We start from the raw sequence: 288,358 nt of genomic DNA, 5'->3' as shown, positions 1-288,358 counted from the left end.
GAGGATTTTGGCACGCTCCTGGAGTCAACTTCGACCACGTCTGCGCCAACATCGCCGTCGCCACTTCGTCGATCTCAAAGGACCATCAAGGCACCGGACCGGCTGAACCTCTAACCGGCCCGCCAGATGCCAAGCGACATGATTTTTTGCTGCTCTGTAAATATTAAAATTTCTGATTGTATATAGTTATCCACCACCCCCGCCGGACTCAATTTTTAACAGGGGGTGAATGTGGTAAACCACTGTGTTCAGATATTAGAGGTTTTATGGTAGAACCTGCACTACAGGTTCGCCTTTGGCCTCTGCATGCTAGCTCCGCCCAGGAGGCGGGGTATAAATATGCATGTCCTCCAGCTTGCAGCCATTTCACCAGCTGCTGTGGGAGGCCACACATCTGATACTAATAAAGCCTCAGTTTCTTCGTTTCCAGTCAAATAGATCGTGCCTCAGTGTCATTGCCAACTTAAAGTCAGCAAAGATTAGTGGCTATGTCTAAAAGGGACATAAATAAAAAGTGGAGAAGTTTTGGTAACCTGTATAGACCTTTGTTAGACCACACCTGGAGCATGGTGCAAAAAATGCTCTTCAAGGTAATTCGAGAACTGCGAGTTACAACTATCAGGAAAGACTGAGCAGACTGAGGCTCTTTTCTCTAGAAGAGAGGAGGCTGTGGGTGCCTTGATAGAGGCTTTTGAAATTAAGATAAGGTTTCATTACAGTCGATGTAGAGTTGTTTCCACTTGTGGGGTCTGGGAAACCAGGGACCATCAATGTAAGATATTCAATAATCAATCCATAGGGGAATTCAGGAGAAATTTCTTTATCCAGAGAGTGGGGAGAATGTGGGACTCACTCCCACGGGGAGTGGGGAGAATGCAGAACTTGCTTCCACAAAGAGTGGGGAGAATGTGGAAATCACTCCCACAGGGAGTGGGGAGAATGTGGTACTCGCTCTCATGGTGAGTGGGGAGAATGTGGGTCTCGCTCCCATGGGGAGTGGGGAGAATGTATAAGTCACTCCCACAGAGAGTGGGGAGAATGTGGGACTCCCTCTGATTGTGTGGGGAGAATGTGGAAGTCGCACCCACAGGGATTGGGGAGAATGTGGAACTTGCTCCCATAGAGAGTGGGGAAAAGATGGAAGTCCGTCCCACCCAGGAAGTGGGGCGAATGTGGGACTCAGTCCCAGAGGGAGCGGGGAGAATGTGGCTCTCCCTCCCACGGGGCGTGGGGAGAATGTGGGAGAAACTGGATAACTACATGAGGGAGAAAAGAATAGAACGAGATGATGATGGGGATGAGATGGACAGAGGTTGGAGGAGAAGGTCCTTGTGGAGTTTGAGAATTTAAGGAATTATGCACTTGGTCAATTATAATTCTCCTCCCCTCAGTTGGATCAAGGTGGGGGCTGATGTGGAAAATTGGACTGGTGTCTGTGGGAGGCGCTGTTCTCATCGTCTCGACAACCGTGATTTGCCTCATTATCAAGGCATTGAGGAAAAACAAAAAGTGAGTGCAGGTACAATTGGTAAGAACCCTCTCTACCTCTGTAACCTCATCCAGCGCTTACAACACTCCAGGCGGAATTCTCTGATAATGGCGCTATGCCACACACCTGCAGGAAAATGGGCGTGAATCACTCTGGTCTTTCCTGGAGAAAGTCCAGAGTAATTCTCCGTTTTTCAGGGGGCTAGCAGGGCCCTGCACCTCTGGCAGCCACCTGTAGCGGCGGCACCGCGCAACATGGCGAACCCACACCGCGGGCCAGCTCCAACAATATAAGCCCCCCAGGATCGCGCACGCCTGCGGATCGGTGGCCCCCGACTGTGAGCCTGGCAGTCCTGGAGGACCCACCCCCCCCCCCCCCGCCGCTGACGGTTCCCCCCGCCCCCTACCATGGCGGCCGCGAACTGAGTCCGCAGCCGCCATTCTGAGCTCCTGCCGGGTGAAACCATGAGTGAACCATGCTGGCGGGAACTCCGCCAGTTGCCGGCGGAGAATTGCCATTGGTACCTGTTTCAATGGCCCCCCACCGGCACCGTGTCGACTGCGCGCGCGCGATTGGCGGCGGTTCTCCGGTCGCCAAGCGCGATTGCGGCGCGAATCCCGGCCTTCGTATTCCTGCAATCTCCTCCAGCCCCGCAACCAACCCCATCTTTTTAACCTCCTCCAGCTCCTAAATTAACATCCCTTTCTCTGTAACCTCCTCCAGCCCCTACAACCCTCCCTATCTCTGTAACCTCCTCCAGCCCCTACAATCCTCCCTATCTCGGTAACCTCCTCCAGCCCCTAGACCCTACCTATCTCTGTAACATCTTCCAGCGCCTACAACCCTCCCTATCTCTGTAACCTCCTCCAGCCCCTAGGCCCCTCCCTATCACTGTAACCACCTCCAGCCCCACAACCCTACCCTTCTCTGTAACATCTTCCAGCACCTACAACCCTCCCTATCTCTGTAACCTCCTCCAGCCCCTAGACCCCTCCCTATCACTGTAACCACCTCCAGCCCCACAACCCTACCTATCTCTGTAACATCTTCCAGCCCCTACAAGCCTCCCTATCTATGTAACCTCCTTCAGACCCTTTAACCCTCCCTATATCTGTAACCTCCTCCATCCTCTACACCCCTCCCTATCTCTGTGACCTCCATCAAGCCCTACAACCCTCTCTATCTCTGCAACCCTACTGCCCTAAAACCCTCCCTATTTCTGTAACCTCCTTCTGCCCCTACACCCTTCCCTATCTCTGTATTCTCATCCAGCTCCAAAAGCGCCCCAATCCCTCAAATCTTCTCCAGCCTCAACAAACTTCCCCATTTCTCAAAGCCCCTCCAGCCCCTACAACCCTCCCTATTTCTGCAACATCCTCCAACCCCTATAGCTGTCCTCATCTCTGTGACCTCCTACAACCCTCTGGCATGGTGGCACAAGGGGGTGGCACCAATAGCACTGCTGTCTCACAGCTCTAGGGCCCCAGGTTCAATTCCTGCCTTGGGGTGACTTTGTGGAGTTTGCACTTTCTCCCCCTGTCTGCGTGGGTTTCCTCCGGGTGCTCCAGTTTTCTTCCACAGTCCAAAGATTTGCAGGTTAGGTGGATTAACCATGCTAAATTACCCCTTAGTGCCTCTTCGTCGAAAAAGGTTAGATGGGGTGACTGGGTTAGGGAGATAGGGTGGAGGCGAGTGTTTAAGAAGGGTGCTCTTTCCAAGGGCTGGTGCAGACTCGATGGTCCGAGTGGCCTCCTTCTGGACTGTAAATTCTATGACTCTATACTATGACTATGACTCCTGTCTGAAAGCACCTCCAGACCCTACAACCTTCCCTATCTCTGTAACCTCCTTCAGACCCGACAACCCTCATCTCTGTAAACTCCTCCAGCTCCTACAACGCTCACATTCTCTGTAACCTCCTCCAGCCTCTATAACCCTCCCTACTCCTGTAATGTCTGCCAGCCTTTACAAGCCTCCCATCTCTCCAACCCCCTCCAGCCCCGGCAACCCTCTTTATCTCTAATCCCCTCCAGCCCCTACAATGCTGTCTATCTTTAATCCCCTCCAGCCCCTACAACCCTCTGTAACCTTCTCCAGCCCATACAACCGTTCCTATCCCTCCAACCTCCTCCAACACCTGCAAGCCTCCCATCTCTCTAACACCCTCCAGCCCCTACAACCCTCCCTATCTCTAATCTCCTCCAGCCCCTACAACCTTCTATATCTATGTAACTGCCTCCAGCCCTTACGACCCTCCAGATTTCTGCATTCCCCCAATATACATCACTCCACCATTTGCTGGGCTACAGGGAGAGAGCGAAGGGGTCTAGGGAGAGTGAGGATGAAGTGGACCGAGCTTTCAAAGAGGCAGCATTGACACGATGGGTGAATGGTCTGGATTGTCTCCTTTTTTCTCCTGCTGTAAAGTATCATCTCTGATATCTCTGCGTTAAATGTCATCTCTCTCTCCAATCTTCCAATTTGTCCTTGTTTTCCTGAAGCCCTGACTCATCCTTTTCCCAGTTATTCATGTTTCTGAACTTAACACCATTGGAAAATTGGGAAAATTCGCTGCATTGCAGACAGTGAACCAGCTACAAAAATTAAAATGTAATCATGTTATAATTTATTTGCAATCTCAGTTGTTGCAATCTGAACCTGTCTGATTATTTCACTGTCTTGTAATTTTGCCTTAAATTCCGTTTTCAGGCCAGTGCCAAATGGAACAAACCAGGACGGAAAGGCGAACCCAGAGGAGCAGTCTGAAATTATGTCAATGAAACCAAAGCCAAAGAAATCGAAATATGTTGAAATGATTCCTACACTTCCCAAAATGAGCCAGGTATAACTTTCTCCATTACTGATTCAAGCGTTGTAATTACTCCCTCGTCACATCGGTCGTGTACAAGACGCTAAGGTTAAAGCATGGCTTGTTCCCACTTCTCACTCGATAAGGCTTGAGTTATTACACGTTAGAAGGCTTGATCGAGCAAAGTGCTGCTGAGGAGTGAGAAAAGTTAAAAGGCCTGCCATTAACATAACTCGCTCCCTGTCACCACATCAGGCTGACAAGTCCCCAGAACTGTAGCATTATGTCCTCAAAGTGGCTGTGGGGGATTGTTGGAACTATCCCAAATTCCCTGCATCCTGGAAAATTCCCAGCAGATTGGAAAATCATATATATAACACTGCTATTCAAAAAAAGGAGAACCAGAATGCAGGAATCTATAGGCTAGTTCGACCAACATCTTCGATAGGAAAAATATTACAATTCCTTCGAAAGGCGGGATACTTAGAAAATCATAATACAATCAGGCAAAGTCACCATGGTTTTGTGCAAGGGAAATCTTACTTGACTAATTTAAGAGTGTTCTTCAAGGAAGTAACAAACAAATGGATAAAGGGGGATCTGTGGATGTGGGGTGCTTGGATTTCCCAAAGGCATTTGACATGGTGCCACATCAAAGGTTGCAGCATAAAATAAGAGCCCTTGTTGTGGGAATATCAAATCAGCATGGATAATGGATTAGATAGCTAACAGGAAGCATAGAGCAGTTGCCTTATTTTCAGATTGGCTAGATGTAGGAAGTTGAATACAAGAGGGATTAGTGTGGGGCATTTTTTGCTCTACTCTTTCATGGTATGTCAGCATTGCTGGCTAGGGCAGCATTTATTGCCCATTCCTAATTGCATTTAAGAGTCAGGAACATTTCTGTGGATCTGGAGTAACATGTAGTCCGGGCAACGATGACAAGTTTTCTTCCCTAAAGGCCATTAATGAACCAGGTGAATTTTTACGACAATCGCTTCATTTAACTTGAGGACCGGGCTCACCAGGATGCCCAGGCAGCGGGGTTCGCTGCCATCATCAGGGTGCCTCAGGTACAGGGAGTGATCGCCTACAAGAACAGGCCGTCACCGAAAGGGGTTCCACTCGACAAACGCCCAGCTGGTGTGTAACCATGAGCTGCACATCATGCAGGTACGCACCCGATACCCAGGCAGTGTGCACTATGCCTTCATCTTGGCACTATTGACCATTCCTGACACCTATGAAGTGCACCTCCAGGTGAGGCGTTAGCTCTTGGGCAACAGGGGTTATCCGCTGCGCTTGTGACTGATGCCACGACCAGTGGCATGATCAAGTGGTGTTTCGCCATCCTGAAGTTACGGTTCAGGTGCCTGGACTGCTCTGAAGAGAGCCCTCTAGTATAGTGCCAGGAAAGTCTCGTACATCGTGGTGGCCTGCTCTGTCCTCCACAACATCGCACAGCAGAGCGGAGCCATGCTAGAGGAGGGTGATGAACATCAGGTCTCGCCTGGGCCCAGTACACTCTAATCACCTCCAGGTTCACCAATTAGGGGGCCTGGCTGACGGCACGAACATCCCAGCCCAAATCAAGACCCCCACCTCACCCCGCCACGGCCAACCACCACCTCCCATGACCACCCGTCCTGCACTATCCCTCCACCCCTGCAACCTGCTCCCTGATTCCTACCTGCAGGTGCAGGCCCTGGGTTGGTAGTCCATGGGTTGGAGGATGACCCGATCTGCAATGAGCTCTGATACTCTGCATCTATTGCCAATGTCTGACTCCTGCCCACAGTAGCACTTCCAACGTCCATCTGAGTGAGCTCTGCATGCGAACTGGCCATTCCATCACATTGTCCCACTGAACCCTTGAGGTGGCAGAGGTGGGGACAGGGTAAGGGGGTGGGGTGGGCGAGAGGGAGTGGGAGAGGCAGGGTACCAGGGCATGTGCCGCTCCGACCTGGGGGCCCCAGCCCTTGACCACCTCCACTATCCGCCCTTCTCTAATGCCCTCCCCAGGACACACCCCAGCCAGGCCAGCGTAGCCATGCCCAGCCCAGCCCAGCCTATCCCTCACACTGTGCTGCCAGAGCACCGAGGCAGTTTGGGATTTTTGTGCACAGGTATTTATTTTACAAAGAACATGTGAACATCACTATTAAGGTTTGTGCCCTCGCCCCTAATGCTTTCCCAGGGGTTTCCCCCGCCATCTTCACAGGTGTCTACTCTTCTGGCCTTACGGGTCCAAACACTACAGTTAGGTGGATTCCCAGGCAGTCCATCAGTCGTGGAGGCGGCCAGCTGTGAATCTCGCCCTGTGATCTGGGTCCCCTTTGGCGACCATCCTTTGGAACGACCAGACCTCGATGGGCCCAGATGTCGCCCGGGTATCCCAATTGGGGTTGTGCCACCCTGTTCTGCCACTGCCCACCAGATGCGCCAGCGACAATAGGGGGGCAGAGTCAGAGCCGCTGTTGTGTACCAGCACCGCCTCTGTGGGAATCACCAGAAAAGGCCCCATCACCTCCTCCGCCCTCGGGTGCCCGATGGCCCCCCGGTTACCCCATGGGACAGGGGTGCAATTAGAGCAAACTCCTGGGGGTCCCCTGCCACCTGGCACTGCCAGTCCTGGAGGCAAGCTCTTGTCTCAATATGAGTCTCCATGCTCATGCCCTGGAGCACAGGGATTGGGCCACCTCCCTCTGGGACTGTGCCACATCACTCATTGACGGTGCCACCTCCTTCTGGGGCTGGCTCAGGTCAGCCAGCGCCCAGACAATGCCCACCACACCCTCAGTCATAACATGCATGGTGGTGGCTGGCAGCATCCTTCCCACCGCGGGAAACAGGGTAGCCCACCTCTCGTCCACGGCATCCAGCAGGATCTCCAGCTCGGCGCCCACGGACCAGGGCGCCACTCTCTGTGCTGCTATCTTGTTTGCTGAGATGAGTGTGTGTGGGGAGTGGAGTGCCAATATGCGACTGCAGCATGTCAGCCTCTCGAGTGGCAATCTCGACCCTGGCGATTTTTCATTGGAATTGACTGTGTTCCATGTGACGCCGCTGCTAGCCCATTAATGGGTCCTGAATTTCTCCACGACCGGTGCCAATTTAGTTGTTGTAGAAGTCCCGGCGTCAACACTTAATTTCGTAAACAGAATCCCACCCATGGAGTCTCCCATTTAAAATGGAGGTGGGGAGGAATTTTGTTTCTCCTCAGGGAATCGCTTGTATTTGGAATGCTTTTCCCAGGAAAGCAGTTTGGTCATTTAATATCTTTAAGGCTCAATTGGGGTTCTGCCAGGGTTATTCAACTCTTGACCTCATTACAGCCTTGGTTCAAACATGAACAAAAGAGCTGAACTCCAGAGGTGAGATGAGACTGACAGACATCGACATCAAGGCAGCATTTGACCAAGAGTGAGATCAAAGAGACCGAGCAAAACTGGAGTCAAAGAGAATCGGGGGATGTTCCTCCACTGGTTGGAGTCACACCTAGCACAGAGGAAGGTAGTCGTGGAGGTCAATCATCTTACCTCCAGGACAGAACTTGTGTCTTAGACCCAACCACCTTCAGTTGCTTCATCAATGACCTTCCTTCCAACAGAAGGTCAGAAGTGGGGATGTTCACCGATGATTGCACAATGTTCAGCACCATTCACGACTCCTCAGATACTAAAGCAGTCCATCTCCAAATGCAGCAAGACCTTGACAGTATCCAAGGTTGGGCAGGCAAGTGGCAATTAACATTCACGCGCACACATGCCAGGTAATTATCTTCTCCAGATAGTCTAACAATCGCTCCTTGACATTCAGTGGCATTACTATCACTGAATTCCCCACTATCAACATTCCGGAACTACCATTGTCCAAAAACTGAATTGGAGAAGCCATATAAGTACTGTGGCAACAAGAACAGGAGAGAGGCTAGAAATCCTGCAGCGAGCAATCCACCTCCTGACTCTTCAAAGCCTGTCCACCACCTACATGGCACACGTTAGGAGTGTATTGGAATACTCTCCGCTTGCCTGGATGAGTGCAGCCTCAACAACAGTCAAGAAGCTTGACACCTTCCAGGTCAAAGCAGCCCACTTGAATGGCATCCAATCCACAAACATTCACTCCCTCCACCACCGATGTACAGTAGCAGCAGGGTGCACCATCTACAAGATGCATACCAGCAACTCACCAATTCTCCTGAGACAGTACCATCCAAATTCACGGCTAATACTATTTATAAGGACAATGTCAACAGATGCATGGGGACACCACCACCTGCATGTTTCTCCCCAAAACAATCATCATCTGAGTTTGGAAATATATCACCATTCTTTCACTGTCACTGGATAGAAGTCCCAGAACTCCCTTTATAATAGCACTGTCGGTGTACCTACACCACAGGGACTCCAGTGGATCATGAAGGCAGCTCACCACCACCATGTGAAGAGCAATTAGGGATGGGCAATAAATTTGGGGCTCACCAGTGAAGCGCACATCACTTCAATGAATTTAAAAAAATCAAAATCCATTCAGTAAAAAATCAAACCTTGTTCAATGTCAATAATCAAACCCTGTTGTTAGACATAAAAAAATAGACAAGGATCAAGCATTGAATTTGGTTCATATGATTGAGTAAATATTGTAAAATGGCCGAGAGAGCAGGTCTGCCTTAACTCCACGTAAGACGCCAGACAGAACTCATCTCGGCTTACAGCGCGAGGGTACAAGTTGTATACATTTTTACACAGTCTTATCACTCCTCTTTGCTCCTCCCACTATTCTGTAGTCTAGCCTTTCCATAACAAGTAATGTTTATTCAAGACCTTTAAAATCTCCATGGTGACGCTATTATCCTTAATATCCGAAGAGTCTCCCATGATCGTTAGAATTGGTAATAGGTCCCACTTTTCTAGATATTTGCTGGCTAGAGAGTACTTCATCCTACAGGGGAGGAATTTATGGCTTCCACTTCCTTCCGTCCGATAATGGCTAAGGGCAGCAGCTTGGATTCTTATGAAAACAAAGAGTCAGGACGTGATTCTCCGACCCAGCGTCGGGTTGGAGAATCCCCAGGGGGGCGCGAGAATTGCGCCCGATGCCTGCTTCCCCATTCTCCGGTGCCGTTTTTCGGGCGCCAGCGGGATCACCGATCACCATTGACAGCGGCCCCCCCCCCCGGCGATTCTTCGAGCCCCAATGGGTCGAGTGGCCGACGAGTTTGGCCCAGTCCCGCCGGTGTGGATTACTCACTTCCCACACGGCGGGACCTGGATGGGGGCCATCCTGGAGGGGGGGGGGCAGGGTTCTGACCCCAGGGGGGGCCCCCACAGTGGACTAGCCCGCGATCGGGTCCTATCGATCGCCGGCCGGGCTGGTTCCGTGGGGGCCTACTTTACTCCGCGCCGGGCCCCTGTAGGGCTCTGCCATATTGCCCAGGGGCCGGTGTGGAGAAGGGAACCTCCGCGCATGCGCAGAAATATGCCGGCCGTTCCTCGCATGCGCAGGAATTCCTCACTTTTGGGGGCCGTTGGCGCCGGAGCTTTTGGCGGCGGTTTTCACACCGGCGTGGGGACATCGTACTATTTTTAGAGAATCCCGCCCAAGTTCTCTCTCTTATCACTATCTGGCCATGAGGCCCCAACTAACTTCTTACTGTGAGCCTAAAAGCTGCCCTGAACCATTGTACTTTTAATACAAAGGATAATATGGTCACCATTCCAAATTCACAGAATATTTTATAATGCTTGGTGCATTAGACTGTAATACGAATTATACTTAAGGTTATACAAGTGTGACCTTGATATAAGTGTGAATTCGTGATTACCATTTATAAAGGTTATACAGAGTGAATTCAGAACATAAATGTATGGCATTAATCACAGTTCAGAATGTGAAATTCTACACCATTCTCTATATATGTTTTAGTTAATACATAGTGTTGGATAATAACAATAGCTAATAGCAAAAGTTGAACAGTCAGGTGCCTTGACGGATTAGCACTCCCGTGATAATTGTCTGCACTTCATTCGTCTGGTCTAAGGCTTTGAATCAATGGGGAGCATAAACAGTCTTTTGGTTTAATAAAAGCCTCATTCAGCTAGGCCATTCGGATAGCATGTATCCTGCAAATGCTACAGGTTCTGTTATCTGAAGCCTGTTATCTCATCCCTGTCTGTTGCCTCTAAGTTAGTTCCACTGGCCAAATGGGCAGACATTCCGGAGGGAAAGGTATTTAATCTTTTTGTCAGAAACCCATCAGTTATGTATCAATTATCAAAACATGTTAGTATCAACCATCAAACACCGTTCAGTATCAATAATCAAACCCTGTTCAGTATCAATAATCAAACTCGTTCACTATCAATAATCAAACACCGTTCAGTATCAATAATCAAACACCGTTCAGTATCAATAATTAAACACTGTTCAGTATCAATAATCAAACACTGTTCAGTATCAATAATCAAACTCGTTCACTATCAATAATCAAAGACTGTTCACTATCAATAATCAAAGACTGTTCAATATCAACAATCAAACTCGTTCACTATCAATAATCAAACACCGTTCAGTATCAATAATTAAATACTGTTCAATATCAATAATCAAACACCGTTCAGTATCAATAATCAAACACTGTTCAGTATCAATAATCAAACTCGTTCACTATCAATAATCAAAGACTGTTCACTATCAATAATCAAAGACTGTTCAATATCAATAATCAAACTCGTTCACTATCAATAATCAAACACCGTTCAGTATCAATAATTAAATACTGTTCAATATCAACAATCAAACTCGTTCACTATCAATAATCAAACACCGTTCAGTATCAATAATTAAATACTGTTCAATATCAATAATCAAACACCGTTCAGTATCAATAATTAAACACTGTTCAGTATCAATAATCAAACACCATTCAGTATCAATAATCAAACACTGTTCAGTATCAATAATCAAACTCGTTCACTATCAATAATCAAAGACTGTTCACTATCAATAATCAAAGACTGTTCAATATCAATAATCAAACTCGTTCACTATCAATAATCAAACACCGTTCAGTATCAATAATTAAATACTGTTCAATATCAATAATCAAACCCCATTCACTATCAATAATCAAACACCGTTCAGTATCAATAATCAAACCCTATTCAGTATCAATATTCAAACCTCGTCAGTATCAATAATCAAACCCCGTTCAGTAGCAATAATCAAACCCAGTTCAGTACCAATAATCAAACACCGTTCAGTATCAATAATCAAACCTCGTTCAGAATCAATAATCAAACCCTGTTCAGTATCAATAATCAAACCCCATTCAGTATTAATATTCAAACCTCGTTCAGTATCAATAATCAAACCCAGTTCAGTATCAATAATCAAACACCGTTCAGTATCAATAATCAAACACCGTTCAGTATCAATAATTGAACCCAGTTCAGTATCAATAATCAAACCCCGTTCAGTGTCAACAATCAAACACCATTCAATTTCAATTTTCTTTTAGGAAACATTTTATTGAGGCATTTATAATTTTAACATTTTAACATATTAACATTCTAAATAACAGAGTGGTCCGACACACGCAAAAACCCACAGTAACATATCCGACTTCCCCCGCCCTAACTCCTAGCTGTCCATATATTAGATTCCCTGTCCTTCTTCTCTATTTCCATGCCTCCCCTTCACCCTCCGCTGCCCCCCCCCCCCCCCATTCCCTCCCCCTCCTCTTCTGCTGACGGTCAGTTTTCCTCAAAGAAGTCGATGAACGGTTGCCAGCACCGAGTGAGCCCCGGTATTGAACTCCTTGAGGCGAACTTAATCTTCTCTAGCCTGAGAAACCCTGCCATGTAACTGACCCACACCCCTGACTTTGGGGGCTCCGAGTCCCTCCATCCCAGCAAAATCCGTCTCCGGGCCACCATGGAGGCAAAGGCCAAAACGTTAGCCTTTCTCCCCCCCCGGGCTCCTGGATCTTCCAACACTCCAAATATTGCCTGGACTCGGAGTCACCCTCCCTTCCAGGACCTGACATGACATCTGCGAATCCCTGCCAAAATCCCCTCAGCTTCGAACATGCCCAAAACATATGTACATGATTCACCTGGCTTCTCCCGCACCTCCCATACCTGTTCGCCACCTCCTCAAAAAACCTACTCATCCTGGCCACAATCATATTAGCCCTGTGGACCACTTTGAACTGGATCAGGCTGAGCCTGGCACATGACGAGGGTGCATTGACAGTTTTCAAGGCCTTCTCCTATAGCCCAACTTCCAACTCCCCCCCCCTCCCACTCCCAACTCATCCTCCCACTTCCACTTCACCTCCCCAATTGGGACCCCTTCCCACTCCATCAATTCCTCATATATTTCCGAGACCCTCCCCTCCCCAATCCCTGTCTTTGACATCACCTTATCCTGTAGTCCCCTTAGAGGGAGGCGAGGGAAACTTGGGACCTGCCTCCGGACAAAGTCCCGTACGTGCAGGTATCAAAATCCGTTCCCACCCGGCAACTCAAATTCCTCCTCTAGCTCCTCCAGGCTCAGGAAACCCTCCTCAATGAAGAGATCACCAAATCACTCAATCCCTGCCCGCTGCCACCTCCTGAAGCCCCCGCCCAGTCCCCCTGGAGTGAACTGGTGATTGTCACAGATCGGCGACCATACCGACGCCCCCTCCAGTCCCATGTGCTGCCTCCATTGCCCCCACACTCTCAGGGCTGCCACTACCACTGGGCTTGTGGAGTAACAAGCCGGTGAGAACGGCAGAGGAGCCTCCAGACTCGTGCCCTTACAAGATGCCGCCTGTACTCGCTCCCACACCGACCCCTCCCCCACTACCCACTTCTTAATCATTGAAATATGAGCCACCCTGTGGTAATTTATAAAGTTCAGAAGGGCCTAGCCTCCCTCCCCACACCGACCAAATTCCTCCAGTACTCCTATAATTCCTGCAATCCGCCCTTGCAGGTCTGTTATATAAAGAAGCAAATCATCCGCATAGAACGAGACCTATGCTCCACCCCTCCTCTCACTATCCCCCGCCACATGTTTGATGCCCTCAGCGCCATTGCCAAAGGCTCTACGGCCAGGGCAAACAGTAGTGGGGAGAGTGGACACCCCTGCCTTGTCCCCCTGCACAGACTAAAATACTCTTACCGGACTCGGTTGGTCCTTACATTCGCCACCGGTGCCTGAAAAAGCAACCGGACCTAATCCACGAATCCCTGCCCGAACCCAAACCTTCCCAGGACATCCTCCAGGTACCTCCACTCCACCTGATCAAAGATTTTCTCTGCATCCATGGCCACCACCACCTCGGCCTCGCGCACCTCCGCAGGCATCATTATCACATTTAGGAGCCGTCTAATATTGAGCGTCAGGTGTCGTCCCTTCACAAATCCCGTCTGGTCCTCCCCTATTACCTCCGGGACACAATCCTCTATGCGCATGGCCAAGTCTTTGGCAGCAATTTCGCAACCGCATTCAACAGGGAGATCGGCCTATACGACCCACAACTCTCCAGATCCTTATCCCGCTTCATAAGGGAGATCGATGCCTGCGATAAAGTTGGTGGGAGCACTCCCAGCTCCTTGGACTCATTAAAAGCCTTTAACAGGAACGGCCCTAGCAACCCAGAAAACCTTTTATAAAACTCAACCGGGTATCCGTCAGGTCCCGGGACCTTCCCCGATTGCATCGCCCCCAACCCGTCTTTCACCTCCCCCTGCCCAATTGGGGCTCCCAAACCCTCCAACAACTCCTCATCTATCCTCAGGAACGCCAGCGCCCCCAGGAATCGCTTCATACCCTCCTCCCCGGCTGGGGGTTCCGATTTATACAATCTACTGTAAAACTCCCGAAACACATCATTCACCCCCCCTGTATCTTTTCCTTTCCCAATCTCTCTCGTCGCTTCCTGTTTTCTAAGTTGGTGTACCAACATCCAGCTGGCTTTTTCCCCATATTCATACACCGCCCCCTTTACCCTCTTCAGCTGTCCCTCCACCTTACCTGTGGACAGGAGCCCAAATTCCAGCTGCGGTCTCTGACCCTCCTTCAGAAGCCCGTCATCCGGAGACTCTGCATACCTCCTGTCCACTTGTAAAATTTTGCATACCAGCCTCTCCAACAATGCCCATTCAGTCTTCTCCTTATGTACCCGAATTGAGCGAGTTCCCCCCCAATAACCGCCTTCAGTGACTCCCACACCACACCTGCCAAAACCTTATCTGTGTCATTGATCTTTATATATCCCTGAATGGCCACCCTCACCCGCTCGCACACCACCTCGTCCGCTTACAGCCCCACATCCAACCTCCATTGCGGGCGCTGGGCCTTTCCCTTGCTGGCTTGCAGGTCCACCCACTGCGGGGCGGGATCTGACACTACAATTGCTGAATATTCAGCATCCACCACCGCAACCAGCAGCGTTTTGTCCAACAAAAGAAGTCTGTGGTAAACACCACTGGTAACACATTGCATGTATTACGGTACTGCCACTGTATTACAGGTACCACAGTAAATCCCAGCCTGCTGGCTCCTCCCAGCAGGCGGCGTATCAAAGTGTGTGCTCTCCTGCGCTACTACCATTCTGGTTCCAGCTGCAGGAGGCACAACATCTTGGGCAATAAAGCCTCGATTGTTTCACCATTCTCGTCTCGTGGTAATTGATGGTTCATCAATTTATTGCACAAGATTTTAAAAGATGAACAGCTTAATCAAGCCTGATCACCTGGAGCTGAGCCCTCACGCAGCCAATGCCACATCAACCTTCGAGCTAGCCTGCTTTGAAGGCTACCTCAGAGCAGCCACTGAAGAACTCTCAGACCCACAGAAGCTTCAAGTCCTCTACTCACTGGCGAGACCTCAAGTTTTTTCCCTCATCCGGGATGCACCCACCGACACAGAAGCGATAACGCGACTAAAGGGACACTACATTAAGTTGGTGAATCAAGTGTACGCCAGGCACCTCCTGGCCACGAGACGGCAACTCCCAGGAGGGACTCTGGATGATTTCTTGCGAGCTCTACAAATTCTCGGCAGGAACTGTGACTGCCAGGCAGTTTCAGCAGTCCAACACACCTAACTACTAATCAGAGACGCTTACGTCACGGGCGTTAAGTCTACGTACGTTCGCCAGCGACTATTCGAACGGGGTACGCTCGATCTTGCAGGCGCTGTGAAGTTTGCAAATTCCCGAGAAGTGACCTCCCGTAACCTGGAGGCCTACACCCCTTCTGCGGGAGGGGATCATTGAGGCCAGCAAGAGCTGTGGTAGTGAAGACTGGGGAGAAGCACAGGATGGTCATTGACTACAGTCAGACCATCAACCGGTACACGCAGCTCGACGCGTATTCCCTCCCACGCATATCTGACATGGTCAATCAGATTGCACAGTATCGAGTCTTCTCCACTGCAGGCTTGAAGTCCGCCTACCGCCAGCTCCCCATCTGCCCGGAGGACCGCCAATACACTGCGTTCGAAGCAGATGGCTGCCTCTATCATTTCCTTAGAGTTCCCTTCAGCGTCACCAATGGGGTCTCGGTCTTCCAGTGAGAGATGGACCGAATGGTTGACCAGGGCCACCTTCCCGTACCTAGAAAATGTCACCATCTGCGGCCACGATCAGCAGGACCATGACACAAACCTCCAAAAATTGCTCCCTACTGTCAAACTCCTTAACCTCACCTACAATAACGAAAAATGCGTGTCCCGCACCAACCGCTTAGACATTCTTGGCTACGTAGTGGAAAATGGAGTCCTAGGGCCCGACCCCGACCACATGCGCCCCCTCCTGGAACTCCCTCTCCCCCACTGCCCCAAGGCCCTGAAGAGATGCCTGGGGTTTTCTCATATTATGCCCAGTGGGTCCCTAATTATGCGGACAAGGCCCGCCCACTCATCAAGTCCATAGTTTTTGCCCTGACACTGAGGCCCGCCAAGCCTTCAACCACGTCAAGGCGGATATCGCCAAGGCCACGATGGATGCAGTCGACGAGTCCCTCCCCTTTCAGGTGGGGAGCGATGCACCAGACGTCGCTCTGGCCGCCACTCTCACCCAGGCGGGCAGACCCGTGGCTTTCTTCTCCCGCACCCTCCATGCCTCCGAAATTCGGCACTCCTCTGTCAAAAAGGAGGCCAAGCCATTGTGGAAGCTGCAACATAGGCGGCATTATCTGGCCGGCAGGAGATTCACTCTCCTCACTGACCAACGGTCGGTTGCCTTCATTTTTAACAATACGCAGCGGGGCAAGATCAAAAATGACAAGAGCTTGAGGTGGAGGATCGAGCTCTCCACCTATAACTATGAGATCTTGTATCGCCCGGGGAAGCTCAATGAGCCCCCAGATGCCCTGTCCCACGGTACACGTGCCAGCGCACAAGTGGACCGACTTCGGGCTCTCCACAATGACCTCTGCCACCCGGAGGTCACCCGGTTTTTCCATATTGTCAAGGCCCGCAACCTGCCCTACTCCATTGAGGAGGTCAGGGCTGTAACCAGAGACTGCCAAGTCTGCGCAGAGTGCAAGCCGCACTTCTACAGGCCAGATAGAGCGCACCTGGTGAAGGCCTCCCGCCACTTTGAGCGCCTCAGCATGGTCTTCCCCTCCCCTCTCCGAACCCAACGTGTACTTCCTCAACGTAATTGATGAGTATTCCCATCAAAGCCCTGCACAGCATCTTCACTCTGTTCGATTTCCCCACCTACTTCCACAGCGATCGGGGATCCTCCTTCATGAGTGATGAGCTGCGTCAGTTCTGTCATGATATTCAAACACACTCATCATGATAGACAGGCCAACAGACCAATTAGCACACATAACACGACAGCCAATCACAGACAAGGGCAGAGACAGTATAAGACAAGGAACACAACACCTGGTGGACAGTCCATCTGGAGACAAGGACATGGACAGGACCTGAATAACAAGACACTCAGAGAGTCACCACGTGCTGAGTACCAAGACAGATCTGTAAATAACAAGTTGGAATAAAACTGGGTTGTACCAATCGCAACCGTGTTGGTTCACCTGTACCTCAGAGCACCCAACACCACAAGTTCCTGCTCAGCAAGGGCATCGCCTCGAGCAGGCCGACCAGCTACAACCCCCGGGGAAACGGGCAGGTGGAGAGGGCGAACAGGACCGCCTGGAAGGCCGCCCTGCTGGCCCTTCGGTCTAGGAGTCTCCCGGTCTCCCGCTGGCAGGAGGTCCTCCCCGACGCGCTCCACTCCATCCGGTCGCTCCTGTGCACCGCTACTAATGAGACCCCTCACGGACGTGTGTTTGCCTTCCATAGGAAGTCCACCTCCGGGGTCTCGCTCCCAACATGTCTGACAGTTCCTGGACCCGTCCTCCTCCGGAAGCATGTGCGGAGCCATAAATTGGACCCCTTGGTTGAAAACGTCCACCTCCTCCATGCAAACCCACAGTACGCCTACGTGGCACACCCCGGCGGGCGACAGGACATAGTCTCCCTCCGGGACCTGGCACCCACTGGGTCCCCACCCACAACCCCCGACCTGATATCGCTCCCCCCCCCTCGGTTGGCTCGTTCACCCCTGCAACCAGCGAACCTCATCGCAGCCCCCACCCCAGCAGGATCCGTCCTCCCACTGGATCCACTAAAGGGTGATGAAGGAGAGGACAACATGCTCCCGGAGTCGCTGGTTACCACGTCGGCGCCCACACAACCACTAGGTCTGCGGCGATCGCAGCGGAGGGTCAGAGCCATCTGTAATGTTTTCTACACCCCTGCTGGACTTTTTTTAAACAGGGGGCAAATGTGGTAAATACCACTGGTAACACATTACATGTATTAAGTTACTGCTACTCTATTACAGGTGCAACAGTAAATCCCTGCCTGCTGGTTCCTCCCAGCAGGCGGCGTATAAAAGTGTCAGCTCTCCTGCGCTACTCCCATTCTGGTTCCAGCTACAGGAGGCACAACATCTTGTGCAATAAAGCCTCGATTGTTCCACCATTCTCGGCTCGTGGTAATTGACGGTACATCAAAGTCTATCCGCGAATACACCTTGTGCACATGGGAGTAGAATGAAAACTCCTTGGCCACCTAAATCATATCCACACCCCCCCCCCCCCCCCTCCCCCACCCCACCCCATGCGCTCCATAAACCCGTGCAGCTCCTTTGCCATAGCTGATACCTTCCAGACCTGGAACTCGTCCGATTCAGCCTCGGATCCAGGGCCGTGTTGAAATCTCCCCCCATAATCAATCGATTTGAATCCAGGTCCGGGATCTTCTCCAGCACCCGCCTGACAAACTCAACATCATCCCAGTTTGGGGCATATGTATTTACCAATACCACAGCCATTCCCTTCAACTTCCCACTAACCATGACATATCTACCCCCCCGGGTCCGCCTCTATCTTCCCCACCTTGAACGCTACCCGTTTATTGACCAGGATTGCCAACCCCCTCGTTTTAAAGTCTAATCCTCAATAATCAAACACCGTTCTGTATGAATAATCAAAACCGTTCTGTATAAATAACCAAACCAGTTTCAATAATGAACCCTGTTCAGTATCAATAATCAAACACCGTTCTGTATGAATAATCAAACACCGCTCAGTATCAATAACCAAACCCCGTTCAGTTTCAATAATGAATCCTGTTCAGTATCAATAATCGAACACTGTTTAGTATCAATAAACAATTACCTTTCTGTATCAATAAACCCAGTTCAGTGTCAATAATCAAACACCGTTCAGTATCAATAATCAAGCCCCGTTCAGTATCAATAATCAAGCACGATTCAGTATCAATAAACAAACACCGTTCTGTATCAATAAACCCAGTTCAGTGTCAATAATCAAACACCGTTCAGTATCAATAATCAAACCCCGTTCAGTATCAATAATCAAGCACGATTCAGTATCAATAAACAAACACCGTTCTGTATCAATAAACCCAGTTCAGTGTCAATAATCAAACACCGTTCAGTATCAATAATCAAACCCCGTTCAGTATCAATAATCAAGCACGATTCAGTATCAATAAACAAACACCGTTCTGTATCAATAAACCCAGTTCAGTGTCAATAATCAAACACCGTTCAGTATCAATAATCAAACCCCGTTCAGTATCAATAATCAAGCACTATTCAGCATCAATAAACAAACACCGTTCAGTATCAATAAACCCTTTTCAGCGTCAATAATCAAACACTGTTCAGGATTAAATATCAAACCACGTTCAGGAGCAGTAATCAAACATCATTCAGTGTCAATAATCAAACACCAATCAGTATCAATAATCAAACCCTGTTCAGAATCAATAATCAAAATCTGTTCACTATCGATAATCAAACACTGTTCAGTGTCAATAATCAAACACTCTTCAGGATCAATAATCAAACACTATTCAATATCAATAATCAAACACCGTTCAGTATCAATAATCAAACACTATTCAATATCAATAATCAAACACCGTTCAATATTGATAATCAAATCCAATGCAGTTCAATCAACAATCAATCCCAACATCATTCAGTATGAACAATCAAACTCCATTCCGTATCAATAATCAAACATCGTCATTAACAATAATCAAACTCCATTCCATATCAATAATCAGATCCCGTTTAGTAGCAATAATCAAACCCAACACCATTCAGTATTGAGTCTTCTGCTTGTCTTCTGTTCATCTTTTGCGTCTTCTGCTAGTCTTCGCCTTCTCCTGCTCTGAGATGTCTACTTTTATCCCCCTCCACTCACTTTTTCCAGAAACCTCTCTGGTTTCAGGCCAACGAGGTCTTCGGAGAGGGCCCCAGCAGCCAATAGTCCGGTTTGTGACTGTTTGACAGGTCATTACCCTGCCCCAGGTATCTCACCTTTGGTGGTGTGGGCTGTACATGACCTGTTCCCAAAGAGGGTAACTGAAGATACCCTCGGTGACAGAAGGTCTGGCTCGATCTGGGCTAGAACAACAGACTTCCTGAGGTTTGACTGCAGTATGATTTTAAATTGACCACAGTATCAATAATCAAACATCGTTCTGTATCAATAATCAAACACTGTTCAGTACCAATATTTAAACCCTGTTCAGTCACAATAATCAAGCCTGTTTAGTATCAATAATCAAACACTGTTCAGTTTCAATGATCAAACAATGTTCAGTATCAATAATCAAACCACATTGAATATCAATAATCACACACCATTTCGTACAAATAATCAAACCCCATTCAATATCACTAATCAAACACTGTTCAGTATCAATAATTAAACCCTGTTCAGTATCAATAATCAAATCCTGTTCAGTATCAATAATCATACACCATTCAGTATCAATAATCAAACACCGTTCAGTATCAATAATCACACACCGTTCAGTATCAATAATCATACCCCTTCAATATGAATAATCAAACACTATTCAGTATCAATAATCAAACACATTCAGTATCAATAATCAAACAGCGTTCAGTAACACTAATCAAATCCTGTTCAATATCAACAATCAAACCCCGTTCAGTATAATAATCATACACTGTTCAGTATCAATAATTAAACCCTGTTCAGTATCAATAATCAAATCCTGTTCAGTATCAATAATCATACACCATTCAGTATCAATAATCAAACACCGTTCAGTATCAATAATCACACACCGTTCAGTATCAATAATCATACCCCTTCAATATGAATAATCAAACACTATTCAGTATCAATAATCAAACACATTCAGTATCAATAATCAAACAGCGTTCAGTAACACTAATCAAATCCTGTTCAATATCAACAATCAAACCCCGTTCAGTATAATAATCATACACTGTTCAGTATCAATAATCAAACACCATTCAGTATCAATAGTCAAACACCATTCAGTATCAATAAGCAAACCCCGTTCAGGAGCAGTAATCAAACATCGTTCAGTGTCAATAATCCAGCACCGTTCAATATCAATAATCAAGCACTGTTCAATATCAATAATCAAACACGGTTCAATATTGATAATCAAACCCAACATCGTTCAATCAACAATCAAATCCAACATCATTCTGTATGAACAATCAAACTCCATTCCTTATTAATAATCAAACATCGTTCATGAACAATACTCAAACTCCATTCCATATCAATAATCAAACCCCGTTTAGTATCAAAATCAAACCCAACACCATTGAGTATCAATAATCAAACCCAATTCAGTATTGTAGCCACCTGGGTTGGCCAACACCCGACGTAAAATGGAGGACAGCAAAGGCTGAAGGGAAATTCAGCCAACACAGGCAGAAACTAGCAGGTGCAAGTTACTGTGTATTAAACTTGGCAAAAGTCCAGAAAGCATCGATACAAGCAGCCATCTGCATAATAATGTAGCAGCCATCTACATACTAATAAGCGATCCCCGGGAACAATCGAAACATTTGGGATAAACAAAGCCAAGTCAGACTCCCCGGCGCCAGCAGGAGCCAACACAAAAGAGGTTAAAGGCCACCTCAAGACTGCCCATCGATCAGGGAACCGCTCCAGTGTTGGAGAAAGCGAACCAAGCGATTGGAACGAAGTCCAATCACCTAGAACCAGGTACAGGGTCCGCCCCGATAGGCGGGAAGCCCCTGGGGACCATAAAGTTAAGCCCCCAAGTTCAAATTGTTCTTCTTGACCGAGTCACTCAGCAACGCGAACCAACCCTTGACAGTGACCGGTGCAGCTGCCGCCGATATCCAGTAAGTCTTAAGTCAACGCTCGCTACGAGATAGGCGCTCCTAGCTACCAATCCGTACCAACTTCGAATCCCGCAGACTCAGAACCCGAACGAAAGGCCATTTGTTCCCCTGACCTGGTGGGCCAGTCCGAAGCTAAGTATAGGCCTGTTAGTTGTAGAAGTAGCTTAGAAGTAGAATTTATGCATGAATAGCGATTACTGTGTATAATAAATGTGCTTTGATTTGAACCTTACTAATTGGTGTATTGAGTTATTGATCATTAATTGAACTTGAACCTCGTGGCGGTATCATAGAGATACTTGGCGACTCGAGAGCAAAGGTTATAAAACAGAGCCAATTGAACAAACCAAAAGTTAGCAACATATTACTGGCGACATCTGACGGGACCCGAACTAGAAGTGGCTTAACCACTCCGGGAGAACCCAAAAATTTGAATTAGAGATCCAATTGGGAACAGAAAACCACAAGTGTTCAAGCAGTTCTGGTCAATCCTCAGAATTCGGAAGTGTGTTAAATGTATGCGTAACTAACAGGGCTATAAGGTAAACTGATAGATTTTTTGTTGCGACAAAACTGTCGGGAGTTTGTATTTCGGAAATTAGCGAAAGCCGTACCCATAATTACAGCACCGCCTTAGTCCCCCTTGTTCCAAATTTAAAAGAAGCATTCAGATAAGAGAGATGGCAATGCAGGCAATGCAACGCCTCATGAACCCAGAAGAATTTGCGGTCGCAGCAACCAGCAGCAGTGGAGTAGGACAATGTCCCGTATGGGAAAAAGAAATCAGGAAGTACCTCAAAGGGAAAGGATGGCCCCTTTGGAGCTAATTCTGTAGCAATGAGGAAACAGGTCCCGGGAGTATAGGACATACTTGGTGGGAGAACCTGAGCGAGATTCACAAGAAGAGCTTAGGGAAAGCTCGCAAGCTAATGGCAATTGTGTCCTGTTTGGCACAATTGCGAGGCACAGAGGAGGCCGTTAGGAAGCTCCGGAAAGAGATAGAAGGCATACATCGAATGAGCAAGGTCGATGTCAGTGAGGTAGAAAGAGAGAACGTAGAGTTAAGGAGGAAGTTGGCAGCAAAAGACGGAGAGGTGGATGATGCCAAGTGGGCACACCAGTCTTGTCTAGCGCACTTAAGCAGCTTCCAGTCCCAGTATTGAAAGGCATATCAGGACACACAACATGCAGTCCTGGTACGAGAAGAAACCGAGAAGCAGGTAGAGGCATTGTAGAGGCAGTGTAGTGACCTGAAGGCAGCGTTAAGAGCACTCTATGCTGCCACCATGGAGCAAAGACAAAGTTCATTAGACCACGCAAAGTGCCAGAAGCAGAGCTGCAATCTCTGCTTTCAGTTCAAAAAGGATTCCAGGAACTTCCGTTCCTCCCCACCTCAGACCCCCACCACTTCTTTGCCAGAGTAAAGCAGCAGGCGACCATGTACGGCCTGGATGAGCGAGAGCACGTAAAGCTCACAGTTTTGAGTTTAGACCCTTCGGTCATAACAGCTCTTCCCGACCCACAGAATGTAGGAGGAGGCACCCTTGCAGAAATGCATACCGCGGTCCTAGACGTGATCGGGTATAACCGGGGTGACCCCGTAGATGGTCTCAATAAATGCAGGCGAAAGAAAACCGAGCACCCCACAGCGTTTGCTGGACGCCTGTGGATCCACTTTGCAGCAGTTTTTAGAGACTTAGACCGCGCCCATTTGTCCCCAGACAACATGGCCAAATGGACCCGCACCCTTATCTCCCATGCCACAGAAACAGGACAAAAAGCTTGCACGAATTATGATCCCTCAGAGGGGGCTCATAATGAGAAATGGGTCGTAAAAAGATTGTCCCGCACCTGGGAGCAATCTGTACAAAACAAACCCGCAGTTAAAAATCCCAAAGAAAAGTAGGCAGAAGCAGACATACACGCAGTTAAAACACACCAAAACCCCACATGGGTAAATGAAAGCAAGAACAGCCTCCCACCAAAGTCACAGGAGTGTTACAACTGTGGACAGTTGGGACACTTTGCAAGGGAATGCAATGCCCCACGAAAGCCACAGAGAGCCCAGCAGACGGGCACTCTAAGTAAGAATAAGACAGAGCCCATACATAGTGTGAGCACCCGTTCAGATCAGACGGACCTGAACGGAACGGACTGACGGTGTTCCGGCTCCCCCAGTTGGGTCTGCGACACCCTTTGGGATAGGTCCGGAAGACCGGTAGTCGCAGTAAAATACGGGGACAGCCCATCGAGTTTCTCTGGGACACAGGAGGGTCCCTCACCACAATAAATTCCTCCACCATGTTCCAAAAGGACACGTGGCCCACTACAGCCACTATCACCCTCAGCGGCTTTATAGGCCACTCACAGCAGGGACACATCACAGCCCCTGTACCCATTCAAATCGGCAACATCACCACCAAGCACCCCATAGTTTTAGTCGATCTGCCCCACACAGCAGAACACATTTTGGGCATAGACTTTATGAATTCCCACAATCTATCCTTTGATCCAGTCAACCAGTGTGTCTGGAAAATGGCAAAATCTGCAAGAGCCCCCGTAACACTCACAATAGGTGAATACGCCAACAAAATTAGCGCAGTGGGCGAATTTTGGTTTAACCCAACTACAATTAGCACGGACAAGCAAGTTAGGGCAGTGTTACAAAAGAACAGGACAGCATACGCGACCCACAAACACGACTGTGGCCGGATGACTGGTTCAGTACTAATCACAGGACCTGACCCTCGACCCCAAAAACAGTATGGATTTCCCAAGAGGCAGTGGGAGAAATCTCAAAGGTAATCGACAGCTTATTAGAGCAGAGCGTACTTAGATCAGCAGCCTCTACTAAGAATGCCCCGATTTGGCCAGTGAGAAAGCCCGATGGATTATGGCGACTGACCATCGATTACCGGGAACTCAACAAAATCACCCCCGCAGAAGCCCCCACGGTAGCCACAAGTCCCGAGACCATGCTCAAACAGGGACTCAATTCCCGATACTTTACGGTTTGGGATATCAGTAATGGATTCTGGTCCATTCCATTGGCAAAGGCGTGCCAGTACAAATTTGCCTTCACCTTTAAAGGACAGCAGTACACGTGGACATGCCTTCCACAAGGATTCCACAACTCCCCCTCCATTTTCCACCGACAGCTGGCAAATGGTTTAGCCAAATCTTCTCGCCCCGAATGTCTGGTCCAGTACGTAGACGACCTACTACTGCAGACAGACACCAAGGAAGAGCACATTGAGCTTCTGTCCGAACTCCTTGAACTGCTACAAGCAATTGGATGTAAAGTTAACCCCAAAAAGGCCCAGATTCTGGAAAATAATGTGATATATTTGGGTACAATTATCACACATGGTAAACGTGAGATCGAGCGCAAAAGGAGTGACTCGATTGCTAAATTGCCCCTTCCCCAGAACGTTTCAGCCCTCCGGTCGTTTTTAGGACTGGTTGGCTACTGCCGAAACCACATTGACGGTTTCGCCAGCAAGGCAGCACCCCTCTCAGACCTCCTAAAGAAAGGAGCCGCCTGGGAATGGCTTCCGCAGCATATGGATGCTGTGGATTCTTTGAAACAAGCACTCATAGCAGCCCCCGCACTACAAGTTCCAGACCCGCTTTCCCCCTATGCAATAGCGGTAGCAAGCATAGACCGCACCCTTTCGGCCGTGCTCCTCCAGGAACGGCACGAACAGTTAAGGCCCGTGGCTTACGCCTCCAGAATTTTAGATACTGTGGAGCAGGGATTTTCAGCATGTGAAAGGCACCTACTCGCAGTTTTTTGGGCAGTACAGTATTTTTCTTACATTACCGGAATGAACCCCATCACAATTCTCACGGAACACACCCCCACCCAACTTTTACTGGACGGACGACTCAAGGACGGTACAGTTAGTCAGATAAGAGCAGCCAGATGGACCCTTCTTTTGCAGGGACGGGACATCACTGTTAAAAGGACAAAGACACACACTTTTTTAGCCGATAACCTACAGTACCCCGGAACCCCCCATGAATGTGAAATTATATCTCCACACCACAACACAGGCCCCTTTATTGCTAAAACCACCCCCCAGAAAGATAGGTAGTTCATCCCAGAGCCCCAAGCACACAGACACGTGCAAACCCATAAAGATATATGTGGATGGATCTTCCACAATATTAGAAGGGAAGCGCATAACAGGATGCGGTATTTATGTCGAGGACGCGCAGGGACGCGCCCTAGAAGAAATAGCAATAAAACTTCCAGGACACTTAGGCGCGCAGGCAACAGAACTTGCGGCCATCGCATACATAGTGGAACACCCAGATTCCTTCCCCAGCCCAGCAGACATATATTCGCGCAGCCTCTATGTCTAAAAGAGCCTTACAGAATGCCTGCCCCTGTGGAAAGCAAGAGGATTTGTTTCCGCAGACGGAAAACCCCTCCCTTCAGCCCCATTGCTCCGTCAAATCTTAGAGAGAGCACAGAACAGGACTTTTGGGATAGTCAAAGTTCGAAGTCACCATCGTTCCTCCCCCCCTGGAAATGTAAAAGCCGACGCACTGGCTAAAGCAGGTTCCAGGCACGGATATTTTTGGGCACCCCCCAAAAGTGCACCAGTGAATGCAGTTCAGGTCTCGCAGACTAATATCGAGGATTTAGTGTAGGCCCAGAAGCAGGACAGCAATCTCAGGGAGATTTTGAAAGGAAACTATCCAGCCCCCTATGATAGGTTTAAAAATGCTCTGGCCACACATGACGGTCTGGTGTTCAAAGACACCCTTTGTGTGGTTCCTGAACAGGACAGGAATCAACTGATTTGTTTATTCCATGACGGTCATGGACATCAGGGAATCAATCCCACTACAGCACACCTCAGGCAGCTCTGCTGGTGGCCGAGTTTAAAGGACGATGTAAATCACTACATTGAGAATTGCCTTATCTGTGCCCAGAACAACCCGGACAGATACGCCAAAAAGGCTCAGCTCAGTCACAGCAGACCCGTTAATGGCCCCTGGACTAACCTCCAGATTGATTATATAGGACCATTGCCCCCTTGCAGGAATGGTGATAAATATGTACTCGTGGTGATAGACACGTTTACAAAATGGGTGGAAGCATTCCCATCCAGAACAAAAACGGCCTAACCCACCACATCTTTACGAATTGGGGACTCCCCCGCAGCATTGAATCCGACCAAGGTTCCCATTTTACGGGACGTGTCATGAAGAACGTCCTCACGATATTTGGCATTACCCAAAAATTCCACATTGCATACCACCCCCAGTCGAGTTGTATCATGGAGTGCATGAATCGGACCCTAAAATCAACCCTCATAAAAATGGTCCAGCAAAACAACACCACTTGGGATTCGGGTCCTCCCTTTTGCGCTGAAGTTTCTGCGAAATACGGTTTCCACATCCACAGGTTACACCCCACACACTCTCATGACCAGACGCCCCATGAGAGGCACAGAATTGTTACTGGGATTAGATTTGACCAGCCCCGAAGTGACGGCCCTCACACACGAGAAAACAGTAGAACAATTAGTGGCGAATGTTAAAACGGTTCAGCTAGCAGCCGCAGTGAAATTGGGCACAAGAAAGAAACAGAGCAAGGCCTGTTTCGATAAGACAGTGCATGCGACTGAGTTCAGTGTAGGACAGCAAGTCATGCTCTCCGTATACAACCCCAGCGCATTCCTGTCACCTAAGTATTCGGGTCCGTACTCCATTGCGGACAAAGTAAGCCCTTCCGTCTACAAAATAAAATATCCCAATGGAAAGACTGCGTGGTTCCATATCAACCAGCTGAAGGCATATGGAACACAGTCAAACCACGCACACCACATCATGCTCGACGCAGCAGGCCACGCCCCGCCCACAGCCAACGTAACCCTACCCTCCCCCAACACGTCCAGCCCAGCCACGGACTCAACCTCGACTCCATCCCCGAAATATAGACTCCGCCATGGAACGCCCACAGACTGCAGCAGCAGCGACAGCGACTGTGACTCGGACAATAGCCACAACACACCTCCCTACTATCCCCATGCAACAGGACCCACCCAGCGAATCCGACCACGATTCAAGTGATCCCTTCGCGATCACATTCCTAAACAGATCCCACCACCGATCACCAACCTATAATGACGACCCCGATTCCGTCCCCTCAGAACTAGACACCACCTTTTGGCACCGAGATAATTCGTACAGACTCGTCCGGAACGACGAATGCGATCCAAAATCACATCAAGCAGCCCTATCAGCCCTGATACACTCGAAGGTTTGGCATCCGGGAGAAGATGACGACTTTGAGTCTGACTCCAAAACGAGAACCCCTTTGCGACCCTGTTCGCAACCGATAATTGAGGTGTCCAGATGATGTTTTAAAAGGAACCGCTTGGGAGAAAACGGTGTCCTTTCTGATGGAACCTGCAGCATGTTTGATGTTGTTTGTACTTGTAAATGTTGTATGTTTGACCGGAAATTTTTTTTCCACGGCCCCACGCCACCACCCTTCTGACGCCCACTGGCAGTCAGAGAAACTAGTTTGGCCAGATGCTAGTTCAGCGGAACTAGTTTGTCTGCAGAGACTTGTTAATGACCCAGACGCCAGTTCAGAGGAACTCGGCTGGCGACTGAAACACAGACCCCCGTTCGTAACTGCCCTTCTGGTTCGAAGGTAGAACCAATACGGCAACCCCCCACGATGACTACATTTCTTGCCCGTTCTGGTCGGTTGCTCAGGCAGTGGAGAAACGGCATTGGGACCCCCCCTGCCTGGGAACCCCCGCTCTGGTCAGCTACGCTCGGGTAGGGCACACACGGCATTGGTCGCCATCCTACCCGGGGACTCCATCCAACTCTTACCCGTCGCGGCCCATACGCACCTCATTTTGGAAAGTTTTGTTCAAAAAGTTTTGTTTTGATTTCAGGTGACCCTTACGTTGCCAACCCTCTGCTATTTACATCCTCATACAATTGGATGGTAAAACGCACAGTCTGCGAGACGGCTCGCACTGGTTCATTATTTGTAAGTGTGTCTTGTCCTGAAATTCAGTTTTTGGAAAAAAAATGAGGGAGTCACACATAGTGACCAATTATAAAGGGAGTAATTGGCACTAAAGGACAGACAGCCTATCATACGAGATGTTAAACCAAGATAGTAACAGACACTATGCTTGATCCCACAGAACTCCAGAAGCTCCAGGACCAGAGAAGAGAATACAAGAAGGACCATGAGGACATCCTCCGCGTGGCCCATGACCCTAATGGACATTTGGTTGCGCGCAAACACGAACCCCCTGACCTCAACTCCCCCAGCCGTTAATGACTCACTTCTCCACAGTACCCAGAGCCCAGTCACAAGCGACACCTCACCATCTCGGTGTGACACATTTATAACCTGGTACTCCCTGTCCTACTTGATAGAATCCCTATTGGTATTGGCGATACTCTGCTGCATCGTGCAGACTATTCGTCTGAGAAAATGGAGAAGGAGAGCCTACCGCGCTCGCACCCCGGTATATAGGATAAGATCCCCTATTTTCGGATATGACCAGACCCCCGACCCCCACGATCTATAATAAAGAGCATTCGTTTGTAGTTTGTTGTAAATAAAGAAATGTTCATGAGCAATTATACAATCCTGAGCTTGACTGCCAAGCCAGAAAATGTGTATAATACTGCTATGATTTTGTTTGTATGGTTTAGGAAGTTAATGTGATGAAATGTTTGAGTGAGTGTAGTTTATTAAGGACAGTTAGAGGTTCCGATTTTCTTGTTTTGTAATGCATGTCCCTGTTTGACATAGCGCCCCTCAGAATTGTCAGTTAAAACATTTTTGCATAGTTATGGTCAGTGTAGAGGCCATAGGAGAGTGCTCGCCGGGTCAGGGAATGAAAAACAACACAGTTATGTGATCCTTCACGCTTCGCGTTAGGATCACAAGGAGGGTGTGTAGCCACCTGGGTTGGCCACCTCCCGACGTAAAATGGAGGACAGCAAAGGCTGAAGGGAAATTCAGCCAACACAGGCAGAAACTAGCAGGTGCAAGTTACTGTGTATTAAACTCTGCAAAAGCCCAGACAGCATCGATACAAGCAGCCATCTGTATAATAATGTAGCAGCCATCTACATGCTAATGAGCGTTCCCCGGGAACAATCGAAACATTTGGGATAAACAAAGCCAAGTCAGACTCCCCGGCGCCATCAGGGGCCAACACAAGACCGCCCATCGATCAGGGAACCGCTCCAGTATTGGAGAAATCGAACCAAGCGATTGGAACGAAGTCCAATCACTTGGAACCAGATACAGGGTCCGCCCCAAAAGGCGGGAAGCCCCTGGGGACTATAAAGTTAAGCCCCCAAGTTCAAATTGTTCTTCTTGACCGGGTCACTCAGCAACGCAAACCAACCCTTGACAGTGACCGGTGCAGCTGCCGCCGATATCCAGTAAGTCTTAAGTCAACGCTCGCTGCGAGACAGGCACTCCTAGCTACCAATCCGTACCAACTTCGAATCCCGCAGACTCAGAACCCGAACGAAAGGCCATTTGTTCCCCTGACCTGGCGGGCCAGTCCGAAGCTAAGTATAGGCCTGTTAGTTGTAGAAATAGCTTAGAAGTAGAATTTATGCATGAGTAGCGATTACTGGGTATAATAAATGTGCTTTGATTTGAATCTTACTAATCGGTGTATTGAGTTATTGATCATTACTTGAGCTTGAACCTCGTGGCGGTATCATAAAGATACCTGGCGACTCGAGAGCAACGGTTATAAAACAGAGCCAATTGAACCAACCAAAAGTTAGCAACAGTATCAATAATCAAACATTGTTCCATATTAATAATCAAACACCGCTCAGTATCAGTAATCAAACCCCATTCAGTATCAATAATCAAACCCCTTCAATATCAATAATCAAACACAGTTCAGTATCAATAATCAAACACCATTCATTATCAATAATCAAAGCCCATTCCGTATCAATAATCAAACCCAACACCATTCAGTATCAATAATCAAACCCCGTTGAATGTTGATAATCAAACCGAACACCGTTCTATCAATAATCAAACCCAACATCATTCGTTATCAACAATCAAACTCCATTCCATGTTAATAATCAAACATCGTTCAGTAACAATAATCAAACCCAACACCATTCAGTATCAATAATCAAACCCCTTCTGTATCAGTAATTAAACCCCATTCAGTATCAGTAATTAAATCCCGTTCAGTATCAATAATCAAACCCAACATCATTCGTCATCAACAATCAAACCCAACACCATTCAATATCAATAATCAAACCCCGTTCAGTTTCATTTATCAAACCCAACATCATTCAATATCAATAATCAAACCCCATTCAGTATCAATAATCAAACACCGTTCAGTAGCAATAACCAAACACCGTTCAGTAGCAATACTGAAACCCCGTACAATATTGATAATCAAACCCAAATACCGTTCTATCAACAATAAAACCCTCCATCATTTGGTATCAACAATCGATCTCCATTCCACATCAATAATCAAACCCCGTTCAGTATCAATAATCAAACCCAACACCATTCAGTATCAGTAATCAAACCTCATTCTGTATCAATAATCAAACCCTGTTCAGTATCAATAGTCAAACCCAACATCATTCAGTATCAATAATCAAACCCCATTCTGTCTCAATAATCAAACCCCATTCAGTATCAATAGTCTAAACCAACACCATTCAGTATCAATAATTAAACCCTGTTCAGCATCAATAATCAAACCCAACACCATTCAGTATCAATAATCAAACACCTTTCGGCATCAATAATCAAACCCAACACCATTCAGTATCAGTAATCAAATCTCATTCTGTATCAATAATCAAACCCTGTTCAGCATCAATAATCAATTCCCAACATCATTCAGTGTCAATAATCAAACCCCATTCAGTATCAATAATCAAATCTCATTCTGTATCAATAATCAAACCCTGTTCAGCATCAATAATCAAACCCAACACCATTCAGTATCAGTAATCAAATCTCATTCTGTATCAATAATCAAACCCTGTTCAGCATCAACAATCAAATCCCAACATCATTCAGTATCAATAATCAAACCCCATTCAGTATCAGTAATCAAATCTCATTCTGTATCAATAATCAAACCCTGTTCAGCATCAACAATCAAATCCCAACATCATTCAGTATCAATAATCAAACCCCATTCAGTATCAATAATCAAATCTCATTCTGTATCAATAATCAAACCCTGTTCAGCATCAATAATCAAACCCAACACCATTCAGTATCAGTAATCAAATCTCATTCTGTATCAATAATCAAACCCTGTTCAGCATCAATAATCAAATCCCAACATCATTCAGTATCAATAATCAAACCCCATTCTGTATCAATAATCAAACTGCATTCAGTATCAATAATCTAAACCAACACCATTTAGTATCAATAATCAAACCCTGCTCAGCATCAATAATCAAACCCAACACCATTCAGTATCAATAATCAAACACCGTTCGGCATCAATAATCAAATCCTAACATCATTCAGCATCATTAATTACGGTATCAATTGTGGGTAGAATTTTGATTTGTGTCAATAGTTCGAAATCATCACTATGATTATTGTCCCTCTGATCAGTTCTGTTTCTATTGCAGAACAAAGATGTGAGGAACTTGGAAATTAAATCTAACCACGGAGTCAGTCCTAAACCAGGAGATGATCTGTATGAAAATTGTGATTTTGTCGAAGGTGCTCTTTATGCGAATATATAAACTGAGCAAGAATGAGACACAGTCAATGTATGGAGAACACAGAACATGTAAATGATTCAAAATCTAATTTATCTTCCTAAAATACACAGGAACTCACTCCGAAGAAATATCTTTAAACATCTTGATATAATCTGATTGAATGCCTTTGCAGTGATCTTTCCGAAATGATTCTCTATGATTTTCAATTTGTACATCCTCCTTCTGGATTTTCCCTCACTTTTGAAAACATCCTTCCCTCCTTTCTGATTGTAAATGTCTTTAGATATTGTTTGATAGTCCAGCAGGACTGAACGGACTAGTTCTATCCCGTGACAATGAATATGGGTGAATTTGCATTCCGATTAGTGTTTGATGAAAATATCTCAACCAGACATTTGGATCAAAGAATAGAAAGATAAAAAATTATTGTAAGGTTGTGTGGGCTGTTATTTTACCTTCTATTTATAGTCGATAATCCAGTTGATTGGAGGTATCAAAATATGTTTTTATTGCTAATCACTTGAACACTTGGTTAACAACTGAATCAAAACTTAGAAATGAAATATAAAATGATACATAAAGGGATCAAACTCATGGTAAAAGCATAAAGAAATCACTTTAAACACAAACAAACAAATAGATGATTCAAGAATTCAGGAATGCAGGAATTCAGGAACAAGACCTCGATCAAGCTTTTAAGGGACTTCTTATCTCTTGTTTAATCCCTCATTTACTCTCATTGGTTTCTACTTCTCAGCTGAGACCTCCTGGTTTGTTCAAATAGATGTCTGTTACTTCAAGGATGATTCATTAATCAAACATTGGACATTACTTAAGATTGACTGGTGCCTATGAAGACTGGCTCAGATTCTGCGTGCACAGTCTGAGGAAAATTACTGGACATACTTCTCATGCTACAGCTCGGCCCAGAGACCTTGCTGTAACTGATTAGTTAATACATTCTTATTGCTGAATACACCAGAATACAATGGGTGATTCATCATGTGAAACATTGACTACAATAATGTCTGGATTCCCACAATCAAGACACTTTTAATAATTTTTACCTCTGCTACATGCATTCAATTAGCACCTAAAATTATGAATAAATCAATAAATCAATACTCAATCAAAGATAGAAATACAATGAAGAATCAGGTTGAATATAGACGAGCCATAGTGGAGGTGAAAAAAATAATAAGAAAAGCAAGGAGAGAGCATGAAAAGAAACTGGTAGTTCACATGAAAGGAAATCCCAAGGTCTTCCATAAGCATGTAAATAATAAAAGGGATCAAAAAACAGGAGTCTTGAACATGGAAGCAGGAAAAACAGCAGATGTGTTAAACAAATATTTCCATCCGTCTTTACATCGGAAGAGGATGCCACCAGGCCTAGGGGGGGGAGGAGGTAACTGGTATACTTGAGCAATTTACAACTGAGAGAGAGGAGGCATTAGAAAGGCTATCTTTATTTAAAATAGATAGGCAGCAGAACTCTTTGTGCCAGAAACTAAGTGCTGACACCCGGACTGAATCGGTGGTGCTCTACGACAGCAAATTTGGCGCCGATCCCAGATCAATCCACAGACTGTTAAGGGGCTGTCACCAGCACCACATGGAACATGACTGATTTCAATGAAAACTGGTGTCTGATTCGCTGGATTCAGAATTGGCACATGAGAAGCTGACAAGCTGTAACTGCATTTAAGCACTCCTCTCCCCACATACACACATCCCAGCCAACAAGATGGCAGCAAGGAGAATGGCCTTGTGGTTCACCGACGCCGAGCTGGAAACCCTCCTTGACGCAGTGGAGGAGAGACTGGCCACCCTGTACCCTGGGGAGGAGAGGCAGTTGCCACTGACTGCCCTGCGCCTGGGCTCAGTTGGGAGAGGTTGTCAGCGCCGTGGGCGACACCGCTAGAACCAGCCAACGGTGTTGCAAGAAACTATACGACCTCCTCAGGGCAGCCAGGGTGAACTGTCAGCGCTGCGCCCCTGGCACGAAGCTCCAACTCACCCAAGTGCCTTGGCCATAAAGGCCGCCAGCCACCCTTGTGCTGTATGGTCCGACTGCCTAACATTGTGCATTTTATGTCTCTTCCATCCCCCCCCAGGAGAAGATGGTGCACAACTGCCGGGAGCGGAAGAAAACCGGAGGGAGACCGCAGGGCCTGCAGCCCCTCACTACCGCAGAGCAGCAGGTCCTGAACCTGATCGACAGGCCAGGGTTACTTGGTGTCCTTGTGCATCAGTCACTGAAAGTAAGCGCGTAGGTACAGCAGGCAGTAAAGAAGGCAAATGGAATGTTGGCCTCATAGAGGATTTGAGTATAGGAATAGAGATGTTTTACTGCAATTGCATAGGGCATTGGTGAAGCCACACCTGGAGTATTGTGTGCAGTATTGGTATTCTTATTTGAGGAAAGATGTTCTTGCTATGGAGGAAGTGCAGAGAAAGTTTACCAGGCTGATTCCTGGAATGGCGGGACTGTCATATGAGGAGAGACTAACTCAGTTAGGATTATATTCATTGGAGTTTAGAAGAATGAGAGGGGATCTCATGGAAACTTACAAAATTCTAACAGGATTAGATAGGGTAGATTCAGAAAGAATCTATCAACACCCCACCAGCAGAGCCTGAAGCAAGGGAATTGGGAAGAGACTATTCTCCAGGGGACTAGAGAGGGAGGTGCTCCTGACACACCTTTCAAGACCTCAAGGCAATCTCCTGTTGTGATGAAGACACTACCTCACTGGTTGAGGAACCAGTCAGGGAACTGAGGTGTTCCACCAGGCCTAAGAGGTCTCCTGATGGACTGACCTTATGAAGGACTGTACTTTGCCAACCCCTTTTGTGGTTCTGTCCTTATTGTATAGAGTTAACTGTTAATAATCTGTGATGTATGTGTTGTTGAGAATGTGGTAGCGTCATCCTTTTAAAGGACAATCTTTCATGGGCCATTTGACCCACCTGGGGCCTATTGCACGGGAGCGTGCAAACCCCGACCAATAGGGCAGCATGGTAGCATTGTGGATAGCACAATTGCTTCACAGCTCCAGGGTCCCAGGTTCGATTCCGGCTTGGGTCACTGTCTGTGCGGAGTCTGCACATCCTCCCCGTGTGTGCATGGGTTTCCTCCGGGTGCTCCGGTTTCCTCCCACAGTCCAAAGATGTGCAGGTTAGGTGGATTGGCCATGATAAATTGCCCTTAGTGTACAAAATTGCCCTTAGTGTCCAAAATTTCCCTTAGTGTTGGGTGGGGTTATGGGGATAGGGTGGAGGTGTTGACCTTGGGTAGGGTGCTCGTTCCGAGAGCTGGTGCAGACTCGATGGGCCGAATGGCCTCCTTCTGCACTGTAAATTCTATGACATTTCTATGAAATAGCAAAAGTGCACGGGGCCCTGAGTGCAGGGTCCCGTGCAGTGTGACCCAGGAGTCAAGGAGTAAAGACCTGACTGATATACCTCTGTCCCTGTATATAGTTAAACTTCAGTGTTGTTTCCAATAAGCCTCTTTGTTATACAAGAAGCTTCCTCAGTTCACCTCTCACCTTTACATAGGTATTATGAATATGGGGCAAAGGGGCCATGGCACAGATCAGACATGATATCATTGAATCATGGAACAGGCTTGAGGGGCTGAATGGCTTCCTCTTGTTCCTTCAGTCTAAATAATTCTGAAAGTGATTGAAGGGATGGTTGGCAAATTTGATGATGGCAACAAAGATAGATAGGAAAGTAGGATGTGAAGAGTGGCGTTCTTTGTGTTGCTAATGTTAGGATGGTAGTGTTCACAAAGACGTCAAATAGCTTTTAAATTAAACAAAGCTATAGATTTATTGACACTACTTAATTGGATTTGACACTTACTCCTATATAATACACAGTTGATAATAAACATATATTCTACACTCATCTACTACTAATCTCTATACTATTACATTAACTATGATCTGCTCTCACTTACACTATCTTTCCTTCAGTCCTCTAGCTTTCTCCTAAACCTATCACCCACAAGGCTTAGCATTGATGCCTTATTTAGGTGTACATCTAGCTCCCTCTAGTGGTTTATTTAGACGTTACATCAATCCTTGTAGTTCTTTACATTTATGATAAAATGTCACATTCCCCCTTTCTTTGAAAAACAGTTATAAACTTTGTAACATTTTTCTTTGAACATTACAATAGTGAGCATGAATCATTAACTTGTTTTTGTTAACATTCAGTTGCAAAAATAAATGTTGAGTCACATTGGTGATGACAGATGAATAGTTATTAGTCATTACAAATTTAATCTGTTTGGTGGTTTCTTCGTTCTCGTTGATCTTCACAGTGATTTCGTCAAAGTATGCAAGTTATCTTCCAAATTGTCTTGATGCATTGGTGACACTGAAGGATTAGGAAAGTCAATGTCTTTGAAGATGGCATCCTGAGCTATGATGTTCTGAGTTTGAGATGGAACATGTTTTTTTATTTGCAAGAATGCTCTTCTATTTCTTCTAAACATTGAACCTTGTTCAATCTAACCCAAATATGATCTGGGTGCAACTTGTCTTCAAACTTTAGCTATATGTTGCCATCCACCATCAGGATTTTGTATACAAACGTAGTCTCATTATTTTAACTTTGATAAAGGTTTTGTGTGCTTTTTGTGGTACTCTTTTTGTTTTTGTAACCTTAGGCGGTTATGTATTTCTTGATCATCCATGTTTTGAACCGTGATCTCTGGTAACATGGTGCGAAGTTTTCTTCCCATCAACACCTGGTCAGGTGACAAACCTGATGGCAATGGGGTAGAGCTTTATATGTAAACAGTGTCACAGATAAGTCTTTGTTGTCATCACGTGCTTTACTGAATTGTTTGTTGACTATTCCTATGCCTTTCTCTGCGTTGCCATTAGATTGGGGATACAGTGGGATTGATGTGATGTGATTAAAATTATAACATTCTGCAAATTGTGTCCACTCCCAGTTGGTGAAGCAAGGACCATTGTCAGAGGCAGTGTGTAACGGAATTCCATGGCGACCAAAAACAGATTTTGCTGCTTGTATTACAGATCTCGTCATTGAATCATTCAGCGTGATCACCTCGGGATAGTTAGAATAGTAGTCAATTATGACCAGATAGTCATGACATATAAAGTAGAATAGATCCATACCAACTTTGATCCAAGGATTGGTGATGAGTTCATTTTCTTCCGAGCTTTGTTTGCATTGTGCAGATTGATGCATCTGACAAATGCTGCATTCCTGCACATGATTGTTCACATCCTTGTTGATTCCAGGCCAGTACACAGAGTGTCTTGCTTGTCTACGACATTTTTCAATACGTTGGTGACCCTCGTCTATCTGTTCCATGATTCCTTGTCGGAGGCATGAAGGAATAACTATCCTGTCTCCTTTGAGTAGGAATCTGTTAATTACTGTGAGATCATCTTTGATATTGCGAAAAGCAGAGCAACATCTATTGGGCATCCTTCTTTGAGGTATTTAATTACTCTTTGGAGTGTCAAGTGCTTTCTGTTTTTTCTCTTATGAATCGTAGCTTTTTGTCAGACACTGGTAGCATTTCAGCAACAAATGAAGCTTGTGCTTCCACTATGTATACGATATCTGAAACCATAGTATCAGTATCATTTGTAGCTTTTGATAGGGTATCAGCAACAACTAAGTAGTTTCCTGGATCTTGAAAGTGGCCATTCGAAGTCTTGGTTGTGTGTATCCTTTCAACTAGGTAAAGGTTTTCACAAATATCCATCCCAAGTATCGATGATTTATCATCTTCCACTATTTTAAAGTCGATTGGCATTTCAATGTCACCATTCCGAACAATGCGACAGCAGGAACCTCTCGTGGCTATGGTACTTCCATTATAGTCGGGCAATCGACAGGTCGGGTTCTGTATTTGCGGTGTACTGTATGTTTGTCTTAAATTCTTTTCGGTTATTAAATTTACGTGTGCTCCTGTATCTATCTTAAATGGAATTTCTGAGCCATTTATATCAAGCAGTACAGTCCGCTCTTTAATAATCTTTGAGAGCTGTTGTACTGGTTTGTTATTACAATCCAGTGCATTAATCCTAGTAATGACATCAACCATGAAAGTATTCTTTTGTGTGTATAGTGTCATGGGAGCGTCCCTTCAAGGTTTGTGTCTTATCACATGGCTTCAATAATTTCATTTTGTGGGTGGAGCTGAGCTGTGGCTGTGAGGTTTGTTTTACTTTCGCTTTCAGTTTTGACTGCTGTGGACTACAGACGGAGAAAATATGTGTTTTGGCCTGCTGTTTTTTTTTACATTTACATTTTAAAGTGTTGTTCCAGAAAAAAAAACATTGATTATAGTTACCTGTTTTGGTTAATTAAAAGATATAGTTTGCTTTCTGGAAGAGTTTAAACCTACTGGTGAGGCGGGGTCAGAATCTCAGGAACAGCCAGTCTTATTCAAGTGAGAGTGCAGAATGCTAGGCCACGCCCTTGAAAAGGGGCTTTGGTTTATGGGATTTTGTTTTTGAATTGGAACAGTTAAGGGGGAATTCATTAAGGGTTATACATAGATTACTGGTGCTGTGTGGGGTCTTTATGTTTGTAATTGATAAACAATTCTTGCTGTGTGTTTTATATGTATATGTTAACTAAGTTCTTAGAATAAAGCTTGTTTTGATTAAAGTGTCTCGGAAGACTGATGAATCGCACCTGAAGGGAAGGCTCTAGTGTTCATCCTAGCCAAATTCAACATATAAGTTGTAGGTCAGGTAGACTTCATAACATTCTTTGGAGTTTCTAAGTCCTGGCCCATAACAAAATTAGGGGCTTGTGGGATAAAAGTCTATCTTTCGTGATTGGGGTTGGTTTAGTGAACTTATGGGCAGTGAGGGGTGAGCATATTTGTGTTTGCTTTTCAAGTATTGAAACATCATTGTTTGTTGGAGTAATAACTGATAAGAATAATTTTTTGGAGACATCAAAAAATACTCCAACACTTAACAAAATGCAAACTGATGCTCCATTTAAAATAAATGCAGTTGATGAGGACAAATGGCTGCTATCACTTGATGTGAATGGTACAGTGGTCCAATTGAAGTTAGTCACTGGTGCCAAAGCCAATTTAATCAGCATGACTGATTTAAAAAACTAAAAATTCAGCCAATTAGAAGAAATCACAAAATATCTCTGAGAGATTATAATGGTTATGATGCTTGTGACCTGAGTGTGGTGGTGAAGAACACAGTTTATTCTGTCCCATTCTGTATTGCATCCGAGGGCTTGGATTCATTATTAGGTGATCAGTCCGATGAAGAATTAGGTCTGTTGCAGTTGGTATGTATAATCTACAAAGGATTGGATCAACACTCCAATATTTCTGAGAACACTATCAGCAAATTCTGACCTTCCCCTATCCAAACAGGATTGAATGCTAGGTTTTCATCACTCCCTATGATTTAATTCAGCCCTGAACTCTTGAATTCCCATCGCTCAACCATTGGCGGCTGTGCCTACAGCTGCCTGGTGTGCGAACTCTGTATTTCTCTCTCTAAACCTCTGCATGTCTCTGTCTCTGAACCTCTCTCTCTTCCTTTAAGACACCAATTGACCAAGTCAGATTTCTGTCTGATTAACAATTCTATGGTGACCCGTGGGACATTTTACCAGATTAAAGGTGTAGAGGGAGAAATAGCACTGTGGACAGAGGAGGACTCGGCCAGTTAAAATGGCGGGGAAAGAGAGAGCAGCTTCTGAGAGAGAAACAATGCAGAGAGTGGCAGACCTGAAGTATTAAAACAGCGGGGGAAGGGAGAGCATCTTCAGAGAGAGCGACAGCAAAGGGAGAGACAGACCCAGAGTGTTATAACAGCAGAGAAAGAGAGAGAGCAGCTTCAGAGAGAGAAACAATGTGGAGAGAGGTGAATCTGGAGTGTTAAAACAGCAGAGGAAGGGAGAGCAGCTTCAGAGAGAGAAAAGTGCAGAGAGAGGCGGACTTGGAGTGTTAAAACAGCAGGGAAAGGGAGAGCAACTTCAGAGAGAGAAACAATCTGGAGAGAGGTGAACCTGGAGTGTTAAAACAGCGGGGGAAGGGAGAGCAGCTTCAGAGAGAGAAAGGTGCGGAGAGAGGCAGACCTGGAGTGTTAAAACAGCAGGGAAAGGGAGAGCAACTTCAGAGAGAGAAAGGTGCGGAGAGAGGCGGACCTGGAGTGTTAAAACAGCGGGGAAAGGGAGAGAGCAGCTTCAGAGAGAGAAACAGTGTGGGGAGAGGTGGACCTGGAGTGTTAAAACAGCAGGGAAAGGGAGAGCAACTTCAGAGAGAGAAACAGTGTGGAGAGAGGTGAACCTGGAGTGTTAAAATAGCGGGGGAAGGGAGAGAGCAGCTTCAGAGAGAGAAACAGTGTGGGGAGAGGCGGACCTGGAGTGTTAAAACAGCAGGGAAAGGGAGAGCAGCTTCTGAGAGAAACAGTGTGGGGAGGGTGAATCTGGAGTGTTAAAAGAGCAGGGGAAGAGAGAGCAACTTCAGAGTGAGAAACAGCGCGGAGAGAGGCCGTTAGTCCATGCAGATTAATCAAATTGGCAAGGTTAGCCTCGAGGGAGAGTTCATTGAATGTATTTGAGATTGTTTCTTGGAACAATATGTTGTGGAATCAACCAGGGAGCAGGAAATTCTGGATTTGGTATTGCGTGATGAGGTGGGATTAATTAATGACCTCATGGTTTTGAAACCGTAGGGAAGTGTGATCATAGCTCTCAAATTTCAAATTCAGTTTGAGAGCACGAAATTGGAGCCTCACCCGAAAGTTCTGGAGTTAAACAAAGGTAATTACATAGGCATGAGGACAGATCTGGGCTGGGTAGAAAGGTTAATGGGCAGGAGAGTTGATGAACAGTGTCAGTTATTTAGGGAGATATTCAATTCCTCCCAACTAAATTTTATTCCAGAGAGGAAGAAAGATTATAAGAGGGGGGGAAACGTCCATAGCCAGGCAAGGAACACAAAAACGAATATTACAAAAGTCAGTTAGAGGTTGGAATATTGGGAAACATTTAAAGATCAACAAGGGGTTACTAAAAAAAAGTAATAAAAAGAGCAAAGGAAAATTATAAGAGAAAACAAGCGCAAAGTATAAAAAAGGACAGCAAAAGCTTCTATAAGTACATAAAAAGGAAGAGAGTAGCTAAAGTGAATGTTGGTCCTTGAAGAATGGGGACACGTAGTTAATTGTGGGGAACACAGAAATGGCAGAGATGCTAAATCAATATTTTGCCTCAGCTTTCACGGTGAGGACACTAGTACCATCCTAGTAACAAGTAATGCAGAGGTAATAGAAAGTGAGGAACTTATAACAATCATTATCAATAAGGAAAAGACAAAACAACCTATTGGGATTGAAGGCAGACAGGTCCCCAGGGCCTGATGGCCTACATCCTAAGGTCTTGAAGGAAGTGGCAGCAGAGATAGTGAATCTACTGGTTCTCATATTCCAAAATTCCCTGGATGTGGGAAGGTTCCAGTGAATTGGAAAAATGCTAATGTAATGCCCATATTTAAAAAGGGATGGAGGCAGAAAGTAGGAAACTATAGACCAGTTACTTTAACATCAGTCATTGGGAAATTGTTAGAATCCATTGTTGAGGAAGTAATAACAGGATATTTGGAAAGTCAAAATGTAATCCAAGAGAGTCAGCATGGTTTAGAAAGGGTAAGTCATGTTTGACCAATTTTCTAGAGTTCTTCGAAGATGTAACAAGCCAAGTGGATAACGGGGATCCTGTAGATGTAGTATATCTGGACTTCCAGAAGGCATTTGATAAGGGGACATACAAAAGATTAATACACAAGGTTAGATTACATGGGGTCAGGGGTATTTTATTAGCTTGGATAGAGGGCTGACCAACTGATAGAAGGCAGAGTGTTGGGATAAATGGTTTATTCTTCTGGTTGGCAAGATGTAACTAGTGAGGTGCCATAGGGTTCAGGCCTCGGGCCCCAATTATTTACAAGCGATATGAATGATTTGGATGCAGGGATAGAAGATACTACAGCCAAATTTGCAGATGACACAAAAGTAGGTGGATAGTAAGTTGCAATGAGGAAATAAGAAATTTACAAATGGATATGGATAGGTTAGGCAAGTGGGCCAAAATTTGGCAGATGTAGTTTAACATGGATAAGTGTGAGGTTATCCATTTTGGTCGAAAAAATAGAAAGGCAATTTATTAATGGACAGACACATCAGAGTGCTTCGATGCAGAGGGAGCTGGTTGGTATGCATGAATCGCTGAAAACCAAAATGCAGGTACAGCAGGTAATAAGGAAAGCAAATGGAATTTTGGCATTTATGGCTGGAGTCCTGTGTAGTTTTGGTTTCCTTACTTGAGGAGGGATGTAGTTGCATTGGAGGCAGTTCAGAGGAGGTTCACTAGATTGATCCCAGAGATGAGGGGTTTGTCTTATGAAGAGAGATTGAGCAGTTTTGGCCTGTACACTAGAGTTAGAAGAATGAGAGGAGATCTGATGTAAGATGATAAAAGTAGACATAGAGTGGATGGTTCCTCTTATGGACAATCTGGAATGAGAGGTCATAGTCTCAGGATAAGTCATAGCAGATCTAAAACAGAGATGAGGACCGACGCGGAGACCCGTGTTAAAATGGCAAGCAACGGGAAGGTCAGGGTCCTGAATGAGCACAGACCGAAGGTGCTCAGCAAAGCGATCACCCAGTCTGCGTTTGGTCTCTCCGATATAGAGGACACCACATTGGGAGCAGCGAATGCAATAGACCAAATTGAAAGAGGTGCAAGTGAAATGCTGCTTAACCTGGAATGAGTGTTTTGGGCCTGGGATGTTAAGCATGAAAGAGGTAAAGGGGCACCTTTAGATACACCTTGCATTTCCCATATTCAACTTATACTCCAAAAAGCGGCCGAACTCCCCCAACATCCCCATGATCAGATCGAATCACCCGACCGGGTCCAAAATATACAAAAGGTGGTCACCTGCATGCAACGAAACCAGGTGCTCAACCCGCCCACTCGATGTCTCTCCAGTCCCTCGAATTCCTGAACACCATTGCCAATGGCTTAATCGCTAAGACAAAGAGCAGCAGCGAGAGCGGGAACACTTGCTTTGTCCCCCGGTGCAACCCAAAATATCCTGAGCTAACCTTGTTTGTTCAAACACTCGCCTCAGGCGCCTTAAACAGGCGAACCCAATACACAAACCACTGTTCACTCCCAAACACCCCCAACACCTCAAACAAATACTCCCATTCAACTCAGTCGAACGCCTTCTCCGCGTCCATTTCCACAACCACTTCAACCTCCCGCCCCTCCAAGGCCATCATAATAACATCGAGAAACCTCCAAACAGTCTCTGCAGAATACTGGCAGAGTGATTGAAGGGAAGATGTGTTTGGTGGTGGCATCACGCTGGAGGTGGCGAAAATGGCGGAGGATTATGATTTGCATACGGAGCTGGTGGGGTGAAATGTGAGAACGAGGGGGACATTATACTTGTTCTGAAAGGGAGGGGAGGGTCAAGAGTAATGGCGCAGGAGATGGATCGCATGCTGTTGAGGGCCCTGTCAACAACTGTTGGGAAATCACAGTTGAGGAAGAAGGAACACATTTTCGAAGCACCACTTTGGAAAGTGGCATCATCGGAAAAAATCTGACGGAGCTGAGAGAAAGGCAAGGAATCCTTACAGGCTGTAGGATGCGAAAAGCTGTAGTCCAGACAGCTGGGGGAGTCAGTGGGCTTGCAATAGATATTAGTAGATCTTCTATTGCCGGAAATGGAGACAGTAAGGAAAGGGAAGTGTCTGAGATGGGCCAGTGAAAGGATACACCAGATTTTGGCTCCTGCATTAAAGGGGTTCAGACCGAAAAAGCCAGAGTTTGGTTCCTGTATTAAAGGGGTTCAGAAGATAAACTCAGAGTCTGGTTCCTGTATTAAAGGGGTTCAGACAGATAAACCCAGAGTCTGGCTCCTGTATTAAAGGGGTTCAGACAGAAAAAGCCAGAACCTGGTTCCTGTATTAAAGGGGTTCAGACAGATAAACCCGGAGTCTGGTTCCTGTATTAAAGGGGTTCAGACAGATAAACCCAGAGTCTGGTTCCTGTATTAAAGGGGTTCAGACAGATAAACCCAGAGTCTGGTTCCTGTATGAAAGGGGTTCAGACAGATAAACCCAGAGTCTGGTTCCTGTCTTTAAGGAGTTCAGACAGATAAACCCGGAGTCTGGTTCCTGTATTAAAGGGGTTCAGACAGATAAACCCAGAGTCTGGTTCCTGTATTAAAGGGGTTCAGACAGATAAACGCGGAGTCTGGTTCCTGTATTAAAGGGGTTCAGACAGATAAACCCAGAGTCTGGTTCCTGTATTAAAGGGGTTCAGACAGATAAACCCAGAGACTGGTTCCTGTATTAAAGGGGTTCAGACAGATAAACCCAGAGTCTGGTTCCTGTATTAAAGGGGTTCAGACAGATAAACACGGAGTCTGGTTCCTGTATTAAAGGGGTTCAGACAGATAAACCCAGAGTCTGGTTCCTGTATTAAAGGGGTTCAGACAGATAAACCCAGAGTCTGGTTCCTGTATTAAAGGGGTTCAGACAGATAAACACGGAGTCTGGTTCCTGTATTAAAGGGGTTCAGACAGATAAACCCAGAGTCTGGTTCCTGTATTAAAGGGGTTCAGACAGATAAACCCGGAGTCTGGTTCCTGTAATAAAGGGGTTCAGACAGATAAACCCAGAGTCTGGTTCCTGTATTAAAGGGGTACAGACAGATAAACCCAGAGTCTGGTTCCTGTATTAAAGGGGTTCAGACAGATAAACCCAGAGTCTGGTTCCTGTATTAAAGGGGATCAGACAGATAAACCCAGAGTCTGGTTCCTGTATTAAAGGGGTTCAGACAGATAAACCCAGAGTCTGGTCCCTGTATTAAAGGGGTTCAGACAGATAAACCCAGAGCCTGGTTCCTGTATTAAAGGGGATCAGACAGATAAACCCGGAGTCTGGTTCCTGTATTAAAGGGGTTCAGACAGATAAACCCTGAGTCTGGTTCCTGTATAAAAGGGGTTCAGACAGATAAACCGAGAGTCTGGTTCCTGTATTAAAGGGGTCCAGACATAGAAACTCCGAGTCTGGTTCCTGTATTAAAGGGGTTCAGACAGATAAACTCCGAGTCTGGTTCTTGTATTAAAGGGGTTCAGACAGATAAACCCAGAGTCTGGTTCCTGTATTAAAGGGGTTCAGACAGATAAACCCAGAGTCTGGTTCCTGTATGAAAGGGGTTCAGGCAGATAAACCCAGAGTCTGGTTCCTGTATTAAAGGGGTTCAGACAGATAAACCCGGAGTCTGGTACCTGTATTAAAGGGGTTCAGACAGATAAACCCAGAGTCTGGTTCCTGTATTAAAGGGGTTCAGACAGATAAACCCAGAGTCTGGTTCCTGTATTAAAGGGGTTCAGACAGATAAACCCAGAGTCTGGTTCCTGTATTAAAGGGGTTCAGACAGATAAACCCGGAGTCTGGTTCCTGTATTAAAGGGGTTCAGACAGATAAACCCGGAGTCTGGTTCCTGTATTAAAGGGGTTCAGACAGATAAACCCGGAGTCTGGTACCTGTATTAAAGGGGTTCAGACAGATAAACCCGGAGTCTGGTACCTGTATTAAAGGGGTTCAGACAGATAAACCCAGAGTCTGGTTCCTGTATTAAAGGGGTTCAGACAGATAAACCCAGAGTCTGGTTCCTGTATTAAAGGGGTTCAGACAGATAAACCCGGAGTCTGGTTCCTGTATTAAAGGGGTTCAGACAGATAAACCCAGTGTCTGGTTCCTGTATTAAAGGGGTTCAGACAGATAAACCCAGAGTCTGGTACCTGTATTAAAGGGGTTCAGACAGATAAACCCAGAGTCTGGTTCCTGTATTAAAGGGGTTCAGACAGATAAACCCAGAGTCTGGTTCCTGTATTAAAGGGGATCAGACAGATAAACCCGGAGTCTGGTTCCTGTATTAAAGGGGTTCAGACAGATAAACCCAGAGTCTGGTTCCTGTATTAACGGGGTTCAGACAGATAAACCCGGAGTCTGGTTCCTGTATTAAAGGGGTTCAGACAGATAAACCCAGAGTCTGGTTCCTGTATTAAAGGGGATCAGACAGATAAACCCGGAGTCTGGTTCCTGTATTAAAGGGGTTCAGACAGATAAACCCGGAGTCTGGTTCCTGTATTAAAGGGGTTCAGACAGATAAACCCAGCGTCTGGTTCCTGTATTAAAGGGGTTTAGACAGATAAACCCAGAGTCTGGTTCCTGTATTGAAGGGGTTCAGACAGATAAACTCCGAGTCTGGTTCCTGTATTAAAGGGGTTCAGACAGATAAACTCCGAGTCTGGTTCCTGTATTAAAGGGGTTCAGGCAGATAAACCCAGAGTCTGGTTCCTGTATTAAAGGGGTTCAGACAGATAAACCCGGAGTCTGGTTCCTGTATTAAAGGGGCTCAGACAGATAAACCCAGAGTCTGGTTCCTGTATTAAAGGGCTTCAGACAGATAAACCCGGAGTCTGGTTCCTGTATTAAAGGGGCTCAGACAGATAAACCCAGAGTCTGGTTCCTGTATTAAAGGGGTTCAGACAGATAAACCCAGATTCTGGTTCCTGTATTAAAGGGGTTCAGACAGATAAACCCAGAGTCTGGTTCCTGTATTAAAGGGGTTCAGACAGATAAACTCAGAGTCTGGTTCCTGTATTAAAGGGGTTCAAAGAGATAAACCCAGAGTCTGGTTCCTGTATTAAAGGGGTTCAGACAGATAAACCCGGAGTCTGGTTCCTGTATGAAAGGGGTTCAGACAGATAAACCCAGAGTCTGGTTCCTGTATTAAAGGGGTTCAGACAGATAAACTCAGAGTCTGGTTCCTGTATTAAAGGGGTTCAAAGAGATAAACCCAGAGTCTGGTTCCTGTATTAAAGGGGTTCAGACAGATAAACCCGGAGTCTGGTTCCTGTATTAAAGGGGTTCAGACAGATAAACTCAGAGCCTGGTTCCTGTATTAAAGGGGCTCAGACAGATAAACCCAGATTCTGGTTCCTGTATTAAAGGGGTTCAGACAGATAAACCCAGAGTCTGGTTCCTGTATTAAAGGGGTTCAGACAGATAAACTCAGAGTCTGGTTCCTGTATTAAAGGGGTTCAAAGAGATAAACCCAGAGTCTGGTTCCTGTATTAAAGGGGTTCAGACAGATAAACCCGGAGTCTGGTTCCTGTATGAAAGGGGTTCAGACAGATAAACCCGGAGTCTGGTTCCTGTATTAAAGGGGTTCAGACAGATAAACCCGGAGTCTGGTTCCTGTATTAAAGGGGCTCAGACAGATAAACTCAGAGCCTGGTTCCTGTATTAAAGGGGTTCAGACAGATAAACCCAGAGTCTGGTTCCTGTATTAAAGGGGTTCAGACAGATAAACCCAGAGTCTGGTTCCTGTATTAAAGGGGTTCAGACAGATAAACCCGGAGTCTGGTTCCTGTATTAAAGGGGTTCAGACAGATAAACCCAGAGTCTGGTTCCTGTATTAAAGGGGTTCAGACAGATAAACCCGGAGTCTGGTTCCTGTATTAAAGGGGTTCAGACAGATAAACTCAGAGTCTGGTTCCTGTATTAAAGGGGTTCAGACAGATAAACCCAGAGTCTGGTTCCTGTATTAAAGGGGTTCAGACAGATAAACCCAGAGTCTGGTTCCTGTATTAAAGGGGCTCAGACAGATAAACCCAGAGTCTGGTTCCTGTATTAAAGGGGTTCAAAGAGATAAACCCAGAGTCTGGTTCCTGTATTAAAGGGGTTCAGACAGATAAACCCGGAGTCTGGTTCCTGTATTAAAGGGGTTCAGACAGATAAACTCAGAGCCTGGTTCCTGTATTAAAGGGGTTCAGACAGATAAACCCAGAGTCTGATTCCTGTATTAAAGGGGCTCAGACAGATAAACTCAGAGCCTGGTTCCTGTATTAAAGGGGTTCAGACAGATAAACTCAGAGTCTGGTTCCTGTATTAAAGTGGTTCAGACAGATAAACTCAGAGTCTGGTTCCTGTATTAAAGGGGTTCAGACAGATAAACCCAGAGTCTGGTTCCTGTATTAAAGGGGTTCAGACAGATAAACCCGGAGTCCGGTTCCTGTATTAAAGGGGCTCAGACAGATAAACCCAGAGTCTGGTTCCTGTATTAAAGGGGTTCAGACAGATAAACCCAGAGTCTGGTTCCTGTATTAAAGGGGTTCAGACAGATAAACCCGGAGTCTGGTTCCTGTATTAAAGGGGCTCAGACAGATAAACCCAGAGTCTGGTTCCTGTATTAAAGGGGTTCAGACAGATAAACCCAGAGCCTGGTTCCTGTATTAAAGGGGCTCAGACAGATAAACCCAGAGTCTGGTTCCTGTATTAAAGGGGTTCAGACAGATAAACCTAGAGTCTGGTTCCTGTATTAAAGGGGTTCAGACAGATAAACCCAGAGTGTGGTTCCTGTATTAAAGGGGTTCAGACAGATAAACCCGGAGTCTGGTTCCTGTATTAAAGGGGTTCAGACAGATAAACCCGGAGTCTGGTTCCTGTATTAAAGGGGTTCAGACAGATAAACTCAGAGCCTGGTTCCTGTATTAAAGGGGTTCAGACAGATAAACCCAGAGTCTGGTTCCTGTATTAAAGGGGTTCAGACAGATAAACCCAGAGTCTGGTTCCTGTATTAAAGGGGTTCAGACAGATAAACCCAGAGTCTGGTTCCTGTATTAAAGGGGTTCAGACAGATAAACCCAGAGTCTGGTTCCTGTATTAAAGGGGTTCAGACAGATAAACCCAGAGTCTGGTTCCTGTATTAAAGGGGTTCAGGCAGATAAACCCAGAGCCTGGTTCCTGTATTAAAGGGGTTCAGACAGATAAACCCAGAGTCTGGTTCCTGTATTAAAGGGGTTCAGACAGATAAACCCAGAGTCTGGTTCCTGTATTAAAGGCGTTCAGACAGATAAACTCAGAGCCTGGTTCCTGTATTAAAGGGGTTCAGACAGATAAAGCCAGAGTCTGGTTCCTGTATGAAAGGGGTTCAAACAGATAAACCCAGAGTCTGGTTCCTGTATTAAAGGGGTTCAGACAGATAAACCCAGAGTCTGGTTCCTGTATTAAAGGGGTTCAGACAGATAAACCCAGAGTCTGGCTCCTGTATTAAAGGGGTTCAGACAGATAAACCCAGAGTTTGGTTCCTGTATTAAAGGGGTTCAGACAGATAAACCCAGAGTCTGGTTCCTGTATTAAAGGGGTTCAGACAAATAAACCCAGAGTCTGGTTCCTGTATTAAAGGGGTTCAGACAGATAAACCCAGAGTCTGGTTCCTGTATTAAAGGGGTTCAGACAGATAAACCCAGAGTCTGGCTCCTGTATTAAAGGGGTTCAGACAGATAAACCCAGAGTCTGGTTCCTGTATTAAAGGGGTTCAGACAGATAAACCCGGAGTCTGGTTCCTGTATTAAAGGGGTTCAGACAGATAAACCCAGAGTCTGGTTCCTGTATTAAAGGGGTTCAGACAGATAAACCCAGAGTCTGGTTCCTGTATTAAAGGGGTTCAGACAGATAAACCCAGAGTCTGGCACCTGTATAAAAGGGGTTCAGACAGATAAACCCAGAGTCTGGTTCCTGTATTAAAGGGGTTCAGACAAATAAACCCAGAGTCTGGTTCCTGTATTAAAGGGGTTCAGACAGATAAACCCAGAGTCTGGTTCCTGTATTAAAGGGGTTCAGACAGATAAACCCAGAGTCTGGCTCCTGTATTAAAGGGGTTCAGACAGATAAACCCAGAGTCTGGTTCCTGTATTAAAGGGGTTCAGACAGATAAACCCAGATTCTGGTTCCTGTATTAAAGGGGTTCAGACAAATAAACCCGGAGTCTGGTTCCTGTATTAAAGGGGTTCAGACAGATAAACCCATAGTCTGGTTCCTGTATTAAAGGGGTTCAGACAGATAAACCCAGAGTCTGGCTCCTGTATTAAAGGGGTTCAGACAGATAAACCCAGATTCTGGTTCCTGTATTAAAGGGGTTCAGACAAATAAACCCAGAGTCTGGTTCCTGTATTAAAGGGGTTCAGACAGATAAACCCAGAGTCTGGTTCCTGTATTAAAGGGGTTCAGACAGATGAACCCTGAGTCTGGTTCCTGTATTAAAGGGGCTCAGACAGATAAACCCAGAGTCTGGTTCCTGTATGAAAGGGGTTCAGACAGTAAAACCCAGAGTCTGGTTCCTGTATTAAAGGGGTTCAGACAGATAAACCCAGAGTCTGGTTCCTGTATTAAAGGGGCTCAGACAGATAAACCCAGAGTCTGGTTCCTGTATTAAAGGGGTTCAGACAGATAAACCCGGAGTCTGGTTCCTGTATTAAAGGGGCTCAGACAGATAAACCCGGAGTCTGGTTCCTGTATTAAAGGGGTTCAGACAGATGAACCCTGAGTCTGGTTGCTGTATTAAAGGGGCTCAGACAGATAAACCCGGAGTCTGGTTCCTGTATTAAAGGGGTTCAGACAGATAAACTCAGAGTCTGGTTCCTGTATTAAAGGGGCTCAGACAGATAAACCCGGAGTCTGGTTCCTGTATTAAAGGGGTTCAGACAGATAAACCCAGAGTCTGGTTCCTGTATTAAAGGGGTTCAGACAGATAAACCCAGAGTCTGGTTCCTGTATTAAAGGGGTTCAGACAGATAAACCCAGAGTCTGGTTCCTGTATTAAAGGGGTTCAGACAGATAAACCCAGATTCTGGTTCCTGTATTAACGGGGTTCAGACAGATAAACCCGGAGTCTGGTTCATGTATTAAAGGGGTTCAGACAGATAAACCCAGAGTCTGGTTCCTGTATTAAAGGGGTTCAGACAGATAAACCCGGAGTCTGGTTCCTGTATTAAAGGGGCTCAGACAAATAAACCCGGAGTCTGGTTCCTGTATTAAAGGGGCTCAGACAGATAAACCCAGAGTCTGGTTCATGTATTAAAGGGGTTCAGACAGATAAACCCAGAGTCTGGTTCCTGTATTAAAGGGGTTCAGACAGATAAACCCAGAGTCTGGTTCCTGTATTAAAGGGGTTCAGACAGATAAACCCAGAGTCTGGTTCCTGTATTAATGGGGTTCAGACAGATAAACCCAGATTCTGGTTCCTGTATTAACGGGGTTCAGACAGATAAACCCGGAGTCTGGTTCATGTATTAAAGGGGTTCAGACAGATAAACCCAGAGTCTGGTTCCTGTATTAAAGGGGTTCAGACAGATAAACCCGGAGTCTGGTTCCTGTATTAAAGGGGCTCAGACAGATTAACCCGGAGTCTGGTTCATGTATTAAAGGGGCTCAGACAGATAAACCCGGAGTCTGGTTCCTGTATTAACGGGGTTCAGACAGATAAACCCGGAGTCTGGTTCATGTATTAAAGGGGTTCAGACAGATAAACCCAGAGTCCGGTTCCTGTATTAAAGGGGTTCAGACAGATAAACCCAGAGTCTGGTTCCTGTATTAAAGGGGCTCAGACAGATAAACCCGGAGTCTGGTTCATGTATTAAAGGGGTTCAGACAGATAAACCCAGAGTCTGGTTCCTGTATTAAAGGGGTTCAGACAGATAAACCCAGAGTCTGGTTCCTGTATTAAAGGGGTTCAGACAGATAAACCCAGATTCTGGTTCCTGTATTAACGGGGTTCAGACAGATAAACCCGGAGTCTGGTTCATGTATTAAAGGGGTTCAGACAGATAAACCCAGAGTCTGGTTCCTGTATTAAAGGGGTTCAAAGAGATAAACCCAGAGTCTGGTTCCTGTATTAAAGGGGTTCAGACAGATAAACCCGGAGTCTGGTTCCTGTATGAAAGGGGTTCAGACAGATAAACCCGGAGTCTGGTTCCTGTATTAAAGGGGTTCAAAGAGATAAACCCGGAGTCTGGTTCCTGTATTAAAGGGGTTCAGACAGATAAACCCGGAGTCTGGTTCCTGTATTAAAGGGGTTCAGACAGATAAACCCGGAGTCTGGTTCCTGTATTAAAGGGGTTCAGACAGATAAACCCAGAGTCTGGTTCCTGTATTAAAGGGGTTCAGACAGATAAACTCAGAGTCTGGTTCCTGTATTAAAGGGGTTCAAAGAGATAAACCCAGAGTCTGGTTCCTGTATTAAAGGGGTTCAGACAGATAAACCCGGAGTCTGGTTCCTGTATTAAAGGGGTTCAGACAGATAAACCCGGAGTCTGGTTCCTGTATTAAAGGGGTTCAGACAGATAAACTCAGAGCCTGGTTCCTGTATTAAAGGGGTTCAGACAGATAAACCCAGAGTCTGGTTCCTGTATTAAAGGGGCTCAGACAGATAAACTCAGAGCCTGGTTCCTGTATTAAAGGGGTTCAGACAGATAAACTCAGAGTCTGGTTCCTGTATTAAAGTGGTTCAGACAGATAAACTCAGAGTCTGGTTCCTGTATTAAAGGGGTTCAGACAGATAAACCCAGAGTCTGGTTCCTGTATTAAAGGGGTTCAGACAGATAAACCCGGAGTCCGGTTCCTGTATTAAAGGGGCTCAGACAGATAAACCCAGAGTCTGGTTCCTGTATTAAAGGGGTTCAGACAGATAAACCCAGAGTCTGGTTCCTGTATTAAAGGGGTTCAGACAGATAAACCCGGAGTCTGGTTCCTGTATTAAAGGGGCTCAGACAGATAAACCCAGAGTCTGGTTCCTGTATTAAAGGGGTTCAGACAGATAAACCCAGAGCCTGGTTCCTGTATTAAAGGGGCTCAGACAGATAAACCCAGAGTCTGGTTCCTGTATTAAAGGGGTTCAGACAGATAAACCTAGAGTCTGGTTCCTGTATTAAAGGGGTTCAGACAGATAAACCCAGAGTGTGGTTCCTGTATTAAAGGGGTTCAGACAGATAAACCCGGAGTCTGGTTCCTGTATTGAAGGGGTTCAGACAGATAAACCCGGAGTCTGGTTCCTGTATTAAAGGGGTTCAGACAGATAAACTCAGAGCCTGGTTCCTGTATTAAAGGGGTTCAGACAGATAAACCCAGAGTCTGGTTCCTGTATTAAAGGGGTTCAGACAGATAAACCCAGAGTCTGGTTCCTGTATTAAAGGGGTTCAGACAGATAAACCCAGAGTCTGGTTCCTGTATTAAAGGGGTTCAGACAGATAAACCCAGAGTCTGGTTCCTGTATTAAAGGGGTTCAGACAGATAAACCCAGAGTCTGGTTCCTGTATTAAAGGGGTTCAGACAGATAAACCCAGAGCCTGGTTCCTGTATTAAAGGGGTTCAGACAAATAAACCCAGAGTCTGGTTCCTGTATTAAAGGGGTTCAGACAGATAAACCCAGAGTCTGGTTCCTGTATTAAAGGGGTTCAGACAGATAAACCCAGAGTCTGGCTCCTGTATTAAAGGGGTTCAGACAGATAAACCCAGAGTCTGGTTCCTGTATTAAAGGGGTTCAGACAGATAAACCCGGAGTCTGGTTCCTGTATTAAAGGGGTTCAGACAGATAAACCCAGAGTCTGGTTCCTGTATTAAAGGGGTTCAGACAGATAAACCCAGAGTCTGGTTCCTGTATTAAAGGGGTTCAGACAGATAAACCCAGAGTCTGGCTCCTGTATAAAAGGGGTTCAGACAGATAAACCCAGAGTCTGGTTCCTGTATTAAAGGGGTTCAGACAAATAAACCCAGAGTCTGGTTCCTGTATTAAAGGGGTTCAGACAGATAAACCCAGAGTCTGGTTCCTGTATTAAAGGGGTTCAGACAGATAAACCCAGAGTCTGGCTCCTGTATTAAAGGGGTTCAGACAGATAAACCCAGAGTCTGGTTCCTGTATTAAAGGGGTTCAGACAGATAAACCCAGATTCTGGTTCCTGTATTAAAGGGGTTCAGACAAATAAACCCGGAGTCTGGTTCCTGTATTAAAGGGGTTCAGACAGATAAACCCAGAGTCTGGTTCCTGTATTAAAGGGGTTCAGACAGATAAACCCAGAGTCTGGCTCCTGTATTAAAGGGGTTCAGACAGATAAACCCAGATTCTGGTTCCTGTATTAAAGGGGTTCAGACAAATAAACCCAGAGTCTGGTTCCTGTATTAAAGGGGTTCAGACAGATAAACCCAGAGTCTGGTTCCTGTATTAAAGGGGTTCAGACAGATGAACCCTGAGTCTGGTTCCTGTATTAAAGGGGCTCAGACAGATAAACCCAGAGTCTGGTTCCTGTATGAAAGGGGTTCAGACAGTAAAACCCAGAGTCTGGTTCCTGTATTAAAGGGGTTCAGACAGATAAACCCAGAGTCTGGTTCCTGTATTAAAGGGGCTCAGACAGATAAACCCAGAGTCTGGTTCCTGTATTAAAGGGGTTCAGACAGATAAACCCGGAGTCTGGTTCCTGTATTAAAGGGGCTCAGACAGATAAACCCGGAGTCTGGTTCCTGTATTAAAGGGGTTCAGACAGATGAACCCTGAGTCTGGTTCCTGTATTAAAGGGGCTCAGACAGATAAACCCGGAGTCTGGTTCCTGTATTAAAGGGGTTCAGACAGATAAACTCAGACTCTGGTTCCTGTATTAAAGGGGCTCAGACAGATAAACCCGGAGTCTGGTTCCTGTATTAAAGGGGTTCAGACAGATAAACCCAGAGTCTGGTTCCTGTATTAAAGGGGTTCAGACAGATAAACCCAGAGTCTGGTTCCTGTATTAAAGGGGTTCAGACAGATAAACCCAGAGTCTGGTTCCTGTATTAAAGGGGTTCAGACAGATAAACCCAGATTCTGGTTCCTGTATTAACGGGGTTCAGACAGATAAACCCGGAGTCTGGTTCATGTATTAAAGGGGTTCAGACAGATAAACCCAGAGTCTGGTTCCTGTATTAAAGGGGTTCAGACAGATAAACCCGGAGTCTGGTTCCTGTATTAAAGGGGCTCAGACAAATAAACCCGGAGTCTGGTTCCTGTATTAAAGGGGCTCAGACAGATAAACCCAGAGTCTGGTTCATGTATTAAAGGGGTTCAGACAGATAAACCCAGAGTCTGGTTCCTGTATTAAAGGGGTTCAGACAGATAAACCCAGAGTCTGGTTCCTGTATTAAAGGGGTTCAGACAGATAAACCCAGAGTCTGGTTCCTGTATTAATGGGGTTCAGACAGATAAACCCAGATTCTGGTTCCTGTATTAACGGGGTTCAGACAGATAAACCCGGAGTCTGGTTCATGTATTAAAGGGGTTCAGACAGATAAACCCAGAGTCTGGTTCCTGTATTAAAGGGGTTCAGACAGATAAACCCGGAGTCTGGTTCCTGTATTAAAGGGGCTCAGACAGATTAACCCGGAGTCTGGTTCATGTATTAAAGGGGCTCAGACAGATAAACCCGGAGTCTGGTTCCTGTATTAACGGGGTTCAGACAGATAAACCCGGAGTCTGGTTCATGTATTAAAGGGGTTCAGACAGATAAACCCAGAGTCCGGTTCCTGTATTAAAGGGGTTCAGACAGATAAACCCAGAGTCTGGTTCCTGTATTAAAGGGGCTCAGACAGATAAACCCGGAGTCTGGTTCATGTATTAAAGGGGTTCAGACAGATAAACCCAGAGTCTGGTTCCTGTATTAAAGGGGTTCAGACAGATAAACCCAGAGTCTGGTTCCTGTATTAAAGGGGTTCAGACAGATAAACCCAGATTCTGGTTCCTGTATTAACGGGGTTCAGACAGATAAACCCGGAGTCTGGTTCATGTATTAAAGGGGTTCAGACAGATAAACCCAGAGTCTGGTTCCTGTATTAAAGGGGTTCAGACAGATAAACCCGGAGTCTGGTTCCTGTATTAAAGGGGCTCAGACAGATAAACCCAGAGTCTGGTTCCTGTATTAAAGGGGTTCAGACAGATAAACCCGGAGTCTGGTTCCTGTATTAAAGGGGCTCAGACAGATAAACCCAGAGTCTGGTTCCTGTATTAAAGGGGCTCAGACAGATGAACCCTGAGTCTGGTTCCTGTATTAAAGGGGTTCAGACAGATAAACCCAGAGTCTGGTTCCTGTATTAAAGGGGTTCAGACAGATAAACCCAGAGTCTGGTTCCTGTATTAAAGGGGTTCAGACAGATAAACCCAGAGTCTGGTTCCTGTATTAATGGGGTTCAGACAGATAAACCCAGATTCTGGTTCCTGTATTAACGGGGTTCAGACAGATAAACCCGGAGTCTGGTTCATGTATTAAAGGGGTTCAGACAGATAAACCCAGAGTCTGGTTCCTGTATTAAAGGGGTTCAGACAGATAAACCCGGAGTCTGGTTCCTGTATTAAAGGGGCTCAGACAGATTAACCCGGAGTCTGGTTCATGTATTAAAGGGGCTCAGACAGATAAACCCGGAGTCTGGTTCCTGTATTAACGGGGTTCAGACAGATAAACCCGGAGTCTGGTTCATGTATTAAAGGGGTTCAGACAGATAAACCCAGAGTCCGGTTCCTGTATTAAAGGGGTTCAGACAGATAAACCCAGAGTCTGGTTCCTGTATTAAAGGGGCTCAGACAGATAAACCCGGAGTCTGGTTCATGTATTAAAGGGGTTCAGACAGATAAACCCAGAGTCTGGTTCCTGTATTAAAGGGGTTCAGACAGATAAACCCAGAGTCTGGTTCCTGTATTAAAGGGGTTCAGACAGATAAACCCGGAGTCTGGTTCCTGTATTAACGGGGTTCAGACAGATAAACCCGGAGTCTGGTTCATGTATTAAAGGGGTTCAGACAGATAAACCCAGAGTCTGGTTCCTGTATTAAAGGGGTTCAGACAGATAAACCCGGAGTCTGGTTCCTGTATTAAAGGGGCTCAGACAGATAAACCCAGAGTCTGGTTCCTGTATTAAAGGGGCTCAGACAGATGAACCCTGAGTCTGGTTCCTGTATTAAAGGGGTTCAGACAGATAAACCCAGAGTCTGGTTCCTGTATTAAAGGGGATCAGACAGATAAACCCGGAGTCTGGTTCCTGTATTAAAGGGGTTCAGACAGATAAACCCAGAGTCTGGTTCCTGTATTAAAGGGGTTCAGACAGATAAACCCAGAGTCTGGTTCCTGTATTAAAGGGGTTCAGACAGATAAACCCTGAGTCTGGTTCCTGTATTAAAGGGGTTCAGACAGATAAACCCAGAGTCTGGTTCCTGTATTAAAGGGGTTCAGACATATAAACCCAGAGTCTGGTTCCTTTATTAAAGGGGTTCAGACAGAGAAACCCAGAGTCTGGTTCCTGTATTAAAGGGGATCAGACAGATAAACCCGGAGTCTGGTTCCTGTATTAAAGGGGTTCAGACAGATAAACCCGGAGTCTGGTTCCTGTATTAAAGGGGTTCAGACAGATAAACCCGGAGTCTGGTTCCTGTATTAAAGGGGTTCAGACAGATAAACCCAGCGTCTGGTTCCTGTATTAAAGGGGTTTAGACAGATAAACCCAGAGTCTGGTTCCTGTATTGAAGGGGTTCAGACAGATAAACTCCGAGTCTGGTTCCTGTATTAAAGGGGTTCAGACAGATAAACTCCAAGTCTGGTTCCTGTATTAAAGGGGTTCAGGCAGATAAACCCAGAGTCTGGTTCCTGTATTAAAGGGCTTCAGACAGATAAACCCAGAGTCTAGTTCCTGTATTAAAGGGGTTCAGACAGATAAACCCGGAGTCTGGTTCCTGTATTAAAGGGGCTCAGACAGATAAACCCAGAGTCTGGTTCCTGTATTAAAGGGGTTCAGACAGATAAACCCATAGTCTGGCTCCTGTATTAAAGGGGTTCAGACAGATAAACCCAGATTCTGGTTCCTGTATTAAAGGGGTTCAGACAGATAAACCCATAGTCTGGCTCCTGTATTAAAGGGGTTCAGACAGATAAACCCAGATTCTGGTTCCTGTATTAAAGGGGTTCAGACAGATAAACCCAGAGTCTGGTTCCTGTATTAAATGGGTTCAGACAGATAACCCCAGAGTCTGGTTCCTGTATTAAAGGGGTTCAGACAGATAAACCCAGAGTCTGGTTCCTGTATTAAAGGGGTTCAGACAAATAAACCCAGAGTCTGGTTCCTGTATTAAAGGGGTTCAGACAGATAAACCCGGAGTCTGGCTCCTGTATTAAAGGGGTTCAGACAGATAAACCCGGAGTCTGGTTCCTGTATTAAAGGGGTTCAGACAGATAAACCCAGAGTCTGGTTCCTGTATTAAAGGGGTTCAGACAGATAAACCCGGAGTCTGGTTCCTGTATTAAAGGGGTTCAGACAGATAAACCCAGTGTCTGGTTCCTGTATTAAAGGGGTTCAGACAGATAAACCCAGAGTCTGGTACCTGTATTAAAGGGGTTCAGACAGATAAACCCAGAGTCTGGTTCCTGTATTAAAGGGGTTCAGACAGATAAACCCAGAGTCTGGTTCCTGTATTAAAGGGGATCAGACAGATAAACCCGGAGTCTGGTTCCTGTATTAAAGGGGTTCAGACAGATAAACCCAGAGTCTGGTTCCTGTATTAACGGGGTTCAGACAGATAAACCCGGAGTCTGGTTCCTGTATTAAAGGGGTTCAGACAGATAAACCCAGAGTCTGGTTCCTGTATTAAAGGGGATCAGACAGATAAACCCGGAGTCTGGTTCCTGTATTAAAGGGGTTCAGACAGATAAACCCGGAGTCTGGTTCCTGTATTAAAGGGGTTCAGACAGATAAACCCAGCGTCTGGTTCCTGTATTAAAGGGGTTTAGACAGATAAACCCAGAGTCTGGTTCCTGTATTGAAGGGGTTCAGACAGATAAACTCCGAGTCTGGTTCCTGTATTAAAGGGGATCAGACAGATAAACTCCGAGTCTGGTTCCTGTATTAAAGGGGTTCAGGCAGATAAACCCAGAGTCTGGTTCCTGTATTAAAAGGGTTCAGACAGATAAACCCGGAGTCTGGTTCCTGTATTAAAGGGGCTCAGACAGATAAACCCAGAGTCTGGTTCCTGTATTAAAGGGCTTCAGACAGATAAACCCGGAGTCTGGTTCCTGTATTAAAGGGGCTCAGACAGATAAACCCAGAGTCTGGTTCCTGTATTAAAGGGGTTCAGACAGATAAACCCAGATTCTGGTTCCTGTATTAAAGGGGTTCAGGCAGATAAACCCAGAGTCTGGTTCCTGTATTAAAGGGGTTCAGACAGATAAACTCAGAGTCTGGTTCCTGTATTAAAGGGGTTCAAAGAGATAAACCCAGAGTCTGGTTCCTGTATTAAAGGGGTTCAGACAGATAAACCCGGAGTCTGGTTCCTGTATGAAAGGGGTTCAGACAGATAAACCCAGAGTCTGGTTCCTGTATTAAAGGGGTTCAAAGAGATAAACCCAGAGTCTGGTTCCTGTATTAAAGGGGTTCAGACAGATAAACCCGGAGTCTGGTTCCTGTATTAAAGGGGTTCAGACAGATAAACTCAGAGCCTGGTTCCTGTATTAAAGGGGCTCAGACAGATAAACCCAGATTCTGGTTCCTGTATTAAAGGGGTTCAGACAGATAAACCCAGAGTCTGGTTCCTGTATTAAAGGGGTTCAGACAGATAAACTCAGAGTCTGGTTCCTGTATTAAAGGGGTTCAAAGAGATAAACCCAGAGTCTGGTTCCTGTATTAAAGGGGTTCAGACAGATAAACCCGGAGTCTGGTTCCTGTATGAAAGGGGTTCAGACAGATAAACCCGGAGTCTGGTTCCTGTATTAAAGGGGTTCAAAGAGATAAACCCGGAGTCTGGTTCCTGTATTAAAGGGGTTCAGACAGATAAACCCGGAGTCTGGTTCCTGTATTAAAGGGGTTCAGACAGATAAACCCGGAGTCTGGTTCCTGTATTAAAGGGGTTCAGACAGATAAACCCAGAGTCTGGTTCCTGTATTAAAGGGGTTCAGACAGATAAACTCAGAGTCTGGTTCCTGTATTAAAGGGGTTCAACGAGATAAACCCAGAGTCTGGTTCCTGTATTAAAGGGGTTCAGACAGATAAACCCGGAGTCTGGTTCCTGTATTAAAGGGGTTCAGACAGATAAACCCGGAGTCTGGTTCCTGTATTAAAGGGGCTCAGACAGATAAACTCAGAGCCTGGTTCCTGTATTAAAGGGGTTCAGACAGATAAACCCAGAGTCTGGTTCCTGTATTAAAGGGGTTCAGACAGATAAACCCAGAGTCTGGTTCCTGTATTAAAGGGGTTCAGACAGATAAACCCGGAGTCTGGTTCCTGTATTAAAGGGGTTCAGACAGATAAACCCAGAGTCTGGTTCCTGTATTAAAGGGGTTCAGACAGATAAACCCGGAGTCTGGTTCCTGTATTAAAGGGGTTCAGACAGATAAACTCAGAGTCTGGTTCCTGTATTAAAGGGGTTCAGACAGATAAACCCAGAGTCTGGTTCCTGTATTAAAGGGGTTCAGACAGATAAACCCAGAGTCTGGTTCCTGTATTAAAGGGGCTCAGACAGATAAACCCAGAGTCTGGTTCCTGTATTAAAGGGGTTCAAAGAGATAAACCCAGAGTCTGGTTCCTGTATTAAAGGGGTTCAGACAGATAAACCCGGAGTCTGGTTCCTGTATTAAAGGGGTTCAGACAGATAAACTCAGAGCCTGGTTCCTGTATTAAAGGGGTTCAGACAGATAAACCCAGAGTCTGGTTCCTGTATTAAAGGGGCTCAGACAGATAAACTCAGAGCCTGGTTCCTGTATTAAAGGGGTTCAGACAGATAAACTCAGAGTCTGGTTCCTGTATTAAAGTGGTTCAGACAGATAAACTCAGAGTCTGGTTCCTGTATTAAAGGGGTTCAGACAGATAAACCCAGAGTCTGGTTCCTGTATTAAAGGGGTTCAGACAGATAAACCCGGAGTCCGGTTCCTGTATTAAAGGGGCTCAGACAGATAAACCCAGAGTCTGGTTCCTGTATTAAAGGGGTTCAGACAGATAAACCCAGAGTCTGGTTCCTGTATTAAAGGGGTTCAGACAGATAAACCCGGAGTCTGGTTCCTGTATTAAAGGGGCTCAGACAGATAAACCCAGAGTCTGGTTCCTGTATTAAAGGGGTTCAGACAGATAAACCCAGAGCCTGGTTCCTGTATTAAAGGGGCTCAGACAGATAAACCCAGAGTCTGGTTCCTGTATTAAAGGGGTTCAGACAGATAAACCTAGAGTCTGGTTCCTGTATTAAAGGGGTTCAGACAGATAAACCCGGAGTCTGGTTCCTGTATTAAAGGGGTTCAGACAGATAAACCCGGAGTCTGGTTCCTGTATTAAAGGGGTTCAGACAGATAAACTCAGAGCCTGGTTCCTGTATTAAAGGGGTTCAGACAGATAAACCCAGAGTCTGGTTCCTGTATTAAAGGGGTTCAGACAGATAAACCCAGAGTCTGGTTCCTGTATTAAAGGGGTTCAGACAGATAAACCCAGAGTCTGGTTCCTGTATTAAAGGGGTTCAGACAGATAAACCCAGAGTCTGGTTCCTGTATTAAAGGGGTTCAGACAGATAAACCCAGAGTCTGGTTCCTGTATTAAAGGGGTTCAGACAGATAAACCCAGAGCCTGGTTCCTGTATTAAAGGGGTTCAGACAGATAAACCCAGAGTCTGGTTCCTGTATTAAAGGGGTTCAGACAGATAAACCCAGAGTCTGGTTCCTGTATTACAGGCGTTCAGACAGATAAACTCAGAGCCTGGTTCCTGTATTAAAGGGGTTCAGACAGATAAAGCCAGAGTCTGGTTCCTGTATTAAAGGGGTTCAGACAGATAAACCCAGAGTCTGGTTCCTGTATTAAAGGGGTTCAGACAGATAAACCCAGAGTCTGGTTCCTGTATTAAAGGGGTTCAGACAGATAAACCCAGAGTCTGGCTCCTGTATTAAAGGGGTTCAGACAGATAAACCCAGAGTCTGGTTCCTGTATTAAAGGGGTTCAGACAGATAAACCCAGAGTCTGGTTCCTGTATTAAAGGGGTTCAGACAGATAAACCCGGAGTCTGGTTCCTGTATTAAAGGGGCTCAGACAGATTAACCCGGAGTCTGGTTCATGTATTAAAGGGGCTCAGACAGATAAACCCGGAGTCTGGTTCCTGTATTAACGGGGTTCAGACAGATAAACCCGGAGTCTGGTTCATGTATTAAAGGGGTTCAGACAGATAAACCCAGAGTCCGGTTCCTGTATTAAAGGGGTTCAGACAGATAAACCCAGAGTCTGGTTCCTGTATTAAAGGGGCTCAGACAGATAAACCCGGAGTCTGGTTCATGTATTAAAGGGGTTCAGACAGATAAACCCAGAGTCTGGTTCCTGTATTAAAGGGGTTCAGACAGATAAACCCAGAGTCTGGTTCCTGTATTAAAGGGGTTCGGACAGATAAACCCAGATTCTGGTTCCTGTATTAACGGGGTTCAGACAGATAAACCCGGAGTCTGGTTCATGTATTAAAGGGGTTCAGACAGATACACCCAGAGTCTGGTTCCTGTATTAAAGGGGTTCAGACAGATAAACCCGGAGTCTGGTTCCTGTATTAAAGGGGCTCAGACAGATAAACCCAGAGTCTGGTTCCTGTATTAAAGGGGCTCAGACAGATGAACCCTGAGTCTGGTTCCTGTATTAAAGGGGTTCAGACAGATAAACCCAGAGTCTGGTTCCTGTATTAAAGGGGATCAGACAGATAAACCCGGAGTCTGGTTCCTGTATTAAAGGGGTTCAGACAGATAAACCCAGAGTCTGGTTCCTGTATTAAAGGGGTTCAGACAGATAAACCCAGAGTCTGGTTCCTGTATTAAAGGGGTTCAGACAGATAAACCCTGAGTCTGGTTCCTGTATTAAAGGGGTTCAGACAGATAAACCCAGAGTCTGGTTCCTGTATTAAAGGGGTTCAGACAGATAAACCCAGAGTCTGGTTCCTTTATTAAAGGGGTTCAGACAGAGAAACCCAGAGTCTGGTTCCTGTATTAAAGGGGATCAGACAGATAAACCCGGAGTCTGGTTCCTGTATTAAAGGGGTTCAGACAGATAAACCCGGAGTCTGGTTCCTGTATTAAAGGGGTTCAGACAGATAAACCCGGAGTCTGGTTCCTGTATTAAAGGGGTTCAGACAGATAAACCCAGCGTCTGGTTCCTGTATTAAAGGGGTTTAGACAGATAAACCCAGAGTCTGGTTCCTGTATTGAAGGGGTTCAGACAGATAAACTCCGAGTCTGGTTCCTGTATTAAAGGGGTTCAGACAGATAAAATCCAAGTCTGGTTCCTGTATTAAAGGAGTTCAGGCAGATAAACCCAGAGTCTGGTTCCTGTATTAAAGGGCTTCAGACAGATAAACCCAGAGTCTAGTTCCTGTATTAAAGGGGTTCAGACAGATAAACCCGGAGTCTGGTTCCTGTATTAAAGGGGCTCAGACAGATAAACCCAGAGTCTGGTTCCTGTATTAAAGGGGTTCAGACAGATAAACCCATAGTCTGGCTCCTGTATTAAAGGGGTTCAGACAGATAAACCCAGATTCTGGTTCCTGTATTAAAGGGGTTCAGACAGATAAACCCATAGTCTGGCTCCTGTATTAAAGGGGTTCAGACAGATAAACCCAGATTCTGGTTCCTGTATTAAAGGGGTTCAGACAGATAAACCCAGAGTCTGGTTCCTGTATTAAATGGGTTCAGACAGATAACCCCAGAGTCTGGTTCCTGTATTAAAGGGGTTCAGACAGATAATCCCAGAGTCTGGTTCCTGTATTAAAGGGGTTCAGACAGATAAACTCAGAGTCTGGTTCCTGTATTAAAGGGGTTCAGACAGATAAACCCAGAGTCTGGTTCCTGTATTAAAGGGGTTCAGACAGATAAACCCGGAGTCTGGTTCCTGTATTAAAGGGGCTCAGACAGATAAACCCAGAGTCTGGTTCCTGTATTAAAGGGGTTCAGACAGATAAACCCATAGTCTGGCTCCTGTATTAAAGGGGTTCAGACAGATAAACCCAGATTCTGGTTCCTGTATTAAAGGGGTTCAGACAGATAAACCCATAGTCTGGCTCCTGTATTAAAGGGGTTCAGACAGATAAACCCAGATTCTGGTTCCTGTATTAAAGGGGTTCAGACAGATAAACCCAGAGTCTGGTTCCTGTGTGAAAGGAGTTCAGACAGATAAACCCAGAGTCTGGTTCCTGTATTAAAGGGGTTCAGACAGATAAACCCAGAGTCTGGTTCCTGTATTAAAGGGGTTCAGACAGATAAACCCGGAGTCTGGTTCCTGTATTAAAGGGGTTCAGACAGATAAACCCAGAGTCTGGTTCCTGTATTAAATGGGTTCAGACAGATAAACCCAGAGTCTGGTTCCTGTATTAAAGGGGTTCAGACAGATAAACCCAGAGTCTGGTTCCTGTATTAAAGGGGTTCAGACAGATAACCCCGGAGTCTGGTTCCTGTATTAAAGGGGTTCAGACAGATAAACCCAGAGTCTGTTTCCTGTATTAAAGGGGCTCAGACAGATAAACTCAGAGCCTGGTTCCTGTATTAAAGGGGTTCAGACAGATAAACCCAGAGTCTGGTTCCTGTATTAAAGGGGTTACGGCAGATAAACTCAGAGTCTGGTTCCTGTATTAAAGGGGTTCAGACAGATAAACTCAGAGTCTGGTTCCTGTATTAAAGGGGTTCAGACAGATAAACCCAGAGTCTGGTTCCTGTATTAAAGGGATTCAGACAGATAAACCCAGAGTCTGGTTCCTGTATTAAAGGGGTTCAGACAGATAAACCCAGAGTCTGGTTCCTGTATTAAAGGGGTTCAGACAGATAAACCCAGAGTCTGGTTCCTGTATTAAAGGGGTTCAGACAGATAAACCCGGAGTCTGGTTCCTGTATTAAAGGGATTCAGACAGATAAACCCAGAGTCTGGTTCCTGTATTAAAGGGGTTCAGACAGATAAACCCAGAGTCTGGTTCCTGTATTAAAGGGGTTCAGACAGATAAATCCAGAGTCTGGTTCCTGTATTAAAGGGGTTCAGACAGATAAACCCAGATTCTGGTTCCTGTATTAACGGGGTTCAGACAGATAAACCCGGAGTCTGGTTCATGTATTAAAGTGGTTCAGACAGATAAACCCAGAGTCTGGTTCCTGTATTAAAGGGGTTCAGACAGATAAACCCAGATTCTGGTTCCTGTATTAACGGGGTTCTGACAGATAAACCCAGAGTCTGGTCCCTGTATTAAAGGGGTTCAGACAGATAAACCCAGAGTCTGGTCCCTGTATTAAAGGGGTTCAGACAGATAAACCCGGAGTCTGGTTCCTGTATGAAAGGGGTTCAGACAGATAAACCTGGAGTCTGGTTCCTGTATTAAAGGGGTTCAGACAGATAAACCCGGAGTCTGGTTCCTGTATTAAAAAGGCTCAGTTAGTCTGAGCACCATCGCCACCAGGTGAGCAGATGCTGATATTGCAAATTTGGAATCTAGATCTGCATTTGTATGGCACCTATCACAACATGATTTGCCAAAATGATTTACGGAGAATTCAATTCTGTAATATTAAACTTTCACTGTCAAAATTCATCCATTTTTGTGGGGTAACAAAGGACTGCAGGTATCCACAGATCACCCAGTATTCAGTGGAAAATACTCTCACCTCAGAGTCAGAAATTTGTGGGTGCAAATTCCACACTGGGGGCGAAATTCTCCGGTATCAGCGCGATGTCCGCCGACCGGCGCTCAAAATGGCGCAAATCAGTCGGGCATCGCGCCGCCCCAAGTGTGCGGAATTCTCCGCATCTTGGGGGGCCGAGCCCCAACCTTAAGGGGCTAGGCCCGCGCCGGACTAATTCCCGCCCACGCCGATTATCTGGTGCCGGAGAATTCGGCAACCGGCGGGGGCGGGATTCACGCCAGCCCCTGGCAAATCCCCGACCCGGCGGGGGGGTCGGAGAATCTCGCCCCGAATACCGGGGACGTCATTCTCCGACCCCCCGCTGGGTCGGAGAATGGCCGTTGGCCGCCGTGAATCCCGCCCCCGCCCCCCCGAAGTCTCCGGTACCAGAGATTGGGCGGGGGCGGGAATTGGGCCACGCCGGTTGGCGGGACCCCCCGCTGAATTCTCCGGCCCGAATGGGCCGAAGTCCCGCCCAGAAATTGCCTGTCCCGTAAAGCTGGTATTTATCGGCGGGACCAGGCGGCGTTGGCGGGCTCCGGGGTCCTGGGGGGGGAGCGTGGGGCGATCTGACCCTGGGGGTGCCCCCACGGTGGCCTGGCCCGCGATCGGGGCCCACCGATCCGCGGGCGGGCCTGGGCCGTGGGGGCATTCTTTCCCTTCCGCCTCCGCCACGGCCTCCACCATGGCGGAGGCGGAAGAGACTCTCCCCACTGCGCATGCGCGGGAAACTGTTGACGCTGGCTGACGCTCCCGCGCATGCGCCGGGAAACTGTCAGCGGCCGCTGACGCTCCCGCGCATGCGCCGCATTTCCGCACCAGCTGGCGGGGCAACAAACGCCATTTCCGCCAGCTGGCGGGGCGGAAATCCCTCCAGCGTCAGCCTAGCCCCTCAATGTTGGGGCTAGGCCGCCAAAGATGCGGAGCATTCCGCACCTTTGGGCCGGCGCGATGCCCGTCTAATTGGCGCCGTTTTTGGCGCCAGTCAGCGGACATCGCGCCGTTGGGGGATAATTTCGCCCCTGAGCTCATAATAAATTTTGACACCTCCTGAACTGAAAGTTTCAACTGATGGCCTGGATTGTCCTCGCAGATTTAATACAATAGAAATCTGGAATTAACAGTCTAACGATGACCACGTAACCATTACCAATTCTCCTAAAAATCCATTTGGTGTCCTAATGTCCTTTGTAGGAAGGAAATCTGCTGTCCTCACCTGTTCTGGCCTACACATGACTCCAGGCCCACAACAATGTTGATGATTCTTAACTGCCCTCTGAAATGGCTGAGAGAGGTACTCCATTCAAGAGAGGGGCAACAAATGCCGGTCCACATCCCATGAATGAATAAAAAAGTGATTGATGTTAAAGATCTCCCACATGTTTGTGAGTTCTTCCAGCTGTATTTTTCCATATTTAGCCTATAAATAACATCCAAGACAGATCTCCAGGCATTTATTTAATTGAAACCTGTGGGATATTGCTTTGCGTAAATTGTGTGTTGCTAAATAAATGCTGATCGTTCTTTAATGTGCAACCATCTTGAAGTGATGGGTAGAAAATTGAAAATTCGGAGATATATTGAACTGTTGGTTGGAAATCTCTCCTTGTGTTGGCATCAACACTTCATGGTAAACTAGATCATTGCTGTGATCGAGTTTACTTCAGTGCCCAGGACACATTGATCACTCCATTTAGTTGCTGTTCATCGTGTTCCAGTGCCCAAGGTGGTGATGAGTCTTCTTCTTGCACTGTTTAAGACTCGTGTGGTGAAGGTACTCCCACGGTGCCGTTAGGGAGGAAGCTCCCAGGATTTTGATCTTGTGATGTTGACGCAACGACCGATATATCTCCAAGCCGGGACAGTGTGTGTGAGACTCAGACGGAACTTGGAGGTGATGGTGTTCCCCATGTTCCTGCTGCCCTTGCTCTTCTAGGGGAGGCTGGAGGTTGTGCGTTTGGGAGGTTTTATTGAAGAATGTGGGACTGGGAACAAAAGAGAAATAAGCTTTGTTCTCCTCCTTGTCCTGTCACCCTCCTCCAGGAAGCTTCAAAACCAGACAATAAATCAATTCTTAAAATTTAAAAACTCCTTTCGAATAAATCCAGCTGCTTACCCAAGGTCATTAAACATTTTCACCTCAACAATGGGCAGCACAGTGGCACAGTGGTTAGCACTGCTGCCTCACAGTTCCAGGGTTCAATTCCGGCCTCGGGTCGCTGTCGATGTGGAGCATGGGGCGTCATTCTCCGACCCCCCGGCCTCGTCGGAGAATGGCCGTTGGCCGCCGTGAATCCCGCCCCCGCCGAAGTCTCCGGTACCGGAGATTGGGCGGGGACGAGAATCGGGCCGCGCCGGTTGGCGGGCCCCCCCGCTTAATTCTCCGGCCCGGATGGGCCGAAGTCCGGCCAAGAAATTGCCTGTCCCGCCGGCGTAAATTAAAGTAGGTATTTACCGGCGGGACAAGGCGGCGTGGGCGGGCTCCGGGGTCCTGGGGGGGGCGCGGGGCGATCTGACCCCGGGGGGGGTGCCCCCACGGTGGCCTGGCCCGCGATTGGGGCCCACCGATCCGCGAGCGGGCCTGTGCCGTGGGGGCACTCTTTCCCTTCCGCCTCCGCCACGGCCTCCACCATGGCGGAGGCGGAAGAGACTCCCTCCACTGCGCATGCGCGGGAAACTGTCAGCGGCCGCTGACGCTCCCGCGCATGCGCCGCCCCGAATGTCATTTCCGTGCCAGCTGGCGGGGCAACAAACGCCATTTCCGCCAGCTGGCGGGGCGGAAATCCCTCCGGCGTCAGCCTAGCCCCTCAATGTTGGGGCTCGGCCCCCAAAGATGCGGAGCATTCCGCACCTTTGGGGCGGCGCGATGCCCGTCTGATTGGCGCCGTTTTGGGCGCCAGTCGGCGGACATCGCGCCGTTGGGGGAGAATTCCGCCCAAGGTGTCCCTGTATCTGTGTGGGTTTCCTCCGGGTGCTCCGGTTTCCTCCCACAGTCCAATGATGTGTAGGTTAGGTCGATTTCAGCGGGAGAACAGCTGGTGAGTCAGTTTCAGCGGGAGCAGTGCGGAAGTGGCTGCTGGGAGGTAAGTCTGTCCTTTAAAAGCACTTGTCTTTGCAGGAGCAGGCCAGTCGATTTCGGCGGGAGAACAGCTGGTGAGTCAGTTTCAGCGGGAGCAGTGCGGAAGTGGCTGCTGGGAGGTAAGTCTGTCCTTTAAAAGCACTTGTCTTTGTAGGGGCAGGCCAGTCGATTTCGGCGGGAGAACAGCTGGTGAGTCAGTTTCAGCGGGAGCAGTGCGGAAGTGGTTGCTGGGAGGTAAGTCTGTCCTTTAAAAGCACTTGTCTTTGCAGGGGCAGGCCAGTCGATTTCGGCGGGAGAACAGCTGGTGAGTCAGTTTCAGCGGGAGCAGTGCGGAAGTGGCTGCTGGGAGGTAAGTCTGTCCTTTAAAAGCACTTGTCTTTGCAGGGGCAGGCCAGTCGATTTCGGCGGGAGAACAGCTGGTGAGTCAGTTTCAGTGTAGTGTCTCCCACCCGCCCTCCTCCTCTAACCTAATAATAAAACCCATTGGTCTGAGGTATGTACCATATTTTATTATATTATTATTATTTTTTATAAAAAATTTAATTTAGTTGTTAGCCAGATCTTGGTAGAAAGTTAGAGGAATGGCAGGGAAGGGAGTGCAATGTTCCTCCTGCAGGATGTTTGAGGTGAGGGATGCAGTTAGTGTCCCTGCTGATTTTACCTGCAGGAAGTGCTGCCATCTCCAGCTCCTCCAAGACCGGGTTAGGGAACTGGAGCTGGAGTTGGAAGAACTTTGGATCATTCGGGAGGCAGAAGGGGTCATAGATAGCAGCTTCAGGGAATTAGTTACACCAAAGATTGGAGATAGGTGGGTAACTGTAAGAGGGGCTGGGAAAAAGCAGTCAGTGCAGGGATCCCCTGCGGTCGTTCCCCTGAGAAACAAGTATACCGCTTTGGATACTTGTGGGGGGGACGACTTACCAGGGGTAAGCCATGGGTATGGGCCTCTGGCACGGAGTCTGTCCCTGTTGCTCAGAAGGGAAGGGGGGAGAGGAGCAGGGCATTAGTAATTGGGGACTCTATAGTCAGGGGCACAGATAGGAGATTTTGTGGGAGCGTGAGAGACTCACGTTTGGTATGTTGCCTCCCAGGTGCAAGGATACGTGATGTCTCGGAGCGTGTTTTCCGGGTCCTTAGGGGGGAGGGGGAGCAGCCCCAAGTCGTGGTCCACATTGGCACTAACGACATAGGTAGGAAAGGGGACAAGGATGTCAGGCAGGCTTTCAGGGAGCTAGGATGGAAGCTCAGAACTAGAACAAACAGAGTTGTTATCTCTGGGTTGTTGCCCGTGCCACGTGATAGTGAGATGAGGAATAGGGAGAGAGAGCATTTAAACACGTGGCTACAGGGATGGTGCAGGCAGGAGGGATTCAGATTTCTGGATAACTGGGGCTTTTTCTGGGGAAGGTGGGACCTCTACAGACAGGATGGTCTACATCTGAACCTGAGGGGCACAAATATCCTGGTGGGGAGATTTGTTAGTGCTCTTTGGGGGGATTTAAACTAATGCAGCAGGGGCATGGGAACCTGGATTGTTGTTTTAGGGTAAGGGAGAATGAGAGTATAGAGGTCAGGAGCACAGATTTGACGTCGCAGGAGGGGGCCAGTGTTCAGGTAGGTGGTTTGAAGTGTGTCTACTTCAATGCCAGGAGTATACGAAACAAGGTAGGGGAACTGGCAGCATGGGTTGGTACCTGGGACTTCGATGTTGTGGCCATTTCGGAGACATGGATAGAGCAGGGACAGGAATGGATGTTGCAGGTTCAGGGGTTTAGGTGTTTCAGTAAGCTCAGAGAAGGAGGCAAAAGAGGGGGAGGTGTGGCGCTGCTAGTCAAGAGCAGTATTACGGTGGCGGAGAGGATGCTAGATGGGGACTCTTCTTCCGAGGTAGTATGGGCTGAAGTTAGAAACAGGAGAGGAGAGGTCACCCTGTTGGGAGTTTTTTATAGGCCTCCTAATAGTTCTAGGGATATAGAGGAAAGGATGGCGAAGATGATTCTGGATAAGAGCGAAAGTAACAGGGTAGTTATTATGGGAGACTTTAACTTTCCAAATATTGACTGGAAAAGATATAGTTCGAGTACAATAGATGGGTCGTTTTTTGTACAGTGTGTGCAGGAGGGTTTCCTGAAACAATATGTTGACAGGCCAACAAGAGGCCACGTTGGATTTGGTTTTGGGTAATGAACCAGGCCAGGTGTTGGATTTGGAGGTAGGAGAGCACTTTGGGGACAGTGACCACAATTCGGTGACGTTTACGTTAATGATGGAAAGGTATAAGTATACACCGCAGGGCAAGAGTTATAGCTGGGGGAAGGGCAATTATGATGCCATTAGACGTGACTTGGGGGGGATAAGGTGGAGAAGTAGGCTGCAAGTGTTGGGCACACTGGATAAGTGGGGCTTGTTCAAGGATCAGCTACTGCGTGTTCTTGATAAGTATGTACCGGTCAGGCAGGGAGGAAGGCGTCGAGCGAGGGAACCGTGGTTTACCAAGGAAGTGGACTCTCTTGTTAGGAGGAAGAAGGAGGCCTATGTGAAGATGAGGTGTGAAGTTTCAGTTGGGGCGATGGATAGTTACAAGGTAGCGAGGAAGGATCTAAAGAGAGAGCTAAGACGAGTAAGGAGGGGACATGAGAAGTATTTGGCAGGAAGGATCAAGGAAAACCCAAAAGCTTTCTATAGGTATGTCAGGAATAAGCGAATGACTAGGGAAAGAGTAGGACCAGTCAAGGACAGGGATGGGAAATTGTGTGTGGAGTCTGAAGAGATAGGCGAGATACTAAATGAATATTTTTCGTCAGTATTCACTCAGGAAAAAGATAATGTTGTGGAGGAGAATGCTGAGCACCAGGCTAATTGAATAGATGGCATTGAGGTACGTAGGGAAGAGGTGTTGGCAATTCTGGACAGGCTGAAAATAGATAAGTCCCCGGGACCTGATGGGATTTATCCTAGGATTCTCTGGGAGGCCAGGGAAGAGATTGCTGGACCTTTGGCTTTGATTTTTATGTCATCATTGGCTACAGGAATAGTGCCAGAGGATTGGAGGACAGCAAAGTGGTCCCTTTGTTCAAAAAGGGGAGCAGAGACAACCCCGGCAACTATAGACCGGTGAGCCTCACATCTGTAGTGGGTAAAGTCTTGGAGGGGATTATAAGAGACAAGATTTATAATCATCTAGATAGGAATAATATGATCAGGGATAGTCAGCATGGCTTTGTGAAGGGTAGGTCATGCCTCACAAACCTTATTGAGTTCTTTGAGAAGGTGACTGAACAGGTAGATGAGGGTAGAGCAGTTGATGTGGTGTATATGGATTTCAGCAAAGCGTTTGATAAGGTTCCCCACGGTAGGCTCTTGCAGAAAATACGGAGGCTGGGGTTTGAGGGTGATTTAGAGATGTGGATCAGAAATTGGCTATCTGAAAGAAGACAGAGGGTGGTGGTTGATGGGAAATGTTCAGGATGGAGTACAGTCACAAGTGGAGTACCACAAGGATCTGTTCTGGGGCCGTTGCTGTTTGTCATTTTTATCAATGACCTAGAGGAAGGCGCAGAAGGGTGGGTGAGTAAATTTGCAGACGATACTAAAGTCGGTGGTGTTGTCGATAGTGTGGAAGGATGTAGCAGGTTACAGAGGGATATAGATAAACTGCAGAGCTGGGCTGAGAGGTGGCAAATGGAGTTTAATGTAGAGAAGTGTGAGGTGATTCACTTTGGAAGGAATAACAGGAATGCGGAATATTTGGCTAATGGTAAAGTTCTTGAAAGTGTGGCTGAGCAGAGGGATCTAGGTGTCCATGTACATAGATCCCTGAAAGTTGCCACCCAGGTTGATAGGGTTGTGAAGAAGGCCTATGGAGTGTTGGCCTTTATTGGTAGAGGGATTGAGTTCCGGAGTCGGGAGGTCATGTTGCAGCTGTACAGAACTCTGGTATGGCCGCATTTGGAGTATTGCGTACAGTTCTAGTCACCGCATTATAGGAAGGACGTGGAGGCTTTGGAGCGGGTGCAGAGGAGATTTACCAGGATGTTGCCTGGTATGGAGGGAAAATCTTATGAGGAAAGGCTGATGGACTTGAGGTTGTTTTCGTTGGAGAGAAGAAGGTTAAGAGGAGACTTAATAGAGGCATACAAAATGATCAGGGGGTTGGATAGGGTAGACAGTGAGAGCCTTCTCCCGCGGATGGAAATGGCTGGCACGAGGGGACATAACTTTAAACTGAGGGGTAATAGATATAGGACAGAGGTCAGAGGTAGGTTCTTTACGCAAAGAGTAGTGAGGCCGTGGAATGCCCTACCTGCTACAGTAGTGAACTCGCCAACATTGAGGGCATTTAAAAGTTTATTGGATAAACATATGGATGATAATGGCATAGTGTAGGTTAGATGGCTTTTGTTTCGGTGCAACATCGTGGGCCGAAGGGCCTGTACTGCGCTGTATTGTTCTATGTTCTATGTTCTACGTTCTATTGGCCATGCTAAATTGTTCCTCAGTGTCCTAAAAGGGAGGTTGTTTACCAAGTTATGGGGACAGGGTGGAGGCACGGACTAAAGTAGGGTGCTCTTTCCAAGGGCCAGTGCAGATTCGATGGGCCAAATGGCTGCCTTCTGCACTGTAGGGATTCTATTTTATGATTCCTTCTCTGTGCTTCCTTCATGTGATTTGTACCCTAATAAACTGAATTTTCTGAAGTTGACCTTTCACCTGCCGAACCACTTTCAAATTAGTTTAACCGTTTTTCCTCCAGCCGTTTCTGCTCACGCCAGTGGCAGGTCTAGAATCCGGCGACTAATCATGAGCCCTCAGCGCACGCCAACTTTTTCCCTCCAAACGGTCAAGCTCAAGTTCATCCCTAGCTCAGGATCAAGCATCCAATGAGGGAAAGAGGGCGAGAGCTGAGGCTCCGCCAATCAATGCTTTGTGGGACTGCGTTTCGATTTTAATTGGTGGATGAGCATGGCTGTTCAAGCCACGTGGGTGGCTGCTTATTGGCTGGCCAATCATCCAGTGACAAGGCAGGAAGATGTGGAACTGCCGGTGTTGGACCGGGGTGAGCACAGTAAGAAGTCTTACAACACCAGGTTAAAGTCCAACAGGTTTGTTTCAAATCACGAGCTTTCGGAGCACTGCTTCTCAGATTCACCTGAGGAAGGAGCAGTGCTCTGAAAGTTAATGATTTGAAACAAACCTGTTGGACTTTAACCTGGTGTTGTAAGACTTCTTACAAGGCAGGAAGAGAGCGTGCGTTCTGGGAACGGGAGATGGCCGAAAAGGAGCCGCCATTTTAGGCACAAAAACGCAAAATGCCGGACAATCACAGCAGGTCTGACAGTATCAGCCTTCCCGTACCAGCGTCCCCGAACAGGCGCCGGAATGTGGTGACTAGGGGCTTTTCACAGTAACTTCATTTGAAGCCTACTTGTGACAATAAAGCGATTTTCATTTTTTCAGTATCTGTGGTGAGAGAACGGAGCTTACAACGAGTCATCCAGATTCAAAACATTAGCTCCCTTCTCTCTCCACAGATGCTGTCAGACCTGCTGTGATTGTCCAGCGTTTTCTGTTTTTGCTTCAGATTCCAGCATCAGCAGTAATTTGTTTCTATCTTACGAATGCCCCCATTTTAGGACAGGCAATGGTGAAGATACTCAGCAAATCAGGCAGGTTCTGTGGAGAAACAGTTAATGTTTCACATCAATTACCTTTGATCAAAACAGAAAAGTTACAAATGTAATTGGTTTGCACTAAATAAAAGGGGCTGTGTGTGGAAAAGAACAATAAGGAAGATCTGTATTGAAATGAAATGAAATGAAAATCGCTTATTGTCACAAGTAGGCTTCAAATGAAGTTATTGTGAAAAGCCCCTAGTCGCCAGATTCCGGCGCCTGTTCGGGGACACTGGTACGGGAATTGAACCGTGCTGCTGGCCTGCCTTGGTCTGCTTTAAAAGCCAGCGATTTAGCCCAGTGTGCTAAACCAGCCCCGTATTCGGCTGGAGGATAGGAGAGATTAAAGGACAAAAGGGATCATCGTGCAGGACCATAGGGAGTGGAAATGGGACAAGTAAAGAAACAAAAGATGTGTCGAGAGGAGGTGTGAATGGCAGCAACTGCTCATCATTATGACACAAAGCAACATAAGAAATGATACACAATGAATCCAAAACATACAAAGTAAAATGTGGACAGAGATCACGGTCTTAAATTCTTGAACACAATGTAAAATTTAGAAAGAGGGCGGGTTCTCCCCTACCCGGCGGGGCATGGGGTCCCGGCCACGAGAAGTGGCGTGAACCACTCCGGCATCGGGCCTCCGCACCTTCAGGGGCTAGGCCCGCCCCGGAGTGGTTGCGCCGCGCGGCCATCAGGGAAGGGGCTTGGCGCAACGCCAACTGGCGGCGAAGAGCCTCTGACGGCCGACGCGAGTTGATGCATGCACGAGAGCGCCAGTGTGTGCTGGCGTCATGCCAGCGCATGCGCAGGGGGAGGGTTCATCTCTGCGTCGGCCATCGAGGAGGAATAGCAGCCGACGCAGAGGAATAGAGTGCCCCATGGCGCAGTCCCACCCGCGGATCGGTGGGCCCCGATCGTGGGCCACGCCACCGTGGGGGCATCTCCCGGGGCCAGATCCCCCTGCGCCCCCCCCCTCCCGAAGTCCCCGGAGGCCGCCCGCGCCACCAGGTCCTGCCGGTAAGGACCTACTCTAATTTACGCCGGCGGGACCGGCAAGAAACGGGCGGCCACTCGACCCATCGCGGGCTGGAGAATCGCTGGGGGGCCGCTGCCAATGGCCGCCGACCGGGGATTCTCCGACCCGGTGGGGGGGTCGGAGAATCCCACCCAAAGTGCCTAATCAAAAGATGAGGGGCGAAATTCTCCCCCAACGGCGGGATGTCCGCCGACTGGCGCCAAAGTGGGCGCCAATCAGACGGGCATCGCGCCGGCCCAAAGGTGCGGAAGGCTCCGCATCTTTGGCGGCCTAGCCCCAACATTGAGGGGCTAGGCCGGCGCCGGAGGGATTTCCGCCCCGCCAGCTGGCGGAAATGGCGTTTGTTTCCCCGCCAGCTGGCGCGGAAATGCGGCGCATGCGCGGGAGCGTCAGCGGACGCTGTCAGTTTCCCAGCGCATGCGCGGGAGCGTCAGCGGCCGCTGTCAGTTTCCCGCGCATGCGCAGTGGGGAGAGTCTCTTCCGCCTCCGCCATGGTGGAGGCCGTAGCGGAGGCGGAAGGGAAAGAGTGCCCCCACGGCACAGGCCCGCCCGCGGATCGGTGGGCCCCGATCGCGGGCCAGGCCACCGTGGGGGCACCCCCCGGGGTCAGATCGCCCCGTGCCCCCCCCCAGGACCCCGGAGCCCGCCCACGCCGCCAGGTCCCGCCGGTAAATACCAGGTTTGATTTACGTCGGCGGGACAGGCAATTCCTGGGCGGGACTTCGGCCCATCCGGGCTGGAGAATCCAGCGGGGGGTCCCGCCAACCGGCGCGGCCGGATTCCCGCCCCCGCCCAATCTCCGGGAGCGGAGACTTCGGCGGGGGCGGGGGCGGGATTCACGGCGGCCAACGGCCATTCTCCGACCCGGCGGGGGGTCGGAGAATGACGCCCCAGAGGTTCTGGGCGGAATTCTCCAACCCCCCGCCGTGTCGGAGAATCGCCGGTGGGCGGCGTGATCCCGCCCCCGCCTGCTGCCGAATTCTCCGGCACCGGAGATCTGGCGGAGGCAGGCATCGCGCGGCACCGATCGGCGGCCGCTGGCAGCGGCACCTCCAGCGACTCTCCTGCCTGTGGGCGGGCCTGTGCCGTGGGGGAACTCTATTCCTCCGCGTCGGCTGGTGTGGTCCTCCACCATGGCCGACGAGGAGATGAAATGAAATGAATGAATGAAATGAAACTGGCCTTTTGTCACAAGTGGGCATTAAATGAAGTTACTGTGAAAAGCCCCAATACGCCACATTCCGGCACCTGTTCGGGGAGGCTGGTATGGGATCCCCCCTGCACATGCACTGGGATGACGCCAGCACACGCTGGCGCTCCCGCACCTGCGCCAACTTCGGCGTCACTTGGCATGGCGCCAAGCCCCTTCCCCGCCGGCCAGAGCGGCGCAAACCACTGTGCCGCCGGCCTTGCCCCTGAAGGGGCAACCCAATCCATAAACCACGCCACTCCTCGGCGCCGGGACCCCTCCCCACCCCACTGGGTAGGGGAGAATCCCACCCTCTGTTCCTCAAGCCGACATTCAGCTTCATTGAAACAGGAGGCTAAAGCCAAAGATGTCAGAGTGAGAAGAAGGTGGAGAATTAAAATGACAGGTGATAGGAATCTGGAGGTCAGGCTTGTGGATTGAATGGAGGTGTTCCACAAAGTGGTCGCCCATTAAGAATTCCCCAATGTAGAACAGGCTGCACTGTAATCAGATAACAACATTTTTTATAATATTCATTTATGGGGTGTGGGCAGCACAGATTGCCCATCCCTAGTTGCCCTTCAGAAGGTGGTGGTGACCTGCCTTCTTGAACCGCTGCAGTCCCTGTGGTGTAGGTACACCCACAGTGCTGTTCGGGATGGACTTCCAAGATTTTGAACCAAGGACGGTGAGGGAACGGCCGATATATTTCCAAGTCAGGGAGGTGGACTGCTTCATAATAATAATAATCTTTATTAGTGTCACAAGTAGGCTTACATTAACACTGCAATAAAGTTACTGTGAAAATTGCCTGGTCGCCACACTCCGGTGCCTGTTCGGGTACACTGAGGGAGAATTCAGAATGTCCAACTCACCTAACAAGGACGTCTTTCAGGACTTTGTGGAAGGAAACCAGAGCACCCGGACGAAACCCACCCAGACACTGGAAGAACGTGTAGACTGAACACAGTGACCCAAGCCGGGAATCAAACCTGGGTCCCTGGTGCTGTGAAGCAAAAGTGCTAACCACTGTGCCGCCCATTATTTGTGCAGTCACCTGCAAACATCCCCACTTCTGACCTTATGATGGAAGGGAGGTCATTGCTGAAGCAACCGAAGGTGGTTGGGCCTAGGACACTACGCTGAGGAACTTCTGCAGTGATATCCTGGAGCTGAGATGATTGATCTCCAACAACCACAATCATCTTCCTTTGTGTGAGCTCTGATTCCAACCAGCGGAGAGTTTCCCCCCTGATTCCGAGTTGACTCCAGTTTTTCTAGGGCTCCCTGATGCTACACTCAAGTCAAATGCAGCATTGATGTCAAGGACAGGCACCCTCACCTCACCTCTGTTACACATTGTTTGCTGTTGTCGTCCCTTGATGTGTGAATAGTTATTCTCATGTTCTTGCTGAGGAAGGTGTTGTGTTAGGTACACTGGTCTAGCACTGGCTGCAACTGGATGCAGATTAGATCAGAAAGATACTCCAGACCTTGAAGTTAGTTCAATCAGGTTTATTGAACTAATAGCACAGTTAGCACAGTTCTGAGTTCGGCCCTCTGCTAACGTAAGTGTGGTTACTCTGTCTGACTGAACCAGACTAGCTCTTAGCCACGTGCTGGAGGTGTGAGATGGTAACAACACCCTTGACTGACTCTCTAGATATTCATCAGTGGAAAGAGGCGGAGTGTGAGTGCCTCGTGTCTTTTATAGTCAGACCCCACCCCTGAGTGTCCTGCCTGCCTATTGGTCATGTCCTGTTCTCTGTGTCCATTAGCTGCTTATCTGTATATCATTATGTGTGTGTGTGTGTGTGTGTGCCTGCATATCATGACAGAAGGGTCTCCACCTCTGAGGGGTCTCCTGAATCAGCTTGCTGTGTTCATTCATATCAAAGGCTGTGGTGTGTTAACACAGTGATCCCATGGTCTGCTCTGCTGCTGTCATCATCCCTTCCCACCCTCAAACAGTGACTGTTTCCACCTCAGTACCCCATGGACACAAGCTCCCCAGTAGGGGGACTGGAAGCCCCTTACCCAGACCCTCACCCAGTTCATGTCTCACCAGCTCTTTATAGATGTTTGAGAAAAATCACAAGAAACCAACACAGAGTTACTGCTCCCCAATTTGAAAATTGATGAGACTTTTTATAAAACTCCATTTATTAGCAGTCTCAACATTTCTAAGTGTCAGAATAGTTGTGCTTATTCTGGATGTCTCACTTGCTATTTTTGTTCCACGCAAACAAAAAGATACCACCACATGGAAACAAAGTTCATAGGGTGTGTTTCTGTAATTGTTGAAATAATGAGTTACTCCTATCAGATACCTCGCTGATTCCATTGACTGACGAACGGACAGCTCGAGTGAAATACCGGTCGCCCCCTGTGGTGGAAGGAGGCACCAGTCACTCTGCGATCCCACAGCCTGATAGCAGCTGGTGACTCAGGCTATACATCCAGTGAGAGCCCCAACCCTCACAATCCCCCCAAACCCACCGGATGCAGCTGCAATGGGGAACTGTGAAGTATTGTAGGGTAGACTAATGATAGGAGAGATCATGACAGGCTGGCAACTTGCAGATGAATTAAATACAACACAAAATGCCTTCATGTCAACACATTATTGAATTTGCTCAGTACAAAATAGTGTCTATTTTTGGCTCAGTCACATTTCTTGTAACAGTTAATGTCTGTTGGTACAGCATACAGTACATCGGCCTGGTACAAATTTAAACAATGTTATCTCTCTCAATACAACATGTTCAAGTTACTTGTCCAGAAAGTTTCAGGACCTATTCTTCCCTTGTATTGATATGGGGAACCATGAGTACTTTGGGATTTTCAGAAAGTCTTCAATGAGGCACAGAGATTGGGGTTATGGTATTAACATGGATTGTGATTGGTTAACAGACAAAAACAGAGTAGGAACAAACTGGACATTTTCAGGATGGTAAGATGTAACTAGTGCAGTGTTGCAAGGATCAATGCTATTTAAATCTGCAAACCATCCAGAATCTGGGGCAGGATTCTCCGACCCCCCGCCGGGTCGGAGAATCGCCGGGGGCTGGCATGAATCCCGCCCCCGCCGGTTGCCGAATTCTCCGGCACCGGATACTTGGCGGGTGTGGGAATCGCGCCGAGCCGGTTGGCGGGTCCCCCCCCGGTGATTCTCCGGCCCGCAATGGGCCGAAGTCCTGCTGCTGGAATGCCTGTCCCGCCGGCGAGAATCAAACCACCTCTCTTACCGGCGGGACAAGGCGGCGCGGGCGGGCTCCGGGGTCCTGGGTTGGGCGCGGGGCGATCTGGCCCCAGGGGGTGCCCCCACGGTGGCCTGGCCCACAATCGGGGCCCACCGATCCGCGGGCGGGCCTGTGCCGTGGGGGCACTGTTTTCCTTCCGCCTTCGCCATGGTCTCCACTATGGCGGAGGCGGGAGAGACCCCCCTCCTCTGCGCATGCGCGGGGATGCCGTGAGCGCATGCGCCGCACGGCAAAGTCATTTCCGCGCCAGCTGCGGGGCACCAAAGGCCTTTCCTGCCAGCTGGCGGGGCGGAAATCAGTCCGGCGCGGGCCTAGCCCCTCAAGGTTAGGGCTCAGCCCCTCAAGATGCGGAGAATGCAAGATGCAATGCCGGACTGATTCGCACCGTTTTTGGCGCCGGTCGGCGGACATTGCGCCGATTGTGAAGAATCCCGCCCCTGAATCTGGATGTAAAGGATTTGCTAACAATATTGTAAAGTGGGATTATCTGGTTGTCCTCACCAGCGGGACCTAGGGGTACTGCCGATGATAAATCCCTGCCACGCATCCAATGGTTTTTGACAAGTGAATGTTGCTACAGAGGGAGTTTCTGAAGCCCCAGCCCACATTCAGCACTGTGGGAGCATCATCACTACAAGGACTGCAGTGGGTCAAATAGAGATGGACAATAAATGGAGCCCTTGCAGCATCACTCACACTGCGAACAAGTTAATAAATTCATCAGAAACTACCCGATGTTCCCACTCACTCATCAAATAGGTTATTTTGAAAGTTGCCATCTCACACACGCAGTGATCAGTGCGTTATATGGCTAAAGGTGTACGTTCCTGTGATTGGGTTTGGACACAGTATATCACAGGAATGCCGACAGATAAGGCAGAGATTGAAATAGTTGGAAATGTTTTTCTAGTAATGAGTGACACCTCCACTGGAAGTGTCCCTCCTCGGATTGTGCTGGTCAGAAAGGTTTGTACAAAGTGGGAAGTGATTGTTGATCCCAATCCTAGACTCAGACTACCCACCAGAAATCACTCACTATCCACAAAACTGGGCTGATTTTCCCCTCCCTGATCCAGGCTCAGTTAGTGCTGGACAGTCCCATTCCTCAGACGGTTTTGTTCTCCAGCCGCTCCATCCTGATGCTCAGGTGCTGTTGTCACAAGGCCCCGTGCTTCACCTGGACAGGCCACCTCTGTCAAAGGGACACCGTTAGATGCTTCATTTTGATTGATCTTGCATCTATTTTGTTTCCTAGGAGTGAAAAACCAACAGATTACATTAAAAGAATGCAAGGCTTTGGACAAGTGAGTAAAGGAGCCGTTCAGGAGCACAGGCCAATTAAATTCCACTCAACATCCTGGATACCAAAAGCAGCTGGAAAATGGGTCACAGGAGCTGCACAGTGATAGAGCACAGAGTGTAGAGGAGAGGAGGCTCATCGGGGAGGCATTGGGCAAGAGCAGGACACTCCACAAGAGCTGTGTTGACCGACAGAGGAAGGGTCAGAGAATAGAGTTAGAGAAGCCTGCAATAGTTCCTCCTCCCACTGTGAGGGGAGAATCTGAGGATGAAAGCAGGAGAATGGGGATGAGAAAAATATCAGCCATGATTGAACGGTGGAGCAGGCTCGATGGGCCAAGTGGCCTAATTCTGCTCTTATGTCTCATGATCTTATGATGGGCAGTGAGCACAGAGATGTAGATACTGAGTATTGGAAATCCGAGAACCTTCCCAGTGATTGAATCTTCTGTCTGGATTACGGGGCCAGGATGTGGAGATGCCGGCGTTGGACTGGGGTGAGCACAGTAAGAAGTCTTAAAACACCAGGTTAAAGTCCAACAGATTTGTTTCAAATCATTAGCTTTCGGAGCACTGCTCCTTCCTCAGGTGAGGGAGCAGTGCTCCGAAAGCTAGTGATTTGAAACAAATCTGTTGGACTTTAACTTGTTGTTGCAAGACTTCTGACTGGATTAAGGGGGGATTTGAAATGTGCAAGAGGAGATTGAGCAACAATAACTTGTATTTATAGCACCTTTATAGAACACCCAGAAGTACTTCACAGGAGAGATCAAACAATATTTGATATTCGAGACAGGGAGCGAGGCAGAGAGGTTTCGGGAAGGAATTCCTGAGCTTAGAGGCCGAGACAGCTGAAAGCATGGCCGCCAATGGTGGAGTGATGGAAACTGAGGTATGGACAAAGTAGGCAGAATCTGAGACGTGCAGAGACCTGAGGATTGTGGGGTTGAGGAAGTTAACAGAGATGAGGAAGGGGTGAGGTCACATAGGAATGTGAAAAAAAGAATGGGGGGAATATCAGAATCGAGCTATTACTGAAACGGTCAATGAGGACAGGGGGCTGGATTCTCTGCCCCCAGATGCCGAAATCGCGTTCGCTGCCGGGCCGGAGAATCCAGTTTCCCGCATGAAATCGGGACCGGCACCGGTTCGGCGATTCTCCGCCCCCCCTAAAAGCGGCGTACGCGGGGAGTATGCCACATAAAGTATTCACCAGCTGAGGCCATTTCCAGAGGCCCACCCCGCTATTCTCCGCCCCGACCGGCCGAATTCCTGACGGTGTGGATCTAATCTGGCCTTGCCATTCGGGATACTCGTGAGGTGGCTGCGGACTCAGGCCGCGGCCGTCACCATCGGCGCGGGCCGATCGGAGGGCAGGGGGTGGCCTCATTCGGGACTTGGCTTTTATTGTGCGGGTGGTCCGAGTCGGGCGCGCGGCCGATCAGGGGCACTATTTCCGCGGTCCAGGTCCGCGGTCTGAGTCCGCCGTGCGTATGCATGGCCCCTGACCCGTAAGTGCGGGGGTCCGCATCAGCAACTGCGAGCTCCAACGACAGCTGCCTGCTAGCCCCCTACAAGGCTGTGAATCTGTGGCCTTTTGACACCAGTTTTTCTGGTGTAAAAGACCACGGGCGGGACTCTCCAACCCCCCGCCGGGTCGAAGAATCGGCGGGGGGGGGGGGGGGGGGTGAATCCGAAATCTCCGGCACCGAAAATTCGTCGGGGGTTCTCCGGCCCGTGATGGGCCGAAGTCCCGCTGCTGTCATGCCAGTTCTGCCGGCGTGAATCAAACCACCTACCTTAACGGCGGGACTGGCAGCGCAGGCAGGCTCCTGGATTCTTGGGGGTGCGCAGGGCGATCTGGCCCCAGGGGGTGCCCCCACGGTGGCCTGGCCTGCGATCGGGGCCTGCCAATCTGCAGGCGGGCCTGTGCAGTGGGGGCACTCTTTTCCCTCTGCCTCGGCCATAGCCTCCGCGATGGCCGATGCGGAAGTGACCCCCCCCCTGCTCATGCGCAGGGATGACATCACGCTCCCGCGCATGCGTGGACTTCCGCCGGCCGGCGAGGTCCCTGCGGCCCCATCTGGCGTGGCACCAAAGGCGTTTCCCGCCGGCAGCCGGATGCGCCAACCACTCCGGCGCGGGCCTAGCCGCCCCGCCCCGCCTGGTAGGGGAGAATCCCGGAGCACATTTTTCACGACGGCGTGGGGACATAGTCCTTGAAACGGAGAATCCAGCCCCTGGTTTTTTATCAGAATAGTCAAGTTCAGAGATAACAAATTTATTGATGAGGGTTTCAGCAGTTGATGAGCTGAGACAAGGTCAGAAACAGGTGTTGTGACAGAGGTGGAAATACACAATCTGGGTGATGGTTATTGGTCCAGAAGCTCAGTTCAGGGTCCAATAGGAGGCTCCAGCTCAGCCTCGCACATTGACCAGGGAGAGTTGGAGTCAGTAACTGTGGAACAGAGCAAGGAGCAGAGGCTGGAGAAAGTCAGAAGAGAGGGGCAAGGGGATTTGTGTGATGGAGGAAGTCGCACATTTCTGCTCTTCACCTTCAGGTCAGAAGAACATAATTAAGAGCAGGAGACATTATAAACCAGAAAACCAGTTCGTGAAAACGGAGACGGGAGTCCATGTTTACTCAGACTTGTGTTTCATAACAGAGTGAAACATCGCAAACATATTATCTCATACTCAGTTTTAGGATATGTTAAGAAAACACACAATTAATCACCTCCACTCCATATAATTAAACATAGTTGATACGTAATGGTCATGTGGCCTCTCACGCTTTCTCCTCCAGTTAATTCAGCTCATAACTCAACATCTATCTCAACTCCACCATCATGCCCTATCCCCCAGATCCCGTACAGCTATCGTGACCATCTTATTGAATATACTCAGTGACTGAGCACCCACATCTCTCTGGGGTAGAGAACTGCAAAGATTCATAGCCCTGTTCCTCCTCATCTCAGTTTAAAATGACCTACACCTTATCCTGAGGCTGTGAACCGTGAATTGCAGACACTCCAGCCAGGGGGAATATCCATAGACTCCCTGCAGTGCAGAAGGAGACCATTCAACCGATCGAGTCTTCATCAACCCTCTGAAAGAGCACCCTACCCAGGCCCACTCCCTCACCCTGACCCGTACTCCTGTAACCAGACCTGACCTGCACATCTTTGGGCACTAAGGGGCAATTTATCATGTCCGATCCACCTAACCTCCACATCTTTGGACTGTGAGAGGAAGTGGAAATGTAGCACCTGGAGGAAACCCACACAGACACGGAGAAAGTGCAAACTCCTTACAAATAGTCACCCAAGGCTTCAATTGAATCTGGGTCCCTGGCACTGTGGGGCAGCAGTGCTAACCATTGTTTAACTACTGTGCCACCCTCTCACCATACACCCTTTTCAGGCTCCTTAGCTATTGTGTGATTCAATGAGCTCATCTCACATTCTTTTAAACTCCTGGGAATATTAACCTATTCTACACAATCTTTAACAGGACAACTGACCAACTACCCAGGACTCCTCCAGTGAATCTTGGTTGCATCTCCTCCAAAGTAAGTACATCCTCTCCCTTCGGTAAGGTAAAGTCACCATAGTCCCAGATGACCACAGTGTCACGACACCCTGAAGTAGTGTGTGGTCAATTCCAGCCCCCCTCGATCCAGGGTCTCACATAAGTGAATAAACATATAATTCTTATTAACTTATGGAGATTTTGGCCATAGACTGCTGCTGCATTGAGATGCACACACTAGGGGCAGGATTCTCCGTCTTGGGACTAAATCCCCACACCGTCGTGAAAACTGTGGCCTTTTACGCAAGGAAAACTGGCATCAAAAGGCCACAGATTCCTCGTTTTGCTGGGAGCTAGCAGGCAGCCGTTGTAGTGCCCCCAGCACTTCCGGGTCAGAGGGCGTGATTGTGCACGGCGACGGCCTGCAGCGGCCCGGCCGTGCTCCATGGCTGACTCAGCCCGCGGACCTGGACTGCCGAAATAGTGCCCCGCATCAGCCGCTCGTGCACCATGGACCGCCCGCACACATTGCCCTCAGCCCCGAATGAAGCCCCCCCCTGTCCACCAATCAGCCTTCTCCCGACTGTGGCGGCCCCGGACTGAGCCACCACGTGGACAGTGATACCACACGAGTCCAATGCCGACGGGAATTCGGCCGGTCGGCAACGCCACGAGTACGCCGATTTTCGAGGAGCGGAGAATTTAAAAGCCGGCGTCGCTCCCGATTTCGGCACCAAAAGGATTCTCCGCCCCATCACCAAACGCAATTTTGGCGTCAGGGAATGGAGAATCCAGCCCCAGATTTATAAGTAAAAACATTAACAAACCATTTATCAATAACAATAGGAAAAGATGAATGTATGAAGTAATAACAGAACAATGATCTAACAATCTACCTAATCCCAAAGCCCACCCTCCACCAAGACCCACACAGATAGACACAAACACAAGAGGAATGGAGGGGAAGGGTTTATACGGGAAAAGGGATTAATAGTTATGAGATTGATCTTTGCTGCTGACGTAGCTCTTTGTAGCCAGTGACCTCCCAATTATGTATCCAATCTGAAACTGCAGGGTGTAGAAAGTTCTCCAAATCAGCAGGCAGAGAGAGGTCGGCATTGGGCGAGGAAGTGAGACCCCACTGAGTTGCGGTCATCCATTGAACGTATGTCACATTCCCAACACAATCCCCACCATCACCCCTCCACCCACCCCCATACGCACAATACCCCCACACATCACCAACCACACACCTCTCCCAACACGCCCTCTCCACCACCATCCCTCCTCCCCCCACACACATCCTCCCACACACACACACTTTCCCTCGGCCCGAGGTGCAATCGTGCACCTTGTCTTATGTCTTGCAGGAGCTCCTGACAATGAATCGGATCCTTCTGGTGTCCCCTGCCCCCTACCCCAACTAGGCACAATTGCAGAGCAGCGAGGACGAGGATATGATCAGCAACACGAGCCCTCAACCTGCATTCCATGACACCCCGGAGCTCGAGTCCAGTGAAGGCACTGACTGCCCCTCACAGCTGTCTCCAACACCCTCCACCATCCCAGAGATGCTCACCTCGGTTGGGAACTTTAATGAGGAGACTCCTGGGGCACTATCTGGTGCATGCAGCACACATGCTGCGGTACCACTGGTGGAGGTAGGAACTCCCAGGGACTAGCTAACGTCCAGCCGGGTTTCAGGCTTCTGGAACGGACGGTCCCATCAATTATGGAGATGCAGCTGCAGAGCCAAGAACTATATGAGGGGTTGTGGGCGAGTATCCCAGTACAGCCAGCGCCTACCGCTCCAATGCCCCACCCTCATCACCCCCACCTTACGCCTACCTCTGCCACCCCAGGGGTTCGGTGGGACCGTGCGATGGAGTAGCCAACTCGCATGCAGGGATCACCCAGGTTGACAGTGGAAAGTGCGACCGTGGGCACGAGTCAGACGTTGTCAAACAGTGCAGAGGATCAGAGCACATCGCAGAACAAGTCGTCATCACCCTCCACCTCATGGACCAGACTTGCTGTTACTGTCAACCCAGGGCCCGCACCCCATAGTAAGGTAGGTAGGAGTCATGGACGGGGTTGCAAGCGGCGGAGAGTCGGTAGCGCAATGTGGGTATTCATGGGAGAAGATGAGCGGCCTGGGGATAGTGGGGTGGGATAGGTTGGCTGTGCCGCTGGCCAGGCCCCCCCCAGTCACTGAACTTGGAGGCGATAAGAGCATTCTGTGCACGTCGGTCCAGGCGCACATGTTGGGCGGCCTCTTGTGCCTGCCCGGACCCCAAGTCCTGCCCATCCTGGCCCTCCTCTGCATCCTCCTCATCAGACGAGGCCTGATGTCATCCTCCTCCTCCATCACGTTGCCCCTCTGCTGTGCGATGTTGTGGAGGATGCAGCAGACCACCACGATGTGGGAGACCCTCCTCGCACTGCACTGGAGGCCCCCTCGAGAGCGGTCCAGTCACCTGGACCGCATCTTCATGATGCCGAAACACCGCTCGATCACACCCTTGGTCACGGAATGGGTGTCTTTTTACCCGGTCTCCGCGTCGATCTGTGGCCTCCAGATATGCGCCATCAGCCAAGTCCGAAGCAGATAACCTCAGTCGCCCAGGAGCCACCGCCGCTCCCCCGGAGGAAGGGAGGAGCGCCTCGAAGAAGCTAGGGAGCTTTGAGTGTGTCAGGCTGAAGGCATCGTGCACACTGTCCGGGTATCGGGCACAGACATGTATGATGTGCATCTCATAGTCACACACCAGTCGTGCGTTCATCGAGTGGAACCCCTTTTGGTTTGTGACTACAGGCCTGTCATCTGGGTGATATGCATCCCGTTGGCTACCCATGGACCCGGGATATCACGGCGGTGGCAGCGAACACTGCTGCCCAGGCATCCTGGTGGGTTCGGTGCACATTGAAATTGATGTATTGTGGTGACCGGGCATATAGGGCCTCTGTGACGCTGCAGATGGACCTGTGCACCAAGCTCTGTGAGATCCCAGACAGATCCCCACTCAGTGCCTGGAAGGACCCTGTGGGGTAAAGGATCGGGGCAACTGTCACCTTGATGGCCACTGGGAGTGTGTGCCTCCCCCATTCCCCGACGGTGCCAGGTGTGCCATGCTCTGGCAGATATGTCGCCCTGTCTCTGCTCAGCCGCAGTCTTCAACTGCATGCCCGGTCCACCAGGTCCTCGAATGACAGGCACTGCCGGTACACACGAGGCCTAATGCAGTGCCTCCTTCCCACCTCCTCCTCGGCCTGTTGGGTGGCCGGCTCTCCATCCTCACCAGCTGGCTTCTGTTCCTCTAAGGTAGGCTCCACTGCTGCAGCTTCCTCCTCCTTGAACAGTTTTTTAAAAATTCATTTACGGGATGTGGGCGACGCTGGTTTGGCCAGAATTTATTGCCAAACCCGAGTTGTCCTTCAGAAGGTGGTGGTGAGTTGCCTTCTTGAACCGCAGCAGTCCTTGGTGTGCTGTTAGGGAGGGAATTCCAGGATGTTGCCCCAGCGACAGTGAAGGAGCGGCAATATATTTCCAAGCCAGGGTGGGAGTGACTTGGAGGGAAACCTCCAGGTGGTGGGGTTCCCAGGTATCTGCTGGTCTTGACCTTCCAAATGGTAGTGGTCGTGGGTTTGGAAGGTGCTGTCTCAGGAACTTTGGTAAGTTACTGCAGTACACAAGGGGGAGCAATCAAGCGGGCTGCTTTGTCCTGGATAGTGTTGAGCTTCTTGAGTGTTGTTGGAACTGCACTCATCCAGGCGATTAGACAATATTCCATTACACTCCTGAATTGTGCCTTGTAGATGGTGGACAGGCTTGGGAGGTCAGGAGGTGAGTTACTCATCGTACGTTTCCTAGCCTTTGACCTGCCCTGGTTGCCATAGTGCTAATGTGGTTAGTTCAGTTCAGTTTCTGAACAATGGTAACCCCCAGGAGGCCAGGATGTGAATTGTTGGGGATTCAGCAATGGTAATGCCATTGAATGTCAAGGGGCGGTGGTTAGATCCTCACCTGTAGGAGGTATGATGCGGAGATGCCGGCGTTAGACTGGGGTGAGAACAGTAAGACGTCTTACAACACCAGGTTAAAGTCAAACAGGTTTGTTTCGAATCACTAGCTTTCGGAGCACAGCTCCTTCCTCAGGTGAATGAAGAGGTGGGTTCCAGAAACATATATATAGACAAAGTCAAAGATGCAAGAGGACACTTTGAATGCGAGTCTTTGCAGGTAATTAAGTCTTTACAGGTCCAGACGAAACAAGTGGAGGGAGGGACAATCTCAGGTTAAAGAGGTGTGAATTTGACGAATGTGATATGAAATAGTTACTTTAGAGATATTAGTTAATGTAATGTAGAAATAAGCCACTTTGATTCTGGCAGATAGAGACAAAGGGATTTGAGACCGCATGGAAAAAGCAGGAAGAGGTGTGTCTATGAGAGTGATGCTGCATTGATAGGGGCCAGAGAAAGGGATTGGAAGTGAGCCAATCAGAATAGATCAAACAGGTCAGGAGGGATATAGGCTGACCTATGGGCGTCGAGTATGTGAAACTTGATACCATTTGAATTGATTTGCAGAGATCCTTTTGTCTCTTTGTTCATTCGCTTTCTGGGATGTAGGAGACTGGATGTCTCTTATGTTTCTGTGAGATGAATTAAGCTTGTAAGCTGAATAAAATAACTTCTTTTTACGTGCAAATCCATCTCGACTTTTATTGAGGCCAGACTGACGGAGAAAGAAATTTGGGAATCAACATTTGGTGCCGAAAACCGGGATTTCTCAGGGCGATCCTGATCCAACTGCGAAATCAGAATTAGACTGATTATGAACAGGAGGATGGGGAACAAAGGGCCCTCAATGTAGAACTGGAAAACGACCGCGCATTGATTGTTCCCCTCTTCTTATCGTCTGATTAGTCTGGTCACTCGCGGTTTGCACAGAAAGACCGCCTCGACGAAATCACAGGTCAGTCTGGGGATTAGCATTTTAATTGATGGGATTTCATAGAGTTAATTCGGCTGGGGTAGGCTATGTTGTTGATGGGGACATTTAAAACTATAAATGGTTCAACTTCATTTGTGAGTTAATTCGGCTGGGGTAGGCTATGTTGTTGATGGGGACATTTAAAACTATAAATGGTTCAACTTCATTTGTGAGTTAATTCGGTTGGGTTACGTTATGAGAGGTCGATGTAACATTTGAAATTGAAAATGGTTCACCTCTATATGTCTGTGTGTTAAAAATATAGTTGATTAAGCTAAAATTTTCTCTTTGGACTGTAGTGGCGAAAAAACGCAGTTCCGAGGACTAGTTGAGATTATGGGAAATTCCTTGGATAGCACAAATGATCCAGGCATGCCACTGCAAATATTATGTGATGAGTATCCGGACAAAGCGAAGGATTTTAGAAAATTGTCAGCACAGTTAAGAACTAAAATGGGAGATGAATGGCCACTAGGGGGAACCAAAGACCTAGAAATGGTTAAGAAAATCCAGGGACAGATTTGGAGAAAAAATCAAGGTATGAAAACTAAAGAATTAATTGGATTTATGGAGGCAATATTGTCAAGAGGAAAAAGATAAGATTATGTTGTCCAGCTGGCAGGATAATGCCCTTAAAATGGGGATTCCAATTAGTGAACAGGGTAACCTAAAAACATTACAGATCTTGAAAAAGGAATGTGCATTTAAAAAAAGAGCAAATAGAGACAGGAAGGACCCGGGTCACACAAGAGACGAGCTACGTAGTTCAATGGCTGGCCTTGAATTGACAGAAGAAGAAAAATTCAATAATTTGGAAAAGTCAGTAAAAGTTCCGTCTGCACCCATAGTATGGTCTGCGCTCATTCCAGAACCACCAGAGTACAATAATATATACCCAGCCATTGCTCCCCAGATTTCAAATATGCCAGAAACTCAAGCCCTTTTGGGTGATAGTGTGGGTCCTGATTTACCAACTTCACAACCGAAAGAGCAAAAGGAACTCTGTCCCACAAGCCCAGTTAGCTCTAGGACAAGATCTCGGACAGCGAGAGAGGGGCTTGACGCTCACCAGAAACAATTAAGCATATCACCTAAGTCTCCCCAAACTAAGGAGAAATCACAAGATTTGGGAACAAAGGAAGCTGAAACAACTTCGTTTGAAGAGAAAGAACTCCCCCTAGTGACAGGGAGAGACGTTGAAGTCTTGGAACAACCAGGGGAAATAGCTAGAGTGCCCCCTGGTGACATTCGGAGACAGTTACCGATTAGGAAGATGCGAAACCCCGACCCAGGGACTGCGGCAGCGAACCCCACGATAGACGTTTACTTCCCATGGACACCTAGTGAGATGATAGCTATTATGGCTACAATCCCAGATAGAAAAAAATCTCCTGCTGCCTTCGTGGATTCCTTGAGAACTACCATCTCAATTTATCAAGCTGATTCAAGGGACCTCTGGGCCCTAGTCCAGCAGATTTTAACCCCAGCAGAGTACCGCAATTATCTTAACCACCTGAATTATGCTAGTCATGCCGCACTCCAGCAGGCCTATGCGTTAGACGACGATAGAAGGACACAGATCTTGAATGCGTTGAATAGCACATTTCAAAGGCCCATAAATCTTTCTGTTATCTTAGACCTAAAACCTAAGAAGACTGAAGAGCCAGAGGAATTTCTGGAGCGTTTTAATGAAATCTACCGGGGGCAGTCAGGCGGTTTGCTGTATCAAAATGGTCAGAATTCCCCTCAATACTGTGCTATGTTAATGCATTGCCTACCACCTTCTGTGGTTACTGCTGTGAAATGTAATAACATGAATTGGACAGAGAACGACCCTTCCCAGATGGCAAGGGCAGTCAGATTTTACTGGAAGGAGGGTGGAGGCCAAGAAGGAGGCTCAGTTACAAAGGTTAAGACTGAGTATGTAATGAAAAAGGATGATCTGCGACCCCAACAAGCAGCAGAAATGGTAGTTTACCAGCAGGAGCCCCAATATAGTGACTTTGGGTGGGTGGATCAGCGAAGAGGAGGATACCAAACCCACCCAAAGGGACCCTCACCCCATTTTTATGGCCCACCGAACGAATCAACAGCTCTACAACCGCAGCCCCCTCTGAGGGGCCATTGGTCTACTGGAAGAAGAGGACGGGGCAGAAATAGAGGGAGCAATGCATGTTTTAATTGCGGCCGTGTAGATCACTGGCAACAGGAATGCCCCTTTAAAAGACAGGCAGTAGAAGGAGATTATCCGACCCAAAGGAGAGGGTACCCACCAAGGGGAGGACAGATGAGATACACTGACTTCTCCCAGGAAAACCCTTTCCCAACACAGGATTGACTAGCTAATTTAGCCATAAGGACTCTCCAATCGGACAGGGAACCTATTATCTCTCTGCAGATAGGAGATCAACATCACTCATTTGTAATCGACACAGGGGCAGCTATGTCTTCTGTGCAATCAACACTTAAATTACCAATATCCAACCACACGCAGCAATTGTCAGGGTTCCAAGGACAGGTGTGTGAGTATCCTATTTCTGAACCTGTGACAGTCACTTACGAGAATAAGTCTGCAGAGCATCAGTTTGTAGTGACTACTGGATTGGACTGTAACTTGTTGGCCCGAGTTTTACTGTGTATCTTCCAGCTACAGCTAGAATGCGGAGATGAGGGGGTAACGGTTACATCATGGAGGATGAGACAACAGTGCTATATTTCTATCACCCCCCAGTGGTGGACGTTAGACGTTGAACAGTCACTGCATCACGTTACCCTGGCCTATGACAGAACTGGACGAAACAGGGAGTTGGAGGACAAATACCGGCCATTACTTGAGACTGAATGGCCAGTCAAGGTTACAGCCACAGTCACGGGAAAAGAAGGTACAGCCGATTTTGTTACAATATCACCACATTTATGGCCACAGTCAGCTTCGGTAAGCCCTCATATTACACGTCAGGTCCATGACCAGTACCATGCCAGGGATATGGGGCGAATGGTCAGGAGGGCAGTGGATCATTCAGATCCAACAGACTACGCACTTCAAGTCATGCCGGACGGCACTACCATAAAATATTTTGAGGTCCCTGAAACGATTAACACTCGACTGCAGCATCACAGGGGACATGATGTGTTGGAATATGTCAATCCACAGGTCTGGGCGGAATACCCATCACAAGTGGGAAAGACAAATGTTACACCTATCAAGGTAATGATTAAGGATCATGTAAAGCTACCTTCCATTCGGCAATACCCCCTGAAATCTCAAGCTGCTCCATCAATAGATAAATTAATTCAAGAACTGTTAAAACAGGGTATTTTGGTCCCTTGCCAATCAGAATGTAACACCCCAATACTTGCTGTGCCTCAACCAGCCAAACCAGACCAGTACCGATTAGTACAGGATTTACGTTCAATTAATGCCATCGCACAGCCGTTACATGCTCTCGTCCCTAACCCTGCCCACATACTGGCTCAAATTCCAGCTCAAGCCCGGGTCTTCGCCGTAATTGACCTTCAGCGCGCCTTCTTTGCCCTCCCACTTGCGACTGAAAGTCAATATTTGTTTGCCTTCACTTATAATGGACAGCAGTATACCTGGACCCGACTGCCACAGGGGTTCGTCAATTCACCTACACTCTTCTCCAGATGTGCGCCGACCCAACTCCAGGCCTTGACATTGGAGCATGGTTCCACTCTGGTGCAGTATGTAGATGACATATTGGTGGCAAGTCCTGACGAGCCCAGTAATAGGGATGATGTGATCCAATTATTGAACCACCTATCCTCGTTGGGTTATGTTGTTTCACAAGCAAAGGTCTTGGTGGCTCAGAGAAAAGTTAAGTTCTTAGGAGTTTTATTTACAGCCACAGAAAGAAGTCTCGAACCCAGTAGGATTGAACCAATATGCCAATTCCCCGCCCCTACAATAGCCAAGGAGGTTCGTCATTGGCTGGGTATGGTGAATTATTGTCGGCAGTGGATACCAAACATCGCTGTCTATACAAAGCTGCTGACGCCTTACACGAGTAAAGAGGGAAACTTTATTCTCACCACCGAGGCACTCGAGGCCTTCCGTTGCCTGAAGCAGGCCTTGCTACAAGCACCGGCCCTTGGTAGGCCCCTATACGACCGACCATTCCAGATATACTGTACTGTTCTGGAAGGATGTTCAACAGCGGTACTCACCCAGCAACATGGGGACAAGCACCGGCCCGTAGCATATTACTCTTCCAAACTCGACCCAGTGGCGTTGGGCCACCCTGTTTGCACCCAGATCTTGGCAGCGATATACAATAGTTTGCAGGCTGCTGCCAACATCACTCTCCAACAGGATATTATTGTGTATAGCTCCCACTCGGTAATCGCACTATTGGGGCAACTGCAGACTCAGCATCTTACCGCAGCTCGTCAGAATAGGTATGAGATATACCTTTTGAACAATCCACGTCTGACATTTAAATATTGTACCACTATCAATCCAGCCTGTTTTCCTAGCGGTCCCCCTGTCCATGAGGACGCGCCTGGCACGACTGTTTAGCCTTGATTCAGGAAACGACAACAATAAGGGTCGATCTGAGTGATATTCCGTTAGAACAACCTGACATGATTATGTATGTTGATGGCAGTGCATTAGTAAGCCCCACTGGCCGGAGACTGTCCGGTTATGCAATCATAGATCAGGATGGTCTGATTTTAGAAGCGGCAGCTTTCCAGACCCCTTACTCAGCACAACAAGCCGAACTTTTTGCCCTCACCCGTGCATGTATACTTGGGGGAGATCGCCGGGTAAATATCTACACTGACTCCCGATATGCTTTCGGGGTAGTTCATGACTTCGGACAACTCTGGAAGAATAGGGGATTCCTTACCTCGGCAGGCACAGAAATATCCAACCGGGGTTTAGTTAATGACCTACTGCAGGCCCTCCTTATGCCAGCGCAGATTTCCGTTATTAAATGCGCTGCCCACACGAATGGTACAACCCCAGTTGACGTTGGTAATGAACGAGCAGATCGTGCAGCGCGAACAGCCGCGCAAATTCAGCAAGTGATGGTGCCTAAGATGTTAAGTCAGACTAAACGATCTACTATAAATATGTCTGCTTCTGACAAGTCAATGCCAACCATCCAAGACGTCATAAGGTTACAGGAGGACGCTCCTGAGAGTGATAAACAAATGTGGAAACGGTTAGGTTGTACATATGATTCTGTTTCCTCTTTATGGACCACGCCTGCACATCAGACTTGTATGTCTGATGTGCTGGCTTTATGGGTCATTGAATGTGTACACTTTGCAACTCATTGTGGGGCTCGAGGGACTAGTGATTTGTTGCTGGACACTTGGTGGCACCCTAAAATGCAGGGGTTGGCCCAAAGTATCAGTAATCGGTGTTTGATTTGTCAGCAATATAACACCGGAAAAGGTATCCCTTGTGGGAAGGGGCAAACCCCGTTGCCCAGTGGTCCCTTTGAGACGCTCCAAATGGATTACATTGAGTTGGAAAGGTGTCAATGTTACAAATATGTTTTGGTCATTGTGGATGTGTTCAGCAGATGGGTCGAGGCGTATCCGACTATCGATAATAAAGCTGCTACTGTGGTTAAAGTCTTGATGAGTGAAATCATTCCCCGGTACGGTATACCAGCTCAGTTAAGTTCTGATAATGGGCCTCATTTTATTGGACAAATCAACAAGGAGTTTTGCTCCCAGTTGGGCATATGCCAGCAGTTACACTGTGCTTACAGACCGCAGGCGGCCGGGTTGGTTGAGAGACACAATCAGACCCTCAAAACTAAATTGGCTAAATTAAGAGCAGACACGGGACTGACATGGCTTAAGTTGCTCCCCGTTGCCCTCTTCCAGCTGCGGGTTACACCTGCGGGACCGGCCCGGCTCTCTCCCGCCGAGATTCTTTATGGCAGGCCTCTTAGAACTCCTTGGAGCCTGCAGGTTCCCAGACGGGTTCAGTTTCATCAGATGACTGAAGAAATGACCACCTATGTTCTAGCCCTTACGCAAGTGCTCAAGGAACTCCATGGCCAGGTCCGCGCGGCTCACCAGCCATTGCCCCTAGTACCTAGCTCACTTTCAGTCCAGCCCGGTAGTTATGTCATGGTCAAAAATTGGACTAGGAAGGGGTCGGAGCCGCGATGGGACGGGCCCTTCCAAGTTCTCCTTACCACCCCCACAGCAGTTTCAAGTGGAGGGGCGAAGTGCTTGGGTCCACCAACATCACTGTAAATTGAGTCCATCTCCACTACTGTAAAAGGTCGGATACTAACCTGCCTCCCTGCTCCAGTGCTATTTTACAGGTGTGGAGCATGATGGAGTGGCTACGCATCGTCTGTCCGATATTTGGCTTCACTTCGCTTGGCGTGTTATTGGCGATGGACATGGAAAAGGGGAATATTATGTATCTGTGTAGCCCCAACCAATCTACAAGGATACATCACCTATGCAAAGGTGATGTTCTTCGCTGCCCCCATATACGAGGACATGGTATCGACTCATGGAAGGTCATCAAAGTTAAGGAGAATGCAGGAGTCATGAAGCAGTTGCACCGGTCCCGGCGATGGGAAGGGAACATTATATGGACATTGCCTTGTTTTTGGAATACATGTAAATTTGATTTTGGATGTGTTAAGAGTGGTACAATAAAGGTAAAATCAGGCTGTCAGAAGAGTGTAGGAAGAGGCTATGAGAAAGAGAAAGGGACTAGAGAGAGGACGGGGCGTATGAGAAGGGAAGTACAGCTAGAACGCAGGTTACCGGGAGATACACTTAAGTTAATTAAAGGCCAAACTGAGGAAAACCCGGGTAGTATGAATCTCTTCTACCAGATTTACCACCGTCTGTATGGCCAGGGACGGGTTATCTGCTACCCAAACCCCGCAGCGGTGTCTAGGTTATTTTCTGTTTCACCGCTTTGGGGCACTCCCCAAACGGTGGTTCATTGTCAGCATTCCGAATCACTGCCCGATCAGGTCACTCTTCCTTACGATCCGGGTTCAGCACCACCGGCTATTTGCCTTCCCTTTCCTCGGGATAATTCCCATTCACAGTACGATAGGCTGCGACGGTGGAGGGCGTACATACCTAGCCACTTCACTCCCAGTAGGGATTCCCGGTCGTACGAGAATTGATTCAGCAGTGAAGGATATGGCTGTTTGCTGGTAGAGGTGGACACAAATATAACATGTCTGTTTCCCACCTGTACGGACAGGAGGTGCCATATCACCCAGGCGTCTGGCCAATTCGTTTGTTACAACACCACTTGCGTTCCATTGAACGCCGGCCTCCAGCTCCTCTGTGGCTGGGCGAATGTCTCTCATATCACTGTTGGGACTAGGGCTTTCCGCATTGCTGGGCGGCCCGAATGGGCATTTCAAAGTTGGATAAACTGGGCTACTGGGAGGTCCTTACGCAACCGATATGCTGATTGTGATGCTAGTCTCCACACGGAACAAGGATACTACTTTTTATTTAATGGTACAGCGACCAACGTTTTGTCACCCCCATTTCCCCGCCGAATTGCTATAGGGACTCTAGTCCCTACCACAGTCCCCTGCCCTTCGGCGTGGAACCTGCATAATCAGTTAGCACGCCGGGCAGTCTCTGCTGAATTTTGCGAGAACTGGAAAAAACCTCAGGTTCTTGCACCCAACCGGGGCCACTCAGCCGGGTGGGGCATTCTGTGCGTATTGACACTGGGAGTTGTGGGGGGTTCCTTGGCTGTCAGTGATCGGAATTATTTTATTTGCGGCCTTACCATCTTGGGAAATGAAACCTTGGGAGCCCTCGGGGCAATAACCAAGGAGTTGTCTCAGCTACGGTTGTTTGCAATGCAGAACCGGTATGCTCTTGACTATCTTCTGGCCCGTGAGGGTGGGGTATGCGCCATAGTACAGGGCAAGTGTATCATGGGAGTTCAGGACTTGACCGCTAACATCACTAAATTTATGGATCGCATACGGGATCACTTGGACGGGATGCAGGATCCTGGCTCTTGGGGTAACTGGGGATTTGGAGGATGGAAGGACTGGTTGATAAATATGGCCATGTATCTAGTGGTAGCTATCGGCTGCATCTTTGTGGGCCTGGCCATCCTTAAATGTGTGATGGGTAGAATGCGGGGTGCACTGGATCAGATCAACGCCCCTAAAAACTTAACTGTTAAAATCCATGAGGGTGAGGCAGATGAAGGGGGGCTAAGACAGGAATTGGAAATGCAACGACGGATCTTTTTAGATGGGGAACCGTAGCTATGGATTGGATAGTCCGGTTATCATGGAATGATAAAAGGAGGGAATGATGAATGTGATATAAAATAGTTACTTTAGAGATATTAGTTAATGTAATGTAGAAATAAGCCACTTTGATTCTGGCAGATAGAGACAAAGGGATTTGAGACCGCATGGAAAAAGCAGGAAGAGGTGTGTCTATGAGAGTGATGCTGCATTGATAGGGGCCAGAGAAAGGGATTGGAAGTGAGCCAATCAGAATAGATCAAACAGGTCAGGAGGGATATAGGCTGACCTATGGGCGTCGAGTATGTGAAACTTGATACCATTTGAATTGATTTGCAGAGATCCCTTTGTCTCTTTGTTCATTCGCTTTCTGGGATGTAGGAGACTGGATGTCTCTTATGTTTCTGTGAGATGAATTAAGCTTGCAAGCTGAATAAAATAACTTCTTTTTACGTGCGAATCCATCTCGACTTTTATTGAGGCCAGACTGACGGAGAAAGAAATTTGGGAATCAACAAATTGTCTTAAGCCAGGAGAGTTGGTAGGATTTTGCCAGCCTAGGCCAGATGGTGGGGAGGTGAATGTAATGCGACATGAATCCAAGTTCACGGTTGAGGCCGTAGTCATGTGTGCGGAACTTGGCTATAAGTTTCTGCTCGGCGATTCTGCGTTGTCGCGCGTCCTGAAGGCCGCCTTGGAGAACGCTTACCCGAAGATCAGAGGCTGAATGCCCATGACTGCTGAAGTGTTTCCCAACTGGAAGGGAACATTCCTGCCTGGCGATTGTCGCGCGATGTCCGTTCATCCATTGTAGCAGCGTCTGCATGGTCTCACCAATGTACCACTCCTCGGGACATCCTTTCCTGCAGCATATGAGGTAGACAACGTTGGCCGAGTCGCACGAGTATGTACCACGTACCTGGTGGGTGGTGTTCTCACGTGTAATGGTGGTACCCATGTCGATGATCTGGCACGTCTTGCAGAGATTGCCATGGCAGGGTTGTGTGGTGCCATGGTGGCTGTTCTGAAGGCTGGGTAGCTTGCTGCAAACAATGGTCTGTTTGAGGTTGCGCGGTTGTTTGAAGGCAAGTAGTGGGGGTGTGGGGATGACCTTGGCAAGATGTTCGTCTTGATTGATGACGTGTTGAAGGCTGCGAAGATGTCGTAGTTCCTTTGCTCTGGGGAAATACTGGACGACGAAGGTTACTCTGTCAGTTAACTGGGGGCACCCATATGGCCAGTGTAACTCTGCAGAACCACGGGCCACTGTGGGTGGTCAGTGGGGTGTGCAGAAAGGTGGCTGCCTTGCAGGCTGCAGCAATGGTGGTCCATGCCTAGACACCCTGGCCCTACAGCCTTTCCCCTGGTCGCCCTCCCCTCCAAGGCTTGGAAGGACCCCCGTAACCCCCAGCCAGTGTCAGGACCGGCAGCCCACAATCGCTCCTCTGCATGTCCTACATTCTCTTTCTCTCCCTCATCAGGCACGACATCTGTTTCCCGAATTTAAAAAGCACAAATGGACCTCGCCGTTGGGAATCAACCTGACAGAGGCACAGCATTCGCAGAGGGCCCAGAGAATACTGGGTCAGGCCCACTACTGATATGCTAAAGGCGTTTACTGTACCTGCGGAGTGGAATGCTTTGGGAGGCACCGGAGAATTGCAACTTGACATGAACCCAGCGCTGGCCATGATTTCAGCTTCGGGACTATTTCTCAAACCAATCGCCTTTCCCAATTTCGGTGTTGACCGAATTCCCGCCCACAGAGTTCGGCAACATTGAACTAAGCATTGTAAAACAAAACACAGGTTGAAATGGAAACAGTGGAACATTCTGGAACTCACTGGCTTTGTCTTTTTAGAATTATGAAAACCACAATTCCAGCAACAACAAAAACAGGAATTCCGATTCCCAATCCAACTCTTGCTCCAGTAGAGAGTCCAGGATCTAGAAACAGAACAAAGGCATTTAACAGACTAGGACACACTAACAAAACCAACAGCCGAGACCTTTAGCATCTCGTGTTTCAGAACCATCCCCAGAACAAACAGATCCCTGGTTAATTCTGGTCCTTGAGGGATGTGGGAAGTTAGATACCAATAATCACACACACACAACCACAACAGATCCGCCTACCTGGAAGCCAGAGAACGGTGAAGATAGACAGTGAAAAAAAATCACTGCTTTAAAAACTCACCTGTGCCCTACTCCTGCTGACTCAGGCAGAGAAAGCAGAAGCTGTAAATTCCTAGAAAACAAAAAACACATTTCTCGGGTTTAAATCCCTACAGATCTTTGATCTGCAAGGCTTTCATTCACAACAATAGGAAATTTATGGTACTAGGCTGTGATTAACAGCTTGCATACAGCCAGATGTCTGGATTGGTTCATTTAATTTCTCTTCATACTTCAATGGATCGCAAGTGTTCTGCACTGTAACTCGACACACTGTTTAATAATAATAATCTTTATTAGCGTCACAAGCAGGGCAGCACAGTGGAGCAGTGGTTAGCACTGCTGCCTCACGGCGCCAAGGTCCCTGGTTCAATCCCGGCTCTGGGTCACTGTCCGTGTGGAGTTTGCACATTCTCCCCGTGTTTGCGTGGGTTTCGTCCCCACAACCCAAAGATGTGCAGGGTAGGTAGATTGGCCACGCTAAATTTATCCTTAATTGGAAAAAATGAATTGGGCACTCTAAATTTTTTTTAAAATTATTGTTAGAAATAAACTACATTACACTGCAATGAAGATAATGTGAAAATCCCTTAGTCGTCACACTACAACACTTGTTCGGGTACACAGAGGGAGAATTCAGAATGGCCAATTCACCTAACAAGCACCTTTCGGGACTTGTGGGAGGAAACTGGAGCACCCGGAGGAAACCTTCGCAGACATGGGGAGAATGTGCAGAATCTGCACAGACAGTGACCCAAGCCGGGAATCGAACCTGGGACCCTGCCACTGTGAAGCAACAGTGCTAACCACTGTGCTACTGTGCCACCCACAATACACATCTAGTTATGATTGACAGTTGTTGACCTCATCAAAAGTAGTAAAGTGCTTTCTGCAGAGAAGAAGAGGAAGTGAGAACACCTTACTGTTTTTGATGTGGTCAGGCGCAAGTGCTAATCAGAGATGATTCATCTCCAGCAGGGGAACATAGTCTCCCAAACGGACAATTCAGCCCATATTCTGCGTGGGTTTCTTCCGGGTGCTCCGGTTTCCTCCCACAGTCCAAAGACGTGCAGGTTAGGTGGATTGGCCATGCTAAATTGCCCTTAGTGTCCAAAATGGTTAGGAGGGGTTATTGGGTTATGGGGATAGGGTGGAAGTGAGGGCTTAAGTAGGTCAGTGCAGACTCGATGGGCCGAATGGCCTCCTTCTGCACTGTATGTTCTATGTATCTATGTGTATCTATATATTCTATGGACTATTAGTTCAGGTGTCTGGATTACAAGTTTAGTAACATAATCACTGGACGGCCGGACCCATAAAATCAGAGATAAAATGTAGAATACCTGAAACAGAAACCACTCACCTGTTACAGAGAGATTAACATGTTGATGAAAGTGCACACTGGTTCTATCAAAAATCTGACACACAAACTGGTTCTGGTCTGATTCCCTGAGGTCAGAGATCAGAACTGACCAGTTTCCTTGTTCCAGTTGATTTTTGAACAGTTGTGTTCTGCTTCTGAACTGTGGGTGTTGTTCTGTCAAATTATCGTTCCCATTCACAAAACTGTGTAAAATCTCATGTTCGGGAGTCTCCCAGATTACATGTAAATCGGAGACTGAGACATTCACTTTGTAGGCACAGGGCAGCACAACCTGCTTCCCAAGGAACCCAGCAACTGGAACAAGCGAGTCATCTGGAAAAGATTCAAATATTTATCCACAGAAAAACCTCCCTGCCTCATCCCAAGCTTCACATGTTTACACACTGCGATGTTTGCTTTGCAAGAAGTACTGATCAGTAACTCTCTGTTTTCATTGTTGAGGGAAGGTCAGCGAGAACAATTCTGGTAATCAATATTAAATGAAAATATATCAGTGCCACACTTTGAACCAAGTAAATTGCAAAACGTGTGTGAATTAATTTTTTCCTCAGGATTGTGCGGAATGCTGGTTTACATCTGGGTCAATTTGCTCTCCGCTGACTTCAACTAGTGTTACACCCAATCCCATTAGTTTCCCAACAGGAGGGTTTGGTTAAAATTGTACCAAGACTTTCCACACAGAATTCCCGAATCACTAATGCTAGTGAAAGAGAAATCCTCAGAGTTCTATTTCTGAGGAACAGGAAGGTGAGACTCAGAACCAGAAATAACAATTCCAGGTAGTTTAAGGACCAGTTACAGGTAACAGTGACCCTTACCACTCACTCTCACACAATCATTCTTTGTTCAAATATCACACAGCATTTCAAACTTTCAATTGTCACTACTTGTCTATTCAGCATGATCAAATATAAGCTGCAAACACATGCAGTAGCTTAGAAACAGATTTATCTGGTACAGGTGTGTTTGGTCCAGGTGTACGAGCTTGCTCTGAAGAAAACATCAGGGGTGGGATTCTCTGTCCCGCCAGACCCGTTTTCTGGCACAGGATCCTCTGTCCCAGCAGCCAGCCATTGGGGTTTCCCACTGTGGCCAACGCACACCGTCAGGAAGTCCGCGGACGTGAGTGCGCTACCGGCCAAGTGGAGGATCCCACTGATGTGTTAGGCAGGTAGGTTCGACGTGGACTGCACTCGATGCAGGGAACAGACACTGGAGAGGATCCAACACTGTTTTATTCAACGATAGAACTGATATACATATTCAGCTGTGGGTCGACACTATACTGAACTGACTGGAGACCTTGTAGTAGGCTGACCAGACTTACTAGCTACCGCATGGTGTTTGTGCTTGCTAGCTCGTGGACTCTGACTGCGTCAGTGGCTGGGTCCCGAGAGAGCGGGAAACCTAGTGCCCTCTGGCTTTATAGTGGTAGTGTCCTGTCTGGTGATTGGCTGCACTGTGTTGTGTGCTTACTGGTCATCCTGTGTGCCAATCACTGCCTGTCTGCATCTCATTATATACATGAGTGGATATTATGACATCTTCTCTTTTTTTTAATAGATAAATACTAAGGTGTGCGTGCATGTATATATATATATATATATATATGTATGCCTGACTATGTACAAAATGTGTCTAAATGAATGTATATACATAGGAATGTGTCGATAGTGCAGATACATGGCAAATGAAGTAATATTTACAGAGGTTAAATCGATGAAGTCACAAAATGTACAAAAGTTCAGTCTAAAGATTCAGTCTTCGTGGTGCGAGACAAATTCTTGTCGATTGCCGCAGAGGTGGATCAGGAGCCGCCTGCACGTGGATAGGCGGGATCGCTGACGTCGTGGTGGTCGCATGGGCCGGCAGGATTGCTGGTAGATTGGTGGCCTCGTGGCAGGGTATGTCCGGAGGAAGCATCGTAGGCGGCGGGGCACTTCGGTAGCGAGCTTGGAACTCTTCGCAGTGCCCGTCTGTTAGGCCGTAGCAGGGAGCCATCAGCCATGCGGACAAGGAATGATCTTGGGGCCACTTGTTTGATCACAACAGCTGTGGCTGACCAGCCGCCCTCAGGCAACTGGACACGAGCATGATCAGTTGGGACCAGCTCGGGTAGATCCGTGGTATGAGCATCATATGTAGCCTTCTGTTGGGCCCGTGACTGCTGCATTTTCTGTAAGACCATGAGGTTGTCAAGGTCTGGAACATGGATGGCTGGAACTGTGGTCCTCAGAGTGCGATTCATGAGCATCTGCGCTGGGGACAACCCAGTGGGCAGTGGGGTTGCCCTGTATGCAGCATCGCCAGGTTGAAGTCGGAGCCTGAATCGGCAGCTTTGCACAGCAACCGCTTTACAATATGGACCCCTTTCTCGGCCTTCCCGTTTGACTGCGGGTAGTGGGGACTGGAGGTAACGTGACGGAAGTTGTAGGACTGTGCAAAATCAGACCATTCCTGGCTGTAAAAGGAAGGACCGTTGTCACTCATTACCGTGAGTGGAATCCCATGCCTGGCAAACATTTCTTTGCAGGCTTTGATTACCGGCTTCGACGTGAGGTCGGACAGTTTCACCACTTCTGGGTAACTGGAGAAGTAGTCGACCAGGAGTACGTAGTCAAGCCCCTTGGCTTGGAAAAGGTCTACACCTACTTTGGACCACGGAGAGGTCACGATCTCGTGCTGTTGCAGCGTTTCCTTGGGTTGAGCTGGTTGAAACTTCTCACAGGTAGGGCAGTTGAGGACTGTGTCAGCAATGTCCTGGCTGATGCCCGGCCAATAGACCGCCTCCCGTGCTCTGCGTCGGCATTTCTCGACCCTAGGGTGACCCTCATGGATTTGGCCCAGCACCATAGCCCGCATGCTCTGAGGAATTACAATCTTGTCGAGTTTCAGAAGGATTCCCTCCACCACCGTCAAGTCATCTTTTACGTTCTAGAACTGGGGACATTGTCCCTTCTGCCAGCCATTGGTAAGGTGCTGCATCACACGCGCAGCAGAGGATCCTTGGCCATCTCCTCACGAATTTGGACCACCCGTTCGTCAGAGGCCGGAAGGTTGGTGGCACACAACTGCACTTGCGCTTCTATGTGGCAGATGAAGTCACTTTGTTCACATGGTGTGGTAATGGACCTGGATAGGGCATCTGCAACGATCAGCTCTTTGCCTGCCATGTAGACAAGTTCGAAGTCGTAGCGGTGTAGCTTAAGAAGAATTCGCTGTAACCGAGGTGTCATGTCATTTAAATCCTTCTGGATTATATGGACTAGAGGCCTGTGGTCCGTTTCTACCGTGAATTTTGGCAGGCCGTAAACGTAGTCGTGAAACTTGACTATCCCTGTCAGGAGGCCCAGACACTCCTCAGTCTGAGCGTACCGTGGGCGTCATGGCCCTGGAGGCATACGCCGCTGGAACCCAGGACGAGGCGTCATCTCGCTGAAGGAGCACTGCCCCAAGGCCGTCCTGGCTTGCATCAGTCGATATCTTGGTTTCCTTGGTTGGGTCGAAGAATGCTAGAACCGGGGCTGTGGTGAGCTTTGCTTTCAGCTCACGCCATTCCTCTTCATGCGTGGGCAGCCACTAGAATTCCGTCGACTTCTTGACGAGACGGCGGAGGGCCGTGGTGTGGGATGCCATATTGGGAATGAATTTCCCGAGAAAGTTGACCAACCCGAGGAAGCGGAGGACCGCCTTCTTGTCCTCCGGGGTCTTCATGGAGTTGATCGCCGAGACCTTGTCGGCATCTGACCGCATGCCCTGCTGCGAGATGTGGTCACCCAGGAACTTAATATCCGATTGACCAAATGAGCACTTGGCCCTGTTGAGCTGGAGACCATGTTCATGAATTCTCTGGAATACCTTCTTGAGGCGAGCGATGAGTTCCTGGGGTGTTGTGGACCAGATAATTAGGTCGTCAACATATACTCGCAGCTCCTCGCACCCCATCTGCTCCATGATGCGGTGAAATACATCGGAGGCAGATATGATCCCAAAAGGCTTCCGGTTGCAGCAGCATCAACCGAACGGGGTGTTGAACATGCACAGCTTGTGACTGGACGCATCCAGCTGTATTTGCCAAAAACCCTTGGAGGCGTCCAGCTTAGTAAAGAATTTGGCATGAGCCATCTCACTGGTCAACTCTTCGCGTTTTGGTATCGGGTAATGCTCCCGCATGATGTTGCAGTTTAGATCCTTAGGGTCAATGCAAATGCAAAGCTCCCCTGATGGCTTCTTTACGCAGACCATGGAGCTCACCCAGCCTGTTGGCTCTGTGACCTTCAATATGATGCCCTGGTATTGCTTCTTCAGACGATCCTTGAGGGGTTCCGGCACCCGGCGTGGTGCATGAATTACAGGGGTGGCGTTCGGCTTGAGCAGGATTTTATATCGGTGTGGGAGCGTGCCCATTCCATCGAATACGCTGTGGTACTGCGTGATAATGTCATCTATGGCGGCTTGCAAGTTTCCATCAGGCGAGGCCGTCGCCGGTGATGATGACATGGTGTGGACTCGCTGAACCACGTTCAGGAGCTTGCTGCTCGAGCACCGAGCAGGGACGCTCTGTCAGGCCCGATGATTTCAAACCACAGTGTTGCCTTGATCACCTTGTTGGATACCCCGAGTTGACAGGAGCCACTGGCAGCTTTGGCATTGCCATTGTAGTCAAGGAGCTGGCAGGCCGGTGGAAGAATGCTTGGTCTGGCGCGGATGGTGTCGAGGTCGGATTTTCGCAGACGTGCCGGTGTCCAGTTTGAATCGGATGAGAGCCTTGTTAACTGTGAGGACAGCACACCGCTCATCGTCGGGAACCACACTGAGGATCAAGAGACCTTTCGCCGTTGTGGTGGAAGGCAGCGCATGTGTAGTTATGATGCCCACCTGGTATGGGGACTTGAGGCACTCAGTATCAGGGTCTGTTGGGCTGTCGGGATCGTAATCTAGCATGCCTTGCTGTATTGAGCGGACACTTCTGCGCCACAGCTGGGATCGCTGGCTGCTGAGCGGTGGAGCAGATCTGCAAAGGGCTGCGTAGTGGCCAAGCTTGCCACACTGTAGACACCAGCGTCCTTTTGTCGGACATTGCCGCTTCAAATGGGCGGAGTCACAATTCGGACACGTCATGCCGCCAACGTCAGCGCGTTCCATGCGCCATCGCGCATGCGCAGTGCGGTCGGTCGACGTACGCACCTGCGCAGTCGGGTTGGCGGGCTCGTCGTCCACTCGGTTGTGGTGTGCATATGCAGGGACCCGGGAAAAGCGCGCGAAACAGCCACTCTCCTCGATGCTCAGGCCCTGCATTTGTGCAATGGCCTGCACCCGTTCCGCCTCGTGGGAGGCCAGCTTCGCAGTTTCTGCCGCCCTGATGTGGGAGTAACGATTCTTAGCATGCTCATGGACAACGCACATCTCGATAGCGTTGAGAGGGTCAACTGTTTGACTTTCAGGAGCTGCTGCCGAAGGGAGTCGGAGCGGACCCCGAAAACAATCAGATCCCGGATAATGGAATCAGCCGTCAAGTCATAGTTACATGACTGCGCTAGGATGCGGAGATGGGTCACGAAGGACTGAAAAGGTTCATCCTTACCCTGAAGCCTCTGCTGGAAAACGTACCGTTCAAAGCTCTCATTCACCTCAATGTCACAGTGGCTGTCAAACTTCAGCAGGACTGTTTTGAATTTTGTTTCGTCTTCGCCATCAGCGAAAGTAAGGGAGTTGTAGATGTGGATGCCGTGGTTCCCCCGTGGTGGAGAGAAATAGCGCGATCTTCCTGGCATCCGATGCTGCTTCGAGGTCGGAGGCCTCGATGTACAAGAGGAACTTTTGCTTGAAGATTTTCCAATTGGCGCCGAGGTTGCCGGAGGTGCGGAGCTGCAAAGTGTAGCGCACAAAGACTCACGAGAGACGAATAGAGATGAAGTCGATGAGGCTTTATTAAGCGTGACTTGTTCCCCGCAGTTCAGTAGCAGACTGGCCTGCGGGGGAGAACTCCTGGTTCTTATACTCCGCCTTCAGGGCGGAGCTAGAGGTCAACAGCCAACCAGGACCCGGGATCTGTCAGCCAATGACATCACGGCTTCACAGTCCCACATGACCCCTAATGCATACTACCACATTCACCCCTTGTTAAAAATGAACCCGGCGGGGTGGTGCTTCGCATGGTGGTAAGGGTTTACAAGGCTGGTCCTGGGAGGAAAACTTTTGCATGTCATCACAGTATGTACAGAGGTTTTTTTTTGTTTTGAACTATTTACAGTAAAAAGGGGGAAAAAGAAAGAGTTCTCGTTAAAGTCCACAACATTGTAGTGTTACATCGATGCCACGAGTCGGTCGGGCGGTCTGGTCGTCCTCGTCGATCGCCTCGGCCCCGGTGGTGGTGCTTGTTCCAGTGTTGTCGTCTCCGGGAGCCTTACGGTTTCTGCTTCAGCTTCACTTCTGGTCGGACCTGGGAGGACGACCGATCCTCCCGGGAAGGGGGCGCTCGCGGGGTGTGCCGGTGGCAGGGAGGGGGTGATTGGTGTCGGGGGGGTGTGCGTGTTGCCGGCGGGCGCCAGGTCTCGCAGGGAGACCATGTCCTGTCGGCCGTCGGGGTACTCCACGTAAGCATACTGCGGGTTCGCGTGGAGGAGGCGAACCCTCTCGACCAACGGGTCCGACTTGTGCGCCCGCACATGTTTTCGGAGCAATATGGGTCCTGGGACCGCCAGCCAGGTCGGCAGCGACGTTCCAGAGGAGGACTTCCTGGGGAAGACAAGGAGGCGCTCATGAGGCGTTTGGTTAGTGCTAGTACACAGTAGCGACCGGATGGAGTGGAGAGCGTCCGGGAGGACCTCCTGCCACCGTGAAACTGGGAGGTCCCTGGACCGTAGGGCCAGTAGGACGGTCTTCCAGACCGTGCCGTTCTCCCTCGCTACTTGCCCGTTCCCCCGGGGGTTGTAGCTGGTCGTCCTGCTCGAGGCTATACCGTTGCTGAGCAGGAACTGGCGCAGCTCGTCACTCATGAAAGAGGACCCCCTGTCGCTGTGGACGTATGCGGGTCAACCGAACAGTGTGAATATGGTGTTAAGGGCTTTAATGACTGTGGCCGCTGTCATGTCAGGGCAGGGGATGGCGAAGGGGAAACGGGAGTACTCGTCCACCACATTCAGGAAGTATGTGTTGCGGTCGGTGGAGGGGAGGGGCCCTTTGAAATCCAGACTAAGGCGTTCAAAGGGACGGGAAGCCTTGATCAGGTGCGCACCATCCGGCCTGAAAAAGTGGGGTTTCCACTCTTCGCAGATGTGGCAGTTCCTTGTGACTGTACGGACCTCCTCCACAGAGTAGGGGAGGTTGTGGGACTTTCTAAAGTGGTAGAACCGAGTGACCCCCGGGTGGCAGAGGTCCTCGTGGAGGGTTTGGAGGCGGTTAATTTGTGCGTTGGCACATGTGCCGCGGGATAGGGCATCGGACGGCTCGTTCAGCTTTCCGGGACGGTACAGGATCTCATAGTTGAAGGCGGAGAGCTCGATCCTCCATCTTAAGATCTTGTCGTTTTTAATTTTGCCCCGCTGTGCATTATCGGACATGAAGGCTACCGACCGTTGGTCCGTGAGGAGAGTGAATCTCCTGCCGGCCAGGTAATGCCTCCAATGTCGCACAGCTTCCACTGTGGCTTGGGCTTCCTTTTCCACTGAGGAGTGGCGGATTTCTGAAGCGTGGAGGGTTCGGGAGAAAAAGGCCACGGGCCTGCCCGCTTGGTTAAGGGTGGCCGCTAGAGCTACATCGGAGGCATCGCTCTCGACCTGGAAGGGGAGGGACTCGTCGATGGCGCGCATCGTGGCCTTTGCGATATCCGCTTTGATGCGGCTGAAGGCCTGGCAAGCCTCTGTCGACAGAGGGAAGGTCGTGGTCTGTATTAGGGGGCGGGCCTTGTCTGCGTACTGGGGGACCCACTGGGCGTAATATGAAAAGAACCCCAGGCAGCGTTTTAGGGCTTTTGAGCAGTGCGGGAGGGGAAATTCCATGAGGGGGCGCATGCGTTCGGGGTCGGGGCCTATTATCCCATTGCGCACTACATATCCCAAGATGGCTAGCCGGTTTGTGCTAAAAACGCACTTGTCCTCGTTGTATGTGAGGTTCAAGGCTTTAGCGGTCTGGAGGAATTTTTGGAGGTTGGCGTCGTGGTCCTGCTGATCGTGGCCGCAGATGGTTACGTTGTCGAGGTACGGGAACGTGGCCTGCAACCCGTGTTGATCAACCATTCGGTCCATCTCTCGTTGGAAGACCGAGACCCCGTTTGTGACGCCAAATGGGACCCTTAGGAAGCGGTATAATCGCCCGTCTGCCTCGAAGGCTGTGTACTTGCGGTCACTTGGGCGGATGGGGAGCTGATGGTAGGCGGACTTGAGGTCCACGGTGTAGAAGACCTTATATTGGGCAATCCGATTGACCATGTCGGATATGCGGGGGAGAGGGTACGCATCTAGTTGTGTGTACCTGTTGATGGTCTGGCTATAGTCTATGACCATCCTTTGCTTCTCCCCTGTCTTTACTACTACCACCTGTGCTCTCCAGGGACTGTTGCTGGCCTGGATTATGCCTTCCTTCAATAGCCGCTGGACTTCGGACCGAATGAATGTCCGGTCCTGGGCGCTATACCGTCTGCTCCTAGTGGCGACGGGTTTGCAATCCGGGGTGAGGTTTGCAAACAAGGATGGGGGCTCAACCTTGAGGGTTGCGAGGCCGCAGATAGTGAGTGGGGGTATTGGGCCGCCGAATTGGAAGGTCAGGCTCTGCAGATTGCACTGGAAGTCTAATCCCAGTAATGTAGGCGCGCAGAGTTGGGGAAGGACGTAGAGCCTGTAGTTTTTAAACTCCCTCCCTTGCACCGTTAGGGTCACTATGCAGAAGCCTTTAATCTGTACGGAGTGGGATCCTGCAGCTAGGGAAATCTTTTGCGCACTGGGACGGATGGTCAAAAAACAGCGTCTTACCGTGTCGGGGTGGATGAAGCTTTCCGTGCTCCCGGAGTCGACCAGGCATGGTGTCTCGTGCCCGTTTATCAGCACCGTTGTTGTCATCGTCTGGAGCGTCCGGGGCCGTGCTTGGTCCAGCGTCATTGAGGCCAGACGTGATCGTAGTGCTTGAGCGTCTTCCTCGAACCCCGTGGAGCCGTCGACACTGGGGTCCGTTGTTGCCATCCAAGATGGCGGCGGGGGTGAACAAGATGGCGGCGGGGGTGAACAAAATGGCCGCCCCCATGCATCGCACATGGCTGGGGGGTCACAAGATGGCGGCGGGGGTGGACAAAATGGCCGTCCCCATGCGTCGCACAGGTCTGGGGGGTCCCAAGATGGCGGCGCCCCTCCTCCCCTCGTGGTGGCCGGGACCCAAAATGGCGGCGCCTGCGGGTCGCACATGGGGCGCTGGGGGGGTTGGGGAGCGTTAGAAACGCACAGGTCACCTTGTTCTCCGGGGACAGCGGTGGCCGGGACCCAAACTGGTTGCGCCTGCGGGTCGTACATGGGGCGCTGGACAGCGGTGGCCAGGACCCAAACTGGTTGCGCCTGCGGGTCGTACATGGGGCGCTGGGGGGGTTGGGGAGCGTTAGAAGCGCGCAGGACTCCTTGTTCTCCGGGGACAGCGGCGACCTCCCGGGACCGGAACACAGCCATGAAATGGCCCTTTTTCCCGCAGCTCTTACAAATCGCTGCGCGGGCCGGGCAGCGCTGCCGGGGGCGTTTCGCCTGGCCGCAGAAAGAGCAGCGGGCTCCCCCGGGACGACTTGGCGTCTGAACTGCGCAAGCCTGTGGGGTGGGGGGGAGGGGGGGGGTTGTCGCGACGTGGTCCACGGAGCCCAAGGGGCTGCCGCGCGGTCGGGGCCGTAGGCGCGGGCGTTTCGCGCGGCCACATCCAGGGAGGCTGCAAGGGCCCGTGCCTCTGAGAGTCCTAGCGACTCTTTTTCTAAAAGTCTTTGGCGGGTTTGGGAAGAGTTCATACCAGCCACAAAAGCATCACGCATTAACATGTCCGTGTGTTCCATCGCGTTTACCGGCGGGCAGCTGCAGGCCCGTCCCAAAATTAGTAGCGCGGCGTAGAATTCATCTATCGATTCTCCGGGACTTTGCCGTCTCGTTGCGAGTTGGTAGCGTGCGTAGATCTGGTTCACTGGGCGAACATAGATGCTTTTTAGTGCTGCGAACGCCGTCTGGTAATCCTCAGCGTCTTCGATGAGAGGGAAAATTTCCGGGCTTACCCTCGAGTGCAGGACCTGTAGTTTCTGGTCTTCTGTGACCCGGCCGGGGGCCGTTCTGAGGTAGGCCTCGAGACAAGTCTGCCAGTGTTTGAAAACTGCTGCTGTGTTCACTGCGTGGGGGCTGATCCTCAGGCATTCCGGGATGATCCTGAGCTCCATAGTCCTTTAAGCACGCTTAATAAATTGTAGCACACAAAGACTCATGAGAGACGAATAGAGATGAAGTCGATGAGGCTTTATTAAGCGTGACTTGTTCCCCGCAGTTCAGTAGCAGACTGGCCTGCGGGGGAGAACTCCTGGTTCTTATACTCCGCCTTCAGGGCGGAGCTAGAGGTCAACAGCCAACCAGGACCCGGGACAGAGGAGGCTGGATGTTTTCCATTTCATCGGATGGCTGCTTGCTGGTCAATGCTGATTCACTCAAGGTAGGTCCGTCAAGATCAGTATCACTCTGGTACCATGATGTGTTAGGCAGGTAGGTTCGATGTGGACTGCACTCGATGCAGGGAAGCTAGAAACAGACGTCCAACACTGGAGAAGATCCAACACTGTTTTGTTCAACGATAGAACTGATATACATATTCAGCTGTGGGTCGACACTATACTGAACTGACTGGAGACCTTGTAGTAGCCTGACCAGACTTACTAGCTCCCGCATGGTGTTTGCACTGTGCTAGCTCGTGGACTCTCGACTGTCTCAGTGTCTGGGTCCCGAGAGAGCGGGAAACCTAGTGCCCTCTGGCTTTATAGTGGTGGTGTCCTGTCTGGTGATTGGCTGCACTGTGCTGTGTGCTTACTGGTCATCCTGTGTGTCAATCACTGCCTGTCTGCACTTCATTATATACATGCGTGGATATTATGACACCCACCAACGGAGAATCCCACCGCATGTGTTTAGTATTGTGTGTGAAACAAACTGCAGGCGCTGGATTCTCCGCCGGCGGAAGCTCCGTTTTACCAGAAACCCGAGGGTTTCATGACAGCGTGGGACTGCCCCACAATGGGAAACCCCATTGACTAGCCGGCGTAATGGAGCATCCTGCCGGCATGCTGAAACAGAAATGTGGCGCGGCGGGGCGAAGAATCCAGCCCCAACTCTATCGGGCTTTAGGGAAACACATCCAGGGAGGAATAAGAATCGGCTCAAACTGATCAGGAAGGATCAGGAACAGGGTGGGCAGAGTAAAAAAATCCAACAGGATTCCAACAGGGGTAGAATGGAGGTTTTCCAGAGTTACCCTGAGAAGGATCATTCCCAGCAGCCTACATTCGCCCCTGTGGAGAGAATCCCCACAGGACCCTGGGGCTACTGGGATACACTATCAAGATAAGTACACTGGGTCTTGTAAAGGCTGCCTGAGAGGTGCTCTGGGCCCCACCGCCTGAAGAGCGTGCGCTGGCCTGAATTATCCCAGGAATCCTGAACATTGCCTCTAAACCCAATTAAAGTTTCTCAACTTCATTAACCCCTACTGCACGACAACCATCGGAACGACCCCGCTATGGGACGGCGCTCTGTTAGTTTTTTGGGCCTTGGCAGGGAAGGTCCCACCAAGGCCGTACCCAGTCACATTTCCTGCACTGAGGAGCTCCGCTGGCCAATGCAGGAACCCCGCTCTCTCGAACCCCCGATCCAACCTCTGGACCCCTAAATGCCCAGCTCACCTATTGGGGTCCTCAAGCCCCCTCCTGCACCTCACCGAATAAGGACATGGCACCCCAGGACCTGGATGCAGTGGCTGGAGCTTCCTGGCGGATCTGTCATAGAACCCCTTCTGCCTCCTTTTTTGAAGAAGCAGTTTCCACTCCATTCCACTATCCACAGGGTGAGCCGGAATGGAAGGCACAGTTTTCGTAGTTGCCTATTTATCAGCAACTGCGCTGGTAACATCCCAGTGACAAGTGGTGCCGAACGATAGCTCAAAAGTGCCAGATACACGTCTTCCTGGCTGTCAATGGCTTTTTTCAGCAGCTGTTTAACAATATACACACCCATTTCTGCCTTCCCATTTGACAGAGGGAAAAATGGACTTGAAGTGATGTGCTGAAAGTCATAATGATGGGCAAACTCAGTCCACCCATAGTTTTTGAAGCAGGGACCATTGTCAGTCATAACAGTGTTTGATATCCCATGTCGGGCAAAAATCTCTTTAGCATGTTGGATAACACACTAAGCTGTTGAGTTCGCTAACTGTGCTACCTCTGGATAATTAGAGAAGTAGTCGAAGACCAAAAGGTGGTCTTTTCCATTGAAGTGAAAAAGACCCATGCCCACCTTCTGCCAAGGAGTTGTGATGATTTCACCCATGTACATCGGCTCTTTGTTTTGCTTGCACTGGAACTTCTGACAAGTGTCACAGCTTTCAACCATGGCTGTGATGTCTTGGGGGATGCTGGTCAATAAACTGTATTCCTGGCCCTGTGCTTGTACTTCTCAATGCACAGGTGCCCTTCATGGAGCTTTTTGAGAATGAGTGGCCTCAAGGAATGCGGAATCACAATCCTCTGCTGCCACAGTAGAAATCCATTCATCACACTCAACTCTGCCTTCACATTGTAATTGCCCGAGCAGGAGCTCTTAGGCCATCCCTCGTGGAGATATTTTATTACTTTTTGGAGGACTGTGTCCTTTGCCGTTTCTTCCTTGATTAGATACGACATCATCAGAGACTGGAAGAAACACAGTGACGAGATTGACATGGACTTACATATCCTCCTCAACCAGGTGTATCTCTTTAATGCCCGTAGCTTGAGAAAGCGTGCCAGCAACAATGATATGCTTGCCTGGTGTGTAGGTTAGGTCAAAATCATTGCGTTGGAACTTCATCATCATGCACAGGATCCTCAGGGATATTCTGCTCAAATTTTTCTATACAATTGAGACAAGTGGCCTGTAGTCAGTCTCCGCAATAAACGTCAGAAGACCATACACATAATCATGGAACTTGGCCAAACCATTGACTAACCTGAGGCATTCTTTTTCAATTTGTGCATACCTGCACGCCATCTCTGACATTGCTCTGTATGTGTATGCCACAGGCAGCCAGCTGTCTTCTGCATTATGCTGCAGTAACCCCATTTCCAGGCCATCTTTAGATGCATCGGTTGAAATTTTTGTCTTTTCTGCCAGATCAAAAAATGTTAGAACCGGCACTGTAGTCAAGGAGATTTTCAATGCTTGCCATTGCTACGAATGTCTGGGAGGCCATTGGAACACTGCGTCCTTTTTGATTGCATCTCGGATGTGAGAGATTTTGGATGCTAGGTTGGGAATTAATTTGCCAACAAAGCTGACCATCCCTAGCATCCGTAGGATGCCTTTTTGATCTGTGGAATGTGGCATCGTCAAAATAGCCTTTATCTTCTCTTGATCCGGCTGCACACCTTGTGCAAAGAGCTTATCCCCCAAGAAGGTGATGCTGTCAACCCCAATTTACTTTGTTAAGCTTTAGGCCATTCTTCTTTGTACTTCTTAAGACCCTGAAAAGCCTTCTGTCCTGCTCGTCACATGTGGACCCACAAATTATTATGTCATCCACACAGACCTGGACAGTTGGTAACCCTTCAGCTATGTGCTCCGTGGCACGATGGAAAATTTCTGAAGCAGATATTATGCCAAATGGCATGCAAAGGAAACAATACGCCCAAAGAGTGTGTTAAATGGAGACAGTTTTGTGCTTGCTTTGTCCAGTTTGAGCTGCATGTGACGCATCCAACTTGCTGAAACATGTCGCTCCAGCCATCTCGCATGCTATTTCCTCCCTCTTCGGAATTGGGTAGTGCTCTCTCTTAATGTTTGGGTTGAGGTCTTAGGGGCCATGCATATTCGTAGGTCATTATTCTACTTCTTGAAGCACACCATAGAGTTAACCCAGTCTGTAGGTTTCGCTATGCATTTGATGACTCTTTGAGCCATCATTCTATCTAACTCGGTCTTCACTTTGTCCTTCAATGGAGCTGGTACACGTCTTGGTGTGTGTCTGACTGACGTTGCATTCTCCTTCAATTGGATGCGATATATAAAAGGCAGATTGTCAAAGTCTTGAAATATCTCCGGATGTCCTATATGATGGATTCTATGGATGCAGCTTGGCGGGATACCATGCATTCTGCAATATAAACCCACTTAACGAGCCCAAGCGCTTCACACGCTTGTGAGCGATTCGCGCTCTGTCTCCACTATGGAAAATTTAATCATGCGAGTTATGTCTTTTACAGTTACTGCAAGCTCACATGCTCCTAATGTTGTGATCTCATTACCATTATAGTCTTTCAGTAGTGCTGATCGACTAACCATTTTCGGTTTAGTTTTCAGCCCTTTTAAAGCTGACAAAGTGATAAGGTTGGCCCTTGCTCCCGTGTCGAGCTTGCATTTGATTAGTGTGCCATTAATCAACAACGGAATGGTCCGTCTATCTACTATGGTATTCGCATCCACACCACAATGACTGCAAATTTAAGGACGAATTTTCCATTTTGCCCGTTCATATTACTCGTGTCCTCAGTTGAAATTATATCAACAGCAGCCAGGTCTGCTATGCATATCTCAATAATTAAGTTAACTGGTCCTGTTTGGTCCACTGGTGGACGTGACAAACATTGCCTAGCAAAGTGATTTGTTCTTCCACACTTGGAACAGACCTTCCCGAATTGTCGTAGCAAATGTCGATTGCTGCATCGTTGTCACAAATTGGCGGAACTGGCTGGCTGCTTAAAATGGTTGCCCGCACTGAGACCACGTTTCTTCTTTGACTGCTTCACTGTGCTTATGGCGCTGGCGTCTTCTGCCACATTGGCAACAAATGTTTCAGATTGAGCACGCTAATCTGCTGTGCAGGTAGCTCGCTTGCATGACAAACATTGATAGCGTTTCTTGTTGAAGCTCTACTTCCCTCAATAGCCTCTCACAGACCTTATCAGCCAATATCCCGAACACTATCAGATCGCAGATCATCAACGACTTTAAAGTACTAAAATTGCATGAATGCGCCTTCTGTGGTGTTCTTTGTGTTGCTTATTTCAGGGTGGTTGGCGTAGTGTTCAGAAAGATCACAAAATAACTTTAACTTAAACAAAGCTATTAATTTATTTACACTCCTATCTTGTATTCGACAGGTACTCCTTAAGAATACACAGTTGATTCATAACATCTAAACTACACTCATCTACAGCTAATCTCACTGCTGGTTTAAACTATGACCTACACTCGCTTACACTATCTGCTCCTCTGATCTTCACTAGCTCCCTCTTGCATACACTCCTCCCCTGAGGTCCAGCATCTCTGCCTTATATACTTGTAACTGCAGCTCCCTCTTGTGGCCACTCTCGACACTACATTAACCCTTGCAATGTTGAAAGTTATGATAATACCACATCCCCCTTTCTTTGTAAAATAAAATTATTATAACAGTGATTGTGATTTAGCTCAGTGGGCTAGACAGCTGGTTTGTAATGCAAAACAAGGCCAGCAGTGCGGGTTCAATTCCTGTACCAGCTGAGAATTCTGAATTCTCCCTCTGTGTACCCGAACAGGCGCCAGAATGTGGCGGCTAGGGGCTTTTCACAGTAACTTCATTGCAGTGACAATAAAAAAAATTATGATTATTATTATTATATTTTCTTTAACCCTTACCTCACAGGTGTAATTCTGACTGTTAGCTAGTAACAATCATAAACTCACTATAATCCTGCACATTAATTTGTAAATAACTGTTAACAACACTGAGATGAGCAAATGTTTCATTATATAATCGTCACAAATTAAGTCTCACTGGCGGTCTTCTTCTTCTCGTAGATCATCTCAATGGAATATTCAGGGTGCTTGATTGCTCTGCCACATCTTCTTGCTGAGTCTGTGCTAAGTAAGGATCTGGAAAGGCAAGGTCCTTGAATATATTACCTGGTACAACATTTGAAAGCTGAGGTTGAACTCTATGTTTGGCATGCTCATTTGTTTCTCCTGAACAGCGATGCTTGTTCTGTTTTTACTAAGTATAACCTTGGTGCGACTTGTTTCAGAACTTTTGTAACATGTTGCCAGCCTCCTTCTGGATTCTGAATTCGCACAAAGTCGCATACTCGGAGTTTTGATCGAGGTTTGGTTTGTCTATTGTTGCTTCTTTTTCGTTGCCATGATACGTTCACGCCTCTCTTTATCACTCCTCTCCTAAGGTCTAGCATCACTGCCTGCAGCATGGTAGCATAGTGGTTAGCACAAATGCTTCACAACTCCAGGGTCCCAGGTTCGATTCCGGCTTGGGTCACTGTCTGTGCGGAGTCTGCACGTTCTCCCCGTGTGTGCGTGGGTTTCCTCCGGGTGCTCCGGTTTTCTCCCTCAGTCCAAAGATGTGCAGGTTAGATGGATTGGCCATGCTAAATTGCCCATAGTGTCCAAAATTGCCCTTAGTGTTGGGTGGGGTTATGGGGATGGGGTGGAGCTGTGGGCTTGGGAGGGTGCTCTTTCAAAGAGCCGGTGCAGGCTCGATGGGCCAAATGGCCTCCTTCTGCAGTGTAAATTCTATGATATACTTGTAGCTCCCTCTAGTGGTTAACCTTGAGACTACATTAACCATTGCAATGCTGATAGTTATGATGATACCACACCTTCAACCCCAAGTCGGTAAGAAAACAATCAAAAGATTTGCATGCATCCTGAGTATGCGTGTGAAAGATAAAACGCTCAAACGTTTCTTTTTCTTTCGTGGTGCAATGCCGATCAAAGTGTTTAATTACTTCATTAAAGGTTTTACTTTCTGCTTCGCTGTCGAACATGAAGATATTATAAATTTTGATGGCTTCAGGTCCTGCTGCCATGAGCAGCAATGCAATATGCCTCTCGTCAGGTTGTGCCATCAGGTGAAGGGCTGCAATAAAGAGTTTGAATTGCTGCTTAAAAACACGCCAATTCTTGTCTACAATACCGATGACCTGAAGCTGGTGAAGTGCCTTCAGACTTTCCATCTCTAACTTCACAGTCTTCCGTGTGTTGAGTTCCAGTTGCCAGTAGCTTACCAGGTAAGTGAAAGAATTTTCTTTTTTCTTTCTTCAGTCTGTTTTGTCCCATCTTTTCCGTAGTTATCTACACTGTTGGTACTTTGTTATGTTCTGTTTTGTGGCCGTGGTAAAGATGCACACAAAACATCTAATTCGTTGACTTGTAGGATAATTAGAATTCTCCTGGGGCTACTTCTAATACGACTGTCCTCGAGTATGATTTACGACAAACTGTCGGATCTCTGGAGGCACATAGTGGATCTCTATCGCTACCTGCTGTCGGAGGTCATATGGATAACTATATACATTAATGGATGACTATACACATTAATGTATAATGATGGAAGACCATCATTGCTGGTTAAATTCCAATATCCATTGTCTGTAGAAAGGCCGACATGTTAGCATGGTGCGTACCCCCAATCCCAACTCTGTCCCCGCATGCCCCCCCTCCTCCACCATCCTTACACCTACCCCCAGCCGTTCCCCTGGCACCCTGTCCTCTGCACTTCTGGCTCCGTTGGTGCACAGCACTGTGGGGGCTCTGGCCCCGGCGCCCATGCCTGCTGCCATGGGTACCTTCAGCTTGCGTGGCCCTTGCCAGCGGTACACTCTGCGGTCCCTGTCTTGTGCCCCCCAGTCGAGGCTACTGTTGCCCTGACCCCAACGATATCCTGCCAGAGGGTGATGGGTGGTTGGGGGGGGGGGGGGGGTGGTGGTGGTGGGGGGGGTGGTGGTGGGGGGGGGGGCTCGTATAGCGGGGGGTAGTAGGGCAGACTGTGGGGCTGAATATGGGGAGGGTTGGGGGGGGGCCGCGGCAAAGGACACCACCCCAATCCTGTTGCGGGCCACCCCAGCCCCACACCCGTCCCATGTCACCCCCAGCTCTTGCAGGGCCCCATCCCTGCCTCAGTTACCAGCCCTGTAGCACACGGCCGCGCCTTTCCGTGTCCTACGTCCCTCTCGCCCTCATCAGCCACCGTGCCTGTTTCTTAATTTTTAAATGTACAAGTGAACCTTGCCTTCGGAAAATCCCCCAATGGAGGCGGAGAATCGCGGAGGCCCTTGAGAATACCGGCTCAGGCCCCCTAATGATATTCCAACGGCATTTACTGTACATGCGGAGTGGAACACATTGACACCGCTGTCAAGGCAGCGGAGAATTACAATCTGGCGTGAAAACAGCACCGGCACGATTTTGGTGTCAAAACCGATTCCCGCCTTATCGCGCTTCCCAATTCCGGCATCAGCCGACGGAGAATCCTGCTCACTATGTCCACCCCCTCAATAGCTCCACTTGCAGCACACACAGCACCTAAAGCAAGATAAATTCCTGATTCCCCCCCTCCCCCTTTGATCACTGCTGAAATGTTCCAGCAGTCACAGCTCTTACCTAAAACAGCAGCAACACCATTGAGCAGGAGCAGGAGTAGTTTGTGTAAGTTGAGTCCCTGCAACAAGAAAACACAGTTACCCCCTTTACAACAGTTCACCACAGGGATGGAGTCTGTGGATGGCATTTCACAGCTGTTCTATGTCAGGGAGACAGCGGGCTCGATGTTGGGATTGGATCTGCCTTTACTGAGGGAGTCACAGTTCCTTTTCCATCCATTCCCCCGGGTAAAGAGTAGAATGGCGGTGAAGGTAAAGGAAAGGTCCCCCCAGATCTCCCTCCCTCCCTCCCGGGTGTGAGACACTGACAGTACCTGCACCTCCTTTCCATCCATTCGCCCCACACAGGGATCAGCACTGAACCAGAAAGACAGAAGGACACAGAGAGACCAGGAGGAGATGAAATTGTTGCTCAACTGAAGCTGGTGTTGTGAATGATACATATGGTGAAATGGTCAAAAACTGCAGCATGCAGTGAGGTGGGGGGATATGGGGGAGTTGTGGATCAATCCAGTTCTCTTTCCTCTCCCCCGGGTGTGAGCTAAACAGGTTCCCAGGAGCCAGCACTTGGATTCTTGTTTCACTCAAATTCCTTCAGGGAAAAGCAGCCTTTAACATGGCTTTTCCTGACAGAGGCTGGATTATTATTCCTCACTCCCCCTGACTCACTCTCACAATGGGACAGTCCAGACCCGCCCCCCCCCACATCAACACATTTTAGAATTTCTTCCAAAGGTTATTATCGCTAAGAAAGAGTGAACAGAAACTACAGGCGAGATTCTCCGTTGGCCAACATCGGAATTGAGAAAGGCGGAGGCCAAATTCAGGGCTGGGAGCCCAACAGAATGCCGCGGTGCATTGACAGAGGCGTCAATGCGTTCTACCCCACACTTACAGTAAACGCCGTCTGCATATCATTAGCAGGCCTGACTCGGTATTCTCCGGACTCTCCGCTGTGCTCCTCCTCCGCCAGGAAGAATTCCCAATGGCATGTTTCACTTGTGGTTTTAAAAATCAGGAAATAGGCACCGTTGATGGGGGAAAGGGCACGCAGAGGCACGACCGTGGGCTGCCGGGTAGGGGGGCCTCTGCCAAGCCTTGTAGGTGGGTAGCCGAGGATAACCAGGGGATGGGCCGTACGTCAACCACCATGCTGCGCACCCCACTCACCTCTGTCACTCACCGCCCAAAGGGCAGCGCGGTAGCACAGTGGTTGGCACAGTTGCTTCACAGCTCCAGGGTCCCAGGTTCGATTCCCGGCTTGGGTCACTGTCCGTGCGGAGTCTGCACGTTCTCCCCGTGTGTGCGCGGGTTTCCTCCGGGTGCTCCGGTTTCCTCCCATAGTCCAAAGATGTGCAGGTTAGGTGGATTGAACATTCTAAATTGCCCTTAGTGACCAAAAGGTTAGGTGAGATTACTGGGTTCCGGGGATAAAGGAGATAGGGTGGAGGTGTGGGGCTTAAGTGGAGTGCTCTTTCCAAGGGCCGGTGCAGACTCAATGGGCCGAATGGCCTCCTTCTGCACTGTAAATTCTATGATCGTGGGCCATGGCTGTGCAGAGTAACACCGGCCGTTTGGGATCCACCCCCCCACCCTCCACCGCACCAACCCTCCACCCCACCGTCCCTGCACCCTCCACCCCATCAACCCTGCACCCTCTGCCCCAACAACCCTGCACCCTCCACCCCATCAACCCTGCACCCTCCACCCCACCATCCCTGCACCCTCTACCCCACCACCCCCACATCCCAGCCTACACACCACCAACCCCCCACCCACCACCCCTCCACCCCATCAACCCTGCACCCTTCACCCCATCAACCCTGCACCCTCCACCCCATCAACCCTGCACCCCAGCCTCCACACCACCAACCCTGCACCCCGCCCTCCACCCCATCAACCCTGCACCCCAGCCTCCACACCACCAACCCCCCACCCACCACCCGCCCACCCTCCAACCCACCAATCCCGCACCCCACCCTCCACCCCACCATCCCTGCACCCTCCACCCCATCAACCCTGCACCCTCTACCCCACCAACCCCACATCCCAGCCTCCACACCACCAACCCCCCACCCACCAACCCCCCACCCTCCAGCCCACCAACCCTACAACCAAGCCTCCACCCCACAAACCCCACACCCCACCCTCTACCCCACCAGCCCCCTCACCCCACCACCCTTCATCCCACTAACTCCACATCCCAGCTGCCACCCTCCACCCCACCACCTCTACACCCCACCCCCCATTCTCCACCCCACTAGCCCCCACCATCCACCCTGCCAACACGCGCCCAACCCAACTGGTCACCACCCATTAGTGGGGCATCACGTGACCCTCCCCAAGGGCAACTTCCACAGTCGCCCCTGCAGTAGGGCACTGGATGGGGGCCGCAGGGCATTCCGCTGGTATGGGCAGCTCCAATGCCATGCCCAATACACCTGGCAGGAGGGACAGGCACCAGGACCAGAAGCTTCCACGATGCCCTGCACCAATGAGGTCTGGGGTGCAGAGGGCAGGGTGCCAGGGGGAATGGCCAGGGTTGGGTGTGGGGATGGGGAGGGGTGGAGGGCATGCGGGGTAAGGGGCTACAGTGCAGGTGAGGGCCATCGTGTAGCCCATTGGAGCTGGTTGGGCAGGGGGTAAGCACCATGCTGACATGTCTGCCTTTCACCCCCTGCAGACAACGTATCTGAATCCAAGCAGGAATGGTGGCCTTCATCCTGGCCGCCGCAGCTCTGAGGGATGCACTGAGGCTCTACAAGCTGCTCGGGGAGGACCATGCTGCAGCAGAGCATGTCCCAAAGGAACATAAGCCAGTCGGTGAGGACGAAGAGCCAGCCGCCCAACAGGCCGAGGAGGAGGTGGGAACATGAGGCCTCGTGTGTACCGATAGTGCCTGTATTCGAGGTCCTGCTGGACCGGGCATGCCGTCGAAGACTCCGGCTGAGCAGGGGGCCGTCCGGTATATCTGTCGGATTATGGCACCTGGCACCACGGAAATATGGGGGATGACACCTGATCCCAGTGGCTGTCAAGGTGATGGTCACCCTGAACTTTTGCGCAACGGGGCCCTTCCAGGAACCGAGTGGGAATCTGTCCGGAATCTCAGAGCTCGGTGCACAGGTGCATCTGTGCCATCACGGAGGCCCTATATGCCCATTCGGCACCATACAACAAATTCAATGTGGACCGTGCCCAATGTGATGCCCGGGCAGCGGTGTTCGCTGTCATCGCCGAGATGCCCCAGGCCCAGTGGGTGATTGACGGGATGCATGTTGCCCTACAAGCACCGGCCCATGACGGGCCAGTCTTCATAAAGCAAAAGGGGTTCCACTCGATGAATGTGCAGCTGGTGTGTGTCCATGAGCTGCACATCATGCACGTCTGTACCCGAGACCCGAGCCGTGTGCACAATGCCTTCATCCTGGCACACCCGATGGTCCCTGACCGCTTCAAGGCCAGGTGAGGGGCTGGCTCCTGGGTGACAGGGGTTATCCGCTGCGGTCGTGGCTGATGGCGCCTATCCAGAGGCCACAGGTGGAGACTCGCTTCAATGATGCCCATGCCCAGGGGAGTGATCAAGCGGTGCTTTGGCACCCTGAAGATGCAGTTTCAGGTGTCTGGGCTGCTCTTGAGAGGTCCTCCAATATAGCGCGAAGAGGGCCTCCCACATCGTGGTGGCCTGCTGCGTCCTCCACAACATCGTGCAGCAGAAGGGTGGCGTGCTGGAGGAGGAGGATGAACGCCAGGCCATGTCCAAAGAGGAGGACACGGGGGAGGGCGAGAATGGGCAGGACATGTGGCCTGGGCCAGCACAGGAGGCCGCACAACGTGTGCACCTGGGCCGACACACACAGGACTCTCTCATCGCCTCCAGGTTCGCCAACTAAGGGGGCCTGGCCAACGGCACGGACAACCCATCCCACCCTCACACTCACTCCCCACCCCCATCCCTCTGGCAATCATCCCCCTCCCATGAACACCCTCCCTGCGCCACATCCCACCCCCTCCTTTCAACACCCTCTGCCTCACTACGATGTGCAGGCCCTGGGTTGACAGTAACAGCGGGTCTGGTCCATGGGATGGAGGATGATGACAACCCGCTCTGCGATGATCTCTGGCGCTCTGCACCATTTGACAACGTCTGACTCCTGCCACGGTAGCACTTTCCACCGTCTGCCTGGGTGATCCCTGCATGCGAACTGGCCATTCCATCAGAGGGTCCCACCAAACCCTTGGGGTGGCGGGAGTAGGGAAGTTGGGGGGGGGGAGGGGGGTATTGGGTGGAGAGGGATCGGGGTGGGGCTCCAGAGCAGTGACCACTGGCCAAACTGCGGTTCCTGGCTCAAGCCCACCCCCAAGGCATGCCCGACTCCCTCCCCTCCGGCCTAGTCTGCAGACAGCCTAGGCCAGCCCATCCTTCACACCCTTCTGACAGAGAACCGAGGCAGGTTGAAACATTGTGAACAGGTGTTTACTTGAAACGGTGAACATATATATACAGGTTTGTGCCCGAACCCCAAAAGCTATACTGTGTGCTGCACCCCTGCCAACTTAACTGGTTTCTATCTTTCTGGCCTTACAGGCCCGAACGCCGGTGGATCTCGAGGCAGTACATCAGGAGTGGAGCAGCCTGTTACGGTTCCCACCCTGTAACCTGGGTCCCCTTTGCCGGCCTTCTTCTGGGGGGACTGGGTCTGGATGGGACCGGCTGCTGCTCAGGTCACCCAGATGGCCTGCCGCCGTCCTGTTCTGACCTTACCCATCAAATGCGCCAGGGACAGGGCACTCTGGCACCACCCCTGCTGGTGACACCCGCACGGCCCCATCACCTCCTCCTCTGTCAGGGTGCCCAATAGCTTCTGGCTACTCCATGAGATGGAGGTGCGAACGCAGCTGACCGCTGAGGCTTCCCTGCCCTCCACCAGGAGCTGCCAGTCCTGGAGGCCCGCTCGTATCTCAATCAGGGTCTCATTGCTCGTGGCCATGGAGCACAGGGAGTGACCCAGCTCCCTCTGGGACTCGCTATATCACCCAGTGACTGTGCCACCACCCTCTGGGTCTGTGCCACATCACCCAGTGACAACGCCTCTTGGTCTCTGCCATGCCAGTCAGTGACTACCCACTTCCCTCTGTGCCTTTCTCAGGTCAGCCAGTGCCTGGGCAATGCCGCTGACGCCATTAGCCGTGACCTGCTGTGACTAGATCACACTCTGGAGAGCAGCTGCAAAGTCCAGGTGGCCTCCACCCACACATAGTGCCCTTGGCCTTGGACATCCTGACACATGGCGGATACCTTCGCCCCGAAGGCCTCCACTGGGGACGCCACCCATGCAGTGTAGTCAAGGGTGGTACGCATGGTTGGCACCCACTCCTGCACCTGCATGCGGTTGGACTCCTATAACTGCACCTGCAGGTGCTGGATGGTTGCTGACAACTCCTCATGTAGTCCCTGGCTCTGTGTCTCCATCTCCACCGAAACCCCTCCAGATAACAGCTGGACCATGGGGTTGGGCCCCCCTCCAACCGTCCTTGGGGGTTCCTACCTCCACCTGATGTACCGCAGCATGTGTGTGGTGCACACCAGATAGTGGCCCAGGAGACTCTTCACTAAAGTGCCCAACCAAGGTGAGTGTCTCTGGGATCTCCCGTCACAGAGACACAGGGTGTTGAAGACAGCTGTGACGGGAGATCAGTGCCGTCCCTGGACTGGTGCTCTGGGGTGTCTCGGGCTGCCATTCGAGGGCTCCCATTGCTGTCCGTATCCATGTCCTCTTCCTCACGGCGGCACAGTGGCACCGTCCATGTAGGGTTTGAACTTTCTCCCCGTGTCTGCATGGGTCTCACCCCCACAGCCCAAAGATGTGCAGGGTAGGTGGATTGGCCATGCTAAATGGACCTTTAATTGAAAAAAAGTTGGACACTGTAACTTTATAAAGAGAAAAGAAAAAAATGAGTTTCAGTTCCCCATGACACGCGTGTCCCCCCCAACCCCACCTCCACACCACGCTCACACCCACCACCCCTAAACCACCCTCACACCATGCTCACAGCCACACCACCCGCACATTATCACCACACCTCTGCTCCACCACCACCCCTCCTCCCAGAAACACCCCCTCTCCAATAACCCCCGCTCCACGCTGCTGTAAGACCTTATTTCTCCTCAGAATAAGGTAATCAGTCTGGTTGAAGGGGTGTTCAAAACACTCTTTATTTTTAAAGAATTTACTTAATACACTCAGAGAACTGAATCAAAAGCTTCGATCAAAATAACACATAAATTGATCAGAGCATAGCAAAAAGCACATAAAATCATAAAGAAATTACTTTAAACACAAGCAAATAGATGATTCACGAACTCAGGAAGGCTAGAATTCAAGAACGAAACTTCGTCACGAGGTCTTACTTTTAAGGGAATCCTTATCTATGGTCTAACCCTTTATTTACTCTCATTGATTCTAATTCTCAGCTGAGACCCCCCTGATTCGTTCAGCAAAGTGTCAGTCATTTAACAGGTGATTGGTTAATTAGACATCAATCAATTACTCCAAATTAGTTATCCTTCCCCTGACACATCACTGTTCTCATGCATTCTGTCTCACGGTCAAACACCTTGCATCATGTCTAGCCTCAGCTTATACCATTGTTCCTAGATTGTTGCAAGTTCGTTGAATGTAACTTTGCATCGCTTCTCAAGACATATTTGTACAGTACATCTTTTGCAACATTTGTAAGTATCTATAGACAGTCCTGGTCAGGGTTCAATAGTTTAGTCAATTTTTTATAATTTGATCATACATCTGCAGATTCAATATTTTTAAGAATCGTTTTATTTTCCGGTTATTTTAGCTGATTTTCTTAAAGGACTCCCTAAATAATTGTTCAATCTAATAGCTGCCCTCACACAGGCAGCCATGTGCCAGGTCTACCTGGACATTGCAGCAGCACTCCTGAGCGTGGCCCAATCACAGCGATTCATGGCTGAGAGCGTCGGTGGCATTGCCAGTACAGCAGTATACTGGCCAGCGCAGCACAGACACAGAGGGAGGTGACCCAGTCCTAGAGGGAGATGGCACAGTCACTGGCTAATGTGGCACAGAATCAGAAGATGGTGTCACAGACGCTGCATGATGTGGTGCAGTACCAGGTGGAGGTGGTCCTCTCCCTGTGCTCCATGGCCACGGGCATACAGATCCTGCCCAAGAAGGCAATGGGTCTCCAGGATTCGCAGTGCCAGGTGGTGGGGAGAACCTCAGCGGTTAGCTCTTCTCGCACCCCAGTCCCATGGAGTAGCAGGGGGCCATCGGGCACCCCGAGGGAAGAGGAGGTGATGGGGTCTGTGCCAGTGACTCCCGCAGGGAAGTTGCCGGAACACTGCTGCGCTTCAGACTCCACCCCTCTAGTCCCTGGCACATTATACGGGCAGTGAACAGAACAGGGCGGCACCACGCCACCTGGGACACCTGAGCAGCAGCTCGGCCCATCCAGGCCCGGTTGCCCCAGAAGAAGGCCGGCATAGGGGGCCCAGGTCGCAGGGCGGGAATCACAGCCTCCACTCCTCATGTACTGTCTGAGGACCCACCGAGGTGTAGCATTAGGGCCTATAATGCCAGTAAATAGACACCAGTTAAACTGGCACAGGTGCAGGACACAGTTTAGCGATAGGAGCTAGGGCATGAATTTGTGCATATGTTTTGACATTAAACACCAGTGCACAATGTTACAACCTGCCTCGGTGCTCTGCCAGAAGGGTGTGAGGTGTGGGCTGGCCTATGTTGGCCACAGAGAGCGTGCAGTGGGGGAGATGAGCGGCGGGGGACTGGACGGATGTTGGGCGTGGGTTTGGCTCAGGCACCACAGTTCACCGTTCCGGTGTCCCACCCCCACCCCTCCCCCAGCCCCATCCCACACCTCCACCACTCCGAGGGTTCAATGGGACCGTGTGATGAAATGGCCAGCTCACATGCAGGGATCACCCAGGTGGGCGGTGGAAAGTGCTACCCATGGGCAGGAGACAGACGTTGTCAAATGATGCGGAGCACCAGAGCTCATCACAGAGCAGGTTATCCCATTCTCCATCCCATGGACCATACCTGCTGTTACTTGTCAATCCCAGGCCCCACACCCCGTAGAGGCACATATGTATCCTGGAGGGGGCTGCAGGTGGGGGGGGGCGGCGGATGCGGTATCCAAACCCCTGTCCAGTCCCCCTGTCCCCCCCCCCCACCATCCCCAGTTTTTGACCCTTTGACCCTGAAGGCGATTAGAGCATCCCTTGCGCGTCGGCCCAGGCGCACACATTTTGCAGCCTCCCGTGCCTGCCCAGGCCCCATATCCTGCCCAACCTCGCTGTCTCCCACATCGGGCGTTCATCCTCCTCCGTCATCATGTCGCCCCTCTGCTGTGTGATGTGGAAGACGCAGCAGGCCACCACGATGCGGGCGACTCTCCCAACCCTATACTGGAGGGCCCCTCCAGAGAGGTGCAGGCACCTGAACTCCATTTTCAGGAGGCCGAAGCAGCGCTCAATTAGGCCCCTGTTCACTGCATGGGTGCCATTGTAGCGGGTCTCCACATCTGTCCGCGGTTCCCAGATAGGTGTCATCATCCATGACTGCAACGGATAATCCCTGTCACCCAGGAGCCAACTCCCTAGCCAGGGAGGCAGCTGAAAGAGTTCAGGAAACATCGAGTGTGCCAAGATGAAGACGTCATGCACATTGCCCAGTGGAACCCCTTTCAGTTTGTGAAGAGCAGCCTATCATAGGCCGATGCTCGTAGGGTGACATGCATTCCGTCAATCACCCACTGGACCGGAGCCATGTCGGCGATGGCGGCGAACTGCGCTGCCTAGGCATTCTGGTGGGTTCAGTCCACATTGACCTGGATGTATTGTGCCGACTCAACCATCATTCCCAGGGCGATCAGCCATCATTCCCAGGCACAAGCCTGACAGACCGAGCTACTCTCAAAATGTTTACAGCATATGTTTGTAAATACCAAAGGAAGGGGAATGTGGTGATATGCATGCACACATAAATGTATATAGTTGTATAAATGTATAAAGCTGTTTATCAGTGTATGTAATCGTAGCTATGACCTCTGGCCAGCAGGTGGAGCCAGACATGCATCACGTGACTCGCCAGTTGGTAGTAGGGCGTACTAGAGGATAGTTGCACTTGGAATAACTCCCTAGGAATTTGAATAACTTTCTTTGTATACAAATCTGTTAATTATCTTTCCACGTGTTTGGTAATAAATCATCGTTCTGGTTAAACACATCTATGTTCTGTGTGTATCTTCATCATCGGTGGAACCACAGGACACAACAGGGTGAAGTGTGGGGCTGGGGTGTGGGAGTGGTGAGGTGGGGCCGCCATATGTCGGCGTCACTCTGCAGAGCCAGGAGCCAAGGTGGGTGGTCAGTGGGGTGCGCAGCAAGGTCCTTGCAGGGTGCAGCATTGGCAGTCCGTGCCTAGTCACCACCCGAGTCCCATGGGGGTCACTCTGGCCCCACTGCCCAACCCCCCGTCATCCCCCACACGGCTCTGGCAGCCCCCCCCCTCCCCGCCCTCTCCTCACGCCAGTCAATCCAGCCAGTGTCAGGACTGGCAGACTATGGTCGCGCCTCTCTGTTTCCTACCTCCTCTCTCTCCCTCATCAGCCTCAGCACCTGCTTCTCGACTTTTAAAAGCACAAGTGAACCTCGCCATCGGGAATTCCCCCCAGTACAAAGAACAACAAAGAACAAAGAAATGTACAGCACAGGAACAGGCCCTTCGGCCCTCCAAGCCCGTGCCGACCATGCTGCCCGACTACAATCTTCTACACTTCCTGGGTCCGTATCCTTCTATTCCCATCCGATTCATATATTTGTCAAGATGCCCCTTAAATGTCCCTATCGTCCCTGCTTCCACTACCTCCTCCGGTAGCGAGTTCCAGGCACCCACTACCCCCTGCGTAAAAAACTTGCCTCGTACATCTACTCTAAACCTTGCCCCTCTCACCTTAAACCTATGCCCCCTAGTAATTGAACCCTCTACCCTGGGGAAAAGCCTCTGACTATCCACTCTGTCTATGCCCCTCATAATTTTATATACCTCTATCAGGTCTCCCCTCAACCTCCTTCATTCCAGTGAGAACAAACCGAGTTTATTCAATCGCTCCTCATAGCTAATGCCCTCCATACCAGGCAACATTCTGGTAAATCTCTTCTGCACCCTCTCTAAAGCCTCCACATCCTTCTGGTAGTGTGGCGACCAGAATTGAACACTATACTCCAAGTGTGGCCTAACTAAGGTTCTATACAGCTGCAACATGACTTGCCAATTCTTATACTCAATGCCCCGGCCAATGAAGGCAAGCATGCCGTATGCCTTCTTGACTACCTTCTCCACCTGTGTTGCCCCTTTCAATGACCTGTGGACCTGTACTCCTAGATCTCTTTGACTTTCAATACTCTTGAGGGTTCTACCATTCACTGTATATTCCCTACCTGCATTAGACCTTCCAAAATGCATTACCTCACATTTGTCCGGATTAAACTCCATCTGCCATCTCTCCGCCCAAGTCTCCAGACAATCTTGTCAAAGGCCTTACTGAAGTCCATATAGACAACATCTACTGCCCTACCTGCATCAATCATCTTAGTGACCTCCTCGAAAAACTCTATCAAGTTAGTGAGACACGACCTCCCCTTCACAAAACCGTGCTGCCTCTCACTAATACGTCCATTTGCTTCCAAATGGGAGTAGATCCTGTCTCGAAGAATTCTCTCCAGTAATTTCCCTACCACTGAAGTAAGGCTCACCGGCCTGTAGTTCCCGGGATTATCCTTGCTACCCTTCTTAAACAGAGGAACAACATTGGCTATTCTCCAGTCCTCCGGGACATCACCTGAAGACAGTGAGGGTCCAAAGATTTCTGTCAAGGCCTCAGCAATTTCCTCTCCAGCCTCCTTCAGTATTCTGGGGTAGATCCCATCAGGACCTGGGGACTTATCTACCTTAATATTTTTTAAGACACCCAACACCTCGTCTTTTTGGATCACAATGTGACCCAGGCTATCTACACCCCCTTCTCCAGACTCAACATCTACCAATTCCTTCTCTTTGGTGAATACTGATGCAAAGTATTCATTTAGTACCTCGCCCATTTCCTCTGGCTCCACACATAGATTCCCTTGCCTATCCTTCAGTGGGCCAACCCTTTCCCTGGCTACCCTCTTGCTTTTTATGTACGTGTAAAAAGCCTTGGGATTTTCCTTAACCCTATTTGCCAATGACTTTTCGTGACCCCTTCTCGCCCTCCTGACTCCTTGCTTAAGTTCCTACCTACTTTCCTTATATTCCACGCAGGCGTCGTCTGTTCCCAGCCTTTTAGCCCTGACAAATGCCTCCTTTTTCTTTTTGACGAGGCCTACAATATCACTCGTCATCCAAGGTTCCCGAAAATTGCCGTATTTATCTTTCTTCCTCACAGGAACATGCCGGTCCTGTATTCCTTTCAACTGCTACTTGAAAGCCTCCCACATGTCAGATGTTGATTTGCCCTCAAACATCCGCCCCCAATCTATGTTCTTCAGTTCCCGCCTAATATTGTTATAATTAGCCTTCCCCCAATTTAGCACATTCATCCTCGGACCACTCTTATCCTTGTCCACCAGTACTTTAAAACTTACTGAATTGTGGTCACTGTTACCGAAATGCTCCCCTACTGAAACATCTACCACCTGGCCGGGCTCATTCCCCAATACCAGGCCCAGTACCGCCCCTTCCCTAGTTGGACTGTCTACATATTGTTTTAAGAAGCCCTCCTGGATGCTCCTTACAAACTCCGCCCCGTCTAAGCCCCTGGCACTAAGTGAGTCCCAGTCAATATTGGGGAAGTTGAAGTCTCCCATCACCACAACCCTGTTGTTTTTACTCTTTTCCAAAATCTGTCTACCTATCTGCTCCTCTATCTCCCGCTGGATGTTGGGAGGCCTGTAGTATACCCCCAACATTGTGACTGCACCCTTCTTATTCCTGATCTCTACCCATATAGCCTCACTGCCCTCTGAGATGTCCTCTCGCAGTACAGCTGTGATATTCTCCCGAACAAGTAGCGCAACTCCACCTCCCCTTTTACATCCCCCTCTATCCCGCCTGAAACATCTAAATCCTGGAACGTTTAGCTGCCCTTCCCTCAACCAGGTCTCTGTAATGGCAACAACATCATAGTTCCAAGTACTAATCCAAGCTCTAAGTTCATCTGCCTTACCCTTAATGCTCCTTCAGGCCACCAGACCCGCTGTGTTCAGCAACTTCTCCCCGTCTGCTCTGCCTCAGAGCCACACTGTCCCTATTCCCTAGTTCTCCCTCAATGCTCTCACCTTCTGACCTATTGCTCCCGTGCCCACCCCTCTGCCATACTAGTTTAAACACTCCCGTGTGACACTAGCAAACCTCGCGACCAGGATATTTATGCCTCTCCGGTTTAGATGCAACCCGTCCTTTTATACAGGTCACATCTGCCCCGGAAGAGCTCCCAGTGGTCCAGATAATGGAAACCCTCCCTCCTACACCAGCTGTTTAGCCACGTGTTTATCTGCTCTATCTTCCTATTTCTAGCCTCACTGGCACGTGGCACAGGGAGTAATTCCGAGATTACAACCCTCGAGGTCCTGTCTTTTAACTTTCTGCCTAGCTCCCTGAACTCCTGCTGCAGGACCTCATGCCCCTTCCTGCCTATGTCGTTAATACCAATATGTACAACGACCTCTGCCTGTTTGCCCTCCCCCTTCAGGATGCCCTCTACCCGTTCGGAGACATCCTGGACCCTGGCACCAGGGAAGCAACATACCATCCTGGAGTCTCTTTCACATCCACAGAAGCGCCTATCTGTGCCCCTGACTATAGAGTCCCCTATTACTATTACTCTTCTGCGCTTTGACCCTCCCTTCTGAACATCAGAGCCAGCCGTGGTGCCACTGCTCTGGCTGCTGCTGTTTTCCCCTGATAGGCTATCCCCCCCGACAGTATCCAAAGGGGTATATCTGTTCGGGAGGGGAACAACCACAGGGGATTCCTGCACTGACTGCCTGCCCTTTCTGGTGGTCACCCATTTCTCTGCCTGCACCTTGGGTGTGACCACATTTACATAACTGCGATCTATGACGCTTTCCGCCACCTGCATGCTCCTAAGTGCATCCAATTGCTGCTCCAACGAACCATGCGGTCTGTGAGGAGCTCCAGTTGGGTGCACTTTCTGCAGATGAAGCCATCCGGGATGCTGGAAGCCTCCCGGACCTGCCACATCTCACAGTCAGAGCACAGCACCCCTCTAACTGACATTGCGTCAATTAATTAAAATTAAAATTAAAATTTGTCTTTTTTTTTAATATTTCTTTAAAAATTTCAAAGTTACTGTCAACTATCTGTTTCCTAGCACTAGATTTCTAATAGAAATGCGATAGCTAACTATTGTACTCTCCGATCTCTGGCTTAGATATCCCTCTAAATTATAATTAAGTTATTATGTTTAATTAGTTACCAAATACTCAATTTTTTTTTTAAATTTAGGGTAGAATCCCAACCAGCCACTCTGGCCACAGCTTTTCTGTGATGTCACTTCAGTTTCCCCCCGACACACACAATTTGAAAAAAGGTATAAAAGTAAAAATAAGTAAAAATCACTTACTTACCTTCTTACCTTCTGAGTGTCTTAGATGTTCTCAGGTTCTCTCGCTGACAGAGACTGCTCCTCCACCTCCGAACCTTGACCTGCACAATGCTAATAATATAATAATAATATAATATGGCACTTACCTTACACCAATGGGTCTTATTATTAGGTTAGAGGAGGAGGGCGGGTGGGAGTCTCGGGTTTACTCTCCACCAGAATTTATTGCTTGGGGGGGGGGGGACTTCCCAGAGGTCCGCGGGTCGAACTTCCGGTTCCCGCCTTATATAAAAACAAATAAAACAGAAAAGAACAGACACGGGACCAGGTAAGGCTTTTTAAAGTCAGTACTCACCTCCCAGAGGGCCCCTGCGCACCGCTGCCGCCGAAATCCAAAGGGCTGCTCCTGTAAAGGTAAGTGGTTTTAAAGTAAGTACTCACCTCCCAGAAGGCCCCTGCGCACCGCTGCCGCCGAAATCCAAAGGGGTGCTCCTGTAAAGGTAAGTGGTTTTAAAGTCGCTACTCACCTCCCAGAGGGCCCCTGCGCACCGCTGCCGCCGAAATCCAAAGGGCTGCTCCTGTAAAGGTAAGTGGTTTTAAAGTCGCTACTCACCTCCCAGAGGGCCCCTGCGCACCGCTGCCGCCGAAATCCAAAGGGCTGCTCCTGTAAAGGTAAGTGGTTTTAAAGTCGCTACTCACCTCCCAGAGGGCCCCTGCGCACCGCTGCCGCCGAAATCCAAAGGGCTGCTCCTGTAAAGGTAAGTGGTTTTAAAGTCGCTACTCACCTCCCAAAGGGCCCCTGCGCACCGCTGCCGCCGAAATCCAAAGGGCTGCTCCTGTAAAGGTAAGTGGTTTTAAAGTCGCTACTCACCTCCCAGAGGGCCCCTGCGCACCGCTGCCGCCGAAATCCAAAGGGCTGCTCCTGTAAAGGTAAGTGGTTTTAAAGTCGCTACTCACCTCCCAGAGGGCCCCTGCGCACCGCTGCCGCCGAAATTCAAAGGGCTGCTCCTGTAAAGGTAAGTGGTTTTAAAGTCGCTACTCACCTCCCAGAGGGCCCCTGCGCACCGCTGCCGCCGAAATTCAAAGGGTTGCTCCTGTAAAGGTAAGTGGTTTTAAAGTCGCTACTCACCTCCCAGAGGGCCCCTGCGCACCGCTGCCGCCGAAATCCAAAGGGCCCGCCGAAATCCAAACGGCAGTAGAGGCAGAGAATCGCGGAGGCCCCAGAGAATTCCGGGTCAGGCCCGCTACTCCTACTGATACGCAAGCGACATTTACTGTACGTGCAGAGTGGAATGCATTGACCCCACTATCGAAAATTGACCACCACAATTTTGGCGTCAAAACTGATTCTCCATCCAATTGCGATTCCGGCACCGACCGACGGATAATCCGAGGAGTTTGAAGGTGGACGTTGTGTTCCTGCTCGAGATGCGCCTGAAGTTGGGGGATTTGCCGAAGCTGAGGAAGGGATGGTTGGAGCAGGTGTTCCACTCCGGGTTGGACATGAAGACAGGGTGTTGGGTGGTTGAGCGGTGCTGGTTAATAAGAAAGTGGCATTTGATGTGGGGAGCATTGTGGCTGATCCATGGATAAGTATGTGAGGGTCAGTGGGAAGCTGGAGGGGCTGCCAGTCGTCCTCAGAAATGTTTATGCCCCAAATTGTGACAACGTGGACTTTATGTGGCTTGTCCATATCTGGTAAAGAAATTAAGTAACTCCTCCACAACCTTTTTAGCTGTAATATTACGTACTGGAATGGCCTCTGGAAACCTAGTAGACACATCCATTTTAGTCATAATATATTGATTCCCACTTTTCGTTTTAGGAAGCGGTCCTATGTAATCAATTAGGACCCTTGTAAAAGGTTCCTCAAATACTGGACTGGGTATTAAGGGTGCTGGTTTTCTCACTGCTTGAGGTTTCCCTATCACTTGACATGTGTGACATGATTGACAACATTTAACTACATCTTTATGTCGTCCAGGCCATCAGTGGAGCAACCACGCTACAAAGATTTTGCACAAATGTTCGATCAAATCCATTCATGCCAAGAAGTCGCAATATTTCCCTTCATCTTGAGGGTATCGGAAACTCCTCAATAACTGTTGGTTTTACATCCCATGTGACCATTCAACCCTGTCCAATTGTATGGCCAAGGAAAGTGACTTGGGCTTTTCCAAATACACTTTTGGCTGGGTTTACCACCAAACCTGCCTCCTGAAGTCGATCGAGTAACTCCATCAGATGTTTTAAATGTTCTTTCCATATCTGGCTGAAAATTACCAGATCATCGATGTATACCGCACAATTGGGTAATCCTGAAACAACTTTGTTAGTTAACTGTTCAAATGTGGCTGGGGCGTTTTTCATACCAAATGGCATAACTTTGAATTGGTATATACCATCTGGAGTCACAAAAGATGAAATCTCCTTCGCCCTTTCAGACAAAGGCACCTGCCAATAACCTTTAAGTAAATCCAATTTGGAAATAAAAGCTGATTGCCCCACTTTCTCAATGCAATCCTCCAAACATGGGATAGGATAAGAGTTTGTTCTTGTAACCTCATTAACCTTTCTACAGTCCACACACAACCGTTGGGTACCGTCTGGTTTTGGTACCATCACTGTGGGTGAGCTCCATTGGCTACAACCCACTTCAATTATGCCATTTTTAAACACTCTCAATCTCTTTGTTAACCTGTGCCAATTTTAAAGGGTTAAGTCTCATGGATGTTGTTTGATCGGAACATCATGTATAGCCATTTTAGTACATCCTTTTCCTCTCCTTCCCTTGCAAATTACCTTTTAAGCATATTCAGAGTACAAACTCGGTGAGATTTTCTTCTCTCTGGCATTTTTACCACATAATTCACCTCACTTAATTTACTTTCAATCTGATAAGGTCCACAAAACCTAACTTTTAAAGGTTCACCTACCACTGGGAAAAATACTAAAACTTTATCTCCACTGGCAAAACTACGAACTTTGGATTTCTTGTCAGCTACCCGTTTAATCACATTTTGTGCAACTTTTAAATGTTGTCTAGCCAATTCACCTGCTCTAGTTAATCGTTCCCTAAAATTTGACACGTAATCCAATTGTGTAATTTCCGATTTCTCACTCACCAATTTTTCCTGAATCAATTTAAGTGGTCCTCTTACCTCATGGCCACAAAGTAGTTCAAAAGGACTGAATTTGGTAGACTCATTAGGTGCATCCCTAATTGCAAACAGTATGAATGGAATTCCTTTATCCCAATCCCAATCCTCTGGATAATCGTGACAATAAGCCCTCAACATTGTCTTTAATGTCTGATGCTACCTTTCTAATGCTCCCTGCAATTCTGGATGGTACGCAGTTGATTTAAATTGTTTTATTCTTAAGCTATCCATTACTTCTTTGAATAACCTTGAGGTAAAATTTGATCTTTGATCCAATTGTATTTCTGTGGGTAGTCCATATCTAGTAAAGAATTCAAGTAACTCCTCCACAATCTTGTTAGCTGTAATATTACGTACTGGAATGACCTCTAGAAACCTAGTAGACACATTCGTTATAGTCAAAAGATATTGATTCCCACTTTCCGTTTTAGGAAGCGGTCCTACGCAATCAATTAGGACCCTTGTAAAAGGTTCCTAAAATGCTGGAATGGGTATTAAGAGCGCTGATTTTATCACTGCTTGAGGTTTCCCAATCACTTGACATGTGTGAAATGATTGACAAAATTTAACTACATCTTTATGTAGTCCAGGCCAATAAAAACGTTTTTGTATTTTAGCTTGAGTGTTCCTTATTCCCAAATGACCTCCCACTGGTACCTCATGTGCAACTCACAACACCTCCTTTCTATACCCTACCGGCAATACCACTTGATGAACTTCTGCCCACTTTTCATCTGCCTGCAAATGTAAAGGTCTCCATTTTCTCATCAAGACATTACTTTTACGGTAATAACACTCTGGTATACACTCAGATTCCTCTTCCGTGTCTGCTTTCTGATACATCCGTTTTATTTCTACATCTTTCTGTTGTAACTCCATTAATTTTCCTGAACTAAACATATCTGCCTCATCCTCCACCTGTTCTTGATCTTTTTCAACCATCTGACCAAAAATCGTTTCTTATAATTGCACTTCAACTTCATCTTCACTCTTTGATTTCTCCTCTTGTCTTAACCTGTGACTTTGCGACCTTGTTACTGCACAATCCGGAAAAATCCCGGGATATTCATCCTTCAACACTTCAGTTGTTTGATTTTCCACTGGCTTATCAACCACAGTAGGCATCACTCCCACCTGCGATCCAGCTATATCATTACCCAAGATAAACTGTATTCCTGGACAAGATAGTTTCTCTATTACTCCTACTACCACTTCGCCACTCTTCACTGGACTTTCCAACCTTATCTTATATAATGGAACACTACTCCTCTCACCCTGAATTCCACATATTACCACTTTTCTGGCAACATTCTTCCCAAACTACATAACTCCTCATCTCTTACCATTAAATTTTGACTAGCTCCTGTATTTCTTAAAATTGTGACTTTTTTACCTGCTCCTCCTGATATACATGAGTAAACTTTACCCACACAAGTAAATTCTTTAAAGAGATCTGGCACCTTCTTATCAATCACCTCTTGATCAGGCTGTACAATCTTTTGCACCTCATTGGCTTCACTTGGGCTTTCCTTTACCACTTTAACAAACCCCACTGTCTTATCCTATTTTACCACATCAGCCTTCCCAGTGCTTTTCTTCAACCACCAACAATGTGACTTTACATGGCCTAGTTTATTACAGTGAAAACATTTGAAATTTTTCATTTCTTTTTCACCCTCCTGGATTTCTTTTTTAATCTGAGGTACACTCTCCTTATTATCTCCCATCAGATCACCTTTACCTTTACCACTTGCGTATTTCTCATGCCCCCAGTTTCTATCCCTCACAGGCTGAAACTGATGTCGGAAACCAAGCTTTGATTTCTCAACTAATTCATAATCATCTGCCATTTCTGCTGCTAACCTCGCAGTTTTAACCCTCTGCTCTTCCACATGTGTTTTCACTACATCAGGAATTGAATTTTTAAACTCCTCCAAAAGTATAATTTCTCTGAGAGCTTCATACGTTTGGTCTATTTTCAAAGCCCTTATCCACCTATCAACCTACTCGTTTGATCCTTTCATACTCCATGTATGTTTGACCAGGTTCTTTCCTTAAATTTCTAAACCTTTGTCTGTAGGCTTTAGGCACTAGTTCATATGCACCTAAGATGGATTTTTTCACCTCCTCATACGACTCAGATACCTCCTCCGGTAGTGATGCAAACACTTCACTAGCCCGACCTATCAGTTTTGTTTGAATCAGCAATACCCACATGTCCTGTGGCCATTTCATTTGTTTAGCTACCTTCTCAAATGAAATGAAAAAGGCTTCCACTTCCTTCTCGGCAAACCTTGGCAATGCTTGGACATATTTAAATAAATCCCCACCAAGCCTTCGACTATGACGCCCTTTCTCACTATCCTCATCACTATCATCCAACTGTACGTTTCCCTTTATGCCTGCCAATTTTAACTGACTGTCATGTTTCATGGCCATTTTCTGAAGTTCAAACTCTCTCTTTTATCTTTTTTCCTGATCTGTATCTCCCTTTCTCTTTCTTTTTCCTCTCTATCTCTTTCGTATTCAAGCTGCTTTAATTCTTTCTCATGTTCCATTTGTTTAATTTGCAACTGAGTTTTTTCTATTTCGAATGACTCACACTGTATCTCAGGCAACTTTAAATGCTTAACCACCACCATAATTACCTCACCTTTTTGCATTTTGTCAGGTAATGTTAACTGCAATGTTTTCGCCAACTCTAACAGTCTGCTTTTAGGCTCTGTCCATAAGGTACTGTATGTGACCGTCTCCACCCCCAAAAACTTCTGAGCCTCTGAAAGAGCCATTGTCCACAACACACTCCCCACTTGAACTAAAATACAACACCTGAAAAGCAACCACAATATGTTCACCCCTCACTATCTTTAAGTTCACTGAGCCAATCCAATGGATAGACTTTTATCCCCCTCGAGCCCCCAATTTGTTATGAGCCAGGGATTAGAGAACCCCAAAGTGTATCATGGAGTTCACCTGACCCACAACTTTTAACAGGTTGTGGTATGGGGAGCACACGGCCCACTCTACAGGTGTGGTACAGCAGAAATGGAAAAGTAATTTTTAAAGCAAATACAATGTTTATTCTATGAACTCAAGTTAACCTTTTTGAAACAGACAGTGAACATCTTAGCAACCATCAATTCAAATACAACCCCCAAAGAATACAACACTAAGTAATCCGTAAGCTGTCCTTTTGACATCCAGAAGACTTAAGAAACAACTTTAAACAGAAGCACATTAGGTTTACATTCACTACTAAGAACATTCATAATTCTGAATTTGCCAAATGATCAAGAGATAATCTTTTGATGGCAGAGAGAACAGCAATACACGTGCTTGGTCTGGCTTCAACTCCAACACTGAAATCAAAACTAAAACACACCCTGCAGCAAACAGCCTAAAATGAAAGTAAAAAGCTGACAGACAGCCCAGCTCCACCCACACTCTGATGTCACTGTTAAACACCCATTTCTTAAAGGTACTCTCACATGACACCCTGTTGGTGTTACTGCAGAGAGCCTTGAAGGTTTAAATATCCTTGATGTTGCATCCCGTTGAGTGAGTTATAGCTGGGTTTCTAAACAGGATTAACGTCCCACTGGTGCTAAACATATATACTGACCCTTCAAAGTGGATTTTGTATCTGCGAAATGTCAAATTTGTGTAACGTGATAAAAAAGAAATCCACATTAAAACAAATTTATGTTCCTTTAATTTACTTCACTGCATGATGATTTCAATTAAAAGTGAAGGATGAAGTGTTTTTAACTTCCTGGTCTGCTGTGAACAGTTGCCTTACATTCTCGCCTTCCAAAAGATCCCCTCGAGTTGGCGGGAGATTTACACTGCCATTGGCAAAAGAGAAAATAATACCAGAGATCACTCGGTGCTTGTGGACAGCTCTCTTCCAGATCAGCGGGGAATTGCCGTTGTATCACAGAACTGGGGACTGCGCCGGCCAGATTGGCAAATGAGTATCCATCCCAGTTCGGAGCTCGAACTGCCTGGAATTATTTCTTAAACAACAAGAGCGAGCTGATCCTCCCCCCCCCACCCCCTCACCTCCCACCACCACCCCGCGACCCAGGCTCAGTGCAGTTTGCGCTGAACAGTTTCATTCCCCGAAGGGTTTGTTCTTCAGCCGCTCCATCCTGATTGCTCAGGTGCTGTTGTCACAGGGCCTCTCGATTTATCCCAAAAAAGGCTCCATTGCCGAAAGGTCTTCATTAAATGCTTCATTTTGATTGATCCCGTGTCTATTTTGATTCCTAGGCGAGAAAAGCCAGCAGAGTTCAGGTTACATTAAAAGAATGCAAGGCTTTGGACAAGTGAGTAAAGGAGCCGTTCAGGAGCACAGGCCGATTAAATTCCACTCAACAACCTGGGTACCAAAAGCAGCTGGAAAATGGGGTCACAGGAGCTTGGTTGAGGAAGAGATGGGCAGGGAGATGGGGATGTTGATGGAGATAAGGAAATCTAAGATGACCATCCCAATGTTTGAAACAATTGATGGCTGAGTCATAGGGGGTGGGTTTAATAATAATCTTTATTATTATCACAAGTCGGCTTACATTAACACTGCAATGAGGTTTCTGTGATAATCCCCTAATCGCCACATTCCAGCACCTGTTCGGGTACATGGGGGGTGAATTCAGAATGTCCAATTCACCAAACTAGCATGGGTGGGATTCTCCCCCAACCGTCTAGGCCGGCGCCAACGGGCTGGCGGCACGCGAATGGCCTCCGCGGGCCGCGTGAGTTGGCGCATACGCGGGAGTGCCAGCGTGTGCTGGCGTGATCCCAGCGCATGCACAGGGGGTTCTTCTCCGCGCCGGCCATGGCGGACCATTACAGCGGCCGGTGCGGAGGGAAAGAGTGCCCCCACGGCATAGGCCCACCCGTGGATTGGTGGGCCCCGATCGTGGGCCAGGCCACTGTGGGGGCACCCCCCCGGGGCCAGATCCCCCCGCGCACCCCCGAGGACACCGCAGGCCGCCTGCACAGCCAGGTCTCACCGGTACGGACCTGATTTGATTTACGCCGGTGGGACCGGATGAAAACGGTTGGCCGCTTAGCCTATCGCGGGGTGGAGAACCGCCGGGGGGGGGGGGGCGCTGCCAGGAGCCGCTGACCGGCGCGGCGCGATTCCCGCCCCCGCCAAAACCCCGGCGCCGGAAAATTCGGCAGCCAGCGTCGGGGTGGGATTCACGCCGCCCCCCGGTGATTCTCCGACCCGGCGGGGGTCGAAGAATCCCACACCATGGGCAAAATTCTCCGGAAACGGCGCGTTGTCCACCGACTGGTGCCCAAAACGGTGCCAATCAGACGGGCATCGCGCCGCCCCAAAGGTGCGGAATGCTCCGATCGCGGGCCAGGCCACCGTGGGGGCACCCCCCCGGGGCCAGATAGCCCCGCGCCCCCCCCCAGGACCCCGGAGCCCGCCCGCGCCGCCTTGTCCCGCCGGTAAGGTAGGTGATTTAATTTACACCAGCGGGACAGGCATTTTGGCGGCGGGACTTCGGCCCATCCAGGCCGGAGAATCGAGCGGGGGGCCCGCCAACCGGCGCAGCGCGATTCCCGCCCCCGCCGAATCTCCGGTGCCGGAGACTTCGGCAACCAGCGGGGGCGGGATTCACGCCAGCCCCCGGCGATTCTCCGACCCGGCGGGGGGTCAGAGAATTTCGCCCCATGTCTTTTGGAATATGTGGGAGAAAACCGGAGCACCCAGAGGAAACCCATGCAGACACGGAGAGAACGCACAGACTCCACACAGACAGTGACCCAAGCCGGGAATCGAACCTGGGACCCTGGAGCTGTGAAGCAACAGTGCTAACCACTGTGTTATTGTGCCCCACCAGTTTAACCACACAAGTGGAGATTGGGCAACAACTTGCACTTGTATCGCAACTTTATTGTCCCAAGGTGCTTCACAGGAGCAAACACCAAATAAAATGTATGGACTGAGGCATTGGGGAATTTTATTAGGACAGGTGATCAAATGGAGATAATGTCTGAAAAGGGAGAGAGAGGTTTAGGGAGGGAATTCCAGAGGTTAGGGGCCTGACAGCTGAAGGCACATCCACAAATGGTGAAGCAATGAAAATTGGGCGATGCTCAAGAGCCCAGAATTGGAGGAGCACAAAGATCTCAGAGGATTGTAGGGGATGAAGCAGGTTACAGAGACAGGGAAGGAGTGAGGCCATAGAGGAATTTGAACAGGAGAATAAATGCAAGTCAGGTAAGCACAGTGGGTGGTGGCTGACCAGGACTTGGTGTAAGTTAGAGTACAGGGCAGCACAACTTTGGAAGTTCAAATTTCCAAAGAGTGAAAGACGAGTGGTTGGTCAGAGGAGCATTTTCGTAGTCAAGTCTGATCATAATAAAAGGGCAGATGAAGGTTTCAGCTAATAGGCTGAGACAGGATGTTATGGAGGTGGAAGTTGGCAGGCTTGGAGATGGGGAGGATATGGGGTGGGAATTTCAGCTCAGGGTCAGATAGGACCCCAAGGTTGTGAGCCGTCTGGCTCATCCTCAGACAATGACCAGGGAGGGGGATGGGGGTCAGTGACTGGGGAACAGAGCAAGGGTCAGAGGCTGGAGAAAAGTCAGTGGAGAGGGGTTACGGGGATTTTAGGTGTCGGCTGGTGAGTTGTTTGCTACAGAGATTAGGTGAGTGTCTATTAACTGTGTGATAGAGGGAGTCGCACATTCCTGCTCTTCACCCTCAGTTCAGCAGCTAGAGGATGACAACAAGCTGGAAGTGACCGGATAATGCAGCATTGAAACATCCCATACAGCTCAGAGTTTATCGCTGTACACAACATTTCCACAACACCAAATATAATAAAACAATACTACAATTAACAATGGGAACTATGGAACATTCTAGAACTCACCGTCTTTGTGACTTTCGGAATATGAAAACCCCAATTCCAGTAACAACAAAAACAACCACAAGAATTATGATTCCCAATCCAACTACTGCTCCAGTAGAGTGTCCAGCACCTGGTGACAGAATGAAGCCGTTAACAGACTGGGACACATGAACAAAACTAACAGCAGAGACTTTCAGCACCTCGTGTTTCAGAACTATTCCCAGAACTAACAGATGCCTGGGTAATTCTGGTCCTGGAGGGATGTGGGAGATTAAATACCAATAATCACTCACACCAGTCAGCCCACAGCTCCTTGCACACACACTGGGGTTATGGTTTGTGAAAATGCCCAATTTCAATCTTGCGGCCCACTGAGATGAAGGGGGGCCACTCATATTGCCCATCACTCGCTGAGGTGATCAGTTTCTTTCATGTCCCAGCCACCAATTCTAAATTCTTCCCTGTAATGAGTTGAGAAGAAAATATCAGTGCCTTCTATACAACATTCTATATTGTTTTGGTAGACTCTCTGGCTGTGCCTGAAAGATAGCTTCATAAAAATTATTTTTTGTTTCCAATTAAGGGGCAATTTAGTGTGGCCAATACACCTACCCTGCACATCTTTGGGTTGTGGGGGTGAAACCCACGCAGACTAGGGGAGAATGTGCAAACTCCACATGGATAGTGACCCAGGGCCAGGATTCGAACCCGGGTCCTCAGCGCCGTAGTTTCAGTGCTAACCACTGCGCCACGTGCCGCCCTCACATGTTATATCTTAACGACAGATACCAGGGGCGTCATTCTCCGACCCCCCAGCGGGTCGGAGAATGGCCGTTGGCCGCCGTGAATCCCGCCCCCGCCGGTTGCCGAAGTCTCCGGCACCGGATATTCGGCGGGGGCGGGAATCGGGCCGCGCCGGTTGGCGGGCCCCCCCGCTGGATTCTCCGGCCCGGATGGGACAAAGTCCCGCCGATAAATTGCCTGTCCCGCCGGCGTGGATTAAACCACCTTTTCAACGGCGGGACAAGGCGGCGTGGGCAGGCTCCGGGGTCCTGGGGGGGGCACGGGGCGATCTGGCCCCGGGGGGTGCCCCCACGGTGGCCTGGCCCGCGATCGGGGCCCACCGAGCCGCGGGCGGGCCTGTGCCGTGGGGGCACTCTTTCCCTTCCGCCTCCGCCACGGTCTCCACCATGGCAGAGGCGGAAGAGACTCCCTCCACTGCGCATGCGCGGGAAACTGTCAGCGGCCGCTGATGCTCCCGCGCATGCGCCGCCCCGAGATGTCATTTCCGCACCAGCTGGCGGGGCAACAAAGGCCGTTTCTGCCAGCTGGCGGGGCGGAAATCCCTCCGGCGTCGGCCTAGCCACTCAATGTTGGGGCTCGGCCCCCAAAGATGCGGAGCATTCCGCACCTTTGGGGTGGCGCAATGCCCGTCTGATTGGCACCGTTTTGGGCGCCAGTCGGCGGACATCGCGCCGTTTCGGGAGAATTTCGCCCCAGTTCCCGGACGTTAGTGAGGGAGCTTTGCAGTGTTGACTCGACTGGGTGTGTCTGTGCTATGTCCTGATTCTACGTCTGAGTCACAGCCAGTAGTCGGTTCAGTTTTCTTCTGTTTTTTTCTGTCTAGTAGCTTGATAGAAACTGACCAAGCAAGTCAGAGGACAGGTATAATTCAACCTGGTTAATGTGTGACTCCACATACAGACCAAACTGGGTAGGGATGGCAGGTTTATTTCACTAAAGGGGTACTAGTAAATCAGTTGAGGTTTTATAACATTCCAAGAACACTTTTATTGAGATCAACTTTTTATTTCCAGATTTTTATTTAACAAAATACATTTTAATTCTGAAAGTACTGTGATCAGATTTAAACTCATAGGCCCAGATTTGTGCCATGATGGAGAGGCCCTCCATTGTGGTGAAAATGACATCAGAAATCCTAAGCCATGCCCCAAACACAGCTCTTCCTATTTTCTCAAGGGCAGACCTGGAATCAGGCCAGAATTCAAACTTGAGTGGTTTACAGAGGGAGCTGGCCATTTAAATCATCAGCCATCTCCACTGAAGTAGAATATTGGTAGGCCCAGAATGTGCAGATTACACAAAGTAAGCGCTGGTCTGAACTTGGTGGATTTGTTTTGCAATTGTTGAATTTGTCAAACAACAGTCAAGCTGTCGAAGAACTGCCAAAACTAATTGGAACTGTCAAAACGCATTGGAACTGTGAAAGCTTTAATGGATTTAAATCTGGAGTGCTCTAAATTAAAACCAAAACATTCAGCAGTACAAAAGAAACTCAGTGCTTAATATTTCAGTCTGTCTGTTGAATTAAGCCTCATAGGATTTGCGACGCAATGATTGCTCATACAAACTTTTATTATCACAGTGCCTGTTAGGTGAGTTTGATTGACAGCTCCAATTTGTTCCAGATTTAAAGGGCATGGTCAAACCAAAAAAATAAGAGTGCATTCTGAGGGATATTAGAGGGATCATTCCCAGCGCGACCCTGCTAGCTGATGGCACTGTTTCTTTTTTCAGGCCTTAACGGGGAACCCTGCCCCCAAGGGCACATTCAGTTGCATTTCCTGCACCGAGGAGCTCTGCTTGTCTGTGAAGGAAAAGATCGGAGCACCATTTCTAGTTGGCGCTGCCACCACTCGACCCCTGATGCGACCACCAAACCCCCAGTAGACCTGTTGGGGCATTCACGAGCCCCCTGCACTCCATCTCATCCCGGTAGGGCAGCCAGAGGCCAATCCTCAGTGTGGGCAAAATGCTACCGAGGCATCTAGGCGCTGTCAGCTTGGCATCCTGGAAGTGCACTGTCATCCCTGCAGTGTCACCTGGGCACGGTGACAGTAACAGGCTGACACCCAGGTTGCACTTCCAGGGTGCCCAGGTGGCACTGCCAGGGTACCAGTCTGGCAGTGCCACAGTGCTGGGTGACATCAGCAGTGCCAGGGTACCACCTTGCCCCGATACCAGCCACCCGGGAGCCTCCAATCGTCTGGGAGACCCTCATTTGTGAAGGCCATTGCTGAATGGGGCCCAGCTGGGGTGTCCTCGAAGAGGCTGATAGATCCCCGAAACCGGTTCGATCTCATTACACCTCGCGAGGCAGAACGACTGTTGGGAATCCCAGAATAATAATAATAATCGCTTATTGTCACAAGTAGGCTTCAATGAAGTTACTGTGAAAAGGAATTTTTATGAATTCAATGTTTTATTCATAAATGATTAAGACACATCATTTTATTTCATGTCAGCAAGGTTCATGAGATTTTCCCATGGTGGACATTAGATGATTTGATACGAAGGGGATAAAAGTAAAGGGTAGTGGGTTGGGGGCATGGGTTGATATAAGGTGCATGAGGGACCATGTGGATTGGGTGAGAGGCATAAGGTGGCTTCGGGGTTTGAGGAGCTGTGGGGCGGTGGGTGGGGGGGCGGGGGGGGGGGGGGGGGCATGTGTTGACATCAGTTGTCATGATGGAGCATGTGAGGGTTATGGGAGAGTGAGGGAGGTGAAGAGGTAATGGGCTAGTTTTATTTAAATCATTTTCAAATTAAATTCAACAAACTACCAGGTATCAGATGTCGGCTTTATGCCTGGCCCTCCTCCTCACCCGGAAGCCTCCAGAGTCAAACCCGGGGAAGTGGGCTTCCCTTTTCATCCAGCCCGGAACAAAAATCAGGGGCAAAATTCTCCCCCAACGGCGCGATGTCCGCCGACTGGCGCCAAAGACGGTGCCAATCAGACGGGCATCGCGCCGGCGCAAAGGTGCGGAATGCTCCGCATCTTTGGCGGCCTAGCCCCAACATTGAGGGGCTAGGCCGACGCCGGAGGGATTTCCGCCCCGCCAGCTGGAGGAAATGGCGTTAGTTGCCCCACCAGCTGGGGAGAGTCTCTTCCGCCTCCGCCATGGTGGAGGCCGTAGCGGAGGCGGAAGGGAAAGAGTGCCCCCACGGCACAGGCCCGCCCGCGGATTGGTGGGCCCAGATCGTGGGTCAGGCCACCGTGGGGGCACCCCCCGGGGTCAGATTGACCCGCGCCCCCCCCAGGACCCCGGAGCCCGCCCACGCCGCCTGGTCCCGCCGGTAAATACCAGGTTTGATTTACGCCGGCGGGACAGGCAATTTCTGGGCGGGACTTCGGCCCATCGGGTCCCGCCAACCGGCGCGGCCCGATTCCCACCCCCGCCCAATCTCCGGTACCGGAGACTTCGGTGGGGGCGGGATTCACGGCGGCCAACGGCCATTCTCCGACCCAGCGGGGGGTCGGGGAATGACGCCCCAGATCCTTGATCTGTAATTTTTGCAGGCTGGGTTTGCAGAGCCGGGAATTCTCCCAACTGTGCACACCCGATTTAGGAGCGCAAATCTGTGCACATTCTCTGGATTAACAAACCAAGCACAAGATTCTCCTTTCCGGGGACTAAGTCCCCACGTGGAGGGAGAACCGGCGCCAACCACTCCGGTGTCAACAGCCCCCGAAAATGAAGAATTCTCCGCCCTTTCGGGGACTAGGTGGACGCCGGCGGGTTTCGCGCCGCTCCAGCCGGCGGCGAAGAGACTGCGCGACTTTGCGCATGCGCTGAAGGGCCGGCGTGATCTCATGATTGTGCGGAACAGCCGGCATGGTTCCGCGCATGCGCAGACCGGCCGGTGTATTTTGGTGCATGCGCGGGGAGTTCTCTTCTCTGCACCGACCATGGCGGAGCCCTTAAGGGGCCGGCGCGGAAGGAAGAAGTGTCCTACGGAACAGGGCTGCCCACAGATCGGTGGGCCCCGATCGTGGGCCAGACCACCTGTGGGGGTCCATCCTGGGGTCGGATCCCCCCGCGCTCCTCGAGGACCGCCCCGCCGGCTTACCTGCCAGGTCCCGCTGGTGTCAGAGGTGAGTGATTCACGCCAGCGGGACTGGCCAAAAACGGACGGCCGTTCGGCCCATCGGGGCCCGGAGAACTGCCCCCGACCGGCGTGGTGTGAATCCCGCCCCCGCCAGAAAAACGGTGCCGGAGAATACGGCAGCCGGCGTCAGGATGGCGGGGCTGGATTCGCGCCGCCCCGCGGGGATTCTCCGACCCAGGTTTCTGGATCACTCATCTAGTAACATAACCACTGCATTACTGAACCCATAACATCAGAGATTAAATACAAAATACCTGAAACAGAAATCTCTCACCTGTTACAGACAGTTGAACGTGTTGATGAAATCGCACACCCGTCCTGTCAGAAATCTGACATGCAAACTGGTGCTGGTCTGACTCCCTGAGGTCAGAGATCAGAACTGACCAGTTTCCTTGTTCCAGTTGATCTTTGAACAGGGTTGTTCTGTTTCTGAAATGTGCATCTTGTTCTGTCAAATCATCGCTTCCATTAACAAACTTGAGCAAAATTTCACGTTCTGATATCTGCCAAACCACCAGCAAATCTGAGATGGTGACATTCCCTTTGAAGATACAGGGTAGCACAACCTGCTCTCCAAGGAACCCAGAAACTGGGACAGGTGAGTCACCTGGAAAAGATTGAAAATATTTATCCACAGATATAATCTCCCTGCTGGTACATTACATCCCAAGCTTCACATGGTTACACTGGGATGCTGGACTTACAAGAAGCACTGATCAGTAACTCACTGTTTTTTTATTTCTGTGGGAAGATTAAAACTCAGGTATTAAGGGCCCTCAACTAAAACCAGCTTGTGCTGGATATTTGTCAGCTCAGCACAGGGCAGCTGGACAGCACTGAGTAACATGTTGTAGAAGTCAGGTATTTCAAATACAACTAGTATTGTCTTTGGGGGTGTTGTCTCGTGTGTGTTGTGCTGTGTTGTCTTTTGGTGTTGTCTGTCCTTAATTTCTGTCTTTGATTCTGTCAGTTTGTCTTTCTGTTAGTTTTGGAGATGTCTTTTGGTGTTGTCTGTCCTTAATTTCTGTCTTTGATTATGGTCTCCATTTTAGAGATGTCTTTTGGGGGTTCTGTCAGTCTACCAGTCTGTGTCAGTGATGTTAGTCCACTTTTGACTTTTTGAGTTTAGCTGAAGATTAGCTTTCTCTCTCTCTTCATGTTTCATTGCCAGACTTTGACCTTTTAAAAGCCAGGTATTTTGAATACAACTAGTATAGGTAAAAGATAGCTGTTTAAGCATAAATGTTGAGCCCCAGTTTTAAATACCCATTTATACAGCATAATAATTCACTTTTACTGAGGTCCGTTGTTCTGGCAAATGCATATTTTCAGAGTCAGTGTGACATTAAAACAGCACAGTTGCAAGATAATTTGACACTGCTTGTGCTAATTGTCAAGGACAGGGACTGAATACACAGCAACATGAAGGCACCATTGTTCACAATGCAGATAACAGCTAGGTCAGAAAAACTGATGTTGCACATTGAAGATGGACGGCTTGCCATCAAATCAAATGTGTTTGAGTCTAACCCAAACCAATTAGGATTATATTGGGGTGTGATTAGATGACATAAGACAGATATGAAAGTGTATAACTGAAAAGTGTCCGCCCGCCATTTTAGTGTTGTGCTGTGTTGTCTCGTGTGTTGTGGAGATGTCTTTTGGTGTTGTCTTTGATGCTGTCAGTTTGTCTTTTTGTTAGTTTAGTCAGTTTTGTCCTTAATAGTCTCCATTTTAGAGATGTCTTTTGGGGGTTCTGTCAGTCTGTTAGTCTGTGTCAGTGATGTTAGTCTACTTTTGACTTTGACTTTGAATTTAGCTGAAGATTAGCTCTCTCTCTCTCTCTTCATGTTTCATTTCCAGACTTTGACCTTTTAAAAGTTACTTTCGAGCTGTCTGCCTAAGCAAAGAAAGATAATGTCTGTAATTCTCTGAAAGCTTTGAATTGTCTACGAATTGCCTTTTAAATGACTTTCAAATTGTAATCAAGCGACTACAAATAAAACAATTCTTTTTGGCACCTGAGAAGTTTATACTGCAAATTCCTGCTGAGTTCCAGTATTCGCAAAGTGCTACTGATAACCAAATAGCAGAGATGATATAAATTCCTTCAACTATACACAGTCAAATAATACAAGGAATCGAACAACTTGGCACGGTCCAGAAATAGTACAAATCTTACAACTTGTCGTATTGCGCCAGGACTTGATTCATCAACTAAGCTTCCCCCAAACTTTGCGTAGTTCGACAGGTTAAGATCCCAGAAATTAAAGATTCCTTCACATGTGCCATTTGTACACTGATGCGCAATCAATTACTCTCAAGACAAAGTGATTCATAACTGAAGGCTTTAATCTGCTAGAACTCTTCCCCAGCAGCTTCAATACAGAAAGTGAAGGCTGCTGGGATGGCACTGGTTCTGATACTCCGTCTATCAGGGCGGAGCTATGTACATCAGCCAATGGTAGACTCCTGGGTCTAACCAATGATCATCCACCTCTCAGGTACCGCAATACCTGGTACTACCACATTCACACCCTGTTAAAAAAGAGCATGGCGGGGTGATGGACAGCGTTCATAGTCGCCTTTCGCATGGTATGACCAGGTATGGAGGTACCGTGATGTCGAGGGTAATAACAAAGTGTTCATGGTGCAGCAATCAGTCGATCAGGTGGCCTGGTCGTCCTTCTGGAGCGTCTGGGCTTCGGCAGTGATTCTGATGGGGGTCCCGGCGGTTGCGACTCCGGGAGCGTGATGTCGTCCTCCCAGGCAGCTTTGTCACCCCTAGGCGGTGCTTTTGGGGCAAAAGGTGGACGGGGGGGAAGGCGCCTGTAGGGGGTGTCGGTGTGTGTTCGGGCCTAGGCAGGAGCGGTGGGAGTACAGACCCTCCAGTTAAGTGCTGTGGGGAGGGTGGGGATGGGGGCAATGGTGCGGGTGCGCGTGGGATTCCGGCGGGCGCCAGGTCCCGAAGGGAGACCGTGTCTTGGCGGCCGTCAGGGAACGCTATGTAGGCGTGCTGGGGGTTGGCGTGCAGCAGGTGGACCCTTTCGACTAGCGGGTCCGACATGTGCGCCCTCACATGTTTCCGAAGCAGAATGGGTCCGTGTGTCGCTAGCCAGGTTGGGAGCGAGGTCCCGGAGGAGGACTTCCTGGGGAAAACAAGGAGACGTTCGTGAGGTGTCTGATTCGTGGTTGTACAGAGCAGTGACCGGATGGAGTGGAGGGCCACCGGGAGGACTGCCTGCCAGCGGGAGAATGGGAGATTTCTGGACCGTAGGGCCAGCAGGACGGTCTTCCAGACCGTTCCGTTCTCTACCTGCCCGTTTCCCCGGGGGTTGTAACTTGTTGTCCTGCTCGAGGCGATGCCCTTTCTGAGCAGGAATTGACGCAGTTCGTCACTCATAAAGGAGGACCCCCTATCGCTGTGAATATATGCGGGGAAACTGAACAGTGTAAAGATACCCTGGAGGGCCTTGATGACGGTGGTTATGGTCATGTCTGGGCAGGGGATGGCGAATGGGAACCGGGAGTATTCGTCAATCACGTTAAGGAAGTACGTGTTGCGGTCAGTGGAGGGTAGGGGGCCTTTGAAATCCATGCTGAGGCGTTCAAAGGGACGGGAAGCCTTTATCAGGTGTGCCCTCTCTGGCCGGTAGAAGTGCGGTTTGCACTCCGCGCAGATTTGGCAGTTCCTGGTGACGGTCCTGACCTCCTCGATGGAGTAGGGCAGGTTGCGGGTCTTGATAAAATGAAAAAAGCGAGTGACCCCCGGGTGGCAGAGGTCCTCGTGGAGGGATTGGAGGTCGTCCACTTGTGTGGTGGCACAAGTGCCGCGGGACAAGGCATCAGGAGGCTCGTTCAGCTTCCCCGGACGGTACAAGATCTCGTAATTGTAGGTGGAGAGTTCTATCCTCCACCGCAAAATCTTGTCGTTCTTAATCTTGCCCACTGTGCATTATCGAACATGAAAGCAACCGACCGTTGGTCCGTGAGGAGAGTGAATCTCCTGCCGGCCAGGTAATGCCCCAGTGTCGCACAGCTTCTACTATAGCCTGGGCCTCCTTTTCGACCGAGGAGTGGTGAATTTCAGAAGCATGGAGAGGACGGGAGAAGAAAGCCACGGGCCTGCCCGCTTGGTTGAGGGTGGCCGCCAGAGCTACGTCGGACGCATCACTCTCGACCTGGAAGGGGAGGGACTCGTTGATGGCGCGCATCGTGGCTTTTGCAATGTCTGCTCTGATGCGGCTGAAGGCCTGGCGGGCGTCCGTCAACAGGGGGAAGGTTGTGGACTGGATTAGGGGTCAGGCTTTGTCTGCGAAGTTGGGGACCCATTATGCATAATAGCTGAAGAACCCAAGGCAGCGCTTTAGGGCTTTGGGGCAGTGAGGGAGGGGGATCTCCATGAGGGGGCGCATGCGCTCAGGGTCGGGGCCTTTGACTCCACTTCACACTACGTAGCCTAGAATGGCTAGACGGTCGATGCCAAACACGCATTTATCCTTATTGTATGTCAGGTTAAGGATTTTCGCGGTCTGGAGAAATTTGCGGAGGTTGGTGTTGTGGTCCTGCTGGTCATGGCCGCAGATGGTGACGTTATCCAGATACAGGAAAGTTGCACGTAAGCCGTACCGGTCAACCATTCGGTCCATCTCTCGCTGGAAGACCGAGACCCCGTTCGTGACACCGAAGGGAACCTTTAAAAAGTGATAGAGCCGCCCATCTGCTTCGAAGGCAGTGTACTGGCGGTCACCATTACGGAGTGGTAGCTGGTGGTAGGCAGACTTGAGATCCACCGTGGAGAAAACCTTGTATTGCACGATCCTGTTCACCAGGTCGGCTATACGGGGGAGAGGGTACGCATCCAGCTGCGTAAACCTGTTGATGGTCTGACTGTATTCAATGACCATCCTATGTTTCTCCCCGGTCTTTACCACCACTACTGGAGCTCTCCAGGGACTGTTGCTCGCTTCGATGACCCCTTCCCTCAGCAGCCTCTGGACCTCCAACCTGATAAAGGTCCGGTCCTGGGCACTGTACCGTCTGCTCCTGGTGGCGACGGGTTTGCAATCCGGGGTGAGGTTCGCAAACAGGGAAGGCAGGTCAACCTTAAGGGTTGCGAGGCCGCAGACAGTAAGGGGGGGGTAGAGGGCTGCTGAATTTAAAAGTCAGGCTTTGCAGATGGCACTGGAAATCCAGCCCAAGGAGGGTGACCACGCAGAGGTGCGGCAGGACGTACAGGCGGAAATTGTGGAATTCCCTGCCTTGGACAGTGAGGTTCGCTAGGCAGAACCCCTTTATCTCCACCGAGTGTGACCTGGAGGCCAGGGAGATCCTTTGATTTGCGGGCTGGGTGACAAGAGAACAGCGTCTTACCGTGTCAGGGTGAACAAAGCTTTCCATGCTCCCAGAGTCAATCAGGCACAAAGTCTCGTGGCCGTTGATGGAGATCGTCGTTGTAGCTTTCGCAAGCGTCCGGGGCCGACTCTGGTCCAGAGTCACCGAGGCCAGCTGAAGTAATGGAGAGTTCTGGTCGGGCAGCATGTAGTCGGCTGTGCTGGGGCCTGGGGCCCCATCCAAGATGGCGTCACCCATGGGTCGCACATGGTGTCCGGGGATGAAGAAGATGGCGGTGGCGAGGGACGGCGCCCACCCGTCCAGCGTGGTGGCCAGGGGGCAAATTGGCCGCGCCCGCAGGTCGCACGTGGCCTTAGGATAGGGGGGTGGCGGTGAGCGCTGGGCGATCGGGGCCTGAAAGGGGGATTGCCGATAGTCGCTGGAGACCGCGGCCACGGCACAGGCCTGGCAGACCCCACATAATGGCCCTTCTTGCTGCACCTTTTGCAGGTGGCGGTGCGGGCCGGGCAGCGCAGGCGGGGATGATTCGCCTGTCCGCATAAGAAACAGCGGTGTCCGGCGGCATTAGCGGGCTGTCTCGCCACGCAGGCTTGCGGGGTCAGGGGGAAGGTTGGAGGGGCTGCCACTACGGGGTGCCACGCAGCCCAGGAGGCCGCCGCGCGATCGGGAGCAAAGGACAGTGCGTTTTTATAGGCAACATCCATTGACCCTGCCAGGACCCGTGCCTCTGCAAGTCCCAGAGTGTCCATTTCTAGGAGCCTTCGGCGGATATCGGGGGAGGTCATACCTGCCACAAAAGCATCCTGATCAAAAGTTCCATGTGCTCGTTCCCCGAAACTGGCGAGCAGCCACAGTTTCGGCCCAGCACCAGCAGTCCCGGTAGAAGTCTTCCAACGTTTCCTCGGGGCTTTGCCTCCTAGTCGCCAGGTGGTGATGAGCGTAGACCTGGTTCACAGGGCAGATATAATGTCCTTCTAGCAGCTCGATCGCGGCAGCATAATTCGCCGCCTCCTCGATAGGAGGGTAGATCCCAGGGCTGACCCGTGAGCGTAGGAGATGCATCTTTTGCCCTTCCGTGGGGGTGCCGGCGGCCGTGTCAAGATAGCCCTTAAAGCACGCCAGCCAATGTTTGAAAATAGCAGCAGAGTTGTCCGCGTGGGGGCTGAGCTGAAGGCACTCCAGTTTGATACGGAGATCCATCCTTTCAACTGAAGTTGCAGCAGATTAAATTGATGCGCAATCAATTACTCTCAAGACAAAGTGATTCATATCTGAAGGCTTTAATTTCCTAGAACTCTTCCCCAGCAGCTTCGATACAGAAAGTGAAGGCTGCTGGGACGGCACCGGTTCTTATACTCCGCCTCTCAGGGCGGAGCTATGTACATCAGCCAATGGTAGACTCCTGGGTCTAACCAATGGTCATCCACCTCTCAGGTACCGCAATACCTGGTACTACCACATACACATTCTGGGAGAACACATCAGGATATTGGTCACCTCTGCTTGGGAGAGAGATCACAGATTGGGGGGTGCACAATGTGAGGTGGAGCTCAGGAGCAGAAAACTGACCCTGAAATGTAAAGACACTGGGCGGGATTCTCCACTCCCGCGCCAAAGTGCCCACGCCGTCGTGAATTCCGTTGAGGTTCACGATGGCGCGAAACGGCCCCTATCCCGACTGATTCAGGGCCCAATAATGGGCTAGAAGCGGGGCCGCGTCATCTACACGCGTCACCGCGTAAAGGCGGCGCCGTATACATGATGCGGCCGGCGCCGCATAACTGGCATGCGCGGTTGCCGTCCTCTCCGAGTCCGCCAAGAAAATGGCTGACGGATCTTGCGGGGCTGCGGAAGGAAGGAGGTCCTCCTTCAGAGAGGACGGCCCGACGATCGGTGGGCACCGATCGCGGGCCACCCCACATTTGAGGTACCCCCCGGTGCAGGATCCCCCCTCGCCCCCCCGCAGGCCGCCCACCCAGCGTTCCCGCGCTGTTCCCAACGGCAGCGACCAGGTGTGGACGGCGCCGGGGGGAACCCGCCGTTTTGGGCTGGCCGCTCGGCCCATCCGGGCCTGAGAATAGCAGGGGTGCCGGAGAATCGCCATTTTGGGTGTCTCGGGCGATTCTCCCGCCTGCGGCCCACGGAACTCGACAGGGCCGTTCCCGCCGCTTGGGAGAATCACGGCAGCGTGACGGACCGGCGTCGCGGGAAATTTTGGCGGCCGACCGGCGCGGGAGTGGAGAATCGCGCCCAGAAACTGTGGTCGAAGGGACGTGGAAACGTTTTTTAACAGGGTTGGGTGGAGGTGGGGGCACTGACGGGCAAGTTCACTGTGTAGGGGATGAGGCAACACCTGATAGTCTGAAAGGGACCGAGGCAATGTGGATCCCCACCTCCCTCCCACCACTAACCTGTCAGGGCTTCCTCCTCCCCTCAATACAGCTGGACTCGGCTCCCTCCCAGGACCTAAAGTCCAATCGTACGCCCATACTCCTAGACAACTGTTCTATCTGATGCCAGGACTGTCCTAGACTCCTGTTTCCAGAGCTCAGGACCCTATCCCAGTCCCATTGGATCTCCAGGAAGCCACTTCCTCTCCTCCCTCTCAACCACTCCACCCTCATCTTGCCCCATCCATCTCCCTCCCTACTCACCTTTACTCCCTCACACTCTTCCTCCTTCAACCCAGTCCCCCTCTGACCCGCCACCCACCCCAAAGCTCTCCCCACATCCCTCAATTAGATTCCAGTCTGTAATTCACTTCCAGTGTATGTTATTCTAGATATAAATCCCCTGAACCCTTCGATTAGATTGCAGTCTGTAACTCACTCCCGGGTATCTGTTATTCTATATATGAACCATCCTAAACCCTCAACTGGATTCCAGTCTGTAAATACTCCCGGGTAACTGTATTTTATATATAAACCACAAGGAATTCCTAAATTCCAGTCTGTAACTCAATCCCAGGTATCTGTTATTCTATATATAAAACACCCAACACCCCTCCCCCCACTCAATTAGATCCCAGTCTTTAATTCACTCCAGGGTCGCTCTTATATGTATTTAAACCTCTCCAAACCCCTTAATTAGATCCCAATTTGTAATTCACTCCTGGGGCGAAATTCTCCGGAAACGGCGCGATGTCCGCCGACTGGCGCCCAAAACGGCGCCAATCAGACGGGTATCGCGCCGCCCCAAAGGTGCGGAATGCTCCGCATCTTTGGGGGCCGAGCCCCAACATTGAGGGGCAGAGGAATTTCCGCCCCGTCAGCTGGCGGAAACGGCCTTTGGTGCCCCGCCAGCTGACGCGGAAATGACATCTCGGGGCGGCGCATGCGCGGGAGCGTCAGCGGCCGCTGACAGTTTCCCACGCATGCGCAGTGGAGGGAGTCTCTTCCGCCTCCGCCATGGTGGAGACCGTGATGGAGGCGGAAGGGAAAGAGTGCCCCCACGGCACAGGCCCGCCCGCGGATCGGTGGGCCCCGATCGCGGGCCAGGCCACCGTGGGGGCACCCCCCGGTGCCAGATCGCCCCGCGCCCCCCCCCCCCCGGACCCCGGAGCCCGCCCACGCCGTCTGGTCCCGCCGGTAAGGTAGGTGATTTAATTTACGCCGGCGGGACAGGCAATTTATCGGCGGGACTTTGTCCCATCCGGGCCGGAGAATCGAGCGGGGGGGCCCGCCAACCGGCGCGGCACGATTCCCGCCCCCGCCGAATCTCTGGTGCCGGAGACTTCGGCAACCGGCGGGGGCGGGATTCACGCCAGCCCCCGGCGATTCTCCGACCCGGCGGGGGGTCGGAGAATGTCGCCCCTGGTATCTGTTATTCTATGTATAAACCATTCCGAACCCCTCGATTAGATTCCAGTATGTAACTCACTCCCGGGTGACTGTATTTTATATGTAAACCACACGGGATCCCTCAATTAGATTCCAGTCCATAACTCACTCTTGGGTATCTCTCATTCTATATATAAACCACTCGAACCCCTCAATTAGATTATATTATTTTATATATAAACCACCCAAACCCCTTGATTAGATTCTTTTATTTTAAATATAAAGTACCCCATATCCCTTGATTAGATTCCAGTCCGTAACTCACACCTTGGGCGAAATTCTCCCCCAACGGCGGGATGCCCGCCGACTGGCGCCAAAGCCGGCGCAAATCAGACGGGCATCGCGCCGGCAAAAAGGTGCGGAAGTCTCCGCATCTTTGGCGGCCTAGCCCCAACATTGAGGGGCTAGGCCGACGCCGGAGGGATTTCCGCCCCGCCAGCTGGCGGAAATGGCGTTTGTTGCCCCGCCAGCTGGCGCGGAAATGCGGCGCATGCGCGGGAGCGTCAGCAGCCGCTGTCAGTTTCCCAGCGCATGCGCGGGAGCGTCAGCGGCCGCCGAAAGTTTCCCGGCGCATGCGCGGGAGCGTCAGCGGCCGCCGAAAGTTTCCCGCGCATGCGCAGTGGGGAGAGTCTCTTCCGCCTCCGCCATGGTGGAGGCCGTAGCGGAGGCGGAAGGGAAAGAGTGCCCCCACGGCACAGGCCCGCCCGCGGATCGGTGGGCCCCGATCGCGGACCAGGCCACCGTGGGGGCACCCCCCGGGGTCAGATCGCCCCGCGCCCCCCCCCAGGACCCCGGAGCCCGCCCACGCTGCCTGGTCCCGCCGGTAAATACCAGGTTTGATTTACGTCGGCGGGACAGGCAATTCCTGGGCGGGACTTCGGCCCATCCGGGCCGGAGAATCCAGCGGGGGGTCCCGCCAACCGGCGCGGCTGGATTCCCGCCCCCGCCCAATCTCCGGGAGCGGAGACTTCGGCGGGGGCGGGGGCGGGATTCACGGCGGCCAACGGCCATTCTCCGACCCGGCGGGGGGTCGGAGAATGACGCCCCTTGTTATTTGTAATTCTATATATGAACCAATCTGAACCCCTCGATTAGTTTCCAGTCTGAAACTCACTCCCAGGTATCTGTCATTCTATATATAAACCACACAAACCCCTCAATTAGATTCCAGTCTGTAACTCACTCCCGGGTATCTGTCATTCTATATATAAACCACCCAAACCCCTCAATTAGATCCCAATCTGTAACTCCCAATTATCTGTTATTCTATATATAAACCACCCCAAACCCCTCAATTCGATTCCAGTCTGTAACTCATTCCTGGAAACGAGGTGGGTTGTAGGGGTTGGAGGAGGTTGCAGAGTTAGGGAGGGCTGGAAGGACTGGTGGAGATGATAGAGATAAGGAGGGTTGTCGGAGCTGGATGAGATTACGGAGACAGGGGGCTGTATAGGGATGGAGGAGTTTACAAATATAGGGAGGGTTGTAGGGCTGGAGGAGGTTACAACAATACGGATGATTGTCGGGGCTGGAGGAAGTTACAAAGATAAGAAGGATGTAGGGACTGGAGTAGGTTACAGAAAAAGGATGGTTGCACAGGCTGGAGGAAATTACAGAGATAGGGAATGTTGTAGGTGCTGCAGGAGATTGGCAGAGGGAAGGGGTGGGTGGCATGGTAGCACAAGTTGGTAGCACTGTGGCTTCTCAGCGCCAGGGTCCCAGGTTCGATTCCCCACTGGGTCACTGTCTGTGCAGAGTCTGCACGTTCTCCCCGCGTCTGCGTGGGTTTCCTCCGGGTGCTCCGGTTTCCTTCCACAGTCCAGAGACGTGCCGGTAAGGTGGATTGGCCATAATAAATTGCCCTTAGTGACCAAAAAGGTTAGGAGGGGTTATTGGGTTACGGGGATAGGGTGGAAGTGAGGGCTTAAGTGGGTCGGTGCAGACTCGATGGGCCGAATGGCCTCCTTCTGCACTGTATGTTCTATGTTCTATTGGTGAGAAGTGATTTGTAAACAAGGGTGAAAATTTTAAAAAATACATTTTTAATATATTATTTCTCAGTTTTGAATGTTCCTATCAAATCTGAATCTACTGATTTTTCAAGTAGCGCCTCCCTGATTACAACAACTCGCTCTGTAAAATAATTCTCCCCATAGATTCTTGGATTTTACAGCACTGAAAGAGGCCATTCAGCCCGTAGTGTCCACGCCAACCTTCAAGCACCTCTAATCCCATTTTCCAGCACTTGGCCTTTAGCCTTGCATGCTATGGTGTTTCAAATGCCCATCTAAGTACTTCTTAAATGTTGTGAGGATTCCTGTCTCTCCCACCCTTTCAGGCAGTGACTTCCAGATTCCCACCACCCTCTGGGTGAAAAGGATTTTCCTCACATTTCCCATAAATCTCCTGCCCCTTACCTTAAATGGATGCCCCCTGGTTATTGACCCCTCTGCTCATGGAGAAATTACTTCCTATCCACCCTGTCAATGCCCATATAAATTTATACAACTCAATCAGGTCACCCCTCAGCCTTCTCTGCTCTAAGGAAAACAAACCAGCCTTTCCATCTTTTCTTCATAGGTGAAACACTCCAACCAGGCAAAAGCCCAGTGAATCTCCTCTGCACCCTCTCTAGTGCAACCACTTCCTTCCCATAGTGTGGTGACCAGAATTCTGCACAGTGCTCCAGCTGGAGCCTAACCAGCGTTTTATACAGCTCCATCCTCAGACGAAGTGTTGACTCCGGGGCAGGGTTCGCAGAGTTCTGCAACAGCAAAACTGGCACCTGGACCGATTCAGCCACCAGGCTAGCACCAACACCACTTGGAACAGAATTGATTCCAATGAGAAATGGTGCAGGATTCACCGGGTCCGTGATTGACACTCAGGAGGCTGACAAGCTGCAACCACATATATACACTTCACTCCCCACACACACTCATCCCAGCCAACAAGGTGGCAATGGTTGCACTGGCGTGCGCCCCTCTCATTGATGGGTTGGCTGGGCCAGATGGCACCTAAGGGGGTGGCCTGGGGGACACACCCATAAGATCCGTGCCCGAAGTTCACAGAGGGCAGTCAGCGGTATGCACGGTTCCATGGCTGCCTTGAAAGCTGCGGGAATGGTGTTCTGCGTCCGTCCACTCTGACCCACAGCGCACCTCCTGGTCACCCCTCGGTACTCCCCCCGGTCCTGGCAGAAGCCAGCAGAAGAACTGTCGGCAAACTATGGCAATGTTGGACACTTTCCATCGCCCCTCTCTCTCCCTCAGCAGCCACGACACCGGTTTCACGATTTTTAAAAGCACAAGTGAACTTTGCCGTCGGAATTCCTCCCTGTGGAGGGGGAGCATCACGGAGAATACCAGGTCAGGCCCGCTTATGATATGCAAACGCTGTTTACTGTACATGAAGAGTGGAATGCATTGCCGCCGCTGTGGAGGCACCAGAGAATTGGGACTTGGCGTGAAACCAATGCCTGCCGCGATATCGGCGTCACAACCAATCATGTTTACGATCGCCACAGACCTCCCACATTCACGTCCAATGTACACTACAAAAGGCAAGAGACCCAGCACCAATCCCTTCAGAACACCACTGGACACAGGCTTCCAGTCACAAAAACAACCTTCGACAATCATCCTCTGACTCCTGCCAATAAGTCAATTTTGGATCCAATTTGCCAAATTGCCCTAGATCCCATGGGCTCTTAGCTTCTTGACCAGTCTCCCATGAGGGACCTTGTCAAAAGCCTGACTGAAATCCATGTAGATTGTATCAATTGATCTATCCTCATCTACACCTCCTGGAAAAATTCAATAAAATTTCTGATGATCTCTCTTTGACAAAGCCATGATTAATCCCTGTGTCCCCAAGTGGAGGTTAATTCGGCCCCTCAGAATTTGTTCTAATAGTTTCACTATCACTGAAGTTAGACTCACTAGCCTGTAATTTTCTGTTTTTTTGTCCCCTACTTCCCTTCTTTAATAATGGTACCACATTAGCTGTCCTGTAGACCTCTGGTACCTCTCCTGTTGCGAGGGAAGATTTGAAAATTATTGTCAGAGCCCCTGTACTCTCCTCCCTTGCCTCCCAAAGCAGCCTGGGATACATCTCATCTGGGCCTGGGGATTTATCTATTTTAAGCCCACTCAGTCCATTAATTCACCTTCCTCTGAATGCTAATTTGTTCAAGTCCATCATAGGTCCCCTACATCATCCTTCCCCATAATGAAGACAGATGCAAAGTACTCATTTAAAACATCCCCTAGGTCTTCTGGCTCTACACACAGATTGCCACATTGGTCCCGAATGGGCCCTACTCTTTCCCTGGTCATTCCCTTCCACTTAATATACTTAGAAAAACACCTTTGGATTTTCCTTTATTTTACCTGCCAGTGTTTTTTCACGGCCTCTTTGCGTTCTCCGAATTAACTTTTTAAGTAACCCCCTGCACTTTCTGTACTCCTCTAGGGCTTCCATTGTTTTGAGTCCTCGTTATCTGCCATAAGCTTCCCTTTTTTCCTAAACCAAACCTGGATGTCCCTTGACATCCAGTGTTCTCTGGACTTGTTGCTCCCACCGTTCACTTTTTCAGGAACATGTCTGCGCTCTCTCTATTTCTTTTCAAATTAATCCCACTGCTCTGTTGATTTTCCTACGAGTAGCTGCTCCCAGTCAACTTTTACCAGATTCTGTCTTATCCTATTAAAATTGGCCTTCCCCCAATTCATAACTTTTATTTCCGGTACATCTTTGTCCCTTTCCATAACATCCTTAAGTCTGATTGAATTATGGTCACTGTCACCAAAATGCTCCCCAGTGAAACTTTCACCACTTGCCTGGCTTCATTCCCAAAAGCAAGGTCCAGCATCACCTTGTGACCCATTTCCACATCATTCGAAATCGTAACGGCCGACATTTCCTCGGAAATGCTTTCAATATAAGGAGTGTAACATCCAGACTTTTCTTTTTCTAATCAGTAGGATTTATTACGACAATGCGTTCAGCTGCAAATTGTCACAATATGTTTCATCACAGGATAGCCCATCTTTTTTGCACATATCCCATTTTCAGATATTTCCCACCATAGACATTAGAATCTCACAGGTTTTCCTCAAATTACATTGACGTTACAGCACAGAAACAGGCCACTTGGCCCATCTGCTCTGTACCGGTGCCTCTGATCCACTCAAACCTTCGCTCACCTACTCTTCACATCACCCTGTAGCCATAACCTTCTGTTCCTTTCTCCCTAATGCAGTTTTTATCCAATTCTTCTCAACTGCATTAATATTATTCATTCTCTTCTTCACACAAATCCCAAGATAATCCCACTGCCCTGCTCATTCCCCATATCCCTCTATCAATTCCAAACTAATCCCGCCAGCTGAATTTTTCCCTATTCCCCTCTATCTTTCCAAACTCATCTGACTGCCGCTCTGACAGTGCTCCACTGCATCACTCCTGGCATTTGGGATATTTGCACTGGACAATGGGGTTTAAGTCTCTAGAGCAGGAGTCAAGCCTACAAACATCTGTCCCAGGATGCCAGTGAGGGTGACTCAGCATATTATACAAATCAACAGTGGCCCATCTGCTGTTATCTAGAGATGAGTTCAGGTATTAATACTGGGACAATTTCATAATTTATCTATGGGCTTCTCCACTCCTCAAGACCAGGGTTCTTCATATACCACCTGACCTCAAGGTAACCCTGTTTCAAAAACCATTTCGCCACACCAAGCCTGATAATACAGCTTACCTGCGACACCAGCAGACACAGTTGGTTGAATCAGAGCCAAAGCAATTGTTACCCCGAGCATGTACATGTCTGTGGGAAAGAGAGACATTCACAGAGTGACTTTCACAACCTCAGGACAGTCCAAAGGGACAGCCAATTAGCACACGGTCAGACTCCACAGAGAGATATGTCAAAATCATAAGATAATTAATTTTACTGATATTGATTTACCATTGACTCCAGGATATTGAGGTAAAATCACACTGCCTGACTTATCAAGCGAGACTTTGAATCCACGTGGCAAGACAGATGGGGGACTTTGTTTAATGTCTCATTTGAATGTCTGCACCTCTGACAATGCAGCGCTCCCTCAGGGTCAACCCTTTGACAGTACAGCGCTCCCGTAGTACTGATCCAATAGTGCAGCGCTTCCTCAGTACTAATACTCTGACAGCTCTGCCTTCAACACCATAATCCCAGCCAAGCTCATATCAAAGCTCCAAAACCTAGGACTTGGCTCCCCACTCTGCAACTGGATCCTCGATTTTCTGACCCACAGACCACAATCAGTAAGAATGAACAACAACACCTCCTCCACAATAGTCCTCAACACCAGGGCCCACAAGGCTGCATACTTAGCCCCCTACTCTACTTCCTGTACACACATGACTGCGTGGCAAAACTTGGTTCCAACTCCATCTACAAGTTTGCTGACGATACGACCATAGTGGGCCGGATCTCGAATAATGACAAGTCAGAATACAGGCGGGAGATAGAGAATCTAGTGGAGTGGTGTAGCGACAACAATCTCTCCCTCAATGCCAGCAAAACTAAGGAGCTGGTCATTGACTTCAGGAAGCAAAGTACTGTACACACCCCTGTCAGCATCAATGGGGCCGAGGTGGAGATGGTTAGCAGTCTCAAATTCCTAGGGGTGCACATCTCCAAAAATCTGTCCTGGTCCACCCACATTGACACTACCACCAAGAAAGCACAACAGTGCCTATACTTCTTCAGGAAACTAAGGAAATTTGGCATATCTACATTAACTCTTACCAACTTTTAGAGATGCACCATAGAAAGCATCCTATCGGGCTGCATCACAGCCTGGTATGGCAACTGCTCGGCCCAGGACCGCAAGAAGCTTCAGAGAGTCGTGAACACCGCCCAATCCATCACATGAACCTGCCTCCCATCCATTGACTCCAGCTACACCTCCCGCTGCCTGGGGAAAGCGGGCAGCATAATCAAAGATCCCTCCCATCCGGCTTACTCACTCTTCCAACTTCTTCCATCAGGCAGGAGATACAGAAGTCTGAGAACACGCACGAACAGACTCAAAAACAGCTTCTTCCCCGCTGTTACCAGACTCCTAAATGACCCTCTTATGGACTGACCTCATTAACTGCACCCTGTATGCTTCATCCGATGCCAGTGTTTATGTAGTTACATTGTATATGTTGTGTTTCCCTATTATGTATTTTCTTTTATTCCCTTTTCTTCCCATGGACTTAATGATCTGTTGAGCTGCTCGCAGAAAAATACTATTCACTGTACCTCGGTACACGTGACAATAAACAAATCCAATCCAATCCAAAATACCTTACGACAGTATGGCACTCCCTGTAGAAGCCAGGTATTTCTAATACACCTAATATAGGTAAAAGATAGCTGTTTAAGCATAAATATTAAGCCCCAGTTTTAAATACCCATTTTAAATTCACTTATAACCTCAGGTCATCTCTGAACATACAGACACAAAAACAGCATGAAACAGCATAATTCCATCTGTGCATTAAAACAGCACAGTTGCAAGACAGTTTGACACTAGACTTGTGCTGTCAGATCAAGGACAGAGCTACACCATAGCAACGCCACAGTAATATGAAGGCACCATTGTTCACAATGCAGATAACAGCTAAGTCAGCAGAAGACCAGTTTTTGCTGGTAAAGATAGTAGCACAGAATCGCATTCCATAACATGCACAAGTATTCAGACATGAAACAATTAAAACTAATGTTGCACATTGAAGATGGACGGCTTGCCGTCAAATCAAATGTGTTTGAGTCTAACCCAAACCAATTAGGATTATATTGGGGTGTGATTAGCTGACTGAAGACAGATATGAAAGGGTATAACTGGAGAAGTTTCGCCCCACTATTTTGGTGTGAGTGTGTTTTTGGTGTTTTAGTTATGTTGGAGTTTAGTTTTAGATTAGCTCTCCCTCTCTCTCTCTTTTTCATATTTCATTTTCAGACTTTGACCTTTTAAAAGTTATTGTCGAGCTGTCTGCCTAAGCAAGAAGATAATGTCTTTGATTCTCTGAAAGCTTCAAATTGTCTACGAATTGCCTTTTAAATGACTATCAAATTGTAATCAATAGAAGACAAATAAAACAATTCTTATTGGCACCTGAGAAGTTTTAACTTAAATTTCTACTGAGTTCCAGTAATCGCAAAGTGCTGCTGGCAACCGAATGGTAGGAATCCTTCAACTCTCAGTACCGACCCTCTGACAATGCATCACTCCCTCAGTGCTAACCCTCAGAGTACAGAACTCATTCAGTACTGATTCTCTGACATTACAGTACTGACCCTCTGACAGTGCAGCGCTCCCTCAGTACTGACCCTCCGACATTGCAGCGCTCCCTCAGTACTGACCCTCCGACATTGCAGCTCTCCCTCAGTACTGACCCTCTGACAGTGCAGCACTCCCTCAGTACTGACCCTCTGACAGTGCAGCACTCCCTCAGTACTGACCCTCTGACATTGCAGCGCTCCCTCAGTACTGACCCTCCGACATTGCAGCTCTCCCTCAGTACTGACCCTCTGACAGTGCAGCACTCCCTCAGTACTGACCCTCTGACAGTGCAGCACTCCCTCAGTACTGACCCTCTGACAGTGCAGCGCTCCCTCAGTACTGACCCTCCGACATTGCAGCTCTCCCTCAGTACTGACCCTCTGACAGTGCAGCACTCCCTCAGTACTGACCCGCCGACAGTGCAGCACTCCATCATACTGAACCACTGACAGTGCAGCACTCCTCAGTACTGACCCTTTGATACTGCAGCTCACCCTCAGTACAGACACACTGACAGTGACCCATTCTCATTACTGATGCTCCGACAGTGCTGCACTCCGGTCAGAACTGACCCTCCAATGACAGCACCAAATCAGAACTGACCCTCCATCAGTGCGGCAATCAATCAGAACTGACCATCCCACATTGTGATGCTCCCTCAGTACTTAACCAATAATTGTGCAGCTCTCCCTCAATGCTGACAATCCAATAGTGCACCACTCTCTCACTACCAACACTCCCAAAGTGCAAACCTCCCTCAGTCCTGACCCTCGGATAGTGCAGCACTCCTTCACTGCTGACCCTCCCTCAGTCCAGTGCCCCCTCGGTGCTGAGCCGCCGAGAGGGCAACCCTCTCTCATTGCTGAACCTTGGACAGTGCAACATTCCGTCAGTACTAACCCTCCAACAGTGCAAAGCTGTCTCAGTACTGACCCTCCGACAGTGCAGCAGTCTCTCAGCTGACCCTCCCTCAGTATGACCCTCTGACAGTGCAGCACTCCCTCCGTACTGACCCACCGTTAATGCAACACTCTCTCAGATGTTATGGGTCAAGGTTTAGAGAATCCCAAAGTGTATCATGGAGTTCACGTGACCCACAACTTTTAATAGATTGTGGAATGGGGAGCACACGGCTCATTCTACAGGTATGGTACAGCAGAAAATGGACCAGTGTTTTTTAAAAATAAAACAATGTTTATTCTATGAACTCAAGTTAATCTTTTTAAAACAAACAGTGAATATCTTAGCAACCAGTAAATCAAATACACCCCCCCAAAGAATACAACACTGTATGCTGTCCTTTTACGCCCAAAAGACTTAACAAACCTTCAAACAGGAACACATTAGGTTTACATTTAATACTGAGACCTTTTTACAATTCTGAGTTTGCCAAGTGATCCATAGATAGTCTTTGGATGGCAGAGATCAACAGCAGAGCAGCTCACTGAAAAACACAGACACACCCAAGCTTTTCTCAAACTGAAACTAAAAAGCAGAAGTAGAGCTCAGCTCCTCCCACACTCTGACATCACTCCAGTAATATGAGCAGCTCCATTTCTTAAAGGTACATTTCTTAAACACCCATTTCTCAAAGGGTACTCTCACGTGACACAGTCCCCACCCTCCTCCAGTCAAAAGCTCCCTCAGGACTGACCCTCCGAGAATGCAACCTTTTCTCAGTACTGACCTCCAACAGTGCAGCACTACCTCAGAACTAACACTGCGCTCCCTCAGCCCTGACCCTCTGCACTACAGCCCAACTTCAGTATTTACCCTTCAACAGTGCAGCACTCTCTCAGTACCGACCCTCCTCTAGTGCAGAGCTCGCTCAGTGCTGACCCTCCCAGAGTGCAGCACAACCTCAGTATTGACCCTCCAACAGTGAAAATCTCCCCCAGAACTGACCCTCCAATAGTGCAGAACTCTCTCAGTATCAATTCTCCTACAGTGCAGACCTTCTCAGTACTGACTCCCCAACAGTGCAGCACTCTCTCAGTAACAACCCTTTGTCAATGCAGGATTCCCTCATTACTGACTCTTCGACAGAGCACCGCTTCCTCAGTAATGACCCTCCGACAATGCAGCACTCTCTCAGTACTGACCCTCTGACAGCGCAGCGCTCCCTCAGTACTGACCCTCTGACAGTGCAGCACTTTATTGGTACTGACCCTCTGACAATCCAGCACTCCCTCAGTACTGACTGACGTGTTGGGTATGCCGGGTTTGCGAGGACTACGTTTACTGCAGCAGTGAGAGAGACAGGCTTCCAACACTTGAAGAAATGCAACTTGATTTTATTGAACTCTTAACTATCATACATACTTGAACTGTGGGTTGACAGTATGCTGACTTGACTGGAGACCTGAGGCTAACCTGACCAGACTATCTTATTACCACATGGTGTATGTTCTAGTTGCTGCTCACGGGCTCTGACTGTCTCAGAGGCTGGATCCCAAGAGAGCGGGAAAACTAGTGCCCACTGGCTTTATAGTGATCGTGTCCTGTCTGGTGATTGGCTGCTGTGTTCTGTGTGTTCACTGGTCATCCTGTGTGTCAATCACTGCCTGTCTGTGCACCATCATACACTTGTGTGTATATTATGACATCTCCCCCCCTTTTTTTTTCTTAATACAAATGCGTGTGGGCCAATAAATAGTGAGTGTGTGCGTGTACAGGAGCCTGACTATATACAAAGTATGTCAACATATGTCTAGTGCAGATAGAGGGCAGGTAACAAATTAGAACGAAACAATATGTACAGATGTGTAAACGGATCACAAGGTAATGCAACATTCAGTCTATAAATTCAATCTCTGTGGCGGGCGACGAGTTCTGGTTGACCGCTTCAAGGGTGGGTCAGGGGCCGTCTGCACTGGAATAGGCAGAACTGCCTCCAATGCAGATAATGTTGGTTAAAGGACTGGCAGATCGGTGGCCTCGTGGAAAGGTGCGTCCTGAGGAACCAACTTGCGAGGCGGGACATCACGTTCAGGTGGCGGGCGTGGAAGTAGTCACAGTGCCCGCCTATTACGCCGAAGAAAGGAGCCATCATGCATGCGAACGAGGAACGATCTCGGGGCCACTTGCTTAACCACCACAGCCGTGGCAGAACAGCCACCGTCAGGTAGCTGAACACGAACTCGGTCAGCAGGAGCCAGAGCAGGGAGATCTGTGGCGTGGGCGTCGTACGCCGACTTACATTGATCCCAAGACTGTTGCATCCTCTGCAAGACCGGAAAATTGTCAAGGTCCGGGATGTGGATAGCCGTCACCGTCGTCCGTACTGTGCGGTTCATTAGCAGTTGTGCAGGGGACAGGCCAGCGGTCAAAGGAGTCGCCCGATAGGCTAACAGCGCCAGGTTAAAATCCGAACCCGAGTCAGCAGCTTTGCACAACAGTCTTTTAACAATGTGGACCCCCTTCTCAGCCTTCCCATTCGACTGGGGGTGGTGGGGGCTTGAAGTGACGTGCGTGAAATTGTACTGCCGGGCAAAATCCGTCCACTCCTGGCTGAAGAAACAAGGGCCATTATCAGTCATAACTGTAAGTGGAATGCCATGACGGGCAAAAGTCTCTTTGCATGCCTTGATGACTGTTGCTGATGTGAGGTCAGTCAGTCTAACCACCTCGGGGTAGTTGGAAAAGTAGTCCACGAGGAGGGCATAGTCTCGGCCCTTTGCATGAAAGAGGTCAATACCAATTTTGGACCATGGGGAGGACACCAGTTCATGCGGCTGTAGAGTTTCTTTGGGCTGAGCCGGCTGGAACCTTTGGCACTTTGGGCAACTGAGGACCATGTTGGCGATATCCTGACTGATGCCTGGCCAAGATACTGCCTCTCGGGCTCGACGGTGACACTTTTCGACCCCCAGGTGACCCTCATGGATTTGGCCGAGGACCAGCTCTCGCATGCTCAGTGGGATTACTATCCTGTCCAGCTTCAATAATATGCAGTCCACTACCGCTAGATCGTCCTTTATATTATAAAACTGGGGGCACTGCCCCTTTTGCCAACCCTCCGTGAGATGCCGCTCCACCCGCTGGAGTAAAGGATCCCTGGCCGTCTCCTGATTAATTTGCACGACTCTTTCATCAGTGGCCGGAAAGTCGGATGCACAAAACTTCACCTGAGCGTCCATCTGACAGACAAGGTCTGACTGCTCACATGGCGTGGTGATGGATCTAGAGAGTGCGTCGGCCACAATGAGCTCTTTGCCCGGGGTGTAGACCAGGTCGAAATCGTAGCGGCGGAGTTTGAGGAGGATACGTTGTCGCCGTGGTGTCATATCATTGAGGTCTTTTTGGGTGTTGTGAAACAATGGCCTGTGGTTTGTCTCGACCGTGAATTTGGGGAGTCCATACACGTAATCATGGAATTTGTCAATCCCTGTGAGGAGGCCCAGGCATTCTTTTTCAATCTGAGCGTATCGTTGCTCAGTAGGCGTCATGGCTATAGAGGCATATGCGACTGGGGCCCAGGACGAGTATTCGTCCCGCTGGAGGAGTATTGCCCCAATGCCAGCCTGGCTCGTGTCGGTGGAGATCTTCGTCTCCTTGGCGGAGTCGAAAAATGCCAGTACCGGGGCCTTGGTGCGTTTTGCTCTGAGTTCACGCCACTCTTGCCCACTGGAAGTCCGTAGTTTTTTTGACAAGATTGCGGAGAGCTGTGGTGTGTGATGCAAGGTTGGGGATAAACTTCCCAAGGAAATTAACCATCCCTAGGAAGCGGAGAACCACCTTCTTGCCCTCCGGGGTCTTCATGGCGTTGAACGCCGCCACCTTGTCTGCACCTGGCCGCACACCGAACTGCGAAATATGGTCGCTAAGGAACTTTATTTCTGCTTCACCGAACGAGCATTTGGCTCTATTGAGTCAGAGCTCGTGGATCCTGTGGAACACCCGCTCAATGCGCTCCTGAGGAGTGGTAGACCAAATAATGATATCATCGACGTACACTCGCACCCACTCGATGCCCTCCATCATTTGCTCCATTATGCAGTGGAACACTTCCGAGGCGGAGATGATGCCAAAGAGCATCCGGTTGTAACAGTAGCGACCCAACGGGGTGTTAAATGTGCACAACGTTCGACTGGACGCATCCAGCTGGATTTGCCAAAACCCCTTGGAGGCATCCAGCTTCGTGAAAAGTTTGCCGTGAGCCATTTCACTGGTGAGCTTTTCTCGCTTAGGTATAGGGTAGTGTTCCCTCATGATGTTACTGTTCAAATCTTTGGGGTTGATGCAAATGTGAAGTTCCCCTGACGGTTTTTTGACACAGACCATGGAACTAACCCAGTCCGTGGGTTCAATGACCTTAGAAATGACGCCCTGGACCTGGAGGTCTTGCAGCTGCTGCTTGAGGTGGTCCTTGAGGGGTGCCGGCACCCGACACGGTGCATGAACCACAGGCGTGGCATTCGGCTTCAGCAGTATCTTGTATCCCGGTAAGGTAGTGTACCCATACCTTCGAAGACGCTGTGGTATTGTGCTGTGATGTCATCTAATTGGGCTTGGAAGTTGACATTTGACGAGGTTGTTGCCTCTGCGGACGACATGGTGTGAACCCATTGCACAAGATTCAGGATTTTGCAGGCCCGAGCACCGAGCAGGGAAGCTCTGTTGGTTCCTACAATTTCATGGCAGGCCGGTTGAAGAATGCTTGGCTTGACGCAGATGGTGTCAAGGTCAGACTTTGAAATGAGGTTTGCTGAAGTGTCAGTGTCCAGCCAGTATGCGAGCCTTGTTGACCGTGAGGGTGGCAACCACTCGTCGTCCGGATCAATGCTCAGTACGAGGAGTTATTTCACCTTCTTTGCTGAAGGCATCGTATGCTTGGTGATGATGCCCACCCGGAATGCGGATTTGAGGCCCTCGGTGTCGGAATCTGGAACCACGTCGGAGTCTGCAACGGGTTGCTGTACTGACTGGACGTTCCTGCGCCGCGACTGGAATCGCTGTGTATTGGGTAGTTGAGCAGATCTGCACAGGGCTGCGTAGTGGTCATGCTTGCCACACTGGAGACAGTGTTGAGATTTTGCGGGACATTGTCGCTTTAAATGGGCGGAGCCACAGTTGTTGCACGTCATGGCGCCGGCATCAGGACGCGCCGTGCACCACCGCGCATGCGCGGTGTGGTTGAAAGATGTGCGCATCTGTATAGTTCAGGCGTCGGCCTCGCCGTCCCCTTGGTCATGGCGCGCATGTGCAGGAGGCCGGGAAAAGCACGCGAAATGGCAGCCCTCACCCAGACTCAGGCCCTGGAGCTATTTTACGGCCTGCACCCGCTCCGCATCGTGGCGGCCTTGCCACGCTATCTCTGCCGCCTTGGTATGGGAGTACCGGTTGTTGGCGTGCTCGTGGAGGACGCAGGTTTCGATGGCGATGGTAAGGGTGAGCTGCTTAACATTAAGGAGCTGCTGGCGAAGGGAATCGGAGTGGACCCCGAAAACGATCTGGTCGCGGACCATGGAGTCAGAAGTGGAGCCGTAGTTGCAGGACTGCACAAGGATACGGAGATGGGTTAAGAAGGGCTGAAAAGGTTCATTCTTACCCTGAAGCTTCTGCTGGAACACATAGCGTTCAAAGCTCTCGTTCACTTCGATGTCACAGTGGCTGCCGAACTTCAGCAGGACTGTTTTAAACTTTGTCTTGTCCTCGCCTTCAGCAAAGGTGAGGTGAAGATGTGGATAGCGTGGTCCCCGGCTGTAGAGAGGAAGAGAGGGATCTTCCTGGCATCCGATGCGGTTTCCAGATCGGTGGCGTCAAGATACAGTTGGAATTCTGCTTGAAAGTCTTCCAGTTCGCACCGAGGTTGCTGGCGATGCGGAGCTGCGGGGGAGGGCGGACGCTGTCCATGTTACCGGATGGCTGATCGCTGGTCAAAGGCAGACTATCTCAAGGTAGGTCCGTCAAACTCGAGCATGACTCACTGGTACCATGATGTGTTGGGTATGCCGGGTCTGCGAGGACTGCGTTTACTACAGCAGTGAGAGAGACAGGCTTCCAACACTTGAAGAAATGCAACTTGATTTTATTGAACTCTTAACAATCATACATACTTTAACTGTGGGTTGAGACTATGCTGACTTGACTGGAGACCTGAGGCTAACCTGACCAGACTATCTTACTACCACATGGTGTATGTTCTAGTTGCTGCTCACGGGCTCTGACTGTCTCAGAGGCTGGATCCCATGTGCAACACTCCCTCAGTACTGATCCACAAACAGTGTTGATCTCCCTCACAGCAACGTCATGTCAGCCTATGTTTATTATTACTGGACAGCGCCGTGGTGCAATTGTTAATACTGCTTTCTCACAGCACTGAGGACCCGGGTTTGATCCGGGCTCCCTGGTCGCTGTCCTTGTGGAGTTTGCACATTCGCCTGTGTCTGTGTGGGTCTCACCTCCACATCCCAAAAAAGGGTGTGCAATGGAGGTGGATTGGCCATGCGAAATTACCCTTTAATCGGGAAAAAAAGTATTGGGTACTCTAAATATTTTGTAATGTTTATTATTACCTATCCCTCGTGTGATTATCCATCATCCCAATAGAGTCCTGTCCATTGACAGGTGTAAAACACAGTGGTTAGCACTGTTGCTTCTCAGCGCCAGGGACCCCAGTTCAATTCCTGGCTTGTGTCACTGTCTGTGTGGAGTCTGCACGTTCTCCCCGTATCTGCATGTGTTTCCTCCGGGTGCTCTGGTTTCCTCCCACAAGTCACGTAAGACGTGATGTTAGGTAATTGGACGTTCTGAATTCTCCCTCAGTGTACCCGAACAGGCGCCAGAGTGTGGCGACTCGGGAATTTTCACAATAACTTCATTGCAGCGTTAATGTAAGCCTATTTGTGACAATAGTAAAGATTATGGGCGGGATTCTCCCCTACCCGGCGGGGCGGGGGGTTCCGGCGTAATGGAGTGGCGGGAATTCTCCGCACCTTTAGGGGCCAAGCCCTCACCTTGAGGGGCTAGGCCCGTGCCGGAGTGGTTTCCGCTCCGCCGGCTGGCAGGAAAGGCCTTTGGCGCCACGCGAGCCGGCGCTGAAAGGTCTTTGCCGGGCAACGCATGCGTGGGAGCGTCAGCGGCTGCTCATGGCATCCCCGCGCATGCGCAGGGGAGGGGGTCTCTTCCGCCTCTGCCATAGTGGAGACCATGGCGAAGGTGGAAGAAAAAGAGTGCCCCCATGGCACAGGCCCGCCCACGGATCAGTGGGCCCCGATCGCGGGCCAGGCCACCGTAGGGGCATCCCCCGGGGCCAGATCGCCCCGCGCCCCATCCCAGGACCCCGGAGCCTGCCCGCACCACCTTGTCCCGCTGTTCAAAAGGAGGTTTAATCCACGCCAGCGGGCAAGGGTTGACAGCGGCGGGACTTTGGCCCACCGCGGGCTGGAGAATCGCCGGGGGTGGGCCCGCCGACCGGCGTGATTCCCGCCGACCGGCACGGCAGGATTCCCGCCCCCGCCGAATCTCTGGTAGTGGAGAATTCGGGACACGGCGGGGGCGGGATTCACGCCAGCCCCCGGCGATTCTCCGACCCAGTGGGGGGGTCGGAGAATCGCGCCCAGGAAAAGAAAAAAATTATAAATCCAGTTTTTATACAGCTCCTTTAAGCAAAGTCTCTTGATTACTGATTGGCAGGAAGCTATGAAGGAATTTGGGGAGCCACCTTGATGAGTGGATATTAATGACTGTTCAGCCCCAGCAGGAGGATTGGGTTCAATCTGGGCACCACACACTTTAGGTAGGTCCTAACTGGCCTCTGTCATAATATACACCAGTATATCATGGGCCAGACACACACACTGATGGACACACAGCAAAACCAATCAACACACACAATACCGCAGCCAATCACCAGTTAGAGCACACTCACTATAGAGACAGGGGGCATCACTTTTCCCGCTCATTCGGGATGCAGCCTCTCAGAAGGACAGAGCTTACAGCTTACAGCACAGATCTTCACCATGTGTACTTCATCATGGTACAAGTAGTTGAGGGATATTAGAACTTCTTAGACCTACCTGCAAGTGATCTGCCTTCCACCAACACACAGCCATCCTGCAAAATGGACAGCGTCCGCCCGCCGCCGCCGCTCCGCATCACCGGTAACCTAGGGGCCAACTGGAAGATATTCAAACAACGCTTCCAGCTCTATCTTGAAGCCACAGACCGGGAAGCTGCCTCAGACACCAGGAAGATCGCCGCTTCCTATCCACGGCCGGGGAACATGCCAACACATTTTTAACTCTCACACCTTTGCTGATGATGAAGATAAATCAAAATCCAAGACGGTCCTCCTTAAGTTTGACAGTCACTGCGACATCGAGGTGAATGAAAGTTTTGAGCGCTATGTATTCCAACAGCGTTTGCAGGGTAAGGATGAACCTTTCCACTCCTTTCTCACCCATCTCCGCATCCTTGCGCAGTCCTGTAATTACGGGTCCACCTCTGACTCCATGATATGCGACCAGATCGTTTTCGGTGTTCAGTCGGACCCCCTACGCCAGCAGCTCCTCAAGGTAAAGCAGCTCACCCGAGCGACTGCCATCGAGACCTGCGTGCTACACGAACACACCACTAGTCGGTATTCCCACATCCAAGCGGCTGAAATGGCACGGTAAGGTCCTCACAAAGCAGAACGGGTCCAAGCAATCGAGCAACTCCAGGGCCTCAGCCTGGATGAGGGAGGCCATTTTGCGCGCTTTTCGCGGACTCCTGCGCTTGTGCGCACCGAACGAGGGGACTGCGACATCGACGAACATACTGCGCAGGCGCGCACCACGTACGACCGCACCGCGCATGCACGGTGGCGCAGCGAACGTACTGACGCTCCAACTTGCGGCAACTGTGACTCCGCCCACTTAAAACGTCAATGTCCTGCCAAATCCCGACGATGCCTGCGTTGTGGCAAACTTGGCCACTATGCTGCTTTATGCAGATCAGCTCAGCCTGCCAACTCTCGTCGCTCCAGCCAGCCTCGCACGAATGTCCGGGCCATTCAACCCACGATCACCGAGCCCGATTCGGACCTGCTACCCGATATTGACACCGAGGACCCGAAGGCGCCTTTTCGAGTCGGTATCATTACAAAAAACAGGGTGTCCCCGAAGCAAAGAATCCAGCCTCTATCGGTATACAGCATCGATCCGGACGATGAGTGGTGTGCCACCCTTACGGTCAACCGGTCCCAAATACGATTCCGCCTGGACACCGGTGCCTCCGCCAATCTCATTGAGCGGTCTGACCTCCAAAGCCTTCGTGTCAAACCAGCCATCCTGCCATCAGCCTGCCAGCTATTAGATTACAATGGCATTGCCATTGCTGCCAGCGGCTCGTGCCAACTTGAAGTGACGCACAGGTCACGCAAAGCCATCCTTCCCTTTGAAATCTTGGGCTCCTCTAAAGCCTCCCTGCTTGGCGCGCAGGCATGCAAGCTGTTGAACCTAGTTCAGAGAGTTCACTAGCTCTCTCCTGCTGGCGCATCTGCCTTTCAGGACACTGACTTCAGGGCGCAGCTCGACGCCATTAATCAACCAGTACCACGACGTCTTCGAGGGCATGGGCACGCTCCCGTACACCTACAAGATTTTATTAAAACCGAATGCCACGCCTGTGGTGCACGCACCTCGCAGGGTCCCAGCACCCCTTAAGGACCACCTCAAGCAACAGCTGCAGGACCTCCAGAAACAAGGAGTGATTTCCAAAGTCACGGAACAGACCGACTGGGTCAGTTCCATGGTCTGTGTAAAAAAGCCTCCCGGCGAATTGAGAATTTGCATTGATCCCAAGGATCTAAATCACAATGTCATGAGGGAGCATTATCCAATTCCCAAGCGCGAAGAGCTCACATGTGAGCTGGCTCGTGCCAAGCTCTTTACCAAACTCAATGCCTCAAAAGGATTCTGGCAAATCCAGCTCGATAAATCCATGAGGAAACTCTTATGATTAAAGGTGTTAGCGTCTATGTCGATTACATAATCATTTGGTCCACCACCCCGCAGGAGCATGTTAGTCGCCTCCAGCGCATATTCAGACGTATACAGGGCATGGCCTCCACCTCAACAGGGCCAAATGCTCTTTTGGTCAGACAGAACTTAAGCTCCTCGGGAACACATCTCACAATTGGGTGTGCAGCCGGATGCAGACAAGGTAGCTGCCATCACAGCTATGAAAACACCAGAGGACAAGAAGGTGCTCCTCCGATTTCAGGCATGGTCAATTTTTTAGGGAAATTCATCCCTAACTTCGCCTCTCATACCACCGCTCTCAGGAACCTGGTCAGGAAGACGACAGACTTCCAATAGCTCCCTGCCCACGAGCGCGAATGGAGGGAACTCGAGGCAAAACTGACCACGGCCCCCGGTCTTAGCCTTCTTTGATCCAGCAAAGGAGACCAAAATTTCAACAGATGCCAGTCAATCCGGCATTGGGGCAGTGCTCCTTCAACGTGATGAGGCCTCATCATGGGCCACCGTTGCATATGCGTCACGTGCGATGACCCCCACGGAGCAGCGCTACGCGCAGATTGAAAAGGAGTTCCTGGGCCTTCTGACCGGTGTTGTTAAGTTTCACGATTATGTCTACGGACTTCCCCAATTCACCGTCGAGACCGACCATCGCCCACTGGTTAATATAATACAGAAAGACTTGAATGACATAACGCCTCGCCTCCAGAGTATTCTTCTCAAGCTCTGGCGATACGACTTCCAGCTGGTATACACCCCAGGCAAGGACCTCATCATTGCTGACACTCTCTCCAGGGCAGTCAACACTCCATGTGACCCAGCAGGATTTGTCTGCCAGGTTGACGCCCATGCGGCATTCACGGCCTCCAATCTACCTGCCTCGGATGAACGCCTCATCCAAATTCGCCGCGAGACGGCGGCTGACCCTTTGCCACAGCGTGTCATGCGCCACCTAACGGACGGGTGGCTCAAGGGCCAATGCCCTCAATTCTATAATGTCAGAGATGATCTGGCAGTAGTAGACGGGGTTCTTCTAAAACTGGACCGCATTGTCATCCCGCATAGCATACGCCCGCTTGTCCTGGAACAACTACACGAGGGCCACCTTGGAGTGGAAAAGTGCCGCCGATGGGCCCGAGAGGCAGTGTACTGGCCCGGCATCAATGAGGACATAGCCAACACAGTGCTCAACAGCCCCACTTGTCAGCGCTTCCAGCCGGCCCAACCACGTGAGACCCTGCAGCCCCATGAGTTGGTCATGTCACCATGGACCAAGGTGGGCATCGACCTGTTCCACGCGCTGGGTAGAGACTTTGCCCTGATCGTGGACTACTTTTTGAATTACCCGGAGGTGATACGGTTGCAGGACCTCACCTCGTCTGCAGTCATTGTAAAGAAATCTTTGCTCGACACGGCATCCCGCTCACAGTTATGTCGGATAATGGCCCCTGCTTCGCCAGCCAAGAATGGTCCAACTTTGCCAGGCGATACAATTTTGCCCATGTGATGTCCAGTCCCTTGTACCCCCAATCCAACGGCAAAGCAGAGAAAGGAGCACATATCGTCAAATGGCTCCTTTGCAAGGCTGCCGATGCTGGGTCTGACTTCTCCCTTGCCTTGCTGGCCTATCGCTCCGCCCCACTGCCACTGGCCTGTCGCCAGCCCAATTACTCATGAGTCGCACCCTGAGGACGACGGTGCCGTCCATCCATGTCCCAGACCTCGACCACGTTCCGGTCCTTCGCCGGATGCAGCTGTCTCATGCACAGAACAAGGCGGCTCATGACTCCCGTGCAGCTGATCTCCCTGCTCTGGCTCCAGATGACAACGTCCGCGTCCATCTTCCGGATGATGGCTGGTCTGCAACCGCTGTTGTCCTTCGGCAGGTGACCCCCCTGCTCGTTCCTGGTTCGTCTACCGGATGGCTCTATTCTTCGCCACAATCGACACGCCCTTCGTCCCGTTCCACGCTCGCCACGTGATCCTCCAGTGATCGCCTCCCCCTCCTGCTGACCCTACCATGGACTATGCATGGTATACCCTACCCTGTCACGCTGCCTCCCCCTGACTTTGATGCAGTCCAGCCCACTCCTGAACCGGCGGCTCTCGACGCACCCTTGAGGTGGTCAACCAGAACTCGTCGCCCACCTCGGAGACTAAATTTATGAACTTTTTGAATTTATGGACTCTCCGAATTGTTTCGTTGCTTTGTTTGATCGTTTCCCTGATTTGTATACAGTGTTGATCTTGTTCCTCTTGTTGCATACTGCTTCTCTGCACCAGGCACCTTCCCATGTAAATAGCTTAGGTCTCATGTACGTAGTCCTGTAAATATGTCTTCGCACCCCACACGTAGTTCGGAACATTCCCACCATACATTATTTATTGCCACACACATATATTTTTTATAAAAGGAGGGATGTCATAATATACACCAGTATATCATGGTGCAGACATACACACACTGATGGACACACAGCAAGACCAATCAACACACACAACACCACAGCCAATCACCAGTTAGAGCACACTCACTATATAGACAGAGGGCATCAGAGTTCCCGCTCATTCGGGATGCAGCCTCTCAGAAGGACAAAGCTTGCAGCTTACAGCACAGATCTTCATAATGGTAAGATTCTTGGCAGTGTGGATGAGCAGAGAGATAGAATCATAGAATCATAGAAGTTTACAGCATGGAAACAGGCCCTTCGGCCCAACCAGTCCATGCCGCCCAGTTTTTACCATTAAGCTAGTGCCAGTTGCCCGCACTTGGCCCATAACCCTCTATACCCATCTTACCCATGTAACTATCTAAATGCTTTTTAAAAGACACAATTGTACCCGCCTCTACTACTACCTCTGGCAGCACATTCCAGACACTCACTACCCTCTGAGTGAAGAAATTGCCCCTCTGGGCCCTTCTGAATCTCTCCCCTCTCACCTTAAACCTATGCCCTCTAGTTTTAGACTCCCCAACCTTTGGGAAAAGATGTTGACTATCTACCTTATCTATGCCCCTCATTATTTTATAGACCTCTATAAGATCACCCCTCAGCCTCCTACGCTCCAGAGAAAAAAGTCCCAGTCTATCCAGCCTCTCCTTATAACTCAAACCATCAAGTCCCAGTAACATCCTAGTAAATCTTTTCTGCACTCTTTCTAGTTTAATAATATCCTTTCTATAATAGGGTGACCAGAAATGCACACAGTATTCCAAGTGTGGCCGTACCAATGTCTTGTACAACTTCAACAAGACGTCCCAACTCCTGTATTCAATGTTCTGACCAACATGTACATAGATCCCTGAAAGATGCAGGTAGTATGGAGGGGCAGATAGTATGGAGGAGGTGGGGAGGCTGCAGAAAGATTTAGACAGTTTAAGAGAGTGGTCCAAGAAATGGCTGATGAAATTCAAGTGGGCAAGTGCGAGGTCTTGCACTTTGGAAAAAAGAATAGAGGCGTGGACTATTTTCTAAACGGTGAGAAAATTCATAATGCTGAAGTGCAAAGGGACTTGGGAGTCCTAGTCCAGGATTCTCGAAAGGTAAACTTGCAGATTGAGTCCGTAATTAAGAAAGCAAATGCAATGTTGTCATTCATCTCAAGAGGCTTGGAATATAAAAGCAGGGATGTACTTCTGAAGCTTTATAAAACATTAGTTAGGCCCCATTTAGAATACTGTGAGCAATTTTGGGCCCCACACCTCAGGAAGGACATACTGGCACTGGAGCGGGTCCAGCGGAGATTCACACAGATTATCCCAGGAATGGTAGGCCTAACATACGATGAACGTCTGAGGATCCTGGGATTATATTCATTGGAGTTTAGGAGGTTGAGGGGAGATCTAATAGAAACTTACAAGATAATGAATGGCTTAGATAGGATGGATGTAGAGAAGTTGTTTCCATTAGCAGGGGAGACTAGGACCCGGGGTCACAGCCTTAGAATAAAAGGGAGTCACTTTAGAACAGAGATGAGGAGAAATTTCTTCAGCCAGAGAGTGGTGGGTCTGTGGAATTCATTGCCACAGAGGGCGGTGGAGGCCGGTACATTGAGTGTCTTTAAGACAGAAGTTGATAAATTCTTGATTTCTCGAGGAATTAAGGGCTATGGAGAGAGAGCGGATAAATGGAGTTGAAATCAGCCATGATTGAATGGTGGAGTGGACTCGATGGGCCGAATGGCCTTACTTCCGCTCCTATGTCTTATGGTCTTATGGTCTTATGCCACCCAGGTTGAGAGGGTTGTTAAGAAGGCGTACGGTGTGTTAGCTTTTATTGGTAGAGGGATTGAGTTTCGGAGCCATGAGGTCACGTTGCAGCTGTACAAAACTCTGGTGCGGCCGCATTTGGAGTATTGCGTGCAATTCTGGTCGCCGCATTATAGGAAGAACGTGGAAGCATTGGAAAGGGTGCAGAGGAGATTTGCCAGAATGTTGCCTGGTATGGAGGGAAGATCTTATGAGGAAAAGCTGAGGGACTTGAGGCTGTTTTCGTTAGAGAGAAGAAGGTTAAGAGGTGACTTAATTAAGGCATACAAGATGATCAGAGGATTGGATAGGGTGGACAGTAAGAGCCTTTTTCCTTGGATGGTGATGTCTAGCATGAGAGGACATAGCTTTAAATTGAGGGGAGATAGATATAGGATAGATGTCAGAGGTAGGTTCTTTACTCAGAGAGTAGTAAGGGCGTGGAATGCCCTGCCTGCAACAGTAGTGGACTCGCCAACACTAAGGGCATTCAAATGGTCATTGGATAGACATATGGACGATAAGGGAATAGTGTAGATGGGCTTTAGAGTGGTTTCACAGGTCGGTGCAACATCGAGGGCCGAAGTGCCTGTACTGCGCTGTAATGTTCTATGCTTTATGTGCTGAGTGCATAGACTGGTTAGGACAGGAATAGGTCTTTCGTTTAATCTAACATTGTGTTAACCCACAGTGAAAGTATGTTCAACAGTTTCTAGCTCAATAAAATAGTGTTGCACTATTGTAAGTGTTGGTGGCCTGTATGTGTCCCACGGATCCAGAGCACCCAGCACATCAGAATGGTCCTGCACGAGGGGCTTCAGTTAATGTGGAGAGATTTGGAGAAGCTGGGATTATTTTCCTTTGAGCAGAGAAGGTTAAGAGGAAGATTGAATTGAGGCTTTTAAAAATCATGAGGGGCTTGGAGAGAGTAAATGAGGAGTAAGTGTATCCAGTGACAGGAGGCTTGGTAACCAGAGAGAAAAGAACGCGGAGGGGGGGAAATGAGGCGAATTTTTATTTACACAGTGAGCTGTTGTGATCTGGAAGGTACTGCTTGAAAGGGCGGTGGAAGCAGATTCGATAGGAATTTTCAAAAGGGGGAAATTGGAGAAATACTGGAAGGGGAAAAATTTGGAGAAGGAGCAAGGGGGAGAGTGGGGACGAATTGGATAGATCATTCAAACAGCAGGCAAGGCGCAATGGGCCAAATGGCCTCATTCAGTGCTGTATTATTCTGTGACGCATGTGAAGGCTGTAAACAGGTATTCGTTTGTTTGAAGTGGTTTTTAAAAGAACAATATTTCATAATTATGACCAGATAAAATCTGATAGTGATTTCAGAAGACAAACCAGGGAATGTTGATTCTGAATCAACTGTATTTTAAAATAATGAACTGATTACTGTTCAGCACAATGAGATTACAGTCACAGAATCGTAGAATGGTTACAGCGCAGATGGAGGCCATTCAGCCCACCATTGTGTCCATGCTGGCTCTGTATAAGGACAACTCACCTACTCTCACTCCCTCACCTTCTGGCCTGTAGCCCTGCAGAGGCTGATCCAGTTCCTTTCGGAAAGGCCTGATTTCATATGAATCCCCCAAACTCTCACGCAGTGCATTCCCGTTCCTAACCATCTGCTCCGTGGAAACGTTTTTCCTCATGTCGCCGTTGCATCTATTGCCAGTCACCTCAAATCTGTGTCCCTCTGGTTTCTGATCCTTCCACCAATGGGGAACAGTTTCTCTCTCTCCCTCTGCTTTGTCCAACCCCCTCGTGATTTTGAACACCTCGTCTAAATTTCCTCATAGTCTTCTGTTCGCCAAGAAAACAACTTCAGTTTCTCAAATGCAGCCCTGTAACTGAAATCGCTCATCCCTGGAACCACAACTCATACAAGTCACTAAACACAGATGTTCTGTGCAGCAAATAAGCAATAAAACAATATTATCCTTTCAAAATCCTGCTGCCTCTTCTGCCTTTTGATTCAAATCATTACTGATCTGCATTTTAGCTCTATCAACCCAGTTTGGTTCCGTAACCCTTAATCTCCTCACCAAACAGAAATCGATCAATCACAGTTTTGAAAGTTTTTCATTGACCCTTCCCAGCTTCCACTGCCCTTTGGGGAAGCAAGTTCCAGATTTCCACTCCATTTTGTGTTCAGAAATTCTACTTACTCGCTCTTCTCTTCAGCCCCGCTCCTCTCTCTGTCGTCCAATCTCCGTTCTGCTACGATCGATACAAATTGAGTTTCCCAGAGAGCTGGCAGGTGAAAAGATGAGTTACACCGTGAGAAAAATCTGGAGCAGAACAGATCGTTCTTCCTCCAGTTCGCTCTTTTCCCAGACCCTCGTCGGCCCCTCAACCATGATCACTATTTCACAAGGCAGAGAGGTAAGGATTCTCCCCAGTGTCCTGGGGTTGAGATTTAACCTGAAGCCAACATCGAATTACCTGAGTATTTATCTCCTTGTTGTTCAGGACAGGAAATGCCCTGCAGAAATGTGGCGCTTTCCTTTTCTTGTAAGACTATGCCTGAGGTGTCACGCTGTAGGTTTGTGTTGGAGAATGACACCAGCGATTATACATCTTGACTTTTACATGAGAAAACTGACCTCCTCCTCCACGGGCCCCACCAAACTGAGCAATAACATCACAGTTCACAGAGAACAGGTCAAGACGCCTTCTTCAGATTGGCTGTTACTGAGTTGTGAAATCTGTAAATAAGCTGAATGACAAGAACATCAATCTGCACTCACCCTGTACACTTGGGAGGTGTAAATATGTAAAGTCAGAATTGAGGAAGGAATGGCATCCATCAAAACCAATCAAACAGGATCTTCGGAATGTACGTCCTTTGTGCTGGCTGTTTGAAAGATCTATCCAATTAGTCCCACCCTCCGCCTGCTCGTTCAACGAATATTCCCTCGTCGTCCAAATATTTCTCCTTCAAGTATTTATCCAATCCCCCAAAAGGAACTGCTCAGAACTAAAACAGGAATGAAACTCACAACCAACCACTGATTAAAAAGCTTGGAGTCTCATCCCCCATAGCAGGATAGAAAATTGCCGCAGCAATAGAAATGACATCCCACTGCTAAGGAGTTAAACAAGCAACTATATGCGCAGCACGGTAGCACAGTGGTTCGCAATGTTGCTTCACAGCGCCAAGTTCAATTCCTGGCTTGGGTCACCGTCTGTGCAGGGTCTGCACGTTCTCCTCGTGCCTGCGTGGGTATCCTCCGGGTGCTCCGGTTTCCTCCCACAAGTCCCAAAAGATGTGCTTGTTCGGTGAATTGGACATTGTGAATTCTCCCGCAATGTACCCGAACAGGCGCCTGAGTGTGGCGACTAGGGGATATTCACAGTAACTTCATTGCAGTGTTAATGTAAGCCTACTTGTGACAACAAAGATTATTATTATAAATAAATGAGTTAGGAGCAGGAGTAGGCCATTTGGCCCTTGAACCTGCTCTGTCATTTTGTATGATCATAGCTGATCCGACTGTAGCCTCAACTCCACTTTCCTATCTACTCCAACATCCTTTGACTCCTTTGTCAGTCAAGAAGCTATCTAACTCGCTCTTAAAAATATTCAGCGATCCAGCCTCCACTGCTGTCTGGGGAAGGGAAATCCACAGTCTCACAACCCTCTGAGAGAAAGAAATCATCCACATCCCTGCCTCAAATGGGAGACCCCCTACTTTTAAGCTGTGTCCCCTAGTTCTACTCTCTCCCACAATAGTCATTAGGCTTCATCCCAGGATGGCAGGACTGGCCTGTGAAGAGAGGTTGTGGAAAGTGGACCTGTATTCTTTGGAGTTCCAAAGAATGAGAGGTGATCTCATCGAAGTCGACAAAATACTTAAAGGGAAAATAAAAACAGAAAATGCTGGATAAACACAGCAGATCTAGCAACACCTCTGGCTAGAAACAGAATTTATGGGAGCAATTTACCTGCCCCGTCCTACCAGAATCAGGACGGGGCGTGGCCAGTAAATCCCGCGAGAGGCCTTCTTTCAGGATTCCTGACGCTCGTTACGCCCCGTGAGATCTAACAGGTGGCATGGCATTTCCAAGATGCTCAGCTGACATTTTGCCCATGCTGGGGATTGCGTCAGGGGGTGGCCTGCCCGTGTGAGTTGGGGGAGGGGGTCCATGGGTCCTGTTGAAGAACGAGAGATTAAAAATGGTGGCCCGATCTCTTCCTGCACTGATGAGCAGAGCTCCTCGGTGCAGGGTATGATGCGAGGTGCGGCTTCAGGGGGCATTCCCTGTCGATAGCAGGGTTTTTCTCAGTGCCACAAATGCCGGGAATGACCCTGCTAAACCTGTCCAAAACGGGACTCTGTTTTTTCTTCCGCTAAATCGCACCCAGCGTTTCAAACCTAAATCACCTTTCTATACAAGCTGGATAGTCAGGGTAAATGCAGGTAAGATGCTTCCCCTGGATGGGAAATCTACAACCAGGGGATGCAGTTTCAGAATAAGGGGGATAATTTTATTTACTCAGAAGGTTATGAATCTTTCAGATTCCCGGCCCCAGGGTGTCATAATATGCACCCAACCACATCATGAGGTAAAAGCAGGCAGTGACAGATACCGAGGTGAGCCAATAAACATACAAAACAGAACACGACCAATCACCAGACAGAACACCAGAGGGGGGCTTCCAACAATAAAACACATGAGGTATCAGCACTCTTTCCACTGGTGACAACTGTAGTGACAGTCAGGGTGTACAAATCATTCAACACCTTCTACACGTGGATCAGAGCTAGCCTGGTCTAGATAGTTAAAGTCAGTTTATTTAGAATAGTAGAGAGTCAACCCACAGGCAGCTGTGTGCTTCGTTACTGAAGTTCAATAAATCTTATATTGAACCACCGCCCACGTTTGGTGTATACTTGATCAGTTAACTACATTGTGTGCAGTCCGTGTTATCCCAGGGTGAACAACATGATACGATACCAGAAGTGGCTACTGCTTCTAAGTAATTTACCTTCGAAAATTCACTGACGACCAGCAACTGCCTTCCAGCGGCCTGGAAAAGATCCCAGCACCTCCACAGCTCCGGATCTCCGGGAACATTGGTGCAAACTGCCGGGTCTTCAAGCAGAAATTCAGTCTATACATTGAGGCCTCGGGCCTCGAAAGTGCCTCTGATGCCCGAAAAATCGAGCTGCTGCTATCTACTGCGGGGGACCAGGCCATCCAAATCTTCAATTCGCTCACTTGTGCCGACGGTGAGGACAAGACCAGGTTCTAGACTGTCTTAGCCAAATTCGACAGTCACTGTGAGGTCGAGAGAAATGAAAGCTTCGAGCGTTATGTCTTCAAGCAGCGACTTCAGGGTAAGGACGAGCCTTTCCAGTCTTTTCTCACTCATCTTCGGATTCTAGCGCAATCCTGCAACTACGGAGACACCACTGACTCCCTCATCAAGGATCAGATTGTGTTTGGCGTCCACTCCGACACCCTGCGGGAGCAGCTCCTAAAAATAAAAAATATGACCCTGCCAGTGGACATCGAGACGTGCAAAGTCCACGAAGAGGCGAAAAGTCGCTATTCCTGCCTTAAGTTGGCAGAGCAGGACCAATTTGCCATCCACGAGGCTGAGAGTGTACAGACCATCGCCCGAATGCGGCGCCTGAGCATCGATGAATGCCGCCATTTCGCTGCTTTTCCAGGGGTCCCAGGCATGCGCACCACGGTCGGGAAAACGAAGCGGCCGAAGACTACACTGCGCAGGGGCGAGCGGCGGCTGACCGTACTGCGCATGTGTGACGACACGCCGAGCGTCACGACGTCGACGTGATGACGTGCCCCAACTGCGGCACCGCCCATTTAAAGCGGCAATGCCCTGCAAGAGGCAGGCGATGTCTCAACTGCAAGAAGCTTGGCCATTAAGCGGCTTTGTGCAGGTCTGCACCTCCGATAGGGGGCCAGCGATATCAGGTCCACGCAGAGAAGTTTGAAGCTGCTGGACTTGGAACCGGATCCCGTCACCGATCCAGAGGACGACTGCCCGGAGGCAGTCCCCGTATCGAGTGGGCATTATCATCATGCATGACAAGGCCTCCTCGCTTTCACCAACACATACACCCATCCTTAATGTGGATTATGCGGACAAGTGGCGTGCCACAGTACAAGTCAACGATTGTAGCATCCAGTTCAGGCTGGACACCAATGCTTCAGCCAACCTAATATCTCAAACAGATCTTGCTCATATCCAAAGGCAGCCTACCATCTTCCGCCGGCTTGCCAGTTGCTCGACTACAATGGGAATGCCATCACTGCGTTAGGGTCCTGTCACCTGCATGTAACGAACAAGGCCACTTTGCGGTTTGAGATTGTCAAGCCCGGCAAGGCTTCTCTGCTTGGTGCCCATGCATGCAAGCTACTCCATCTCGTCCAGCGTGTACATGCCATGTCCTCTGCCAACAGCACTCTTCAAGCCGACATTGAGGAGCTACTATTGCAATACCCAGATGTGTTCAGTGGGATGGGTACGCTGCCCGACCGCTATAAAATTCTGTTCAGGCCTGATGCCACGCCTGTCATCCATGCACCACGCCAGGTGCGGTGCCCCTAAAAGACCATCTAAGGGCGCAGCTGCAGGAGCTCCAGGATCAAGGAATAATATCCAAGGTGAAGGAACCAACTGACTGGGTCAGCTCGATGGTCTGTGTCAAGAAGCCCTCTGGAGAACTGCGCATTTCTATCGATCCCAAGGATCTGAACCGCAACATTATGAGGGAACACTACCCGATCCCGAAGCGGGAGGAGCTGACGAGTGAGATGGCGCATGCCAAATTCTTTACAAAGCTGGATGCATCGCGTGGCTTCTGGCAGATACAACTGGAAACGTCCAGCAGGAAGCTCTGCACGTTTAATACACCCTTCGGAAGATATTGCTACAACCGCATGCCATTTGGCATTGTTTCGGACTCCGAAATCTTTCATCGAATAATGGAGCAAATGCTCGAGGGCATTGACGGTGTGCGGGTTTATGTTGACGACGTCATCATCTGGTCCACGTCCCCGGAGGAACATATTTCTCATCTGCAACAAGTCTTCAGGCGCATACATGCCAACGGCCTTAAGTTAAATAAAACCAAATGCTCCTTTGGCATGTCGTCAATTAAGTTTCTGGGTGATCAGATCTCCCAGCAGGGCGTGCAGCCGGACTCGGACAAAGTGAAGGCAATCAACACGATGAAGACTCCAGAGGACAAGAAGGCAGCCCTCCGCTTCCTGGGGATGGTAAATTTTCTGGGGAAGTTCATTCCCAACCTCACGTCACACACCACGGTCCTCAGACACCTGGTGAAGAAGTCTACCACATTCCAGTGGCTGCCCGCACATCAAGCAGAGTGGCTTGAGTTGAAAGTGAAGCTATACACCGCTCCTGTTTTAGCTTTCTTTGACCCAGCAAAGGAAATCTCCACAGACGTCAGCCAGGACAGCATTGGGGCGGTGCTCCTCCAGAAGGACGACAACTCGTCCTGGGCTCCAGTGGCCTACGCGTCAAGGGCCATGACCCCCCCCACTGATGCTCAGATAGAGAAAGAATGCCTGGGCCTTCTCACTGGCATCGTGAAATTCCAAAAATTATGTCTATGGTCTCCCGATCTTTACCGTGGAGACGGACCACAGACCCCGAGTGCACATTATACACAAGGACTTAAATGGCATGACACCCAGGCTCCAGCGCATTCTCCTTCGACTCCGCAGGTATGATTTTGAACTGGTTTACACACTTGGAAAGGAGCTAATCATCGCAAATGCCCTGTCGCGTGACATCATCTCGCCATGTGAGCAGGTAGACTTCATACACGACATTGAGGCGCAGGTGAAACTGTGTGCCAGCACCCTCCCGACATCCAACGAACGACTCGCACATATCATAGGACCCTCTGCTGCAGCGGGTCATACATCACCTCACGAATGGCTGGCAGAAAGGGCAATGTCCCCAATACTATAATGTAAAGGATGACCTAACTGTTGTCAAGGGGATCCTCCTGAAATTGGATTGCATTGTGATTCCGAGCAGCTTCCAGAGCTTGGTGCTCATGCAGATACACGAGGGACACCTCGGTATTGAGAAGTGCAGGCGCAGGGCCCAGCAGGCTGTCTATTGGCCCGGCATCAATGAGGACATCTCAAATATGGTCCTCAATTGCGCGACCTGCCAGCGCTTCCAGCCTGCTCAGCCCAAAGAAACACTCCAACAGCATGAGATCGTGATCTCTCCGTGGTCTAAGGTCGGAGTGGACCTTTTTCACGCCAACGGGCGTGACTACGTCCTGATAATTGATTACTTCTCCTCCGAGGTAGTGAAACTGTCAGACCTAACGTTCAGGACCACCATAAAGGCCTGCAAAGAGACATTCACCAGGCATGGAATCCCGCTCACGGTCATGAGTGACAACGGTCCCTGTTTCTATAGTCAAGAATGGTCCAACTTCGCAAAGCAATACCACTTCCAGCACATCACCTCGAGCCCACATTACCCACAATCTAATGGGAAGGTCGAAAAAGGGGTCCATATTGTGAAGCAGGTGCTCTGTAAGGCTGCGGACTCAGCGTCGGACTTCAATCTTGCTCTTCTAGTATACAGGGCAACCCCTCTGTCCAACAGTATGTCTCCGGCACAGCTCCTTATGAATCGTAACCTGCGGACGACTGTTCTGGCCATTCATGTACCTGACCTGGATCACCTTCCAGTTCTGCAAAAGATGCAGCAGATCAGAACCCGGCAAAAGCTGACATATGATGCTCATGCTACTGATCTGCCCGGGCGCTCTCTGAAGGATGCTGTTCGCGTCAAGTTGCCTGGTGGCGGCTGGTAAGCTCCAGTTGTTGTGGTTCGACAGGCTGCTCCCAGGTCGTTCGTGGTTCACATGACTGATGGATCTATTGTCAGGTGCAACAGAAGGGCACTACGCAAACTGGCCTGCCCACCACCGGATCTCACTTTCCCAGATGTCGTTCTGCCTTATACAGACACCTGGCTCCACGAGGCCACCAATCTGGCTGCATGCCAGCCTGTCAAGATACCATCATCCCCGCCTCCACCTCCCAGGCGGTCCACAAGAATCCGACGACAGCCCCAACGACTGGACTTATAAATAGTTCCTTTGTATATATGCTGTTGTGTTTCTGCACACGAGACACCGAACATGTACATATCCATTCACTCACCAATTGCTGTATATAGTTACTTTTGTAAATATGTTGTACATGCTCCAAGCAGCCGCCAATTATGTTTTAAAAGGTGGATGTCATAATATGCACCCATGCACATCATGAGGTAAAAGCAGGCAGTGACAGACACCCAGGTGAGCCAATCAACATACAGAACAGAACACGACCAATCACCAGACAGAACACCAGAGGGGGGCTTCCAATTATAAAACACACGAGGCATCAGCACTCTGCCTCTTTCCACTGGTGACAACTGTAGTGACAGTTAAAGAACAAAGAAATGTACAGCACAGGAACATGCCCTTCGGCCCTCCAAGCCCGTGCCGACCATGCTGCCCAGCTAAACTACAATCTTCTACACTTCCTGGGTCCATATCCCTCTATTCCCATCCTATTCATGCATTTGTCAAGATGCCCCTTAAATGTCACTATCGTCCCAGCTTCCACCACCTCCTCCGGTAGCGAGTTCCAGGCACCCACTACCCACTGTGTAAAAAACTTGCCTCGTACATCTACTCTAAACCTTGCCCCTCTCACCTTAAACCTATGTCCCCTAGTAATTGACCCCTCTACCCTGGGGAAAAGCCTCTGACTATCCACTCTGTCTATGCCCCTCATAATTTTGTAGACCTCTATCAGTTCGCCCCTCAACCTCCTTCGTTCCAGTGAGAACAAACCTAGTTTATTCAACCGCTCCTCATAGCTAATGCCCTCCATACCAGGCAACATTCTGGTAAATCTCTTCTGCACCCTCTCTAAAGCCTCCACATCTTTCTGGTAGTGTGGCAACCAGAATTGAACACTATACTCCAAGTGTGGCCTAACTAAGGATCTATACAGCTGCAACATGACTTGCCAATTCTTATACTCAATGCCCCGGCCAATGAAGGCAAGCATGCCGTATGCCTTCTTGACTACCTTCTCCACCTGTGTTGCCCCTTTCAGTGACCTGTGGACCTGTACTCCTAGATCTCTCTGACTTTCAATACTCTTGAGGGTGCTACCATTCACTGTATATTCCCTACCTGCATTAGACCTTCCAAAATGCATTACCTCACATTTGTCCGGATTAAACTCCATCTGCCATCTCTCCACCCAAGTCTCCAAACAATCTAAATCCTGCTGTATCCTCTGACAGTCCTCATCGCTATCCGCAATTCCACCAACCTTTGTGTCGTCTGCAAACTTACTAATCAGACCAGTTACATTTTCCTCCAAATCATTTATATATACTACAAACAGCAAAGGTCCCAGCACTGATCCCTGTGGAACACCACTGGTCACAGCCCTCCAATTAGAAAAGCATCCTTCCATTGCTACTCTCTGCCTTCTATGACCTAGCCAGTTCTGTAATCACCTTGCCAGCTCACCCCTGATCCCGTGTGACTTCACCTTTTGTACTAGTCTACCATGAGGGACCTTGTCAAAGGCCTTACTGAAGTCCATATAGACAACATCCACTGCCCTACCTGCATCAATCATCTTTGTGACCTCCTCGAAAAACTCTATCAAGTTAGTGAGACACGACCTTCCCTTCACAAAACCATGCTGCCTCTCACTAATACGTCCATTTGCTTCCAAATGGGAGTAGATCCTGTCTCGAAGAATTCTCTCCAGTAATTTTCCTACCACTGAAGTAAGGCTCACCGGCCTGTAGTTCCCTGGATTATCCTTGCTACCCTTCTTAAACAGAGGAACAACATTGGCTATTCTCCAGTCCTCCGGGACATCACCTGAAGACAGTGAGGATCCAAAGATTTCTGTCAAGGCCTCAGCAATTTCCTCTCCAGCCTCCTTCAGTATTCTGGGGTAGATCCCATCAGGCCCTGGGGACTTATCTACCTTAATATTTTTTAAGACGCCCAACACCTCGTCTTTTTGGATCTCAATGTGACCCAGGCTATCTACACACCCTTCTCCAGACTCAACATCTACCAATTCCTTCTCTTTGGTGAATACTGATGCAAAGTATTCATTTAATACCTCGCCCATTTCCTCTGGCTCCACACATAGATTCCCTTGCCTATCCTTCAGTGGGCCAACCCTTTCCCTGGCTACCCTCTTGCTTTGGGTGTACAAATCATTCAACACCTTCTGCATGTGGATCAGAGCTAGCCTGGTCTAGATAGTTAATGTTAGTTCACTTAGAGTAGTAGAGAGTCAACCCACAGGCAGCTGTGTGCTTCGTTACTGAAGTTCAATAAATCTTATACCGAACAAACGCCCACGTTTGGTATATACTTGATCAGTTAACTGCATCGTGTGCAGTCCGTGTTACCCCAGGATGAACAACACGACACAGGGGACTGTGGAAGCTCAGTCACGGAGTATGTTTCAAGTAGAGATTGCCAGATTTCGGAATGCAAATGGCCAAAGGAGATACGGTGATAGTGTGGGAAAAAGGCATTGAAGTGGATGATCAGCCATGATCGTATTAAATGACGGGGCAGGCTCAGCCCTGCTCAGGAAGAAGTACCAGCAGAATATGAGCCAAGGACCTGCCTTCAGGCAGAAAACTCCGGGAACAGAACGGAATTTGGTCTGTGTGGAATAAGGAAATAAAAGACTTTTTGGTTTGTTTTACGGACGCCACAAGATGAGAACGGCAATGTAAGATGCTATTTTTGAAGTATCGAATGACTCTGTGAATTCAGTAGAAGTCAGCTGGATGAAAGGCCACAGCAGTGACCTGAAAATGTTTAAAGTTTTTCTTAAATCTGAAGCAACAAACTCCAGGTGCTTTGCTGCATCAGGGAAAATCAGAATTCGGGGGCATCAGGAATTGATAGTCAGCAAGAAACCAACAGGGAGTTCAGAAGAAACCACTTTACCTCGTGAGTAGTGAAAGCGTGGAATGTGAAAGTTTATGTACGATAAAGGAACAAAGGGATCTCAGACTAAAAACATATTAATCAATGAAATTTGCTCCACAGGTTAGCAAAGACATAAAAATGCAAACCAAGCCCCCTGTTTTATATCTAGAGGAACAGAATTGACGAATAAGGAAGTTCTGCTAATCCTGTACTTAAACTTGACTAGACTCGACATAGACCAGGCCATTCTGCCGTGTGCAGTTCTCATTGCCATATTATAAAAAGGGTACAGGGACACTAGAGAGGGTGCCAAGAAGGATTAAAAGGATAATACCAGAAATGTATGGGGTACCAGGAAAAGATTGTCAGGCTGAGTCTCTTCTCTGTTTAAAAAGAAGGTTGAGGAATGACCTCGCCGATGTTTTGGTCGAGTGGGTACAGAGAGAATGTTTCTTCTTGTGGGAAAGAGCAGAACTACAGGCCATCAATGTAGCATAGTTACTAATGAATCCAGTGGGGTACTCAGGAGTGGTGTGAATGTAGAATTCGCTCCCACAGGGGCTGTTTGAAGTGAATAGTATAGATTTATTTAAGGGGAAGTTAGAGGGGGAAGGGAATAGCATATTACGATGATTAATTTAGATGAGGAAAGATGGGAGGAGGCCAGAGTGGAGAATAACTAACAACATGGACTGGTTGGGCTGAATGGTCTGTTCTGTGCTGTGTAATTCTGGTTCATCCAGTGCTTGATGTCAGATAAGCTGTCTGATAACTTAGCAACCTGGAGAAGTTGAGAGAGGTGATGGTGTGGTAAAGCTGGGTGTCATTGGCAAGAACTAACGTTGTGCTTTCGGATGTTGTCGAGAGGCAGCATATTGATAAGAAATAGGAGGGGGTTCAAGGATTGATCTTTGAGGAACACAAAAGGTTAGAGTAATATGAAAGAACAATGTCCACTCCCTCGATGGCTTCACTTGCAGTGCACACACCTTAAAGCAAGGTGGATTGATCACACAGGGAGCAGCAATTCCATCAGAATGAGAAAGGGGCCCCTTTCAGCAGCTCTCAGGCTGCATCATGCACAACATCACCACCGTTGCACACTTACTAATGCTGCCAAACCCACAGCAACCTCTCGCTACCTGCACATATTTCCAGCTATTCAACTCTGGTAGGCATGTCACCCAGACACTGGGCTATACAATCACAGGCATTCTCCCCTCCCCTGCAGGTCAAGGTGACCCATAAAAAATCAGGGAGCAGAGCAGAGCCTATGGCGGGGATGTGGCGGGGAAGGGGGGGGGGGGGGGGGGGGGGGTCGACAGTGAAGTTGATGGTTGCGGCACAAGCATAGACCTCCTGAGACCTTCAGAGTTCAGACCCGACTGGCACAAGCAGGTGTCATCCATGTGAGTTCCCTTTTCAACATGACACACAGTGGGCACAGGGCTGGAAATGGCTGGAAGCACCATGCGCACCTCAGTGAGGGTATGCAATGTCTGTAGAACCATCATTGTAGAGTAACAGGGGGCAGATCACACTCATTTGAGCACAGCATTGTGTTACTGTTGGGTTTCTTTCTCTATTGAAGACACATTGAACTTCCTCGCATCTGTGATTCAGCTGGTTTAGACCATTTTTATTTGAAATTATAATCGCCCTTTAAATTGCCATTTTGTATTACACAGGGCATTTGAACAGTTTCTGTTGGCTTTATTTCAGTGTTGGAAGGCATAGTGAACTTCCTCACAAATGTAATAGAACTGGTTTGGATACTTCTTTAGAATTTTAAACAGACACTCCCTTTCTATCTCAACTACATTACTCAAGACATACAGGGTATCCATTTAGTTCCTGTTTGGCTTGCTTCTGTATCCAAGAAAAAATTGTGGCAATTTCAACAGATACAATTTTACTTCCATGTTTGATATCTTTAAACATGTGAACAGAGAGAGGCAAGAAGTACAGACTCATTGAGGAATCGGTGCCTGATGGGAACAGAGTGTCAACCAACCACCATTCAATCTATCCTGACTCTCCTGGTAGAGTGTTGTTAATCAGGCCAAGGACCTGTTCACATAAAAAGAGTCTGCCTTATGGAGCACATTCTACTGATGTAAAAGCAGTGAAAGGAATGAGTTGTCTCATCTTTACAATGACACAATAATACTCGAGATATGGGTAACTCTAAGGTCAGCATTTATTGTCCACCCTTGAAAAGGTGCTGTAGGGCCTTCTTCTGGAACTGTTTTAGCCCCGTGTGGTACTCCCACAATACCATTAGGGAGGGAGCTCTAGGATTTTGACCCAGTGGTGATGAAGGAATGGCCAATATATCTCCAAGTCGGGACGGTGTGTGAGACTCACAGGGTGTTCCCCATGTTCCTGCTGCCCTTGTCCTTCTTGGAGAGGCTGGAGGTTGTGGGTTTGGGGGTTTTTATTTTTGTATTTGTTCATTGAACGTAGGCATCACAGGCTGTGCCAGCATTTATTGACTATCCCTAATTGCCCTTGAGGGGGGCAGTTAAGAATCAACCACATTGCTGTGGGTCTGGAGTCACATGTCGGCCAGACCAGGTAAGGACAACAGATTTCTTCCCCTAAAGGACTTTAGTGAACCGGATAGGTTTTTACGACAATCGGCAACAGTTTCAGATTGAATTCCAGATTTTCATTGAATTCAAATTTCACCATCTGCAGTGGCGGGATTTGAACCTGTGTCCCCAGACCATTACTCTGCGTCTCTGGTTTACTCGGGTTTACTAGTCCAGTGACAATACCACTACATCACCACCTCCCCAGTGAAGGATGTGGGACTGGGAACAGAGGAGAAAGAAGGCTTGTTCTCCTCTTTGTCCTGTCACCCGCCTCCAGGAAACTTCAATCCCAGATAATAAATCCGTTCTTTAAATTAAAAGCTCCTTTAGAATAAATCCAACTGCTTATCCCATCTTATCAAACATTTACACCCCAACAACTTAACGCGATTCCCCTGCCCCACTCCCCCCCTCCCCCACTCTCTCTCTCTCTCCCCCCCCCCCCCCCACTCACCCCCTCACCCACTCTCTCTCTCTCCCCACACCCCCAAGAAACTCAACTTTCTGAAGGTGGCCATTCAGTTTGACCTTTCACCCCCCCCCCAACACAATTTTAAACATTTTCCCTCCAACGGTTTCTGCTCGGCATTGGGGGCGTGGCCAGCGACAGCTGCCCATTCAAATGCCAAGTCCTGAAACCAGATGACCAATCAGGTGCCGGGCCGCCCTGACAATCAGAGATTTCCCCATCCCCTCCGCGCATGGTCCTTTTTCCCTCCAGTTTCTCCAGTGATTGGTTACCGCTGGGACTGGTTTCAATGTCCCACATCCCATAATACTCACTGCCTCTCTCTCAGGATTGGCTGCATCTTTGTGGATTCGCCAATAGTGGATGGCCATACCCTTTTATAAAGCCTGGAGAGTTTTAAATATGATTTTGTCAGTAAAGTCACATGCAAAACAAATTTTAACATAATATACAAATAATTAAGAAAACTTTTCAACTTGACTTTGTTTAAATAGTTTCTAATTGTATTTGAAAAGAACACTTTTGGCACAGCACCCGTTATAGTGATGATCACTCCAATTTAGTTCATACCAATCCTGGAACCCCAACAGATACTAAATTAAATCATTAAATATGCATCAGATATCACTTAAGGATATTAACATTTAGTGGATTTAAGTTCAAGGGCTCTTTTTGGAAAATTTAATTTGATATCTTAATTTAAAGTTAATAAATTGGGCTTCTTTCAAACTATTGATAAATTATCAGTTTATTGTTAGCTCATTCAGAATAATTTAGTTTCCCAGGGATGTTAAAACTGTAATGGGCACAACTTCGTCCTTGAACCACAGGGGTGGGGGGGGATTTCCCAAACATTTATCAGAGTGTCTGGCTTTGACTGAACACTGGGCTGTTTCTCTCCAGAAACACAGCTGGGTTTTCAGACCATGGGTGGAATTCCCCGGCCTATGGAAAAGTCTGTTGCCCCCGGCAGCGCACCCCGCCCATGGGTTTCCAAGCAGCATGGGGGGCTACAATGAGAAACTCCACTGTCAAGCGGCGGTAGTCGCGAATCCAACCGCCAGCGAACACCGCGCCGCTGGAAAACACGCAACTGGGGGGACCGGATAATCCAGCCCCATTTTTGTTTGCCACTTTGTGAACAAAAAATCTGGGAGTGTGGTTGGGCATCACCTCTAAAGGATGCATCGATGTGCATTTAAAATAGGTTCCCCAGCTCCCCCTCCCCCCACAGATATGAAAGACCATCCTCAGAAGCTTTTGGGCACCACCCCCGCACCCCCCGCCCCACCCAGTGCAGTCATCGGGGCGAACCGCACTCCCATTCGAGGAGTGTTAGGGACACTGCCCACTTCAGTACCCACTTTTCACAGCCCCTGACAGTTGCCCCGTGGCAGGGGGCAATGCCCAGCCTTGGCCCTTAACCGCACCCGCTCCCCCCTGCCCCCGGGGCCTCAAAACACCTCCACACCTGGGGCGTGGTCATCACGATTGGTTTTCACTTTTGAAAACCAGTAGTGATTTGTGCCGGTGGTCACGCCGCAGGGGTGTGAAGGATCCGTCATGGGCGGCCGCTGCAGTGCCTATTTAATTCCATTCAAATGTATACAAATTATTGGAAATCGTGTCATGCCTTTTACGGAGTGTGAACCTGATCACCAGTGTGAGGACGATGTAGATTCAACACTGAGACCTCGCTGGTACAAATCCTGTTTTGGCCCTCATGCGAGATTCAGAGGCCTGGACAGGATGTGTGTCCCGGCGAATGGAGCTGTTAAATCTCACCCATTATCGCTAATCCTGATGCAGCTCCAGCCACCCAAACAGGTTTATTTAAACACAATGATGTTTTTGAATGAAAGAAGTATTTGAAACTGCTGGCTTATAAGGAAATGAGGACAACAGCAGAGTGATGCAGATGAGCAGGGTGGGGTGGATAGAGGCTGTGAAGCCCTGTGCAGTCAAATGGCCAGTCCAAGAATCAACCGAGCTGGGGAACTGGGCATTTTGGAAAATATTTTTTGTTTATTTTTTCCCTCTCCAGGGAATAAATCAGCAGAATGTTGTCACTCACCAGGTGGGAGCCGTCCAAAGTAACCTCCACGATGGCAATCATCAGACTGATTCGCAGCCCAGCCACCAGAAGCGAGCAAGGCACAAGGAGAGAAATAGAGACAGAGACAGACATAGACAGACAGAGAGACAAATAGAGACAGTGTGCCTGCATCACGTATTTTATAAGCTAACAAATTAGGTATTTATTTGTTAATGTGAGCGTCAATGACAAGGCCAGAGGTGCATTTAGAGTCGGAAGGGGGGGAGGCGGCTGTGCTCAACTTCATTTCTGCACCTTCCCCCCACCAAACTCAACTCTTCCCACAACTCCCCACCCTCCCCATCCCCACAACTCCCCACCCTTCCCCATCCCCACAACTCTCCCCACAACTCCCCACCCTCCCCCATCCCCACAACTCCCCATTCCCACAACTCTCCCCACAACTCCCCACCGTCCCCCATCCCCACAACTCCCCACCCTCCCATCCCCACCCCCTTCATCCCCACAACTCTCCCCACAGCTTCCCACCCTCCCCCATTCCCACATCTCCCCACCCTCCCCATCCCCACAACTCCCCACCCTCCCGATCCCCACAACTCCCCACTCTTACCCATCCCCACAACTCTCCCCACAACTCCCCACCCTCCCCATCCCCACAAATCTCCCCACAACTCCCCACCCTCCCCATTCCCACAACTCTCCCCACAACTCCCCACCGTCCCCCATCCCCACAACTCCCACCCTCCCCATCCCCAACCCCCTTCATCCCCACAACTCTCCCCACAACTCCCCACCCTCCCCCATTCCCACAACTCCCCACCCTCCCCATCCCCGCAACTCCCCACTCTTACCCATCCCCACAACTCTCCCCACAACTCCCCACCCTCCCCCATCCCCACAACTCTCCCCACAACTCCCCACCTTGCCCATCCCCACAACTCCCCACCCTCCCCATCCCCACAACTCTCCCCACAACTCCCCACCCTCCCCCATTCCCACAAGTCCCCACCCTCCCCATCCCCACAACTCCCCATCCCCACAACTCTCCCCACAACTCCCCACCCTCCCCATTCCCACAAATCCCCACCCTCCCCATCCCCACAACTCCCCACCCTCCCCCATCCCCACAACTCCCCACCCTTCCCCATCCCCACAACTCTCCCCACAACTCCCCACCCTCCCCCATTCCCACAACTCCCCACCCTCCCCCATCCCCACAACTCCCCACCCTCCCCCATCCCCACAACTCCCCACCCTTCCCCATCCCCACAACTCTCCCCACAACTCCCCACCCTCCCCCATTCCCACAACTCCCCACCCTCCCCCATCCCCACAACTCCCCACCCTTCCCCATCCCCACAAAATTCCCCACAACTCCCCACCCTCCCCCATTCCCACAACTCCCCACCCTCCCCCATCCCCACAACTCCCCATCCTTCCCCATCCCCACAACTCTCCCCACAACTCCCCACCCTTCCCATCCCCACAACTCTACCCACAACTCCCCACCCTCCCCATCCCCACAACTCCCCACCCTCCCCCATTCCCACAACTCTCCCCACAACTCCCCACCGTCCCCCATCCCCACAATTCCCCACCCTCCCCATCCCCACCCCCTTCATCCCCACAACTCTCCTCACAACTCCCCACACTTCCCCATCCCCACAAGTCCCCACCCTCCCCATCCCCACAACTCGCCCCACCCTCCCCATCCCCACAACTCCCCACCCTTCCCCATCTCCACAACTCCCCACCCTCGCCCATTCCCACAACTCTCCCCACAACTCCCCACCGTCCCCCATCCCCACAACTCCCACCCTCCCCATCCCCAACCCCCTTCATCCCCACAACTCTCCCCACAACTCCCCACCCTCCCCATCCCCACAACTCTCCCCACAACTCCCCACACTCCCCCATTCCCACAACTCTCCCCACAACTCCCCACCGTCCCCCATCCCCACAACTCCCACCCTCCCCATCCCCAACCCCCTTCATCCCGACAACTCTCCCCACAACTCCCCACCCTCCCCCATTCCCACAACTCCCCACCCTCCCCATCCCAGCAACTCCCCACTCTTACCCATCCTCACAACTCTCCCCACAACTCCCCACCTTCCCCCATCCCCACAACTCTCGCCACAACTCCCCACCTTCCCCATCCCCACAACTGCCCACCCTCCCCATTCCCACAACTCCCCACCCTCCCCATCCCCCCCAACTCCCCACTCTTACCCATCCCCACAACTCTCCCCACAACTCCCCACCTTCCCCCATCCCTACAACTCTCCCCACAACTCCCCACCTTGCCCATCCCCTCAACTCCCCACCCTCCCCATCCCCACGATTCCCCACCCTTCCCCATCCCCACAACTCTCCCCACAACTCCCCACCCTCCCCCATCCCCACAACACCCCACCCTTCCCCATCCCCACAACTCTCCCCACAACTCCCCACCCTTCCCCATCCCCACAACTCTCCCCACAACTCCCCACCCTCCCCATCCCCACAACTCTCCCCACAACTCCCCACCCTCCCCCATTCCCACAACTCTCCCCACAACTCCCCACCGTCCCCCATCCCCACAACTCCCACCCTCCCCATCCCCAACCCCCTTCATCCCCACAACTCTCCCCACAACTCCCCACCCTCCCCCATTCCCACAACTCCCCACCCTCCCCATCCCCGCAACTCCCCACTCTTACCCATCCCCACAACTCTCCCCACAACTCCCCACCTTCCCCCATCCCCACAACTCTCCCCACAACTCCCCACCCTCCCCCATTCCCACAACTCCCCACCCTACCCATCCCCACAACTCCCCACCCTCCCCATCCCCACAACTCTCAACACAACTCCCCACCCTCCCCATTCCCACAACTCCCCATCCCCACAACTCCCCACCCTCCCCCATCCCCACAACTCCCCACCCTTCCCCATCCCCACAACTCTCCCCACAACTCCCCACCCTCCCCCATTCCCACAACTCCCCACCCTCCCCCATCCCCACAACTCCCCACCCTTCCCCATCCCCACAACTCTACCCACAACTCCCCACCCTCCCCCATCCCCACAACTCCCCACCCTTCCCCATCCCCACAACTCTCCCCACAACTCCCCACCCTCCCCCATTCCCACAACTCCCCACCCTCCCCCATCCCCACAACTCCCCACCCTTCCCCATCCCCACAAATCTCCCCACAACTCCCCACCCTCCCCCATTCCCACAACTCCCCACCCTCCCCCATCCCCACAACTCCCCACCCTTCCCCATCCCCACAACTCTACCCACAACTCCCCACCCTCCCCATTCCCACAACTCTACCCACAACTCCCCACCCTCCCCATCCCCACAACTCCCCACCCTCCCCCATTCCCACAACTCTCCCCACAACTCCCCACCGTCCCCCATCCCCACAATTCCCCACCCTCCCCATCCCCACCCCCTTCATCCCCACAACTCTCCTCACAACTCCCCACACTTCCCCATCCCCACAAGCCCCCACCCTCCCCATCCCCACAACTCTCCCCACCCTCCCCATCCCCACAACTCCCCACCCTTCCCCATCCCCACAACTCCCCACCCTCCCCCATTCCCACAACTCTCCCCACAACTCCCCACCGTCCCCCATCCCCACAACTCCCACCCTCCCCATCCCCAACCCCCTTCATCCCCACAACTCTCCCCACAACTCCCCACCCTCCCCATCCCCACAACTCTCCCCACAACTCCCCACCCGCCCCCATTCCCATAACTCTCCCCACAACTCCCCACCGTCCCCCATCCCTACAACTCCCACCCTCCCCATCCCCAACCCCCTTCATCCCGACAACTCTCCCCACAACTCCCCATGTTGATCTCCAAATTTCTTTCTCTGTCAGTCTGGCCTCAATAAAAGTTGAGACGGATTCGCACGTAAACAGAAGTTATTTATTTAGCTTGCAAGCTTGAATCATCTTACAGAAATGTAACAGGACATCCAGCCTCTTACACTCCAGAAAACGACTGAACTAACAGACAAAGGGATCTCTGCAAAATCAGTTCAAATGGTATCAAGTTTCACATACTCGACGGACATAGGTCAGCCTATGTCCCTCCTGACCTGTTCGATCTATTCTGATTGGCTCACTTCCAATCCCTTTCTCTGGCCCCTATCAATGAAGCATCACCCTCATAGACACACCTCTTCCTGCTTTTTCCATGCGGTCTCAAATTCCTTTGTCCCTAACTGCAAGAATCAAAGTGGCTTATTTCTACATTACATTAACTAGTAACTCTAAAGTAACTATTTTATATCACATTTGTCACCCACCCTCCCCCATTCCCACAACTCCCCACCCTCCCCATCCCCGCAACTCCCCACTCTTACCCATCCTCACAACTCTCCCCACAACTCCCCACCTTCCCCCATCCCCACAACTCTCGCCACAACTCCCCATCTTCCCCATCCCCACAACTGCCCACCCTCCCCATTCCCACAACTCCCCACCCTCCCCATCCCCCCCAACTCCCCACTCTTACCCATCCCCACAACTCTCCCCACAACTCCCCACCTTCCCCCATCCCTACAACTCTCCCCACAACTCCCCACCTTGCCCATCCCCACAACTCCCCACCCTCCCCATCCCCACGATTCCCCACCCTTCCCCATCCCCACAACTCTCCCCACAACTCCCCACCCTCCCCCATCCCCACAACACCCCACCCTTCCCCATCCCCACAACTCTCCCCACAACTCCCCACCCTTCCCCATCCCCACAACTCTCCCCACAACTCCCCACCCTCCCCATCCCCACAACTCTCCCCACAACGCCCCACCCTCCCCCATTCCCACAACTCTCCCCACAACTCCCCACCATCCCCCATCCCCACAACTCCCACCCTCCCCATCCCCAACCCCCTTCATCCCCACAACTCTCCCCACAACTCCCCACCCTCCCCCATTCCCACAACTCCCCACCCTCCCCATCCCCGCAACTCCCCACTCTTACCCATCCTCACAACTCTCCCCACAACTCCCCACCTTCCCCCATCCCCACAACTCTCGCCACAACTCCCCACCTTCCCCATCCCCACAACTCCCCACCCTCTCCCATTCCCACAACTCCCCACCCTCCCCATCCCCGCAACTCCCCACTCTTACCCATCCCCACAACTCTCCCCACAACTCCCCACCTTCCCCCATCCCTACAACTCTCCCCACAACTCCCCACCTTGCCCATCCCCACAACTCCCCACCCTCCCCATCCCCACAATTCCCCACCCTTCCCCATCCCCACAACTCTCCCCACAACTCCCCACCCTCCCCCATCCCCACAACACCCCACCCTTCCCCATCCACAAAACTCTCCCCACAACTCCCCACCCTTCCCCATCCCCACAACTCTCCCCACAACTCCCCACCCTCCCCCATCCCCACAACACACCACCCTTCCCCATCCCCACAACTCTCCCCACAACTCCCCACCCTCCCCCATTCCCACAACTCCCCACCCTCCCCATCCCCACAACTCCCCACCCTCCCCCATCCCCACAACTCTCCCCACAACTCCCCACCCTCCCCCATCCCCACAACACCCCACCCTTCCCCATCCCCACAACTCTCCCCACAACTCCCCACCCTCCCCATTCCCACAACTCCCCACCCTCCCCCATCCCCACAACTCTCCCCACAACTCCCCACCGTCCCCCATCCCCACAACTCTCCCCACAACTCCCCACCCTCCCCCATCCCCACAACTCCCCACCCTTCCCCATCCCCACAACTCTCCCCACAACTCCCCACCCTCCCCCATTCCCACAACTCCCCACCCTCCCCATCCCCACAACTCCCCACCCTTCCCCATCCCCACAACTCTCCCCACAACTCCCCACCCTCCCCCATTCCCACAACTCCCCACCCTCCCCCATCCCCACAACTCCCCACCCTTCCCCATCCCCACAACTCTACCCACAACTCCCCACCCTTCCCCATCCCCACAACTCTCCCCACAACTCCCCACCGTCCCCATCCCCACAATTCCCCACCCTCCCCATCCCCACCCCCTCCATCCCCACAACTCTCCTCACAACTCCCCACACTTCCCCATCCCCACAAGTCCCCACCCTCCCCATCCCCACAACTCTCCCCACCCTCCCCATCCCCACAACTCCCCACCCTTCCCCATTCCCACAACTCTCCCCACAACTCCCCACCCTTCCCCAGCCCCACAACTCCCCACCCTTCCCCAACCACACAACTCCCCACCCTTCCCCATCCCCACAACTCCCCACCCTTCCCCATCCCCACAACTCTCCACCCTTCCCCATCCCCACAACTCCCCACCCTTCCCCATCCCCAAAACTCCCCACCCTTCCCCATCCCCACAACTCCCCACCCTTCCCCATCCCCACAACTCCCCACCCTTCCCCATCCAGACAACTCCCCACTCTTCCCCATCCCCACAATTCCCCACCCTCCCCATCCCCACCCCCTTCATCCCCACAACTCTGGTTCGTGAGGAGAGTGAATCTCCTGCCGGCCAGGTAATGCCTCCAGTGCCGCACATCTTCTACTATGGCCTGGGCCTCCTTATCAACCGAGGAATGGCAGATTCTGAAGCGTGGAGGGTGTATGAGAAGAAGGCCACGGGCCTGTCCGCTTGGTTGAGGGTAGCTGCCAGGGCCACATCGGACACGTCGCTCTCGACTTGGAAGGGGAGGGATTCGGCGATTGCGTGCATCGTGGCCTTTGCGAGTCCGCTTTGATGCGGCTGAAGGTCTGGCGGGCCTCTGCCAACAGGGGGAAAAACTGTGGATTGAATTAGTGGGCGGGCCTTGTCCGCATAGTTGGGGACCCACTGGGCATAATATGAAAACAAATCCCAGGCTGCGTTTCAGGGCCTTGGAGCAGTGGGGGAGGGGGAACTCCATGAGGGGGTGCAGGCGTTCGGGATCTGGGCACTCCATCATGCACTACGTAGCCGAGGATGGCTAGACGGTCAGTGCTGAACACGCATTTGTCCTTGTTGTATGTCAGGTTAAGGATTTTTGTGGTATGGAGGAATTTTCGGAGGTTGGTGTCGTGGTTCTGCTGGTCGTGGCCGCAGATGGTGACGATATCGAGGTGCGGAAACGTGGCCCGCAAGCCGTACCGGTCAACCATTCGGTCCATCTCCTGTTGGAAGACCGAGACTCGATTTGTGACACCGAAGGGAACCCTTAAGAAGTGGTAGAGCCGCCCATCTGCTTCGGATGCAGTGTGTTTGCGGTCGCTAGGGCGGATGGGGAGCTGGTGGTAGATGGATTTTAGATCTGTGGTGGTATGTATTAGGGGTAATACGGTACACCATGAATGCCGAGGAGCTATTGGAGGACAGATGCTGGGTCCCGATTCGATCTGCCGCCTACTGGGCTCCACCCAGATAGGTGGGGTATAAGAACCCGGTTTACTCACCGCAGCTGCATTCTATGACTGAGCCGCTGAGGAACAAGTCTGAACAAGTCTGCTCAATAAAGCCTCGATTGAAGTTCTCTGCGTCTCGCCTCGTGTGTGATTGATGGTGCTACAATTTATTGAGCAGACTTAAAAAGGAATATGGAGCTCTGGATCGCCCCGGAGTGCCTGCGAATCGGCCCCCAAGCAGCTAATGCAACATCGGCGTTTAAACACTGGCTGGCGTGCTTTGAGGGATACCTCCGAACAGCCCCCGGCAGACCAACGGAAGACCAGAAGATGCAGGTCCTGCATTCCAGAGTGAGTCACGAAATCTACGCTCTCATCGAGGACGCGGAAGAATTCCCAGCGGCGATCAACTTGCTGAAACAGACCTACATTAGGCCCGTCAACCAGGTCTACGCACGCTACCAGCTCACGACGAGACGACAAATCCCCGGGGAATCGCTGGACGAATTCTTCAATGCGCTGACGATCCTGGGACGAAACTGCGACTGCCCAGCAGTAACGGCGAATGAGCATACGGACCTCCTGATCAGAGACGCTTACGTAGGGTTGTGGGCCCATCCCCACAACTCTACCCACAACTCCCCACCCTTCCCCATCCCCACAACTCTCCCCACAACTCCCCACCGTCCCCATCCCCACAATTCCCCACCCTCCCCATCCCCACCCCCTTCATCCCCACAACTCTCCTCACAACTCCCCACACTTCCCCATCCCCACAAGTCCCCACCCTCCCCATCCCCACAACTCTCTCCACCCTCCCCATCCCCACAACTCCCCACCCTTCCCCATTCCCACAACTCTCCCCACAACTCCCCACCCTTCCCCAGCCCCACAACTCCCCACCCTTCCCCAACCACACAACTCCCCACCCTTCCCCATCCCCATAACTCCCCACCCTTCCCCATCCCCACAACTCTCCACCCTTCCCCATCCCCACAACTCCCCACCCTTCCCCATCCCCAAAACTCCCCACCCTTCCCCATCCCCACAACTCCCCACCCTTCCCCATCCCCACAACTCCCCACCCTTCCCCATCCAGACAACTCCCCACTCTTCCCCATCCCCACAATTCCCCACCCTCCCCATCCCCACCCCCTTCATCCCCACAACTCTCCTCACAACTCCCCACACTTCCCCATCCCCACAAGTCCCCACCCTCCCCATCCCCACAACTCTCCCCACCCTCCCCATCCCCACAACTCCCCACCCTTCCCCATTCCCACAACTCTCCCCACAACTCCCCACCCTTCCCCATCCCCACAACTCTCCCCACAACTCCCCACCCTTCCCCATCCCCACAACTCCCCACCCTTCCCCAACCACACAACTCCCCACCCTTCCCCATTCCCACAACTCCCCACCCTTCCCCATCCCCACAATTCCCCACCCTTCCCCATCCCCACAACTCTCCCCACAACTCCCCACCCTTCCCCATCCCCACAACTCCCCACCCTTCCCCAACCACACAACTCCCCACCCTTCCCCATCACCACAACTCCCCACCCTTCCCCATCTCCACAACTCCCCACCCTTCCCCATCCCCACAACTCCCCACCCTTCCCCATCCCCACAACTCCCCACCCTTCCCCATCCACACAACTCCCCACTCTTCCCCATCCCCACGACTCCCCACCCTTCCCCATCCCCACAACTCCCCACCTTCCCCATCCACACAACTCCCCACTCTTCCCCATCCCCACAACTCCCCACCCTTCCCCATCCCCACAACTCCCCACCCTTCCCCATCCCCACAACTCCCCACCCTCCCCATCCCCACAACTCTCCCCATAACTCCCCACCCTCCCCATCCCCACAACTCCCCACCCTTCCCCATCCCCACAACTCTCCCCACAACTCCCCACCCTCCCCATTCCCACAACTCCCCACCCTTCCCCATCCCCACAACTTTCCCCACAACCCCCCACCGTCCCCCATCCCCACAACTCCCCACCCTCCCCATCCCCACCCCCTTCATCCCCACAACTCTCCCCACAACTCCCCACCCTTCCCCATCCCCACAAGACCCCACTCTTCCCCATCCCCCCAACTCCCCACCCTTCCCCATTCCCACAGCTCCCCACCCTCCCCATCCCCACAACTCCCCACCCTCCCCATCCCCACAGCCCCCCACCCTTCCCCATCCCCACAACTCCCCAACCTTCTCCATCCCCACAACTCTCCCCACAACTCCCCACCCTTCCCCATTCCCACAACTCCCCACCCTATCCCATCCCCACAACTCTCCCCGCAACTCCCCACCCTTCCCCTTCCCCACAGCTCCCCACCCTCCCCATCCCCACAACTCCCCACCCTCCCCATCCCCACAGCCCCCCACCCTTCCCCATCCCCACAACTCCCCACCCTTCCCCATCCCCACAACTCTCCCCACAACTCCCCACCCTCCCCCATCCCCACAACTCTCCCCACAACTCCCACCCTTCCCCTTTGTAGCGCACAAAGACTCCGAGAGACGAATAGAGTGAAGTCGGTGAGGCTTTATTAAGCGTGTCTGTTCCCCCGCAGGTCGATAGTAGACTGGCCTGCGGGGGAGGACTCCGGCTTCTTATTCTCCGCCTTCAGGGCGGAGCTAGAGGTCAACGGCCAACCAGGACCCGGGATCTGTCAGCCAATTACATTAGGGCTTCCAGTCCCACATGACCCCTGATACATACTACCACACCCATCCCCACATCTCTCCCCGCAACTCCCCACCCTTCCCATCCCCACAACTCTCCCCACAACTCCCCACCCTTCCCATCCCCACAACTCTCCCCACAACTCCTCACCCTTCCCCGTCCCCACAACTCTCCCCACAACTCCCCACCCTTCCCCATTCCCACTACTCCCCACCCTTCCCCATCCCCACAACTCTCCCCACAACTCCCCACCCTTCCCCATCCCTACAACTCTCCCCACAACTCCCCACCCTTCCCCATCCCCACAACACTCCCCACAACTCCTCACCCTTCCCCGTCCCCACAACTTTCCCCACAACTCCTCACCCTTCCCCGTCCCCACAACTCTCCCCACAACTCCCCACCCTTCCCCATTCCCACTACTCCCCACCCTTCCCCATCCCCACAACTCTCCCCACAACTCCCCACCCTTCCCCATCCCCACAACTCTCCCCACAACTCCCCACCCTTCCCCATCCCCACAACTCTCCCCACAACTCCCCACCCTTCCCTATCCCCACAACTCTCCCCACAACTCCTCACCCTTCCACGTCCCCAAAACTCTCCCCACAACTCCCCACCCTTCCCTATCCCCACAACTCTCCCCACAACTCCTCACCCTTCCACGTACCCACAACTCTCCCTACAACTCCCCACCCTTACCCATCCCCACCCTCCCCATCCTCCCCCATCCCCACAACTCTCCCCACAACTCCACCCACCACCCCCACAACTGCCCACCCTCCCCCATCTCCACAACTCTCCCCACAACTCCCCATCCCCACAAATCTCCCCACAACTCCCCACCCTTCCCCATCCCCACAACTCCCCACCCTTCCCCATCCCCACAACTTCCCACCCTCCCCCATCCTCACAACGCAAAGTTGGAAGCCACAAAATTACACAAATTGATCACCGGAGCCTTCACTTGTAAAAACATGCCTCGATGAATAATTGCCTTGTTGAATTCCAAACTAACCTCTTGTCAAAACGACGGTTAAGATGGTCAATATTGCGATGTGAGTTTTGAGGAGAGCAAAATGAGCTGTGGTTATCATAGAATTTACAGTGCAGAAGGAGGCCATTCGGCCCATCGAATCCGCACCGGCTCTTGGAAAGAGCACCCTACCCAAGGTCAACACCGCCACCCTATCCCCATAACCCAGCAACCCCACCCAACACTAAGGGCAATTTTGGACACTAAGGGCAATTTATCATGGCCAATCCACCTAACCTGCACATCTTTGGACTGTGGGCGGAAACCGGAGCACCCGGAGGAAACCCACGCACACTCGGGGAGGATGTGCAGACTCCGCACAGACAGTGACCCAAGCTGGAATCAAACCTGGGATCCTGGAGCTGTGAAGCAACTGTGCTATCGCTCGATCAATAACTCCTGAGACGAGATTGGAGACAATTGAAGGCTTTATTGCACTAGGTGTTTCCCCCAGCAGCGCAGGTACAGAATGCGGCTGCTGGGGAGACACAGGTTCTTATACTCCGCCTTACTGGGCGGAACCAGCAGGCAGGCTTCACCAATTAAAATAGCAGTCTCAGGTACCTCCCACACCAATGGTCTTACAGCATTATTCAGGGTACCGTAATACCGACTACCGCATTCGCCCCCTGTTAAAAAAAAGAGTCCGGCGGGGGTGGTGGTCTTGCGTTATACAGTGGTAGAGGTGTAGGTTATGGTGGCACCCGGTATACATTAGTGCAGTGTTTTGCCTCGTTACATGTCGCAACTATTTACAATAATTTAGAGCGAAGAAATTAGTTGATCGGGTGCCCTGGTCGTCCTCTGCGATCGTCGTAGCTTCGGCTGTGATGCAGGCGCCGGCTCGGGCATCCGTGGCTCCGAGAGGGTGGCTTCGGCTTCTTCAGCAGCTTCATCACCCCGAGATGGGACCAGTGGAAGGACCGATCCACCTGGGAAGGGGGCGGCTGTGGGATGCGCCGGTGGGAGGGAGGATGGGATCGGTAGTGGAGGTGTGGGTGGGGATCCAGCGGGCGCCAGGTCACGTAGGGAGGCCGTATCCTGTCTGCCGTCGGGGTATGCCATATAGGCGTATTGAGGGTTAGCGTGCAGGAGGTGGACCCTCTCGACCAATGGGTCCGACTTGTGCGCCCGCACGTGTTTGCGGAGCAGAATGGGTCCAGAAGCTACCAGCCAGGCTGGGAGCGAGGTCCCGGAGGAGGACTTCATCGGGAAGACAAGGAGACGTTCATGAGGGGTTTGGTTGGTCATTGTACACAGTAGTGATCGGATGAAGTGGAGCGCATCCGGGAGGACTAACTGCCAGCGGGAGACTGGGAGATTCCTGAACTGTAGGGCCAGTAGGCCGGTCTTCCAGACCGTTCCGTTCATCCTCTCTTCTCCTGCCCGTTTCCCCGTGGATTTTAACTGGTCGTCCTGCTCGAGGCAATTCCCTTGCTGAGCAGGAATTGACGCAGTTCATCGCTCATGAAGGAGGACCCCCTATCGCTGTGTATGTAGGCGGGGAAACCAAACAGCGTGAAGGTACTGTGGAGGGCTTTTATGACGGTGGCTGCGGTCATGTCGGGGCGGGGATGGCGAATGGGAACTGGGAGTACTCGTCAATCACGTTCAGGAAGCACGTGTTGCGGCCGGTGGAGGGGAGGGCCCTTTGAAGTCCATACTGAGACTTTCAAAGGGACGGAAAGCCTATATCAGGTGCGCTTTCTCTGCCCTGTAGAAGTGCGGCTTGCACTCCGTGCAGATTTGGCAGTTCCTGGTGGCGGTCCTGACCTCCTCGATGGAGTAGGGCAGGTTTCGGGTCTTAATGAAATGGAAGAATCGAGCGACCCCCGGGTGGCAGAGGTCCTCGGGAGGGCCCGGAGGTGGTCCACTTGTGCGTTGGCACATGTGCCACGGGATAGGGCATCAGGAGGCTCGTTTAGCTTCCCGGGACGTTACAAGATCTCATAGTTGTAGGTGGAGAGCTCGATCCTCCACCGTAAGATCTTATCGTTCTTTATCTTGCCCCGCTGTGAATTATCGAACATGAAAGCCACCGACCGTTGGTTCGTTAGGAGAGTGAATCTCCTGCCGGCCAGGTAATGCCTCCAGTGCCGCACATCTTCTACTATGGCCTGGGCCTCCTTTTCAACCGAGGAATGACAGATTCTGAAGCGTGGAGGGTGTATGAGAAGAAGGCCACGGGCCTGCCCGCTTGGTTGAGGGTAGCTGCCAGGGCCACATCGGACACGTCGCTCTCGACTTGGAAGGGGAGGGATTCGGCGATTGCGTGCATCGTGGCCTTTGCGAGTCCGCTTTGATGCGGCTGAAGGCCTGGCGAGCCTCTGCCAACAGGGGGAAAAACTGTGGATTGAATTAGTGGGCGGGCCTTGTCCGCATAGTTGGGGACCCACTGGGCATAATATGAAAACAAATCCCAGGCTGCGTTTCAGGGCCTTGGAGCAGTGGGGGAGGGGGAACTCCATGAGGGGGTGCATGCGTTCGGGATCTGGGCACTCCATCATGCACTACGTAGCCGAGGATGGCTAGACGGTCAGTGCTGAACACGCATTTGTCCTTGTTGTATGTCAGGTTAAGGATTTTTGTGGTATGGAGGAATTTTCGGAGGTTGGTGTCGTGGTTCTGCTGGTCGTGGCCGCAGATGGTGACAATATCGAGGTGCGGAAACGTGGCCCGCAAGCCGTACCGGTCAACCATTCGGTCCATCTCCTGTTGGAAGACCGAGACTCGATTTGTGACACCGAAGGGAACCCTTAAGAAGTGGTAGAGCCGCCCATCTGCTTCGGATGCAGTGTGTTTGTGGTCGCTAGGGCGGATGGGGAGCTGGTGGTAGATGGATTTTAGATCTGTGGTGGTATGTATTAAGGGTAATACGGTACACCATGAATGCCGAGGAGCTATTGGAGGACAGATGCTGGGTCCCGATTGGATCTGCCGCCTACTGGGCTCCACCCAGATAGGCGGGGTATAAGAACCCGGTTTACTCCCCGCAGCTGCATTCTATGACTGAGCCGCTGAGGAACAAGTCTGAACAAGTCTGCTCAATAAAGCCTCGATTGAAGTTCTCTGCGTCTCGCCTTGTGTGTGATTGATGGTGCTACAATTTATTGAGCAGACTTAAAAAGGAATATGGAGCTCTGGATCGCCCCGGAGTGCCTGCGAATCGGCCCCCAAGCAGCTAACGCAACATCGGCGTTTAAACACTGGCTGGCGTGCTTTGAGGGATACCTCCGAACGGCCCCCGGCAGACCAACGGAAGACCAGAAGATGCAGGTCCTGCATTCCAGAGTGAGTCACGAAATCTACGCTCTCATCGAGGACGCGGAAGAATTCCCAGCGGCGATCAACTTGCTGAAACAGACCTACATTAGGCCCGTCAACCAGGTCTACGCACGCTACCAGCTCACGACGAGACGACAAATCCCCGGGGAATCGCTGGACGAATTTTTCAATGCGCTGACGATCCTGGGAAGAAACTGCGACTGCCCAGCAGTAACGGCGAATGAGCATACGGACCTCCTGATCAGAGACGCTTACGTAGCAGGTTTGGCATTGTCGCAAATTCGCCAGAGACCTTAAGAGAAAGACTCTCTCGGACTCACAGAGGCACGGGCCCTCGCAGCCTCCCTTGACCTGGCCTCCCAAAGCGCCCGCGCCTATGCCCCCGACCGCGCTACAGCCCCTTGGGCTCCGTGGACCCCCCGCTGTGACCTACCCCCCGGCACCCCCCACCCCTCCGCATGTGTGCGCGGCCAGAATCCCAGACCACCCGGGGGGGCCCCGCTGTTACTTTTGCGGGCAGCCGAAACACCCCCGCCAGCGCTGCCCGGCCCGCTCGGCCACCTGCAAAAGCTGCGGCAAAAAGGGGCACTAGGCAGCGGTGTGCCAGTCCCGTGGGGTCGCCGCTATCTCCGGGGAACAAACGGGACCACGGGCTCAACCCCCCCAGCGACCCACTGGCGCCGCCATTTTGGACCCCGGACACCACGAGGGGGGGACGGGCGCCACCATCTTCCTACCCACGGGCCGCGTGCGACCCATGGGAGTGGCCATTTTGCCCACCCCCGGCAGCGTGTGATCCATGGACGCCGCCATCTTGGCTGACAGGGAAGGACCCCAGCGTGGACGGCTCCACACTGCCTGAAGACAACGACCTGATACACCAACCACGTTTGGCATCGGTGACCCTCGACCAGTCACGGCCCCGGATGCTCCAGACGACAACGTCAAAGGTGCTGGTGAACGGGCAGGAGACGCCGTGTTTCATCGACTTGGGGAGCACGGAGAGCTTTATTCACCCGGACACAGTAAGACGCTGTTCCCTTGTAATTCGACCAAGCACCCAAAAAATGACCCTGGCGGCGGGGTCCCACTCCGTTGCAATCAAAGGGTTCTGCATCGCAAACCACCTAACGGTGCAGGGGAGAGAGTTCAAAAATTACCGGCTGTATGTCCTCCCCCATCTCTGTGCTCCCACTCTCCTGGGGTTGGACTTCCAATGCAACCTCCAGAGTTAAACATTTAAATTTGGCGGCCCTATACCCCCACTGACTATCTGCGGCCTCACAACACTCAAGGTCGAACCGCCCTCCTTGTTTGCGAACCTCACCCCGGATTGCAAACCCGTCGCCACTAGGAGCAGACGGTACAGCACCGAGGACCGGACGTTTATCAGGTCCGAAGTCCAACGGCTGCTGAAGGAAGGCATAATCCAGGCCAGTAATAGTCCCTAGAGAGCTCAGGTGGTAGTAGTGAAGACAGGGGAGAAGCAGAGGATGGTCGTAGACTACAGTCAGACCATCAACAGGTACACGCAGCTAGATGCGTACCCTCTTCCCCGCATATCCGACATGGTCAATCGGATTGCACAGTACAAGGTCTTCTCCACCGTGGACCTTAAGTCCGCCTACCACCGGCTCCCCATTCGCCCCGGTGACCGCAAGTACACTGCCTTCGAAGCAGACGGACGGTTATACCACTTCTTAAGGGTACCATTCGGCGTCACGAACGGAGTCTTGATCTTCCAATGGGAGATGGACCGAATGGTTGACCAGCATGGTTTATGGGCCACGTTCCCGTACCTCGACAACGTCACCATCTGCGGCCACGACGCCAACCTCCGCAAATTCCTCCAGACTGCTAACGCCCTCAACCTCACCTACAACGAGGAGAAATGCGTGTTTAGCACCGACTGTCTAGCCATCTTGGGCTACGTAGTGCGTAATGGAGTGATAGGCCCCGACCCTGAACGCATGCGCCCCCTCATGGAGTTCCCTCTCCCCCACTGTGCCAAAGCCCTGAAACGCTGCCTGGGCTTCTTTTCTTATTACGCCCAGTGGGTCCCACAGTACGCAGACAAGGCCCGCCCACTAATCCAGTCCACTACTTTTCCCCTGTCGACAGAGGCCCGCCAGGTCTTCAGCCGCATCAAAGCGGATATCGCAAAGGCCACGATGCGCGCCATCGACGAGTCCCTCCCCTTCCAAGTCGAGAGCGACACATCCGACGTAGGTCTGGCGGCCACTCTCAACCAAGCGGGCAGACCCGTGGCCTTTTTCTCCCGGACCCTCCACGCTTCAGAAATTCGCCACTCCTCAGTAGAAAAGGAGGCCCAAGCCATAGTGTGTGGTAGTATGTATTGGGGGTCATGTGGGACTGGAAGCCCTAATGTCATTGGCTGACAGATCCTGGGTCCTGGTTGGCCGTTGACCTCTAGCTCCGCCCTGAAGGCGGAGTATAAGAAGCCGGAGTCTTCCCCCGCAGGCCAGTTTACTATCAAGCTGCGGGGGAACAGACACGGTTAATAAAGCCTCATCGACTTCACTCTATTCGCCTCACGGAGTCTTTGTGCGCCACAATTTATTAAACGTGCCTAACAAGGACTATGGAGCTCAGGATCATTCCGGAATGCCTGAGGATCAGCCCCCACGCAGTGAACGCGGCAGCAGCCTTCAAGCACTGGCAGACTTGTTTCGAGGCCTACCTCAGAACGGCCACCGGCCGGGTCACAGAAGACCAAAAACTGCAGGTCCTGCACTCGAGGGTGAGCACGGAGATTTTCTCCCTCATCGAAGACTCGGACGATTTCCAGACGGCGTTCGCAGCACTGAGAAGTCTCTATGTCCGCCCAGTTAACCAAATCTACGCTCGCCACCAGCTCGCGACGAGACGGCAAGCTCCCGGAGAATCGATAGACGAATTCTACGCCGCGCTGCTGATTTTGGGACGAGCCTGCAGCTGCCCGTCGGTGAACGCAAACGAACACACGGACATGTTAATGCGCGATGCTTTTGTGGCAGGTATGCAATCCTCCCAAATCCACCAAAGACTTCTAGAAAAAGACTCGCTAGGACTCTCAGAGACACGGGCCCTAGCAGCCTCCCTAGACGTGGCCGCGCGTAATACCCGTGCCTACGGCCCCGACCGCGCGGCAACCCATTGGGCCCCGTACGTACCCGTCGCGGCAAACCCCCTACCACCCCCCGGACACCCCACAGGCTTGCGCGGTCCAAACGCTGAGTCGCACCGGGGGCGCCCGCTGTTATTTCTGCGGCCAGGCGAAACACCCCCGACAGCGCTGCCCGGCTATCTGCAAAAGCTGCGGGAAAAAGGGCCATTATGCGGTTGTGTGCCGGTCCCGCGAGGTCGCCGCCGTCCCGGGAGCAATGGGAGCCCTGCAAGCAGTTTACGCGCCCCAACCCCCCCAGCACGCCATGTACGACCCGCAGGCGCAGCCGCTCTGGGTCCCGACCACCACGGTCCCGGGAGAACTGGGAGCCCTGCACGCCGCCTACGCTCCCCAACCCCCCTCCCCGCAGCCCATGTATGACCCGCCGCCGGCGCTACCGCTTTGGGTCCCGGCCAACACTCTCCACGGAGAGGAGGGAGTTTTCCGCGTCCCTAATGCCACCCTAACCCCCACCCCACGCCTGACCCGCTGGCGCCACCTACTTGGGCCCCGACCACCGCTGTCCCCGGTGAGGGAGCTCCGCGCGGTCCTAGCGCTCGCGGCCCCACGCCTGACCCGCCGGCGCCGCCGACTTGGGCCCCGACCACCGCTGTCCCCGGTGAGGGAGCTCCGCGCGGTCCTAGCGCTCGCGGTCCTAGCGCTCGCGGTCCTAGCGCTCCCCAGCCCCCCTAGCGCACCATGTGCGACCCGCAGACGTCGCCATTTTGGTTCCCGGCCACCACGAGGGGAGGAGGGGCGCCGATGTGCGACCCGCAGACGCCGCCATTTTGGGTCCCGGCCACCACGAGGGGAGGAGGGGCGCCGCCATCTTGGACCGCCCCAGACCTGTACGACGTGTGGTGGCATTTTGTCCACCCCCGCCGCCATCTTGTGACCCCCCAGCCACGTGCGATGTATGGGGGCGGCCATTTTGTCCATCCCCGACGCCATCTTGGACGGCAACAACGGACCCCACTCCACTACTACAACCACGGCTCGCTTCAATTACGCTCGATCAAGCTCGTCCCGGACACTCCAGACGACGACGACAACGGTGCTAATAAACGGCCACGAGACGCCATGCCTAGCCGACTCTGGGAGCACGGAGAGCTTTAGACACCCCGACACGGTAAGACGCTGTTCCTTGACCACCTATCCCAGCGCACAAAAGATTTCCCTAGCTGCAGGATCCCACTCCGTACAGATCCAGGGATTCTGCATAGTTACCCTAACGGTGCAGGGGAGGGAGTTCAAAAACTACAAACTAAACGTCCTTCCCCAACTCTGTGCCCCCACCTTGCTGGGATTAGATTTTCAATGCAACCTACAGAGCCTTACGTTCAAATTCGGCGGCCCCATACCCCCACTCACTATCTGCGGCCTCGCAACCCTCAAGGTGCAACCCCCGTCCTTGTTTGCGAACCACACCCCGGATTGCAAACCCGTCGCCACTAGGAGCAGACGGTACAGCGCCCAGGACCGGACCTTCATTCGCTCCAAGTCCAGCGGCTACTAAAGGAGGGCATAATCCAGGCCAGCAATAGTCCCTGGAGAGCGCAGGTGGTAGTAGTGAAGACAGGGGAGAAACAAAGGATGGTCATTGACTATAGCCAGACCATCAACAGGTACACACAACTAGACGCGTACCCTCTCCCCCGCATATCCGACATGGTCAACCGGATTGCCCAATATAAAGTCTTCGCCACCGTGGACCTCAAGTCCGCCTACCATCAGCTCCCCATCCGCCCAAGTGACCGCAAGTACACAGCCTTCGAGGCTGACGGGCGATTATACCATTTCATACGGGTCCCTTTTGGCGTCACAAACGGGGTCTCGGTCTTCCAACGGGAGATGGACCGAATGGTTGATCAACATGGGTTGCGGGCCACTTTCCCGTATCTCGACAATGTAACCATCTGCGGCCACGATCAGCAGGACCACGACGCCAACCTCCAAAAATTCCTCCAGACCGCCAAAGCCTTGAACCTCACGTACAACGAGGACAAGTGCGTTTTTAGCACCGATCGGCTAGCCATTCTGGGCTATGTAGTGCGCAATGGGATAATAGGCCCCGACCCCGAACGTATGCGCGCACTCATGGAATTTCCCCTCCCGCACTGCCCAAAAGCCCTGAAACGCTGCTTGGGGTTCTTTTCATACTACGCCCAGTGGGTCCCCCAGTACGCTGACAAGGCCCGCCCCCTAATACAGACCACGACCTTCCCTCTGTCGACAGAGGCTTGCCAGGCCTTCAGCCGCATCAAAGCGGATATCGCAAAGGCCACGATGCGCGCCATCGACGAGTCCCTCCCCTTCCAGGTCGAGAGCGACGCCTCCGACGTAGCTCTAGCGGCCACCCTTAACCAAGCGGGCAGACCCGTGGCCTTTTTCTACCGGACCCTCCACGCCTCAGAAATCCGCCACTCTTCAGTAGAAAAGGAAGCCCAAGCCATAGTGGAAGCTGTGCGACATTGGAGGCATTACCTGGCCGGCAGGAGATTCACTCTCCTCACGGACCAACGGTCGGTAGACTTCATGTTCGATAATGCACAGCGGGGCAAAATCAAAAACGACAAGATCTTAAGGTGGAGGATCGAGCTCTCCACCTTCAACTATGAGATTTTGTATCGTCCCGGAAAGCTGAACGAGCCGTCCGATGCCCTATCCCGCGGCACATGTGCCAACGCACAAATTAACCGCCTCCAAACCCTCCACGAGGACCTCTGCCACCCGGGGGTCACTCGGTTTTACCACTTCATCAAGTCCCGCAATCTCCCATACTCTTTAGAGGAGGTCCGTACAGTCACAAGGGACTGCCACATCTGCGCGGAATGCAAGCCGCATTTTTTCAGGCCAGATGGAGCGCACCTGATTAAGGCTTCCCGCCCCTTTGAACGCCTCAGTCTCGATTTCAAAGGGCCCCTCCCCTCCACCGACCGCAACGCATATTTTCTTAATGTGGTGGACGAATACTCCCGCTTCCCTTTTGCCATTCCCTGTTCTGACATGACCGCGGCCACAGTCATTAAAGCCCTGAACAGCATCTTCACACTGTTCGGTTACCCCGCTTACGTCCACAGCGACAGGGGGTCCTCTTTCATGAGTGACGAGCTGCGCCAGTTCCTGCTCAGCAAGGGCATAGCCTCAAGCAGGACGACCAGCTACAACCCCCGGGGGAACGGGCAAGTAGAGAGGGAGAACGGCACGGTCTGGAAGGCCGTCCTACTGGCCCTACGGTCCAGGGACCTCCCAGTTTCACGGTGGCAGGAGGTCCTCCCGGACGCTCTCCACTCCATCCGGTCGTTATTATGTACGAGCACTAATCAAACGCCGCATGAGCGTCTCCTTGTTTTCCCTAGGAGGTCCTCCTCTGGAACGTCGCTGCCGACCTGGCTGGCGGCCCCAGGACCCATCCTGCTCCGAAAGCATGTACGGGCACATAAGGCGGACCCGTTGGTCAAAAGGGTTCACCTCCTCCACGCGAACCCCCAGTACGCCTACGTGGAGTACCCCGACGGCTGACAGGACACGGTCTCCCTGCGGGATCTGGCGCCCGCCGGCAACACGCACACACCCCCGACACCATCAACCCAACCCCCCCCCTTCCTGCCACCGCCGCACCCCGCGACCGCCCCCTTCCCAGGAGGATCGGTTCCCCTCCCCTCAGCACCGACCAAGAATAAAGCCCAAGCTGAAACCGTAAGGCTCCTGGAGGCGATGACAACGGTACAAGCACCACCACCACCGGGGCCGAGGCGATCGACACGGACGACCAGACCACCCGACCGACTCGTGGCGTCGATCTAAAACTAAATATGGACTTTCACAAGAACATTTTGCTTTTCTTCCCATACCCTCTGTAAATGGTTGCAACAGGACAAAATTGTACAATACTGTATTGCCTTGTGAATATTTTTTTTCCCTCCCAGGACCAGCCCTGTAAACCCTTACCACCATACGAAGCATCACCCCGCCGGGTTCATTTTTGACAAGGGGTAAATGTGGTAATATGTATTGGGGGTCATGTGGGACTGGAAGCCCTAATGTCATTGGCTGACAGATCCCGGGTCCTGGTTGGCCGATGACCTCTAGCTCCGCCCTGAAGGCGGAGTATAAGAAGCCGGAGTCTTCCCCCGCAGGCCAGTTTACTATCGAGCTGCGGGGGAACCGACACGCTTAATAAAGCCTCATCGACTTCACTCTATTCGTCTCACGGAGTGTTTGTGCGCCACATAGTGGAAGCTGTGCGACATTGGAGGCATTACCTGGCCGGCAGGAGATTCACTCTCCTCACTGAGCAACGGCCGGTAGCCTTCATGTTCGATAATGCACAGCGGGGCAAGATAAAGAACGAAAAGATCCTGCGGTGGAGGATCGAACTCTCCACCTACAACTATGAGATCTTGTACCGTCCCGGAAAGCTGAACGAGCCGTCCGATGCCCTATCTCGCGGCACATGTGCCAACGCACAAGTGGACCGCCTCTAAGCCCTCCACGAGGACCTCTGCCACCCGGGGGTCACTCGCTTCTACCACTTTATAAAGGCCCGCAACCTCTCGTACTCCGTCGAGGAGGTCCGAACAGTCACCAGGAACTGCCAAATCTGCGCAGAATGCAAACTGCATTTTTTCAGGCCAGATAGAGCGCACCTGATGAAGGCTTCCCGTCCCTTTGAACGCCTCAGTCTGGATTTCAAAGGCCCCCTCCCCACCACCGATCGCAACACATACTTTCTTAACGTCGTTGACGAATACTCCCGTTTCCCCTTCGCCATCCCCTGCCCCGACATGACCGCGGCCACGGTCATTTCAGCCCTCTGCACCATCTTTACCCTGTTCGGTTTCCCCGCCTACATCCATAACGATAGAGGGTCCTTCTTCATGAGTGACGAGCTGCGTCAATTCCTGCTCAGCAAGGGCATAGCCTCGAGCAGGACGACCAGCTACAGCCCCCAGGGGAACGGGCAGGTAGAGAGGGAGAACGGAACGGTCTGGAAGACCGTCCTACTGGCCCTACGGTCTAGGAGTCTCCCAACTTCCCGCTGGCAGGAAGTCCTCCCGGATGCCCTTCATTCTATCCGGTCCCTGCTTGGCACCACCACGAACCAAACGCCTCACGAGCGCCTCCTTGTCTTCCCTAGGAAGTCCGCTTCTGGAACGTCACTTCCGACCTGGCTGGCAGCCCTGGGACCCATCCTGCTCCGGAAACATGTGCGGGCGCACAAATCAGACCCACTGGTGGAAAAGGTACATCTACTCCACGCCAACCCGCAGTACGCCTACGTGGCGTTCCCAGACGGCCGACAGACCACGGTCTCTCTGCGGGACCTGGCGCCCGCCGGAGATCCCCACACACCCCCAACTCCAATCACCACCCCCTCACTCCCGCCGGTGCACCCCACAGCCACCCCCTTCCCGGGGGTATCGGTTCTCCTCCCAGGCCCGCCCAGGAGTACGGAAACAGAGAGGGACAGCGCGATGCTCCCAGTGTCGACCGGACCCGAGCCAGCACCCCCACCACCACCACAACCCGGTCTGAGATGATCGGAGAGGGCGACCAGAGCACCATCTCGACTCAATGAGTCGACTTAAGATGTATATAATTCAGGGGCCCAGTAAAGCGGCATTGTTGTAAATAGTTAACGCTGCTAATCGGGTAAAATGTGAATAATTCGGTGGCCCAGTAAAAGCGGCATGGTTGTATATAGTTCAATGGTTAAGGCACCGATCCTGTAAACCCCTACCACCCACCACCCACCACCCCGCCGGGTTCCTTTTTAACAAGGGGAGAATGTGGTGGTATGTATTAGGGGTAAGACGGTACACCATGAATGCCGAGGAGCTGTTGGAGGACAGATGCCGGGTCCCGATTGGATCTGCCGCCTACTGGACTCCACCCAGATAGGCGGGGTATAAGAACCCGGTTTACTCCCCGCAGCTGCATTCTGTGACTGAGCTGCTGGGGAACAAGTCTGAACAAGTCTGCTCAATAAAGCCTCGATTGAAGTTCTCTACGTCTCGCCTCGTGTGTGATCGATGGTGCTACAATTTATTGAGCAGACTTAAAAAGGAATATGGAGCTCTGGATCGCCCCGGAGTGCCTGCGAATCGGCCCCCAAGCAGCTAACGCAACATCGGCGTTTAAACACTGGCTGGCGTGCTTTGAGGGATACCTCCGAACGGCCCCCGGCAGACCAACGGAAGACCAGAAGATGCAGGTCCTGCATTCCAGAGTGAGTCACGAAATCTACGCTCTCATCGAGGACGCGGAAGAATTCCCAGCGGCGATCAACTTGCTGAAACAGACCTACATTAGGCCCGTCAACCAGGTCTACGCGTTTAAACACTGGCTGGCGTGCTTTGAGGGGTACCTCCGAACGGCCCCCGGCAGAAGTTCTCTACGTCTCGCCTCGTGTGTGATCGATGGTGCTACAAGATCCACCGTGGAAAAGACCTTGTAATGTGCAATCTGATTTACCAGATCAGATATGCGGGGGAGAGGGTACGCATCGAGCTGCGTATACCTGTTGATGGTCCGACTATAATCGATGACCATCCTATGCTTCTCCCCGGTCTTTACAACCACTACTTGAGCTCTCCAGGGACTGTTGCTAGCCTCAATAATACATTCCCTCAGTAACCACTGGACTTCCGACCTAATGAAGGTCCGGTCCGGGGCACTGTACCATCTGCTCCTGGTGGCGACGGGTTTGCAATCCGGAGTGAGGTTCACAAACAGGGAAGGCAGATCGACTTTGAGGGTCGCGAGGCTGCAGACAGTGAGGGGGTGTATAGGGCCGCCGAATTTAAAAGTTAAGCTCTGGAGGTTACATTGGAAGTCTGACCCTAGGAGCGGGCAGCGCAGAGGTGAGGAAGGACGTAGAGCCGGTAATTTTTAAACTCCCCTCCCTGGACCGTGAGGTTCGCTATGCAGAACCCTTTGATCTCTACCGAGTGAGACCCGAGGGCCAGGGAGATTTTTTGGTTGACTGGGTGGATGGGAAGAGAACAGCGCCTTACAGTATTGGGGTGCATGAAGCTCTCTGTGCTCCCAAAGTCGATCAGGCAGGATGTTTTATGCCCGTTGATGAGCACGGTCATCGTCGCAGTCGAGAGTGTTCGGGGCCGAGATTGGTCCAGGGTCACCGAGGCAAGTCGTGGCAAAATTTGGATGTTTTCCTCGGGCGGTGTTTGGTCATCCGAGTCGGGGTCCTGAGAGTCCAGCCAAGATGGCGCCGCCCACTGGTCGCACATGGCTGGAGGTGTACAAGATGGCGGCGCACATCCGTCGCACGTGGTCCCCCGGGGACATGATGCCGGCGCCTGGAGGCCGCACGTGGCCCTGGAGAAGGAAGATGGCGGCGCCCGCTGGCCGCATGCGGCTCGTGGAGAGAGTTGGGGTGGCGGTCCCGGTTCGCCCTGGAGACCGCGGCAACCACCCGGGCCTGGCATACTGCCACAAAATGGCCCTTTTTGCCGCACCCTTTGCAGATAGATGAGTGGGCCGGGCACAGCTGCCGGGGGTGCTTGGCTTGCCCGCAAAAATAGCAGCAGGGCCACCCGGGGCTGCCTGGCAGTTTTGCAGCGCAAGCTTGTGGGGGAATGGGGGATGCATCGGAATCGGCCGCGGGGGTGTTCCACGCTGCCAAGGGTCCGCCGCGAGGTCAGGGACGTAAACGCGGGTGTTTCGGGAGGCCACATCCAGGGTGCTAGCAAGGGCCCGTGCCTCCTTGAGGCCCGGTGTCTCTTTCTCCAGCAATCGCTCGCGTATTTGGGAGGACAGCATACCTGCAACGAAAGCATCCCGGATCAAAGGTTCTGTGTGGTCGCTGGCCGAAACTTGTGGGCAGTCACAGTTCCTCCCTAACACCAGGAACGCACTGTAGAACTCCTCCAGCGATTCCCCGGGGATTTGTCGCCTTGTCGCTAGCTGATGTCGGGCGTAGACCTGGTTTACAGGGTGAATATAGTGTCGTTTCAGCAGGGTCATTGCGGCCTCAAAATCGTCCGCATCCTCGATGATGGTGTAGATTTCTGGGCTCACCCTCGAGTGGAGCACTTGCATCTTCTGGTCCTCCGTAGGTTCAGTCGTGGCCGTCCTGAGGTACACTTTGAAGCACGCCAGCCAGTATTTGAAGTTTGCCGCTGAGTTTGCAGCGTAGGGGCTGAGTTGCAGACACTCTGGCTTGATTCAGAGCTCCATTCTTTAAAATCTAGTGCAATAAATTGATGCTCGATCAATAACTCCTGAGATGAGATTGGAGACAATTGAAGGCTTTATTGCACTAGATGTTTCCCCCAGCAGCGCAGGTGCAGAATGCAGCTTCTGGGGAGACACAGGCTCTTATACTCCGCCTTACTGGGCGGAACCAGCAGGCAGGCCTCACCAATGAAAATAGCAGTCTCAGGTACCTCCCACACCAATGCTCTTACAGCATTATTCAGGGTACCGTAATACCCCTAATACCGACTACCACAAGCTGAAAATGAGCTGGAAGAATCAAACAATGACATCACTGCTGCACAGACCTGTGCAGCTCGTAAAAACATTGCATAGCAATTTGTTTTTAAAAAAGATTCCTGCAAAAGCAAACAGGATTTGATCAGAACGAGCTGTGGTGTTCTTTGTGTTGCTTATTTAGAATGACTGGCGTAGTGTTTCACAAAGGCCACAGTATAGTTTTTACTTAAATAAAGCTATGATTTTATTGACACTACTAAACTGAGTTTCGACACTTACTCCTTTTAGAATACAGGATTGATCAATAATATCTAACTACACTCATCTACTGCTAATCTCACTACTAGTAGAAACTATAGTTCGCCGTTTATTCTGAACACAGCTTTATCTGGCAGCATAGACTCGGAGACTGAGGCAAAATTACCGAACTGTGCTCGGAGCTTATGATCTGTGATGCCTGAATCTACAGACTCTCCCCTGAACTGCAGCCGTTTGTTTAACATGTAGCGCTCATATAATTTTTTCACAATCAGACACCTCTGTAGCACCATGCTGTATTTATTTTTGTCCTCATCAGCACTGAATTCAAACAAATAACTCCAATGCTTGCGGTCCAGACAAATTTAGTCAGAGAGCTATCTTACTCTGGTCTGATACATTTTCTAGCAAGGGGGCAGAAATAAGGACTTCAAACTATTGCTTAAGGAAAGCCAATTTTGGCATAGTTTACCGTGTGTCTTGAAGTGGTCAGGCTTCTTGAGACCTTCCATCTTCTGATCAGTCTTTACTGTAGATTTTTTTCTGAGTCGTAGCTTCTGGATTGCTTTCTTCAATCTCCAATGCTATTCTACACTAATCTAATTACTGTTTCTTTCAAGGAATAGACTCCTGGTACCATGTGGTGTTCTTTATGTGGTTTATTTTGGATAGTTGGCGTAATGTTTCACAAAGACCACAGTATAGCTTTTACTGAAACAAAGCTATGATTTTATTTCCACTACTAAACTGGGTTTCGACACTTCGTCCTTTTAGAATACAGAATTGATCAATAACATTTAAATACACTCACCTACTGCTAATCTCATTACTGATATAAACTATAATCGAACCTCACACTAACTGCTCTGATGACCTTGTTCTAGCTGTCTCCTGCATACGCTCCCCCTCGAAGGTCTAGCATCACTGCTTTATATATATTAGTATCTACAGCAACCTCTGGTGGCTATTCATAGTACTACATTAACCCTTGTAATGCTGATAATTATCATAATACCACATGTGCCAGTGCAGGAGCAAATACTCCAACCAGCTCGATACAGAGGCTACCATTCACTGTATTTCATGAATTCTCATTCAGTTCCAAAATAAAAGTTAACTTCCTCTGACAAAATCCAAAATGTTTTTGCCGTAAATTCATGTGAGTGGAGTCCAGTGAGTCCAAGTCCAGTTTCAGGTGGCTTTGTTTGGCGGGATTCTGCTGTTCCTTGTCCTGGAGACTTTCTGCAGAATGGTGTTGAGAGAGATGGTGGTTAGACCTACCAGGATGTGAACAACTGCAGCCTTTATATGAGCCCAGCAATGGTCCATTTTGAAAATCAGGATTTAAACATGAGAATAGGGAAGAGGGTCAGATTTTTAAGATTTTCTTGGTTCATCCTTGCTGGCATGGTAATTTAGAAAGCTTTTTTTCTCGGCTTTTTCTTTACAAAATCATCAGTTACATCGTTGTTGGCAATATCTTGTAAAGCGACACTTTCAATTGTCACCATTGCGGAACTTGTCAAATGTTCTTGACTCATCGAACTTCACAAGTAATTTTTAACTCTTTTCAATAAAAAAAAAGAATATTCACAGGGAGCATTTGTGACAGTTATTGTTAAAAATGTTTTCAGATTGGTTTCCACATTTGGAAAGGTGCCTGCAAACCATCACATACCAGTCTGGACAAATCATCTGCTGATCTCAAAGCACACAGCTTATCATTAGCGATAGAATGAATAAATTGTTTCACTTCGCCTTCAAAAGGGTGTATGTCTGTGTCTTTTGGGTAGAATTCACTTAATGTTTTACTGCTTTAGCATTTTCATCTATACCTCTATCAAAAAGCACACAAAACAAATCAACAGTATTCTTCAGAGATTCACTTCTACTCTGCAATTGCACCACTATTGTGTCATAAGTAACACCGACAGTCTCAACGATTATCATCACTTTTCCCTTTGAATTGATTTCCTTGTCTCTAGTTTATTCGAAAAATAACTTCCTGCTTCTTTTATGCTTCTCATCAGATATATCATGGAAACCCTACAGTGCAGAAGGAGGCCATTCAGCCCATTGAGTCTGCTGCAACCCTCTGAACACCCTATCTTGGCCCAATCCTACACCCTATCCCCACAACCCCACCTCACCTTTGGCCACTAAGGGACAATTTAGCATGCCTAATCCACCTGACCTGCACATCTTTGGAGTGTGGGAGGAAATCGGTGCACCCAGAAGAAATCCACACAGACACAGGGAGAATGTGCAAACCCCACACAGACAGACACACAAGGTCACAATCGGACCCGGGTCCCTGGTGCTGTGAGGCAGCAATACTAACCACTATGCCACCATCAGAGGAACCTTTTTTCTGTTAATATTAATGCCTCTGTTTCCACTATGCGATAGTCATTTTAAACTTGCATGACAAAACTTTTTACTCAGGCTAATAATAATAATTTTAAAAATAATAATTTAGAGTACCCAAATCATTTTTTCTAATCAAGGAGCAATTTAGCGTGGCCAATCCACCTACCCTGCACATCTTTGGGTTGTGGGGGGGGGGAAATCCACGCAAACACGGGGAGAATGTGCAAACTCCACACAAACAGTGACCCAGGGCTGGGATCGAACCTGGGACCTCGGCGCCGTGAGGCGTGGGACCTCAGCGCCATGAGGCATAAGACAAAAAATTATGCAGCATTCAATAAATTTTGCAGCAATTTGCTGATGACATTAATTCTTTGAAGTAAATGGTGCCACAAAAGAAGTAAAAACAGCAATACTGTACTCTTCAAATTTCCCTGCTAAGCATTTTGTTTCAGTTTTCACAGGCTTTTTCTGAATTTGATGCAGCTATAAGGTTTTCTTTGTATCAGCAAAGTTTAGTTTCTAAACCAAAACAGCATCTGCATGAGCAGGCCACCTGGTGACACAAATTCTTTTGACTGACATGTGGAATCTGAAAAAAGAGGCATTTGGTTTTGAACAAAGTCAAAAGACTGTGTAGCTCCCTCGCAGGATTCAGCTGCAGCATTGCAGGTTAAATTCAAAGAGGGACTGAAACATGGGAGCACTAATACACAGGGGCATCTATTGTTCATTCTTTCCTGTAGACCTAATTATTTTCCTGCCACATTTGCAGTATTTTTATTTTTAAAAAATTTATAGTACCCAATTCATTTTTTCCAATTAAGGGGCAATTTAGTGTAGCCAATCCACCTACCCTGCACATCTTTGGGTTTTGGGGGTGAAACCCACGCAAATACGGGGAGAATGTGCAAACTCCACACGGACAGTGACCCAGGGCCGGGACCGAACCTGGGACCTCGGTGCCGTGAGATGCAGTGCTACCAGTGCGCCACCGTGCTGCCCCCACATTTGCAGTATTATCGAAGCTCTGCCTATTACAAGTTTTGATGGCCAAACCTAAATTTGCAATGATATCCAAAACAGTTGTCTCTAGATATTCCGAAGTGTAGTATTTCAGCCGGGCAAAACAAAGAACTTGCTCTGCAACTCATCATCGTTGGTTGTATATCTTTAAATTAATGTTAATTGGTTCACATGACTCACATCTGGGGCGAAATTCTCCCCCAACGGCGCGATGTCCGCCGACTGGCGCCAAAGACGGCGCCAATCAGACGGGCATCACGCTGGCCCAAAGGTGCAGAATGCTCTGCATCTTTGGCGGCCTAGCCCCAACATTGAGGGGCTAGGCCGACGCTGGAGGGATTTCTGCCCCGCCAGCTGGCGGAAATGGCGTTTGTTGCCAGCTGGCACGGAAATGCGGCGCATGCACGGGAGCGTCAGCGGCCGCTGACAGTTTCCCGCGCATGCGCAGTGGGGAGAGTCTCTTCCGCATCCGCCATGGTGGAGGCCGTAGCGGAGGCGGAAGGGAAAGAGTGCCCCCACGGCACAGGCCCGCCCGCGGATTGGTGGGCCCCGATCGCGGGCCAGGCCACCGTGGGGGCACCCCCCGGGGTCAGATCGCCCCGCGCCACCCCCCAGGACCCCGGAGCCCGCCCACGCCGCCTGGTCCCGCCGGTAAATACCAGCTTTGATTTACGCCGGTGGGACAGGCAATTTCTGGGAGGGACTTCGGCCCATTCGGGCCGGAGAATCCAGTGGGGTGTCCCGCCAACCGGCGCGGCCCGATTCCCGCCCCCGCCCAATCTCCGGTACCGGAGACTTCGGCGGGGGCGGGATTCACGGCGGCCAACGGCCATTCTCCGACCCGGCGGGGGGTCGGAGAATGACGCCCCTGATTTTTGAATCAACTATTATGGAATTGTATTTGACATTATGTCAATCGTGAATTGGTTTCTGAGTGGCTCTACCATTATAGTGATGAAGTCATCGTAGGATTGGTGCATGAAAAAGCTGATCCTCACGGGGCCACAATACTGATAAACATCTCAAATATTTGTTGAGAAACTAGTCAAATTCACAGAGATATTCAAGGCAGGCTAAAAATATGAACTTTTCGATTTGACAATGATGACTCATTTCCTCCAAGTGGTCCAAAAGACAACAACAGTTTGACTGTGGCAACAACATGTCTCAGAACTTTCCTCCAATAAGAACACTTCCTTTCAAACTAAGCCAATAACAAAGTGCGGGATTCACCGAGCAACCTGCCGCGTGTTTCGCCATGGCAGGAGGTGGCCCATCATTGGTTGGCGGCAGGGTCCTCCAGTCACGGGGTCAACAGTGTTTCCGATTGAATGCATCCCTTGCTGTCCTGAAACCCATGGCGGAGGCGTACCATCGGCGGGACTGGAAAATCCCGCAGGCGTGAACAGCCAGAAAATCTCACCCCAGAATCAACTCTTCCATATAATTCACATTTTTGAACAATATTCCAAATATTAAAATGAGCTTTGAAAGTTTCATGATCAGCAATACCTCTTTGAACGTTTATCCATTTAGAGTGCCCATCGACAAATGTTTGTTTTCTTTTTCTAGGATCAGGGAATAATTTGCAAACATAATAGTAGTCTGCCTTAATTGTTTTTGAAAAACAGCAATCAATTTTTCATTTCTGTCTTCCCATTTCTCTTCACCCGCAGAACTGATGAAGACTTCTGTGTTGCTTTCAGCCTCCAACCACATATTCTTTTCCCAAATTTTCCATATTACTATTGTTTTCAATTTGTTCAGTGAGAAACATTTTATCACATCGAGTGAAACAGATTTTGGCCATAATGTCCTTAGGGTAGTGTAATAACCTACGTGGGACCTACAGGGTGGGAATGATTGTCTTCCCTTGCAGAGTACGAGTTCCCCCGCTGGGGGCAGGGGACCACAATTAACCATTGTGCAAACGGTCAGATAATAAGGCATTGATCAGAACAGGACCCCAATAGTGATCTGTTGGACAGTGTATATATCATGTTAGAAATAAAACAATGTTTCTTTATTTTTACTCGGTGTGGACGTCCCGTGTCCTTATTAACCTGGCGACAAGGAGTAAACTAGTTTTCCATCGGCACTGCAACCTACTCAGGTGAGCCATGTCCCCGATTTTCTGGGTCGAGGTTTGGATTTACATAATTTGCCATGCCTCTGTTTGGGAGGTTAGATGCGTTACTTCTTCTGGTCCAACAACATCACCGAGAAGGAATGCCAGAAGGTCATACTGCTGCCAGCCTGTGGAGTGCACATATTCGGGGCAATCATTCGACCCGCTCGTGGCACTTGTGGTGCAGCACTTTAACCCGACCCCAGCAGTGATTGTTCAGAGATATCAGTTTAATATAGCGGAAGGTCCCCCGGTGTCATCATGTTCGTATCATGACTATGGAAGATAGCCAAATTTTGTGAGCATGGAACTGTTTTATCCAATATGCTCCACGATCGTTTGGTCTATGGTGTAAGTAATATGTAAATCTGGTGCAAGTAATATATAACTTCATCGTTTGGAGAGTTTGGCCATCATTAGGCCTGTGCGCTTTGTAGACTGGGTGGCGCGGTGGGCCCCGTAATGAAGCCTGATATGGAAACTCACCTCTGCAGAGACTATAAATTGACAGTGAACATGGCTTTGAGGTTGGTCCGTTATCCTTTACCACGCATCGAAGATCTTAATGCAACATTGACCGGTGGCTGTACATTTATGGAATTGGATGTACATAGATGCATAGAAGATAGGAGCAGGAGGAGCCTGCTCTGTCATTTATCACTATCATGACTGATCATCCAACTCAATAGCCTAATCCTGCTTTCTCCCCATAACCTTTGATCCCATTTGACCCAAGTGCTATATCTAGCTACCTTTTGAATATATTAAATGTTTTAGCATCAACTACTTCCTGTGGTAATGAATTCCACAGGCTCACCACTCTTTGGGTGAAGAAATGTCTCCTCACCTCTGTCCGAAATGGTTTACCCTGAATCCTCAGACTGTGACCCCTGGTTCTGGACACACCCACCATCGGGAACATCCTCCCTGCATCTACCCTGTTCAGTCCTGTTAGAATTTTATAAGTCTCTATGAGATCCCCCCTCATTCTTCTGAACTCCAGAAAAAACAATCCTAACCTAGTCAATCTCTCCTCATATGACAGTCCTGCCATCCCTTGAATCAGTCTGGTAAACCTTCGCTGCACTCCCTCGAGAGCTAGAACATCCTTCCTCAGAAAAGGAGACCAAAACTGCACACAACATTCCAGGTGTAAAAAACACATCCCTGTTGCTGCACTCGAAACCTCTCACAATGAAGGCCAACATACCATTAGCCTTCTTTGCCACCTGCTGCACTTGCACTTACCTTCAGCGACTGGTGCACAAGGACAACCAGGTCCATCTGCACACTGCCTTCCCTCAGTTTACAACCATTCAGGTAGTAATCTGCCTTCCTGTTTTTGCTTCCAAAGTGAATAACCTCACACTTATCCAAATTATACTGCATCTGCCATTGATTTGCCCACTCGCCCAACCTGTCCAGACCATGCTGTAGGATCTCTGCATCCTCGCCACAGTTCACCCTCCCACCCAACTTGGTATCAACTGAAAACTTTGAGATGTTACATTTTGTTCCCTCATCCAAATCATTCGTACATATTGTGAATAGCTGGGGTCCCAGCACCAATCTCTGTCATACCCCACTAGTTACTGCCTGCCAATTTTAAAAGAACCCATTAATCCCTACTCTTTGTTTCCTCGCTGCCAACCAGTTTTCTATCCACCTCAATAGATTTCCCCCAATCGCATGCGCTTTAATCTTGCACAATAATCTCTAATGCTAGACTTTGTCAAACGCCTTCTGAAAGTCCAAATATACCACATCGACTGGCTCCCCCTTGTCAACTGTACTGGTTACATCTTCAAAGAATTGCAACATATTTGTCAAGCATGATTTCACCTTCATAAATCCATGCTGACTCTGACTGATCCTGCCACTGCTTTCTAAATGTTCTGCTATAAAGTCCTTGATAATGGATTCAAGAATTTCCCCCACTACCGATGTTAAGCTTACTGGTCTATAATTCCCTGCTTTCTCTCTACCTCCCTTTTTGAATATTGGAATGACATTATCGAACCTCCAATCTGCAGGGACAGTTCCAGAGTTGATAGAATCCTGGAAGATGACCACCAATGCATCCACTATCTCCAGAGCCACCTCCTTAAGCACTCTGGGATGCAGATTATCAGGTTCTGGGGATTAATCCACCTTCAATCCCATCAGTTTTCCCAGCACTATTTTGCTACTAATATTGATCTCCCTCAGTTCTTCCCTCTCACTAATCCTTTCATTCTCCAGCATTTCCGGTATCTGATTTGTGTCCTCTTTTGTGAAGACAGAACCAAAGTATTTACTCAATTGCTCAACTATTTCTTTGTCCCTTATTATACATTCCTCTGTTTCTGTCTGTAGGGGGCTACATTTACCTTTACCAATCTCTTTCTCTTCACATATCTATAGAAACTTTTAGTGTCAATCTTTATGTTCCCTGCAAGCTTCCTTTCGTACTGTATTTTCCTCTTCTTAATCAATCCCTTCGTCCTTCATTGCTGAATTCTAAACTGCTCCCAATGATCAGAGCTATAATTTTTCTTGGCCAATCAGTATGCTACTTCCTTGGATTGGATACTATTTCTAATTTCCTTTGTGAGCCATGGATTGGCTCTCTTACCCATTTTGCTTTTGTGCCAGACTGGAATGAACAGTTGCTGAAGTTCCTTGAATTTTTGCCATTGCCTATCCATTGTCATCCCTTTAAGTAACTCTCCTCAATCTGAGCAATGGTTATCTACAACTGGAGCTCGATAAATCATCACGGATGTACATCACGATCAATATGCACAAGTGACGAGTACACACAGCTCCCATTCAGAGTAACCTCGGCATGCACAGTCTTCCACCGTGTCATGGAGAACATGCTGCACGATTGCCGTGCATTGCAGTTTACTTAGATGACATGATAGTCACTGGGACCACACATGAAGAACATTTGCAGAACCTCGAGGCGGTGATGAAACATTTTTCAGAGTATGGGGTCTGCCTATACTGTGTGAAGTGCGTGTTTTATGCAAAGGAAGTCATTTGGGTATTGGGCGGACCGGAACAGCCTGCACCCGATCGCAGAGAAAATGAGAGCCATCAAAATGGCTCCCACCCCATGGGATGCTACTGACCTTCGCTCTTTTCTTGGACTAGTAAATTACGATGGGTGATTTATTCCAAATCTGGCAACCGTCCTGACCCCCCTTCGCATGCTCCTCAAGAAGCACCAGCCTTGGGAATGGAGCAAGGTCCAGGATGAGGCGTTTAAGAAGATGAAACTGCAGTTGTCCTCTTCGGGGGTGTTGACGCATTCTGACCCATCGAAATCGTTATACGTCACGAGCGATGCTGCGCTGTATGGGATTGGACAGCCCTGTCTCATTGGATGAGCGACGGCCATCATATTTGGTGTAAAGCGGTTTAATCAGTAAGCCTGTGGCTGCCATTTCTTTATCGTCACAGAACACAAGCCATTGCTGGGCCTCTTCCGTGCAAGCAAGGCATTCCTTCCAATTGCGTCTGTGATGATTCAGTGCTGGGGCTTGTTATTGGCTGCTTACGAGTACTCTTTCGAGCGCCACCCAGGGACCCAGATGATGCATTGAGCCGACTTCCCCTGAAGATCAAATCCACAAAACCCTCTACGGCGGACAAAGTGGTCACTGTCCTGAATGTTATGGAATCATTGCCCATCACTGCATCGTGTATTCGCGACTGGACACAGACTGACCCCGTCCTTGCCAAGGTGCAGCATCTGGCACCAACAGCTCCCCGGGGAGTTGAAGGCTTTCTCCTCCAATTTCTCGGAGGTGACCATGGAAGAAGATATCATCCTGTGGGGCCATCATGTTGAAGGGCCTTCACAACGGGTACCCTAGAGTGTCCAAAATGAAGATGCTGGCGAGAAGCTACGTCTGGTGGCCGGGGTTGGACATTGTTATGGGAGAGGTGTTTTCAGAACCCCAAAATGTATCATGGAGTTCAACCAACCCCCCCCCCCTTTAATGGATTGTTGCTTTTGAAGCACACGGCTTGTTCTCCAGGTGTAGTATTACAATTATGGACATGTGGTTTTCAAAACAAAACAATGTTTATTCCATGAACTCAAATTAACCTTTTAAATAAACATTGGATCTTTTAACACCCCTTACTTCAAAGATAACCCCAAAAATAATACAACACTACCCAATCCTGCAAACTGTTCCTTTACACATCCAAAAGACTTAACAAATCCTTCAAACAGAAGCACATTAGATTTATATTCAATACTGAGACCTTTTTACAATTCCGATTTCAACAAATGATTAAGAGATAGTCCTTCATGGAAGAGATCATCGGCAATGCAGCTCACAGCCACACCCAAGCTTTCTTCAAACTGAAACTAAAACTCCCAAAAGCAGAAGTGAGCTCAGCTCTCCCCCTGTGACATCACTTCAGTAATATGATCAGCTTCATTTCTTAAAGGTACATTTCTTAAACATCCAATTCTTAAAGGCACTCTCACATGACACCTTCCCCCAAGAAAAAAAAATAAACCATCAACTTCAAGATGGTTTCATTTTTCACTTTTGCACCATCCAATAAGAAATGCACACAGTAAATATACCTTTTTGTTTAAAAAAAACAATACACGCAAACAGGCATAATAATAAAGTCAATTTTTCCCGTTCTTCTGCCTCCAACCGAAAACCTTCTCGATTGACAGTCTCTTTGAACAAGAAAGTCTCTACATGATCCATCCATTCCTCTACTCCATGGCATTTCTCTTTAGAATCAGATACTCTAGTTCAATCTGACCACAGAGCCCCCTGCAATTCTCCAATACAGGAGCATTGGTGATCACAACTTTCAGGCAGTCAAATGCCTGTTGAAACTCCGCTGTCCATTGAAATTTTTTACGTTTCTTCAGCAAGTCCTTCAGTGGAGCAACCACGCTAAAAATCTTTTGCACAAAGGTTCGATCAAATTCATTCATGCTAAGAGATCACATTATTTCCCTTCGTCTAGAGGGTATCAGAAACTCCTCAAGGAATGTGATTCGGGCTTCTCCAAATTCACTTTCGGCTAGGTTCATCACCAAACCCGCCTCCTGAAGTCGATCGAAGAACTCCATACGATGTTGAAAATGTTCTTTCCATGTCTGGAAGTTGAAAATAAAAACAGATTATCCCACTTTCTCAATGCAATCCTTCAAACATGGGACAGGGTAAGAGTCCGTTCTTGTAACTGTATTCACCTTTCGATAGTCCGCACACAACCGTTGGGTACCATCACTATGGGTGAGCTCCATTGGCCGCAACCCACATCAATTGTGCCATTTTTAAGCATACTCTCAATCTCTCTGTTAACCTGTTCCAATGTTTTTTTTTTAAAATTAAATTTAGAGTACCCAATTCATTTTTTTCCAATTAAGGGACAATTTAGCGTGGCCAATCCACCTACCCTGCACATCTTTGGGTTGTGGGGGTGAAACCCATGCAAACACGGGGAGAACATGCAAACTCCACATGGACAATGACCCAGAGCCTGGATCGAACCTGGGACCTCGGCGCCGTGAGGCTGCAATGCTAACCACTGCGCCACCGTGCTGCCCTCCTGTGCCAATTTTAAAGGATTAAGTCTATATGGATGTTGTTTGATAGGAACAGCATTTCCCACATCTACATCATGTATAGCCATTTAAGTACTTCCCAATTTATCTCACAAACTTGCCCATGTGATATCAATAACTCTTTCAGGTCAGTTGGCTTTTCCTCTGGAAGGTAACTTAACAATTCATCCCAATTTTTAAGAACATCCACATTTTCCAATTTAATTTGAGGTATGTCAAATTCACAATCATCTGGATTTGATTCGTCACTTTGAGTTAGAATCATTAAAACCTCCTTTTTCTCTCCTTCCCTTTAAAAGTACCTTTTAAGCATATTCACATGAGACACTCGGTGAGTCTTCCTTCTATCTGGTGTTTTTACCACATAATTCACCTCACTTAATTTCCTTTCAATCTGATACGGTCCACAAAACCTAGCTTTTAAAGGCTCACCTACCACTGGTAACAACACTAAAACTTTATCCCCACTGGCAAAACTACGAACTTTGGATTTCTTGTCCGCTACCCGTTTCATCACATTTTGTGCAACTTTTAAATGTTGTCTAGCCAGTTCACCAGCTCTATTTAATCGTTCCCTAAAATTTGACACGTAAACCAATAGTGTAATTTCCGATTTCTCACCCACCAATTTTTCCTTCATCAATTTAAGTGGTCCTCTTACCTCATGACCAAAAATTAGTTCAAAAGGACTAAATTTGGCAGACTCATTAGGTGCATCCCTAATTGCAAACAATACAAATGGGATTCCTTTATCCCAATCCTCTGTATAATCTTGCCAATACACCCTCAACATTGTCTTTAATGTCTGATGCCACCTTTCTAACGCTCCCTGCGATTCTGGATGGTACGCAGTTGATTTAAATTGATTTATTCCTAAGCTATCCATAACTTCTTTGAATAACTTTGAAGTAAAATTCGATCCTTGATCCGTTTGAATTTCTGTGGGTAGTCCATATCTAGTAAAGAATTTAAGTAACTCCTCCACAATCCTTTTAGCTGTAATATTACATACTGGAATGGCCTCTGGAAACCTAGTAGACACATCCATTATAGTCAAAAGATATTGATTCACACTTTTTGTTTTAAGAAGCGGTCCTACACAATCAATTAGGACCCTCGTAAAAGGTTCCTCAAATGCTGGAATGGGTATTAAGGGCACTGGTTTTATCACTGCTTGAGGCTTCTCTATCACTTAACATGTGTGACATGACTGACAAAATTTAACTACATCTTTATGTAGTCCAGGCCAATAAAAATGTTTCTGGATTTTAGCTTGAGTTTTCCTTATTCCCAAATGACCTCCGACTGGTACCTCATGTGCAACTCGCAACACCTCCTTTTTATACCCTACCGGCAATACTACTTGATGAACTTCTGCCCACTTTTCATCCGCCTGCATATGTACAGGTCTTCATTTTCTCATCAAGCCATCACTTTTACGGGAATAACACTCTGGTATACTCTCTGATTCCTCTTCCGTATATGCTTTCTGATATATCCGTTTTATTTCTACATCTTTCTGTTGTAACTCTGCCAATTATCCTGAACGAAAAATATCCGCCTCATCCTCCACCTGTTCTTGTTCTTTTTCAACCATCTGATCAAAAATCGTTTCTGATAATTGCACTTCAACTTTATCTTCACTCTTTGATTTCTCCTCTTGTCTTTACCTGTGACTTTGCGACCTTGTTACTACACAATCCGGAAAAATCCCAGGATATTTGAACTTCAACCCTTCAGTTGTCTGATTTTCCACTGGCTTATCAACCACAGTAGGCATCACTCCCACCTGCGATCCAGCTATATCATTACCCAAGATAAACTGTATTCCTGGACAAGATAGTTTATCTATTACTCCTACTACCACTTCACCACTCTTCACTGGACTTTCCAACCTTACCTTATATAATGGAACTCCTCTCACCCTGAATTCCACATATCACCACCTTTTCTGGCAACATTCTTCCCAAACTACATAATTCCTCATCTTTCACCATTAAAGATTGACTAGCCCCTGTATCTCTTAAAATTGTGACTCCTTTACCTGCTCCTCCTGATACACATGAGTAAACTTTACCCATACAAGTAAATTCTTTAAAGACATCTGGCACCTTCTTAACAATTACTTCTTGAACAGGCTGTACAATCGTTTGCACCTCCTTCGCTTTCCTTGGGCTTTCCTTTACCACTCTAACAAACCACACTGCCTTATCCTGTTTTACCACATCAGCCTTTCCAGTGCTTTTCTTCAACCACCAACACTGTGACTTTACATGGCCTAGTTTATTACAGTGAAAACATTTGAAACTTTTCATTTCTTTTCCACCGTCCTGGATTTCTTTTTAAATCTGAGGTACACTCTCTTTATTGTCTCCCATCAGATCACCTTTCCCTTTACCACTTGAGTATTTCTCATGTCCCCAGTTTCTATCCCTAACTGGCTGAAACTGATGTTGGAAACCAATCTTTGATTTATAAACAAATTTATAATCATCTGCCATTTCTGCTGCTAATCTCGCAGTTTTAACCCTCTGTTCTTCCACATGAGTTCTCACTACATCAGGAATTGAATTTTTAAACTCCTCCAAAAGTGTAATTTCTCTGAGAGCTTCATACGTTTGGTCTATTTTCAATGCCCTTATCCACCTATCAAAATTACTCTGTTTGAGCCTTTCAAACTCCATGTATGTTTAACCAAATTCTTTCCTTAAATTTCTAAAACTTTGTCTGTAAGCTTCAGGCACTAGCTCATATGCACTGAAGATGGATTCCTTCACCTCGTCTTACATTCCAGATACCTCCTCCGGTAGTGATGCAAACACTTCACTAGCCCTACCTACCAGCTTTGTTTGAATCAGTAATACCCACATGTCCTGTGGCCAATGCATTTGTTTAGCTACCTTCTAAAATGAAATGAAAAAGGCTTCTACCTCCTTCTCGTCAAACCTTGGCAATGCTTGGACATATTTAAATAGATCCCCAACATGTCTTCGACTATGACGCTCTGTCTCATGATACTCATCCATCTCCTCCAACTGTACGTGTCCCTTTGCGTCTGCCAATTTTAACTGATTTTCATGTTTCAGAGCCATTTTCCAAAGTTCAAACTCTCTCTCTTTGTCCCTTTACTCTCTATCTCTTTCTTTGTTTCTTTCTTCTCCCTCCTTTTCTTTTCCTCTCTATCTCTATCTCTTTCTTTTTCTTTCATTGCATATTCAAGCCGCTTGAATTCTTTTTCATGGTCAAGTTGCTTTAATTCTTTTTCAAGTTCAAATTGCTTAATCTGCAACTGGAGCTTTGCCATATCTAATGAGTCAGAATGTATCACAGGCAAACGTCAATGCGCAGATACCGCGTTAAGTAGCTCACCTTTTCGTATTTTGCTCGGCAGTGTTAACTGCAATGCTTTTGCCAAACCTAACAGTCTGTTTTTAGTCTCTGTCAGTAAGGTATGACGTGTTACCGTGTCCACCCCTAAAAACTTCTGAGCCTCCGAAAGAGCCATTGTTCACAACACTCTCCCCACTTAAACTAAAATACCACACCGGAAAAGCAACAAACCTTCACTGTGTTTTAAGTTCACAAAAGCCAATCCCATAACTAGACTTTTATCCCCCTCGAGCCCTAATTGTTATGGGAGAGGTGTTTTCAGAACCCCAAAATGTATCATGGAGTTCAACCAACCCCCCACCTTTAATGGATTGTTGCTTTTGAAGCACGCGGCTTGTTCCCCAGGTGTAGTATTACAATTATGGACATGTGGTTTTTAAAACAAAGCAATGTTTATTCCATGAACTCAAATTAACCTTTTAAATAAACATTGGATCTCTTAACACCCCTTACTTCAAAGATAACCCCGAAAATAATACAACACTACCCAATCCTGCAAACTGTTCCTTTACACATCCAAAAGACTTAACAAATCCTTCAAACAGAAGCACATTAGATTTATATTCAATACTGAGACCTTTCTACAATTCCGATTTCAACAAATGATTAAGAGATAGTCCTTCATGGAAGAGATCACCAGCAATGAAGCTGACAGCCACACCCAATCTTTCTTCAAACTGAAACTAAAACTCCCAAAAGCAGGAGTGAGCTCAGCTCTCCCCTGTGACATCACATCAGTAATATGATCAGCTTAATTTCTTAAAGGTACATTTCTTAAACATCCAATTCTTAAAGGCACTCTCACATGACAACATAGATATCGAGACATTGGCCCAACAGTGCACCATCTGTCAAGAGCACCAGAACTCCCCACGGCGGCACCCCTACACCATTGGGAGTGGCCAGGATGCCCTTCGGCTCATGTACATGCCAATTCCGCCGGTCCATCCTGGGTTTGATGTTTCTCGGCCACTTAAAGTGGCTGGAGCTACACAAGATGACGAAAAGATCACTTCCCGGGCGACCATAGAGTGACTGCTCATTTCTTTTTCTGCTGACGGAATCTCTGAGATCTTCATGACTGATAACGGAGCCTTTTTCACGAGATAGGAGTTTGCCGCTTTTGTGTGAAGCAAGGGGATTCGCCTTGTCCTCACTGCCCCATTTCATCCGGGATCGAATGGCTTGGCAGGAGGACCGTGCAGACAGTTAAACGAGGGCTGAAGAAACAGACTTTGGGCTTGATGGACACCAGGCTGCCAAGGCTTTTATTTCATATAGAACCACGCCTCACGCTGTAACTGGGGCGGCCCCCACTGAGATGTCAATGGGTCATAGGCTTTGTACACGACTGAGTTTGATTATTCTGGACATCAGTGCGAAAGTGTGCCGTAACCAAGATTTGCAAGGGCATTGCTCAATTCGACAGTGACCTGTTTGACACTACACACCTGACGACGCGGCATTCGTTCATAGCTTCAACTATGATGCTTGCTGGCTCTCTGGGATTGTTGTCCGTCAAACAGAACCTGCCTCTTACCAAGTTCGGGTCCAGGAGCAACTGATGTGATCCAAATTCGTCCATTACTCCCCCGTGAGGTTCTTCAAAAGAAACCAGTCCTGGATCCTCCGGCTCCACTGCCAAACCAGCCCGCAGTGACGCCTCCAGTCTCTCTCGATGCCGACATGTCCGACGTAGTATCTTCCAACTCTGAAATGGAGACACAGACATCTGGGGTCTCGGACGCCGATCAGCCACTTCCCACTGATCATCCTCCATGACCTGCCTGCCTCAGAACATGTTCACCAGAAAGGTCTATGCCGACCAATCTGGCACATCAGCTACATTGCCATTTTCCAGAGCTGAAAAGAGTCTGGCACCCTCCGCCTGCTCCTCCTTCTCTGTCTCATCAGCCATTGAGGGGGGGTTCGGATTTTGGGGGGTGGGGAGGAATGTAATAACCCGCATGGGACCTACAGGGCGAGAATGATTATCTTTCCCGTGATCCTTGCGGAGTGCGAGTTCCCTCGCTCGCGATGGAGGATCTCGATTAATCTTTGTATAAAAGGTCAGCCAGTAGGGCACCGACCAGAACAGGAACTCGGTAAGGATTTCCCAGGCAGTGTATATGTCGTGTTGTAAATAGAATTAAGTTTCCTTATTTTTATTACCGGGCAGCGTATATATTGTGTTGTAAATAGAATTATGTTTCTTTATTTTTACTCCATGTGGAAGTTTCTTCCCTTCAACAAGACCAACAATATCTCCCAGTTCATTGTCACTTCAGAGTTTACTTGTTCAAGTTTTGCAGTCGCCACGATATTCCCGGAAATTGGGAAGTCATCACCACAGGAACAGTGTTGTACTTTCAAACAGGATGGTGAGTTATTCATTTCCCTGATTTAATCAGTGGCTTTGTTCAATTGAAGAAATAATCCGGAATTCTCTGGCAGTTGGGATTCTCTCTTCCCGCCAGCAGTGCTCCCCTCCCACGGGTTACACGGCAGCAGTGCGCCCCCTCCCATGGGTTACCCGGCAGCAGTGCGCCCCCTCCCACGGGTTACACGGCAGCAGTGTGCCCCCTCCCATGGGTTACCCGGCAGCAGTGCGCCCCCTCCCACGGGTTACACGGCAGCAGTGCGCCCCCTCCCACGGGTTACACGGCAGCAGTGCGCCCCTCCCACTGGTTAACGGGCAGCAGTGCGCCCCCTCCCATGGGTTACCCGGAAGCAGTGCGCCCCCTCCCACGGGTTACACGGCAGCAGTGCGCCCCTCCCACTGGTTAACGGGCAGCAGTGCGCCCCCTCCCACGGGTTACCCGCCAGCAGTGTGCCCCCTCCCATGGGTTACCCGGAAGCAGTGCGCCCCCTCCCACGGGTTACACGGCAGCAGTGCGCCCCTCCCACGTGTTACCCGGCAGCAGTGCGCCCCCTCCCACGGGTTACACGGCAGCAGTGCGCCCCTCCCACGGGTTACACGGCAGCAGTGCGCCCCCTCCCATGGGTTACCCGGCAGCAGTGCGCCCCCTCCCATGAGTTACCAGCCAGCAGTGCGCCCCCTCCCACGGGTTACCCGCCAGCAGTGCGCCCCCTCCCACGGGTTACCGGGCAGCAGTGCGCCCCCTCCCACGGGTTACCCGGCAGCAGTGCGCCCCCTCCCACGGGTTACTCGGCAGCAGTGCGCCCCCTCCCACAGGTTAACGGGCAGCAGTGCGCCCCCTCCCACGGGTTACCCGGCAGCAGTGCGCCCCCTCCCACGGGTTACCGGGCAGCAGTGCGCCCCCTCCCACGTGTTAGCCGGCAGCAGTACGCCCCCTCCCACGGGTTACCGGGTAGCAGTGCGCCCCCTCCCACGGGTGAACGGGCAGCAGTGCGCCCCCTCCCACGTGTTACCCGGCAGCAGTGCGCCCCTCCCACGGGTTACCCGCCAGCAGTGCGCCCCCTCCCACGGGTTACCGGGCAGCTGTGCGCCCCCTCCCACTGGTTACCCGGCAGCAGTGCGCCCCCTCCCACGGGTTACCGGGCAGCAGTGCGCCCCCTCCCACGGGTTACCCGGCAGCAGTGCGCCCCCTCCCACGGGTTACCGGGCAGCAGTGCGCCCCCTCCCACGGGTTAACGGGCAGCAGTGCGCCCCCTCCCACGGGTTACCGGGCAGCATGGGGTGGGCTCGATGAGAAATCCCGTTGACAAGTGCCAGGAGTAAAGAATCCTGCCGCTCGTGTACGGTGCGCCGCCGACAAACATGTGGCTGGGGGACCGGGGAATCTCGCCCATCATTTTAAGACTATCCAGATAACACAAATCTTCCCCCTGTTGAATTTCCCTGTGAACACAAACACCTTCTCACCTTCTTAACTCTGCTACTTTCCCCAAGATTACAATAGTTAACACTGGAACAGTGAAAATCCATCAAATTGCTATTGGATTATTGTCCACAGGAGGGCAGCAGTGTCCACAGTCCACACAGGTTGGTGTGAACGCTCTGCCAAAAGTCAGATCCCTGCACTCTTGTAATTGAGAAAACACAACAGCCAATCTGTGCACAGCTGGATCCAAGTATTAATTACCCAAATCATCGGGTTGTTTGTGATTTGTGTTGTTGGATAAATATTGGTCCCAGGACATCAGGAGAACACCCCCTAGCTCTTCCTCCAAAATGCAGCTGCAAGACCATTAACATCCACCCAAGTGGACTTCAGATCGGGGCCTCAATTTGATGTCTAATCAGAAACACCTATAGTGCAGCACTCCCTCAGTACTGACCCTCTGACAGAGCAGCACTTCCTCAGTACTGACACTCTGACAGTGCAGCGCTCCCTCAGTACTGACCCTCTGACAGTGCAGCACTCCCTCAGTACTGACCCTCTGCCAGTGCAGCACTCCCTCAGTACTGATCCTCTGACAGTGCAGCACTCTCTCAGTACTGACTCTCTGACAGAGCAGCACTTCCTCAGTACTGACACTCTGACAGTGCAGCGCTCCCTCAGTACTGACCCTCTGACAGTGCAGCACTCCCTCAGTACTGACCCTCTGCCAGTGCAGCACTCCCTCAGTACTGATCCTCTGACAGTGCAGCACTCTCTCAGTACTGACTCTCTGACAGTGCAGCATTCCCTTAGTACTGACCCTCTGGCAGTTCAGCACTCCCTCAGTACTGACTCTCTGACAGTGCAGCACTCCCTCAGTACTGACCCTCTGACAGTGCAGCACTCCCTCAGTACTGACCCTCTGACAGTGCAGCACTCCCTCAGTACTGACCCTCTGACAGTGCAGCACTCCCTCAGTACTGATCCTCTGACAGTGCAGCACTCTCTCAGTACTGACTCTCTGACAGTGCAGCATTCCCTTAGTACTGACCCTCTGACAGTGCAGCGCTCCCTCAGTACTGACCCTCTGACAGTGCAGCGCTCCCTCAGTACTGACCCTCTGGCAGTTCAGCACTCCCTCAGTACTGACTCTCTGACAGTGCAGCATTCCCTTAGTACTGACCCTCTGACAGTGCAGCGCTCCCTCAGTACTGATCCTCTGACAGTGCAGCACTCTCTCAGTACTGACCCTCTGACAGTGCAGCATTCCCTTAGTACTGACCCTCTGACAGTGCAGCGCTCCCTCAGTACTGACCCTCTGACCGTGCAGCGCTCCCTCAGTACTGACCCTCTGACAGTGCAGCGCTCCCTCAGTACTGACCCTCTGACAGTGCAACACTCCCTCAGTACTGACCCTCTGACAATGCAGCACTCCTTCAGTACTGACCCTCCGGCAGTGCAGCGCTCCCTCAGTACTGACCCTCTGACAGTGCAGCACTCCCTTAGTACTGACCCTCTGAAGTGCAGCGCTCCCTCAGTACTGACCCTCTGACAGTGCAGCGCTCCCTCAGTACTGACCCTCTGACAGTGCAGCACTCACTCAGTACTGACCCTCTGACAATGCAGCACTCCTTCAGTACTGACCCTCCGGCAGTGCAGCGCTCCCTCAGTACTGACCCTCTGACAGTGCAGCACTCCCTCAGTACTGACCCTCTGACAATGCAGCACTCCTTCAGTACTGACCCTCCGGCAGTGCAGCACTCCCTCAGTAGTGACGCTCTGACAGTGCAGCACTCCCTCAGTACTGACCCTCTGACAATGCAGCACTCCTTCAGTACTGACCCTCCGGCAGTGCAGCACTCCCTCAGTACTGATCCTCCGACAGTGCAGCACTCCCTCAGTACTGACCCTCTGACAGTGCAGCACTCCCTCAGTAGTGACGCTCTGACAGTGCAGCGCATTCTCTCTGCTAACCCTCTGACAGTACAGTTCCCCCCAATAATGACCTTGAGAATGTATCACTGCCTCCGTATTGACCCTCCGACAGTGCAGCACTCACTCAGTATTGGTACTCGGAGTGTCAGACTGAATGCTGTCCCCAACTCTCTGGCGTGGCTCTGTATCCCCAGGACGTTCAGACTCAGAGCTATGCTGTGAACCAGAGGGGAACTGTGATGTTGAGGGAGGTTTCAGTCCCTCACACCATCTGTTCATGACTGCACATTGTCAGGAACCAGGAACAGTGGAATCGGCAGGACGCTCCATCCCAGACTGGGAACATCCATTTTAAACACATCAAAATCGGAACATGAGTCGGCTTTTCAGTCCCTTAAATTTGTCCCGTCATTCAACGAGAACATCAGTAAAGTGATTGAAGGGGTTCTTCAACAATGCTACCAAGCTGTTCTTGCTCATCATACCTGGTACAAAAGAAGATGCTTGTGGTTGTTGGAAGTCAGTCATCTCAGTTCCAGGGATTCTCTGCAGGAGTTGCTTCCGAGGCTCAACCATTTTCAACTGCTTCATCATTGACCTTCCTTCCATCATAAGGTCAGTTGTGGGGATGTTCAGTGATGACTGCACAATGTTCACCACCATTCATCACTCCTCAGATACTGAAGCAAACTATGTCCAAATGCCTGGACATTATTCAGGCTTGGGCATGAGAAATGGCAAATACCATTTGTGCCAGACAATGGCAACATGAGAGATTCCAACCATCGCCCCATACATTTAATGGCATTACCATCGCTGAATCTTCCATTATTAATGTCCGGGGAGGGGGGGAGTGAGTTACCATTGACCAAAAACTGAGCTGGACAAGTCATAAAAATACTATGGCTACAACTACTACAGGAGGCTGGATCATTAAGTATGTTGAAGGCTGAGATAGACAGATTTCTAATCTGTAAGGAAATCAAGGGTTAGGGGGATCTGGCACATCAGCCATGATCTCATTGAATGGCAAAGCAGACTCGATGGGCCAAAGGGTGGCACAGTGGTTAGCACTGCTATGTCCCTGCTCCAGGGACCCGAGTTCAATTCCGGCCTCGGGTAACTGCCAGTGCGGAGTCTGCACATTCTCCCCGTGTCTGCGTGGGTTACCTACCGGGTGCTCCGGTTTCCTCCCACAGTCCAAAGATGTGCAGGTTAGTGGATTGGCCATGCTAAATTGTCCCTTTGTGTCCATAAAAGGTTTAGTTGGGGTGACTGGGTTGCGGGGATTGGGTGGAGGCGGTGGGGGTATGGGGAGATGACTGTTGTGGTGGGAACACCATTGGAACACCAATCAGAGCCTTGGTAGCTCTAAATACAGAACAACATCAGGCTCTGATTGGTGGACTCGCCTTTAGAGTGGGAAAACAGTTTGCCAGACATTGAGAGATGGTGGAGACTTAGAGCAGTTCAGAGTGGGGAGTGGAGATGAGTGATTATTGTGACTAGTGTGGAAGAAGGTGAGTAGTACCCGGTCAGCCTGGCCTCTCATGGAGCTGCCGTAAGCGGCAAGTGCTGCGAACTCGGACCGTTTTTCAACTACCGCGGGAGGCCGCTCTCCAGCCGGCAGGCATGGCACACATCGGTGAACTCGATCTTTTTGACGCCGACTCAGGCGAAAGACTTCAACTTTTTTTCCCATCACGCACGCCATCACCAGTGATGAGCGAAGACTGTCACCTTACTGACCGCTGTTGGCGGACTGACTTATGCACTAATCAGGAACTTGACTTACCTGGACGGGCCGCAGTGATCGACCGGGTGGGCCGTCACCTGAATCCACAGCCCCCGATTATGGCCTGAAGGTACCTTTTCCATACTACTTCACAGACGCTGAGTCCACCAGGGAATACGTGGTGCGTTTTCGGGTACTCGCTGCCCCCCCACTGTGGGTTCGGAGCTGCCCTGGCTGAATCACTGCAGAACCACTTAGTTTGCAGATTTCGGGACTGAGACACAGCAGAAGCACCTAATGAAGACTCCCCCTGAGCCTTAACAGGGCCGTCAACATAGCGTTCGCCCAAGAAAGCGCCGACTGTGGGCTCCAAGAACTCCAGGGCTTAGCGGTCCCGAACATTGGACGTCGCCAAGACCATTTGCCGACAACTACCAGAAGCGAGGTTCCAGAAACGTGCCAGGTCGGATGTCACCGCAGGTCCCAGAACTGCCGCCGCGACTCACTCTGGAGCGACCACGGAGATTCCCCCGACTCAGCATTCCCAGATGGCAGGCTCCAGTGTCGAGCAGGAAACCAAGGCCAGGAAGAGGCTCCGGGTGATCATGTGAGGGCCCCGGCCCCCGGCAATGAGCAAGTCGCCATTTTCCCCCAAGAGGCCTCACGCATTTCCTGGTGGACTTGAAAGATGAGGAGCCAACCCTACCGCTGCTGTGTGTGACTGGCCCCAGAACGACACCGACCGGGACGACGTTGCTGCTAAACGGACGCCCCACCGAGATGGACCTGGACATGGGAGCGGCAGTTTTGGTTGTCAGTCTTCACACGTTTACCACCATCTGGACAGGTCTTCAGCCGCTGGAACTTCGCGGCATGGGGACCCCGACTGGCCACGTATACCGGGGAACCCTTAGAAATCAAGGGCACTGCCCATGTGCCCGTGGCATATGGAGACCAGTCCCTGTGCCTACAATTGCTGGTAGTCCACGGCAACGGGCCCAGTCTATTGGGGTGCGAATGGCTGCGTCACCTACATTTGGATTGCCACTGCTTTCTAAATGTTTCGATACAAGGTACTTGATAATGGATTCAAGAATTTCCCCCACTACTGATGATAGGCTTACTGGCCTATAATTCCCTGCCGTCTCTCTATTGAATATTGGAGTGACTTTAGCTATCCCCAATCTGCAGGAACTGTTCCAGAGTCTATAGAATCCCAGAAGGTGACCACTATTTCCAGAGCTACTTCCTTAAGCAGTCTACGATGCAGATTCTCAGGCCCTGGGGATTTATCTGCCTTCAATCCCATCAATTTTCCCAGCACTATTTCTTTACTAATATTGATCTCGCTCAATGCTTCCCTCACTAAACCTTTCATTCTCCAACATTTCTGGCATCTCATTTGTGTCCTCTTTTGTGAAGGAAACCTCCAATCCTCCTCTACCTCCAACACTAGAGGGACTTATGACATAGGGAGGGGTGGGAGGGGGGCAAGGGGGATATAAGAACTCTTATGAGAACTATGGGGATACCTCAATTGATCTCTCCATGGGGCTCATGGAATACAAGTTTCACCGCTGAGGGGCAGAGACCTAGCAGCTGAGGCTCATGGAACTAACATGGATTGGGACTGGCATGATAGGTCCCTATGTGCTGAAGCCACATTGCGACCTTTATCCTTGCGTTAGTTCAATTGTATGGAAAATTAGATAATCAAAGTCTGAGTAGGTAAGAGTGCAGATTAACGGGGCAGCACGGTGGCGCAGTGGTTAGCACTGCTGTCTCACGGTGCCGAGGTCCCAGGTTCGGTCCCTTTTCTGGGTCACTGTCTGTGTGGAGTTTGCACATTCTCCCCGTATTTGCGTGGATTTCGCCCCCACAGCCCAAAGATGTGCAGGTTAGGTGGATTGGCCACGCTAAATTGCCCCTTAATTGGAAAAAATGAATTGGATACTGTAAATTTATTTTTTGAAAAAGGAGTGCAGGTTAATGATGAGAACTTTAAACTAGTTAAAGTTGAGGGGGGGGGCGGTGGTTGCTGATGGTGAGGGCTCAGGAGAGCTTGGTAAAGTTTCCAGAACAAGTAATAGAACAGAGCGTATGGAAAGCGGCAAGAATTTCACTTCAGGCACTGCGGATAAGGGGACAACTATGAGAAGGGGAGGCGGTCAAAGCAGGACTGAGGGTGTTGTACCTAAATTGGCGCAATATACAAAATAAGGTAAATGAGTTTTAGCACATATTGAAATTGGCCGGTACAATGTGGGCATCACAGAGACGTGGCTGCAAGGGGATCAGGGCTGGGATCTAAATATCCAAGGATCTGCGTCCTATCGAAAGAAGAGGCAGATGGGCAGAGGAGGCGGCGTTGCATTGCTAGTAAGAAATTAAATTAAATCTATAGCAAGAAGCGATATATTGTCGGAAGGCATTGAATCTCTGTTGGTAGAGTTGAGAAATCGCAATAAGAATTATGTACAGGCTCCCTTGCAGTAGGGGCAGAAAATAAATCAGGAGATGGAAAAAGCATGTAAAAAAGGCAACATTACAATAAACATGGGGACTTCAATATGCAGGTGGACTAGGAAAATTAGATTGGTAGTGGATCCCAAGAAAAGGAATTTGTAGCATGTCTACGAGATGCTTTCTTTGGAGAAGCCACAAGGGAACAGGCAATTCTGGGCCCAGGTTATTCTCTCTTCCAATCTTTTCTATTGGGCAGGAGATACAAAAGTCTGAGAACACACACTAACTGGTTCAAAAACAGCTTCTTGCCCGCTGTTACCAGACTCCTGAATGACCCTCTTATGCAGTGTTTTTCAAACTTTTTTCCCCCGGGACCCACATTTGCCAACTGGCCGACCTTCGGGACCCAGGATTGGACAACCTTCTGGACCCACACTGGCCGACCTTCGGGACCCACGCTGGCCGACCTTCTGGACCCACGCTGGCTGACCTTCGGGACCCAGGGTTGGACAACCTTCTGGACCCACACTGGCCGACCTTCGGGACCCACACTGGCCGACCTTCTGGACCCACACTGGCCGACCTTCGGGACCCAGGGTTGGACAACCTTCTGGACCCACACTGGCCGACCTTCGGGACCCACACTGGACGACCTTCTGGACCCACACTGGCCGACTTTCGGGACCCAGGTTTGGACAACCTTCTGGACCCACACTGGCCGACCTTCAGGACGCACACTGGCCGACCTTCTGGACCCACGCTGGCCGACCTTCGGGACCCAGGGTTGGACAACCTTCTGGACCCACACTGGCCGACCTTCGGGACCCATACTGGCCGACCTTCTGGACCCACGCTGGCCGACCTTCGGGACCCAGGGTTGGACAACCTTCTGGACCCACACTGGCCGACCTTCGGGACCCACACTGGCCGACCTTCGGGACCCACACTGGCCGACCTTCAGGACCCACGCTGGCCGACCTTCGGGACCCACACTGGCCGACCTTCAGGACCCACACTGGCCGACCTTCGGGACCCACGGTGGCCGACCTTCGGGACCCAGGGTTGGACAACCTTCTGGACCCACACTGGCCGACCTTCAGGACCCACGCTGGCCGACCTTCAGGACCCACGCTGGCCGACCTTCAGGACCCAGGGACGGACAATCTTCGGGACCCACACTGGCCGATCTTCGGGACCCACGCTGGCCAACCTTCAGGACCCAGGGACGGACAATCTTCGGGACCCACACTGGCCGATCTTCGGGACCCACGCTGGCCAACCTTCAGAACCCACGCCACATTCACTTTCCCAGTCTATCCTGGATCAAGGCAATGTTTAGGACACTAATGTTTTCTTGCCCTAGGCCAGTGAGGGAAGGAAAACAGTTTTCCTGTTCATAACCACTATACAGTAAATCTTGGTGCATTGAATTTCTGCCAGGATTGAGTGAGGACAGGATGAGGGATGCACAGCTGTGATTGATGTCCTCCTATCTCTGAAAATACACTATCCAGGGCCACACATGAGAGAAGCAGGATGGATTCTACCTGAATGAATCATTCATCCTTGGTGAAAGGAGATTTTGTATACGTTCAATCAATGGCCTATTTTTACTGGGCCCTGTCTGTCTTGGGCACCAAGTACTTACACCGTCTCTTATAAAATCCAGGAATAAAAGTAACAGACAATGATTCCCACAAAGCAGAGGAGCATCCACAGTTTCTTGTGGGTATTTTCTTCATTGAGGATTTAACCGCCTCGCCCAACATTTCCGACAACTTCAGCCAGTCTCATCAACCCTAATGCCAGTCAGGACACCATTACTGCACCCAAGTAATTCAAGTAATATCTGTCATTACTGGTTGCAGATGATCTTGAAGAATACACGAGTCTTCGATGTAAACAGGTTTATTAAGTAGCGATAAACTAATAAATGAGTTTGCCACTCTAGAAATAAAGTAATGAGATATAACTATATAAACTGTATCTGAACTACACGTGGTGGCTAGGCTGTGATCTAACTATACTGTGCTACTGCTGTCTAGCTACTCCTATGTGGAAAGAGAGCAAGATCCTTTGGGAGCTCAGTTATATAGCGTGATCTGGTGGTGCCCCCTAGTGGTAGTGTCACAGCCAGGTGTTGTGATTAACCCGTTCGTTACATGTCTGTCTATGTATCATTACATCCCCTCCCCCCCTTTTTTAAACATTTCTTTCTTGTTTTAACAAAGGAAAAATGTATAACAATATGATAACCAAAAACATACGTATAACTTTGGACAGAGCAAAATGAGTAACGATTACACAAATTAACTGTGAAGTATTTACACATCGAGACTGTCCTTAGTCTTCATTCGTGGTGTGTTGAAGTACCAACAAGTCATCATCAGGTATTCAAATGGTTGAATCACTTTCGTTGTCTGAAGTGCACTTTTTCTTGTGCTTGTGGTATCGATCCTGTATGTTATTTGCCCTGAACATTATGTTGCTTCTTTGTTTTGGAGCAAATATGAATTCGTTAAATTCATTGGCATGACATTTGTTTTGTGTGAACAATGTCCATGTAATGTTTGTACTCTTGCCATTGTTTTGGACTGTTCTGTAACATTGTCCTGTAGTTGTGGAGTTGTACCATGTTGTACAGGTTGTTGTTGTTGTTTCTGGTTGATTTATCATCATATGTACCAAAGTACAGTGAAAAGGGGCCAAACAAAACAAATACATGAGCAAGAGCACAGTAAGAAGTCTTACAATACCAGGTTAAAGTCCAACAGGTTTGTTTTGAATCACTAGCTTTCGGAGCATTGCTCCTTCCTCAGGGTTTTGGAGCACTGCCCCTTCACCTGAGGAAGGAGCAGTGCTCCGAAAGCTAGTGATTCGAAACAAACTGTTGGACTTTAACCTGGTGTCATAAGACTTCTTACTGTGCTCACCCCAGTCCAACGCTGGCATCGCCACATCATGAGCAAGAGCAGCATAGGACGTCGAGAATAGTGTTTTTACAGGGAACAGATCAGTCCGAGGGGGAGTTGTTGAGGAGTCTAGTAGCTGTGGGGAAGAAGCTGATCCTTTGTCTGGATGTACGGGTCTTCAGACTTCTGTATCTTCTGCCTGATGGAAGGTCTGGAAGAAGACAAAACTTGGGTGGGAGGGGTCTCTAATAATGCGGTCTGCCTTCCTGAGGCAGCGGGAGGTGTAGACAGAATCAATGTGCGGGTGGCAAGCTTTTGTGGTGCGTTGGGCTGAGTTCACCACACTCTGCAGTTTCCTGCGATCTTGGGCCGAGCAGTTGTCATACCAAAATGTGATGCAGTCGGATAGGATGCTCTCTATGGCACCTCTGTCGAAGTTTGTGAAAGTCGATCCAGACATGTCAAATTTCTTTAGCTTCCATGGGAAGTAGAGGCATTATTGGGCTTTCTTGACTGTTGCATCAACGTGTAGTGAGTAGACCAGGACAGACTGTTGGCGATGGTGACCCCCAGGAACCTAAAGCTATCGACCATCTCCACTTCGGAACCATTGATGCAGATGGGGGGGGGTGATCGTGCTACGCTTCCTGAAGTCGATGATCAGTTCCTTGGTCTTTCCCACATTTAGAGAAAGGTTGTTTTCGGACACCATGCAACCAAATGATTTACCTCCCTCCTGTAGTCTGATTCGTCGTTGTTTGAGATACGATCCACCACAGTTGTATCATCCGCAAACTTATAGGTTGAGTTGGAGTTAAATCTTGCCACAGTCGTATGTGTATAGAGAGTACAGTAGAGGACTCAGCACACATCCTTGCAGGGCCCCGGTGTTGAGGACTATTGTGAAGGAGGTGTTGTTGCCTATCCTGACAGATTGCGGTCTGTTAGTGAGGAAGTCAAGGATCCAGCTGCACAGGGAGGGGTCAAGCCCAAGATTGCAGAGTTTGGTTATAAGTCTTGTGGGGATAATGGTATTGAAGGCAGAGCTGTAGTCTATGAACAGCAGTCTCACATAGGTATCCTGCATTGCAGTGTTGATGTAAGCCTACTTGTGACAATAATAAAGATTATTATTATTATCAGCTTTCACTCACGGCTACTGATTATTAAAGAGAAAGGCAACTTGAAGCTCGTAATCTCTCGGTCAGCACGGTGATGCAATGGTTAGCACAGTTGCCTCACGGCGCCGAGGTCCCAGGTTCAATCCTGGCTCTGGGTCACTATCCGTGGTGGAGTTTGCACATTGTCCCCGTGTCTGCGTGGGTTTCGCCCCTACAACCCATAGATGTGCAGGGTAGGTGAATTCTCACATTTGTTCCAAATTCCTCTGGAGTATGCTGAAAATTTCCATTTTAAACTGGTGTCATTCAGTTCCCATAAATCCACGATTAAAACTTAGATGAAGTAATTTAGACACATATATGATCATAGACATTCAAGTTTCTGGGCAATTTAAAACCAAATCAATTACTTGCTGAGATAGATAAATTTTCAGATCCAAAAATTGTTATATCTTTTTTTTCTTTAAACCCATTTCAATTTCGTCACTTAACCAAGTTGGAAGAAGTTTTAAGTCTTTTTTTCAAATATCTGAAAGTTCAAATGACACAGAACTGATTTTAAGAAGTGTTTAACACAAGCCTATATTTTGTTTACAGTAATTCATATTTTATTAATTTTGTTATAACGTTCACAGTGTTACCTGTCCGGGAAAAATCCTTATATTAACTTTGCTGCCCTATTTTGTCCTGCACAGCAGGGTGTCTGTTGGAATTCACACTGCTTTACATTGTTTGGGCAAGGAAAGGGAACATGTACATTCCCACCCCCATTCGTTCACAAACCTAAATTCTGCCGGGTCAGCTTTCACCTCCTCGGCCTCTAACGCCAGGGTCCACAGTCCAAGGACCACTTCTCAATAATCTATGTGGGCCATCCGAACAAGGCACACGGCTCTGCGGCTGCTTTAATTACACCCTACCTGGGGGCACTTCAATTACACCCTACCTGGGGGCACTTCAATTACACCCTACCTGGGGGCACTTCAATTACACCCTACCTGGGGCTGGTTCAATTTCACCCCACCTGCGGCAGCTTTAATTTCATCCCATCTGGGGCCACTTCAACTACACCCTACCTGGGGTCACTTTAATTTCATCCCACCTGGGGCTGCTTCAATTACTCCCCACCTGGGGCCGGTTCAATTACACCCCACCTGGGGCCGCTTTAATTACACCCCACCTGGGGCCGCTTTAATTACACCCCACCCGGGGCCGCTTCAATTACACCCCACCTGGGGCCGCTTTAATTACACCCCACCTGGGGCCGCTTTAATTACACCCCACCTGGGGCCGCTTCAATTACACCCCACCTGGGGCCGCTTCAATTACACCCCACCTGGGACCGCTTTAATTACACCCCACCTGGGACCGCTTTAATTACACCCCACCTGGGGCCGCTTTAATTACACCCCACCTGGGGCCGCTTCAATTTCACCACACCTGGGGCCCCTTCAATTACACCCCACCTCGGGCCGCTTCAGTTACACCCCACCTGGGGCCGCTTCAATTACACCCCACCTCGGGCCGCTTCAGTTACACCCCACCTGGGGCCGCTTCAATTACACCCCACCTGGGGCCGCTTCAATTACACCCCACCTGGGGCCGCTTCAGTTACACCCCACCTGGGGCCGCTTCAATTACACCCCACCTGGGGCCGCTTCAATTACACCCCACCTGGGGCCGCTTTAATTACACCCCACCTGGGGCCGCTTCAATTTCACCCTACCTGGGGCCGCTTCAGTTATACCCCACCTGGGGCCGCTTCAATTTCAACCCACCTGGGGCCGCTTTAATTTCACCCCACCTGGGGCCACTTTAATTACACCACACCTGGGGCCGCTTCAGTTACACCCCACCTGGGGCCGGTTCAATAACACCCCACCTGGGGCCACTTTAATTACACCACACCTGGGGCACTTCAATTACACCCCACCTGGGGCCGGTTCAATAGCACCCCACCTGGGGCCGCTTCAATTACACCCCACCTGGGGCCGCTTCAATTTCACCCCACTTGGGGCCGCTTCAGTTACACCCCACCTGGGGCCGCTTCAGTTACATCCCACCTGGGGCCGCTTCAGTTACACCCCACCTGGGGCCGCTTTAATTACACCCCACCTGGGGCCGCTTTAATTACACCCCACCTGGGGCCGCTTCAATTTCACCCCACCTGGGGCCGCTTCAGTTACACCCCACCTGGGGCCGCTTCAATTACACCTCACCTGGGGCCGATTCAGTTACACCCCACCTGTGGCCGCTTTAATTACACCCCACCTGGGGCCGCTTCAGTTACACCCCACCTGGGGCCGCTTCAGTTACACCCCACCTGGGGCCGCTTCAATTTCACCCCACCAGGGGCCGCTTCAGTTACACCCCACCTGGGGCCGCTTCAATTTCACCCCGCCTGGGGCCGCTTTAATTACACCCCACCTGGGGCCGCTTCAATTTCACCCTACCTGGGGCCGCTTCAGTTATACCCCACCTGGGGCCGCTTCAATTTCAACCCACCTGGGGCCGCTTTAATTTCACCCCACCTGGGGCCACTTTAATTACACCACACCTGGGGCCGCTTCAGTTACACCCCACCTGGGGCCGGTTCAATAACACCCCACCTGGGGCCACTTTAATTACACCACACCTGGGGCACTTCAATTACACCCCACCTGGGGCCGGTTCAATAGCACCCCACCTGGGGCCGCTTCAATTACACCCCACCTGGGGCCGCTTCAATTTCACCCCACCTGGGGCCGCTTCAGTTACACCCCACCTGGGGCCGCTTCAGTTACATCCCACCTGGGGCCGCTTCAGTTACACCCCACCTGGGGCCGCTTTAATTACACCCCACCTGGGGCCGCTTTAATTACACCCCACCTGGGGCCGCTTCAATTTCACCCCACCTGGGGCCGCTTCAGTTACACCCCACCTGGGGCCGCTTCAATTACACCTCACCTGGGGCCGATTCAGTTACACCCCACCTGTGGCCGCTTTAATTACACCCCACCTGGGGCCGCTTCAGTTACACCCCACCTGGGGCCGCTTCAGTTACACCCCACCTGGGGCCGCTTCAATTTCACCCCACCTGGGGCCGCTTCAGTTACACCCCACCTGGGGCCGCTTCAATTTCACCCCGCCTGGGGCCGCTTTAATTACACCCCACCTGGGGCCGCTTCAGTTACACCCCACCTGGGGCACTTCAATTACACCCCACCTGGGGCCGGTTCAATTACACCCCACCTGGGGCCGCTTTAATTACACCCCACCTGGGGCCGCTTCAATTTCACCCCACCTGGGGCCGCTTTAATTACACCCCACCTGGGGCCGCTTCAGTTATACCCCACCTGGGGCCGCTTTAATTACACCCCACCTGGGGCCGCTTTAATTACACCCCACCTGGGGCCGCTTTAATTACACCCCACCTGGGGCCGCATCAGTTACACCCCACCTGGGCCGCTTTAATTACACCCCACCTGGGGCCGCTTCAATTACACCCCACCTGGGGCCGCTTCAATTTCACCCCACCTGGGGCCGCTTCAGTTACACCCCACCTGGGGCCGCTTCAATTACACCCCACCTGGGGCCGCTTCAGTTACACCCCACCTGGGGCCGCTTTAATTACACCCCACCTGGGGCCGCTTCAATTACACCCCACCTGGGGCTGCTTCAGTTACACCCCACCTGGGGCCGCTTCAATTACACCCCACCTGGGGCCGTTTCAATTTTACCCCACCTGGGGCCGCTTCAATTACACCCCACCTGGGGCCGCTTCAATTACACCCCACCTGGGGCTGCTTCAGTTACACCCCACCTGGGGCCGCTTCAATTACACCCCACCTGGGGCCGCTTCAATTTTACCCCACCTGGGGCCGCTTCAATTACACCCCACCTGGGGCCGCTTCAGTTACACCCCACCTGGGGCCGCTTTAATTACACCCCACCTGGGGCCGCTTCAATTACACCCCACCTGGGGCCGCTTCAGTTACACCCCACCTGGGGCCGCTTCAGTTACACCCCACCTGGGGCCGCTTCAATTTTACCCCACCTGGGGCCGCTTCAATTACACCCCACCTGGGGCCGCTTCAGTTACACCCCACCTGGGGCCGCTTCAGTTACACCCCACCTGGGGCCGCTTCAGTTACACCCCACCTGGGGCCGCTTCAATTACACCCCACCTGGGGCCGCTTCAATTACACCCCACCTGGGGCCGCTTCAGTTACACCCCACCTGGGGCCGCTTCAATTACACCCCACCTGGGGCCGCTTCAATTTTACCCCACCTGGGGCTGCTTCAGTTACACCCCACCTGGGGCCGCTTCAATTTCACCCCACCTGGGGCCGCTTTAATTACACCACACCTGGGGCCGCTTTAATTACACCACACCTGGGGCCGCTTCAGTTACACCCCACCTGGGGCACTTCAGTTACACCCCACCTGGGGCCGCTTCAATTACACCCCACCTGGGGCCGGTTCAAATACACCCCACCTAGGGCCGCTTCAGTTACACCCCACCTGGGGCCGCTTCAGTTACACCCCACCTGGGGCCGCTTCAATTACACCTCACCTGGGGCCGCTTCAGTTACACCCCACCTAGGGCCACTTTAATTACACCCCACCTGGGGCCGCTTCAGTTACACCCCACCTGGGGCCGCTTCAGTTACACCCCACCTGGGGCCGCTTCAATTTCACCCCACCTGGGGCCGCTTCAGTTACACCCCACCTGGGGCCGCTTCAATTTCACCCCGCCTGGGGCCGCTTTAATTACACCCCACCTGGGGCCGCTTCAGTTACACCCCACCTGGGGCACTTCAATTACACCCCACCTGGGGCCGGTTCAATTACACCCCACCTGGGTCCGCTTCAGTTACACCCCACCTGGGGCACTTCAATTACACCCCACCTGGGGCCGGTTCAATTACACCCCACCTGGGGCCGCTTTAATTACACCCCACCTGGGGCCGCTTCAATTTCACCCCACCTGGGGCCGCTTTAATTACACCCCACCTGGGGCCGCTTCAGTTATACCCCACCTGGGGCCGCTTTAATTACACCCCACCTGGGGCCGCATCAGTTACACCCCACCTGGGGCCGCTTCAGTTACACCCCACCTGGGGCCGCTTCAGTTACACCCCACCTGGGGCCGCTTCAGTTACACCCCACCTGGGCCGCTTTAATTACACCCCACCTGGGGCCGCTTCAATTACACCCCACCTGGTGCCGCTTTAATTACACCCCACCTGGGGCCGCTTCAATTACACCCCACCTGGGGCCGCTTCAATTACACCCCACCTGGGGCCGCTTCAGTTACACCCCACCTGGGGCTGCTTCAGTTACACCCCACCTGGGGCCGCTTCAATTACACCCCACCTGGGGCCGCTTCAGTTACACCCCACCTGGGGCCGCTTCAGTTACACCCCACCTGGGGCCGCTTCAATTACACCCCACCTGGGGCCGCTTCAGTTACACCCCACCTGGGGCTGCTTCAGTTACACCCCACCTGGGGCCGCTTCAATTACACCCCACCTGGGGCCGCTTTAATTACACCCCACCTGGGGCCGCTTCAATTACACCCCACCTGGGGCCGCTTCAGTTACACCCCACCTGGGGCCGCTTCAATTACACCCCACCTGGGGCCGCTTCAATTTTACCCCACCTGGGGCCGCTTCAATTACACCCCACCTGGGGCCGCTTCAGTTACACCCCACCTGGGGCTGCTTCAGTTACACCCCACCTGGGGCCGCTTCAATTACACCCCACCTGGGGCCGCTTCAGTTACACCCCACCTGGGGCCGCTTCAATTACACCCCACCTGGAGCCGCTTCAATTTTACCCCACCTGGGGCTGCTTCAGTTACACCCCACCTGGGGCCGCTTCAATTTCACCCCACCTGGGGCCGCTTTAATTACACCACACCTGGGGCCGCTTTAATTACACCACACCTGGGGCCGCTTCAGTTACACCCCACCTGGGGCACTTCAATTACACCCCACCTGGGGCCGGTTCAATTACACCCCACCTGGGGCCGCTTCAGTTACACCCCACCTGGGGCCGGTTCAATTACACCCCACCTGGGGCCGCTTCAATTACACCCCACCTGGGGCCGGTTCAAATACACCCCACCTAGGGCCACTTTAATTACACCCCACCTGGGGCCGCTTCAATTTCACCCCACCTGGGGCCGCTTTAATTACACCACACCTGGGGCCGCTTCAGTTACACCCCACCTGGGGCCGCTTCAGTTGCACCCCACCTGGGGCCACTTTAATTACACCCCACCTGGGGCCGCTTCAGTTACACCCCACCTGGGGCCGCTTTAATTACACCCCACCTGGGGCCGCTTTAATTACACCCCACCTGGGGCCGCTTCAATTTCACCCCACCTAGGTGAACTCGGAAAGTGAGAGATAGATATAGTGATCCCGTCATCATTCTACCTGTTGGTTTTCTTACTGCTTCCTCCTGTATTGCCCTAATAGCAATTATCTTTTTGGAATATGCCTGACTCTGGAGACGATGCCTCCTCATTGCAGCCAATATAACGGTTGTCATTTCTGATTTGTTCTTAGTCTGCCTGGGCCACCAAGCCACCCTGGATCACTCTGGATCGTACCCTTTCACCATCATTTTCCGGAACAACTCCTTATGTACCGTCACTATGATCACTCTGATCCGTCTCCGGATCCCCATTTGGGATCCTACAGTCCTTGCCTGCCTTCCTTTATGGCCGTCATCCCTCTATGTGCGGCTCCCCATCATCCTTTTCCTCCGCGCGGCGTCTCAGCACACTCTGCCAGAGGTTTGGCGGGATATAAACGCTTCTTTTAGGTGGGTGGTAAATATAATAACGTACTCACCCATGTGGCAGACGCATCATGCTGTTGGAATCCGGTGGAGGATTCTGCTCGCCAGCGCCAATTGTTGAAGCGATTTTCAGAGGCTAAGTATTAATCTGGCTCAGCTCGTACAAAGACCCGCGGAGACAGCAACTCTGTTAAGACGATTTTATTCTCCAAGCTTGCTCAACGTTCGAGGGAGAGTGATTTGGGGCAGTTTCCAAATCACTCTAACTCTACCTCGCTTGTGTGTTCATTGTTATACATTTGCAAAAATGGCGACCACTCTCCTCAATTGGAGGTAATCCAATCATTAGCTACCGATTATCTACTTTGACCAGTAAAATTAACTCTTATACATCTTGGTACTGCGTGATCAATTTGTGCTGTTCATGGCCAGCTGCTGTTTGTCAAGCCCCTCTTATCTATCCTTGATGCCTTCCTCCTGTCTCTGACTTGTGCCATTGTCCAATTATCCAAGGCTGTTTGGAGCTGAGGATAAGGACCAGCCTTATGATAATGACCAGCCAGATAATGGACCAGCTCTGACCAGCCTGCATTCTGTATGCATTTGTCCTTCCTAGGAATGTGGTCAAGTCTGGTTGGTTTATGTCCCATCATGCTGAGTGCACAATTCACTATCCTCGGTGCCCATACTCAGAAGTGTGTTGTCTGTTACTCAGGTTTATGTTTGTTGTTACTGATCCTGTTGGTCTTGTTCATTGAGCAATCCAAGTATAAAGGTGTCTGCTGGGTTCTGTACTACTTGTGTCTTACTTTGATCCCTTTCACTAGGGAACCGAGATTATGGTTAAGGCACCTACAATGTGCTCCCATACTTCCTTTAACACCTTCGGATGAAAACCGTCATGTTCTGGGGATTTGTCACTCTTTAGTTCCATTAATTTTCTAGTTAGTGATGTTGCACTTGCGTTAATTGTACCAAGTCTCAATTTTCAGCTTTTAGAGGGCTCTTCACCACCTGCTTTCCCTTTGTATAACTATATAATTTCTTCTTATTGATTTTGATGTCCGTTGCAAGATTCCTTTCATAATCCCTTTTCATAGCTCTTATAAACTGCTTTGTAACCATTTACTGGTCTTTGTATCTAACCCATTCCTCTAGATCTGTGCTATGTTTTGCATTTTTGTAAGTCCTTTCTTTTAGTTCTATGCTGCCCTTAACCTCTTTAGTTGTCCATGGCTTTTTAGGGGGGTGAAGTGGAGCCGTTTTCCCTCTCAGAGGTACATACTCGCTCTGTATCTCACTTAATATTTCTTGAAATATTTTCCAGTCTCAGCATTACCCAAGTCTAAAATTCTAGTAGCGGATTCATGCTTTTCACTTTCAACTGACAACATTGAATTTAATCATGTTGCGATCACTATTTGATAAATCTTCACGCACTGTTAGGATGCTAATTAAATTTGGCCTATTGTTCGTAACTAAATCTAATGTTACCTGTGCCCTTGTTACATCTGGAACATATTGCTGCAGGAATCTATCCTGGACATATTCCATAAATTCACTACCTTTCTCACAGGTGCTTGTCCGCCTCTCCCAATTACATGCAAATTAAAAATCCCCTGTTAATACTACTCAAGCCTTTGTTACACACTTGCCTAATTTCTGCATTTCCACAATCTAACACCTCCAAACTGTTCCCTGAGGCTCTATATACAACATCCGTTACAGTTTTAGATCATTTTCTGTTCCTCAGTTCAATCTATACAGTCTCTGCTGGATGCTTTCCCCTCATCACACCCTTCCTCACCATTGAGGTGGTAATATTTCTAATCAGTTGATTCTGCCCTCTGCCAATTTCCCTCAGACTCAATGTCCACAAACCAAAACTGTTCATCCGCTTGGCCAGGCTCCAATCTACAATCTCTGATGTGTTTCCATTTCCAAATCCACACGAAATGTTTGATGAAGCTCCAGTCGAAAGTCCAATATGGGAGAGAGGATTTTCAACCTTTGTTGTGAGATGATTTTACAGGAATGTCAGATTCTAGACTGAATTTGTTTCCTGTTTCATAAATATATCGGTGGAGTTTCCTCTTTGGGACAAATTGGTTCAGGTTTGATCATCTGACCCGGCTATTTCCCACCCTCAGCTGCAGATTTGGTGAGTTTTAACATATATCTGACAGGTCTCTCCCTCTTTTACACAGGGGGTAGTGGGTGCCTGGAACTCGCTGCCGGAGAAGGTGGTGGAAGCAGGGACGATAGTGACATTTAAGGGGCATCTTGACAAATACATGAATAGGATGGGAATAGAGGGATACGGACCCAGGAAGTGTAGAAGATTGTAGTTTAGTCGGGCAGCATGGTCGGCACGGGCTTGGAGGGCCGAAGGGCCTGTTCCTGTGCTGCACTTTTCTTTGTTCTTTGTTCTTTTGTTCTAGGTCAAATGAACAAGATACTGGGCGCCATTCTCCCATGCCGCGCCGCACCGGAGAATCGATGTTTGCGCCATTTTTCCGCGCGACTTCTGGGGAGTGGGGGGGACGGCGGTCTGGGACAGGCGACTGACGAGGCCAACGAGGATGGGTTGTGTGAGGTAGTGCGCAGAAGGGGGAAATGGGGTTGGGGACAGTGGCAGTGTTGTGGTCCTGGGAAGGTGAATGGAGGACGGAGCAGGGAAATGATCACCATCCTGCCGGGTTGGGGGGGGGGCCCAACTAACGGTTGGCCGCGGGACGGAGAACCTCCGATGGTGTGCGGCGGCAGGAGGGTGGCGAAGACATCGTACCAAACCGGCGCCATGGTGAAGGGGTCTGTCTGCTGGCCGGGCGATGCGGAGGCACGGGTTGAGCGGTGCGGGAAACGGATACCGTGGCAGGTGGGACGGTGCGTGTCTGATTGAACAGTGTGCAGGCTGCCTGGGCACCCATTCATCCAGAGGGCCCTGGCTGCCGCTTGTCAAAGCGCCCTACTAAAAACCGTCCTTGCCTCTCCCTCCCATACCAACACCCCCCCCCCTTCAAGTGCATGATGTTTTCGCAGCAGCCGTCGATGTTCGCCGCCGTGGCAGCGGCAGCCATGCAGATGGCAAACCGTCGCATGCGAGGAGGGAGGCTCATGGAGGGTGCGGCAGAGGGAGTGGCAGTGGAGGGCCCTGTGCCAGGCGCTGCTGCTACAGGCCACCATACCCGACCAGTCCACGAGGAGGCGGAGGGTGCTGACCACCCCCACGTCGCCAGCCGGGAACTGGGTGACAACACAGATCCTGAAGCGTCACCTGGGGACGAGGACGATCAGGTGGTCGTGCCAAGGCGGCGGAAGTGTGCCATGCGTGACCGAGTGTACCGGGACCACATCTCGTACGAGGACATGACGGAGGTGGCATGCAGGAACAGACTCTGGATGAGCCGTGGGACGGTTGCACATATATGCAACCTGCGGGCACACCTCGAGCCACGTGGAACAGGGGGAGGACATGCCCTCCCAGTGAGGGTGAAGATAACTGTGCCCCTGAATGTTTTTGCGACCGGCTCCTTCCAGTCGCCGAGCAGGTACCTGTGCGGGATCAGTCAGGCCTCGGTGCACCGGTGCATCCGGGCAGTAACCGATGGCCTCTATGCAGTCGCGGGACGGTTCATCGACTTCCTGGAGGACCGTGCTCACCAGGCTGCCAGGGCATCGCAATTCGCCAAGGTGGCCAGCATTCCGATGGTACAGGGCGTCGTGGATGGTGTTCATGTCAACCTGCGTGCACCACCGCGGGGGAGGGACGTCTTCATGAACAGGAAGGGGGCATACTCGATCAACATACAGGTGGTGTGCGACCAGGGGATGAGGAATATGTACGTTTGCACCCAGTATCCGGGAAGCGTGCATGACGCCTTTATTTTGGCACAGTCGTTCATCCCTGCAATTTTCGAGGGTCAACCAGCCCGGATGAGGGGCTGGTTGCTGGGTGACAGGGGTTATCCGTTGCGACCATGGCTAATGACGCCCATACGGAGGCCACAGACCAACACGGAGCGCCGGTACAATGAGGCGCACACAGCAACCAGGGGTGTCATGGAGAGGTACTTCGGTCTCCTCAAAATGAGGTTCAGGTGCCTGGACCGATCAGGGGGCGCCCTGCAATATAACCCTGACCGGGTTGGATGGATCGTCGTTGCATGCTGCGTTTTGCACAACATCGCCCAAAAGAGGGGCGATGTCATGGAGGAGGAGGAGGACGCACGTGAGGCCGAAGAAGCCACCGACGCTGATCATGAGGAGGAGGAGGAGGGTTTGGTGGGGGAAGCGGGGGGGGGCATAGACACCATCGGGGCGTGGAATATGGACGAGAGGCCGCTCGGCGGAACCGATTGGGGCAGCGGGCACGCGATGCGCTGATCAGCGCACGGTTCGTTCACTAGGGAGAGGGCATCGTTCTTCAGGGCACTGGCACTGTTGACCACGCGCGTTGGCACCACGCAGCACCCCCCTCACACACGTCCCGCACTAACGCCCAACCCTACCAGACACGGCACCACCATCACGCCGCACTGCCCCTGCGGCACCTCGTCACTGTCGGTAGACTGCTACCTCCATAAGCGGGTGTGAACACTGATGTGTTGGGTGCTCTGGATACTTGGAACACATACAGGCCACCAACACTTAAAATAGTGCAACACTATTTTATTAAGTTAGAAACTGTTGAACATACTTTCACTGTGGGTTAACACGATGTTAGATTAAACTAAAGACCTATGCCTGTCCGAACCAGTCTGTGCACTCAGCACATGGTGAGGATCTGTGCTGTAAGCTGTAAGCTCTGTCCTTGTAGGAGGCTGCATCCCAAATGAGCGGGAATTCTGATGCCCCCTGTCTTTATACTGAGTGTGCTCTAACTGGCGATTGGCTGCGGTGTTGTGTGTGTTGATTGGTCTTGCTGTGTGTCCATCAGTGTGTGTGTCTGCACCATGATATACTGGTGTATATTATGACATCCCCCCCTTTTATAAAAGAATGTATGTGTGGGGTGCGAAGACATATTTACAGGACTACGTACATGAGAACTAAGCTATTTACATGAGAAGGTGCCTGGTGCAGAGAAGTAGTATGCAACAAGAATAAAAAGATCAACACTATATACAAACCAGGGAAACGATCAAACAAAGCAACAAAACAATTCAGAGAGTCTATAAGTCCGCAAAGTTCATAAATTAAGTCTCTGAGGTGGGCGACAAATTCTGGTTGACCGCCTCAAGGGGGAGTCGAGAGCCGCCGGTTCAGGAGCGGGCTGGACTGCGTCAGAGTCAGGGGGATGCAGAGTGACAGGGAGCTCTGCATAGTCCGTGGCAGGGTCAGCAGGAGGGCGAGGCGACAGTGGAGGATCACGTGGCAAGCGTGGAACGAGACGAAGGGCGCGTCGATTGGGTCGCAGAATAGAGCCATCCGGTAGATAGAATTTATAGAATCTACAGTGCAGAAGGAGGCCATTCGGCCCATCGAGTCTGCACCGGCTCTTGGAAAGAGCACCCCGCCCAAGGTCAACACCGCCACCCTATCCCCATAACCCAGTAACCCCACCCAACACGAAGGGCAATTTTGGACACTAAGGGCAATTTATCATGGCCAATCCACCTAACCTGCACATCTTTGGACTGTGGGAGGAAACCGGAGCACCCGGAGGAAACCCACGCGCACACAGGGAGGATGTGCAGACTCCGCACAGATGAACCAGGAACGAGCAGGGGGCCACCTGCCGAAGGACAACAGCAGTTGCAGACCAGCCATCATCCAGAAGATGGACGCGGACATTGTCATTTGGAGCCAGAGCAGGGAGATCAGCTGTGCGGGAGTCATGAGCCGCCTTGTGCTGTGCACGAGACAGCTGCATCCGGCGAAGGACCGGAACGTGGTCAAGGTCTGGGACATGGATGGACGGCACCGTCGTCCTCAGGGTACGACCCATGAGTAACTGGGCTGGCGACAGGCCAGTGGACAATGGGGCGGAGCGATAGGCCAGCAAGGCAAGGTAAATCCGTCCCAGCATCGGCAGCCTTGCATAGGAGCCGTTTGACTATATGTACTCCCTTCTCCGCTTTGCCGTTGGATTGGTGGTACAGGGGACTGGATGTCACATGGGCAAAATTATACCGCCTGCCTGGCAAAGTTGGACCATTCTTGACTGGCGAAGCAGGGGCCATTGTCCGACATAACCATGAGCGGAATGCCGTGTCGAGCAAAGGTTTCGTTACATGCACGAATGACTGCAGACGAGGTGATGTCGTGCAACCGTATCACCTCCGGGTAATTCGAAAAGTAGTCTACGATCAGGACATAGTCTCTACCCAGCGCATAGAACAGGTCGATGCCCACCTTGGTCCATGGTGACGTGACCAACTCATGGGGCTGCAGGGTCTCACGTGGTTGGGCCGGCTGGAAGTGCTGACAAGTGGGGCAGTTGAGCACGGTGTTGGCTATGTCCTCATTAATGCCGGGCCAGTACACTGCCCCTCGGGCCCGTCGGCGGCACTTTTCCACTCCAAGGTGGCCCTCGTGTAGTTGTTCCAGGACAAGCTGGCACATGCTATGCGGGATGACAATGCGATTCAGTATTAGAAGAACGCAGTCTACTACCGCCAGATCATCTCTGACGTTATAGAACTGAGGGCATTGGCCCTTGAGCCACCCGTCTGTTAGGTGGCGCATGACATGCTGTAGCAAAGGGTCAGCCGCCGTCTCGTGGCGAATTTTGATGAGGCGTTCATCCGTGGCAGGTAGATTGGAGGCCGCGAATGCCACATGGGCATCAACCTGGCAGACAAATCCCGCTGGGTCACATGGAATGTTGACTGCCCTGGGGAGAGCGGCAGCAATGATGAGGTCTTTGCCTGGGGTGTATACCAGCTGGAAGTCGTATCGCCGGAGCTTGAGAAGAAGACGCTGGAGGCGAGGCGTCCTGTCATTCAAGTCTTTCTGTATTATATTGACCAGCGGGCAATGGTCGGTCTCGACGGTGAATTGTGGAAGTCCGTAGACATAATCGTGAAACTTAACCACACCGGTTAGAAGGCCCAGGCACTCCTTTTCTATCTGCGCGTAGCGCTGCTCCGTGGGGGTTATTGCACTTGATGCATATGCAACGGTGGCCCATGATGAGGCCTCATCACGTTGAAGGAGCACTGCCCCAATGCCGGATTGACTGGCATCGGTCGAAATTTTGGTCTCCTTTGCTGGATCAAAGAAAGCTAAGACCGGGGCCGTGGTCAGTTTTGTTTTGAGTTCTCTCCATTCGCGCTCGTGGGCAGGGAGCCAGTGGAAGTCTGTCGTCTTCCTGACCAGGTTCCTGGGAGCAATGGTATTTGAGGCGAGGTTAGAGATTAATTTCCCTAAAAAATTGACCATGCCCAGAAATCGGAGAACCGCCTTCTTGTCCTCTGGTGTTTTCATAGCTGTGATGGCAGCTACCTTGTCCCCATCCGGCTGCACACCCAATTGGGAGATGTGGTCCCCAAGGAACTTGAGTTCCGTCTGACCAAAAGAGCATTTGGCCCTGTTGAGGCGGAGACCTTGCTCATGTATACGTCTGAATACGCGCTGGAGGCGACTAACATGCTCCTGCGGGGTGGTGGACCAAATGATTATGTCATCGACATAGACGCGAACATCTTCAATGCCTTTCATCATTTGTTCCATAATCCTATGGAACACTTCTGATGCAGAGATGATCTCAAACGGCATCCTGTTGTAACAATATCTGCCAAATGTGCAAAGTTTCCTGCTGGATTTATTGAGCTGGATTTGCCAGAATCCTTTTGAGGCGTCGAGTTTGGTAAAGAGCTTGGCACGAGCCATCTCACATGTGAGCTCTTCACGCTTGGGAATTGGATAGTGCTCTCTCATAATATTGCGATTTAGATCCTTACGATCAATGCAAATTCTCATTTCACCGGAAGGCTTTTTTACACATGCCATGGAACTGACCCAGTCAGTCGGTTCCGTGACTTTGGAACTCACTCCTTGGTTCTGGAGGTCCTGCAGCTGCTGCTTGAGGTGGTCCTTAAGGGGCGCTGGGACCCTGCGACGTGCGTGCACCACAGGTGTGGCATTCGGTTTTAATAAAATCTTGTAGGTGTACGGGAGCGTGCCCATGCCCTCGAAGACGTCGTGGTACTGGTTGATAATGGCGTCGAGCTGCGCCCTGAAGTCTGTGTCCTGAGAGGCAGAAGCATCAGCAGGAGAGAGAGAGTGAATTCTCTGAACTAGGTTCAACAGCTTGCATGCCTGCGCGCCAAGCAGGGAGGCTTTCAAGGAGCCCACGATTTCAAAGGGAAGGATGGCTTTGCATGACCTGTGCGTCACTTCAAGTTTTTTTTTAAAAAAATGTTTATTCAAATTTTCCAACAGAATTTTTAACAAACCCCCACCCCCCCCAATAATAAAAAGAAAGAAACACAAACACAACAGTCAAAAATTATACAAAATTTATACATTGGGTTTCCCCCATATACAGTAACCCCCCCATATGACATTCAAAGGTACCCATTGGGAAGCCCCCCCACCCACCCGAATCCCCCCCCCCCCGAAAGAGACCCCCCCCTCGCCCCCCCCACCCTTGGGTTGCTGCTGCTGCTGACCTCCTCCTAACACTCCGCGAGATAGTCTAGGAACGGTTGCCACCGCCTGAAGAACCCCTGCACAGACCCTCGTAAGGCAAACGTTATCCTCTCCAGCTTAATGAACCCTGCCATGTCATTTATCCAGGCTTCCACACTGGGGGGCTTCGCGTCCTTCCATAATAGCAAGATCCTCCGCCGGGCTACCAGGGACGCAAAGGCCAGGATACCGGCTTCGTTCGCCTCCTGCACTCCCGGCTCGTCCGTTACCCCAAATAGTGCCAACCCCCAACTCGGCTTGACCTGGACTTTCACCACCTTGGACATAGTCCTCGCGAAACCCCTCCAAAACCCATCCAGTGCCGGGCACGACCAGAACATGTGGACGTGATTCGCAGGGCTTCCAGAGCACCTTCCACATCTGTCCTCCACCCCAAAGAACCTACTCAACCTCGCCCCTGTCATATGCGCTCTGTGAGCAACCTTGAATTGTACTAGGCTGAGCCTGGCGCAAGAGGAGGCATCAGCCCACAGACCCTCATCTACCTCCTCCCCAAGCTCCTCCTCCCACTTGCCCTTTAACTCCTCTACCGAGGCCTCCTCCTCTTCTTTCAGCTCCTGGTAAACCTTGCCTTCTCCAACCCATACACCCAAAATCACCCTGTCCTGAATCCCCTGTGCCGGGAGCAGCGGGAATTCCCTCACCTGCCGCCTCACAGACGCCCTCACTTGCATGTACCTGAAAGCATTTCCAGGGGGTAACCCAAACTTCTCCTCCAGTGCCCCTAGGCTTGCAAACGTCCCATCTATAAACAGGTCCCCCATTCTTCTAATCCCTACCCGATGCGAGCTCCGAAACCCCCCATCCATCCTTCCCGGGAAGAACCGATGGTTCTCCCAAATCGGGGACCAAACCGAGGCTCCCACCTCGCCCCTGTGTCGTCTCTGCTGCCCCCAGATCTTCAACGTCGCCGCCACCACCGGACTCATGGTGTACCTTGTCGGCGAGAGCGGCAGCGGTGCCGTCGCCAGCGCCCTCAGGCTCGTGCCCACACAGGAAACCATCTCCAACCTCTTCCACACCGCCCCCTCTCCCTCCATTACCCACTTACGGATCATCGCCACATTGGCAGCCCAATAATAGCCGCACAAATTCAGCAGCGCCAGCCCTCCCCTGGCCCTACTTCGCTCCAGAAACACCCTCTTTACCCTCGGGGTCTTATTTGCCCACACAAAACCCATGATGCTCCTACCTACCCGTTTGAAAAAGGCCTTGGGAATCATAATGGGAAGGCACTGGAACACAAAGAGAAACCTCGGGAGGACCATCATTTTAACCAACTGCACCCTGCCCGCTAGCGAGAGTGGCAGCACATCCCATCTTTTGAAATCCTCCTCCATCTGCTCCACCAACTGCGCCAGATTGAGCTTGTGCAGGGCCCCCCAACTCCCAGCCACTTGGATCGCCAAGTACCGAAAGCTCCTTTCCGCCCTCTTCAACGGTAGGTCGTCTATCCCCTTTCCCTGGTCCCCTGGATGCACCACAAAGAGCTCACTTTTCCCTACATTGAGCTTATACCCCGAGAAGTCCCCAAACTCCCTTAGGATCCGCATGACCTCCGCCATTCCCTCCACTGGATCTGCCACATACAGCAGCAGGTCGTCCGCATACAGCGACACCCGATGTTCCTCTCCCCCTCAGACCAGTCCCCTCCATTTCCTGGACTCCCTTAGTGCCATGGCCAGAGGCTCAATTGCCAATGCAAACAACAAAGGGGGACGGGGGTACCTCTGCCTCGTCCCTCGGTACAGCCGAAAGTACTCTGACCTCCGCCGATTCGGAGCCACACTCGCCACCGGGGCTCTATATAGCAACCTGACCCAGCTGATGACCCCCTCCCCGAACCCAAACCTCCGCAGCACTTCCCAAAGATACTCCCACTCCACCCCGTCGAAGGCCTTCTCCACGTCCATAGCTGCCACGACCTCCGCTTCTCCCTCCACAGAGGGCATCATGATCACATTGAGGAGCCTCCGCACATTAGTGTTTAGCTGCCTACCCTTTACAAATCCCGTCTGGTCCTCATGAATCACCCCCGGGACACAGTCCTCAATTCTCGTAGCCAGCACTTTTGCCAGCAACTTAGCATCCACATTGAGGAGCGAGATCGGTCCATACGACCCACATTGCAGTGGGTCCTTCAGGATCAGAGAGATCAGCGCCCCAGACATTGTCGGGGGCAAGGTTCCCCCCCCTCCCTTGCCTTTTTGAAAGTCCTCACTAACAACGGATCTAGCAGATCCACGTATTTCCTGTGAAACTCGACCGGGAACCCATCTGGCCCTGGGGCCTTCCCCGCCTGCATGCTCCCCAATCCTTTAACCAGCTCTTCCAGCTCAATTGGCGCCCCTAAACCAGCCACCTCCTGCTCCTTCACCCTCGGGAACCTCAGCTGATCCAAAAATCGTCGCATCCCCTCTTCCCCCGCTGGGGGCTCAGATCTGTACAGATCCCCATAGAAGTCCCTAAATACCTTGTTTATTCTCACCGCACTCCGCACCGTATTCCCCCCGCTATCCTTAACTCCACCAATCTCCCTCGCTGCCTCCCTCTTACAAAGCTGGTCTGCCAGCATCCGACTCACCTTCTCCCCATACTCATATGTCGCCCTTTGCGCTTTCCTCCACTGTGCCTCTGCTTTCTCCGTGGTCAACAGGTCGAACTCCGTCTGGAGGTTCCGCCGCTCCCTGAGTAGTTCCTCCTCGGGGGCCTCTGCATATCTCCTGTCCACCCTTAAGATCTTCCCCACCAACCTCTCCCTCTCCCTGCCCTCTCTCTTCTCCCTGTGGGCCCTGATGGAGATTAACTCTCCCCTGACCACCGCCTTCAGCGCCTCCGTGACTACCCCCACCTGCATCTCCCCATTGTCGTTGGCCTCCAAATATCTTTAAATGCACCTTACCGCACACCTCCTCATCCGCCAATAATCCCACATCAAGACGCCACAGCGGGCGCTGGTCCCTCTCCTCTCCTAACTCCAGCTCCACCCAGCGCGGGGCGTGGGCTGAGATGGCTATGGCCGAATACTCCGTTCCCTCCACTTTCGGGATTAGCGCTGTAGAAGCCAGGTATTTCGAATACAACTAGTATAGGTAAAAGATAGCTGTTTAAGCATAAATATTAAGTCCTAGTTTTAAATACTCATTTAAAAATGGGAATTTCAGCACACATAAATTCAGGTCTTCAATAGATACATGAAACAGCATAAAATTCCATCATAGATTATAACAGCACAGTTGCAAGACAATTTGACACTGCTTGTGCTAATTGTCAAGGACAAGGACTGAGTTCCATGGCAACAAGGTGGCAGGAGTCCAATGCAGTTTGTAAGAGCATTGAATCATATATATATTTTACTCAATCTTTCTCGATATGAAGTCTCCATTGTTACATTAGCCAAGCTAGCTTAAAACCAGACTATTGCTGGTAATGATTAGCAGAATATCACATTCCATAACATGTAGACATGAAACAATTAAAAACTAATGTTGCACATTGAAGATGGACGGCTTGCCATCAAATCAAATGTGTTTGAGTCTAACCCAAACCAATTAGGATTATATTGGGGTGTGATTAGATGACTTAAGACAGATATGAAAGTGTATAACTGAAAAGTTTCCGCTCGCCATTTTAGTCTGTTCTTTAATAGTTGTCTTTTTCGGGGTGTTAGTTTTGTCCTTAATAGTCTTTCGGTTAGTTTGTTTTTAGTTGTCTTTTCCGGGGTGTTAGTCTGTGTCAGTGATGAAGTGCACTTTTGTACTTTGACTTTGAGTTTAGCTGAAGATTAGCTCTCTCTCTCTCTCGTCATGTTTCCTATCCAGACTTTGACCCTTTAAAAGTTACTTTCGAGCTGTCTGCCTAAGCAAAAAAGATAATGTCTGTAATTCTCTGAAAGCTTCGAATTGTCTACGAATTGCATTTTAAATGACTTTCAAATTGTAATCAAGCAACTACAAATAAAACAATTATTTTTGGCACCTGAGAAATTTTAACTGCAAATTTCTGCTGAGTCCCAGTATTCGCAAAGTGCTACTGATAACCGAATAGTGGAAATTATATAAATTCCTTCAACTTTACACAGTCGAATAATACTAGGAATCCAACAACTTGGCATAGTCCAGAAATATTACAAATCTTATAACTTGTCGTAGTGCGCCAGGACTTTGATTCATCGACTAAGCTTCCCCCAAACTTGTAGTAGTTTGGCAAGTTAAGATCCCTTCAAATTAAAGATTTCACCAAGCGCCCTACTCAAAATAAAGAAATCTATCTGGGAGTAGGCTCTATGGACGTGGGAAAAGAATGAAAATTATCCTGGCCAGGGGCCTGACAAATCTCCATGGACCCACTCCCCCCCATCTGGCCCATAAACCCCCTAAGCACCTTAGCCGCAGCCGGCCTCTTACCCGTCTTGGACCCAGAGCGATCCAGTGCTGGGACCAGCACCGTGTTGAAATTCCCCCCCCCATTATCAGGCTTCCTACCTTCAGGTCCGGAATCCGACCCAGCATGCGTTTCATAAATCCGGCATCATCCCAGTTCGGGGCATATACGTTTACCAGTACCACCCGCACCCCCTGCAACCTACCGCTCACCATCACATATCGACCTCCATTATCCACTACAATATTCATTGCCTCAAATGACACCCGCTTCCCCACGAGTATTGCAACCCCTCTGTTCTTCGCATCCAGCCCTGAATGGAATACCTGTCCTACCCATCCCTTTCGCAGCCTAACCTGATCTGCCACCTTCAAATGTGTCTCCTGGAGCATAACCACGTCTGCCTTCAGTCCCTTTAAGTGCGCGAACACCCGGGCCCTCTTGACCGGCCCGTTCAGGACCCTCACATTCCAAGTTATCAGCCGGATTGGGGGGCTACTCACCCCCACCCCTCCTGCTGACTAGCCATCTCCTTTTCTAGGCCAGCCACGTTCCCGCGCCTCCTGCACCCTCCAGTCCCCCAGACGGCGGACCCCCGCCCCGACCACCTCTCCTACTTCCAGCTCCCCTTTGACCAATGCAGCAGCAACCCTATACCCCCCCTCTCCCCCCCCCATCCCCCCGCTAGATCCACATCTACCCCTTTTGCTCCCCCCATAACACTCCCGTAAGTCAGCTGACTCCTGCTGACCCCGGCCTCTCCCGCCATTCCATCGACCCCCCCATTGTGAGAATCCCCCCTCCCCCTCCCTGGCAGTCAGTGTGCGTTCCTCTCCAGCACCGCCCACCCCCCCCCCCCCCCCCGGCCCCCACCCCCATCCTACCCTTACGCAGGAAATAGCCCGCGTTTTCCTGAGCCGGCCCCGCCCCCTCTGGCGCAGCTCCTTTTGCGGTCTAACCCCAATTCCCCATCCCCGGGCCTCCACTCCTCCTCTTCTTTCATGGGGGTCTGCCACTCCAACACCAACGCCCACACCCTCCCACAGTCTCCCCATCAAATCCCTTCACCCATCCCCATCCAGCACCCAAACCAAAGGAACATTCCCTAAACGTAATAAACACCATATACACAGTAAACATCCCCCCACAACAAATCCTCAATTTGAGTCCAACTTTGCAGTCCGTATAAAGTTCCAAGCCTCATCAGTTTCAAAATAGTGGTGCCGATCCTGGAACGTGACCCACAATCGCGCTGGCTGCAGCATACTGAACTTCACCCCCTTCCGATGGAACACCGCCTTAGCCCGATTGAAACCAGCTCTCTTCTTAGCCACCTCTGCACTCCAGTCCTGGTAGATTCGGATCTCCCTGTTCTCCCACCTGCTGCTCCGCTCTTTCTTGGCCCATCTCAGGACACACTCGCTGTCAATAAAGCGGTGAAACCTCACCACTAAAGCCCTTGGCGGCTCGTTGGTCTTGAGTCTCCTTGCTAGGACCCGAAGAGCCCCATCTAGCTCCAGGGGCCTCGGGAAGGCTCCGCGCCCATCAGCGAATTGAGCATCGTGCTCACATATGCCCCAGCATCGGGCCCCTCCACTCCTTCGGGGAGACCCAGAATCCGAAGATTCTTCCTCCTCGACCTATTCTTCAGGTCTTCAAATCTTTCCGCCCACCTCTTGTGCAGCGCCTTGTGCACCTCCACCTTCACCGCCAGGCCCAAGATCTCGTCCTCATTCTCCGAGGCTTTTTGCCGCACCTCCCGGATCGCCGCCCCTTGGGCCTTCTGGGTCTCCACTAGCTTCTCAATCGCCGCCTTCATTGGCGCCAGCATTTCGGTTTTCAGCTCCTCAAAGCAGCGTTTAAGAAACTCCTGCTGCTCCTGCGACCACTGCGCCCATGCTGCTTGGTCTCCACCCGCCGCCATCTTGTTTTTCCTCCCTCTCACTTTTCGCTGCTCCAAGATCATTTTGTTCACCGCTCCACTCCTGGTCCAATCCATACAATGTCGGGGGGACCTTGCTGTCACCTTCCCACACTGAAAGCCGTCGAACAATTGCCGTTGGGGCCCCTCTAGAGAGCCCAAAAGTCCGTTCCTGGTGGGAACTGCCGAACATGCGACCTACCTAGGCATGGCCGCAACCGGAAGTCGCATCACTTCAAGTTGGCACGAGCCGCTGGCAGCAATGGCATTGCCATTATAATCTAATAGCTGTCAGGCTGATGGGAGAATGGCTGGTTTGACACAAAGGCTTTGGAGGTCAGACCGCGCAATGAGATTGGCGGAGGCACTAGTATCCAGGAGGAATCGGATTTGGGACCGGTTGACCATCAGGGTGGCACACCACTCATCGTCCGGATCGATGCTGTATACCGATAGAGGCTGGATTCTTTGCTTCGGGGACACCCTGTTTTTGGTAACGATACTGACTCGAAAAGGCGCCTTCGGGTCCTCGGTGTCAATATCGGGTAGGGCAGCATCGGACTCGGTGACCGTGGGTTGAATGGCCCGGACATTCCTGCGAGGCTGGCTGGAGCAATATGAGTTGGCAGGCTGAGCTGATCTGAATAAAGCAGCACAGTGGCCAAGTTTGCCACATCTCAGGCATCGTCGGGATTTGGCAGGGCATTGCCACTTTAAGTGGGCGGAGCCACAGTTGCCGCACGTTGTAGCATCAGTACGTTTGCTGCGCCACCGCGTATGTGCGGTGCGGTCGTACGTGGTGCGCGCCTGCGCAGTATGTTCGTCGATGTCGCAGTCCCCTCGTTCGGTGCACACAAGCGCGGGAGTCTGCGAAAAGCACGCAAAATGGCCGCCCTCATCCAGGCTGAGGCCCTGGACTTGCTCGATTGCTTGGACCCGTTCTGCCTCGTGGGGACCTTACCGCGCCATTTCAGCCGTTTGGATGTGGGAATACCGACTAGTGGCATGTTCGTGTAGCATGCAGGTCTCGATGGCGGTCGCTAGGGTGAGCTGCTTCACCTTGAGGAGCTGCTGGCGTAGGGGGTCCGACTGAACACTGAAAACGATCTGGTCGCGTATCATGGAGTCGGAGGTGGGCCTGTAATTACAGGACTGCGCAAGGATGCGGAGGTGGGTGAGAAAGGACTGGAAAGGTTCATCCTTACCCTGCAAACGCTGTTGGAATACATAGCGCTCGAAACTTTCATTCACCTCAATGTCGCAGTGACTGTCAAACTTGAGGAGGACCGTCTTGAATTTTGATTTGTCTTCATCATCAGCAAAGGTGAGAGAATTGAAAATGTGGATGGCATGGTCCCCGGCCGTGGATAGGAAGAGAGTGATCTTCCTGGTTTCTGAGGCAGCTTCCCGGTCTGTGGCTTCAAGGTAGAGCTGGAAGCGTTGTTTGAATATCTTCCAGTTGGCCCCTAGGTTACCGGTGATGCGGAGCAGCGGCGGCGGGCGGATGCTGTCCATTTTGCAGGATGGCTGTATGCTGGTGGAAGGCAGATAACTTGCAGATAGGTCTAAGAAGTTCTAATGTCCCTCAACTCCTGGTATCATGATGTGTTGGGTGTTCTGGATCCGAGGAACACATACAGGCCACCAACACTTAAAATAGTGCAACACTAGTTTATTAAGTTAGAAACTGTTGAACATACTTTCACTGTGGGTTGACACGATGTTAGATTAAACTAATGACCTATGCCTGTCCTAACCAGTCTGTGCACTCAGCACATGATGAAGTTCTGTGCTGTAAGCTTTAAGCTCTGTCCTTCTAGGAGGCTGCATCCCGAAGGAGCGAGAACTCTGATGCCCCCTGTCTTTATAGTGAGGGTGCTCTAACTGTGTGGTAATACCAGGTATTGCAGTACCTGAGAGGTGAATGACCATTGGCTAGACCTAGGAGTCTACCATTGGCTAACGCACATAGCTCCGCCCTGAGAGGCGGGGTATAAGAACCCATGCCATCCCAGCAGCTTTCACTTTCTTATCGAAGCTGCTGGGTACAGTTCTACCTGATTAAAGCCGATTAGATATGACTCCCCTTGTCTCGAGAGTTATTGATTGTGCATCAAACTGGTGATTGGCTGCGGTGTTGTGTGTGTTGATTGGTCTTGCTATGTGTCCATCAGTGTGTGTGCCTGCACCATGATATACTGGTGTATATTATGACACACTCCTCACTCTTCTCTCCTCCCCTCCTCACACTTCTCTCCTCCCCTCCTCACACTTAACTCCTACCTTCTCCCCTCCTCACACTTCTCTCCTCCCCTCCTCACACTTCCCTCCTCACACTTCTCTCCTCCCCTCCTCACACTTCTCTCCTCCCCTCCTCATACTTCCCTCCTCCCTTCCTCACACTTCTCTCCTCCCCTCCTCACACTTCTCTCCTCCCCACACCTCCAGCCACACGCCCCCTGCCCTTTTCACACTTCCCCCCCCTCCTCTCACCTCCAGTCGACCACCCCCTCTACGCCCCGCCCTCCAGCCGCACACCCCCTCAATCCCCCCTCCAGCCACACACCCCTACCCACACCTCCAGCTACACCCCTCCACACCTCCAGCCACAAACCCCTCCCTACACCTCCAGCAACTACCCCCTCCCCACACTCCCCTCCCCACACCTCCAGCCACCCCCTCCCCACATCTCCAGACACACACCCCCTCCCCACACCTCCAGACACACACACCCTCCCCACACCTCCAGACACACACCCCCCGCTCCCCAAATCTCCAGACACACCCCCCGCTCCCCAAATCTCCAGACACACCACCCGCTCCCCAAATCTCCAGACACACACCCCCTCCCCACACCTCCAGCCACATACCCCCTCCCAACACCTCCAGCCTCACACCCCCCACTCCCCAAATCTCCAGACACACCCCCCGCTCCCCAAATCTCCAGACACACACCCCCTCCCCACACCTCCAGACACACACCCCCCGCTCCCCAAATGTCCAGACACCCCGCCCCGCTCCCCAAATCTCCAGACACACACCCCTTCCCCACACCTCCAGACACACACCCCCTCCCCACACCTCCAGACACACACCCCCTCCCCACACCTCCAGACACACACCCCCACTCCCCAAATCTCCAGACACACCCCCCGCTCCCCAAATCTCCAGACACACCCCCCGCTCCCCAAATCTCCAGACACACCCCCCCTCCCCACACCTCCAGCCACATACCCCCTCCCAACACCTCCAGCCTCACACCCCCCGCTCCCCAAATCTCCAGACACACCCCCCGCTCCCCAAATCTCCAGACACACACCCTCTCCCCACACCTCCAGACACACACCCCCCGCTCCCCAAATTTCCAGACACACCCCCCGCTCCCCAAATCTCCAGACACACACCCCTTCCCCACACCTCCAGACACACACCCCTTCCCCACACCTCCAGACACACACCCCTTCCCCACACCTCCAGACACACACCCCCCGCTCCCCAAATCTCCAGACACACCCCCGCTCCCCAAATCTCCAGACACACCTCCCGCTCCCCAAATCTCCAGACACACACCCCCTCCCCACACCTCCAGACACACAACTCCTCCCCACACCTCCAGCCTCACCCCCCCTCCGCACACCTCCTGCCAACCCCCCTCCCCACACCTCCAGACACACCCCCCCAGCTCCCCAAATCTCCAGACACACCCCCTCCCCACACCTCCAGCCTCACACTCCCCTCCCCACACCTCCAGCCACAACCCCTCCCCACACCTCCAGCCTCACACCCCCTCCGCACACCTCCAGCCACACCCCCTCCCCTCACCTCCAGCCACACCCCCTCCCTACACCTCCAGCCACACACCCTCCCCACACCTCCAGACACACACACCCTCCCCACACCTCCAGCCACACACCCCCCGCTCCCCAAATCTCCGGACACACCCCCCGCTCCCCAAATCTCCAGACACACCCCCCCCGCTCCCCAAATCTCCAGACACACACCCCCTCCCCACACCTCCAGCCTCACACTCCCCTCCGCACACCTCCTGCCAACCCCCCTCCCCACACCTCCAGCCACACACCCCCTCCCCTCACCTCCAGCCACACCCCCTTCCCACACCTCCAGCCACACCCCCTCCGCACACCTCCAGCCACAACCCCTCCCCACACCTCCAGCCACACCCCCTCCCCACACCTCCAGCCACACACCCCCTCCGCACACCTCCTGCCAATCCCCCTCCCCACACCTCCAGCCACACACTCCCCGCTCCCCAAATCTCCAGACACACCCCCCGCTCCCCAAATCTCCAGACACACACCCCGCTCCCCAAATCTCCAGACACACACCCCGCTCCCCAAATCTCCAGACACACCCCCCGCTCCCCAAATCTCCAGACACACACCCCTTCCCCACACCTCCAGACACACACCCCCTCCCCTCACCTCCAGCCACACCCCCTCCCCACACCTCCAGCCACACCCCCTCCGCACACCTCCAGCCACAACCCCTCCCCACACCTCCAGCCACACCCCCTCCCCACACCTCCAGCCACACCCCCCCCTCCGCACACCTCCTGCCAACCCCCCTCCCCACACCTCCAGCCACACCCCCCCCGCTCCCCAAATCTCCAGACACACACCCCGCTCCCCAAATCTCCAGACACACACCCCTCCCCACACCTCCAGACACACACACCCTCCCCACACCTCCAGCCTCACACTCCCCTCCGCACACCTCCTGCCAACCCCCCTCCCCTCACCTCCAGCCACACACCCCCTCCCTACACCTACAGCCACACACACCCTCCCCACACCTCCTGCCAACCCCCCTCCCCTCACCTCCAGCCACACACCCCCTCCCTACACCTACAGCCACACACACCCTCCCCACACCTCCAGCCACACACACCCTCCCCACACCTCCAGCGACACCCACCCTCCCCACACCTCCAGCCACACACCCCCTCCCTACACCTCCAGCCTCACACGCCCGTCCCCACACCTCCAGCCTCACACTCCCCTCCCCACATCTCCTGCCAACCCCCCTCCCCACACCTCCAGCCACAAACACCCCCTCCCTACATCTCCAGCCACACACACCCCCTTCCCACACCTCCAGCCCCCTTCCCGACCCCTCCAGCCGCCCGGCCATCAGGAGCGGCTGGTGACACAGGGTGTTTATCCAGTGAGAACCCCACCGTCACAATCCCCCGAAAACCTCCCCGCATCATACACCCTAACCCACCAAATGTAGCCATACAAGGGAATTTCTCAAATATTGTGTTCTGGACTGATTTCACGAACGATCATGTAAGGCCGAGAACATTTATACAGATTTTATAAAGTACAAAATATAATTTACAGTTTGCAATAATTATTTCATTTGTTGAGCACAAAATGTGTTAGTCTTCAGAAATAATACAAGGTATAGAACACTTTACATTTGTTTTACCCAATTTTTTTTTTTTCAATTAAGGGGTTATTTATGAAATGAAGTGAAAATCGCTTATTGTCACAAGTAGGCTTCAAATGAAGTTACTGTGAAGAGCCCCTAGTCGCCACATTCCGGCGCCTGTTCGGGGAGGCTGGTACGGGAATTGAACCGTGCTGCTGGCCTTGTTCTGCATTACAAGCCAGCTCTTTGACCCACTGTGTTAAACCAGCCCCTTTTAGCATGTCCAATTCACCTAACCTGCACATCTTTTTGAGTTGTGGGGGTGAAACCCATGCAGACATGCGGAGAATGGGCAAACTCCACACGGACAATGACCTGGGGCTGGGATCGAACCTGGGTCCTCAGCGCTGTAGGCAGCAGTGCGAACCACTGTGCCACCATGCCCCCCTACTTTACATTTGTTAACGTATGTTTGAGCGCAAAATATTCTACTCACATTGCTAGGAAAATTTCAGTCTAAATTTGCAGACACAAACAGATCATTTTTCAGAAGCAAGAGCATCATTGTTCAGTTTTCATTCTTACAGTCTGTGTTCCGATTGACAATCCTTATTAACCCAGAATTATCCCTTTGTCGTTTTAAAGAAATGTACTGGACAAACTTCTAGACAGAGGATCCCACATAAATTGAAGACCAAGAAACTGAAAAAGCGACTGAATATCAATATCTGGGCCAAACATTAGAAATGGAGGATTACAAATGGAGAAGTACGAGAGCAGGGTGGATTTGGGGCGAGAGAGATATTCTGTGTGATAATGACTTTCCACCAGCATTAAGGAGGAGGAGTGTGTATAATCAGGGTGTGTTAGCAGCCATGACATATAGACAGCAAAATGTATAGAACAAAAACTGCAGAGCTCAGAGAGAAAGACAGATGTTACACATATGCAATGAAATACTCCAGAAACCCAAAGTTAAGGACATGATTCAGATGAGGATGGGCATATTGCTCAGAAGAAATATTAATGGAGTGATGGGCAAGACCAGGAAACAGGGGGAGATGACATAATATCATCTTTCCAAACCAGCTGGGTGAGAACAGCAAGGGATCGAGATGAATGAATAAGGCGTGAGGAGAGCTACATCCTACCGTGGATGTACACATCCCGAATTAATGAAAATATGGCTCCAAATGACAAGTTAAAAAAATTATAACATTGTTTCCTGTGTCTGGCACGTTCTCCTGTGTCCATTAGTCACAGCGCTTCAAGTTTACCAGCAGAGGGCAGCACAGTGGCGCAGTGGGTTAGCTCTGCTGCCTCACGGTGCCGAGGTTCCGGGGTCAATCCCGGCTCTGGGTCACTGTCCATGTGGAGTTTGCACATTCTCCCCATGTTTGCGTGGGTTTCGCCCCGCAATCCAAAGATGTGCAAGGTAGGTGGATTGGCCATGCTAAGTTGCCCCTTAGTTGGAAAAAATTAGCTGCTTGTCTGCATATCATTATGTGTGTGTCTGCATATCGTGACATCTCCCCTTTTTTTAATGTTTGGATGACATATGTGGATGTATTTACAAGAATAGGCCAATATTAACATATATACATGCAGTGGATGTGAACATATGTACATGTGAAAACAGCTCTCTAAAGCGAGAACACAGAACATAGCAAACAGAATACATGTTCATAAGTCCAGTCTCTGTGGCTTGCGTCTGATCCTGGTCGACCACTGGAGAGGTGGTGGTGGGGACAACAGCACCTTGATGGGCGGGATTGAAGCCTGACTGGTGGCCTTGTGAGTCAAGGTATCAGGAGGTGGCAAAACAACAGGAGGAAACGAAGAAGAATGTGGTTGCGGGCAGGCAACTTTGCGCAGTGCCCGTCTGTTTCGTCGCACAACAGAACCATCAGCCAGACGCACAACATACGAGCGGGGAGGGCAGCCTGTCGAACAACGACAGCTGGAGCTGACCAGCCTCCATCAGGGATCTTGACCCAAACAGTGTCTGACGGGGATAACACGGGCAAATCGGTGGCATGAGCATCATAGCCCTGGTTTTGCCGGTCTCGGAGTTGCTGCATCTTCTGCAGCACCAGGACATGACCCAGGTTGGGCATGTGTATGGCTGGAAGTGTCGTTCTCAGGTCCCTGTTCATCAGGAGCTGAGCCGGCGACATGCCAGTGGACAGTGGGGTCGCCCTGTACACTAGCAGTGCAAGGTGAATGTCAGACGCAGAATCCGCAGCCTTGCAGATGAGCTGCATCACTATGTGCACCCCTTTCTCAACTTTTCCATTTGACTGCGGATAGTGTGGGCTGAAAGTGGCATGTTTGAACTGATACGACTGGGCAAACAGAGCCCATTCATGGTTGCTGAAGATCGGGCCATTGTCACTCATGACAGTGAGTGGGATACCATGCCTGGAGAACGTCTCCTTACAGGCCTTGATGATGGTCCGAGATGTGAGGTCTGAGAGCTTCACGACTTCAGGGTAATTGGAAAAATAATCAATGATTAACACGTAATCACGACCATTTGCATGAAAGAGGTCGATGCCAACCTTGGACCACGGAGAGGTTTCAATTTCATGCTGTCTCCTTACTCTGCGCTGGCTGGAAACGTTGACAGGTCGCACAGTTAAGGACCATGTTTGCGATGTCCTGGCTGATCACCCTTAGTATTGGGTGGGGTTACTGGGTAATGGGGATAGGGTGGAGGTGTTGACCTTGGGTAGGGTGCTCTTTCCAAGAGCCGGTGCAAACTCGATGGGCCGAATGGCCTCCTTCTGCACTGTAAATTCTATGATAATCTATGACCACAGGCCAGTAGACAGTCTGTCTGGCTCTGCGTCTGCACTTTTCCACACCCAGGTGGCCCTCATGGATTTGATGGAGCACCAAGCTCTGGAGACTATGTGGAATTACAATCCGGTCCAGTTTGAGGAGGATACCATCAACCACTGTCAGGTCATCCTTTACATTGAAATATTGAGGGCACTGCCCTTTTTGCCAGCCATTGGCGAGGTGTTGCATAACACGCTGCAAGTGGGGGTCTTTGGCTATCTCCTCACAGATACAAATCACCGTCTCATCAGATGCCGGGAGGGTGCGAGCACACAGCTGTGACTCAACCTGTGACTCAATTTGCTGGATGACGTTCAGTGGTTCACTAGGCACGGTGATGGAGCGGGACAGTGTATCGGCAATGATGCGCTCCTTGCCAGGCGTGTAGACTAGGTCAAAGTCATACCTTCTGAGTTTGAGGAGGATGCGCTGTAACCGAGGCGTCATGTCATTAAGGTCCTTGTGGATAATGTGGACCAGGGGCCTGTGATCCATCTCGACTGTGAATGTCGGCAGGCCGTAGGCAAAGTCGTGAAACTTGAGAATGCCAGTGAAAAGGCCCAGGCATTCATTCTCGATTTGTGCATACCTTTGTTCGGTGGCCGTCATTGCCCTTGCTGCGTAGGCAACCAGTGCCTAGGATGAAGTGGCATCGCGTTGCAGCAGGACCGCACCTGGCTCGCATCTGTCGAGATTTTCGTTTCCCTGTCTGGGTCGGAAAATGCCAATACGGGTGCAGTGGTGAGCTTGGCTTTCAGCTCCAACCACTCTGCCTGATGGGCTGCCTTCCACTCGAAGGCAGTGGACGTCTTCACTAGGTTTCGTAGGGCCGTGGTGTGTGAGGCCATGTTTGGGATGAACTTGCCCAGAAAACTGACCATGCCCAGGAAGGGCATACCACCTTCTTGTCTTCCGGGACCTTCATGGCTGTGATGGCCTTGACCTTGTCTGTGTCGGGGCACACGCCCTGCTGAGAGATCTGGTCTCCAGGAACTTGAGTGTCGACATGCCAAAGCAACATTTGGCCCTGTTCAGCTTCAGGCCATTGGCGTGGACACGGCGGAATACCTGCTAGAGATGGGAAACATGCTCCTCAGGGGTTGTGGACCATATGATGACGTCGTCCACGTACACACGAACCCCTTCGATGCCCTCCATCATCTGCTCCATGATGCGATGAAATATCTCCGATGCTGAGACGATTTCTCGCAGTACCTGCCAAACGGTGTGTTGAAGGTGCAGAGCCTTCTGCTGGACTCATCCAGCTGGATTTGCCAGAATCCATGTGACGCATCTAACTTCGTGAAAAACCGTGCGTGTGCCATCTCACTGGTGAGTTCCTCCCGCTTGGGGTGGGGTAGTGTTCACGCATTATATTCTGGTTGAGATCCTTGGGATCAATGCAGATGCGCAGGTCTCCAGACGATTTTTTAACCACCACCATCGAGCCGAGGTCCCGGGTTCGATCCCGGCTCTGGGTCACTGTCCGTGTGGAGTTTGCACATTCTCCCCGTGTTTGCGTGGGTTTCGCCCCCACAATCCAAAGATGTGCAAGGTAGGTGGATTGGCCACGCTAAATTGCCCCTTAATTGGAAAAAAAAAATGAATTGGGTACTCTGTGTCGTGTTAGGTACACTGGTCTAACACTGGCTGCAACTGGATGCAGCTTAGATCAGGAAGATACTCCAGACCTTGAAGTTAGTTCAATCAGGTTTATTGAACTAATACCACAGTTAGCACAGTTCTCTATGAGTTTGACTCTCTGCTAACGTAAGTGTAGATATTCTGTCTGACTGAACCAGACGAGCTCTTAGCCACGTGGTGGGTGTGAGATTGTAACAACGCACTTGACTGACTCTCTAGATATTCATCAGTGGAAAGAGGCGGAGTGTGAGTGACTCGTGTCTTTTATAGTCAGATCCCACCCCTGAGTGTCCTGCCTGCTTATTGGTCATGTTCTGTTCTCTGTGTCCATTAGTTGCTTGTCTGCACATCATTATGTGTGTATCTGCATATCATGACACTCTAAATTTTAAAAAAAGTTTACCAGCAGAAACCGTGTTCCCTCTCCAGAGAGTGTGTTCTGTTCCTCCAAGTTCCCCAATCCCTGGAAATGCTGGTTTTTACAGCCCCTCACTCCACCACACTTAGTTAATGGAAGGTGAGAGACAGAATCTGATCCAGTGTCTTCCAGACCTCACATAATACAAATGGTCACATTCCATGGGAATATCAATATAAGATCTGGAATTTCTTGATGACATTCCCAACCGAGGACTGCAGTGGTTCAGGAATAACCCAGGGGATAAATACCCAGGTGGATAATAAATGGATAAAAAAATAGCAGGGGCTGTTTAGCACAGGGCTAAATCGCTGGCTTTGAAAGCAGGTCAGCAGCATGGTTCAATTCCCATAACAGCCTCCCCGAACAGGCGCCGGAATCTGGCGACGAGGGGCTTTTCACAGTAACTTCATTTGAAGCCTACTTGTGACAATAAGCGATTTTCATTTCATTTCAGATGGAACCCTGTCAGCATCACCCACATTGTGAACAAGAAAATAAATTAATCAGCAACTATCTGTTGTTCCTGCCCATCGAGAAGGGAAACCAGCAGACATGGTACCCTTGGATTTTCAAAAGCATCCAATAAGGTGACACCCATGAAATTGAGGTTAATTCATTTACACAGATGGAGAATTGGATCATGGAATAAACAGGATATTTTCAGGATGACTCTCTTCTCTTGGACAGTCCCTCAGGGTTGAGGATGACTTGCTTCCACACCAAAAATGTGGTGACTGAGGAGTCCAATGTGTCACCTGCAGTCTCTGTCACAGTTGGGGCATACGGTGGTTGTAAGAGTCAATGGGTGCGATGTTCGGATTGTGATGCCTCCCTTTCACAATCTTCAGCTTCCTCTTGGGAATGAAACTCGAAGTCCAGCTCCTTCTCGGATGCTTTGTCTTCACTTCGGCTGGTCTTGGGTCAGGGATTTCCACAGGTCGGTGCAATTTTCCAAGGAGGCTTTGAAGGTGTCCTTGAAGAGTTTCCTCTGTCCTCCTGGGGCTCATTTGCCTTGTCGAAGCTCCGAGTAGAGCATTTGTTTCTGGTGTTTCATGTCAGGCATGTGGACGATGCGGCCAGCCCAGCAGAGCTGAGACAGCGTGGTCAATGCTTGGGATGTTGGCCCGAGCAAGAACACTGATGTTTGGTGCACCTATCCTGCCAATAGATTTGCTGGATCTTGCAGAGGCATTGCTGGTGGTACTTCTCCAGAGTTTTAGGTGCCCACTCTATGTAGTCCATACTCTGAGCCATATCGGAGGGCATGTATCACTACTGCACTGTAGATCACAAGCTTAGTGCTGGGTCTGACGTTCTGGTTTTCCAAACTTCTTCAGGCAAACAAAGGCTGTGCTGGCGCACTGAAGGTGGTGCTGAACCTCTTCGCCAGTGTCTGCCTTTGTTGACAGGCGCACAAGGTATGGAAACATGTCCATGTTGCCAAGGCCTCATCATGGATTTCGACATCCGGGGACAGTGCCTTCTTTGACCCTGCAAAGGCCTTCGAGACTGTCAACCATGAGGGATTATGGTGCATCCTCTTCCTTTTTCGGCTGTTCCCAAATGTTTGTCACCATCCTCCGGCTGCTCCACAATGACCTGAAATCTGTAAACCTGACCAATGGATCCATCACAGACCCAATTCATTGGGGTCAAACAAGGCTGTGTCATCACTACAATAGTTTTTTTTCCATCTTCCTAGCTGCAATGCTCCACCTTCCCCTCAGCAGTGGGGTGGAGTTACACCACAGAACAAATGAGAATCTATTTAACCTCCGCCGCCTGCCAAGGTCGTCCCATCCTCTGTAGACGATGTTTGCATCTGCGCACACTCGGGAGGCTTACCTCCAAGTCATTGTCAACACCTTCACTGAGGCTTGGACAGCATATTAAACAACTGTGAGACAAAGGTCCTCTCCCAACTTAACCCTGCCACAGTCAGAATCATAGGGTGTAACTCATTGACAACTGCAATGATCAGTTCTTGTGCTTCTGCTATTTACAATCAATATTAATGGGTTGGAAAAAGGGACTGAGTGTAATGTATCCACAGTTCCCAATGCTACAAAGTTAGGTGGGAAAGAAAGCTATGAGGAGGACGCAAAGAACCTGCAAAGGTGATTGAATTAGAATGTACCGACTGGAACATCTGAATAAAAATGTGCCGATTGGATCATAATGTATGGAAGT

General features: G+C 50.4%; 2 protein-coding genes and 1 long non-coding RNA gene across 3 annotated transcripts in view; 1 reads left to right on the top strand and 2 right to left on the bottom strand.

Moving 5' to 3' along the window:
• The window catches only part of LOC140386529 (myelin-associated glycoprotein-like), a 100,256-nt gene extending 67,013 nt beyond the window's left edge, over positions 1 to 33,243 (top strand). The window contains exons 7-9 of the mRNA XM_072468937.1: positions 1,392 to 1,509; positions 4,199 to 4,331; positions 32,683 to 33,243. Of these exons, the coding sequence (XP_072325038.1) occupies positions 1,392 to 1,509; positions 4,199 to 4,331; positions 32,683 to 32,799 (368 nt within the window). The 3' untranslated portion in view covers positions 32,800 to 33,243. The remainder of the gene's footprint in view (positions 1 to 1,391; positions 1,510 to 4,198; positions 4,332 to 32,682) is intronic.
• Positions 33,244 to 78,150: 44,907 nt separating this feature from the next.
• Positions 78,151 to 183,878, bottom strand: LOC140386528 (CD276 antigen homolog). The gene is made up of 7 exons (XM_072468936.1): positions 183,727 to 183,878; positions 164,423 to 164,491; positions 149,739 to 150,071; positions 103,191 to 103,223; positions 102,213 to 102,551; positions 100,519 to 100,621; positions 78,151 to 81,850 (listed from the first exon to the last, which is right to left on the bottom strand). The coding sequence occupies exons 1-7, from the start codon at positions 183,857 to 183,859 to the stop codon at positions 81,682 to 81,684; spliced, it is 1,179 nt and encodes a 392-aa protein (XP_072325037.1). The 5' UTR covers positions 183,860 to 183,878; the 3' UTR covers positions 78,151 to 81,681.
• A 51,328-nt stretch (positions 183,879 to 235,206) lies between these two features.
• Positions 235,207 to 248,509, bottom strand: LOC140386527 (uncharacterized). The gene is made up of 2 exons (XR_011933632.1): positions 247,673 to 248,509; positions 235,207 to 236,275 (listed from the first exon to the last, which is right to left on the bottom strand). It is a non-coding gene; the product is annotated as an uncharacterized lncRNA (long non-coding RNA).
• Positions 248,510 to 288,358: the final 39,849 nt, after the last annotated feature.

The sequence above is a fragment of the Scyliorhinus torazame genome, chromosome 12, assembly GCF_047496885.1.
Source record: "Scyliorhinus torazame isolate Kashiwa2021f chromosome 12, sScyTor2.1, whole genome shotgun sequence".
In the NCBI taxonomy this organism is placed as follows: domain Eukaryota; kingdom Metazoa; phylum Chordata; class Chondrichthyes; order Carcharhiniformes; family Scyliorhinidae; genus Scyliorhinus; species Scyliorhinus torazame.
This window is presented reverse-complemented; position numbering and strand designations above follow the sequence as displayed.

Coding starts and splice junctions, on each gene's coding strand:
- LOC140386528 (XM_072468936.1), bottom strand. CDS start 183,859: ATGAGGAAAAACGTTTCCACGGAGCAGATGGTTAGGAACGGGAATGCA. Junction 150,072..164,422: donor TGTGTCTGCTGGTGTCGCAG/GTAAGCTGTATT, acceptor AATCTTTTCCAG/GTGACTCACCTGTCCCAGTT. Junction 81,851..100,518: donor ATTCTAAAAAGACAAAGCCA/GTGAGTTCCAGA, acceptor TTTCACTCCTAG/GAAACAAAATAGATGCAAGA.